Source organism: Balaenoptera ricei, chromosome 5 (assembly GCF_028023285.1).
Source record: "Balaenoptera ricei isolate mBalRic1 chromosome 5, mBalRic1.hap2, whole genome shotgun sequence".
NCBI lineage: Eukaryota > Metazoa > Chordata > Mammalia > Artiodactyla > Balaenopteridae > Balaenoptera > Balaenoptera ricei.
Genome location: NC_082643.1, coordinates 142,961,223 through 143,238,368, shown reverse-complemented (window position 1 = coordinate 143,238,368; position 277,146 = coordinate 142,961,223). Strand labels below are relative to the sequence as shown.

The 277,146-nt window shown below is 58.4% G+C and overlaps 8 protein-coding genes across 24 annotated transcripts; 3 read left to right on the top strand and 5 right to left on the bottom strand.

The window, feature by feature from the left end:
- Nucleotides 1-8,082: 8,082 nt before the first annotated feature.
- CPLX1 (complexin 1) lies at nt 8,083-47,268 on the bottom strand. 2 transcript variants are annotated; one of them, XM_059924303.1, is made up of 4 exons: nt 47,152-47,268; nt 45,713-45,817; nt 17,026-17,201; nt 8,083-9,841 (listed from the first exon to the last, which is right to left on the bottom strand). In XM_059924303.1, exons 2-4 carry the CDS (start codon nt 45,741-45,743, stop codon nt 9,644-9,646), a joined length of 405 nt encoding a protein of 134 aa, XP_059780286.1. In that variant the 5' UTR covers nt 45,744-45,817; nt 47,152-47,268; the 3' UTR covers nt 8,083-9,643. The 2 variants fall into 2 exon arrangements, with proteins under 2 accessions (XP_059780286.1, XP_059780287.1); XM_059924304.1 differs by having other exon boundaries at nt 45,713-45,814.
- Nucleotides 47,269-58,297: 11,029 nt separating this feature from the next.
- Nucleotides 58,298-117,347, bottom strand: GAK (cyclin G associated kinase). 5 transcript variants are annotated; one of them, XM_059923803.1, is made up of 28 exons: nt 117,100-117,347; nt 107,086-107,147; nt 106,285-106,344; nt 105,289-105,403; nt 102,140-102,282; nt 92,732-92,857; nt 91,652-91,741; nt 90,190-90,325; nt 89,846-89,958; nt 88,228-88,300; nt 86,559-86,682; nt 79,339-79,388; nt 78,653-78,801; nt 78,160-78,282; nt 77,313-77,446; nt 73,967-74,161; nt 73,532-73,649; nt 73,154-73,233; nt 68,773-68,966; nt 67,958-68,101; nt 67,474-67,866; nt 67,075-67,245; nt 66,352-66,462; nt 65,270-65,386; nt 60,297-60,521; nt 59,661-59,809; nt 58,897-59,073; nt 58,298-58,805 (listed from the first exon to the last, which is right to left on the bottom strand). In XM_059923803.1, exons 1-28 carry the CDS (start codon nt 117,242-117,244, stop codon nt 58,704-58,706), a joined length of 3,819 nt encoding a protein of 1,272 aa, XP_059779786.1. In that variant the 5' UTR covers nt 117,245-117,347; the 3' UTR covers nt 58,298-58,703. The 5 variants fall into 5 exon arrangements, with proteins under 5 accessions (XP_059779786.1, XP_059779788.1, XP_059779785.1 ...); XM_059923805.1 differs by lacking the exons at nt 106,285-106,344; nt 107,086-107,147; nt 117,100-117,347 and adding exons at nt 105,644-105,780; nt 106,119-106,136 and having other exon boundaries at nt 105,289-105,437; XM_059923802.1 differs by lacking the exons at nt 106,285-106,344; nt 107,086-107,147; nt 117,100-117,347 and adding an exon at nt 105,644-106,274 and having other exon boundaries at nt 105,289-105,437.
- A 129-nt stretch (nt 117,348-117,476) lies between these two features.
- TMEM175 (transmembrane protein 175) lies at nt 117,477-144,355 on the top strand. 5 transcript variants are annotated; one of them, XM_059923799.1, is made up of 12 exons: nt 117,477-117,822; nt 118,555-118,653; nt 131,639-131,799; nt 131,968-132,006; nt 133,614-133,711; nt 135,554-135,605; nt 135,732-135,767; nt 136,438-136,521; nt 136,879-137,043; nt 140,510-140,588; nt 140,705-140,840; nt 142,501-144,355. In XM_059923799.1, the coding sequence occupies exons 3-12, from the start codon at nt 131,647-131,649 to the stop codon at nt 143,156-143,158; spliced, it is 1,500 nt and encodes a 499-aa protein (XP_059779782.1). In that variant the 5' UTR covers nt 117,477-117,822; nt 118,555-118,653; nt 131,639-131,646; the 3' UTR covers nt 143,159-144,355. The 5 variants fall into 5 exon arrangements, with proteins under 5 accessions (XP_059779782.1, XP_059779781.1, XP_059779779.1 ...); XM_059923798.1 differs by lacking the exon at nt 118,555-118,653; XM_059923796.1 differs by lacking the exons at nt 117,477-117,822; nt 118,555-118,653 and adding an exon at nt 128,528-128,761.
- On the bottom strand, nt 143,581-155,613 carry DGKQ (diacylglycerol kinase theta). Of its 3 annotated transcripts, XM_059923793.1 has the most exons (23): nt 155,316-155,613; nt 153,418-153,497; nt 152,590-152,689; nt 152,089-152,174; nt 151,883-152,008; nt 151,332-151,485; nt 151,183-151,254; nt 150,983-151,083; nt 150,626-150,879; nt 150,449-150,539; nt 150,276-150,330; nt 150,087-150,148; nt 149,629-149,779; nt 149,221-149,259; nt 148,508-148,623; nt 146,974-147,125; nt 146,625-146,773; nt 146,352-146,530; nt 145,969-146,069; nt 145,708-145,854; nt 145,504-145,615; nt 145,270-145,422; nt 143,581-144,963 (listed from the first exon to the last, which is right to left on the bottom strand). In XM_059923793.1, the coding sequence occupies exons 1-23, from the start codon at nt 155,611-155,613 to the stop codon at nt 144,811-144,813; spliced, it is 2,931 nt and encodes a 976-aa protein (XP_059779776.1). In that variant the 3' UTR covers nt 143,581-144,810. The 3 variants fall into 3 exon arrangements, with proteins under 3 accessions (XP_059779776.1, XP_059779777.1, XP_059779778.1); XM_059923794.1 differs by lacking the exon at nt 151,183-151,254; XM_059923795.1 differs by lacking the exon at nt 155,316-155,613 and having other exon boundaries at nt 151,332-151,519; nt 152,089-152,128; nt 153,418-153,724.
- A 9,991-nt stretch (nt 155,614-165,604) lies between these two features.
- IDUA (alpha-L-iduronidase) lies at nt 165,605-186,695 on the top strand. Of its 4 annotated transcripts, none has more exons than XM_059923789.1 (14): nt 165,605-165,864; nt 166,633-166,773; nt 181,000-181,085; nt 181,243-181,350; nt 181,634-181,729; nt 181,827-182,029; nt 182,193-182,372; nt 182,593-182,695; nt 182,991-183,203; nt 183,316-183,437; nt 183,515-183,640; nt 183,718-183,794; nt 184,203-184,303; nt 184,425-186,695. In XM_059923789.1, exons 1-14 carry the CDS (start codon nt 165,722-165,724, stop codon nt 184,529-184,531), a joined length of 1,806 nt encoding a protein of 601 aa, XP_059779772.1. In that variant the 5' UTR covers nt 165,605-165,721; the 3' UTR covers nt 184,532-186,695. The 4 variants fall into 4 exon arrangements, with proteins under 4 accessions (XP_059779772.1, XP_059779770.1, XP_059779771.1 ...); XM_059923787.1 differs by having other exon boundaries at nt 182,479-182,695; XM_059923788.1 differs by lacking the exon at nt 181,243-181,350 and having other exon boundaries at nt 182,479-182,695.
- Nucleotides 166,471-171,657, bottom strand: SLC26A1 (solute carrier family 26 member 1). Its single transcript, XM_059923792.1, has 3 exons — nt 171,519-171,657; nt 169,851-170,472; nt 166,471-169,150 (listed from the first exon to the last, which is right to left on the bottom strand). Exons 2-3 carry the CDS (start codon nt 170,442-170,444, stop codon nt 167,621-167,623), a joined length of 2,124 nt encoding a protein of 707 aa, XP_059779775.1. The 5' UTR covers nt 170,445-170,472; nt 171,519-171,657; the 3' UTR covers nt 166,471-167,620.
- An 11,870-nt stretch (nt 186,696-198,565) lies between the features above and the next one.
- On the top strand, nt 198,566-211,886 carry FGFRL1 (fibroblast growth factor receptor like 1). 2 transcript variants are annotated; one of them, XM_059923786.1, is made up of 7 exons: nt 198,566-198,668; nt 199,239-199,333; nt 208,199-208,471; nt 209,619-209,699; nt 209,812-210,096; nt 210,168-210,521; nt 210,616-211,886. In XM_059923786.1, the coding sequence occupies exons 2-7, from the start codon at nt 199,255-199,257 to the stop codon at nt 211,056-211,058; spliced, it is 1,515 nt and encodes a 504-aa protein (XP_059779769.1). In that variant the 5' UTR covers nt 198,566-198,668; nt 199,239-199,254; the 3' UTR covers nt 211,059-211,886. The 2 variants fall into 2 exon arrangements, with proteins under 2 accessions (XP_059779769.1, XP_059779768.1); XM_059923785.1 differs by lacking the exon at nt 198,566-198,668 and having other exon boundaries at nt 199,091-199,333.
- A 21,344-nt stretch (nt 211,887-233,230) lies between these two features.
- Nucleotides 233,231-259,505, bottom strand: RNF212 (ring finger protein 212). 2 transcript variants are annotated; one of them, XM_059924301.1, is made up of 12 exons: nt 259,359-259,505; nt 256,536-256,597; nt 252,850-252,924; nt 249,008-249,064; nt 248,714-248,772; nt 246,889-246,941; nt 246,741-246,801; nt 245,864-245,909; nt 242,462-242,525; nt 234,583-234,652; nt 233,548-233,681; nt 233,231-233,389 (listed from the first exon to the last, which is right to left on the bottom strand). In XM_059924301.1, the coding sequence occupies exons 1-12, from the start codon at nt 259,465-259,467 to the stop codon at nt 233,352-233,354; spliced, it is 828 nt and encodes a 275-aa protein (XP_059780284.1). In that variant the 5' UTR covers nt 259,468-259,505; the 3' UTR covers nt 233,231-233,351. The 2 variants fall into 2 exon arrangements, with proteins under 2 accessions (XP_059780284.1, XP_059780285.1); XM_059924302.1 differs by lacking the exons at nt 233,231-233,389; nt 233,548-233,681; nt 234,583-234,652 and adding an exon at nt 243,745-243,942 and having other exon boundaries at nt 242,489-242,525.
- Between the last annotated feature and the right edge of the window lie 17,641 nt (nt 259,506-277,146).

The following is a 277,146-nucleotide window of genomic DNA, read 5'->3' as shown; positions in this document are numbered from 1 at the left end:
GGGTCTCTGGATAGGCTGCCCGAGGCCCCTAGAGCCAGAGTGTCCACACCCTTTGGGACCAGGTGGCACCAGCAGTGACCAGCTGCCTTGCAGCCTTGCCGTGGCTGTTATGGTGCTGGGCACATCACCAGGTGACAGGTGTGGTCACTGGGTGTAACCTCCCCATTGGCCAAAAGCCCCCCCTTCTGATCTCATCCTGAGGGCCTGCTTTCTCAGTCCACTTTTGGTGTGGACAGTTCACCCAGAAGTCACCCCAAAGACAAAGGCTGGTGTCCAACTCCTTCACTTGGAGGTGTGGGGATTACCACATGAGAAGCAGGGATGAGATTCGGGGTTGGAAGGCAGCCAGTGAGAAAGAGGAAAGCAGCCCTGACGTCCAGGAGCTAAGCCCTCACCACCACCCCCCCCCCCGGGAGCCGGCCCCACCCCCCCCCACCAGGTGCTGGCGTCCCCCCTTCGATCAGAAGCAATTTCACACGACACACCACCAGGGAGAGCCGCCCTGATGGATCAAGACATATAAACAAGAGCACATAGTAACTGCATCTGAACACAGACAAAATGTAAACTTTGACCACAGAAATGACCCAGCATCCCCACCCTGGCCGTGTTTAGCAATCACAGTGTTACCCGCTAGCCCTCTCCCCTCCAGATGAGATGTACTGAGAAGCCCCATCACAGAAAGTCTCCCAGTTCCTGACAGCACCTGAGCCAGGACGAAGCCCGCTTCCTCAAACCCTCCACCCAAATCACCCACCGTCCCCCAAATCCTAGCGGTCCCTTCTCTCCGAGAAGCCCATCGTGTGTTTTCTCTCCCTAACTCGTTCTGCTGCAGGGCACTGCTGGTGGATTTTGGCTGCAGGACGTTGGCACAGAAGAGGCCACCTCTTGAGCCAGCCTCATGGTGACCAAAGGTTACTCCTGTGGGGGGAGCTTGGGACTTGGGGGACACATGTGCCTTGGAGATGTTCCCTGTCTGGTTCCAGGGTGGAAGGAGCTGGGGTAGCTCACCCGTATCCCCCCCGCCCCGGCCGGTGCTAGAGTGTCAGCTCCCTGGGACTTCTGGCTGCACGCAAAGGCGGAGCTGCCGTCTGGAAAAAGGCGTCAGACGAAGCAGCAGATGCGGGCAGCTGGGAGGTGACCAGAATGACCAGCAGAGAGTCCCGGGACACAGGCGGCCACCCCGTCAGCTGCTCTGATGGCTGATGTAACTGGATATATTGGACTTGGATTTGCCACCTTTTTTGTACTTTCTACTTGCTTCTCTCCCCGGCTCGTTACTATCCCCTATTAGATTAACCAAGGTTTTTTCCATTTATTCTTCTACAAGTTGGTGAGTTAAATATACATATTTATATTCTATTCTTTCAGTTTTTTAACCAATTTATAATGACATACTAAAAACACAACAATCTATTTTTATTTCTTCTCTGTCCTATGGATAATTTAGAAGTTTAATTTCCAAACATGGGGTTTTCTGAATCTTTGTTGTTCATCTCTAGACTAGCTGCCCTGAGGCTAGACCACATGTTTGGTTTTTCGGTTTTTTTTTTTTTTTCATTTTGCCATGCTGAGTGGCTTGTGGGATCTTAATTGCCCGACCAGAGATTGAACCCGGGCCCCCGGCAGTGAAAGCGCGGAGTCCTAACCACTGGACCACCAGGGAATTCCCCCACGTGTTCTGCTTTATGCCAGTTCCATGATTTGTTGGGACTAGCTTTATGGCCCGGTTAACAGTTAATTTTTGTAAATATTCATGGAACTTGAAAAGAATATATTTTTCTGTAGTTTTCAGTTGAGTGCAAAGTTCTATGTATGTTCAATACGCCAAGTTTGCTAATTGCACTCTGAATCTTCTGTATCTCTTCCTGATTTCAGCTGCTTGTTCTGTGTTCTATTTGTTACTGAAGGGATGTGTGAAATGCTTTCCCACAGAACTTGATGGTGATTGAATTCATGTTCTTACGCTGTGTTTCCTGAGTTATTTTTCTTGCAGGGGAGGCCCAGGTAGCCGCTTGTTTGTAGCCTGGCTGTTCCTGGCCCTGCGGGCTCTCCCCGTCTTGCTCCTGCTGGGCCGGCTCTGTCGGCAACTGGGTTCCAGCTTAGACGCAGGCGAGGTTCTGCTCTCTCCCCGTCTCTGAGGCCGGTTTGCTTTTCCATCTGCGTTGGGAAGGAGGGCTGCTGGGCTTTCAAGGACCCTGCACACCTCAGTGGCCTGAGAGATTGGCAGGGGCCAGGCCGATCAGGCGAACCTGTGCTGGACCAAGACGGTGTCAGGCCACCTGGCCAGGTTCACCCCACGGGGCGGGGCTGGGGCGTCATCATCCAGAGCCGGGAAGGAGCCAGGACTGCCCTGTGGCTTCAGGCTGTGCGGGTGTGTGAGCTGGCTCGGGGCTGAACCTGCGCTTCCCTCTCCTGGGTCGGTCTTTCATTAAGGGGCTGGTTTTAATGTTAACTGAATTGGATCACGCCTTTTTCAGTAAACTTTTAGAACAGTTTTAGATTTACAGGAAAATTATGAAGATAGTGTGGAGTGTTCCACACACACCGCCCCCAGTCTCCCCTCCTCTTAATATCTTGTCACGTGAATGAACCAACACTGATACATTTGTATTAACTGAAGTCCGTTCTGTGTTCAGGTTCCCTTAGTTGTCTTACTTGATGTCCTTTTTCTGTTCCAGGATATTGTTAAGGAACCGAACTTGGGTCCACTCACCTGCACACAGTAAAGCCAGTCTACCGACACCCGGCCGTGGTGAAGGAATGTGCGGCGTTCATTGCAGGCGCCAAGCAAGGAGTCCAGGGCAGCTAGTGCTCAAAAGACCCAAATTCCCTGATGGCTTTCAGGGAAGGGGTTTTGAAGACAGGGTGAGCAAGGGGGCGTTGTCGGGTTCCTGATCAGCGGGTGGACATTCTTCTGATTGGTTGGTGGTGAGGCAACTGGGAGGTGACATCATCAGCCTCTGGTTCTAACTGATCTGGAGTCTACGTGCTTGTGGGCAGCGTACATAGCTTCTCCCACCTGGTGGAGGTTTCAGTATCAGCCAGAAAGCTCAAAGACATGGCTCAGAGTATTATCGGTAGCCCTTGAGGAGGAACTACAGGTGCCTGACTTTGTTTAATGGCTAAACTATTATTACTTTGCCTTGCTTGACTATTTTTGTTTGTCTCTGCATTTTCTCACTTCTCTGATTAAATGTATTCTTTGGAACTTAGGGAAGGCCTAGGAGGCTAAAGTTTTTCTACAAACAAGAGGCAGGTGGAGGACATGGGAGGGGGGAGGTGTCTGTCCCAGGAAGGCCCCACAGGGTCCTGCTCGTTACAATGTCACATTAGTCGTCATGTCCCCTCAGGTTCCTCTGGGCTGTGACAGTTTCTCAGACATTCTTTGTTTTTGATGACCTTGACAGTTTTGAGGAGCGCTGGTCAGGTGTTGAATAATGGCCCTCAAATGGGGTTAGTCTGATGTTCTCCTCAGGGTTACACGGGGGTTACGGGTTTGGGGAGGAGGACCCCAGAGGTAGGCTTCCTCTCTCATCTCATCACATCACATCATGGGCACCTGCTACCAACTCGACCTGTCGCTGCTGACGGTGACCTCGATTCTCTGGGACCTCCATCCCCTGGAGGTGGTGGTGTCAGTCAGCCTTCCCCACTGCGCTTACTCTTTTAACTCCTGTTCCATATTGTGTTCTTCGACAGGAAGTCACTACGTGGAGCCCACACTGAAAGAGTGGGGTGGGGAGTTTGCTCCATCTCCTTATGTGGACCCCTCTGCAAGGGAGATTTGTCTCTTCCCCCCACTTACTTATGTGTTTAAACCATGTACCCTAGCGTGGACTCATGGGTTATTCTCCAGCACGACTTTATTTCGTTGCTCACGTTGGTCCAGGTTTGGGAGCTCAGTCAGTGGCTGCTACGTCCCTTTCTCATGCCCCATCATTGTGGGGTCGGTTTGTTATTAGCATTTCCTTATTTCCAGGCTCATCTTGTATATTTCCTGCCCCAGCCATCGGTGAGTTCCTCCTGATTGGTGAATTTTGCTTACTTACTGAACTTTATTTCCGCTCACTGTATGAATAATTAACTGCAGGAGAGAGAACCCGTGCAGAGTGTCAATCTCCCATCTGAGCCTGGAAGTTCTGGCCAGGTGCAGCCCCTACTGTCTGGCCCCAGTCCTGGGCGGGTGAGGGAGGGGGCCAGGAGGTGTGATGGGGAGTGCCTGCCCCCCCCTTCTTGGGCCCCACGGCCCGTGCCTGGTGGATATGTGTGGACAGAGGCTGACTTCTGGCTGACAGACCCTAGAATCTAGGACTCCTTTGAGAGAATCAGGGGTTTGGCCGCCTGGATACAGAGCCCAGGGCCCTCCTGTGGGCAAGCTCTCTCTGCAGCAGCTCTGCTCAGGTGCCAGTGGAACCCACAGATTGAAGCAAATTAAACGTCAGCACTTGGGCTGGGCTCGAAGGCCAGTCGACAACACATTAACATTTGCCTTTCCAAGAAGCCATCTTTGCACTGGGCACTTGGGAGAGAGCCAGGCAGAGGGAAAGGCAGGAGCCGTGCGCAGGATCTCCCCCAGCCCCTGGGTCTCCTGCTGCAGCAGGACGGCAGCCGGGAGCTTCTGCCAGGGCCTCACCCTGTCCCATCCCAGCCTCAGGCCTTTCCCCAGCCAGGCCGGGCCCTTCTCTCTTTCCTGGCATCGTCCTTTGCCCTCTCCGCAGCATAAATCTCAATGCCCTCACTCAAGGGTGCAAGAAACATTGTTTATTTTGTAGAAATCAAATTAAACTTCATCTCCCATCTTCTGAGCTGAGAAAAGTCACCCTGGGCACCATTGGGGCCTGGGGGCTGGTGCTCAGCCCTGAGTGGGGACCCTGGGGCACAGCCAGGCCCCACCCTCAGGGACAAGCTGTGTGATAGTGCAGGATTCTGGGTGCCCAGGACTGGTTCTTCCCCAAGCCTCAAGCAGCAGAGTGAAGACCCACTAACGGCCCCAGCATTGCCACTGGAGCCTACTCCATCCCCGAGCCCCCTCCTCAGCTCCAGCTCCCACGGTGCTGCAGGGACCACTGTGTGGTCCTCCCCCAGCTCTGTCCTTAGACAGGCATAAACCTCTGCTTAGCCACCTTGGGACCACCCGGGCCTCACACCCTCGCCGCCTCACCTCGCGGGGCCAGTCTGGGGGCAGGGCCGGTGGGCGGGAGGGATGACCCCACCGGAAGCTGGCTTCAGCTCCCCGGGCGAGGGTGGAGACCCTCTGCTGTCCGTCCCAGGACAAGCTGTGCGCACCAGGCTGGGCGCGTCTCCTCTCCAGCGCTGGGCCTCCTAAGCACTGGGTCAGTGCCCCGCCTGGACCTCGCTGCCCCCCACCAGGCGGTCCTCTGGGACACGGGCGTTCCTCTTTTTGCCGCAGCTCAGCCTGGCCCGGGGAGGACTCGGAGGACGCGCGGGGGTGGGCAACGGGGAGGACACTCGGGTATCGAGGCCGAGGACAGTCCCAGACCTGCCGCGGGCCACGCCTCCTGCTTTGGCGTCTCCCGGGCTCCGATTAAACAGGCTCTGCCACGTGACCCTCTCGGAGCCAATCGCAGCGGCCTGATCCGGCACGCGCTGATTGGCTCAGGCCGTCCAGGGCGGGGGCGGGGGCGGGGCGGGGGACGCCAGGGGTCCGCGCGTGGCCCAGACGCCTCGACTTAGCACCCAGGTCTAGTGGCACTGTGCTGGGTCCTGCCTTGAGGCCCTTCCATCCTCCGGGCCACGCAGATGTTGACCGACACTGGCAGGCATTGCAGCAGCCCGAGCCCATCCCCAGTCCCGCCCCCAGCTCGGCCCCTCAGCCTGGCTTCCCGCATCCCGCCTCCGATCCCGCCCCCAGCCGAGCCCCCCGGCTTGAGCTCCCCTCCCAAATCCCGCCTCCAGTCCCAGCCCAGCCCGCCCCCCCAATCCCGTCTCCGATCCCGCCCCAGGTCCCGCCCCCCAGCCTGTCTCCCACCCCCGCCCCAGTCCTGTCCAAGCCGGGCTCCCCAGTTCGACCCCCTCAACCCCGCCCCTCGGCCCGAGCGCGAGCCCGGCTCCAAGAGACCCACCCTTCACCCGAGACGCTACCCCTCCTTTCGGACCTGACGGGAACCGGCTGAGGCAGGAGTGGAGCAGGTTCTCAATTGGGTGGACACGTGGCCCAGACCCAGGGTTCACCGAGCCCCGCTGGCTGCGATTGTGGACGGCAGGATTGTCTAGCTGCGGATTAGCACAACTAGACAAAATGGTCCTTTATTGCCGCATCTTTAAAAATGTGTCCGACAGCCTTGATGGTTAAGTGGCTGGTGACGCGTACAGCTGGGCGGGTGCAGGGCGCCTGAGAGGAGAGACGACAAATCCTAGCAGAGCGCTGCCCCGGGCTGGCTGCCCGCAGGGACCAGGGCGAGGCCCCGCCTGCCCGCGCAGCGGAGGACGTCTCTGGGGGGCCAAGTATCAAAGCGTGCTCTGCTTTGTCAAAACAGAGTTAACTGTTCTGAAAGGAAGGAGGCTCTGTGAAGAGGCAGTGTGGTCCTCAAGCAAGCCCAGGGGCAAGGGCACGGCAGGCGGAGTCCCCGTGCCACTGTGAAATGCTCAGCTGGCTCCTGCCTCAGGGCTCTACCTGGAATGCTCTCCCTCCCGAGGCCCACGGGGCTCCCTCCTTTCTTCGTTGGGGCCTGTCTGCACATGCCACCTCCTCGGAGGTGAAATAGCTACCCTACCATCCTCTCTGCCCCCTTATCCTGCTCCATTTCCTGCACGGAAGAAACCACCACCTGACTTATTATGTGTTTATCATCTGGCCACTGGAACAATCAGTCCCAGGAGGAAGGGACCTCAATTACCCCCGGTGCCTAGAACAGAGCTCTGCACAGCATGGGGGCTCGGCAAGCCTGACGTGAACGAGTGCCTCTCCCTGGAGTCCTGGGACCGGGCACCCAAGGGGTCTGCCCCACCAGGCACTGAGGAAGGGCTGGCTGGGGTCCCAAGGGAAGGCGATCCAGGTCGCCGGCACACCTGGCTCCTTGCTCAAGACTCAGATGAGTCCAGGCCAGGCTGGGGGTGGGGGTGGGGGGGGTGGAGACTGATGATGGGGGCTGTTTGGGGTGCCCTCCTAAGAGCAGCTACGCTGGGGGCGGTGGCTCGCAGATCCCAAAGCCAGAATTGGCTACAAAGGCTTCTGTCCAAGTTCTGAGGCAGAGGCAAAGGGGCAATGGGTCCAGGGCAGTATTCTGGGCACAGCTCGGTGGGGAGGGGAAGAGGAATGGGGGTGGGGAGGGGGACAAGTGTGTCCTTTCTGTTTGCTGAGACTGGGCAGGTTCTGCTGGAAGGCTCCCGTGCGTTCTCAGCCAGCAGTGTAAGGAAGGTCACAGATAACCACTTTCCTGGAGAGAGGCCCCCAGAAATGGAGGTCAAACAAGGCCTTTCTGGGGACACAAGTGGCCGTGGCATCTCGGGGTGGGGTCAGGGTACCCCGGGCCAGGCTTCAGAGCCAGCAGGTCCCACGGGCACCTCGTCAGGCCTCAGCCTCGACAGGCAGGCGTGGGACACAGAGGCCTCCCTGAGGGCACAGGGAGGAGGGATGGCCACCACCAGACAGACAACAGGCAGGACCCCCAGGGCTGAGCCTCAGCTCCCCGCTGGGCCCAAGGTGTGGCCAGCACAGTGGGACCTGGGCCCCAGGGCCCGGTATAGCTGTGGGGCAGGACAGGCCTGGGGTGGGGCCTGTGCTGCAGGCGGGAGACTTGGGGGGAGGGGGCGCTGAGGAAGGGGCCGGGCTGCATTTCAGGGGGAGATGACTCTGGCCGGGACTACCTTAGGGACAAAGGGCGGCGGGGAGCCCCTGCAGCGGCCCCAGCGAAAGGGGAAGGTGTTCCCATCTGGCCGGGTGCGGGGGCTAGTGGGGGTCGTCCGACAGGGCCCAAAGGGTGTGCATCCCGGCGGGCTCTGGCCTTCCCGCCATGACCCCGGCTGCACCCTCCACCCGCATCGCCTCCCAGGGAAATCAGGGCTCCGGAGGGAATGGCCGCACGCATTAAATCACTGTGGTGTTTATTGGCTGTGATTCCATCCAGAGAGAACACACGCAGCGGCCCCCGACATGCAGGAGGAAGCGCAGGCGCCGGGACAGACGGACAGAGGACATCCACGGTCTACACTAAGCTCGGCTGCTCGGGCGCCCCACGCGCTGGGGACGAGATGCGGGGTTTCTACGAGACGACGCCCTGTCTGCTCAGAGCTGGCTTTTTAAAGTGTGAAAACAGGCATTTAAAAAAGACGAGGAACCGGGAGGTGTCGGGGCGCAGCGCGGACGGCGGGGGATGGTGGGGGTGGGCGCCAGGGGTCGGTATTGCAGTCTAGTCGTTATGGCTTCTCTAAGGAGCTGGGGAGGGCCGCGCCCCTGACCCGCGACACTGGACACGATGAACTTTTGATGTGGACAGAAAGGGCCCCAGGGACCGAGGTGATGGGCTTTCTGTCGAGATAAAACTCCTCAAATACAAAAGACCTCATTTACCTGAGATTCGACATATTGTGATGCAAATTACACAAGGGCAGAGGCCACGGGGACGCTGGGAGGCCCGCGGTCGTTTCCGTCCAACCGGGCGGGCTCTGCGGCTGGGACGACACCCTCGGGGGCCTGCAGGGCGCGGGGGCGGCCTTCCGCGCCACGCCCTCCTGCCTGTGCACAGCGCTCGGCCCACAGGGCTCTGGGCCTCCTCCCCGGTTCTGGGTGAAGGTGTGGGTGTTCGGAGGGTGAGGGCAGGGCGTCCCCCGAGCAGCCTCGGAGGGGACGGGAGGTGCCAACCAGGGAGGAGAGTGGGCCGGGCTCAGCTGGGCTCACGGACGCCGAAGAGCTTGAGCGACAGGGGTGTGTGAGGGACGGGGGTCTGAGCGTGTCCCCCTAAGCCTATCGCTTTCTCTCCCTTCCTGGAGAAGAGAACAGGCCCCAGCAGTCCTAAGAAGCAAAGCCTTCCCGAGGGGGGGGCCGAGGAGGGAGCGGGAGGACAGACACAGGTGGACGAGGAAGGGAAGGGGTGCAGATGGAGAGCGGTGGACGGCAGATTCAGCAACCCGGGCGTCGGTGCGGGGTAGGACTTGGGGTCCAGGCTGACCCCGGGGGGTTGAGCCCCAGACGCCAGCCCCAACCCCGGCCTCACGACCGCGCCGCCTACTTATGGCTGTGCTCCCGAGGGTGGGCCCGACAGGCGCCCACGACGCAGGGCCGGCCCTTTTGGTGTCCCTGGCCAGGGGCCCTGCTGGGTGGGCGGTGAAGGGAGGAGCGAGAAGGGGCTTCCCAGGCTCTGGGGTAGGTCCAATCCACCCGCTGCCGGAGGAGCCCGGAGGCTAGTCCCCGGGGCCTGCAGCCCGGACCGCGGGGGCCGTGGGGGGCCGGGCGCCCCTCCCTCGGAGGCGGTGGCGATGGCGGTGCGGGGATGGGGCGAGAGGCGGGCGGAGGCTCCCGAGGCTTGAGGGGGCCAGGCGCGGACAGACCTAGGGCTATGGCTTATATTGGCGTTGGGGGGCTGCACGCTGCTCCCGACATCCCTTCAGGCGCCTCCGCGCAGGGCAGGACGGGGGTGGGCGAGGGGGCGGGGCTCCGGGCTCCTGTCCAGCTCCAGGGGCGTTACTTCTTGAATATGTCCTGCAGCGGCCCGGGCAGGTACTTGATGACCGTGTCCAGGATGCTCTCCTCCTCCTCCTCCGGCTCGTCCCCGCAGCCCGGCGGGATGGCCTTCTTGGGCCGCGTCAGGCTGCCCTCCGAGTTGGCCTCCATGGCGGCCTGGGCCTCGGCCTCGCGCTCCTCCTTCTTCTTGATGCCGTACTGCGGGGGACAGGGCGGGCGGGGTCAGACGGGCAGGTCCCGGACCCGGGTCCCAGCCCCGGGAGGGGCGCTCTCGGGACCCGGGCGGGCTAGACCCACCCTGCGTTTGCGGGATCGGCCGAGGGGCCTCTGGAGGCAGCACCTGCGGCTGAGAAAGGCGTGTGCGGGAGCGGACGACCACCAAGACCCCCGGCAGGAGGGGTCCCCACCCCGGAGGCTGCCTGGAGGGGCGGGGAGACCCCCTCGGAGAAGGCGGGGGCGACGCCGGGAGCCTGGACGGGGGACCCCGCTGAGGGTGAAACTGCGGGGGGGGGGGGGGGAAAGGACGAAAGTCGCGTTTCTCCGTGGGGGCGGGGCGCTGAGGCCGTGACCCCGCCCTCACGCGGTCCCGCCTTCCGGGGAAGTGGGCGCAGTCCTCAGCCCGCCTTGGGCTGTGGTCCCGGAGCGGAGGGAGCCGGGGCGGAACGCCTGCCCACAGCGGTGGAGAAGCCGGTGTTCTGTGGCTGGCGGGCCCCACGCAGCCCAGATCCTCGGTCCGGCGACACGTGGCCACACCCTCCTGCCTGGCCAAGTATCCCCGGATGCCACCAAGACCCCAGTCCCTGGAGGGTCACTCTGCATGCTCCGTGTCCGGCGGTCACTTCCAGGTGGATGTCCTGGAACCCCATCTAGGTGTGCCCTCAGCAACACCCCTGGGCACCGCTGAGCGCCCCCAATTCTGGTTTCCTGCGTGTGTCTCTGCCCTGAGCCCTCTCCCAAATCTCCCCTCAGCAGTGGATTGAATGGTGTCCCCCCAAAATTCATGTCACCTGGAACCTCAGAATGTGACCTTATTTGGAAATAGGGTCTTTGCAGATATAATTAAGGTAAGAATAGAGATGAGCTCTTCCTGGGCCCTAAATCCAAAGAGAGTTTCCCTGTAAGAGAAAGAAAAGGATACACAGAGTAGAAGATGAAAACGGAGAAAGGGTTCGGAACGACGTTGTCACAAGCCAAGGACACAAGCACTGCCGGAAGCCCCCAGAAACTAGAAGAGAGAAGAATTCTCCCCCTCAGGTTTCAGAGGGAGCACAGCCCTGCTGACATCTTGATTTTGGACTTCTAGCCTCCAGAACCGAGGAAATAAATTTCTAGGAGACGAACCCCCACCTCCGCCAGGCCCATCAGCACCCTCACCAGCCCTCCCGGATGAACAGAGCCCTGATGGCGTGTGAGCCTGCGGTCATGCGGCCATGAGACACGGGAAACACCTCCTGCCTTAGGGCTGGTGGGAACCAGGTGGGACCAAGCTGGCCTGGTGTGTTGCGGGGCAGGTCGCCCATCTGGTGGGCAGAGCTCAGGACCCGCCCAGGCTGGGGAGAGGGGTGCCCCTTGGCCAGGTCTGAGGTCCTGGCTTACACATTAGGGAATGTCTGGGCGCAGAAGCATTGATGAGGGTAAAGAGGAAGCACTGGGGAGCACGTGGGTGTCAGCGATGGTCGATTATCAATTACTGACAGGCTGCAGACTCCTCCTGGGAAGCACACAGCGCAGGATTGCTGGCCCTGGGGAGGATCCCCCATGCCCGGTCATCTCTCCTCACCAGCCCCTCCTGAAGGAAGCGGTGGGCTCTGCTTCTGGTGCTCGTGGCAGGTGTGTGTGGGGGGGTGTGGAGGGGAAGGGCACCCTGGCCCTCCAAGAAGACCCTTCCCTCTGTTTCCAGACTTGGGGGTTGGGGGCTGGCTGTGTCCTACTCCCCAGCTTACTGAGGGAAACCTCGGCACCCACCTCCTCCCTCAAGGCTGCGGATGGCTTCAGGCATGGGGGGGGGGGGCAAGGCCCACGTTCAGCAGAGTCTGAGAGAGGGAAGCCATGCTCTTGGCCCACCGGTGACCAGAGCGCAGCCGGGGTCCCCTCAGCCACTGAGGAGGGAGGGAGGAGGGTTTGTCTACCCTTCTTCAGCAGGGGCCTTAGGCAGCCTGAAGGCCCCCCTGCACCGTGAACAAGAGCCAGGAGCGGGGAAAGGGTCTCCATGCGGGGTGGGGGGCGTAGGGCACCGGAGTATATTCTGAGCAGCGGCACGCTGCCCAGAGGGCCTCCCCACTGAGCACCGTCAGGTCAGCTCAGGGCAGAGAGTGCGACAAGCCGACCGGACTGCAGCCACTCGGGTGGACTGGCCCTAGGAGCATGGCCCTCCTCCAGGGTCACCACACCTGCCGCGACCCCCTCACCATGGGGAGCTGTGGTGGCCGAAGCCCACACACACTCACAGCAAAGGTGCACATGCTCAGGGAAACACACGGCGCTGGCGGAACGGGCGGGTGACAATGGCACACACGTAAGGGCGGGAACGTGCAGTATATGGTCAAGCAGAGGGACCTCCCTGACTCGGGGTTGGGAAGGGACCTGTGTCAGGGTCTTCCCCTCTAGGGTCCAGGAAGGAGACTCCAGGCCCCAACCCAGTCGCTCCCCTGAGGCTCAAGATCATTCCGAGGCTAACGCCACTCTGGGCAAACCTGAGGGCCGCCTTACTCTCTGGGGTCCCTCCCAGAGCCTGGCTCTGATGTGGTCTGGCTGAGAGCCGGTTTGGACACCCCCCATCCTCCTCAACCACTGAGATGGCAGGGCCCCACCGCACACCCTGTGGCCGGGAGGGAGCCCAAGGCGGCCAGCACCCTGGGCAATGCGGTGCTCGTTACTGGTGAGAATCCGTATGTGCCCACACCTGTTATTCTCAGCACAAACCTGGGGTGTGGGGGCCGGATCGACTCGGACCCACCAGCTCGGCGCTGGCTTGAGGATGGTTGTGGCTCGAGGCTGCGGAACGTGGGCAGCTGGAAGCACCAAACCTGGCAGTGCGTGCGCAAACCAGAAGGTGGGTATGCAAATCAGGAAGAGCGTATGCAATTGACGCAGGTGGGCCAGCCTCCCCTCCCACCTGGACCCGCGCAGCGCCAGCCGGCGCGTGAGATGGTAAGTCCCGAATGCAGACGAGATCGCCTGGGGAGCCAGGCGCCCAGACGACGCGTGACCCCGGCCTGGCCCCTCGGCCCCCATCTGATGGACCCCCCCCCGACCCGATGGGGCCCTGTACGGCGCAGCTCGATGGGATCCCGTGCCATGCAGCTCGGCACCCTCTTCTCTGACCAGACATGAGGTCTGGGGGTGGGTGGGGAGACACAGCACCAGGAGAGGGCTGGAAGAAGTGGGTCTGGAGCCCCCGGGCCAGCGAGGGCCACTGGGGGAGCCACACCTGAAGGCCAGGGTTCCCACCTGTGGGGAGCAGGAGGGCAGTAGGGGGTTGCCTAAGCATGCCGGGTGGAGAAGGGCTCTGAGGACACGGGTGTCCGGTGGACTTCGCGGGGGCAGGGCCTGGGGGCGTGGGGAGGGGTCGGGGTCGGTGGGCAGGGGCGCCATGCGCTGAGCTCCCCTCAGAGTCAGGACCGCCGGGGCTAGGCGGGTGCTCTGGCCTGCACCCTGCACTGCCAGGGAAGCCTCTCCTCCCACTCTGAGCGCCGTCCACTTCTGGGGGGACCTGGGGCTCCTGGGGCTCCTGGGGCTCCAGCGTCCAGAATGCGGCAGACCTGTCCTGAGCCGCCTCTGACCCACGAGTGGGGGCAGCTCACCATCGCCCTCTTCCCTGCACACCCCCAGGCCTGGCCCAGTGGCTACCGCCTTGGTTAGCTCTGCAGTCACCCAGGAAAGGCCCCCACCCGGCGGACTCAGCTCTGTGGTGGCCGGGGGGGCCCCGGCAGGCGTCTGTGTGCTCCCCAACGCACCCCACACCGTCCCTGCAGGCCGCCCTCCAGGAACGGGCCCTGGCCCGCTAGTCCCGCCTAACCCCGTGACAGCAGGAGAACTGCTCTGGCAGGGCCGGTGAGGAAACCTGCGCCCAGCCAGTGTGTGGGGCGGGGGCCAGCTCTGACCCCTGCCCTGGCCACTGGACTCAGCAGACACCACCCCGCCCCCTGGGCGGGCCAGATCAGACCCTGGCTGTGCACACGAAGCAGGCCCCAGGCACGGTGGGGTGAGGCCTGCCGCTGCAGCTGGTGGTGCCATGGCGGGTCTGGGGGTTGGCGGGGGTGAGGAGCAGCCTGGGGCCTATGGAGGCGGTTCAGAAGCGAAGGTGCTCACCCACCCAATGCGGGTCCCAGATGGCGGGGTGCTCGTCTGGGGAAGCAGGACCCCTGCCCAGGGGACCCACGGGGCACAGGCTGGAGGGCCCTGGGGCTCTGCCAAGGGGTGCAGCCTTCCATGTGGCCGCCCCGGAAGCTGGGGTCCTGAGGACAGGGGAGCACATGATCCATCGCCTGCCCCTGGCTGGCGGGTGGGGGTGGGTGAGGGTCACCCTGCCCCCGGGCCTCACACGGAGCTGCAGGACCTCAGGTGCCCTCAGGGTGGGGCACATCCCCACTTCCACTGGGACTCACTCTGTGACCTTTAAGTCCCACTAGATGTCTCTGAGGAAGAAGAGGACCCTGGAGCTGATGCTTATTCACTCACTCATCACTCACTCATTCATTCATTCACACACTCACTCATTCACTCATTCATTCACACACTCATTCACTCACTCATTCACTCATCATTCACTCATTCATTCATTCATTCACACACTCATTCACTCATTCATTCACACACTCATACTCTCATTCATTCATTCACACACTCATTCACTCACTCATTCTCTCATTCATTCATTCACTCATCACTCATTCATTCATTCATTCACTCACTGCTAGCTCAGCATCCAAGCGCCAAGTGCAGGCAGTCAAAGCTCCTGCCCTCCCCGTGAGGGAAGGACAATGAACAGCACACAAGTAAAAAGCATGAGTGCGTCAGATGAAGGCAGGTGCAGAGCAAAATAAAACAGGAAAGGAGGGGGAGGGGGCGGGGAGGGAGGAGCCTCAGGGAGCTCCAGAGAGAAGCAGTCACGCAAAGGCCCTGCGGCAGTGGGAGCCCCGTTGGGGTGGTTGGGGGGGAAGAGGTCACTGCACACGTAGGGCTGGGGCCCTGGGAGAAATGGGGGCCACTGGCGGGTCTGGAAAGAGGAGGGACAGAAGGGCCTTTGCTATTAAAGGCAAAACGAGCGGAGTGTGTAATGAACAGAAACCCACACCGTCAGCGCCCGCCCCCACCCACACCCTGGCTGAGCCTTGGCCCCGATCTACATGCATACCTGAGCCCCTGGATAGTTCCCGAGGCTTGGGGCAGGGGCTCACTGGGCACCTGGCTCAGAAGGGGGGAGACTGGGGAAGCCATGCCCACAGTGCCACACCCCCAGGGGGCTCCGACCTGGCCACACATTGTGACCTGTTTTGGGGGCTCGAGGGCTGGGACAAATAAGCTCACCCCCCAGGATTCCCCACTAGGTGTCCACCTGGGGCAAAGCCATGGCTGGCAGGCTGGCTGAACACAGACGGACAGTGGACAGATGGTCCTCCCCATCCTTCCCCCCGCATCGCTCAGTCTCTGTCCCTCCCTCGCGGCTACCCCCCATTACTCCCCTCTCAGAAGACACTCTGCCTGGGCGGCTCTCAGTCTGTCTCTGTCTCTCTTTCTCTCTGCCTCTCTGTTTCTGTCTGTATCTCTGTCTCTGTCTCTCTATCCTCTGACTCCCCCCAGCCCTGTCCTCCATTTCCGGATGGCTACGCTGCTGTCCCCCAGCACAGCCTGAGTGGGGTCTGGCTGTCTCTGCTGTCTGATCCATGGTGCGCACTTCCTGGCTCTTCCGCAAACAGCTCAAAAAGCCTCGAGTCCTCAACTCAGGACGGCAGCAGGGCTGGTCCTGGGGGTGGGGAGCTCACAAGCTGCCATCCCAGCGAAATCAACTCGAACTTTCTGCAGGTCCCAGGAAAGGTGTCCAGTGATCAGTGGGGGGACATCAGGGTGAGTGGCCCCCACGCCCCCATCAATGTGGGGGACCCCTCAGAGACCTGCAGGCGCCCCGCCTGTGCCCCCGCCTCAGCTTCTGCGTCAGGCTGAGGTGCTGAGACACCAAGTAGGTGGGAGGGTTCTGCGGCCTGAGCCGTCCCGCCCCGAAGCCTGGGCATCTTGGCTGGTCCCCCTAGGGCTGGGGACTGTGGAGATGCCCTCGGGAGGCCCGACCGCCCCCCACCTGGCCCCCTACCCACAGATTTCATCCCCAGTGTCTGGGAGCGCTTCCCTCGGGCCCAGAGACGGGGTGTCGGGGTGAGGGGCCAGGACAGAAGCAAGCGAAGCAGCATCCCCCAAACTGAGTTCCCCACCTGGGCCCCAGGACCCAGTGACTGGAATCGAGCACCTTCGATGGAGGGGCCTGGCCTGTGCCGGGCCAAGGGTGGCGGGCGAGCCCCGAGATGGTGTGGACCTTGGGAGGCCACGTGGCTCAGGGACGCCCTGGGCTCCTAGGGAGGGCTCCTCTCCTCCACCTGGCGCCCAGCCCAGCCCACCCCGGACAAGGCCAGAGCTGCTGCCCCACACTTGCCCTCTCCCGGCCTCTCCAGCGCTTCTGACCCAGGCGCTGGATGGGCAACTGAGGCTGGGCAGTGGACATGCCCCTGGGGCACAGCCCACCCGTGGCCTAGCTGCCGACTCAGCCTCGTACACCCGCCCCTGCTCTGGGCCTCGGTTTCCGCACCTGGGACGATGCTCTCACTGCCCTCACACAGAGGGGAAGGTCGCCCAGATGGTTCTGGAAAAGGTCGTGGCCTCCAGCTTGCAGCCAGCCCCCAGCCAGACCTCACAGCTCACAGACCCGCTCCCCCAACACCCTGTCTGAGGCCCACCCAGGGGTGGTGAGGTGCCTCCCCCGCCCATGACGACTCACCCACCCAGGGCCTGCCTGTGGGCCAGCCCCTGACTGCCCTGCCGCTCCCCTCCGGGCGGGCCTCCCCTCCGGGTCCTTTGGGGCAGTCCCGGGGCTCAGCAACAGGAAGGGCTGGGTTAGGGTTGACCCCGTCTAAGGAGCCCGGGAGGACGGGACCGGGTCCCTGCCGTCAGGGCCAGGAAGGACTTGGGGCCCCACAGAGTGGGCCCCAGTCCCGGTGAGCCCGTGTGGCAGACGTGGACCCTGGGGGGCGGTGCCCTCAGCTGCCTGTTCCCCTCCCACTGGACCACCCCCAAGGTCTGTCCTAGAGCCGCAAGGAGGGAGGGGCAGCCGGAGGCCCTCGTCTGGCAGCACCCGGTCCGCGCGGCGCAGGGGCCGTCCTCGTCCTCGCGCCCACCTTGTCGCGGATGCCCTGGCGCATGGCCTCGCGCTCCGCCTCCATCCTGGCGCACTTGGCCTTGCGCTCCGCCTCTTCTTGCCGCAGCGCTTCCTGCCGCTCCTCCTCCCTCTTGGCGGCGTCGGGGTCCTTCTCCTCGTCACCCCCGAGCATCTTCCCCATGTCCTTGGTGGCCCCTGGGCACAGGAAGGCGGGAGTCAGGCCAGGCCCGCCCTGTCCCGGCCCCACTCCCGTCCCGCCCAGCTCCCCCCGCGCAGCAGGGCAGCGGCCTCAGGCTGTGCTTGTAAGGGGGGCTCAACTGCACACGCAGGCCTCTGTGCTGCGGCTGTGTGTGCGGCGGTGCGTCTGTGCGAGCTCCGGGGGTGGAGCGTGTGTCTGTCGGTGTCTGTGGGTGGCTGTGTGTGGTCGGTGTCTGTGGGTGGCTGTGTGTGTGTGTGTGTGTCTGTCGGTGTCTGTGGGTAGCTGTGTGTGTGTGTGTGTGTGTGTCCGTCGGTGTCTGTGGGTGGCTGTGTGTGTGTGTGTGTGTGTGTGTCTGTCGGTGTCTGTGGGTGGCTGTGTGTGTGTGTCCGCTCTGGGCCCGGAATGCAGCCGAGGCTCAGCCTCTCGAGGTGGCAGCATGGCTGGGCGAACGGCTGTGTGGGCTGAGGCGCGGGGGACAGGCGACAGGCGTCTGGCGGGCTCTCGGCCACTGTGTAGGGCTGGGCGCCGGCCTTGGCCCAGAACTGCTGGCAGCTGCATGTGGCAGCACCAAGGCCATAATTTCTCTGCCTCGCCAGCCCCACTTTCCTCGTGAGCTCCTGATTCACAGGCGACAACAAACACCTCCCCGGATGCTCTCTCCGGCTCGGCCCCCGGGACAGAGATGCATAATTACAGCCTCAGAGCGTGGTCCTGGCCCGCGGCGGCCCCAGCCCCGCTGCACCCGGATGCACGGGCATCATGGGGAGGGGAGCGCAGTGGTTAGCGCTGCGGATCAGCCGATCTCAGCCCCTGCGGCCAGTCCCCCAGAAGCGCCCCGCACACACCCACACACGGCCGACAGGCGTGAAGCCAGCGCCCCGTCACCCCTGCACACCCCCTGGGAACCAGCCACGCTCCTGAGGGGACCCCGGGCCGGGTTGCTGCCCTGTGCCCGCCGTCCTGTCCCCCGCCTCTCCAGCCACCGGTCTCTGCAGGTCCTGCCTCTGTCCTCTCATCCCGTGATGGTCCCTCCCAAGCGCGGCCCAGGGCTAGTTGAGTCCACGCCTCGGGAACAAGCCGCGAGGTGGGTGGGTGGGTGCTGACACCACCACCCCTCTACACCCATATCCAGGGGTGCCCCCTTCCCCGCCCTGGCTTCGAGGCCCGACTCTGTCCTGCCCGCTTCTCTCGGAGTCTCCACTGCGCTGTCCTCCGCGCTCCAGGGACTCCTGTTCTGTTCTGAGGCTGCACAGGTCCGTGCTGCACGGAACCTGGAGAGACTCCCTGCCCTGCAGACACCTGCACCAATGCTGCATCTGCCGGTTCCTCGGGAGTGACCCCCTCCCCCCGTGTGGGCAGAGGGAGCCATTTGGTGGGAAGGCGGCAACTTCTGGTTGAGTGCTCTGGGCTGAAAACTGGACCTCCGTCGGGCCGGGCCATGCCTGCACCACGTGGGTCTTCCTAGCTGCCGAAACTACTACAGGGTCGCAGGGTAGTTGCCACCACAGACTGTAGGGACGGGGAGCCCGCCTGGACGGGGCTCGGCCGACGGCGCAGATACAGACGCTAACAGAAAACCAAGAGCCTCGCGTCAGTTTCCACCCACATCTGCAGAATTCTGCGAAGGAGATTTCAAGCCAGTGGCTCAAGGAAACTGGTCACGAGCAGGGCTGCTGATACACTGTCTCATCGCTCCCTGGACGAGGGGCCGGCATCTCCCCGCCCCTGGGGCTGCCGTCCCCGGCAGGCGGTGGGGGAAGCAGGAGCGAGCCCCAGTCCGTTAGCAACGGCAACCTTCCCAGCCTCCCTGGCCGGGGGGGCCCCCCACAGCTTCGGCGGGCAGCTTTCACGCAAATCTCCCCCCTTGAACGAGCTCGTTCCCGCTAAAGTGAGAGTGACTGATAGCTCTTTCTCCCCCCGGAAAGTCCTGGCATCTTAAGGCAGACGTGGGTGAACCAGTCTCGTCTACATCTCTGTCCCAAGAGGGAAAGTGGGTGGAGGCTGGGGTGGGGGCTGGAGGGGCCTCCCTGCCTGGGTGGTCTGGGTCCCCAGACCTGCTCCTCCAACGAGCTGTGCGGGCTCTGGGCCTAGTGATCCAACAGGCGTTCACTGGGCCCCCGCTGTGTGCTGAGCTCTGCACACCAGGAGCCGCACCCCGGACCAGGGGCCTGGCCCTGCCCCCACCGGAGCGCTGCGCTGGCGCCCAGGAGGCGGAGAGGGCGCGGGGGGAGCTACCCCAGCGCGCGGAGGGGACGCTGGAGGCCGGACGGTCTCTCCACGGCCGGGGCGGGGCACCAACGCTCACTCTACGGCGGCGTGGATGCCCGAAATCGGCACGGACGCTGCGGGCCCTCCCCCGCGGCCCCGCCCTTCACCCGACCCCGCCTCCGCACGCGGCCCCCGCACCGTCCCCACCCGGTGCCCAAGGCTGGACCGCCAGCCGCAGCCCAAGCCTCCCGAATCCCAGGCGGGGGTCCCGCAGCCGGCCGCGCCGGCCACGTAGGGGTGTGGGCACAGGGGCTGACCCCCCCCCCCCCCTGCCCTGGCCCTTCTCGCAGCCTCAGCTTGCCGGTGACTAGCGGGGAGGGGAGCGCCGGGGCGGGGGCGGGGGTCCCAGCCCTCCTTGACAGTCAGACAAAGCCCCGGGGACGACCTCAGTGCAGGAGGAGGTGGCGGCACCTTTCTAACGCTGGAGCAGGTCCCACACTTGGGTGCGGGGTGCGGGTTACGCAGAAACCCAACAGCTAGAGAGAGCTTTCTAGAACAGCGTCCGCGGGGTGCCCGCACAGGAGGAGACGGGGTCTGCCCGCACCGCGGCCTGTGGACGGTGGACAGGGGCTGGCCCGGGCCTGCCCTGGCCTCCGCCTGCCGCAGCTCTGCCCGGTCCCTCCGTCCACGGCCCCCCGGTCCTCCTCCCTCCCTGACGTAATACCCACCGCGACCCTGTAGGAGATGAAGGTTTTCAGATTTCTCTGCAGGCCCGCGGTGGGGGGAGGCGGGGCGGGCGGCGACGTGGAGTGAGGGGCTGCGACGTCCCTACCTTGGGGCCTTTGCACCTGCCGTTCTTCCTGGTGCTGAATTCCCGAACCGCCTCCTACTTGCTCCCAACCCAGGGTCTTTCTAGACAGGTTTTCCTGGGACTCCTTGTGCGCACTGGTGGCCCCTGTGGTCAAAACCCTTCTCAGCATTCACCACCTTGGCTGCATCCGATTACGCTACCTCATACGTGATGGAAACGATGTCCATTTAAACAGTACGTAAATTAAAGCTGATCTCTAAAACTTCATTTTGAAATAATTTTAGGTTTACAGAAGAGTCACGCAGGTAGTCCAAGGGCTCCTGAACGCCAGTGGCCACCATCTCCCCGTGTTAACCCTGGTACGTTCATCAAAGCGAAAATAACCTACACTGTGCTGTCAGCCAAACCGCAGGCTGTATTCAGATGTCACCACTTTTTCCACTAATGTCCTTTTTCTGTTCCAGGATCCAATCCAGGGTACCATGTTGCATTTAGACTAAAGTCAATTTTTTAAAAGAGAAAAATACTTTTTAAACTTGAAATAAAACTATGGGAAAAATTATGAAATTTAATGAAAAACTAAAAAACACCTAAGTAAGGAAAGATACTTGTCATGCTTATGGATGGGGAGACTCCGTAATGTAATGTCTGTTCTCCACAAACTGAGTCACAGATCTGTGCAATCGCACTCAGACTCTCAAGAGCTAGAAAGGAAATTCTGTGACAATTGGCAAGTGAAGAGTGTTGCATAAAGAAATGCGAAGGCCCCTGGTCAGGAGACACCGCAGGGAGACGCAGAGGAGGTGAACCCGCCAGGGGCTGCCACGCGTGGGACACAGCGTGCAGTTCTGCAGGGGAGGGAGGCAGAGTCACTGAGTGCACAGACTGCCTGCAGACACACAGACATGGGGCTCGGACACGTGGCCAGTGACAGCAGGGGCCTCAGAACCCTGGAGAAGAGAGCCATATTTCCCTGGGGTGATTGAGCCCTTTGTGGGAAGCATGAAACTAGACTCTCACGTAACGCCACAAATTTTTATTGATTATCAATCTGAATATGAACCCAAAATAAAGTGGGCAAAGAAAAACAGCCCTCACCACCCGCCGTCCCATCACCCAGCTTTATGGTCCTACATAGCCCGTCTCGTTACCTGAAGTGACACTAATATGCTTGCTGGCTTCTTTGTGTCAGTCTCTGCCAACAGAAGGTAAGCGCCTTGAGAGCAGGGACCCTGACCAGCGCATGGCTGTCCTCCCAACACCTGCAACAGTGCCTGGCACATAGTAGGTGCTCAGTGAATATTTGACAAATAATGAGTTTTAAACATTTAACAGCTATGTATTATGTACTCAGCCACAAACAAAACCTTAGCAAACCCTTCAGCTAACATCATAGTCTGTGGCAAAATACTGAACACTTTCCTCAACTCAGTAACGAGCAAAGGATGCTCCCAATCCCCTTGTACTGGAGGGTCTGGCCATTGCACTAAGACAAGAAAAGAAACAGAAGGCATGAAGATTGAAAAGGAAGAAGTAAAACTGTCTTTGTTAACAAACAACATATCATCTGTGCAGAAAAGTCGAAGGAATCTATAAAACCACTACTAGAACAAATAAGTGAATCTAGCAAGGTCACAAGATTAATAGACAACAAACAAATGGATTGTTATATATTAGCAGCTAACAATTGGAAGATGAAATTTAAAAACAATTCCAGGGCTTCGCTGGGGGCACAGTGGTTGAGAGTCTGCCTGCCAATGCAGGGGATGTGGGTTCGATCCCTGGTCCGGGAGGATCCCACAAGCCATGGAGTGGCGGGGCCTGTGCGCCACAACTACGCTCTGGAGCCTGAGAGCCACAACTGCTGAGGCCCACGTGCCTGGAGCCCGTGCTTTGCAGCGGGAGAGGCGACCGCAATGAGTGGTCCCCGCTTGCCACAACTAGAGGGGGCCCGTGCACAGCAGTGAAGACCCAACGCAGCCAAAAATAAATAAATAACTAAATAAATTTATTAAAAAGAAAAGTAATAAAAACAATTCCATTAGCAATGCTGACAAAAACATAAAAATCTATGACTATATTGTTAATAGATGTGCAAGCCTGTTTTACCTAAGACTATAGAATTGTTGAGAGAAATGTGAAACGACCTAAACGAATAGAGAGATACACCATGTTCATGGGCCCAGCATTGCTATGAGATCAGTTTTCCCGAGACTGATCTATGGATTCAGTGCAATCCCAAACAAAATGCAAATAGGCCTTTTTGAACAAATTTGCCAGCTGATTCTAAAGTTTATATGGAAATGGCAAAAGACCTAGAATAGACAAAACAATTTTGCAAAAGGAGAACAACTTTAGAGGACTTACCCTGCTTGCTTCCAAGGTCTACTATAATCCAGACAGTATGGTACTGACAGGAGAATTGACATGGGGACCCACGGAATGGAATAGACAGTCCAGAAATAGACCCACCCATATATGGTCAGGTGAGTTTTTGACAAAGTTGCAAAGATTGTTCAGTGAAGAAAGGATAGTCTTTTCACAAGTGGCACTAAAACAATGAGATATTCCTATGCAAACGCACAAACTCAAAAATGTCTTCCTTAACCTCACACCTTATACCAAAGCTCAGTAATAGACCTAATGGAAAAGCTAAAATTATAAGATTTCTAGAAGAAAGCATAAAAGAAAAATCTTTGTGACCTTGACCTAGGCAAAGATTCCTTACATAGGTGACAAAAAGCATGAGCCTTAAAAGAAAAACTGATAAATTGGACTTCATCAACAAAAAACTTTTGTTCTTCAAAAGACACTGTTTAAAAAAAAAGGCAAGACTGTGAGAATATATTTGCAGACCATACGTCTGATAAACTCTTATATCCAGAATACATTACAAACTCTTACAACTCAAGGACAAGAACACAAACCACCTGATTTTAAAAACAGAAGATCTGAATAGACATTTTACCAGAGAAGAGATACAGATGGCAAGTAAGAACCTGAAAAGACGTGTCTGCTCTTACAAAAAGCTGGTCAACGCGCTCGGTCGTGAGGGTGCAAACTGAACTCACAAAGCGAGACCACCAGGCGCCCACACGAGCGTCTGCGATGAGAAAGACCAAGCACAGCACGTGCTGGGAAGCCGGGGAGGACCCAGGACCCTCGCCTGTGGCCGGCCGGACGGCGGGGGTGTAGCCGCTTGGGACGACAGTTAGACGGTTTCCTGTAATTAAACGTGCACCTCCACCGCAATCCCACTCCTCGGCATCTACCCAGAGACATGGAGACGCAGTGGGAACGGCCTGTGCAGCCCAATCTGTAAGAGCCCAAAAGAGAGGCCCCTCAACGCCCGTCAGGAGGTGAACGGACACACGAAGGCTGGTCCGTCCACCCGAGGGCACTGATGCTCTCGGCAGCGTAGAGGAATCTCAAAACCTTTACGCTGAGTGAAAAAAGCCAGGCACAAATTCTATGATTTCACTTAATGTAAACAGAAGTGCAAATCAGTGTATGGTGACCGCAAACACGTCAGGGTTGCCTGGCGCCCAGGGCAGGTGGGGGGCTGCGGGTTGCCAAGGGGCCGTGCAACAGTCAGAACCCAGGGAAACGCACTTCACCCAGGCAGTGCTCACCCGGCGTCAATCACATCACAGCCAAACTGATCTAAAACCCTAACAAACGAGCCATGAGAGACGTTATACAGGCCATCTTCCCCAGTCATCACCCGGTCAAATCACAAATAATGAAAAGACGACCAAACCCATAACTTTACAAGTTTGACTTTTAGAAACATGTCCCTAATTAATCCTTAAGTTGAAGGGGAAATAAAAACTGAAATTGTAAAAACTCTAGAAAGCAAAGAAAAATAAGCACTTTCTGTCTAAACTTAGGATCCATGGCTAAAACTGTTTTTGGAGGAAAAATTATAGCCTTTAATTTTAAAGAAGAAAAAGAGAAAATTTAGGAACTTCATTGTTACCTTTAAAAAATTGTTTTGGAGGGTCTACTGAATTTCATAAGGAGAAAAATTAAGGGGTATTACACTATAAAAGGAGATATCAAATTCTCTCTCTCTCCGCACCCACCTCTTTTGCCGGTGACATGATCATATACCTAAAAAACTCATGACACTCCAGTGAAAACCAACCAGAACCAATGAAGGAATGTGGCAGAATGACTAAGTGCAATATTTATAGATAAATATTAATTTTTAAAATTTGCCTCATACTATCAGTAACAAGCTAGAAACATAAATGGAAACAATGGTCCATTTACAATGATTATAAATGTAGAAAACAGGAATACATTTAACAAAGAGACCTATGGCACGTGCATGTAGAAAATATCCCCTCCTTAAATGTGACGGCTTTGCACAGACTCCTGAGGTTCCTGACGGGCTGGCTCAGTGTCATGAAGATGCCAGTTCCTCCAAAGTTAATACATGATTGTACGTAACCTGGGTTACGCTTCCAATGGAAACTCCAACAATTCTTTCTTTTTTCTTTTTTGGGGGTTTAGATAAAGTTAGGGTTCACGTGGCAGAATAAATGTCAGAGGAGATCTGATCCAGGTGCCTTACGGATGGGAAATGGCATCCCTGCTGTGGGTCCTGGAAACACCTGGAGAGTAACAGTGAGAAGGTCATTGACTGGAGATTTTTTTTTTTTAATTAAAAAAAAAATTCATTTTATTTATTTATTTTTAGCTGCGTTGGGTCTTCATTGCTGTGTGTGGGGTTTCTCTAGTTGCAGCAATTGGGGGCTATTCTTTGTTGCGGTGCGCGGGCTTCTCTTTGCAGTGGCTTCTCTTGTTGCAGAGCACGGGCTCTAGGTGCACGGGCTTCAGTAGTTGTGGCGCGCGGGTTGTAGAGCACAGGCTCAGTAGTTATGGCGCACGGGCTTAACTGCTCCGCGGCATGTGGGATCTTCCCAGACCAGGGCTCGAACCCGTGTCCCCTGCACTGGCAGGTGGATTCTTAACCACTGTGCCACCGGGGAAGCCCTGGAGATGTTTTAAATGCGACCATGTCTATTGCTGGGGAGCCCAGGAAGGTGCCCCCATAGTCTGGGCGGGGCTGTGCTCGCAGTGGGTTGGGCCGCAATCACACTCAAGCGCATTCAGAATCCACTCACCCATCCACCCCGCCGGCCCCTCCCTACATCCATCCCAATAAACTACACCCGTCCCTGGAGGAGCCCCTGCTGAGGCCGCTGACTTGGCCTGTTTGTTTCGGTTGCGGCCCCTGCAAATGGCTGGAGACGAGCTGACCTCTAGGGCACAGGGCCACGCGGCCACGATGCCCCCATGTCAGGGAGTCCCAGGCGGCCGCGTGCGGGAGGCTCCACCATACGCTACGAGGGCCAAGTGCAGACAAGGAGAAAAAAATGCTGTGTACGTTTTTATGATTATCTAAAGACAGAAAACAGATTGGCAGGTTACAAACCAGGTTCATGCCAAACCTAGATCCTAAAAAAAAAGCCTGTGTTCTTTTCAGACTCATGGAATGTTCACAAAGAGCAATGAAATGTCCGTCCACACCACGAAGAGGTTCACCTCACAGTCATTATGATGGCCATTATTTAAAACACAGACAAACCAAAACCAACCCAGGGAACAAGTGTCGGCCAGGATGTGGAGAAACCGGAGGCCTGTGCACTGCTGGTGGGAACTTAAAACGGTGCAGCTGCGTGGAAAGCAGTATGGAGGTTCCTCAAAAAATTAAATATAGAATTACCATGGGATCCAGCAAATCCACTTTTGGGTATAAGCTCAAAAGAACCAAAAGCAGGAACACTGAGAGAATCGAAAGTAGATGCACGTGCCCCGTGCTCACAACAGCAGCCTCACAGTAACCCAAAGGTGGAAACAACCCAAACGCCCGCCCACAGATGACGGATAAACAAAATGTGGCCCGGCCATACAATGGAATACTATGCAGCCTTTAAAAGGAATGCAATTCTGACACGTGCTACAATGCAGGTGAACTTTAAAAATATCATGCTAAATGAAACAAGCCAGATACAAAAGAACAAATACTGTACGATTCCACTTACACGAGGTCCCTAAAGTAGGCAAAATCAAAGAGACAGAAAGTAGATGGTGGGGGCCAGGGGTGGGGGAGTCAGTGCTTCATGGGGACAGAGTCTCAGTTTGGGAAGATTGAAAAGTTCTGGAAACGGATGTTGACGGCTGCACAGCAACGTGAATGTACTTAATGCCACTGAACTGTGCACTTAAGAATAGTTCAGGGGCTTCCCTGGTGGCGCAGTGGTTAAGAATCTGCCTGCCAGTGCAGGGGACACGGGTTCGAGCCCTGGTCTGGGAAGATCCCACATGCCGTGGAGCAGCTAGGCCCGTGTGCCACAACTAGTGAGCCTGCACTCTAGAGCCCGCGAGCCACAACTACTGAGCCCGCGCACCTAGAGCCCGTGCTCCACAACGAGAAGCCACCACAATAAGAAGCCCGCACACGGCAACGAAGAGTCGCCCCTGCTCGCCGCAACTAGAGAAAGCCCGTGCACAGCAACGAAGACCCAATGCAGCCCCACTCCCCAAAAAATAGTTAAAACGGCAAGTTTTACGTCATGTACGTTCTATCACAATAAGAAAAGAGAAAATTTAAATCGATTTATAATCCCATGTCTCACAAAAAAATGTCAGGCTGCAGAGACAACCTCAACATGTTTTCAAAGTAGGAATGAGACCGAGTGTCTGATGGTGTCAGGAAAGCAGACAGCACGACAAACAGGGAAACTGGGAACAAGAGCCCTCCTCCCAACCCTACAGACGTGAAGTTTCTCTTACGCGATAGAAAACACGGGTGAAACTACAGTCACTGCATTTCTGGGAGCTTGAGTTCGATGCGATGCAGATCTAGTGAGATCTTCGGGGCAGCTAGCCCGCAAACCCCTGGGGCCGTAGGGCCTCACACCTGGGCTCCGGCCTGGGGGCGGGGGGCGGGGGGAGGGCGAGCTCAGCCTACAGCAAGGGCACCGCCCTAAAGAGGCGGAGCTTCAAACACCGCGGACGTGGACAGGCAGGCTGCTCGGGTCGAGGGGACGGGAAAAGGGCACAAAGATACGCGAATTCAGGAAAAAATGCGGGAGAATCAGCTGCATTAGACATTAGACGTTAGAGTGATCAAATAACACCTTTACACTCTATCCATATACTTGAAAACCTGCGTGAAGTAGATTTTCTAAAAAATGTTGTCAAAAACTCAGAACTGTGTCTAAGAATTCACAGATGCATTCTTTCAAACAGTCAAGAAACAGATAATTCCTACGATGTTGAGAATGTTCTTGGAAGGGAGGAAAAGAAGGAAATCCTCCTGGCTATTTCTGTGAAATCAGCACAAGAACGATGCCAAAACTCGGCTGGGGTGGGCCAGGCTCCCACGGAAACAGCAGTGCCAAATGCTAAGCCAGACATGGGACTGAAGGTTGGCATTTCTTACAGAATTCTACAGAAAAGGTTCGTTTTAGGGAGGCAAAGGTGGCCCGATCAGAAAGCAGTTATGTGCCGACGCTGTCGGGCCCCCAGCCCGCCTGGTGCGGCAGGGGCCGTGCGCCTGTTCCCAGCCCCCGCCCAGGGTCCCGGCACGGCCTCTCCCTTCCTCTCCGGTGGAGGGTGCTGAGCTGATGGGCCGCCCCGCAGGCACGAGGGCAGGGGCTGAAGCTCCCGCTGTCCCCGGCCTGCCTGGAACCCGCCTCAGGCGCCGTGGTCCACACACTTGACCATCCCAATGGCAGGCGTCCTCGGTAACACAGCCCATCTTAAAGCAGCTTAATGGAGGCGTAGCGGCCATACTATATAAATCACACAATTAGACAAACACGTACATCCAAGGAGCCATCACCACAGTCAGGATACTGGACACGGCCGTCCTCCCGAAGTTCCTGGTGGCCCCGTGTAATTCCTCCCACCAAACCACGTGCAGACGACCTCTGGTCTCCTCTCTGTGCCTGCAGGTCACTCCCCAGAATCTTATATAAACAGTCACAGCACAGGCGGCCAGCGTGGGAAGGGGCCGGCTGCTCCCCGAGGTGATCTTTGCTGAGTGCCCACCGCTCCTTCCCTTTAGGGCGGCGAGGGTGAGCACCGAGGGTGTGTCCAGTCACCGGTAACGGACACCGGGGTGCTTCCACTTTGGTCTTTGTGGATAAAGCCGCACGGACAAGTCTTTGTGTGCGTGCCTGCTTCATTTGTCGCGGGGGGATACCCACGAGTGGACACGGAGTCGTATGGCAAACTGTTTTCCAAAGTAGCTGTACCATTTTAAACTCCCACCAGCGTGTACGGGGGCTCCCATTTCCCCGCGTTCCCGCCAACACGTGCGCCTAACTGTCCCTGAAGTTCTAACCACCGTGGGGGGTGTGAAGCAGCCGCCGCATTTCTCTCCCGAACAGGGATGTGAAGCATCTTTTATGTGCTTAGTAGCTATTTTTATATCTTTTTTGATGGAATCCCTTTTCAAATCGTTTGCACACTTTCAAAAATGCACTTTTTATTTTGGAACGATCTTAGATTTACAGAAAAATTATGAAGAAAGACAGTACAGAGAGTTCCCCCGTGCCCCGCAAACACGTAACATTAGAGTAGCGCAACTGTCACAATCGAGGAGCCCACGTCAATAACGTTATTATTAACTGATTTCCATAGTGTCTGCCTGAGGTTCCCTCTCTGTTCTGGGATCCCATCCAGGGACCATATGCATCAGTCATCACATCTCCTTAGGCACCTCTGGGCTGCGACAATTTCTCAAACTTTCCTTGTTTTTGATGACCTGGCCAGCTTTGAGGAGTGCTTTTTGGGAATTTTGTATGTCTCTCAATTAGGATTTGTCTGATGTTTTTCTCCTGATTAGACTGGGTGATGGGTTTGGGGAGGAGGGCCCCAGAGGATGCAGTGCCCTTCTCATCCCCTCCCATCCCATCTAGGTCATACTCTCGTTGTGACCTGCCACCTCGATCTCCCAATTTGAGCTGAGGGCTATGGTCCACCTCCTTGAGCCTCTGCCCATTTCTTTTTTTTTTTAAAGTCATGTGCATGATATATATATATATATATATTTAATAGATTTATTTTATTTATTTATTTATTTATTTACTTATTGGCTGTGTTGGGTCTTCGTTGCTGCGCGTGGGCTTCCTCTAGTTGTGGCGAGCGGGAGCTACCCTTCGTTGTGGTGCATGGGCTCCTCATTGTGATGTTTTCTCTTGTTGCGGAGCACGCGCCCTAGGCGCGCAGGCTTTAGTAGTTGTGGCATGCGGGCTTCAGTAGTTGTGGCTCGAGGGCTCTAGGGCACAGGCTCAGTAGTTGTGGTGCATGGGCTTAGTTGCTCCGTGGCATGTGGGATCTTCCCGGACCAGGGCTCGAACCCGTGTCCCCTGCATTGGCAGGTGGATTCTTAACAACTGCACCACTAGGGAAGCCCCTTCTGCCCATTTCTTGATTGGGTTGTTGATCTTATTATTGAATGGTAATTGTTCTTTATATATTCTGGATACAAGTCCAATTTTATTAATCTTCTTAACTAACTTTTTTCATCCCCACCCCCCATTTCATTAATTTCTATTTTAATTTTTATTTCCTTTCTTCTACTTATTTTGGGTTTCATTTGATTTTCTTTTCCTAGTTTCAGATGTCAGAAGTTAAGGGACTTTCCTGGTGGTCCAGTGGCTGGGACTCCGCACTCCTAGTCCAAGAGGCCTGGGTTCAATCCTTGGCTGGGGAACTAGATCCCACATGCCACAACTAAGACCCGACGCAGCCAAATAAAATATAAATAAATAAATATTTTTTAAAAAAGAAGTTGAAGTTAATCATTTGAGACTTTTCTTCAGTTCTATTGAGATGTTTAGTGATATAAATTTCCCTCTAAACATGACTTTCCTGAATCCCACAAATTACCTTTTTAAAATTTCCATTCAGTTTACAATAATTTCTTATTTCCCTCTTGATCCCTTCTTGGCCCCATGGGTTGTTTAGAAGTGTGTTGTTCAGTTTCCAAATACCTGGGGGGAGTTCCCAGGTATCTCTCTGTTATGTACTTCTTGTTTCATCCCAGTGTGGACAGAGAACACATTCTGAATGACTGGAATCTTTTACGTTTATCGAGACTGGTTTTGTGGCCAAGAGTAAGGTCCATCCTGGTAAGTGCTCTGTGAGCTGCCATCTGAAGTGCCTGTAGAATAAGGTCCATCCTGGTAAGTGCCTTGTGAGCTGCCATCTGAAGCGCCTGTAGAATAAGGTCCATCCTGGTAAGTGCCCTGTGAGCTGCCATCTGAAGTGCCTGTAGAATAAGGTCCATCCTGGTAAGTGCCCTGTGAGCTGCCATCTGAAGTGCCTGTAGAAGCAGCCGGCCAGGTCAGCTGGCAGTTTGCTCAGGTCTGTGCGCCCTTCTGAGCGTCACCGCCCGAACCTGCAGGTTGTCTGTTTCTCTTCTAAGTTCTACCGGTTTTTGCTCACATGTCTTGAAGCTCAGTTATTACTTGTAGAAATGGTTGGGACTGTGGTGTCCTCTTCATTAACTGGCTCCTTTCTCACTAGGACAGGGCCGTCTTCACCCTTGGTCACAATCTTTGCTCTGAAATCTACTCTGTCTGACATGGATGTGGCCCCTCCAGGCTTCTTTTGATTAATATTAACATGGCTTCTCTTTTTCCATCTTTTTACTTTTCCCTTATTTGTGTCTTTATATTTCACGTGGGTTTCTTATAGGCCTCATAAAGTTGGGTCTTGATTTTCTACCCAATCCAACGTCTCCGCCTTTTACGAGAATGCTCCCAAGGGGAAGAGCAGAAAAAGCTACAGATCAGCAGGCACCCCTGAGAATAAGAAGAAGGGACAACCTCGGTTGTGGGGAAAGTTATCCTCAGACTAAACGTGGCTCTGATGATACCTAACAAAGCTTAAAAACAAGACAGGAAAGAATCAAACTGTCTCTAAATAACCTGATCACATACTGAACAAAGTGAGTATATTTAGGAAAACAAAAATATCCAGCAGTGACAGGGTGAACTAAGTCACAATGTGTGGCATCCAGTGAAAATTTTCCAGGCATGCAAAGAAGGGGAAAACACAAACCATAATGAGGAAGCACTGACAGAGCTGACTATATAAATACGTATGGTGAAAACATCTAGAACATCATAGAGTTAAATGGCAAGTGAAAAACATGGAATGGTAAATAACAGAAAATTCACCTAAAATGTATAAATCATAAATAATGGCAAATACTGGGTATTCAAAAATTTTGCTGAGTGAATGAAAGATGTTAAATCACACTGTTATCCCCAAAATGTAATTAAAAATGAGATCAACTTTATCCATCCAATCAGCAATAGTTTGACAAAACCCCATGTTGGGGAGCGTGTGTGTGATCTGCATGGTGGAGCCTGGCTGTGGCATATTTTAGCGAGATCTACTTAGAGGGCAGCTTGGAAACGTGTGGCAGGAGATTAGCCGTGCACATCCTTCTGCCGTATTGTATTCATGTCAACAAAGATATCGTGTGCTATTGGTACCATGTATAAAATAGATAACTAATGAGGACCTACTGTATAGCTCAGGGAACTCTACTCAGTGCTCTGCGGTGACCTAAATGGGAAGGAAATCCAAGAAAGAGGGGATAAGGACTTCCCTGGTGGAGCAGTGACTAAGAATCCGTCTGCCAATGCAGGGGACACGGGTTCGATACCTGGTCCAGGAAGATCCTACACGCTGCGGAGCAGCTAAGCCCGTGTGCCACAACTACTGAGCCTGAGTGCCACAACTACTGAAGCCCGCGTGTCTAGAGCCCGTGCTCCACAACAAGAGAAGCCACTGCAACGAGAAGCCCACACACCGCAAGGAAGAGTAGCCCCCGCTTGCCACAACTAAAGCCCGCGCGCAGCAACAAAGACCCAACACAGCCAAAAATAAAGAAAGAAATTTTTTTAAAAAGAGGGGATGTATGTATACGTATGGCTGATTCACTTTGCTGTACAGCAGAAACTAATGCAACATTGTAAAGCAACTGCACTCCAATAAAAATTAATTAAAAAAACCAAAACACAAGGATATCGTGGTTTCCCGAAGGCCCCCTCTGCAGCCACAGCACTGCCACCTGAACACAAGAAAGCACCTGAAAGACAAAGCTCCTGCTTGACTTCTCTCCCACGCGGCGCCTCTTGAGGCCTCACGTTTAGTGTTTGTTTACCTGGGTTTTGTTTATCTGTTTCCGACACTAGAATGTATGCTTCATCAGATAGAGACTCTCTGTCTGTGTGTCTGGCTTATGGTTAAGAACTCAATAAATATATATTGATTGACAGGATGTAAGTGCAGGAATGCCCACTGCAACATTGGTTATAAGTGCAAAGAGGCTGGACGTGTGATGCACAACATTAGGTGCTGGTTAAGTCAATGGTAGTGAATTCATTCAAGTGCAATGACAGGCGTCTTAATACCAGACGTCCCAATGCCAGGCGTTCCAATGGCAGGCATCCTCCTAACACCAGGCGTCCTCCTAACACCAGGCATCCTAATGCCAGACATCCTAATGCCAGGCATCCCAACACTAGATGCTGTAATACTACTCATCCTAATACCAAGCATCCTCACCAGGTGTCCTAATACCAGGCATCCTAATACCAGATGCCGTAATACTACTTGTCCTAATATCGCCGTACCTCGTTTTACTGTGATTTGCTTTATTGTGCTTTGCAGATACTATGTTTTTCACAAATTGAAGGTCTGTGGCAGCCCCGCATCAAGCAAGACTACTGGCACCATGTTTTCAATAGCATTTACTCACTTCATGTCTCTTGTCACATCCTGGTAATTCTCACAATGTTTCAGACCCTCTACCAGCAAAAAAGACGACGACTCACTGAAGGCTCGGACGGTGGTCAGCATTTCTTAGCAGGAAAATTCTTCAATCAAGATGTGTACACGGGGCTTCCCTGGTGGCGCACTGGTTGAGAATCCGCCTGCCAGTGCAGGGGACACGGGTTCGAGCCCTGGTCCGGGAAGACCCCACATGCCGCGGAGCGACTGGGCCCGTGAGCCACAACTACTAAGCCTGCGCGTCTGGAGCCTGTGCTCCGCAACAAGAGAGGCCGCGGCAGTGAGAGGCCCGCGCACCGCGATGAAGAGTGGCCCCCGCTTGCCACAACTAGAGAAAGCCCTCACACAGAACCGAAGACCCAGCACAGCCATAAATAAATAAATAAATAAATAAATAAATAAATAAATAGACCCCAAAAATTAAAAAAAAAAAAGATAGGTACACTGTTTTTTTTAGACATAATGCTATTGCACACTTAACAGACTACACTGTAGTGTAAACACATCTTTTATTTGTACTGGGAGACCAAAAAATTCACACAACTCACTTTATTGCGATACTCTTTATTGCGGTGGTCTGCAACCAAACCCGCAATATCTCTGGGGTCTGCCTGCACTGGTCTTCCCGACACCCGGCGGGCTCACTCCAGCTAACCCTGTGCTCCATGTCCTAATTCCAGGAGGTCTAACAACTGACGGTACCGTGTTCTAGTTAAACATGCTGGATCGAACGCACGTGCTTATCTACACCGCTTTCCACAACCCCACTAAAACTGGAGCAAGGAAATGTAAAAGTATAATTCCACAAGGACAAACAGAACAGGAGAGGAGAGAACAAGGTAGCCGAGGTATCCAATTTGGGGAAGTGGAGAGCAGACGTTCAGGCGGCACCCAAGCAAGAACGGGGGGAGAGGCCAAGCTGATGTGCTGGCAGAACCCAGGACGACTCTGGGATCAGAGGCGCTAGGCCCTGGGGGAGGTGGGGCGCGAGGGAGGGGCTGAGGTCCGCATGAGGGGCACCTGCGCTCCACGCCCTGGGGACCAACCACCCAAGCGGCAAGGGGGAATCAAAAACCCGTTTCGCTGGAGAAACTGAACCAGAGCCCCTCCAGGGTCAGACCAGTCTCAGGCACTGTGGGGGCAGAGGTGACGCATCCACCTGCAGACAGGGGTCAAGGGGATATTTGTTTCCTGAACTTGGGGACCTCACCAAGCCCCCACCCACTGCCCTGCTCACGGAACCCGCCATCCAGCCACGCAGAATCTGTTTCTGGAGAAATGCAGCCACGCCCCCCAACAAGACGGAAAGACGCTACCATCTGGGGCTCTCCAAACGTAAAAGCCAGCTTCCCACATGTTTCTCCCACAGGTAAGCCAGAAGTCCCCCACAGCACACAGGACCTCAGCCAGGCTTTCAGAACTCACCCAGAGAGCCCCCAGCATGAAGATGGCACCCAGACAGGCAAGGGTGCTCAGAGGAGACAGGACAAGGGCCAGGGGAACTCTTGAAAGGGAGGGCGTTCAGAAGGCATGGAGGAGATTTTGGAAGTTAAAAATGTAAATGCAGAAATGAAAATTCAGCTGAAGAGTTAGAAAATGAAAGTAAGGAAATATCCCAGAAAGTAGAACAAAAGATAAGGAGATGAACAATGGGAAAGAAAACACGAAGAAACAGAGAATCAGAGCAGAGTGGGCCGGAGCTGAGAGGGGCCGGTGAGGGACCAGCAAGGAGGCAGCCAGAGCCCTGTCCCCAGGCTGAGTAAGTGCACCCGAGGGGGATGAAAGAAGACCTACAGCAAGGTCCTGAGAGCTTGAAATTTCAAAATGCCAAGTCAAAGAGGAAACTGTAAAAGCCTCCAGAGAGAAAAAGCAAACTGGTCATGTAAAAAGCACTGGAAGTGAGAAGAGCATGGGACTTAATAGCAGCTTTAGAACCTGCAAGACAACTGAAAAAAGGTTTCAAAATTCCCAGGAGGAAATGCTTTAAAATCTACAACTTTATACCCAGCCCAACTGGCAGTTATGCCCCGAGGCAGAATAGACTCCATGGTCCTCCCGCGCGCCCTCTGTTGGAAAGTTCCCAAAGGCCCCGCAGGAGAGGAGCAAGGAGAGGGGCCTCGTCCATGAGGCGGGGACAGCGCACAGTGCCGAGGGGGCGGAATGTGCCCAAGTCCCGGGCAGCAGCTCCAGCAGTTTGTCTGGGACCTTCAACCACGTGGCAATATCGTGCGTGAGGGGGTGGGGCTGCTGGAGCACGGGAAGAGTTAGAGAGAACACAGAACATCAGACAAACAGGAAACGAGATACGTGTTAACTCAGGGCAAACCACAGGTTCAGGAAGAAAGAGTGTCGTCCAGCCGCCTGTTGCCGAGGGGACATGGGGGGAGGGGAAGGAGGTCTCTCCCAGCTCAGGGCCCCCACCCATTCCAGGAAACTAGCAGAATGTCTGAGATGACCCACGAGCGCATTACTGAGGAACAGCGGGGACGCGTCCACGAGGACCGCTCCTTGCTGGCACTTTCCGTTCCAATGGGCTCCTTGGGTCTGGATTCGAATTATACCTGCAGCCCCGCCTCTGCCAGGAGGATGGGAGGAAGGTGGGCAAATATGTACAAACTGTTCCTGGAACTTGGAGTTAAGTCTGTACTGATTCTGTAGCTAATCACCCAAAGGGCGAGTTTCGTCTAAACCTGTCTACACAACAGACAGAAACTTCCCTGAAACACGCACTGTTCAAAGAGCTGCTGTCAGGAAACAACGTTGTCCAGCGTTTTCTGTCTAAAGCTGTTTTAAACCACAGTCACCGTGGCAGGCTGATCCTCCTCCCCCAGCTTTGGAATAGCCAGCTGACCCCCGAACTAGTTCTAATAAATGGACAGCATAAAGAACTTTGCAGAGTCTTTTAAAATTAGAAATAGATCTGTAGGCACTTCTCCTGGAAAAAAATAATATTATTTCAAATAAGTAATGAGTGATTCTAGCAGATGAGTTTGAAAGCAATGCGGTGTCTCAATTTTCCATATCACTTCTTTATGCTTTTCTGTATTATTTCAATTCCCTACAATGAACATTTATTAGTTTCATGGTAGGAAAAAAACCCACTTTCATGTTAAAAAAGAAATGTGGATAAATAATTCAACAAATTGAATGCAAAGATAAAAATACGTTTGTGTATTAAGAAAACATGGGCTGTAATACCAATCCTCCAGATCGAAATCACAAAGAACAGAGGTGGGTGTGGGTGAAGGCCGGACAGAGGAGCTCACAGAACTGCTGGAAGGACTTGGCAAGAGCTTGAAACACACAGCGTCGCTCCTGACAGCAACAATTAGAGCTTGAATAATATCTTCAAAGGGCGTGTGGGTTCCAAAACACTGCAGAAGGTTTTTAAAAAGAAAATTTAGTACATGTATTAAGATTAAATAAGTGAAATAGCAAGGAAGCATTTTAAAAAGGTGAAAGTTAAGGTGACACAAGTTGGATCAGATGTTAATTGTGATGATACACATTCAACAGTTAGTGTTCTTGCAAAGCGAAACATAAAGCGACGCCCCTCAAAGACGCCCACCCCGCTGCCCTGTGGAGGGTGCTTGGCCTGAGGGGCCTGTGGCCGGGATCCGCGGGCACCGCCTGCCTGGCCTGCGTCAGAGTCTCCTCGACACCCCGGGCCAAGGAGCAGACCAGCGTCCAAGGAGCAGCCAAACCTGCCTCGCCCCCGTCCACTGCCCATCATCCACCGCCCCGGGGCCCGGCTTCCGAACGCCTGCCCAGCCGCACTCCCACCCACTGGCCAAGCTCCAAAGGAACCGGAGGAGGGCGAGCGGGCTTTCTGCCTCATCCTAGCCGGCAGACAGGGCCCACCCCCTCCTGAGTGTCTCTGCCCAGCCCTCGGGGACGGGAGGCACAAGGCACGGGCCCTGTCTCACCCTGCTGACCACCATGCTCTGGCCCCAGGCCTGGCGGCCTCGCCTCCTGAAGCTGGCCGAGGGGCACGGCCGGGGGGCTGGCCGGCTGGCTGGTCACGTGGAAGGTCCCCGCTCTAGTCTTGACTAAATCAGACCCCGGCCTGCACTGCCCTCATCTTCTGCGGTGCTCCTCCTGCTTCTGTGGCCTTGGAAACCTCTCTTGCTGGTCTGGGGCACCGGTCAGATGTTCCACACCCGTCGGGGAGAGGCCCCAGGCCACCGCTGTCCCTGCCTGCTAAGCCGGGTGCCAGGTGGCGCGTCTGGTCTTGGCTTCAGGAGGGGACACATGGAGACAGAGGCGAGATGAAAATGCCGATTAGCGAGTCCAAACAGAACCAGGATCTGAGACAGATGGCGCGGCCGCCGGCTTCCTCGCGCCTGGACCCCAGCTCCCCTGCGCTCACCCGCTGCCCAGTCTGCCAGGGGAGGGGCACAGGGCCAGGGGGAGCGGCCCGGGCCCTGAGGCCACCTGAGGCGAGAGCAGAGGCTCGCGAGCTTCTGCCCCCCAGCAGCCCCTCCTAGCCACCTCCACGCAGGCCCGGTGCCAGGTGCACAGACCCCCTTGACCACAGCCCGATGCACAGCTGGGGTGGGACGGCGAGGCACGGGGGCACCGGGGTGTTACCGTGTGGGGACTCAGGGACCCGGCCGTGTCTGCTCCTGCGCAGGGCGGGCTCCGCCAGCAGGGTGTTGGCAGGCAGCAGCCCGTGGACCAGGCGCAGAGCAGACCCATTTCCAGAGGCTTCCTTCTGAAGGACGCTAAGCGCAAGATGGTCCTCGGCCCCAAGGACCCTCCAGGGCCTGAGGCTGGCAGTCTGCTGGGGCTCCGCCCTCACCTTCTGTTCAACTGTTTCTATTCTCCTTGCTTCCTCCTCCTGCCCGCAGCCCTTGCACTTCTTCCTCTCCCAAGAGGCCCCCCACCTGTGGCCTTCCCGCCGGTTCTTGGGCCGCTGGGGGCCACAGGGTGAAGGCAGAGGCCTGGGGCTGAGGCGGCCTGGGGTGCACGCGATGGACAGCACCCTCTTGGTGAAGCCCACCTCCCAGCCCAGGAAGCAAAGCTCAGCACGCGGTTCTGACGTTTCCGCTCGGACAAGGCCACGGCTTTCCCAGGGAAATGTTAGGAGCAGCCATTAGCACCAAAAGATGCAGAGCCGGGGCTGCTCCAGCCAGCTGCCCGACCCCAGGGTGCTTGACCTTCCGAGTCTCAGTCTGCACTGGCACCCAGCACCCAGCACTAGCACTCAGAATCCAGCCCACAGCACCCTCGTCACCCAACATGCAGCACCCTCAGAGCTCAGCGCATAGTACCCAGCACCCAGCACTCAACATGCTGCACTCAGCACCTAGCACCCAGCATTCAGCACCCAGCACTAGCACTCAATCCAACCCACAGCACCCTCAGAACTCAGCACAGAGCACCCAGCACTCAACATGCTGCACCCAGCACCCAGCACTAGCACCCAGAACCCAACCCTCAGTACCCTCAGCACACAACACGCAGCACCCTCAGAACTCAGAACGCAGCACGCAGCACCTGGCACTCAGTACCCAGTACCCTAAGCCTTCCGCTGGCCCCCAAGGAGGGGCCTGGCCTCAGACACGACAGTTCATGGTCTAGTCCAGGGGACCAAAAGGGACCCATAGGGTGGGACGGGGGCTCTCCCCGACCCTGCCGGGCTGCCCCCCTAAGAAGCAGCCAGGGGTCCTGACTGATCCCTGCAGGGGTGAGAGAAGCCGCATTCTACCCTGTCCAGGAGATGAGAACAGTGAGGGCAAAGCTGGAAAACAGTGATCTGTACAGAGCCCAAGCACAGGCAGGCCAGGAGGAGGCTCTGGAGGGACCCCAGCCAGAGTCCCCCGCCCTCCCCGCAGACAGGATCCGGGGGCTCTGAGCAGCCGACAGCCAACGGCAGGAGCCTCAGGAGGACCCCATTCTCCTCTCCTCTGCCACGTGGAGCAGGAGCCCCGAGGGGGGCCGCCCTAGGGAGGGGCCGCTCGGAGCTGCCAGGAGCCCCCTCCCCTGATCTGCTTTGACCTGGGTTTGGGTTCACGAGGCCGAGGTCTCTGAAACTTTGTCAGCATTGGGATTTGCCTGGACTTGATGCTGGCTCTGAGGTTTTCATTAAGTCCCTGCCTGCTCTGTAAAATGTCCCAGCATTAAATGCAGGGCGACCCGGAGCCAGCCTGTCAGCCTCCAATGTCAGCACAAGATTACTGAGAGCTCGTCACGCAGGAACTATTCAAACAAGCGCTTTAATCCCAACCAGAACTCCTCGCCAACCAAGGCAAAAAATAAAAGACTTTATGCGTTGAAGTGCATTATATGCAGTTTATTCCCTGGTTGGGGCTAAAGCATTTATAACTGAGTGGCGGCTGAATCACCAGGAGTGCCCTCTCCTGAGGGAAGGGCTGTCCAGGGCTTCGGGAGAAAAGGCAGTTTCTCCGAAGTGCCCTTTCAGCCTCTACGAGACAAGGGGTAAGAAGCGTCTTCACTGAGCCCCATGAAGTAAGCTAGCACTTTCTCGATCCAACATGGCATCTGGGAAGCCCATTCTGAATGAAAATTGGCATTTTATCTTCAAGTATTTGCCAGCCGCCTGTGGAGGAGGAGCCCGGCTCTCAAGGGTGAGCAGGGGAAGGAGGAGGCACCTCTGCCCTCTGAGAGCTCATGGTCTGGGGCTCCTGCACCTGGAAATCAAGGTTTCCCAAGCTGATGCACGCTGTGCTGCCTTGTTTGGAGGGTGATGTGCCTCCTTGGCCCTCACCTTCTTCCCAGACCTTCTTGCCCAAGACACAGAAATGGAAACCATCTACAAGATTCCATAGACACACTCGCCAAGCAGACAAAGGGACTGTCTCCTTCTTCCTCCCCTAAGTGTATACGTGACGCTGGAGCAGCAGCAGCCACTTTGTGACCGTGAGGAGCAAGCTGACTGCTCCACTAGGATGACAGGAGCACAACGAAAGCCAGAGCCAGGTCCCTGATGGCACCGCTGAGCAGCTGAGCCACTTCCTGACACCTCATCATGTGAAAAAAACAAACTTCGATTCAAAGCACTCTCTGTCTGGTTCTCTGTAATCTGAGTCAAAAGCATTTTCCCCAGTGCAGAATTCTCGAGTTTCCCCTCCCAATCTGCTCCTTTCCCTGCAGCACAGCTCAGCTTGTGATGCTCATCCTACCAGATGCCAGAGAACTGGCCTCGCCTGGCCAGTGTCCCAGCAGAGCAGCCCTGGGCATGTGGGAGGCCCCTGATAAACAGAGTGAACCCTGAAACAGACAGACAGGGCAGGGGAGCCTGTGGGACCAGCCCAGGCCTCAGGACCTGGGTCTGGGACAGGATGGGGACGCCTGGCCTCGCCCTCGATGTAGAGTCCCATGGGTGGACACTGGGGGCCGGGACAGGACTGCCTCTGCGGCCCTGACATGGGGGTCCTAGGAGGCGAGGCAAGGGAAGGTCTGGGGAAGAGCCATGTCTGACCGGCAGAGACCTCAGGAGCCCCAGTTCTGGGCCCCCCAAGCAGCTGCAGACAGGCCTCAGCTGGGCGCTGTGGAGTTGGCAGCAGGGAAGGGGGGCTCCGGCTGCTGCACAGGAGAGGAAGGAGGCCCCCAACAGCCCAGGGGTGGGGGAGGTGCTGGCCCTGAGGGAGGGGCTCCCCTGCCCAGGGCTTCTGGCTCACAGAGGGGGCTCTCCCTCATGTGAGCCCCGAGGTGGGCGCTGCCCCCCCTTCTCCTGGATCTGGTCCCCGTGGCCCCTAGACATCTGGGAACTGATCCCCACGAGACCCCCGAGGTGTCCCGGCCAAGAGCGCATAGCCCACCACCAGCAAGGTGTGGAGGCCCCCGGCCCAGGCTCTCCCTGGGGGGTGTCAGTAGAGCACTTTCCCTCCCTCCGTGCAGGTCTGGGTGACAGAGCCCCTGCTGCCCGCACACGCGCAGACGTGCCGGCCTCAGGACAGCGGCTGGTCATTCCCTCGTCCTCCCCACGCACCAGGCACAGGCCCCCTGCCCTCCCGCTCCCCGAGAGAGGGCAGCCTCTCAGCTGAGCCCAGGCCAGCCTCCCTGCCCGCAGGACGGGCCCAGGGCCGACTCACCACAGGACACCATCCACACTGACCGAGCCCCTGGATGTGGCCAGGGCAGACCTGAGCTCGGGGAGAAGACCCCTTAGGCTTGGGCACTGGGCTGCCTTCCAAGCCCGTCCCAGCCCCTACGGCCCCTGGACCTTTGCATGTACTGTGTCCCATTCTGTCTACTCCTCCTTGGAGCCCACCTCGGACATGCCCTCCTCCATGAAACCCTCCCCTACCCCTCACCGGTCCTGAGGACCTAAGCATGTTCCAGACACAAAACATGCCACACTGAGCAGAACAATGGGACAGACAGCCACGAACCGGGTCACTTGGGCCAAAATAGACACACTGCTCCTGATTTAGTCTGATGGGCGTCTACAGGGACCACGTTAACCCGACAACTGCCCACGCTCTTGTCCACGAGGTAAATATAGCTCCAGGGCCATTTGCCACTTCCTGGTCTTGGGGGAAAACAGTTTCTTCAAATTATACCCTTGAGGACCCTGAGTCCCAGATCTGTGCAGATGTGGCCGGAGGGCCTGGCCCTGGCTCAAGGCCACTTTGCCGCAGACAAGCTCCCAAGCCATCACGTGACTGTGCATCAGTGTTTTCTTCTCTTGGGGATGGAACACTGGCTCATTTAAACGTGGGGGTGTGTTGATGGATCTCAGGAGGCCCAAGACCCGTCAAGTCCTCCAGGACGTTTCTCTCGGGGAGAACAAGTTTGCCAATAGCTGCTCACTTTCCTCGACTACTTGGCCCCAGAAGAATGCTCCCTGGCCAGCCCCGAGGGCCCCCAGCTCCCTGGCCTCAGGGCAGACGCCAGCAGAGCCATGTCCCAGGGATCACATCTTCTGAGTCTGAAGGAACCCAGGCGCCCTGTCAGTCCACGGAGAACTCAGGCCCTAAGAGCAGACACTCCAGGGGCCCCGCCCGGTCCCACGCGGGCTGCCTCGAGAGAGAGGGAGAGAGAGAGGTGGGCCCGGAGCAGAGCCCTCCAATGTCCACTCCAGGGGCCCAGAGGCCGGGCGTCTGCGCAGACCCTGCCATCTCACCTGTCCCTTCCTCTGTGGCCCACGCCACCCACCTGCTCTCAGAGGAACAGCTCGAAGCCGGGAGTCTGCGTGAAGTCACGATCTGGGGCCGCTGGCCTTGCTGAGACGTGACAGGGCAGGACAGCTGATGTGTCAGCATCTGAGTCCCACTGTTCACCACCCACAGCCGGGCCGCGGACAGCCCCCGCCCCCACGCCCGCAGCCTGCAGCCCACCTGCCGGCCCCTCCCAGCGGCCCTCCCCCGCCTGCCCGCACCGCCCCCGGCGGCCCCTCGTCACCACGACGTGACACCTCCGCATCAACCCCCCCCCCCCCCCGTCCCTTCCCTCCAGCAGTAGGTGCCCCCGAGGTCCGTGCCTGCGCCCACGTGGCCTGTGGTCCCCAGAGAGGTGGGCTCTGTGTCCGACCAGACAGGCCAGTGGAGAGGGCCCTCAGCAGGGCCCCGCGGCGGCCACAGCGGCAGAGCCAGAAGCCCGCCGGCAGGGCCGGGGCCCCAGTACGGGCTTGCCCGGGGCCCAGCCCCGCCTCGCGGTGCCCAGATCGTGCCGACAAGCAGGACGGACGGGGCAGAGGCTGCCGGCGGAGCGGAGACCAGACGACTGAGGGAGTGCGAGGCGTGTGTGCCCCGGACCAGCCCCGTCAGCACTCCCCGGGACGCTCAGCGCTCGAGGGGCGGACACGTCGGGGCCAGACGGGTGGGGCCAGAGGCGTGGGCGGCGCGCACCGGTCCACGGCCCTGCAGGTCCCAGGCCGGCCCCAGGCTGGGCGCCTCCTAAGGGCCCCAGAGTGGACCAGGCCGGGCAGACACAGGCCTGCGTCTCGGGGGCTGTGGGCGCCCCGTCTGTCTGTCTGTGTGACGCGGGATTCCTGAGTCCCGCAGCTGCTATCCCCGCCAGGCGGTCACCTGGAAACCTCTGCCCCGACAAAGGGCTTGCCTGCGATGCAGGGCCAGGCGGATGGCGCAGCTTAATTAGGGCGCACGGAGTCTTGTCCCCAGCGCGGCAAGCGAGGCCTGCCCAGGGCTCCCTCCAGGCCCGTCTCTCCTCTCATGTCCGCCGTGAACCTTTCTCTGAGTGAGTGTGTGTGTGTGTGTGTGTGTGTGTGGATGTGTCTCTGCTTCTCGCCCTGACTCTATTTCTCAGTTTGTTTCTAATACATCCCTGTCTCTGTGTGCCTCTCTGTCTGCCTGTCTCTCTGTTTGTCTCTGTCTCTCTCTACCTGTCTGTCTCTCTATGTCTATGTCTGTCACTGTCTGTCTCCCTGTGTCTGTTTTTCTGTCTCTCTGTTTCTGTCTCTCTGTTTGTCTGTCTCTCTGTCTCCCTCTCTGTCTGTTTCTCCTTATCTGTCCCTCTGTCTATGTCTCTCTGTCTGTCTGTCTCTGTCTACGTCTCTTTGTCTGTCTCTCCGTCTGCCTCTGTGTCCTGCATTTACACTTCCTGACCTGATTCCTCGGGTTCCCCAGTCTCCGTCTCGGCCACCCCGTCTTTTCCATGGTGCTTTCCTCAGCTGTCCTGCTCTGAGCCTCTGATCCCCCAGCCGCCTTCCCTGCCTGACCCCCGCAGCCTGGCTCCTGCTGTCCCGCTCCCGCACCCATCTCCCTCCCGTCCAGTTTCCCCACATCTCTGTGTCTCCAGTGTCAGAGGCATTTCCCTTCGTCTTTTCCTCCGTCTGTCTCTGGCCGTATCCCCTCTGAGTTAGCCTGTCTCTGGACGGCATCCGGGGTTCGTCCCCCCTCTGTGTCCGGGGCTCTGGCCTGTCTCTCTTGGAATCATCTCTTGGTCTCCATCTGTCTCTCACCCACACTCATCCGGAGAGAACAAAATGACGCCCACCGGGGGAGAGAAAACACGGCAACAGAAAGCAAGGCCTCACCTGGAGCAGCCCCTGCCCCCAGCAGCACTGGGGTGCGAGTGGGGTGGGAGTTGCGGGGAACGCCGGGTCTGGGGCCCCAGGGAGTAGCTCCTGCCCGAGGGGCCTCCGCTGGCGGCGCCCAGGCTCCCACATCGCTGGTGAAGCCGCCCTGTCACCGCCGCAGGAGAAACTTTGGGCTGACACGGAACAAAGGGAATCCAGGCTGGCAATTACCCAGCTAATTTCAGCTATGCAGACAGCGAAATCAGATATTTCAGTTTTCTTAGAAGCCCACCTCGGGGCCTGAATTAGCCACCTAATTAATTACCTGTGACAGCCTGGGACTGGCTGGGTGCAGCCTGGGTCCCTCCTGGTGCCAGGATGCTGCTTGCCCCTGAATCACGTTCCAGTGACGTAACCATTACAATTAGACTCAACCTGCAGCCTATCCTTGACCACGAAGTCAGGAAGTGTGGCCCCGGGCCAGGCCCAGACGTCTTTCCATTTAATTTGTGTTGAGTGGAAATGCAGTCACTCTCCAGGAGACAAGCCCACCCGTGGGGCTCCTGTCCTGGGCACGGTGGCACTGGCCCCTCTATCCAGCCCCTCGTTCCTAGCACGAGAGCCCCCATGGTGCCCCACCTCTGGTGAAAAGCTCTCCATCACTCCTGCCAAGAGGTGGCCTTGTCACGCATCACCTGACACGTGCCCGGCTGTGAAAGGCATCAGGTCAGGGTGTGACCCGCAGAGGCCACGTATGGCCCCAGGGTGGTCCCGTCGCACAAGGAAGACATCTCTAATGGCAGAATCAGGCAGCGGCCGCCAGCTCCCATCACAGGGAGCGCCCAGAGCTGGCGCTGCACCAGGGAAGCCAGGGTGCACAGGGCCGGCCCCGTGGGCCGGGCTGACCAGGACGCGACTGTGCCAGTGCCGACCTCGGCCCACTCCCCCGCCCACCTTCTGGGCCAGGGTCTCAGCTCACTGTCCTACATCATCTTCCTCTCCCGGGCCAGGCTCTCCGGCTGTGGTGATGGCCTTGGCCCAAGGAGCCACAGGATTCCTTTCAACAGCCTCAGCAGGGTTGGAAGCGGGGTCCCCTCCCTCAACACACAAAGAGGCTGCACTGCCTTCACGGGGGCGGGGAGGTGGGGACGCAGGTGGGCACACACAAGCTACCCGGGGCCTCTTCTCTCATCGCCTGCGCGCAGCCAGCCCCGGCTCCCTGTGCACGCCGGGGGCCCCTCCCCCGTGACGCCACAAGTCCTTGCTGGGTGCCACAGGGCCAGCTCTGCTCCTTACCCCACTCTGCCTGCTGTGGTCACTCTGCGGCCTCCTGCACCTCTGCTCGTCAGAGGCAAAGTCCCCGTGGGGGGCCACCGGATCTGACCCGTGAGACTGACCCCTGGCGCCCCCTGGGGTGTGCTCCCGAGGCCGACGGAGGTGCCGCCGCTCAGCACCATGTGGGGGGCTCCGCCCGGCCACAGCGCGCTGGCATGCCTCCTCCCCCACCCCCAAAGCCGGCCAAGGGGATTCAGGACGCACTGCCTTTGGCCCCTCCCTGTTCGTCCCCCCGCCCCGCCTTCCATCCCCGGCCCAGAGGGAGCCTGCAGGTGCGATTGCGGGGCTTGTGGGGCGAAGTCCGACGGTGACCATGTGCCGCGTGAGACCCCGCGTGTCTGCGTACTGCTGGGTGTGCAGCGTGCCCCCCTCCCTACCTCCCAGGGCCTGTTTCATCACGAACTCCATGGTGACGGCTTTGAGTTCTCAGCGGCTCCTCGGAGGGTCACAGCTCACGTGCGAACGTGGCCAGGAGTTGTCTGCTTGGGGAGAGGACACGGTCACAGGTCACCGGCGGGGCTGGGGGAGGGCTTCTTCCTTGTCCCCTCCCAACTTCCCCTAGGAGCAGGTCTGGGGCGTGAGAGAGCATCATTCGTGGTCCCCCCAACACCTGGAGGCTGGACCTCAACATGGGACAGGCACCTGGGTCTGGGAAGGTCCCTGCAAAGCGGTCTCTCTGGGCCCCCGGGGTTTGTGAAGCCGGCGTCCGGCTGCTACCGCAGGGATGGGGGCGTGCAGCTCCGAAGGAGCCTGCCTTTGAGAAGCGGGGGCAGGCCCAGGGGCGTTTGGAGGTGACTGGCTCTGCTGCCTCTTTGGGGGAGCCCTGGGCCACAGGGGCGGGGACCCATCTAAAGGATGGGAAAGGTCAGTGTGGATGGGACCTGGGCGGGAGCTCCCTTTGGCTTCCGATGGAAGAGTCTTGGGAGACCAGGTTTCACCCAGGGGAGAGGCCAGCACCCACTGCCCCCTGCACACAGCAGAGACTGGGGTGGAAGGGAGAAACGGCAGGGGGCCCAGCCTTCGGGGAACAAATGAAGTGGTGGGGGCAGACCACCCCTCCACCTGCATCCGCATGGGTGGGGACCTCCAGGGTCCAGGCCAGCTGCAAGTCTGGTGAGGAGGTGCTTCCTGTAAAATCAGCAGCTGCAGTGCCCCCCCACCACACCCGTCTGGTGAGGTCTCTCCTGGCAGGGAAACCCAGGTCCCTAGAGATCCACTGTTTTATGGGGTTTTTTTTTTTCCTTTTCAGATGAAGGAGACCCGCGTGTGTGCAGGCTGGCGGGGGGGGGGGCGGGCGTCCCCCTGCCTCCCCGCAAAGCGCTGGAGCGCAGGGGCGCCTTTGCCGCAAAGCAGATTCTCTTCCAAACTTCTCCCCTACCTCCTGGTGGGGAGGGAGTCTCAGGGCCCAGCCCTGAGAGGTTGGGGCGCTGCTGGAGCTCCCCCAGCGCTCCCACCGCCCCCCCCCCCCCGCACGGCTCAGGGCTCCCGCGGCCGCCGCACCCCTTGGCTTTGCGGGCGAGCGAGTTGCCCGGCTCTGCCAAGCGGCCCTCAGGCGGGAGAGCGCCAGGAGAAAGAAAGAAAGAGACGGAGGACGAGGGAGGGGAAGGGGAGACGCGAGAAGCAGGAGACTCGGAGAAGGAGCAAGAACGAGGGAGGGCGCGGGCCGGGACCCCTGGGCCGCTTCAGCACCGCGCCGGCGGACAGCGCCCGCCGGGGGCCGACTGAGCGCCCAGCCCGGGCCGGGTAGGGGGCACCTGGGGCCGAGCGCCCGCCCTGCGGGTCCTGGGAAAGAGCTGCGCGCGGGGGCGCCGGTTACCTTCCTGGGGCTGGGGCCGGGGCGCGGGCGGGCGGTCAGCGGCAGAGCGCGCTCGGGCCGGCCGGGTCCATGTGGCGCCCCTGGAACTGCGGCGGCAGCTGAAGGGCACCGCGAGGAGGGCGCATCACATGTAGGCGCTCCCCGCCCCCCGCCCGCGTCCGAGCGTGACGAGGTGGGCGGGGCCGCGGCGGCTGGGCGGGCGCCCGCGGGAGGCGGGGACCGGAGGGGCGGAGCCGCGCCCCCCTTACCCTCCGAAACGCTGCCCCCGGGCCGGATTCGGGGGGGATACCGGGGCGCGAGCTCCCGAGCCAGCGCGCACGACCCCGGCCCACCCCTCAGTCCAGAAGCCCAGATACTGCCCCCAGCCACCGCCACCCACTCTGTGTGGACCGGGCGGGGGCCGCCCCCCCAACGGCTAGACAAGGTCCCGCACTCCCATCCGCTTCCGCCCGTGCGGGGCACCTAGCGTGCGGACGGATACGTGCGCAGCGCCAGTGAGCGAAGTCCTTTCCCGTCTAGCCGCTGTCGGGGGGAGCTGGGCGTCGCGGCTCTGGTCGCCATCCCACTCTCCGCCGACGCGCGCGGGAAGGGGTTCCCCGGCGCAGCCGGTGACAGCGGTCCCCACCGGGCCGAGTGCCCCTGAGCGCTGTCCTGGCCCCGGACCCCCGCCGTTCCCGGGCCTCCCGCACCGCTGGGCGTGAGAAGGGAGCCCCCAGACGCCAGAAAACCCATCCAACCGTTGGAGGAGAGCAGCCCGCAGACCACCGGGACCTATTTTTCTGCGTAACAGAGTCGCAGAGAAGGAGCCACGCCGTTTCATTTTAGTGGGACAGAGGCCGAGAGACCCTCGCCCCCTCGGCCGGCGGCCCCACGCCGGGCAGGGACGCGCAGAGGTCACTGCGGACCGGCCGCTCCGCTCCGTGTGCCCGCAGCCCCGCCCCCGCCGCGGCCGCCCCCTCCCCGAGGCCTCCGGGATTTCCTCTGCGGCGTTAACCGCGCTGCGGGGAGACCGGGGTCGCTGCAAGGTCGGCGGCTCGGCCTCCAGTCCCACCGCCCCTCCTGGGGTCACAAGAGTGTTGTGGGAGGGGCCCGGGTCTCCGCTGGCCTCCTGGTTGGTGGGCGGACACCCCTGGTGGCCGCTGCGTTAGCTTTCACCCTCCCCTCTCAGCTGAGGCATCAGGACTCCCTGGGCCTGGGTGGAAGGGGCAGATCCTGGAAACCCCACCCCGAGGGAGCACTCCTCACGCCGCTCCCCCAGGACAGTCGGCCTGAACTCCAGAGGGCGTGCCTGTTTCCCCCCATCTGCTTGGAGCCCGGGCTCCCAGCGCCCACCCCTCGCTGACCTCTGCAGGCCCAACTGTGCGCATCGGTGGCCCGGCAGGGCCGCCCAGCCGGCAGGAGTGAGGAAGGGGAGGGGGTGGAGGAGGCCAGCACAGCTTTCTGGGAGTTGGCAGGGGCACCGCCACTCTGCAGCTACTCTGGCCAGCGAGGGCCCTGCTGGCCGTGGGGGAGGCTCACATCCCAGGACGCACGGGGCTGCAGCCTCCCCGGACGCAGGGGCCGTGGGAGCTGGCCGCGGCTCTGTCCATTCCTCCTGCCAGCTGGCTCTGGGCAAGGAGGTGCAAGGTGGGTGCAGTGGGGCTGCTCAGAAGGGGGGGCCTGGGGACCGAACGCGAGGCTCACAGAGGCTGCAGGGAGCGCCTCTTGCTAGCCCGCACTGGCCGACCCCTGGAGTGTGAGAAGCACGTGTTCATTGCACCTCTACCGCCACCCTTCACGTGACGTGGGTCGAAGCCCCAGGCCTTTTGCAGGTCTGGGGACAGGTGCTCTGTGGAGGGAGTGGTCGCCTGTTTCCCGGTGCCTGGGGGTCTGAGGGTCCAGCCTGAGCCCTCAGGGTCTGCTCAGCCTGGCCCTTCAGTGTCCTCAGAACCTGGGTGTGGACGCCGGAGGGAGAGGTGTGGGTCCAGGAGAGAGAAGCCCCTTCTCCCCACTGGAGCCTCTGCCCTCCGCCCCTACCACCACGTGGACCTGGGGGATGACCCGCAGCTGAGTCCAGAGCAGCCCCACGACCCATGAGCCCAGCTGCCCTTACAAGCCACGGAGACACCCCGTTGACCTTGGGGCATCCAGGCGGGGTGTGACTGGGTGTGCACATCACCAAGACAGGAGTGTAGGGGTCCGTGCTCGGCCCACAGTTTCCATGACCCCAATGACCCTGTGACCCAGGCCTGTGCCACGTCGGAGGACAGAGGACAGAGGCCCTCCGCTGGCCTCGCTGCCTGGCCCTCCATCCCTCTTTCTCTTTCTCCTCCCCTCCTTCTCTCTCCCTGTGGGGTCACCATTCAGAGGTCACCTGTGGGGTCATCACCTATCTTTCTGTCTCTGTCTCTGTGTCTCTGTCTGTGTCGTTACCCCTCTTAGACCCACCACACACATAGCTGGCCTCTTCAGTTCTCCCATTTGTCCAGGCCCTGGGCTGGGGTTGGGGGACCCAGCAGGGTCTCAGACCCTCCTATGGAGAAATAGACAAGGTTGGTGACAGTCCCAGGTCAGGATGACTGGCACTCTGGGAGAGGGAGGCCGGGCGGCTCTGGGACCTGAGGAGGGCTGGAGGGCGGGGGACCCCTCTGGGCAGGAGATGAGGGGAACTGCCCACCAGCCAGGCCAGCCCCCACGGCAGGGAGGCACCTCAGCCCACGGCCTCCGCCTGGCCTCGGGGCCACACCCCAGGTGGGCGCTCACGGCCCCGTGAGCACCCAGAAGAGGACCTGGGTTCCGGTGACCAGTGCCCAAGCCTGCAGCCGGCCGGAGAGGCAGGAGCTGAGCGGGAGACGTCCATAACGGCAAGAAAGGCCAAGCCAAGGGCACCCGTCAGCGTCAGCGGGCTGAAGACCCAGGAGGGTGTTGGGGTGGAGGAGGTGGGCGGCGGGAGGCCAGGCTGGCCAGCAGGTGCAGGGGGCTAGAGAGGGGGAGGGCGGTCAGCTTTGGGGCGTGTGTGTTTGGCCACGGCCACGTCTGGGCTGTGGGACCCTGGCCGGCCGGCAGGACAGGGATGGAGCCCTGAGCTCAGTGCTCTGCGGGCTCTTCAGATGCAGAAATGGGCCCCTGACGGCCAGGAACCCCTGACCCAAAGCAGGGTTATGCCGAAGACCAGGAGCACATGGCGCTAGGTGTGAGACGTCACCACCACCCCCTCGAGTCCCCTCTGCAGCCCCCACGGGGTCACTCCAGGTGTCAGGAAGGGGAGGCGGCCGCCTTGCTCCAGCAACTCCCCCCACAACCGCCCCCCCTCCAGCGTCCTGGAAGCCCCTGCCTGGCTCCCTGCACTCGCTCCAGGGAGGCCTGGCGCCTGCTGGTCCCCTCTGTCCCGGGAGGGCCCAGGGCCACTTCAAGTCCTTCTTCAGTCCTGGCATGGGGTCTGGCAAGGGGGTCGCAGACCCCCCAGGAAGGGCTGGGATGGGCTCTCGGCACACATGGGCTCACCAGCAACTTCAAATACAAACTTAATAATTTAACACGATGAATAATTCAGCCCCCAGCACCAGCACCATCTGTGTTGCCATTTTCCTGCTGGATTTCATCATTACTTGCCAGGTAATATAACACATGAAAAGCAGAAGCAAAGCAAGCTGGAAAATCATCACTGCTGCTCCTCAGAGCTGGGCCAGAACACCTTGGCTGTGTCTGGAGGAGGCCCTGCGTGCTCGCCAACTCCAAGGCCCCTTCCCTGGCCACGTGGGCTCCTGAGGGTGGAGCTGCAGGCGCTGGCCCGCCCTGGGGTGGCCTGCTTGTTCCTCGGACTCCCGCCCCGTCCTGGGTCAGGGCTGTGTGTCGAGATGCACTCTTCCTCATCCCCACAGAGGCTGCTCCTCGAGTTCCAGACAAGGGGGCCCCTCGGTTGCCACCCGGGAACCCTGAGGACGCCCCGCTTCCTGAGGAGGTGGCCCAGGGTCTGGGCTCAGCGCACGGTGGTGGCTCCTGTCCCCTGCTCTTGCCCCTGCTCTCCCCGGACCCCAGGCCCCTGATCCTTCCACCCCTCCCCACGGGGAGAGAGTGTTGGAAAGGGGGAGCTGTGACTTCCAGAGCTGCTCGGAGAAGGGGGCGACCACGAGGGGCCGTGGCTCCCAGGCCCCCCTCTCCTTCCTGGCTGCTGCCTGGAGCCACCACCCGCCCCTGTGCGCCAAGGTGAAACTAGCAGAGTGCACAGGCCTGAGAGCGGGATTCTGCTGCTCACCGCTCTGCTGGGACGGTGGCAGCCGTGGCGGTGCAGGGCTGCACAGACGCACCAGGGTGGCCTGAGCAAGCGGAGGGCCTCGGTCACCAACAGGAGGCACGGGGGACGATGCGGGAGAGGCCGTGCTTCTGAAGGCCTCTGCCTGGTGGGAGCCCAGGCCACCGGACGCCCTTGCCCCAGCCCCAGGCTCGGCTCGCCCAAGCCTCACGTCGGGGTCTCCATAGGCGAAAGGAAAGGGGTGTCCAGCGGAACAAGCGTCCATGCCCAGGCTCTGGGCCCCTGACTCTCTGTCCAGCGGTCCCTCCCTCTGACGCGTCGTGTGACCCTCCTGGGGAGAGTTCCCTGAGCTGCAGACCGGGTGTCCCTGCTCTGTGAATGCCCCCCACCCATCAGCTCTGCGATCACCCCCATCCTACTCCAGAGGCCTCCTCCACCCCCGGACCAGCCTCGGGGACCTTTCACAGGACACTCCGTCAGAGGCCTGGCTCAGGGCCCGGACAGAGGGCGGTTGGCCTGTGCAGGTACAGGACCGAGGGAGGGTCTAGGGCCCCCGGGGTGGGCACAGGGCTCCTGCTCGGGCCGAGCGAGGTCTGGGCTGTGCCATCAGGCAGCTTCAGGTGCACGCAGTGCTCAGAGCTTCCTGCACCCCGTGTCCCTCGAGGCCCCGGGTTGGCTGCACTCTGTGTGGGTCAGGCCTGGACTCCCTCAGTCAGTGACCCGGATCCAGCAAGGACTGAGTTGGCGGACAACAGAGCTGGCCCTTGCGGGGAGCGGGCTTCAGGCTCAAGAAACCCTTCCCAGAAAGGCAGGTCGTAGAGGGAAGCCACCACCCAGGAGCGCCACCTCCCTGGCCGCCCTCCTCCCTCCGGTGGCACCCAGAGTGAGGCCAGGCCTGTGTGGGTCCCGCTGGAGGGTTTCACGCCCAGGAGGCACGGGGAGATGCCTGTCTGCTCAGTGGGGGAAGGGTCTTCCTTTGGTCCCGGGTCGTGGCCCTCTCCTGGCTGTGCTTGTGTCTGGGGGGCCTGGCAGCCCTGGTCAAGCATCGAGGGGTTGCGGGGAGGGGCGGGCGGCTGAATCCAGGCCCCGTTCCCCTAGGCCGGGCGTAGGGTGAGGCCCCAGGCTGCCCCAGCAGCCAGGCCCGCGCAGGCCAGGGGACTGTCCAGCTGAAGAGGGCAGCACGCAGTGACTTCACAGCGGCAGCCTGGGGCGTCAGAAGCACCCCATCGGGCTGTCTGTTCTCCTTCCTCAGAAAGCCTGCGGCTAGTTCCTCGGCGCACCCGGAGCGGTCAGCCTGCAGCCCGGGAGGGGAGAGGAGGCCGGGGGCCGGGCCGGCTTCTCCGGGTCACGTCCACCACCTCGGAGGGGCCAACGAGCTGATGCAGGACGGCGACCCCTCGTCCACTGCAGAGTCCAAGCCCCTGTTGTCCCCGTCACCACCCGGTCCACCGCCGGCCAGGGGGCTGTCCTGGCGCCGCGGGGGCCGCTGAGGAAGGCAGGCGAGGCGGCGCCTCTCAAAGCTTTTGCTCTCAGACGCCACGGGGTAAGCGCCACGCAGAGAATCAGAGACTCAAAACAGCGGAGCCGGAGAGACGTGGAGCCTGTGAGCGCGGGTGGCCAAGCCGGGCCTCGGGCCGAGTGACCCAGTGTCCCACGCTCCAGGCAGCAGCCCTGCAGGCAGGAAGGAGGTCTTGAGCCAGGTGGGGGAGGGCTCGATCGCACCTCCCAGGGCCAGGCTGCCCCCCACCGGGCCCCGTACCCGAGGGTTCAGGAGGGCCTGCGTCCAGTGCTGCCTCTTGGGGGTGAGAAACACCCGGAAGGTGTGATTTCCACACCTGTGCTACAGGTGCGGCTGGCACGGCCCAGACGGGTGGGACCTGTGTCCACCTTACGCGGGTGGGAGCCCTGAAGGCCCCGGGGGCCTGCCCCTCCCAAGGAGAAGGAAGAGGCTGGGTAAGAGATTCCATCCCTGAAGGATGAGGTAGTGCCAGGCATCTCATTGAAATCACAGCATCGCATGCAGAAAAGGAAAAATGATAGAAGTGGAAGGCGTCTCAGACCACAGGGAGGAGTTCCCCGCCCCCCGCCCCCAGAGGAGCCCAGGCAGTTGCTGGATAAAGACGACTGTCAGCCGGCGAGCCGGGCTGCGCCATTCCAGGCTGGTGCTTCTCGGGCCAGATAAGCAGGGGCACCGGGGCGGATCACACGTTCGGGGGATTGGGCTGCTCCCCCAGACGCCGTGGAAAAGGCGAAGGGGGGGGGTTCTCCCTTGATCCGGGTTGTGCCATAGACGGTCGGCGCCTTGTCTTGGCCAGTGGGATGGCCTGGCAGCCTTGGGGCCGGCCCTGGGCCTGGTGCCTGGCGGGCTGTCTGCCCAGGCCTGGCTAAGGGTCTGGAACCACCTCCTCCCCTCCCCCGGGCATCGGGGAGCCAGCCCTCCTACCCCTCCTTCCTGTCCTGGGGGCCTGGGTGTGGAAGATTCTCTGACACAGGCCCTGCCCGAACCCGAGGTGGCCAGCGGACACAATCCCAGTTCAGGGCCAGGTGTCCTCCATGAGAAGCAGGACCCTCCACCAGTGGCCCTTTAGCTGCCCAGTGCCCCGCCCTGTGCCCGGGCTCTGCCCGCCACACCTACGTACCCTCCCCCTGATGAGACTCCTGGAGGCCCCCAGCCCAAGTCCCCCCACACGCTCACCCACAAGCAACACACCTGCTGGCCTTCTCATGCCACCCAAGGGGCCCCTCCTGCCCCCGTAACATCCCCTTCCTGTCCCCCTCTCTCCTACCCCTCTCCTGATGTCGCTTTCTCCTCCTGACACCCCCCGCCAGGTTGCCCACGGGGGACCCCCAGGGGTGTCCCCGGACTCTGCTGGTTGGAGCAGGTCTATAAATGGCCGCCGCTGTGTCCCTGCCCTCAGGCCAGCTGCTCCCCGGTCTGGCAGACCCAGGCCCGCCCCTCCCTGGTAGCCGTGTTCTAAAGGCTCCTGGGAAAGTCAAGGCTGGCCCCCGGGAGCAGGGGTAGGTTCTGACCCCAAAATTGGCCCGTGGGGCCTGAGGGGGGCTTCCTGGCCCTGAAACGTCGCTCTCAGGGACGAGGGTGCGTCCTGGGGGCACGAGGGCAGGTGGGTGAAGGCAGGTGGGGGGAGGGGCAGCACATCCACGGCAGCCACAGAGACACAGATGTTTCTCCAAACCGTGGATGTCACCCAGCGAGTCCTGAGGCAGCTCTGCATGGATGAGCCTTGAAAACCTCCTGCCAAATGAAAGCAGCACCCTCCCCCGCCCCAAACCTCTCCTTACTCTAGGGATCCCCGCGCCCCCGCCCTGCCCAGGGGCTGCTGTCCTGCCCTCACACCAGGCCAGGAAGGGCCCTGCCCAGCGCAAGCAGGCAGGGCGACGTCAGGCCCCAGGGGTCCCTTCACATGAGACACTGTGCCCAGGCCTCACCCATCGCCCAGCAGCTACTCCGCTGGGCAGGGGCCGCATCTGTAACGAGAAAACAGCAGATGCGTGTGTCTGTCTGTCTGTGTCCTCTCTGTGCTCTCCTGGCAGCCGAGGGCCCCCCACTCCCACAGCCCGTCACTCTGGCACAGAAACCGCCACACTGGGGAGAGATCCGTCACAGCACCGCAGCCCGGACAGCCACCATCGCCAAGGCAGGCCCGGGCTGGGCCAGCGGGCACAGGGCGGGGCTTGGCCGGCTCCTGGTGGGGCCCAGAGCACCTGGGGGCTGGGTGGCCGCAGAGCAAGGGGCCCGGGCGTCTGCCCAACCCCTCTCGGGGTCTGAGCCGGCTTCGTACTGGACAGGGGGTCTCTCTTGGGCCAGGATTCCCACCCCCGCGCTCCGGCTTGACCCCCCCCACCCTGGGCAGAGGCGCATCTCCCAGGATCGTTCACAGGCCTGGTGACCCAGAGCTGGCCCAAGTCCCCTACACTCACCCCACGGTGCTGGGACAGGGTGATTCCTGAGGGTCTCTGTGGGGACCTGCACCCGCCAGGCTGCCTGGGGCTCGGCCCTGCAGGGAGCGGGCTTGGCCCCAAACTGGGCAGGAAGGGAGGCCTGGGTGGAACTGCCACAGAGCAGGGGTCCCACATCACTCCAGTGCCCCGCATGGCCTGAGGGGATCTAACCCTGGGTCCCCCCAAGGCAGAGCCTGGACCAGGGCCCGGAGCAGCAATTTGTTTCTGAGGACTCAGAAAGAGTGACCAGGGCAGGCGAGAGAGCCCATGGAGGTTCGAGGCCGAGCTGGCCGCTCCCCGGGCGCCTTCCTGGGCCTGCTCAGTGGGCGCCGGGAAATACTGAGCGGATGAGTCCTTCCCACAAAGGGGCCTTTGCCGGGAATCCGGCGGGGGCGGGAGTTCAGTCCGTCTCCGGCGCTGGAGCCAAGCGCACGGGCCTCCTGCACTTCCCACACTGCCCGAGGACCCCCAGCCCACGAAGGGGCCCCTGCGGCAGGGAGACGCGGAAGCTTCCTCAGACCCGCGCCGCCCTGGGGGGAGGGGACCGCCCCCCGGAGCCACGAGAACGACGAGAACCACGCAGCAAGGACCCGCTGTCAGAGTGCTTCCTGACCACAGGGACACGGCTTGATGGCGAGGATTCACGGAGACACAGGACTCGATAACCCCGGCCGGGACTCCAGGGAGGGGCGCGCTCACTGCCTCTGGGAGCAGGAGGGGAGGGGCGGGGGGCCGAGGGAGGTGGGCCGGAGGGATGTACTGCTGGGACCAGGGTCATGTCCCTGGGTGACAGCAGTCACCCAGGCTGTCCGGCACGTGCTGGGTGGGGTCCTCTACGGAACAGGGGGCGGCCGGACCAGGGGGTCCTGGGGTAACTGATGGGTGGGCAGCACCGGGAGGCGTGTACTGTGCTGGGTCCCTGGTCTGAGCCCATCTCCAGACCCGACCTCTGCTGAGGAGCAAACCCCCCCAGGACCAGGCCCGCTTCGAGTGGGGACGGGGCCAGCAGTGGCCCAGCCCAGGGTTAGGGTTAGGGTCATTCCCTGGGCCCCGAGGGGCTCACTGGAGGGGACACACGTGGTCCTTGGAGCAGCCCTGCTCGGGGTCTGTGGCCTGTAGGGATAGAGCCACCGGGGCCATCACCTCACCAAGACAGTAAATCAGAGCCAGTAGCGACGGCGGAGGGAGCGCCACACCAGAGACCCAGGGGCGGGCGGGCCCTGCAGGACCTGCGAGGGCTTCTGGCCAGTGACCCAGGGCCACCTGGCCCTGAGCCGTGATCCAGAGCAACTCTGAGGTGCAATCTTGGGCCTATTTAGGTCGTTCATTGTTTTGTTTTGTTTTTTAATAAATTTATTTTTGGCTGCATTGGATCTTTGATGCTGCGTGGGGGCTTTCTCTAGTTGCGGTGAGCAGGGGCTACTCTTCATTGCGGTGCGCGGGCTTCTCATTGCGGTGGCTCCTCTTGTTGCGGAGCACGGCCTCCAGGTGTGCGGGCTCAGTAGTTGCGGCACGCGGGCTCGGCAGTTGTGGCGCACGGGCCCAGATGCTCCGCGGCATGTGGGATCCTCCCGGACCAGGGCTCAAACCCGTGTCCCCTGCATCGGCAGGCGGATTGTTAACGACTGCGCCACCAGGGAAGTCCCATTGTTACTTAAAAGAGTATTCTTTGAAAAGAGGCCTCAGCCTGGGAAGAGCCGGGTTTAACCCTCCTGCCCACCCGCAGCAGCAGCCCCAACCCAGGTGGGTGGGTCACCTCAGTGAGGGGACAGTGCAGAGGTCCAGGCGGCCCTCGGCCTCCTCTCCTGCTCTCTGCTCAGACCCCCGGCTGGGGCGGGGCTGGGGAGCAGCCCTAGGGGCAGAGGCCGTAGGGTCCTGGGGCCTCAGGACACAAAGCCAGAGCCCCTTCCTCCTCTGAACTGTCAGGAGGTGCAGGCCCACCCTCTGCCAGACCAACGAGGTCACTGGAGGTGGAAGGCGGGGCTCCGAGCTTCAAGTCAGAGTGTTCAGCTAACCGCTGCCCTGTCTCCCAGGTGAGGCCTTGATGTGAGGATGGGCGCCTAGGAGCCCGGCACAGGGAGGGTCCTGACCCGGGTGACCCAACTCGCAAGCCCACCTGAGGGGCAGGTGGCGCCCTCTTGAATCCCTAACTTGGCATCACATCTGACTCAATAACTCACATTTTGGCTAAAGAAGAGACCGCACAGAGTTCCCAGAGCCCAGCCCACAGTGCTGACTGGGCTGAGGGGCACTTCGGCAGGGCCTGGCCAAGCCTGCTGTCACCACGGGGAGGAGGGTCGAGGTCCGTCCGCCCCGTCTCCAGGGCCCGGCCAGCAGTGCCAGGCAGCCAGGAGTAGGACGAGCCCTGCGGACGGTGGACAGACCCGCAGGAGGCTGGGAACGTCACTTCCGACCAAAACCTCGAGTCATGTAACTGCTGTCGTTTGTCCTGACGAGTTGTCCCCCGGAGCACGGGGCAGCTGGGGCTTCTCTAACAGGCCGTGACTCAAGGCCATTGCTTTTGCTTTGGATTCCCGGAACGAGAGAATCCAAAGCCCCCCACACCCTCCCGCTGTGAGGAGGAGGGACCCGGGGGACCCAGGGGGAGGGCCAGCCTCTGTGCACCTGCACCAAGACCACGTGCCTCTGCCGCGCTGCAGTGACCCGCGGGGCATGGCCAGCACCCGACGAGGGCCAGCCCCCAGGCCCGAGCCGCAGCTCGTCGCATCAGTCCCCACACCTCCCGGCCTTCCTGCCTTCCTGTCACACCCGACCACCCAGCCTGGGCTGCTGGCCGAGGCCAGACCGGGGGCCCGCAGGGGCTCAGGCCAGCAGCGGTGAGGAGCCCAGCTTGCCGGGCGGGGGTCCCTGCGATTCATCTTCACGGTCAGAGCCAAGGTCAACCAGGTGACAGCAAACGTGCAGGGAGGTGGCGTGCAGCCCCGGAGACGAGGGTCGTCAGAAAATAGTTTAATTATGTACAGGTGGTCACCAGGCTGATTACGAGGGGAGACGTGAACATTCACGAACAGATTCTGGAGGACAGCTGAGCAGCGCGATCTACCCGGTGGACACGCCACGGATAAAACAAATCACAGACTGTGACACGTGTGGGAGGAGTGCAAATCGTCACCTTTCCTTCAGGACCAGAAGAGAAAAAGAAAGAACTCGGAGGCTTTGGAATGCTTTCTCTTCCTGCGAAGGGAGTGGCGCTGGCTCTGGATCCGCTGAGCGTGGCGGGCGCGACGTGATGCCAGCTGCAGCCGCGCCAGCCCATGCCGCCCCGGCCCCCGCGCAGCCCTCCAGGCCAGCCAGCAGCTTCCAGCTCCACGAGCCGCACGTGCAGCCACGACCCGTGGGCTCAGAAGAGCGGCCGGGAGCCCTGGCTCTCGAACTCGGCCCAGGCGTCGTTGAGCTCCATGAAGATCATCCGGGCGTACTGCTCGTAGGGCTGCCCCCGGGCCTGCGGGCAGGCAGGACGGCGGTGGTGAGGGCCCGGCCCGCTCCCAGGACCCCGCCCCAGCCCCGGCGCGGAGCCCGCAGCCCGTGCCCACCTTGTCCGGGTGGACCACCAGCACGGCGCGGCGGTAGTGCTTCTTCACCTGCGCCGGCGTCACCAGGTCGGCCATGCCCACGGGCGTCCAGCGGCGCTCGTCGTCCCACAGCGCCGTGTGCAGCGTCGACAGCAGAGCGCGGATGTTCCTCTCCTTGCCCTCCGTCCAGTCCAGGAGCTGAGGAGACACCACGCTGCTGAGGGCGCGCCAGGCCCCGGCCTCTACCCACCGAGCGGCCAGCGGTCGCCCCACCGAGCAGGGATCTGACTGTGAGATGTGTGGCCCCGGCGTGGACCCCCGCCCCAGGTTCTGCACTGACCCCACCCAGGCATGGCCAATTCCATTCCCTAGGTCTGGCCGGACGGGACACAGACTAGACGGTGCGTGGAACCCAGGGACCCTCTCCTCAGTGGGACATTCACAGATGACCCGCCGTCACAGCCTTGCCCTGTCCATCCTGGGGTCCTTGTCACCCCCGGGGTCTCTGCGGCCCACGCCCCCCGACCGGGGTCATGCCTGGCTGGTCTCCAGAGGAGCAAGGAGCTTAACGAGCGTGAAGCCACACGTCCCAGCCACGTGGGGACAGTGGATCTTTCACCCCAAAACTTTAAGAGCAAATAAGTGTAGATGGAAGCCACTGTCCCTGCAAGCATGTCGGACAGCGGTCCTCGTGTGTGAGAGTCGGGGCCGCGTCGGCTGTGTCCCTCTCCCCACGCTCCTGCCCAGGGTGCCCCCCACCCTGCCCCGGCCCGAGAGCCCTGCACCTTCAGCTTGAGCGGGTCTGAGTCCCGCGCCTGGTCCTGCCTCCTCATCTCGGCGATCGTCCTCGGCCCCTTCCTGTCGGCCCGGGAGGAGAAGCCCTGGTTGGACAACAGGTCTTCGAAATCGTTCTCCGACACCCTCGGCTTTGGACCTGGAGGAGAGCAGAGGCTTCAGGGGCCGCGCTAAGTGCCCGCCCGACTGCCTGCCTGCTGCCTCTGCCGCATGGCCAGCTCGAGCACCCTCGGGGACAGCAGGACAGCCGAGAAGACGGGAAACGTCCAAAAGAGCTGCCCGAGGCAGGAGCGCACGAGTGCGGGCGGGGTCACGGCGGGCATCGGGACCACCACCCCCGTGACAAGCGAGGCAGCCAGGCCTGGGCTGACCACCCAGCTGCCCGGCCAGCAGAGGCTGAGAAGGTTCCCGGACAGTGTGGCCTGGCCCACTGGGGGCAAGAGGGTCACCCACAGACATGTGTCTGAAATCATTAACTTCCATCCAAAGGGGCTCCTGCTGGGTCTCTTTAAACACCCTTTCCCGGGACTGGGCTCTGAACTGCACGAGGCAAAACGGGATTTCACCGCAACCGCTTCACGGCCAGCTCGAGAAACCACACAGGCGGCGGGAGAGGAAGAACTCACCGAAGCCGGGGGCACGGACCCCCCTCTCCTCCCGGCTGCCGATCACACTGAAGCTGGAGGTGTAGTTTGGCCGTGGCTGTACGCTGGCTCTGGGGGTTGGCTTGGCCTGGGGGGGCCACGGGGTGCCCTGGGCTGGGGGCCGACTCATCTGCCAGGAGCCGCTGGCCTTGGGAGGGGGGACTGTTTTGGGACCGAAGCCCCCAGAAGCAGGTGCAGCGGGCGAGCCTGGGGAGACAGTTCACGTGGGGAGTGTCACTGACGGTACGCTGCCCCAGCGGGTACTCAGCCCTCGCGGGCAGAGGACACACCCTCGCGAAATGAATGTTTCAGGTCAGCCGCCAGGACGGGCGGCCTCTAGGTAGCCCACAGCTGGCCCGTCTGCAGGGGCTGGGCCGGGCGGGCTCCCCTCCCGACTCGCTCAAATGCAGGGCTGAGTCCAGGAAGCTCAAAACCAGCACCCGGAGCCCACAGGGTCCCCGACCCCATGCAGGCGGCTGCTCCGTGAACGCAGGCACGTGGCGTGTCACGTGTGCGTGGTTCTGGGCCACTTCACATGCGCACAGATCCACACAAGCACTGGGTCAAGATGCCCCCGTTCTCCGTCCTGTGGCCTTCACCTCAGGAACATTCTAGACATGGAATCACAGGGCAGGCGGCCTTTGCGATGGGCTCTTCTCACTCAGGACCCACCCACCTGCCCGCTTGTCGCCAGCAGCCTGGCAGGCGGACGCGTCACAGAAGGACGCCGGTGGGTTCCAGTCTGTGGCGATTACCCACAGGGCAGCCCTGAGCACTGCCGCGGACACTCCCTGCTCAGTCCACGCGCGCCTCTGGGATAGACGGCGGTTGCGGGTTCAGTTCTGTGAGAACCGACGCCCGCCTCGAGTAGCCGTCCCGCACGCCCGCCAGCTCTGCGCCCGGCGCTGCACCCCATCGAGGCCCCCCGCGCCTCCAGGGCCGCCAGTGACACTAGACCTCTCCCCAGGCTGCCGTTCTCTTCACCGCTCACCCGTTTTCAAGTTGGATGTGTTTTGCTCTGTTTTTACTGTTCTTACATATCCTAGATAGTTGTCAGATACGTGGTTCAAAGATATTTTTCCCACCCTGTAGCTTTTCATTCTGTTGAGAGTCTATAGCAGGGCAAAAGATTTCTTTTTGCTCAAGTCCAATTTATCCATTTTTTGCTGACGGATCATGGTCCAGGTGACACTAAAGGCTACGTCCCCACCATTTTCTCTTTTCTTCTAAAGGCTTTATAAATCTATGGCCAATTCTGAGTAATGGTCATCTACCTGCTGTTTAAGGTGTGAAGTTCAGGGTGAGGCCACTTTCTTGCTGCCCCAGCACCGTCATGAATGGTTTTGCACCTCTGGCAAAAGTCAGTTGGTCTTACTGGTGTGGGGCTACTTCCAGGTCGGTGATCTACGTGTCTGTCCTGCCCACAGCACGCAGGCACGGAGGAGGCCGGAGGCCTCGTGGGCTGAGTCTTAACCATCCCACTTCGCGTGACTCTCCAAATGAAGTCTACAATAAGCTCGTCTGTGTCTGCAGGAACCCTCGCTGGCACTTCTGGTGAGGACTGTGCTGACCCCATTGACCGCTGCAAGAGAACCTTCCCGATGTGGGTCGCCGGGCTGTGAGCGCGTCTGTTTACTGAGGTCTTCCCTGACTTCTTTCCTCGTTTGGTTTTGCAGCTTCAGGAGTCCTGTACGTGCTTTGTAAGAGTAATATGTTATATATTTCTTTTTTTCTTCTTTTGCAGGGATTGTAAACGGTGCTGTTCTAAATTTTGGGTTCCTTGTGCGTGTTGCTAGTGAACAGAAATACCCTTGGTGTCTGTTTGTTGATCCTGTGTCCTGAGACACTCCTGAACTCACTCTGGGACCTGAAATGCTTTCATAGAACCCCTGAGATTTCCCACACAGACAGCACGTCATCTGCACATGACAACACTGCCTGTGTCCCTTCTGTCCCTTTCTTGCCTGCCTGCAGCACCTGGGCCGACCCGGGGGAGTGTGTGGTCTTCTGAAATCCAGCGCAAGCCTGGCGGCAGGACTCTGCACATGCTCCCTATCAAGTCCACGGGCTTCACGTTACTGGTTTGTTGAGTGTTTATCACAAGTAGGTGTTGAACTCCGGGGAATGCCTCTTCTGCACCATCGATGTGATCACGTGACTTCCCTTCCTAGGCCAGTTAACGTTGTGTATACATATATACATATGTATATATATATAATTTTTTTAAAAATTATTTATTTATTTTGACTGCGTCGGGTCTTAGTTGCAGCACACGGAATCTTCTCTAGTTGTGGTGCTTGGGCTCCAGAGCATGTGGGCTCTCTAGTTGTGGCGCGTGGGCTCTCTAGTTGTGGCGCGTGGGCTCTAGAGTGCGTGGGCTCAGTAGTTGCTGTGCGTGGGCTTAGTTGCCCCGCGGCACGTGGGATCTTAGTTGCCCGACCAGGGATTAAACCCACGTCCCCTGCATTGGATGGCAGATTCTTAACCACTGGGTCACCAGGGAAGTCCCAACATGTTGCATTCTGTTCATAGGTTTGGAGATGTTGAACCAGCCTTGCTTCCTGGAATAAACCCTACTTGGTTGTGGTGTGTGTGATTGTTTTTTTTTTAATGATTTTTTTTTGATGTGAACCATTTTTGAAGTCTCTATTGAATATGTTACAATATTGCTTCTTTGGACACGAGGCCTGTGGGATCTTAGCTCCCTGATCAGGGATCGAACCCTCACCCCCTGCATTGGAAGGCAAAGTCTTAACCACTGGACTGCCAGGGGAGTCCCCTGTGTGATTCTTTTTATACACTGATGAGCTCTCTGTGCTGACGACTGGCTTTGATTTTTGTGTCTGTGTTCATGAGGGATGCTGCCCTGTGGTCTGTAGTTTCCTTTTGTATCGTCTCCATCTGGTTTTGGTATCAGAGTAACACCAGGTTCATAAAATCAACTGGAAAATATTTCCTCCTCTTCCTATTTCTTGGAGAAGACTGTGTGGAATTGGTATGAATTCTTTAAACATTTGGTAAAATTCTCCAGTGAACCCAGATGGGACTGGAGATTTCCTTTATGGGAGGTTTCTAACTATGAATTCATCTTCTTTATGATTACAGACCCTCTCAAACACTCTGCCTCACACGGGGCACATCTGAAGAACTTGTCCACCTCACCTCAGTCCCAGGACTGGTGCTGAAGCCTTAAGTCCATTTCCCTTCAGAGCCTTTGGGGTCTGTGGACATCTTGGGTTAACCTCTCTTTTTTAATCCATCTTAGCAGAGATTTGTCAACTTTACTGATCTTCTCAGAGAACTAACTTTTTGATCAACCCATTTTCTCTAGTTCTCATTTTCTATTTCATTGATTTGGGCTCTTTATCATTTCCTTCCATTTGCTTTGAGCTTATTTTGCTTTTCTTTTCAAACGTCTTCAGGTGATAACTCACAATACTGACGAGACGTTTCCTCTTTTCCAAACGACACGCTTAATGCTATGTGTTTCCCTCTTGGCACTGCCTTAGCTGCATAACCCAAGTTTAGATATGTCGTGTCTTCATTTTCATTCTCTTTGACAAGCTGTTTTATTTTCCTTGAGACTTCCTAAATAACCCGTGTTATTTAAAACTGTGTCATTCAGGACTTCCCTGGTGGCGCAGTGGTTAAGAATCTGCCTGCCAATGCAGGGGACACGGGTTCAAGCCCTGGTCCAGGAAGATCCCACATGCCACGGAGCAACTAAGCCCATGTGCCACAACTACTGAGCCTGTGCTCTAGAGCCCACGAGCCACAACTACTGAGCCTGCGTGCCACAACTACTGAAGCCTGTGTGCCTAGAGCCTGTGCTCCACAACAAGAGAAGCCACCACAATAAGAAGCCCGCTCGCCGCAACCAGAGAAAAGCCCATGTGCAGCCATGAAGACCTAATGCAGCCAAAAATAAGTTAAAAAAAAAAAAAGTGTGTCAATTTCCAAGGGTTTGAAGATTTTTCAGTTATCTCGCTGTTACCAATTTCTAGTTTGATTCCATTTGATCATGGAATGATACGGTCTGTATGATTTCAGTTCTTTTAAGTTTGTTGACGACAGTTTATGGCCCAATACATGGCCTTTCTTGGTGGTTGCTTGGGTGCAGGAGGATGTGTGTCCTGCTGCTGTCGGGCACAGTGTCCTGTGAATGTCCCACAGCTTTGCTGACTTTCTGTCTGGTGGCTCTATCTTTGTTGACAGAAGGGATGCTGAGGTCTCCAACTAGGATGTGAGTTTGTTTCTCCTTTCGGCTCCACCAGCTTCATGCAGGACTCTGTTTTCTGAGGGGGTGTGACAGAGGTCTGGGGTCACAGTGCAGAGCTGAGGGCTGGGCTCCATCCTAAGAACGGGCACCCCGGATCCCGAGAAGTCCTTTTCACCACAGGCAGCCCCCGAGAGGCTCCGAGTGACCCCACACTGTGCTCAGACAGCCCAAGATAGAGGCAGAAAGCCCAGGACAAACCCAAACTTCCAGGAATGCTCTCAGGGAGATACCGAAACCTGAAATGCCAGGAAGCGTCTGGGGAGATGTTATTTTCACCTAAAATTCCACATGCCTCCCGACTGCCAAGGGACGAGAGGCACTCCTGGCCTCCAAACAATTAACGTCCCTAAAAGTTTTCTCAGAAAAGTTACTGGCAGTGAATTCTGCTCCCTGGGGAGCGGGGCAGGCACTCTCCACGCTCCTGTGCTGAGACTGCTCCAGATGGCCCCCCAAACACCGCTATGCCCGCGGAGGGCCAGACCCCAGCACCAGTTTTGGCAATTCCTGGTGTTACCTTGGTAACAAGCTCCTGGGATGAAGCAGATTGGGCCTTTCCTGGTGTCGCTGTGCCCTGGGCCTTGGTGGACAGGGTGAGGCCCCACCTCGGGTAGGCGGACACAACACCCCAGAGAGAGGCCTGGTGCTTTCCACGTGCCCGACATGGCCCTCAGGTTACCTTGGAGGCCGGAACTGAGGTCGCCGAGGTCCGCAAATGGGTCCTGGCTCTGAGACTTGGTCTGGCTGGCTGGGGGGCCAGGAGGGGCCGGCTGGCCTCCAGGAGAGACGAAGGGGCCTGGAGGAGGGCAGGGGCATTAGATCCAGCACACTGGAGTAGATGCGGCCTCTGCCCTCCCATCTCACGCTCCTAAAGGCCTTGCTCAGCGTTGTCACTGCACCTGGGATGTGGCCACACTCGCAGCCCGAGCTGCCCACATGGCTCCGTGTGGGAGGTCACCTGACAGCTCGTATAAACTGCCCTGGGTTTGTCCTACCACCTCCCGGAATCCACCTAAAGTGTGAGTGCACTTTACAACATCCGTTCATTCTAAGTACAAGGTACTGAAACGTCTAAGTAAATCACTGTCCTGCTCCTAATTCCCGTGTCATTCAAGAGTCAACTGTAAGGTCATTACAAACGATGGCAACTCATATATAAAGAGCTCTTACGAGTTAATACAAAAAAGGTGAATTTCCCGTGCAAAAAAATGATTAGAAAATGTGAAACAGTTCTCAAAAGAAATATAACCAAAAACATACAAAATAATAAACAACCTCACGCATAATGAAGAAAAGCAAATTGAAAGAACTGACAGCCTATCAAACTGGCAGAGTAGTATGTTTACAGTTACAGCCCATAAATTAACAAACAGGACTTAAGAGAGAAGCATGTCACAGGCGTCACAAACACCACTGCCTTTGAAAGCAAACCACTACCAGAAACTTCCCCACGGGACAGAATCCCGACGTATGGAAAAAAGGACAGACATGACGAAAGTGAGACGCCAGAAGCACTCTTGTCCCCACAGACAGGGGACAGACCAGGATAGCCTGCAGCCTCTCAAGGGCCCTGCAGGGCACAAGGAAGCGCTAAGGAACATTCTGGGTGAAAAGTTCAGAACAAGCCGAATGAGCGCCCACAGGAGCCGTGCGAAGGGACTCGGGACAGTGGCAGAAGGCCCGGCCAGAGTGCCCCTGGGGCGCTGCTCCTGCCTCCTCCTCTTCTGGGGGCCGGGGTCACAGTTACGCCACGTGTCGTACCTTCTGCAGCTGGTGCAGGGGCCGGGGCCTCAGCCCAGGCGTCCCATCCTCCCAGCAGGTCCGGGTGGCTGGTAGAGGCTGTCATCTTGCTGGGCTCCGCTGGCAGGTCACCTGGGAAGACAGCAGCACTATCAGGTGTGTCCCCGGTGGGGGCGGGCACATGGCCTTCACATGGCCTCCTGGGGGCCCTAGGGGACAGGCTGGCCGCAAGCCCCATCTGCGGCAGCCTCGGGGGCGCCCTCCGTACCGCCCTCCACGTGTGGGCAGGAGGCACACCTGACGGCCGCCTGTGCGGGAGGCGGGGGGCCGAGGTGCTGGGCAGCAGCCCCTGCGGCGCTCCTGGCCGAGCGAGGACCCAGGCAGGGCTGTGCTCACGCACCTCGGGGGCCTCCAACCGGCCTCCCTCCGCACGGGCGGAGGACACATCACACGGTCACTGCACTGACCAAGTGGATGCAGGGGGTCAGCAAGAGGAGAAGCCCACAGGGCGATGCTGAGACTAGCGCCCGCAGTCCCTCATCTGAAAGGGTCTTCAGAGAAGTCTCCTCCCGCCATGGCTGGCCACACGCCGGTGCCCCAGAGCCTGCCTTCCCACCTGCCCTGAAACCCAGCAGGGCATACAGAGTGGACACTGGCTGCGCCCCCTTTCTGGGGGAGGGAGGATCGCACTGCCCATCTCCCCCGGCCCTGTGGCCCCATCCCCGGTGTGGAGACCGCACTTACCCAGATGCAGGAAGTCGGTGCCGCGGGCCAGGGGTGGAGCGCTGTGGGTGGCAGGGAAGGATGCAGGCAGGGTGGCTGGAGAGTCCGAATTAAGAAATTCACCAAAGAGGTCGGGCTGGGAGTGGGGCTGGGTGTCCGGGTCAGATGGCAGGAGAGGGTCAAACGGGTCCGCTGTGGCAGGACACCAGGAAGCAGGCGGACGTGAGCGCAGGCACCACAGCGCACGCCCTCAGCCCAGAGGATTGGCTCCGGGACGGCCCTCCCACGACCCCATGGCCCCGAGAGGGAGGGGCAAGGCGCTGACCCCCGCCTGTCTCAGGAGGTCCTCTGGGGGCTCGCGGTCTCCCTGAGTGGCAGACTGCCGTGACCTCTGGGCCCACTCCTGCCGGCGGCACCTACCGGCCGGGACCGTGGTCCGCGCGCTCGGGGCAGAGGCCGGGCTGGTGAAGAGCAGGGCCGCATCCCCACCGAGCAGACCGCCTGCGGCACCCTCTGGAGCAGCCGCCGGGGCCCCCAGGAGGCGGCTGAGCAGGTCCGCGTTGCTGGGGGGGCCCCCGCGGGCATGCGTGGGGGGCGCCGGCCCTGCCTCGGAGTGCAGCCCCAGGAGGTCCACACTGTCCTCCTGTGGCAGGTCCGGGCCCGGCGTGTCCTCGTCGGCCACATCCCCGCTCTCAGCCGAGAGCGTCGGGGCTTCCTCGTCAGACGGCTCGCTCACACATCCGTCCTCGGCCGCGGCAGACGGACCCTCCTCGGCAAGGTGATCCTCTGGGCCTGTCGCGCAGTCCCCGTCCTCTGAAAAGAAGACAAGGGTGGGGCGGCTGCGGCTCAGTGCGAGGGGTCGGCACGGGGAGGCCCGGGGGCAGCGCCAGGCCCGCCTACCCACCCCACCAGTCCAGCGTGTGCAGAAAGCGGTCGGCGTTCTCGTTGCTGTGCGGCGAGTCCAACTCCGGGGGCTCGGCGTCCGCAGGCCCGGCCTCGGCGTCATACTGCGCAGAGGAGCCCGGCTGCCTGGGGAGCTCTGGTTTTCCTGCAGGAGGGGGATGTCAGGCCACCCGGCCCAGGGCAGCAGCCGGTGTGGGGCTCCGGGGCCCAGGCCCAGAGCCAGGAAGGGCTCACCACCGCCAGAAACCCACACGACAACCAACCATCAGTGAATGGATCCCAGCGTCGCCCAGACGCTGCCCCGGGACACGTGGGCACACGCGTACACCGGAAAGCATACATGCACGCACACACGTGCACACACGCTATTCAGGGACACTTAGCTGTCCTCACATAAGAAAACAGAAAAATATGCAAACCAAGAACATGAAGAAAATTGTTATGTGGCAAAGGAAGTCCCAAGTCCCACCCACCAGCGTGCTTCTGATGCTACTTTCAGTAAATGCTATGAAATAAGCCGACACAACCCTGCTGAATCGGGTCGGTGGGGGGAGGAGGGGGTTGGCCAGGAACAAACTCTGCTGTGAGGCGGCCCCGCCAGCTGGTCCCAATCGAAGCCTCGACTTCTTCCAGGTCATGTTCAAAGTTGACACATGTCCAGAAAATGCACCCCCCCGAAACAGCGAGTGACTCAAACCTGACCCTCCCGGGGGTCCCAGCCCCGCCCCATGACGACCCCGGCAGGACCACGTGGCTTGGGATCCAAAAACAGACACTGGGCCACCTGCAGGCATGACCAGAAAACAAGGGTCTCACCAAATTTAGACAGAATGTCTTGCTGCTCCTCCCGGCTGGAAAACAGGATCTTGGGGTTCAGCCCCCGCATGCTCGCACTCTCCCAGGGTGGGGCCTCGTGGCCGGGCCTATCTCTGGGTTCCACCTCCACCTCCAGGTTCACTTGAAATAAATCGGGATATTTCTCCTGAATGTCACAAGCGTCCAGGTCATACCTGCATTTGGGAGGCGAGATGCAGGTTAGGCACGACCATGGGCACTTCGGGTATCACCCCAATGTTCACTGGGAAACGAGTGCGGGGCAGGGCCGCGTGCTCCACAGGCACCCCGGCCCCTGCACTTCATGCTCGGGACGTTCAAGCCGCCACTGAGCAAATGGTCAGAGGGACCTGCAGGGGTCTGTGCGCAGTGGGGCCCGTCCACACCCGCAGAGCAGGACCCCCGCTCCTCTGTCAGGGGAGCGCTCAGCCCTCACTCCTCAGGTTCTGGAGTTCAAATCAGGTCCTCAGAGCTTAAATGCACGTTCCCATAAAAACAATGCCAGCCATGCTGGCAAAATCCCCCAACTATTAACAGATGCCCCCAAACCAGTGCCTCTGGAATCTGGCTGCAGGGGTGGAGAGGCACCGACCTGTTTCCACTGGGTGGGACGGGGAGGGAGGCTACCTGGGGCGGCGGCCGGGGGGGCCCGGGCCCGGGCGGGACACTGGTAACAGGGCAGCCCGCCAGTGGTGGCTGTGGCTGCCATGTCACTGAACTGCCCTCGTCCTGTGGCTCCGCACCTTTCGAGGGAACTCCTAAGATCACCTCTGCTGACAGCATCGATAAACCCTAGTTCCTCAGCTAGACAACAGGCTCCCAGCTGTTCCTATTTTATGCTAACGTCTGTTTGCACTACTTACTGCTTTGTGCCTATAAGAAGAGTAAAGCAACAAAAAGAGAAACACAAAAAAGAACGCTGGGGCCCTGAAGGTCTGAGGAGTCGAGGGAGGGGCCCTGCCGTCCTCTGCAATGTCCAAGAAGGGCCTCCAGGCAGAGGAGGGGCCGCAGGAGTGGTCAGGGGTGGTGGTGAGGCCACAGCAAATTTTAGTTCTTACTTCCCTGGATTCAACAAAATGGGACGAGCAAGCACGCGTGACCCCAAATCCTTCCCACTCCTCACGGACACGGCCGCCTCTGCGCAAGGAGGGGAATGAGGGGTCTCTGCAGGGGCGAGGCCGGGCCCATGTGGGCGCAGGGACGGTGGCTGCACTGCCGTGTGGCCCTCTCAGGCTCCCGGCCCAGAGGCCGCCACGGGCTTCCTTCCTGAGCAGGCCAGGTGCCCACAAGAAGACGACGACACAGGCGATGGCTCAGCCAGGCAGGAACAGCTGGCACGGGGGCCGCAGGTGGAAAGCCCGGACAGCGCTGCTGGCAAAGGGGATCCGGTGGCCAGCGAGGGCCCGGGGAGGGGCCCATCCACGAGGAGCGGAGGCCCAGAAGCAAAGCAGGGAGAAGGTGCGCGGCCTCTACGAGCTCAGCTCCAGGGCAGCAGGGCCTCAGGGGCCACTCCGGGCACCATGCTGGTGGCCACCCACCCCTGCCTCCCTGCCCAGCCCAGCCCCAGAGACAGCCCCCCCAGGCTGGGGTCTGCCCACCCGCCCAGCAGGCCAGTGAGGAAACAATGAGGTCTGTGAGCAGAGGCACAGCCCCGCTGCCCCCAAGGGCCCGGGGTCTCAGAGGGCAGAGGGCCAGGTCCCGCTCGGCAGGCCCTGAGGGGGGGGCCTGCCACGCTTGGCCGGGAAACAAATGCATCGGCTTTCGTCCTGTCACCCTGTCCACTCACACCCACTCGACACCCCCTCCGCACTCCCAGGAGGCACCCGAGGAGTTCCACAATTCTTCTGCCAAGTGTCCTCTTTCAACCACCCGCGGGGCACCCCTTGCCTTTCTCCTATTAAACCGACGAGTCCACTTCTGGAGGCACGACACGCACAGCGAAGCACAAGCCTACGCACGCGCCTCAGGAAAGGTTATCCTCGTGTCAGCAGCCCGTTCAGAATAAAACACTGCCTCTTTCCAGACCCCAAGAAGGGCCACGCCCCCAGAGGCGGCCACTCCTCGGGCCTCCGGGTGGGGCCCCACGGCAGGCCTGAGCGGACGTAACAGGGTCACGGACATGACATCACAGCTCACTCTCCATCCGACTGCCGACGCCACGGGGGCCTCTTCTCAGTCTGGAGCCATCAAGCCTAAGGCCCTGGGTACGTGGCTAATGACGCCACGTGCACGTGGGAAGCGCTGAGGCAGGAGATCTTCAAAGCTCTCATCACAGGAAAACATCTAACTCCGCGTGGCTCCCAAGGGGGCTACCCCCCGTTTCCCTGCCCTCGCGGCTCTAACCTGCTTCCCTGGTCGCGAGGGACGTGCAGGGTGGCTCAGGTGCTTGCTGGCCGTGTGGGTCAGCCAGTCAAGTCTCCTGCCTGCTTTTAATGGGTGTCTTTCTCTTTTCGTTCTGTGCTTCTCTATGTGTCCACATCTGACACACACGCTGCAAACATCTCGTCTGCCTGAAAACGTCTTTGATTGGCTTTCACTTCTGAAGAATGACTTCACAGGGGACAGAATTTCAAGTTGGCAACGTTCTCCTCAGGCACTTCCTGAAGACGCCCCCGACTCCGGCTCCCACCCCTTGGTTAAAAGGCAGCTGCCGGTCTCCTTACTTTGAAGGCCCCTCCCCTGGGGGCTCTGAAATGGTCGTCTTTGGTTTTCAGCAATTTGCAACATGCTGAGGAAGGGGTTTCCTTCCTTCTTTTATATAAACTCCTGTTTGCCGTTTTCAGAGTTTTTGATTCTATGGTTTGATGTTTTTCATCAGCGTAAGGAAATTTTTGGCCAGTGATTTTTCCAACATTGTTTCTGTTGTGTCCTCTTCTCCTTGGACTCCAAACAAAGGCACGCCTGACCGTTTCCCAGCCCCCAACATCCCTGCGACCCCCTCTGTATCCATCTCTCTCTCACCATTGTTCCTGTGTCTACTCTGCTACCGGGCACACGGCTCAATTCTCAGTTCTAGCTGTGACGTTTCTCAGTCCGAGAGTCACACCTGCCTCCGTTTTACACGTTCCAGCTCTGCGGTGAATTCCCCCTTGCACTTCCCTGAACACACGAGATGGTCGTCAATGCCGTCTCCCAGCTCCAGCATCAGGTTCACCTACGGGCCTCTCACCCAGCTCTTCCGCTTGGTCTTCAGTCATCTGGTCTCTGAAGAGAAATGTCTGAGGACACAAGGACACCTGAAGCTCTGGGACTACCTTCCTCCAAAGGAGAAAATACCCGAAACCTTAAAGTGTGGCATTCCTCGTCTTTGTCACGTTGGCACGTAAAAAAAAAGCATGAGGTGCCAATGTGGAAAACACACTAAAAGACAAGAACATGGAGACTCTTAAAGGAGCAACAACGGGCAGAAACACAGACGTGCCCACAGCCCACGACGCTGACGCTGTGAGGGCGGCTGGGCGGCTCTCCCTGAGCCCTTACCACGGGCAGCCCTGGCGCGGCACTGCCCTGTGTGAGCCCTCCCGGGACCCGGGGCGTCAGAGCTCACGGCCCTCCCGGGACCCGGGGCGTCAGAGCTCACGGCCCTCCCGGGACCCCAGGCATCAGAGCTCACGGCCCTCCCGGGACCCGGGGCGTCAGAGCTCACGGCCCTCCCGGGACCCCGGGGATCAGAGCTCACGGCCCTCCCGGGACCCGGGGCGTCAGAGCTCACGGCCCTCCCGGGACCCCGGGGGTCAGAGCTCACGGCCCTCCCGGGACCCGGGGCGTCAGAGCTCACGGCCCTCCCGGGACCCCGGGGGTCAGAGCTCACGGCCCTCCCGGGACCCGGAGTGTCAGAGCTCACGGCCCTCCCGGGACCCGGGGCGTCAGAGCTCACGGCCCTCCCGGGACCCCAGGGGTCAGAGCTCACAGCCCTCCCGGGACCCCAGGCATCAGAGCTCACGGCCCTCCCGGGACCCGGGGCGTCAGAGCTCACGGCCCTCCCGGGACCCCGGGGGTCAGAGCTCACGGCCCTCCCGGGACCCGGGGCGTCAGAGCTCACGGCCCTCCCGGGACCCCGGGGGTCAGAGCTCACGGCCCTCCCGGGACCCGGAGTGTCAGAGCTCACGGCCCTCCCGGGACCCCGGGCGTCAGAGCTCACGGCCTGCCTGGGACCCCGGGGGTCAGAGCTCACGGCCCTCCCGGGACCCCGGGGGTCAGAGCTCACGGCCCTCCCGGGACCCCGGGGGTCAGAGCTCACGGCCCTCCCGGGACCCCGGCCAGTATCAATCATGCCGCACTTGTCTGCACACCAGCCACGGCTGGGGGTGCTTGTGCACCCCGACCCCTCTCGTCCGCCCCCCTCAGTGTGACGCCAACATACTTTGCAAATTTCACAGTAGCTGCATTCCGAGGCACAAACCCTGTGTGGAACTGGATCTGGAACATCTTCATGGACGCCATCTGCAGGGAGAAAGCGAACAGAAGGTCCTCAGGCCAGGAGCGCGATGCCAGGCCCTTCACGGGTGACCAGCTGAGAGCCCCACGCCGGGCTCCAGGGCCGGGGACACACAGAGGCTGGGGCAGCGCCCTCCCCAACAAGCGGCTCCTTGGGCCCGTGGGGAGGCCCCAGGGCCACAGCCGGGCAGGCTCTGGCTGCAGTCCCCTCTGCCCCTGCCACACAGGTGGGGACACAGAGCTCTCACTGCGCTTAGAGAACCAAGCTCGCCCACGAGCCCGGGGCCGCCTGGCGCCCGCTCACCTTAGCCTGCAGCCTTCCTCCCAGGGTGGACCTCGCGTGATAGATGATGATAAGCACGTCCCCCTGGACCGTTATGCCCAGGGGAATGACCGCTTTGCCGTCCTCGATTTTAAAATCCCTGGAGAACAGAACCAAGAAAAGCAGTGCACTTGGGTACGAGGTGCACCGTTCTGATGAACTGCGACCCACAGCGCCAGTTTCTTCTTGCGTCGCGGGTTCTTCTGCCAAATGACGTCAGGCGTGGGGGGAGGATGGTCCAGGAGAGGACTTCCAAGGAGCCACCCAGCACGAAGACCCCGAGAACTCCCCCACAGGCCCCGCCGGCCCCGCCTCCATGCCCCCCGCCCAGCCGCAGCCCCAGAGCACAATTCCCTCCTCGACGGCCCCCAGAGCATGAGGCCGCGGGGCAAGGAAGGGCCTGAGCCCTGAGCCCACCTCAGGTTGTCGTACTCCTGGGACGTGGTGGTCATACGCTCATCCCCCACGTAGACCTCGCAGAAGGGCCGGCAGCCGCTCCGCTGCTTGCTGAACAGGGGCACAGGCGTCATGACCACGGCCCTCACCAGGATGGGCTTGCTGTGGGGCGAGATGGGCTCCTCTGCCACCATGTCGCACATGTACTCGATGTACCTGGAGGGCAGGAGGCACACCACGTCACACGCGTGTTCTGTGCAGGAAACGGGCGTCTCACGCGTGCTCCGTGCTCGGCCCGCGCACCGCGTCACACACTTGATCCGCGCAGCCCACACCACACGCGTGCTCCATACGTGCCCACGTGCCACGGCGCACCCGTGCTCCATGGCTCTGGAGCCCATCAGGTCGTCAGTCCTTTTTCAGTCACACGTAAGCATCTCATGCTATAAATTTCACTAAAAGCGACGTTCCAGTGTCATCTCATGAACCTTATGTTGTAATTTTCCTTCAGTTCAAAATATCTTTAAATTTCCCTTGAGACTTCCTCCCTGACTCACGGGCTACTCATAGGTAGATTGTTTCACTTTGAGATATTTAAGGCTTTCCAAAGCCACCTTGCTGTCACCGATTTCTGGGTTAATTCCACGATGGCCTGGGAACATATCTGGTATGATTTCTGTTCTTCCCCATCCGTTGCGGTTTAAGAGCCCGGAACATGACCCTTCTTCCCAAGGGCTCTGCACGCACGTTTCTGTCGTGGGTGCCCTCCGTGGCTCTGAAGCGACCTGCCGGCTTGTCCCACTGGTCACTGCCAGGGACGCTGTGACCGTCCACGTCCTGCTCTGTGGACTTGGAATCGGCTCCTCCGGCTCCCTTCGGGGCTTCCGCGGCTCCTCTCCGTGGCACCGCCACAGGGCGTCCGTCTCCTGCACGGGTCTAACCCGTCTCCCGGGGAGGGGCAGGAGCCGTGACTGGCTTCAAACTGACAGCAGTCGACACTCCATCTCGCCAGAGCACTCTGGCCGCTCCCGACGGCCGCGGTGGAGACGGCCGCGTGGCAGGAGACCCGGGCGCCTCTCGCCGACAGCAAGAAGCCAGGACACCACGACCCACGTCCACAGACCACAACCTGAGTGAGCTTGGAAGCAGATTCAAAACTGAAGAAGAAGGAGATGCCCCTGAGTCAAGGCTGAGCTGAGAAGGCAGCCTGGCCGGCGCTGAGCTGGACGCCTGACCCGCAGGGACGGACGGCACAACACGGGTGCTTCAGCAGCGGAGCCTGTCGCACGTGCCCTGCACCCAACCCTCCTCCACCCCCGCCGTCAGTGCTACGGTGCAGGCCCGCAGGCAGCGTGTGCTCGGCGAGGGGCCCGACACAGGGGACACTGAACCGGCTTCCCGGCCAGCCGGCCGCCTGCCTGCCTCTCCAGCCTCGACTTCTCCTTCCTGATCTCCTGGGTCACCCGAGCACGTCCCAGGCCTCCGCTCGCATCCTCTGCTGACGTAATGACGGCCCTTGAGAAGAATCTTCACTGTTTGCACCTCCACTCCCGCTGCCCACCTTCCGGAGCTCCTGTGTGTGGCTCTCGGCAGTGTGAACGCCAGAAGCCGAAGTGGGTTTTCCACGTGTGTGTTTTGTTCTGAGTCCCACTTGGTGTCCTCTGAGCTTCCTGGGTTCGACGTCTGCCGTTAATTTGGGGAAATTCTCAGCAACGCCTCCTCCGTGCTCCCCCTTCCTGCTCCGTCTCCCCTGGGGGCCCCAGTGGTGCGTCTGTCAGACCATCTGAGATGGCTTGACGGGTGTTTCGGTGAATGACATCTACAGACCCCTCCGAGGTCGCGGCCCTCTCCGTTTGGGTCTTCCTTGCTCCTCCCCGCCCCCACCCCCATCATCAGAGTCTTGAACTCACAGACCAGCGACCAGCGACTCCAAACGTCCCGTCACGGTTCCAGGTCTCAAGCGAAGGCTGCTTCGTCCGTCTGTCCCCAGGAGATGACCTTGTGCCCCCTGAGCAGCGGCCTCCCTCTCTGACCTGTCCTGCAGGGCACAGACCACCCCCCGCCGAGTGCCCTGTGGGTGGGTGCCTGTCCCTCCTTGGATTGGGGGTGAGCCGATGGCTCCAGGATGGCTCTTCTCCAACAGGTTTGAAAAAGTCGTGCATCTGAAGCGGGCGCCGCTCTTTTTTAAGCTGTTGGGGCGGGTGGGGGATGACACTCTCTACACCTGCACGTCTCCAAGGAAGCAGCCTGGGGTCTGCTGGGGCCCCGGGGCCAGGCACACACCGGCAACAACGATACTCTCCTGGCTCTGACCCCCGACTCTGAGCGCTCCTGAGCGGCACCCCCAAGCTGTTGGGGAACCCCGGATGTGCCCAGATTACGGGAAGGTGACACGCTGAAAGGGTCGGCAGCCTGTCACCCATGCTCGGCGGCGCAGCCCTTGCTCCGCGGCGCAGTCCTTGCTCCGCCACGCCTTCTGCATGATGGACAGGCCCGCCCCTGCCCCCCGAGCCACACGGAAGACACGACCGCGGGCCGGCTGTCTCGGAGTACGCCCTGCCCCCGGGCAGCGAGCCATGGGGTGGGCCTCACAAGCAGGAGTGGGTCAACCACCCCACGCCGCCATCAAGGCAGTGCGGCCACCCCGAGCGGGAGGAGTGACCACAGCGGCCCCTCACTGGCCTGGACGCCTTCCCGATCTCCCTGCCAGGGCAGGGGAGGGAGGCAGCAGGGCCGAGGAGGCCCCGGCTCTCCCCACTCCTGGGCCCTGTGCTGTTCACGCCAAGGCCCTCCCCACAGGGGAAGGAGGTGCTCCCCCAGTACCCGAGGGCAGTGAGCAACTCCTCAGGCCTCAGCGTGAGGCTCCCCTCTCGCTGCAAGGTGGGTGGAGGTGGGGAAGGCGGTCTGGGAGCAGGCAGTGGCCCCAGCAGGCAGGGGCCGGGCGGTGGCCAGCTGCAGCCCCGGGAAACCATCTCCTGTGAGTCGTCAGCAGAGACAGCCTAGAAGCTGTGTGTCTCACGGACCCTGACGTGGAGGACACACGGCGGTGCTGCCACACAGCTCCCAGATGCCACTTCCCCTACCGAACGGAGCCACCAGGCCACGTGTGCAGGGGTGGCCCCAGCGCCAGCGAGCAAGTGACCTCACGTGCTAGGAAAGCTGGCGCCCGGGCGCCGGACAGGGCGCAGCCCCACTGCTCGGGAGCCCCGACGGGGCAGAGATGCGGCTGCCCCGACTGCGCACGCAGGCCCGCGCTCCACCCGACGCCGAGGTCCACACTCGCGTGAAACCCTGCCGTCTCCCAGCGCCCACGGCTACGACCTGGCCACGGTGACGCCGCACCCAGGCCCCACGGCGGACGCCATACCTTTTGTGGGACGGCCAGATGCCCGGCGGGCAGCGCTTCATGCTGAACATGTACACGGCGGCCTCCGCGGTGCTGAAGAGCCGGCAGAAGCACAGGAAAGAGCAGACGGCCACGGCAGACGCGGCCCTCCCGTCCTAGGACAGAGGCACAGGGCAGGCTCAGGCGGCACTCACTCCCCCAGGACAGTCAGGGCCTGTGCCTGCGGCCGGGGCTCATCAGGGGACTCAGGAAAACCCACCTGATGAGGTGAGCATTCAGGGAGCGGAGAGAACACGGGCTCCGCAGCGGAACGCACGAGGCGGCCGAACACGTGCCGCTCTGTGTCAGGGTCCCCACCCGACCTCCGCGCGCGGCACGCCCGTGCTCACCCTCATGAACCCTCTGCAGTGCCACCCCTGGTGTGACAGTCACCCACACCAGGACGGCAGTACTGACCTTCGAGGGCGGGTTCTGGCAGGTGCCCCACTGGGTGTGATACCCACAAACCCTCAGCCCCAGGATGGGCTCAGAGACGGGGTCCCAGGAGGCAGGCTGGCCTCTGTACGTGGGTGCTGCCACGAGGGGGCCCGCACCTTCCATAAAAGGGGTGGGGGGGGGACCCTCAGTGAGGGCAGTCTTCTGCCAGAAGGCCCTGCTGCCGGGGACCCGGCTGTGACCCACAGAAGGTGCCAGGAGCCGCCTGTGGGCACCGGGCCTGGGCCGCCAGCCGCAGACCCCAGGGCAGAACTGCTGCTCCCGGGAGTGGTGGGCGCCGGGGTCACCACTCGGGACACCCGGCCGCCCCCGCCTGACCCTCTGGATGTCCCCTCCGTCCCTTGAGTGTCCCAGGGCGGGGCAGCGTGCTCACCATGCAGTGCACCACGCAGACGTTCCCGGGGTCCTGGCGCAGCCAGGCGTGCATGTTCCTGCAGAGGCTGTACAGGCTACGGAGGCTCGGGGCCCGCCGGGCTGCCCAGCCACACTCGGAGACCTGCAGGGAGGGCAGCTCGCCAGCCGGGGCGCAGACACACGGGCCCCACCCAAAGCACCCCACCACCCCCACACCACGCGCCGCCCCCCGGCCCCCAGGCGCGCGACAGGACTCGGGAGCCAGGCTCTGGCAGACGTGACAGAAGGAGCGTAGCACCTGCCCTGTCTGCGCTCAGGGTCAGTATAAATACTGTAAAAAGCGTCCATGTCCCGAGCGTTTAGCCGCCAAGGAAACTGCGTGGCCTCACGTTCCCTCTGGAGGCACCTCAGGCTCAGCGATCCTCGGGGACCCCTGATAAGACCCCGCCCCTTCCACGCCGTGTCACGGGCGGGCCACACTAGGCTGAGCATCAGCCAGAGCCTGCGCTCACCCGGTTGTGGAACTTGGAGGCCCGGTACGTCCTCGGAGACAGGTTGTAGACAGCATAGCGGCCCGGGTGCTTCGAGTCCAGAAACAACCGCACGTCTTCGATGTTGTTCTTGATGGCCGACTCCACGCCTTCCGCTGGGAATGACATCACTGCAAGAGAGGAGCCCCTGCAACCTCTACAACCACAGGCCGGACGGTCGGTCGGGCACGCACGGGGGCCTGCTCCTCGTGGCCGCTGACCCGAAGATACGGTGAGTCCTGAGAAGGGGCGGAGCAGCGGCCTACAAGCCCCGCCCCACCACCCATCACATCCTCTGGGATCCCCAGACGGTGCCCCGAGACCCTCCTGAGACGCAGCTTCTGCCGCAGAGCCTGAAGCACCACAGGATCTCCCCAAGCATCTAGACTGTGGTTTTTGCCTGGAGACCCACATTTTAATACGTGTGGCCTCGCGTTATTTCCCTCATGACCTCAGCGTTTCAGAAGGTTCCAGACCAGGGGGAGAAGCTGGGTTGACACTGGCATTATCCACCGCAGGGCCTAGAGGCACACTGGATGCAGGGATGGACACCCTAGGCTACATCTCGGGCGAGTGAGTGGCTGCCCAAGAGGCCAGAATCCCACGCACCGTCCTCAGACAGGAAAGAACCAGAAGTTCATCCTTACGGTTAAAGCTGGCAAACGTACCTGCAATTCTGGATGTGATGTAAGAAATATCCAAATCTCCCTTTGCATAACTGGAATTAAAAGAAAAAAAGGGCACTTGGTTATTATAGGAAATTTCTACGGTTAATTCACAAGAGCTTAAACTGAAGCAAGTCCTTGAGAGGCCGGGGTGGGTGGGGGTGGCCCTCACCGTTCAGGCTGCAGCTCCCGGGGACACTGTATGTGCACGTGTCAGTGTGCACGTGTGTACCTGGGTGACTGTGTGCACGCATGTGTGGGCATGTGTGGAGCTGACATCTACCTAAGAGGTGGATGAGAAATTATAAACTGCAAGGGGTGGAGAGGCAGGGGTCCCGATAGGAAGGGTCTTTAATTCTCTTACTACCAGAAGGTGGGACATAAGGAGATGGTTTGGGAGAGAGATGACAACAAAAATGGAAGACGGAGTTTTCTGACCCAGTACAAAATGTCTGGCTAATGAGAAAAAATTACAAGGCACATGGAATGGCAAAAAGCAGAATCTGAAGAGACAGAACACGCATCAGAACCAGACGTGGCAGGGATGTTGGGATTATCAGACCGGGACTTCAGACAACTGTGGTCAACGTGCTGAGGGCTCTAATGAAAAAGTAGACAGCATGCAGGACATAATGGGGAATGTGAGCAGAGAGGTGGAAATCCTAAGGAAGAACCAAAAAGAAACGCCAGAGATCAGAGCCCTGCAGCAGAAATGAAGGTTGCCTTTGATGGGCTGATTAGACTGGACACGGCTGAGGAAGGAACCTCTGAGCGAGAGGACATCTCAACAGAGTCCCTGAAAACCCAAAAGCAAAGAGAAAAGGCTGAAAAGAACAGAACAAAACATCTAAGGCCTGTGGGGTTAGAAGGTGTAACATAATGGGGAATCCAGAAGGAAAAGACAGGGAAGAACAGAAGAAATACTGAAACATTTTAACTGAGAATTTCCCCAAATCAATGTCAGACACCAAACCACAGATCCAGGAAGCCCAGAGAACACCCAGCAGGACAAATGCTGGGAAAACTACACCTGGGCATGTCGGTTTCAACTTAGAGAGAATCAAAGAAAAGAAAAAATCCCAAAGGAGCTGGGGGGTGGGAGGGGAGGGGGACACTTTACCTACAGGGGGACTGAGATAAGAATTACATCTGACCTCTCCTTAGAAACCATGCAAGCAAAGAGTGAAGCGAGATATTTACAGCGTTGAGAGAAAAACCAGCAGCCCAGGATTCTGTACGCTGAGAAATTATCCTCCAGAAGTGAGGAGAAGTAAAGACTTTCTCAGACAAAGAGAAATTGGGGGAGTTTGTTGCCAGTAGATCTGCCTTCTAGAAATGTTGTTAAAAGAAGTTCTTTAGAAAGAAGGAAAATGATAAAGGTCGGAAACTCAGATCTACTAAGGAAAGGAAGAGCATCAAAGAAGAAATAAGGGAAAGTAAAATAAAGATGTTTATTTTTCTTATTGTTAATTTATCTGATAAGTTTGTTCAAAATAATAACGGCAACAATACACCCAGATAGGTATGCCTATGTACATATTTCACGTATAGACACACATACTCAAACATGCCTGTGTACAAGTGAAATGAACAATGATGCAAGAGCCAGGAGAGAGGAATTAGGATTTCTGTGGCATGATGAAGCACACCCACTGCCTGGGAAGTGATAATATGCTATTTGAAAGTGAACTTGGGTTAGCTGGTAAGTGGGCACACTCTAGGGCGACCACTGAAAACAGCAGAAAAAAGAAATATAACTGATAAGGTCGAAAGGAGAGAAAAGGGATCGTATAAAATGCTCAATTAAAACCACAGAAGACAGAAAAAGAGTGGAAGACAAAAAAGCACCAAAGAACAACGGCGAAGACTAGAAAACAGTAACAAATAGGGTGGCTATTAATCCAACCCCAGGTGCCGCGGAGACACTGCGGGCTCGGCTGCAGCCCCGTGCAGTGAAGCAAAGGGGCCACGCGGATGGACGTTTTGGTTCCCAGCGCGTCTAAACGTCACGTTTACGCAACACTGTGGTCTATTAATGTGCAACAGTGTTATGTCCAAAAGACAGTGCCCATCCCTGTAATTAAAAATGCTTTATTGTTAAGAAATGCTAACCATTGTCTGAGCCTTCAGTGAGTCTCAGCAGTAACATCAAAGACCACTGATTACAGATACCATAACAAATACAATAATGAGGAAATGTTTGAAGTACTTCGAGAATTACCAAAACAGGACACAGAGACACAAAGTGAGCAGATGCTCTTGGGAAAAGGTGCCGACAGACTCGCTTGACGCAGGGCGGCCACAGACCCTCACTGCGTAAGAAGCGCAGTAAAGCGGGGTCGGCCTGTGTACCAATAAACACTTTAAACACCAACGGTCTAAATACACCAATCAACACACAGCCTGTCAGAGTGGATCAAAATATATGACCCAACTATGCCATCTACAAAGTAATATGAAGCTGAGCATCTCCTTGTAGTTTATTCAGAGTTTGTCCTCTGTTAATTTCCTTTAGGCATTTTTTCATTTTCCTATTAATTTTCATAATCCACTGTATATAATGGATACTATTTGTTTGTGAGTTACATAGTTTGAACGTATTTACTCCCAATCAGTGCCACATCTTTTTGTTAAAGAAATGTGTTTTTTCAAGGAACAGAGTATTTTTAAGTTAGTTAAATTTATTAACCATTTTCTCCATGGCTTATATATTTTTTGTCCCATTTAAGATATCTTCCTTACTCTGGTGTTATAAAAATGTTCCTCTATATTTTATTAGTTTTTCCTAAGAAATTAGATCTTTTAACAAATCAGAACTACTGTATCTGGCTGTTATTAGACGGGACCCAATTCTTTCTTCTTCTGCACGGCTACCCGTGGTCTCAGCAACACAGGCCCATTCGTCTGTTATTTTCTTTTAGACTCACATTTCATGTTTTATACTATCCCCACCCAAGTACATGTCAAGCGTGAGTCTAAACACTTGTAACAACACAACAGATGTTTGAAAAAAATTGATAAAGAACAGGGTTTGTCTCTTCTTATTTTTAAAAACATTGCCGGCAATTTTGGATAACTTACATGTGAATTTTGAGATTGAGATCTGTGGAAACGACATCAGGATTTTTATTTTTATGGCAAAGAACTTACAGATTAACTGAAGAGCAACACGACCTTTACGATATGAATTTGCCTACACGTAAAGACGGCGCACTTCCCCACTCCCGTCTAATGTTTCGGTCGTCAGTGTCAGCAGGGTGCGGCGGCAGCATGCGGTGCCCTCCGCAGGCCGGGCCTGGGCAGGGGTCAGTCGCGCTGCCGCGGGAAGCCCCCCGCCGCCCTGTGCAGCCAGCAGGAGAGTCAGCACCACGGAGACCAACTGTCCCCAAACTGACCATGAAGTAGATAAAATGCTACACCCTCAGTGACGGCGCAGGCAACTTGACAGGTTTATTCCAGAATTCACGGGAAGAAACAGATGAGTGAGAACGGCCAATGTGCTTGGGGGGAGGGAGGAAGGCCTGTCGCCCAGACAACAGAGCGCGGGCCGCGGGGCCGAGAGGGGCTCGCAGGACGACCCGGGACAGCGCCCGGCTTGGTCGTCGGCAGAGGGGCTGCGCCTGTCAGGGGGGAGTGAGCAAGAATCGAGAAAAGTCCCCAGAGGGAGGTCCAGGTGGATTAAAAAGCCAAATGTGCAACAACAAAGCTATTAAAAGGTACATTTATAATAAATTCAGACATTTAAAATGTGTGTGTGTTTTTTTTCCACCACACCGCGTGGCTTGTGGGATCTTAGTTCCCTGACCAGGGATCGAACCCGGGCCCTCGGCAGTGAAAGCGCCAAGTCCTAACCACTGGACCGCCAGGGAAGTCCCTAGGATGTGTTTTAAATCAGGTCTGATCTATTTACAACTTGGGGCACGAAAGGCTTCCTAAACGAGAAGACAAAAGACGGAAAGGGAACTGTGAAAAACTTGTGTTTTAATTAAAACGAGCAACAGACAAGAAGAAAGCATTTGCCGTGCTTACCCTGTATGAAAAAGCTGGTCTATAGAATGTAATGTAAAATCAGTAAGAAAAACAAAAACCCAACATGAAAAAGAGAGCAGGGTAAGAGCAGCAGTTCACGGGGACACGCGGCCAGAGGTTCGCGCCCCCAGGCCCACGGGGCTCCACGTGGGATACCTAGTGCTGGGGAAGCTGGCAGGGCCCGGCCACCCACCCCACTGTCCCCGAGGAGGGGCCGGGGCACCCGTGGCAGTGGGGAGGGGCAGGTCAACACAGAGTGCAGACACCGCCGGGCTGGGAACTCGGGGTGCCTGGTGGGGGCGTCTGTGAGGACCTGGCACGGGGGCTCTAGGACGTGTGGACGTGTGGACGTGTAGGGTCTGACCTAAAACTGGTGAGAAACAAATGAGACCACAGGCAGGTGAGGGCTCAGGGTCAGGCCCACAAGCCAGCCATGCCTCTTGGAGGCCACACGGGACAGGCTGCACACGCGGGGACGGTCCTCCTCCGGATAGACCCCGGGACTCCTGGGTCCACATACCCTGAGATGAAGGGCCTGCCTGCGGCCGAGGGGCTGGCAGTGGCCCTGGAGGGTCTCCATCACCAGGCCCTAACTGGACCTTCCTGTGGCAGGCCTGAAGCCCAGCACACGGGGCTCCGCCTGGAGGACCCCCTCAGTGAGCTCAAGCACCGTGGCCGCTGCGCCTGTCTGACCCTGCAGGGTGAAGGCCGTTTCCGTGCGGATCCTCTGCTCGTTTGTGGGTTTGGCGAACAAAGAACCAGGAGGCGTTCACTGCAAACGTGCAAGCCTGTCACTGCTGGGATACCCCCCGGCTGCAGCCAGCATCCTTCGAGACCAGGTCCTCGTGCCTGGCTCCTTCCCTGTGATGGGGACAGGGGCAGGGTGGGGTGGCCTCCCTGCTTTCCGGGAAGCCCCGGGGTCCAGCCCACCGCCTCCTGGCCTCACGGAGGCCGTCCCTTCTGTGGGAAGGGCAGTTACAGGCCACAGTCCAGGGCCGGAGCTGTCACCAGCCCTGGGCCTTCTCAGTGGGGAGTCCCCAAACGAATGAGCTCACACTGTATTTCTAAACCAACTTCACAAACACAGGGGCTCCCAGACTTCTTTCACTGCCGGCAGGCGTCCTGGGCGAAAGGCGGTACCCAGCCTGCCCCTGGTCCTCAGAGGGCTGCAGGCAAGGCTAGCCCCGGCAGGCGTCCGGCGAGAGCAGGAGGGCTCTCCCCGTTCTCACGACTGACAGGAGTGGCCATGCGCCCCAAATGCCTGTAGAAAACGTGGTCCATGCGGAGACCTGCAGCCTGGGGAGCCGAGGGCTCAAGTGCCCCATGAGCAGCCCCATGGGCCCCGGTCTCTGGGGCCCGTCCTCACAGCTCGGCTGGGAATTCAGCGGGTCCGTCAGTCTGTCCGTGACTCCACGGGGAGCTGAACTGTATCCTTTCTCTGAAACAACTTGCAACTACGAGGACCGCTCGGCAGTGGGTCTCATGTGTCCTCCGGAGATTCGGGACCCTGGGGGTGGTCTTGGGACCCGACGCACGCACCTTTCCCCTTACTCTAGGAAACCCCCGTTCCTACTCCTACGAGGACCTGCCCTCGGGTGTGTGCGGCACCATGCCACCATGTGGCCTGGTTGTGCCACCAGCCTGAGGCACATCAGGCTCACTAACGTGGCTGTGAGTCAAGTCGGGCGTGAAGGCAGCTAAATCTGGGCAGAGCACCGTCACCCCCACCCTCACAGGCAACTCTCAGGCCCGACCATTCACCCGAAACTCTGCTTTTCAGAACACGAGCAGGTACGTGATGCCCCCCCACGTGCCCGTCCTCATGGTTCCTGGGTGCAGAGGCCGGGGCAGCGTCCATTCTCCCAGCAGCCTCCCCCGAGGCCAGGGACGCTGGGCCCACCAGAGACCTGCGGGGGCAGGAAGATGGCGTCTCAGCCGTGTGGGAACTTGGTTTCTTTCCTTGGGCGAGGCCGAGTGGCTTCTCTCACGTCCCGTTCATTGTCGTCGGGTCTGCCATTCCAGCCCGGGTCAGCCCCGAGACCCCATGATGAACCCCGCTGGGAGGAAGATGGGAGGACAAGAGTGGGGCCGTGGGACCCGCTGCCCTGACGCCTCCCCTGTCGGCAGAAAGTATGGGGACGGCCGCGGGCCGGGGTGCGGCCACACGCACGCAGAGCGGCCTGCGCAGCGCCGTCACGTGAGATCACCCCGCCCTGGGAGCGCGGCTGCAGGGACACCACGGGCAGGTGATAGGTAAGCGCCGAGCAGTCACCTCCGCCCGTCCACGCCCCGTCTGGGACCCTCTGGCCTTCGCACCCAGAGCCTCGGCCCACATGACGCTCCCGTCTCTGTGGACAAGACTCCGGAGAGCCGGGCACCATGAATGCACAATCGTACATCTGACCCTTCCATCAGCTACCAGGTGCAGCCCGGGATGTTGCAAAGGGCCGCAGACGCAGGTGCGAGCAGGCACCCTGCACTGCCGGACCCCTGCGCTCAGTGGGAACTGAGTTTCTTCTCGTCACGTAAGGTCACATCAGAGGCAAAGCACACGGGGGCCACGGAGCCCACCGACAGCAGCACACACACGTGTGCACGCACACGCTAGCTCTCACACACAACACACGTGTGCTCCCATGCACGCACGTGCTCACACGTGGGCACACTCGTGCACAAACCCGTGGGCTGTTGCCTGTGTCGCCAACAGTTGTGGACACGAAACAATGATCACGGCACAAAGAAAATGAGGCCAAGGCCCGCACGACTTGTGGAGGACCACGGGGCTCACAGACACGACAAACCACTGCCCCTGCCCCTGGACGAGGCAGGTGACACGTCAGAGGTAACCCCCAACGCTCCCGGAAACTCCCTGGTCAAAGCCGAGACCGCTCAGAGGACGGCACGAACAGGTCGTGTACTGTGGCCACGGTCTCCGTGGACAGGGCCCCCTCAGGGAAGGGATGCGGCCGGAGCCAGCGTGTCTGCTTTCCCACCGTGCTCCCTCCACTGAGGGGGAAGAAGCGCAGCCGGGGACCGATGGCTGAGCCCACGCAGGGGGGCCGGGCTGGCGCTGAGCACGGGCCGCTCACCCACAGCCCCAAGGGCGGGTTCGGCCAGGCTTGAAGGCAGGGCCGCACCCAGGGTTCCGAAAGTTCACTGCAGAGAACCCACGAGCCGGCGCGCCCTCGACTCACTTGGCAACGGACTGGATGACCTTGGAGGAGGTGTCCTTGATGTTGGTGAAGAGGCGCTCGGTGCTGCCCCGCAGGATGTCCAGGAGCCCGCCATAGGGCTGGTCGTACTCGGCGACCACCAGGCCTGCAAGCAGAGACGAGCCTTAGGATGTGGCAGGGCCCGCCAGAGCCACCAGCACCTGCAGCGGCCACGCGTCCCCTGACCCAGCCACCAGTGCTCCGCATCCGGGCGCAGCGCCCGCGGAGCGTGCAGCCAGGCACCCCGGGCCCTCTCGCAAGGGCAGGACCTGGACACCATCGGCGGGCCGGAGCCTCTGGGCGCACGCGGGCGCCCCTGGCTCCAGGACGTTCACCCCACTCACTCTGAGCGCTCGCTGGACACCAGCAGGGACCTCACCACTGACAGACACGTGCCAGGGCCCAGCCAGGGCCACCAGCCCGCCCCCGAGGTACGGACACGTCGGCACACACAGAGGCTGCAGACGCACGGCAGAGGGGAGAGTGTGGGAGCAGGGCCGTGCGGGCGGCCCCGGCCGGGCACAGGAAGGCCACGGGAGCCGCAGCTCAGTGGGTCTGCGGCGGAGCGGCCTCCTGGCCGCCGCCCTGATGAGACTGGAGCGGTGGCCCACGAGGGCTCCGAGACCCCAGAGCCCTGGGGTGCGGGCTGCCGCGGTGGCTGTGGAGGCGCAGAGAGCGGGGGCGGTCTGCGGCCTCTCCGCCACCCGGGCCCTGCCTGCGCGACGCCTTCGCCGGGCGCCCCACGCGTGTGCGCGGCATGGTCTCGTCTCGGCGCCTCGAGGTGGCCCCATAGCGCTGGTGGGCAAGGGGCCAGGACACGGGCTGGCCAGCTGCCGAGCGACCCCCGGGGCCGAGAGCTGCGGGAGGACCTGGGAGGTGGACTCCGTGCCCCAACGGTGAGGTGGGCAGCGGCCCCGGGGGCACAGGGCAGAGGCAGGTCCTGGCAGGACTCCCGGAAGTTTCCCGGGCCGGGGCGCTAAGCCCTGGCTGCAGCCCACCTCCCGGGACACACCACGTCGCACCAGCACTGGGCGCCCAGACCCGCCCAGCACGCCGATCGGAGCGCGAACCTCTCAGCAAACACGCCCGAGTCGTGAGAAAAGCCCACCAGCCCCACTTGTCCTGCTGCCACAACTGTCTCCCCATCTGAGCCCCTCTTCTCAACCAGCGGACTCGGACCCTCTGGCCCCTGGCCCCCCGCACGGCCGCTCTATTTTCTCACATACCCCCTCCCGATGTGCCGCCCTCACGGTCGCTGTGGGCTGGCCGTGGAAGGCGCACCCCCACTACCTGGGCAGGGGCCGTGCTCACCAGTGACTTGTAGGGGCAGCTGGGCCCGAGGGGCCAGAGGCCGAGGCGGCCACACAGGCAGGCACCCCATAGCCCTGTGGGCCAGGTGCCGGGGCTCGGAGGACCCGGGCTGCCCTGACGGCACAGGGAGGGGACTGCCAGCCCTCGGTCTCTGTCCTCCTTCCTTGTTCTAAACCGCAGCCTGAGGGCAGCCCCGCTGAGTTCTGGGGGCGCTAGGGAGCCGTGAACCTGAGACTGGTCCTGGGGACCCCAAACGTGCAGCCTGCCTCGCGCTGCCGGGCCCCAGCCCGCAAGAGCAAGACTGGGTGCCTGGCGCGCGGCAGGCGCGAGGAGTACTCACCTCCACCGCAGCCGCTGCCTGTGGAGCCCGCAGGAGGGGCCGCGTGCCCGTAGCCTCCATTCTGCTCCAGGAGCTGTAAGGATCCCAGCGCAGGTCAGGCACAGCGCACGGCGCCACGCGTTTGGGGCACATCGCTCCCCGAGTCCACCCTCCTCCACCTGATTTACTACAAAAGCCACGCAGGAACCTCCCAGTGTCTCGACAAATCTTGGACCCCAGGGCCGATCCTCGGGGTCGCCCGGGCGCACGGCTCCATCGCCTTAACAGAGGCGGCAGCCGTGAACGCCGCCACCCGCCAAGGCCACAGGCTCTGCCGTCGACACAGGAGCCGGGTGGGGTGCCGCCATGCAGCGGGGCCGCAGGCTGCACAGCGAGGCGCCATCTCCCACGGGCCAAGCCCGAGGCCGGCGCCGGCTGCTGCAACGACACCAAAACCTTTGCGGAGACTTGTGGCGCCCCTGGCGATGGGCTAGGCCGACCCTGGGACGTCGGTGCTGCGCTGAGCCCCACTCGAGTGCCGGCCTCACACTCGTCCCACTTTAGGTACGTGTAGCTCCACAGCTGCTCTGTTTATAAGTTATATAGAAGTCGCTTTGCGGTTTCTCGTGGGGTTTTAAAAAACGTTCTTTTCACCAGGTTAACGTTTTACCACGTTAGGCTCAGCAACAAGATATACGTGGTGTGGCTTCTGTGCCCTGTGGTGCATTGGAGGCGACCAGTGTTAATAGGAACGCTCCACAGGGTCTTACAAGCAACACACAGGCTGGCGTGAAGCAGGTGTGTCTGCTAGACCGACCGTGTCTTTTCCTCACAGACCCCCAGTTCTGTGGTTTCATCAGCTACGTGACAGCACACAGCCTCTCCCAAAGCGACTGCAGGCCGCCACACCTCCTCCGAAGTTCCAGGGAACGAACGCGCCCCGAGGCTCGTCGGAGGACGCGTTGCTGCCTCGGGCTCTCCTGAGTCCTTCCCCACACGCCCGTTTATGGATTCAGCCCCATCTCCCATGCGGTGCTCTCCTGGTTTCAGAGTCTATTGGGGCCTGTGTGCCCGTGCTGCCCCGTGGGCGGCTGGCTTCTCTCCCCGCGAGGCCCCGGGCAGAAGAACCCTACAGAAGGGGTTTAACGTCTGACCCGCAGGCCCTGGGTTCTAGAAGCGCTAAGAGCACAACGTGCTCACGAGCCCCACTGCCCACTGGCCTGTGTCGTTCCATGGGCATCTCCACCCACACCGCGGAGCAGGGCCAGCGGCACACGTGCAGACTGGCTGCCCCCAGATTATGGCCCCCCCTACGCCACCGGAGCCTCTGCCACCCACCAGGGGCACACGTTTTCTGTAAAGGCCACTCGGCAGCCCAGGCTGACCTGTGACGGCTACCGGCCTCTATGAACCGCACCTACTGGGCATCTGGGTCCGCTTCCAGCCCCTGCCTTCCAGCCCTTCCCCCGGCTCTGCTTCGAACTCCAGAGACCCCACATGGCGGCACACTTCTCCTCAGGCGACCCCGCGGCCTGGGGGCTCCTCCATGTGCGAGGGCCGCGAGCCCCGTGGAGCTGGGTCACCCGGCTCTAAAGCAGCGTCGAGACAGTGGGACCGCAAGCTGCACGCGGAGGCCTACCTCGGTGACGGGCGACTTGGGGTTCACGCTGCGGGCGGCCGCGATCTCCTGGAGCTGGTTCACCAGCTCCGTGATGGACAGCCGCTCCTCGGGGTTGACCCTGAGCATGGCACCTAGGGCAGAGGCAGCGTGTGCTCGTCCCGTGGGCGCCGAGGCCGGGGTCCTGGGCGGCAAGCACCACCTGCTCTGCAGGGGCTAGGGACCCCGGAGGCCCCGCGTTTTGCTTACGTTACTGATTTTAAAAGCAAGCGAGGGATGACAACGTGAGGAACAAAATCGCCGGAAGCAGCCACTCGGGACGAGTGTTCACAGGGGTGCCGGGGACGCCGGCAGGTGGGACTTACGGATGAGGCCGTGGAACACGGAGTAGCGTGTGTCGTCGGCAGGGATCGCGTACTTCCCGTTGACGATGCGAAGCTTCGCCCCGTCCTCAAACGGGTGCTGCCCGAAGCAGAGCAGGTACAGGATGCAGCCCAGGGCCTGCGGGAGATGGGCAAGGCCTGCCGGGTCTGATCTGTGCCCCCGCCCATCTGGCCACGGTCCACGCTTGCGAGGCACAGAGACTATCCCGGTCAGAGCGGCCAACAAACTCCAACCCTTCGCTCTGATCAAAAGGTCCTTCCAAGATGCAAAGTTCCTACAACCCAGTGTGGGGATCTACCGGCCGGCCGGCTGTGCGGAGGGGCACGTGGCCGGGCGACTGCAAGGAAGGTGTCCCCGCCATGCTTCTCTGGGCTAACGTGAGCGCTGGGGATGAATCTGGGGGCTGGCGAAGCTCCACGGCGTCGGCCCTGAACCCAAACGTCAGTGTCCCCGCCATGTTTCCACCACAGCACCAGCCACGGGAGCATGGTGGGGAACCAAACCCGACCAGTGTGTTGGGGGAGCAGCCCATTCTGGGCCCAGACCAGGCCAAGCCCCGGCGCCGACTCCAGACCCGCCTTCCAACTCCCGCGTGTGTGCGTGCACATGGTTCTTGGGCTGGGACGGGCTGAGGGCGCCCACCTGGGGTTGACCAGCTCATGTGTGTCAAAGAGTCTCCACCTACCCCCAGGCCAGGGACTCATATCCACGGCGGGGCTGAGGCTGGACTCGGGCCTGATGGGCCTAGACCATAAGCCTCGAGGCGCGGGGGTTCAGGGTCATCTGTCCCTGCTCTTAGGGACACCAGGGAGGCCGCAGGACACCTCAGACGGGCAGGAGCAGTGCCCTGTGCTCGGCGCTATGCTCCCCGAGCTCTGTACCTGACTCTGAACCAAGGGGTCAGCAGATACCCGCTCAGCCAGGCCCCACACTCACCGTATACAAGGACTGCCCTCCATCGATGGGACATGTTCCAGGAGACGTGAAGGGTCACCCCAAGTGTGTGGCCTGACCTCACTTTGAGACCCCCTGCAAGGCATCAGGCCCGGCCGTCGCTCCGGCCATCACCAGGTCAGCATATAGCTGCAAGGCCATCTGGGAGGTCCTCTATCTGGCCACATGAACTGTGGCTTCATGAACCCCCCGCCCCGTGAAGGGGCTCCGACCAGTAGAGCTCAGGCCCAAGGGTGCAGGAGCGACCTGTCTCAGGCCCAGAGCCCGCGCAGCACCTGCACCCATTCTGCTACCCACCCCCCGACCCCACCCCACCCCCATCAGCACATCTCCGCTAACAGCATCACAAGCGCCGTTGAAAAAAAGGAAGAACAAGCAAAGAGGAAAAGAGAAGGGAGGCTGAGGGGACCAGCAGGCTGGAAGCCTGCGCCCCAGGGCCTTGTGCCAGCTGTGGCGGGGCTGCCCACGCACTGCGGGCAAGCGGCTTACCCAGATGTCCTGCTTCTCGCCAATCGGAAAGTTCGAGTACAAGTCCACGATCTCCGGCGTCCTGTACATGGGAGTCGTGTTCCTGGTGATCTAAAGAAAGGACACAAACGTATCAGAGGAAAAGTCACAGGCGAGCGATAGCCGCTACGTTGCATGGTGGTCCCTGCGCCGCGGCAGTCGGCGCCCGCCAAGAGCCCTGGCCCGGGGCGGTCCCACGAGCGGCTCTGTGGCTGGGCCCCGCCGGGAGGGGGTCAAGGAACATGGGGGCCAGCACGAAGCATGTCTGGGGCATTTCCGCGCCACAGCAACCATGGACACACAGAACCGTGACCCGTGAAGAGAACGGCGCCCACGAGTCCTCGTCAACAACGAACAGGTGGGGGCTCGGGGCACCAGGTGCGGGAGCGGGACGGGGGCGGGGCCGTGCAGCTCTGCGGATCCGCCCTGGGAAACGTGACTCAGAGCCCCACCAGGCGGCTCCAGCCTGGCCCCCGCTCACGCGGCCAAGGCTTTCCGCCCCCTCAATTCTGCCCACCACCTGGCAGGGAACGCGTCTGCAGCCCCGAGACGTGGGCGCGTCACTGGGAGCGCAGGTCCTGAGGGACAGCAGGGCGCGGGCGGCCAGGAATAGACACCTGCCTGGCGGAGCCTCCACCCAGCGCTCCGCTTCAGGACCCGGCTCCATCTCGGATCGCTCTCTCTGCTTGTGCGGCCCCCGTGGGCTGCTTACGTGCATGGGCTGATGGTGGCACCCTCCCCCCCCGGCCACGGCCCACCCGTCTCCCCAGCGGCTCCTGTGGGAGCTGCCCAATGTCCCTTGAAGGTAGGTTTTTACATGATTTTTTAAATTGCTGCGTTTGGGATAATGAAAAAGTCCTGGAGAGGACAGAGGTGCTGTGGAGACGTGAAAGCACTGAAGGCCACTGAACCGCGTGCTTAAAAGTGGCTAAGGTGGTAAATTTCATGTTACATTTTTTGCTACAACAAGAAAAGGCAAGGCAGAAACAGCCAGGGGTGGGGTGCGGTGAGTGAGGGTGCTTCCCGGGCCTCCCGAGCCCCCCGGCCCGGGCCCGCGCTCACCTCCTCCTCCACCAGGGCCCGGCGCTGGGCGCTCCAGCTGTAGTCCGGGTAGTGCGATATGGTCGTGGCACTGCCGAAGTCGCACAGCTTAATGGTCCCCTGGTTACTGAGCAGTAAATTTTCAACCTGCGAAGTTCCAAAGACGGTCTTTATGAACTCGGGGTGCAGGCTGGACCGTGGACACGCATGGGGCGTGGCGCCCGGTGGGGAGAGGCCCTGAAGGCAGAGAGGCCAGGAGGCCTCCCGGGCCTGGGGACACCTCTTTCTGAGCAAAGTCGGTGCATGTACCTCGAAATGGGATGCTCAGAGAAACAAACGGAAGTTAAAATCCACGACAAATCAAAGATAACTTGACCTAGTAACGTAGGATATACAATGAAAGCCTTTAAAAAACTTAGAACATGAAAAAAATGAACATAGCATTTAAAAGTAATCAAACACATCAATAACTAAAGAAGAAATCTAACTAAAGATACACAAAAGACCTCTTATTCAGAAACTGTGAATAAATGAGACGAATTTTTAAATCCAAGACAAACAGGGACCCAGACTGCACTCCTAACAGGAAGGCACAGACCCACCCACGGCTCCGTAAGCCAGGTCCCACCACCAGCCCACACGCTAAGCGTGGCTTTATTTTTTGAATGGTCAAAAAAATTCAGAAGATCGGGATTCCATGACCCAGGTGAGGAGCAGCTTTACCGACCCAGCCACACCTGCTCGACCCAGCAGCCAGGATGTGTGCAGTCTACCAGCCCCGCCCTGGGGAGAGTCAAGGCAATTCCAGTCAGAAGCTGGCAAACTGATTCAGAAATTTACAGGCCGACCCCGCTTTACTGAGCTTCTTACGCAGAAGGGTCTGTGGCCGCCCCGCGCCAAGCGAGTCTGTCGACGCCTTTTTCCAACAGCATCTGCTCACTTTGGGTCTCTGGGTCCCGTTTTGGTAATTCTTGAAATACTTCAAACTTTTCCTCATTATTGTATTTGTTATGGTATCTGTGGTCAAGTGGTCTTTGATGTTACTGCTGAGACTCGCTGAAGGCTCAGACAATGGTTAGCATTTCTTAACAACAAAACATTTTTAGTTAAAGGGATGGACACTGTCTTTTGGGCATAACTCTGTTGCACGTTAATAGACCACAGTGTCACGTAAACGTAACGTTTAGATGCGCCAGGAACCAAAATGTCCAAGTGGCCCCTTTGCCGCAGTCCCCGCTTCACTGCACAGGGCTGGAGCTGAGCCCGCAGTGTCTCCTTGGCACCTGGGTGGAGACACCAGGAGCTGACAAGAGCCCCACGGTCCCAGGCGACCAGGCGCCTGCCCATCGTGAGCTCTGGTACAGAGGCCAAGGAGCACCAGGGCCAGGACCCACCGACAGCCCCCCCACGAGGCGGCGCTGTGGGAAGGGGCCTTGGATGCCACCCGGCCAGGGTGCTGAAGACCCCCACGACAAGCCCAGGACGACTCACCCCCAAACACAAAGGAATGACCAACAGGGTGAAAATGCAGCCGGAGGAGCGAGGTCTGCCCCACCTGCACTGACACGGGGCTGCACCACAGGACACCAGGTCTCCAGGAACAGGACAAGACAGGACAAAGCCCGTCATCAGAAAGAAAGCCCAGTGGAACCCACACAACTGCTGAGACCAAACACCAAGGGCCGACCAAGCGCGGGCATGGGGGCCGCCTTGAGCTGCAGTGGGACCATCCATAGCAAAGACACGCACCCTTCAGCACCCAGGGACAACGGTGTCCTGGGACAAGGGCCACCGGGGTGCAGAGCGGCGCGCTCACCAGGAGCACGGACGCAGGGACGGCCAGGCACAGCGCCGTGGCCCTGCTCGGTGTGGGCTCCTGAGATGGACGAGCCTCAAAGCCTTGACGCCGAGCAAATGGACTGTGGGGCTCCACTCCCACGACGCCCCAAAGAGCAAAAGGTAAGTCCCACTGAAGAGGACGCAAGTGCGCAACTGCTACCAGCGGGTGACATGCAGCCCTGGGTGTGACACGCGTGTCTGCTACATCCCTGTGTCCTTCCTGCCCCTCCACAGGGCGCCACTTGAGGACTCCCATCCTCGGGGAGCACTTGCAGGGAGCCCCCCAGCGGGGCCGGCTGCCGTGGACCCGGGCACTGAGGAGTCCGACCCAGGCTGAGCTCTCGGACACGGATTCTTTAGTGTCCTCCTTCTAGTTTTTCACTTTCCTGAGACAGAGAAGAAAGACAGCTGCCCCGCCCCCACCTGAGGACGGCACTGTTCCAGACCAGCAAGGACACCGGGAAGGCTGGCTACCGACGGGACATGAGGGAAGTAGTACAGAGGTTTCTGGGAGGGAAATGGCATGTCTGGGGTCTGCTTTACAGTGTTTTTAGCAAGTAGGACTGGGGAAGGGCGGGGAAGGTGGGGAAAGGGGTTGGTGTGCTGCTACCCTGAGCCATGGTCAGAGTTGGGGCACTAGCTTTGTGGATGTTGGATTACTGTTAAAATCAGGCCACAGACCAGGAGAAGATACTTGCAGCACATGTAACTTAAAAAAGACTGTTGGGGGGAGATTAACCAAGATGGCGGAGTAGAAGGACGTGCTGTCACTCCCTCTTGCGAGAGCACCAGAATCACAACTGACTGCTGGACCATCATTGACAGGAAGACCCTGGACTTCACCAAGGAGGATACCCCACGTCCAAGGACAGAGGAGAAGCCACAGTGAGACGGTAGGAGGGGCGCAAGCAGAGTAAAATCAAACCCCGTAACTGCTGGGTGGGTGACTCACAGACTGGCGAACACTTATACCACAGAAGTCCACCCACTGGAGTAAAGGTTCTGAGCCCCACGTCAGGCTTCCCAACCTGGGGGTCAGGCAACGGGAGGAGGAATTCCTAGAGAATCAGACTTTGAAGCCTAGTGGGAATTGGATTGCAGGACTTTGACGGGACTGGGGGAAACAGAGACCCCACTCTTGGAGGGCACACACAAAGTAATGTGTGCATCAGGACCCAGGGGAAGGAGCAGTGAGCCTGGGGGAGACTGAACCAGACCTACCTGCTGGTGTTGGGGGGTCTCCTGCAGAGGCGAGTGGTGGCTCTGTTTCACCGTGGGGATAAGGACACTGGCAGCAGAGGTTCTGGGAAGTTCTCCTTGGCATGAGCCCTCCCAGAGTCTGCCATTAACCCCACCAAAGAGCACGGGTAGGCTCCAGTGTTGGGTTGCCTCAGGCAAAACAGCCAACAGGGAGGGAACCCAGCCCCACCCATCAACAGTCAAGTGGATTAAGGTTTTACTGAGCTCTGACCGCCACAGCAACAGGGAGGGAACCCAGCCCCACCCATCAACAGTCAAGTGGATTAAGGTTTTACTGAGCTCTGACCGCCACAGCAACAGTCAGCTCTACCCACCACCAGAGCCTCCCATCAAGCCTCTTAGATAGCCTCAACCACCAGAGGGCAGACAACAGAAGCAAGAAAAACTATAATCCTGCAGCCTGTGGACCAAAAACCACAGTTACAGAAAGATAGAGAAGATGAAAAGGCAGAGGGCTATGTACCAGATGAAGGAACAAGAAAAAACCCCAGAAAAACAACTAAATGAAGTGGAGATAGGCAACCTTCCAGAAAAAGAATTCAGAATAATGATAGTGAAGATGATCCAGGACCTTGGAATAAGAATGGAGGCAAAGATTGAGAAGATGCAAGAAATGATTAACAAAGACCTAGAAGAATTAAAGAACAAACAAACAGAGATGACCAATACAATAACTGAAATGAAAACTACACTAGAAGGAATCAATAGCAGAATAACTGAGGCAGAAGAACGGATAAGTGACCTGGAAGACAGAATGATGGAATTCACTGCTGCGGAACAGACTAAAGAAAAAAGAATGAAAAGAAATGAAGACAGCCTAAGAGACCTCTGGGATAACATTAAACGCAACAACATTCGCATTATAGGGGTCCCAGAAGGAGAAGAGAGAGAGAAAGGACCAGAGAAAATATTTGAAGAGATTATAGTCGAAAACTTCCCTAACATGGGAAAGGAAATAGCCACCCAAGTCCAGGAAGCGCAGAGAGTCCCATACAGGATAAACCCAAGGAGAAACACGCCGAGACACATAGTAATCAAAGTGGCAAAAATTAAAGACAAAGAAAAATTATTGAAAGCAGCAAGGGAAAAACGACAAATAACATACAAGGGAACTCCCATAAGGTTAACAGCTGATTTCTCAGCAGAAACTCTGCAAGCCAGAAGGGAGTGGCATGATATACTTAAAGTGATGAAAGGGAAGAACCTACAACCAAGATTACTCTACCCGGCAAGGATCTCATTTAGATTTGATGGAGAAATCAAAAGCTTTACAGACAAGCAAAAGCTAAGAGAATTCAGCACCACCAAACCAGCTCTACAACAAATGCTAAAGGAACTTCTCTAAGTGGGAAACACAAGAGAAGAAAAGGACCTACAAAAACAAACACAAAACAATTAAGAAAATGGTCATAGGAACATACATATCGATAATTACCTTAAACGTGAATGGATTAAATGCCCCAACCAAAAGACATAGACTGGCTGAATGGATACAAAAACAAGACCCATATATATGCTGTCTACAAGAGACCCACTTTAGACCTAGGGACACATACAGACTGAAAGTGATGGGATGGAAAAAGATATTCCATGCAAATGGAAATCAAAAGAAAGCTGGAGTAGCTATACTCATATCAGATAAAATAGACTTTAAATTAAAGAATGTTACAAGAGACAAGGAAGGACACTACATAATGATCCAGGGATCAATCCAAGAAGAAGATATAACAATTATAAATATATATGCACCCAACATAGGAGCACCTCAATACATAAGGCAACTGCTAACAGCTATAAAAGAGGAAATCGACAGTAACACAATAATAGTGGGGGACTTTAACACCTCACTTACACCAATGGACAGATCATCCAAAATGAAAATAAATAAGGAAACAGAAGCTTTAAATGACACAATAGACCAGATAGATTTAATTGATATATATCGGACATTCCATCCAAAAACAGCAGATTACACGTTCTTCTCAAGTGCGCACGGAACATTCTCCAAGATAGATCACATCTTGGGTCACAAATCAAGCCTCAGTAAATTTAAGAAAATTGAAATCATATCAAGCATCTTTTCTGACCACAACGCTATGAGATTAGAAATGAATTACAGGGAAAAAAACGTAAAAAGGACAAACACATGGAGGCTAAACAATACGTTACTAAATAACCAAGAGATCACTGAAGAAATCAAAGAGGAAATCAAAAAATACCTAGAGACAAATGACAATGAAAACACGACGACCCAAAACCTATGGGATGCAGCAAAAGCAGTTCTAAGAGGGAAGTTTATAGCTATACAAGCCTACCTAAAGAAACAAGAAAAAGCTCAAGTAAACAATCTAACCTTACACTTAAAGAAACTAGAGAAAGAAGAACAAACAAAACCCAAAGTTAGCAGAAGGAAAGAAATCATAAAGATCAGAGCAGAAATAAATGAAATAGAAACAAAGAAAACAATAGCAAAGATCAATAAAACTAAAAGTTGGTTCTTTGAGAAGATAAACAAAATTGATAAACCATTAGCCAGACTCATCAAGAAAAAGAGGGAGAGGACTCAAATCAATAAAATCAGAAATGAAAAAGGAGAAGTTACAACAGACACTGCAGAAATACAAAGCATCCTAAGAGACTACTACAAGCAACTTTATGCCAATAAAATGGACAACCTGGAAGAAATGGACAAATTCTTAGAAAGGTATAACCTTCCAAGACTGAACCAGGAAGAAATAGAAAATATGAACAGACCAATCACAAGTAATGAAATTGAAACTGTGATTAAAAATCTTCCAACAAACAAAAGTCCAGGACCAGATGGCTTCACAGGTGAATTCTATCAAACATTTAGAGAAGAGCTAACACCCATCCTTCTCAAACTCTTCCAAAAAATTGCAGAGGAAGGAACACTCCCAAACTCATTCTATGAGGCCACCATCACCCTGATACCAAAACCAGACAAAGACACTACAAAAAAAGAAAATTACAGACCAATATCACTGATGAATATAGATGCAAAAATCCTCAACAAAATACTAGCAAACAGAATCCAACAACACATTAAAAGGATCATACACCACGATCAAGTGGGATTTATCCCAGGGATGCAAGGATTCTTCAATATACGCAAATCAATCAATGTGATACACCATATTAACAAATTGAAGAATAAAAACCATATGATCATCTCAATAGATGCAGAAAAAGCTTTTGACAAAATTCAACACCCATTTCTGATAAAAACTCTCCAGAAAGTGGGCATAGAGGGAACCTACCTCAACATAATAAAGGCCATATATGACAAACCCACAGCAAACATCATTCTCAATGGTGAAAAACTGAAAGCATTTCCTCTAAGATCAGGAACGAGACAAGGATGTCCACTCTCACCACTATTATTCAACATAGTTTTGGAAGTCCTAGCCACGGCAATCAGAGAAGAAAAAGAAATAAAAGGAATACAAATTGGAAAAGAAGAAGTAAAACTGTCACTGTTTGCGGATGACATGATACTATACATAGAGAATCCTAAAACTGCCACCAGAAAACTGCTAGAGCTAATTAATGAATATGGTAAAGTTGCAGGATACAAAATTAATGCACAGAAATCTCTTGCATTCTTATACACTAATGATGAAAAATCTGAAAGAGAAATTATGGAAACACTCCCATTTACCATTGCAACAAAAAGAATAAAATACCTAGGAATAAACCTACCTAGGGAGACAAAAGACCTGTATGCAGAAAACTATAAGACACTGATGAAAGAAATTAAAGATGATACCAACAGATGGAGAGATATACCATGTTCTTGGATTGGAAGAATCAACATTGTGAAAATGAGTATACTACCCAAAGCAATCTACAGATTCAATGCAATCCCTATCAAATTACCAATGGCATTTTTTACGGAGCTAGAACAAATCATCTTAAAATTTGTATGGAGACACAAAAGACCCCGAATAGGCAAAGCAGTCTTGAGGCAAAAAAATGGAGCTGGAGGAATCAGACTCCCTGACTTCAGACTATACTACAAAGCTACAGTAATCAAGACAATATGGTACTGGCACAAAAACAGAAACATAGATCAATGGAACAAGATAGAAAGCCCAGACATTAACCCACGCACCTATGGTCAACTAATCTATGACAAAGGAGGCAAAGATATACAATGGAGAAAAGACAGTCTCTTCAATAAGTGGTGCTGGGAAAACTGGACAGCTACATGTAAAAGAATGAAATTAGAATACTCCCTAACACCATACACAAAAATAAACTCAAAATGGATTAGAGACCTAAATATAAGACTGGACACTATAAAACTCTTAGAGGAAAACATAGGAAGAACACTCTTTGACATAAATCACAGCAAGATCTTTTTTGATCCACCTCCTAGAGTAATGGAAATAAAAACAAAAATAAACAAATGGGACCTAATGAAACTTCAAAGCTTTTGCACAGCAAAGGAAACCATAAACAAGATGAAAAGACAACCCTCAGAATGGGAGAAAATATTTGCAAATGAATCAACGGACAAAGGATTAATCTCCAAAATATATAAACAGCTCATTCAGCTCAATATCAAAGAAACAAACACCCCAATCCAAAAATGGGCAGAAGACCTAAATAGACATTTCTCCAAAGAAGACATACAGATGGCCACGAAGCACATGAAAAGATGCTCAACATCACTAATTATTAGAGAAATGCAAATCAAAACTGCAATGCGGTATCACCTCACTCCTGTTAGAATGGGCATCATCAGAAAATCTACAAACAACAAATGCTGGAGAGGGTGTGGTGAAAAGGGAACCCTCTTGCACTGTTGGTGGGAATGTAAATTGATACAGCCACTATGGAGAACAATATGGAGGTTCCTTAAAAAACTAAAAATAGAATTACCATATGACCCAGCAATCCCACTACTGGGCATATACCCAGAGAAAACCGTAATTCAAAAAGACACATGCACCCGAATGTTCATTGCAGCACTATTTACAATAGCCAGGTCATGGAAGCAACCTAAATGCCCATCAACAGACGAATGGATAAAGAAGATGTGGTACATATATACAATGGAATATTACTCAGCCATAAAAAGGAACGAAATTGAGTCATTTGTTGAGACGTGGATGGATCTAGAGACTGTCATACAGAGTGAAGTAAGTCAGAAAGAGAAAAACAAATATCGTATATTAATGCATGTATGCGGAACCTAGAAAAATGGTACAGATGAGCCAGTTTGCAGGGCAGAAGTTGAGACACAGATGTAGAGAATGGACATATGGACACCAAGGGGGGAAAACTGCGGTGGGGTGGGGATGGTGGTGTGCTGAATTGGGCGATTGGGATTGACATGTATACACTGATGTGTATAAAACTGATGCCTAATAAGAACCTGCAGTATAAAAAAACAAACAAAACAACTAATACTAAACTTTCATTGGGTTATTTGTATGGAAACATGTTAATATAAATGTTTCAGACATTACAAAAAAAAAAGACTGTTGTAAGAATGTACAAAAACCAACCAACAGGACTTCCCTGGTGGTGCAGTGGTTAAGAATCCGCCTGTCAACACAGGGGACACGGGTTTGAGCCCTGGTCCGGGAAGATCCCACATGCCACGGAGCAACTAAGCCCGTGCACCACAACTACCGAGCCTGTGCTCTAGAGCCCGCGCGCCACAACTACTGAAGCCCGCGCGCCTAGAGCCCGTGCTCCACAACAAGAGAAGCCACCACAGTGAGAAGCCCGCACACTGCAACGAAGAGTAGCCCCCGCTCGCCGCAACTAGAGAAAGCCCGCGCAGCAACAACGAAGACCCAACGCAGCCAAACGTAAATAAATAAATAAATAAATAAATAAATAAATAAAACAGACGACAGAAAAACGGCAAAAAAACAGCCACTTAACTGAAGAATAAGGGGAATAAGGGCACTGATGACTATAAACACGGCAAAAGCATTCAACATCATTAATCAGGAAAAGACAAAATCACTAAGAAGCCCCCCGACCAGGTGGCAAAATGACAAAGGGCAGCTCCACGCGCACACAGATCCCGTGTGTGCACTGGGATGGGCATGCCAGCACCCCGGCAGGGAAGCACCCCTGCCCCCGCACCAGGCAGCAGGGCTCCTGCCCCAAGGCGGGTGCGGGAAGGGCGGCGGCGAGCGCAGCCCAGGGGAGCGGTCACCCACTCCTGGCTCCACACTGGGTCCCGGTGCCCATGACCACACCCACGCAGGCGACAACACCCAGCAGAGCAAGAGGGGCTTCATCTGGACGGAGGGCTCTTGTCCCGCAACGGGAGCGTGAAGGCGGTACCTTGAGGTCTCTATGGATGATGGGCGGCTTTTGTCTGTGCATGTGCTGCACCGCCCTGCACGTCTGATAGAATATCTTCAGGACGGTATCACACGAGAGCGGACCTTTAGATTCAATTTTCTTTAAAAATTCCACCAGCTGCCCTAAAAGAGACAATTAAATTCACATCACCACGGAGCCGTAAATGCTACGCCCGCCCCAGGCCCGCTGCCGTCCTGAGCCCACCGCGGGGGTGGGGGGGGGGGCGCCGCCCCTCCCTCCGGCGGTCACCAAGCCCCGCAGAGGAGAGTGCGACCTCCGTCAGGGCCACAGCGAGTCACAGAGCCCCGCGTGGGAGCGCCTGCCCAGACACCAGCAGAGGCCTCTTACCCAGGGAGCCCATCGTGACGCGGCAGCTACAAGAAAACCCACCACGAGTGCGTATGTCTTTGCGCATGTCTCTAAGGAAATAATCACCGTGTTTCCTTAGGTAACAACGGTCCTCCGCTGTTAAGGAGAAATCTCCACACTGAACACGCAGACAACAAGGAGTGCGGTGTGGGGAAAGCACAGAAGTGGAGAGCGAGGCTCTGGGCCCCCATCCCAGGCCCCAGGACGCCACCATCAGGGCTCCCCACCTCAAGGTTGCTCCTTCCTGTCTCTGAGGCCCAGGCCCCAGTCCTGCTGTAACTGGCCGCAGCCCAAACCAGTGAAGCCGGCCGGCCCCCTCCGCGGCAGCTCCCTCCACGACCGTGTGCCGCGTGCCGTCTCTGCAGGGCCGGCCTCCACGGCCGCCCCCTCCTTGGTCCAGGCCTCAGGCTGCCTCGGCTGCCATGCTCCGCAGCTCAGCTTCGCACGCTGGGGCCCGCGGTCGCACTCGATGCAGCTCCAAGGGCGCCACCACACCTACAGGCCCCACAGTCAACTGGCGCTCGGCCCCTCGCCCTGCGACCCTGCCTCCTGCCGACCCGCCAGCTCCCAAGCCCCTGCCACACCCTCCTGCAGCTCCCGGCACAACCGCGCAGCCCTTCCCCACCCGACTCTGGACTCGGGCTGGGCTCTGTCTGTGCCGTGCCCTAACCCTAACCCTAACCCTCAGCGGGGGCAGGGGGCCCACAGTAGCGATGGGGCCCCAAGGGGTGATGGGCCCTCAGGAACAGACCGCCAGCCCCGCAAGATGCAGACAGGGCACAGGCCCCACGAGGTGCTGCCGAGGGGTCTGGAGCAGGGATGACAGAGCGACCGCCAGGCTGTCTGGAGGAGCGGGGACGAGACGGTGCATGCACGAGGTCAGGGTTCACTGGCCTCTGACGTTCAATGAGAATTCAAGAGCGGTCTTTCTAAGGATAATTTTGTAGGTGGCACAGCGGCTGAGAGGGCACCGCGGAGGACAAGGCGGGGGTCCCAGGAAGGGGTGGGGGCTCCTGGGGCGTGTATCCAGGGTGGCCACAGCCAGACCAACCCTCAGCGGAACTGGTGCCCACGTGCCCCTCCCCCACCACTCCCAAAGACCCTGCGGCGCCTGGTGCTGGCACCGACCACCGTGCCTAGCGTTCAACCTGGGCCTCGTGCGCTGGCCCAGACGGGTGGTCCCGGCAGCACCGCCATGACTGGCACACTCGCTGAGGTCGCTGCATCGGGGCCGCCCCCGCCTCAGGCACCACCCACAGGCCCGCACTCCTGAAAGGCACCCACGGCCTCCAAACCCAAGATCAAAGCGACGCCAAAGCGCAGCGAGCAGCTGAACGACAGGCGGGGAACGCTGTACATGAACCTCGGTTCTCTGGAGACACCAAGGGCCCAGAGAGGGCCCTGTGGGACCCGCGCGGCCCCCGCCGCCCCGCGCACCGAGAGCCTTCCAGAGAGCACGTGTGAACGTGTGGGGCACCAGCGCGGGCGCAGCAGGCTCACAGGAACGGACCCTGCTTCACAAGCTCCCACGTAGCGCTGTCTTCAGCGAGCACGAGTCCTCTTGCAGGTAAAAACCAGCGACGCCAACCATCCATCAAGTGGGAGAACCGGGAGCCAGACCTGAGCTGGGCGAGTCGGCACTCACCAGCTGTGGGAACCGAGGAGCCAGCACGTGACTGGATCCCGAACACCGCTCCCTGCCGGAGCCCGGAGCTCCCATGCCACCCTGTCGGAAAGCGCTGTGCGCCCCAGGTTCTGTCTTATCCGCTCAGGATGGGGACCCCCGTCCCTCTCCACTCTGGGCTGCGAGACCCCCGGTCCCCCTCCGCTCGGGGCGGGGGTTCTGTGCACCCTGGTTCCCGGCTGCAGTCCGCAGCACCCCCTCCCCTAGCAGCCCTGACACCCCGTCTCTGCTCTTCTTCGCGGCATGACTACTGCGCTCACGGCCCCCCACCCCTCCTCCTGGGACACTCCTTGGGGGCAGTGACCCCTGGGGTTGCTTCCCTCCTGGGTAGCCGCCTGCCTCAGTCTCCCCCACTCTCCCCTGGCCTCGTGGCGGCCCCACACGCGCTGCCTGTGACCGATGGACAAGCAGGACGTCTGGTGGCCCCTGCCCCGACTCCAGGCCCCGCAGCCAATCCTCTACGCCCGCCGGGCCTCACAAGTCCTGCCCTGCCCCTTCCATCCACGAGCCCCAGGACGGGCTCCGGCCACCTCACTCCCGCTGTTTTGCCCACACGGGTCCAGCATGGGGCAGACGCTCAGTGCGGGACGAGCCGAGCCCGGCCCTCCAGGCGGGGGGCCTGCTTCCGCCGCAGACAGAGGCTGAGCCCACTCACTCTCCCGCTCTGCCCCTAGAACTCTCCGGAAGGCATGGGCTCCCCGCTGCCGTCAGTGGACATGGGAGTCCTCCTTTGAGAACACAGCAAGTGCAAGTGTGACTGCCTCGACGCGGGTGAGGTCGCAGCCTCGGGGCCGGCGCAGCCGCTCAAGCCCACCTCCCCGGCCTCATCTGACCGCTTCCCGACTGAGGCGGCTTCCTGCTGCCCAAGAGCCCTGACAGCACGCCTCCACCCCTTTCTTGGACCCAGCTCTGCCCTCACACCCAGCGCGGGGACGAGGGGGGGACGCAGCCTCTCGAAGAGCTCCCACCGGACAGGGAGCCACGCTCTCTCCGTGACAGCCACCATGTCTCCGGGAGAGAAGACCCCGGGAGCATCTCTCGACTGCTGGGCGGTCCCGAGCCGCTGGAACCTCACCTCTGCAGAGCTCCATGAGCAGCAGGAACTCGGCCTGCCCAGTGTCCGACTCCTCTCTTCCGATTGACGCTGCAGAACAAAACTGGACAATATTTGGGTGGCCTGAAAGTTTTTTCTGCAGGTGTCTTGTTAAAGGAGAATGCGTAAGTCTGCACGTTTAAAAACAAATATATACATACTATTAAGACACTAAGGTCAGAACACTGAATCCAATCAGTTTACAATCTTACCGCGTCAGAGCAGGCAGAGGACAGGGAGCAGGTGGGGGGCAGCCAGGACGGCAGGAAGACGCAGGAAGGAGAGGGAAGGGGCGGGGAAGGTGGGGACGAAGACCCCCACCACGCTGGCCACGCACCTGACCACAGGCCGGGCGGGACAGCAGGCGGAGGGCGTGGCACGTGTGAGGCTGCGAGAGGTGAACGAGGCTACTGGAAACCCCGCGAGGTGAGGACCCTTGGGCCCAGGTGGCCGGCAGGCTCGCAGTGGACAGAGCTTCGAGACGGAAGAGAACAGATTCTGACAGCCAAGGGCAAGACCCCAGTTCCAGGAGAACACGTGCGGGAGTGGAGAGCAGACCAGCACCAGCCCCACAGACCGACGCTCCACGCACGGACGCCCAGGGCCCGAGTGCTCCGGGCAGGGCGAGAGGGACTCGGGGGGCTGATCAGAAGTGACACAGAGGCCCATGGGAACCAGGCCTGGCGAGGGCACCGTGGGCCACAACAGGTCACGAAGGACAGGCAGAAGGGCAGAGGCAGGGGGCTGCCCACCCCCGGCTTGGAGACCTCTCAGCAGGAATGACAACGCTCCCAAGGCTACAAATCTCTTACCATCACCCTGAGAGTGAAGAAGAAGGAAGAAAACTCCTTCCTACTAGACACGTGCTACAGCTAAGTCCAGTGAAGCAAACACGGAGAGGGCATCACTGAGCAGCCTCTCGGCCGCGGTCAACCACAGCTAGACGCAGGCCTCCCCACATGACCAGGAAAAGGATACCATGAAACACACTTCCTGAATGATGGCTCTGTTCTTCTCCTCTTCGTTGGACAGTAATCTCTGTACCAGGAAATAACATACGAGCAAAGAGTAGAGGCTTTATCTCTGTGCTCTGTACCCAAGAGAACAAACACAACGCATCTAAGGGCTCCCCTGCCTATGTTTTAACATCTGACCCGCAGAGAAACTTGACAGAAGGTTACAGACCCTTGGAAATGGTCCTTTATGATCCAAGGACATAAGAAAAACCAAAAATAGGAGGCTTTTCTCCAAACAGGCTAGAGGAAAATGAGAGATGTGGGTCCAGTTCTGGATGCCAGAGTCCAAGTGCACACCGCCAGCTCGGCCGCACCCGAGACAGGCCACTGCCACCACAGCAGACAGGCCCTCTGCGAGTCTCAGGACAAGCTAGCACGCGTGCCCAGCACCCCAAGTGGCCCGGACGCCCCCTCCCACCCCACCCCCCGTGACCCTTATTTATAGATACACTGTGAACGCTGTTTTACACGAGTGGCCTTCAAACTCCTGGTATTCGTGGAACCCTTACTTTGGCAGTTCTGACTCCCTTCCCCCTGGCTGCCCACTGAGTCCCTGCCCCAAAGTTGGAAACCACAGCTTTATAGTCCTCTAAAACTGCTGAGGCTTCACCATCAGAAGAAACAAGTAAAACAAATAGATACAGACTGCAAAAAAGAAACAAACTAAAGAACAGGGATAAATCTCTGAAAACACTGTCACTTAGAGACTTATTTCCTTTAAAATACACCAACACCCACAAAAACGTTTGTCACCCCTTATTACCTTCAATGCATACTCTCTGCCACTTCCCAGATCTTGAGCTTCATACACAAATGCAAACCCTCCTGAAAATTAGAAAAATATACATCAGTTCAGTGCTGTGATTTTATTTAACATTAAGCTTTAAAAATATCTTTACTAAGTAAAATACAAACTGGACTTGTGGCTAGCAGTTTGTTTTCTGCAACAATGATGGCCCCGATTTATATAATACTGCCTTCTAAATACCCTGCTTCACAGGAAGGAAGCGAATGAACATAGGAGTGAGATCAATGCGGGAAGATCAACACAACTGAGGCCAGTTCTATGAAAACAAATAAAAGACTAGTACCACACATGAATGTGGATGAAAGAATTCTTAACAAATCATTAATTCTAAATAAAATAAAATGTTAACAAATCAAACTCAACAACATGTAAAAAAGGATAATACATCACAACTAAGCAGAGCTGGTTTAATCAATGTAATTCAATTGTTTTTAGTTTAATTTGCTTACTTTTTTCTAGCTTCCTACAGTGGAAAATTTCATCATGAAATTTAAAACTCTCAGCAAACTAGGAACAGAAGGAAACTTGCTCAACCTGATGAAGGGCATCTCTGAAAGACCCACAGCAAACATCACTTGGCGGTGGAAGACCAGATGCTTCCCTCTAAGATCAGGGACAGGCAAACGCGTCTGTTCTCACCACTGCCATTCAGTATCACACTGGAAGTGCTGGCCAGTGCAATCAGGCAAGAAAAGAAATAAAAGGCATCCAGATTGAAAAGAAGTAAAATGTTTTCCTCTGCAGACAAAGGATCGTCTATGTAGACAAGCTTATACCTACACCCCAAAAGCTACTATCAGTAATAAATGAGTATAGAAAGGTTGTGGGATGCAAGAGCAACATACAAAAAAATCAACTTTATTTCTACAAACCCTAAGTTAGGCAAAGATTTCTTAGATATAAAAAAAAAAGTATGATCCATAAATGAAAAATATGATAAATGTACTTCATTAAAGATGGTTTTACTGATTTCTGGAGTACACTGTTGAGAGGGTGAAAAGACAAGCCCCTAACTGGACTTTGCAAATCACACACCTGGCAAAGGACCTCTATCCAGAAAATATAAAGAAAATCCAAAGTTCAGTTCAACAACATTTTAATGAGCAAAATATATGAAAAGACACTCAACCAAGATAAACAGCTAGCAAGTAAGCATATGAAAAAATGTTATGTCATTATCCACCAGGGAAACGCACATGTAAACAAGGATACTACTATACACCTATTAGAGCATCTAAAAATTCTTAAACCGACCTACCAAATAGTGATTAAGGTGTGGAGCAACTGCATGCTTATACACCACTCATGGGAACGCAGAATGGTATCATCATTTTGGAAAACAGTTTGGAGATTTCTTTAAAAGTTAAACATACGCCAACTCTACAGCCCTGTCATTACACTGCTAGTATTTACCCGGGAAAAATAAAAGCACACATCCACACAAGGAGTTGTGCACGAATGTTCATAGCAGCCCCATTTGTAATTGCTCAAACTGGAAACAACCCACATGTCCATCAATAGTGAATGGATAAACCAATCACCCCCGCACAGAACACGACTCATCAACAAATAGGATGGAACTATTGCTAACATGCAGCAACAGGATGACTCTCAAAACAATTATGCTGAAGGACAAAAATCAGGAAAAAAGAGTATATGTATGTGTACACATGATTTCATTTATAGGAGACCCTAGAAAATATAGACTAATCTACAGTAACAAAAAGCAGATCAGCGGTGGCCTGGAGGTTGAGGATGGGAGGAGAGGACTGTAAGGAAAGGAGGAAAACTGTGGAGGTGATGGGTTTGTTCACCACCTTGATGACAGTGACAGCTATGTAGACATATACATACACACACATATACATATATATATACACACACGGGACATATTTAAAGTGTTTTGACATATATGCAGAGTTACTGTACGTCACTTTTATCTCAATGTAGCAGTTAAAAAATTAAATAATAAGTCAATATAAAAAAATAGATGAAAGGAAATGAAAATCCAGAAAACAGAAATAGAAAAACAGATGGCTTCACTGGTGAATTCTATCAAATAGTTAAGTGAAGAAAGTACAACCACCTTGTACAAAATCCCTGCTAAGATAAGAGAACATAGTTCCCGGCATATTTTTTGAGGCAAAGAAGACAATAAACATACAATTACAGATCAAAATCACTCATTAACAAAGAAATCAAAAATCATCAGAAAATGCCAGCAGTGATTCTGACAATACATGGTAAGGATAGTACATTATGACCACGTGGGATTTACCCCAGGGATGCAAGGTTGGTTCAATACTAAAAAAGCAATCACTGTAGTACACACTACTAACAGACAGTGAGGGCAGATCACCTCAACAGACACAGAGAAAGTATTTGTCCACATGCAAAATCCATTCATGATTATTTAAAATAGTAAAATTTTTTTAAAAAGTTCAGCAAACTAGGAATTGAAGGAAACTTCTTCAATCTGAGAAGTGGCAACTACAAAAAACCGACAGCTAACACGAGACTTAAAAGTGTTTTCTTTCTAAGATCAAGAACAACGCGAGGATGTCTGCTGCTCTCAGAGCATAATACAACATTCTATTGGAGAGCCTAATCAGTGAAAGAAGGCTAGAAAAATAAAGAGCAGAAAGGTCAGAAAGGAAGAACTAAAGCTGGTCTTGCTTGCAGATGCTAAGACCGTAAAGCAAACAATCGTAAGGACACTACCCAAAACTCCAGGACCAAAGGGCCACCGCAGCAAGGCTACAGGTCCTCTGGAACATCTCCTGGCCTCTGCCCAGCCCCAGCACTGGTCCTCTCGGCTGCGGCCGCACCCACACTACCGTGCTTCCTCCAGCGCACCAAGCCCACTGCTACCCAGGGCCATTCCACTCGCCACAGCCCTGCACGGGCACCCCTCGCCTCACGGGCACCCTTGCCCCGGATGCTGGCCCAACTCCCCCTCTCGCCACTCAGGCTCTGCTCCCCATCACCTTCCTGGCTCAGTCCTGTCCCAGCCACGCCCTATCCCCAACGCTCTTCCTTCTTCCCAGCACTTTCCAATACCTGACGCTCTATTACACATTCATTTGGATACCTGTTTACTGTCTCTCCCACTAGGCTGCAAGCTCAGTAGGCAAAAATGTCATCCAGCTTGTTCATGTCACCAGCACTTAGGACAGAGTCTGACATATAGTGGGCAATCAGAAATGTGTGCTGAGCAAATGAGATCACAACGACAAACTCTTCAGCTATTAAAACAGTCACGGGCTTCACTGGTGGCGCAGTGGTTAAGAATCCGCCTGCCAATGCAGGGGACACGGGTTCGAGCCCTGGTCCGTGAAAATCCCACATGCTGTGGAGCAACTAAGCCCGTGCGCCACAACTACTGAGCCTGCGCTCTAGAGCCCGCGAGCCACAACTACTGAAGCCCGTGCACCTAGAGCCCGTGCTCCGCAACAAGAGAAGCCACACAATGAGAAGCCCGCGCACTGCAACGAAGAGTAGCCCCCGCTCACCGCGACTAGAGAAAGCCCACGCACAGCAACGAAGACCCAACACAGCCAAAAATAAATAAATTAAAAACAACAACAACACAGTCACTTGTATTATATTTAACACCCCCAAAAGCAGGGCTATGCACTGTCTGTGAACACAGCACATGCAGAGGAAACAACAGATGAGCAGGAAGTACACGCGCTGAATTCATGGTGGTAGCTGCCTCTGAAGAGAAGCAGAGAAACGCAACCAGGGGGCAGGGGGTCAACAGAACCTTTAACAACATCTGTGATGCTCCACTGTTCAGAAAAAGTCTGGAACCAAATACGACTCTTTTTTTAAAAAAGCTAACATTTATTAATTCTGGATAGCAGGGACAAAGGTGTCTGTTCTGTTCTTATTCTTTCTACTTTTCTGCATTTTTCAAATTTTTCTTATTTAAAAAAAAAAAAACCCAATTTCAAATTTTGTTGTATAGCTACAGTAATCAAGACCATGTGGCACTGGTGGAGGGACAGAGCAACAGAACAAAAGAGAAAAACCCCAGAAATAGAGCCACACAAATATGCCCAAATGATTTCTGACAAAGATGCAAAAGCAATTCCATGTTGGAAGCACTGTTTTTTCAATAAATGGTGCTGGAGCAACTGGACAGCTCCAGGCAAAACAAAGAACTTCAATCTAAACTTTACACCTTACACGACAGTCAACTCGGAGCATACAAATGCAAAACCAAGAGACAGCATAGGGGAGAAATCCTGGAGATGCAGAGCTTGGCAACGAGTTCTCAGACTTGACAGCAAAAGCAGGATTCAGGAAGGAAAAGTGATAGAATAGACTCCCTGAAGGTTAAAACTTTGGATCCACAACAGACCCTGTTCAGAGGCTGGAAGACAAGCTGCAGCCTGAGAGAAAACACTTGCAAACCACATCTGACAGTGGACTCATATCTACAATATAAAACGAGCTCTCAAAACTCAGCAACAAAAGACAATTCGAAAATAGGCAGAAGGCACAAAGAGACGTTTCTCCTATGGGGATGGGCAGGTGGAAATAAGCACGGTGTTAGCCTTTAGGGAAACACAAATGAAAACCCCAATGAGCTATCACTACACACCTGCTGCATGATCAAATGAAAACACAACACAAAATGCTGGCAAAGACTCAGAGAAACTCATCACGCTTTGTAATGGACTCAGCTTTGTCTCCCCAGAAGTCACGTGTTGAAGCTCTAACCCCCCCCAATGTGACTGTATCTGGAGAGAGGGCATTTAAGGAGATAAATAAAGTTAAAGCCCTGACCCAACAGGACTAGAGTCCTTAGAAGAAGAAGAGACACCAGAACAGCTGAGGGAAAAGACCTCACCAGAGACCCTGTCAGCACGTTGATCTCAGACTCCAAGCCTCCAAAATCATGAAAATGAATTTGTTATTTACACCACCTTGTCTGCAGTTTGTACAGCAGCCCGAGCACACTAAGACACTCACCAACTGCTGATGGGAATGTGAAAATAGCACAGCCGCTCTAGAAAACAGGTTGGTAGTTTTCTAAAAAACAAAACATGCAACTGCCATGTGACCCAGCACCTGGGCATTTATTCCAGAAAAATGAAAACACAGCCACACAAAAACCTGTACACGAATGTTTATAGCAGCTTTATTTCAAATAACCAAAAAACCTGGAACAACCCAGATGTCCCTCAGCGGGTGAATGGCTGAGCCAACCATGGTACGTCCGCACCACGGAGTGCTCTGCAGAAATAAAAATGAACTAGTTACAGACACAACAACCTGGATGGATCCCCAGACAACCATGCGGAGCGAAAAAAGCCAATTCCAAGAGGCTACACGACGTGTGATTTCATTTATACGCATTCTTCAAAGGACAAATTAGAGAGGAGGACAGATTAGTGCTTTCCAGGGGTCCAGGAGGGGCATCTGGCTGTGAAAGGCACGAGGGATCCTCGTGGGGATAGACACATCCAATCCTGGTTGTGATGGCAACTCCAGTTTTTCCAGATGCTGCCACAGGGGGAACGGGCAGTGTACGCAGACCTCTCTGCATCTTTTCTTACAACTGCACAAGTCTACGATGACCTCAAAATTAAAAGTTTACGTAAAAATAGTAACACTAGCGTATAAAACGCACGAAGGAATGCCATGTTGGGCACTGCTAAGACAGTGCCCTACGCAGTCATTACCGTGAATGTTCTGGAATCGGGAAATGGCTGACCTCCTCTTCCCCACATATGGGGGGGGTGCGCGCACGTGTGTGTGTGTGTGCGCGTGTGTGTACGTGTGTGTGTATTATATAAAAACAGGACTCAGATCCAGAATAATAAGAAACTCCCACAACTCCTGTCCAATAAAAAATGGAAAAAAGATTTTAACAAACAGTTCACACATAGGAAAGATACACGACTGGCTAACAAGCGGGTGAAAAGGTGTTGGACAGTATCACGGGGAAAATGCAGATTCGACCACTGCACCCTCTCGAGAACGGGTATAACCACAACGATAGGCGCTCCTGAGCTGGTGGGGCGGAAGCTGGTGCAGCCACGGTGGAGAGGGTTTGGCCGTTTCATCTGAAGCTAACCCTACATCCAACCTAAAAGCCCGCACTCCACTCCTGGGCATTTTACCCAAGAGAAAGGAAAACATACAGAAACCTCATAAAAAATGTTGCTGGTAGCTTTATTCACAATAGCCCCAAATGGGAACACCCAAAGGTCCGTGGCAGGCGAGGCACAGCAAACTGCAGCAGAAAAGGGAACCGCACTTCAAAACCATGAAGCCGCCGGTGAGAGCACCCGGGCGCGACACCAGAGACACGCTGTCCCAGAAGAGGGGACTCAGAGCCAGCGAGCGCCTGGCCGGGAGGGTGACTGGGGCCCAGAGGCTTTCTGGGCTGACAACCTTCTGCACAGGCATCTGCTACACAGGTGCGTGCACTTGTCAAAGCACCTAAAGTCTGCTTCACCCCAGGTGAATGATGCAATTCACATTATTTTTAATAAAAGAAAACAGGCACAGCATGTGACCATGCAATTCCTGAAGGGAGCCAGCACGGCTAACAGGCACTGAAACAAGCTCAGACTCACCCATTAGAGAAGTGCAAACCAACAGAACCAGACACCACTTTTATCCACTACAGTGAGGACGATGTGGGGAGGCTGGAGTCCGGCAGGGCCTCCGAGGGGGCCGGTGATGGCCCCTCCCACGGCGCAGGGTCGCAGACAGGGGCGGGGTGAGGTGGGGCGTGGCGGGCAGGACAGCGAGCACAGGCCAGGGGGTGCAGCAGCATGGGAAGCAGGTCGGCTGATCTTAACACGTTTTCTCTCAGCATTGTTGGTAAGAAGCAGACACTCCTACGGAGCAGAATTCCAGGAGCTCCACTGCACACACGTGATCACTACCTACCCTACAGAGAGACGCCTGCCCATGCAGACGGCAGGCGGTGTCTCTGGAGGCCAGAGGGAGGAAGGAGAGCGCCCCCCCGCAGGGAGATGTCCCCTCCCCAGGAACCTCCCCGGAAGACACCCCCTAAGTGTCCGTTCCCAGGGCCACCTCCCCAGTGTCCCGCTCCAGGCGCTCATGCGCCAGCAGACAGACGTGCACTGGAGAAGTACCGCAGGCCTGGCACCACAGGTGCCCAGCGGGCAGGGCAAAGCCAGTGGCGGCCTCCACGCTCGGCTCCCACCTGGCCCCCCAGCGGCACCGCTCCAGCAGCTTCTTTTACCTTGATTTCCTCTGGACACCTATCCCTCCGGGACACACCTAAGACGACCCAGGCCATTCCTGGGACCATAGCCTCCCTGGAGCTCCCGCCCGACTCCACCATCACCCCCCGGGGGCACTGGCAAGCTCCCGACGGCCCCGACCTCAGCACCGCCATGACCACAATCCACATGAAGCACCAGGGACTGTGCCCCGCAAGTAGCCAGGACCCCATAAGTACTGCTCTGGTGATTACTACTGCTTTATGCTGGGTGCTATCACCACGGTTAAAGGCTGACCTTAAAGCTGCCAACGTGCCAGTGAAGGGTCGGGTGGGCCAGCTGAGAGGGCGATCACTCAGGCACAAGACGTGGGCCACCTCGTCCCGATGGCCACAACCGGCCACCGAGCCTAAGCCCCTGCTGCAAAGATCCTGGTTATCTGTGCTCTGCAGTGTCCGAAGAGGAAAGGTCCCCTCGGAACCCTCCCTGGCAGAGAAGAGCGCACCTCACGAGAGTGAGTCCACAGAGCAAAGCAGCCCTACAGAGCTGGGCTGCCCGAGGGACCAAATGCTCCTAAGCAGTAGCGATCCATCCCCGTCATCCTTTCTGGCAGAAGGAAGCATGAGCATGCAGAACCCAAAACAAGAAGAAACGCAGAACGCATCCTGAAGTCCACTTGGACTGGGCATCTCTGACGTTGTGGGGACTCCCAGCAATTTGCTTTAAAAAAGTGAAAATTTAGAACAAATTTTGAAAAGATTAGAAAGCTATCTGGATCACCCAACCCACAGTTCTGCCCAACAACCCATTTCAGACAAGTGCAAATTCCAAAAAGCTATGAAAACCAATGTTTTTTCCCTAAATCATTTGATAGCAAAACCTGATCTATTATAAACTCATCTGGGGCAACACCTGACATGAACTGATGGGAGGCTATTTGAAGACTTAATTATCCCACAGTGAGGATGCTTACTTACTTAATTACAGATATAGTAACACACTTGATTATGCGACACTTTCCCAACTCCCGCGGCAGTATCCCAGGACACACAGGATACACACTAGCTTTCTAAAACGTGAAGAATTCCGGAATTGTCAACATAGGCACCCAAGGGTTTTGGGTTTGGGACCTTCCCCATATTTATGCAAGACAGCCTGATTTCCCACAGCCTATGTTCTAAGGCTGCTATTTTATGTGAACGACTTCATACAGGTTTCTTACCATTCCAGTTCAGAAAAAGGCTTCACGAGCTTTAGAAGCTGTGAGCCGCCAGTTCAGTTTAAGGGGAGGAAATCTACAGTTCCTAATCGCAGTGGTGACTTTCAGCTCCTGACGTGCCCGGAAAGCAAAGGTAACAGGTGCTCTGCACAGCCACAGCGGCTGCTCCCCTCTCCTTGTTCTTCATCCTGGGTGTTAAGCCACAGGCAAGAGCTGCCTTCTCTCCGTGACCCACCTCCCATCCCACCCCTCCTCCCCCTGGCCCTGCCACTGCACCCAGCAGGGGTGCGTCCTCACCCTCCCACCTCAGCTGGGCCCACTGTCTGTCCACCCAGAGGATCCCCTGCGCTGCGTTGTCCTTTGGTCATCAAAGCCTGTGTCTTATTTGAACTTCCACGAGGCAGAAACCATGTACCGTCCACTGTAAATTTCTTAAAAGAATCAAAATACTTGCCTGGTATTTTCAGAATAAATGAATTGATCTGGGGGAACTCTCATTACTAGAGATACTGGCCCCTACCTCTGAAAGAAGAGCCTGAGGTTTTCTCACTAAATCACACCCCAAATCTCTTTGTTGCTGACAGTGGAGGAAAAGTGTGTTATGATGCTAAGGCCAGAACATCACCTCAGGCCTTTAGGAATGAGGGCACCAGAACAGTCAGCCAGTTTCCCACCTCCAACGGAGCACAAAGAGCAGCACGAGTGCTAATGCAGGGGACACAGCTCTGCCTCAGCACCAGCCCCAAAGCCAACTGTGTTCAGCTGGTAAGCACCAAGGCTAGGGAAATCTGCCATGCCAGACAAAACAGAAAAACCCAGATGAGGAACTAGGACTGCGCCAACACTGGTGATAAATTCTGGGTGAAGAAGGGAGAGGACGTCCAGGAAGCTAGAGAGAGCACGGGGAAACACAGCCGACTAAAGATGGACCAGCCCAGCCTGCAAGGTTCTGTTCCGATCACACCTGTTGGCTCAGCTTGCAGTAACTTCCGTGGGATCTCACACAGAGATCGGGGAGCGGGACGCTCAGGTGGTAAGAGAGGGAAGCCCGGCTACCGGACACTGCGCTGTCTGTGCCAACACCCAAGGAGGGGAGGACTGCGGTCACCCACGCCGGAGTTCCTGTCACCCGAGGAGGGCCAGCCCTACGTCCACTGCCCCACTACCGCCCTCCATGCGAGGGAAGGGCCACGACTTAGACCCACGCCGCCGCACCGCCCGCCTCCGGACTCCAGTCTTCAGCCGTGCGGGGCCCCCTCGCTCCGCCCCTACTGTGGCCCCTCGCGCCAGGCCCCGCCTGCCCACCATTCCTTCCCGCCGCCACAGCCTCCGCTCCGGCCGCGGGTCAGCCCACACCTGCCGCCAAGACTACCTTGCCCCGGCCTGACCCCAAGCCTCCGACAAGGAAGTGCCCAAACCTAGGCCGGCCTCACCCTCAGCAGTGGCCTCCCGGCCGGCCGTGACCCTCGCCGCCGCGGCCATCCTCCCCCGGCCCTGACCCTCCCCCGGCCGGGTCCATGCCACCGGCCCCGGCTTCACCTTCGGCCAGGACCCGCCGCACCCGCAGCCGCAGCTCGCCCATCTCCACCGTCTGCCCCACGAAATCAGTCTGGTCGCGGCCGGCAGCACCACCCAGGGAGCCCGGGCCGGCCAGGAAGTCGAGCGCAGACTGCAGCAGCGACATGGTGCCGTCCCGCGACGGGCGCCGGACAGAGGGCTCGGGGTCCAGCCGCGTCCGGGTCCACTCGGCAACCGCCGGCCGCGAACCGGACCAACTTCCGCCCGACGCCGCGACGCAGGGGCGGGAGCGCGTCGCCGCCCGGAAGAGCGCCGGCGCCTCACTTCCGCCGCGCCAGCGGCCACGCATGCGCAGGTCGGGGTGCGGGGGGGGGTGGGGGGGGTTGCTGCGCGTGCGCGGTGCTGCCGGCCTCGGAAAGGATTTCGGGTGTCGCGCTAGCAGAGGGCTGCCCACGGGTGGTCTGGCCCCCGGCGCGGCGCTCAACCGTCCCCACGTGGCCGTTTCCGCGGAGGCTGGTGCTCGGGGGCTCCCGGGGCTGGGCCGCACGGCGGGAGGAGCGGGTCGTGTGCGCGGAGCGCCCGGGGTCCCGCAGTGTCCGTCTTTTTAACGAGTTGGTTGCTATTAAAAGACTGAAGAGCTTAATTTTAGAAACCGAGTTTTGTAGCTTCTGTAGAAAAGTCAGATCTGGCAGCATTGGACCCAGAATACCGCGTGTCCCCCATCACCTAGAGCTGCCCCCTCAGGTAAGACACCACCACTCGCCTGACCCCTTGGCTCGCTTGTGTGCCCGGCTGCTTCCTGTAGGTCCTGGTGTAGAGCGTTCATCCCCAAACTGAGAACTGGAGCTGAAAGCCCTAGGCAGCATCTTAACCCGCCTAGAATTTCAAGCTACTAAAAATCTCTTTCCAGACGGGCTAACGTGCGTTATCCTTATAATAAAGCAGCTGCGTTCATGCAGTGCTTTACTGCTTGCCGTATCCTTTTATAAGTGTTCGCCTTAATGATCCTCGATTATCTTGGAGAACGCACAGTATAGTTAATCCCGCACCCCACACCCCGCCTTTGGGTGCAAAATGTGCTCAGCAGTGTCATTACCTGGCCAGGTGGCCAGGGTCTTGTTGATACAGCTAGTGGTACAGCTAGAAGTCCACACAAGTTACGTGGCTTTTTCAGCCGGTGTGTTCGTCTGGTAAATGGAATACAAGGACTGGGGGCTCAGGAAAGAGCCCAGGCTGTATTTGGTTGTCCCTAGCATGTAGGTGGCAGTTGACTTGAAGAGCGCACCAAGGGGACACCGTAGTTAGAAAGACGGTACAGTCTTCAGAGGCGAGCAGCAGCCAGGGAAGCAGGAATAAAACTAAGAGAGCTTTATGTCACCGGGCCAAAGAAAGATGTTGGGGGGGGGGGTGGTAATTAAAAGTGTGAAATGTCATTTAAAAGTAGGAAAAGTAGTAAAAGATGTATGTTGGATTTAGCAACAATGAGATCTTCGGTGACCTTGCCAAGAATAAATTGTTTCATTGGAAACTCTCCATTACCCTGAGTGGAAGAATAAAGAAATGGAGAGAGAGATGGTAAGTGGAGATAACTCAGTGAGTTTGGCTATGGAGAAGAAAGTGTGGGAGCTAGAGTTACGATGGATGTCGAGAGGTTGCAGGATGGGAGATGGCTGAGCAGCCTCCAGCTGATGGGGGGGGGGGCAGTCAGTGTCTGCTGGGAAAGAAGGGACAGGTGCAAAGTGGTCCCCTAGAAGGTAGGAGGGAATGCCATCCAGAGCATAGGGAAGTGTTCACTTTGGATGTAAGAAAATCACTTTTCATCGTAAAAGGAACGGAGGTAGGTGGGTTGTAGTTGTAACTTTATGTGTTTATTGGACTGCAAGCAAAGGAATTCTCTGTTTTCTTCTGTTTTCACTGTGAATAAGGAGAAGAAAACACCTCCCGAAAATGGGAAGGGAGGTAAGAAAGCTAAGATTTGAGCAGTGTGGAAAAGATCTAAAATAGCTTTTGTGGAAAACCTAGTGAATAACTCACTAGAAAGCATGATGTAGTCCAGGGCTCATTTGAGTTTGGAGGCTATGGATTTATTCTGGTATGACCTACAGTTGGGTGGAGATTTTTAATAGTGTAATTACTTTGGAGACAAGAGTCTATTCAGACTTTGTATTTCGTACTGATGGAGCACTTTTTATACTGACACTGCACTAGGTGTTATAATAACACCATCTTAATCCAGATCTGTGTCTCCAGAACACACTTCCCTCCTGAACTCTTAGATATTAGTTCTTAGGTATCTCTCATATACATGAGATAGCTCATGTATACATGTCATATATATATGTCTAAAACTGAATTTATAGTCTTCATCGCCATATATACATGTCTAAAACTGAATTTATAGTCTTCATCGCCAAACCTGTCCCTTTGTAGTAAATTTCATAACAAAAGACTATAATCAGAAATTAAGAAGATTATTTTATAATGATGAAAGCGTAAATTCATGAAAAGACATAACAGTCCTAAACAGTTCTGCCCCTGGTAATAAAGCTTTTAAATACATGAAGCAAAAACTAGCAGTAGTGCAAGGAGAGATAGACAAACCCACAATTGTAGTTGGAGATTTCAATACTTCTTTCTCAGATAATGATAGAACAAATACCCAGAAAATGACCAAGCGTATGGTAGAGTTGAGTGACACCAGCAACTTGATTTAATGGACATTTGTAGAATACACGTTATCAAATATATAAACAACATTTACCAAGATGAATCATATTCTGGGCAAATATGTTTTCTGACCACAATGGAATTAAGCTAGATATCAATAGCATATATCTGGAAAATCATCCAAATAATTTGAAAACTGACTGACTCACTTTTAAATTACCCATAGGTCAAAGGAGAAATCAAAAGGGAAATTAAAATTTTGAACTAAATGAAAATGCAGCATTTCACAATTTGTGGCTAAAACACTACTAGAAGATAGGTCTCAAGTCATTCATCTTAATAAACTAGAAAAATAAGAGCAAATGAAACTCTAAGTACAAAAAGGGAAATAATAAATATCAGCAGAAATCAATGAAATAGAAGACAAAAACAATAGAGAAAATCAATGAAACCAAAAGCTGAGTCTTTGAGAAGATAAATAAAATAGAGAAATTTCTGGCCAGGTTGAACAAGGAAAAAAAAGGTTAACAATATCATGAATGAAGGTGATGACATCATTGCTAAAAGGGTAATCGGAAAACATGAACAACTTTATGCCAATAAATTCAACGACTTGTACTAAAGGAACAAATTCCTTGGAAGACAATACCAAAACTCGCTCCAGAAGAAGTAGATAACCTAGATAGCTCTATAACTATTAAAGCATTGAATTTGTAGTTAAAAACTTTTCCTAAAAGAAAATTCCATACCTAGATGGCTTTACTGGGAATTCTACCAAACTAAAGAAGAAATAATACCAATTCTATATAGATTCTTAAAATTGAAAGAAGGAAATATGAATGCCAGCTCATTCTATAAGGATAGCATTATTCTAATGCCGAACGTTGACATAGGCATTACAAGAAAAGAAAACTGCAGACTAATGTTCCTCATGACAAAGATATAAAAATTCTTTTAAAACATTTTTTAGCAAACTGAATCCAATACTATATAAAAAGGATAATACAACATAACCAAGTGAGGTTCGTCTTAGGAATGCAAGTTGGCTTAGTATTAAAAAATGGATCAATGTAATTTACAGTATTACAGTGAAAAAGAAAACCAAATGGGTCATCTCAATAGACATAGAAAAAGCATTTGATGGGGACGTCCCTGGTGGTCCAGTGGTTGACTCCACACTACCACTCCAGGGAGCACAGGTTTGATCCCTGATGGGGTAACTAAGATCCCACATGCCGCGTGGCACAGCCGGAAAAAAAAACTAAAAAAAAGAAAAAGCATTTGACAAAATCCAGCATCCATTCCCTGATTAAAAAAACAAAAACAAAAAACTGTCAGCAAACTAGGAATAAAATGAAAACGTCCTCAACATAATAAGGGCATCTATGAAAAACCTATAGCTGACCTATGGAATGATGAAAGACTGGATGTTTTTTTTCCCTCCAAGATTGGGAACAAGTATCTGGTCTCACCATTTCTATTCAACATTGTACTAGAAATTCTAGCCAATGTAATGAGGCAAGAAAAAGAAATTAAAAGCTTCCATATTGAAAAGGAATAAGGAAGATTGTTTATTTGACGATCACATGATCATCCATGTCAGAGTTTCCCAACCTTGGCACTACTGACATTGTGGACCAGATAATTCCTCATTGGAGTGGAGGGGTGGTGTTTCCAGTGCACTGTAGGATGTTTAGCAGCACCCCTACCTCTGCCCCCTGGATACTAGTACACACACCACTTGTCACAACCAAAAATGTCTCCAGGAGGGACTCCCCTGGTGGTTCAGTGGTTAAGACGTTGCCTTCTAATGCAGGGGGTGAGGGTTCGATCCCTGGTCGGGGAGCTAAGATCCCACATGACTCGCAGCCAAAAAACCAAAACATAAAACAGAAGCAATATTGGAACAAACTTAATAGACTTTAAAAATGGTGCACATCAAAAAAATCTTAGGAAAAATAATGTCTCCAGGCATTGCAAATGTCCCTTGAGGGGCAAAATTGCCCTCAGTTGAGAATCATTGTTCTCGGTAAAAAATCCATGGAAACTACAGAAAGAGCTACTAGAACTAGTGACTTTAGCAAGGTTGCAGGATACAAGGTTAATATGCAAAATAAATTAAAAGTTATTGCATGTTTCTAAATAACTAGCAACAAATATTGTAAGTTGAAATTAGAAAAAAAACACTATTTACAAGAGCATCAAAAGATACCAAATCTTTCGGATAAATCTGAAATAGATGTGCAAGAATTATAACTGAAAACTAAAAAGGTTTGCTCAGAGACACTAAAGACCTTAATAAGTGGAAAGATACACAGTATTCATTAATTTAGAAAATTCAGGATCGTTAGGGCCTCAAATTAATCTATAGATTCAATGCCATTCCAATTAAAATCCCAGCAGACTTTTATTTTAATGGACACACTGATTTTAAAATTCATTTGGAACTGCAAAAGAGCGAGAATAGCCAAAGCAAGTTTGAACAAGGACAGATTTTTATGACTTACACTATCTAATTTCAGTAATCCAAATAGTACTCCAAATAGTGCTCCAAATAGTGTGGTGTTGGTATAAAGATATATAAGTAGATCAATGGAACAGAATAAAAAGTCCAGAAATTGGCCCATGAGTATAAATATGTTCAGTTGATTCTGAATAAGGAATAAAGGTAATTGGAGAAAGGATAGTCTTTTCAACAAACGATGCTGGAAGAATTGGATATCCATATGTTTAAAAAAAGAATGTTAATCCATACATTGCATCATATATGAAAAAAACCCATAAAACTTCTAGAAAACAATCTGAGAATTTCCAATATGGCACCAAAGTACAATGCATAAAAAATAGATAAACGGGCTTCCCTGGTGGCACAGTGGTTGAGAATCCGCCTGCCAATGCAGGGGACACGGGTTCCAGCCCTGGTCCAGGAAGATCCCACGTGCCGCGGAGCAACTAAGGCTGTGAGCCACAGCTACTGAGCCTGCATGCTGCAACTACTGAAGCCTGTGCGCCCGTGGTCCACAGCAAGAGAAGCCACTGCAATGAGAAGCCTGCGCACTGCAACAAAGAGTAGCCCCCACTCGCCGCAACTAGAGAAAGCCTGCATACAGCAACAAAGACCCAACACAGCCAAAAATAAATAAATAAAATAAATAAATTTAAAAATATAGATAAACAGGACTTCATCAAACTTAAGAACTTCAAAATACATTGTTGCAGATGTGCTTCAGTAGGTGAATGGATAAACTGTGGTGCATCTATAAAATGGAGTATTATTCAGTAATAAATAGAAATGAGCTACAAGCCGCAGAAAGACACAGAGGACCTTAGAAGCACATCACCAAGTGAGAGAAGCCAGTCTGAAAACGACACATACTGTTAGATTCCAACTGCATGACATTCTGGAAAAGGCAAGATTGGAGACAGTGGAAAGGTCCATGGTTGCTAGGGGTTTCGGGGGGGAGGGAGGGATGAATAGGGGGAGCACAGGGGATTTTTAGGGCTGTGAAATCATTTTGTGTGGTGCTATAGTGGTGAATGCAAGTCATGCATTTGTCAACACCCATAGAACTACAACACAATGGTGTGTCAGTGTGTCGGTGTTGGCTCATTGACTGTGCCACACTAATGTAAGATGTTAATGGTGGGGGAAGGGGGGGGAATGAACGGGTATATGGGAGTTCTCTGTACTTTCCCTTCGATTATTCTGCAGACCTAAAACTGCTAAAAAAAAGTCTGTTGATTTAAATATATATGTGTGTGTATATATATACACAAATATATAAACATATATATTTTTTTAACATGTTGAGAGAATGAAAAGACAGCCCATACTGGGAGAAAATATCTGATAATGGACTTGTATACGGAATATAATACATAATATATATTTATATATATGTATGTATGTAAAGAAAAGTACACAATCCCTGCATAATCTTCCCAATAATTTCCACACTCCTGAAGGAGCTTACAAGGCTCTTTGTGATTTAGTCCTGCCTTATACTTCAGGTACACCTCCCAATTTGAGCCTGTGCTCCAGCCTTATCAAACTCCTTGCACTTTGATGCACACCGAGCTCTCACTATTAGACACACACACATACACACAGAGTCATTATTTGTCTTTCAATAATCCTCACATCATTATTTGAGAATTAGAAGAAACAGGACATATAAAGTACTTGGAACAATGCTTAGTACTTAGTAAATGTTGGACAGATGTCGCATATTGTTCTTACTGTCATTTTGTCATAAATATCTCCAGACAGCACTCTGGCATTTCCCATTCTGAGCTTTCCCAGACTGAGCCCGCCCAGGACACCTCTGCCCCACCGCACCCTGAGGCGTAGCCAGCACCCTGGGTGATACTCTGCAGGGTCACGTGCCTTCAGTTACCTCCTCTCTGTTACAGGAATTTTCAACTTCTCCCTCTTCCTGCCGTCGGAATTTAAAAATTCTTCAGTCTCTTCCATCTTAAGAAAAATCATTTCTCAACTCCACTCTCCTCTGCCTTCAGTCTTATGTTCTTTCCTTCATCACCATGAGCCTTAAAAACTTGTGTGTGATGAAGGTTAGGTGTAGCTGACATGTTTTTGAACACTTATGTGCCAGGTGCTTTTTTTTTTAGCCGTGTAAAATGCACATAACAAAATTTACCGTCTTAGCCCTTTTTGAGTGCACAGTTCAGTGGCATTAAGTACATTCACATTGCTGTGCGGCCGTCACCATCATCCGTCCACAGAACTCTTCATCTTGCAAAGCTGAAACTCTGGTCCTATTAAGCAGTAACTCCCACCTCTCCCCCAGCTCCTGCCAACCACCCTTCTACTTTCTTTCTTTATGAATTTGACTCCTCTAGGGACCTCATGTAAGTGGGATCGTACAGTATTTATCCTTTTGTGACTGGCTTATTTCACTTAGCATAGTGTCCTCAAGATTCAACCATGTCATAACATGTGAGAATTTCTTTCCTTTTTAAGGTTGGTTAATATTCCATTGTAGATGCAGATGCCACATTTTGTTCAGATGTTCATCTGTAGATGAGCACTGGGGTTGCTTCCACCTCTTGGCTATTGCAGACAATGCTGCTGTGATCATTGGTGTACAAATATCTCTTCGAGTTTCTGCTTTCCATTACTTTGAGTATATACCCAGAAGTGGAATTGCTGGATCCTATGTTAATTCTCTGCTTAATTTTTTGAGGAACCTCCATACTGTTTTCCACAGCAGCCGTGCCATTTACATTCCCGCCCAGCAGTGCACAAAGGTTCCGTTTTCTCCACATCCTCACCAAGAGTTGCTGTTGTCCATCATTTATTTGTATTATGGCGTTCCTGGAGGGTGACTGTCTCGTGGTTTTGATTTGCTTTTCCCTGACGCAACCCAATAATGTTGAACATCTTTTCATGTGCTTATTGGCTACTAGAATATCTTCTTTGGAGAAATGTCTTTTCACATCCTTTGCCCATTTTTTGAATTCGGTTGTCTTTTTACTGTTGAGTTGTAAGAGTTCTGTATATATTTTGGATGCTAGAGTCTTACTAGATACATGATTTGCAAATATTTTCTCCTATTCTATGGATTGTCTTTCACTTTCTTAATAGCATCCTTTGAAGCACAAAAGTTAAAATTTTGACGAACTCCAATTTATTTTTTGTTGTTGCTTGTGCTTTTGGTGTCATATTTAAGAACTCTTTGCCAAATGTGAGGCCACGAAGATTTTCTCCAGTGTTTTAGCTCTTACATTTAGGTCTTTGATCCATTTTTAGTTAATTTTTGTATGTGGCATGAGGTAATATCCAAATTCATTCTTTCGCATGTGGATATCCAGTTGTCCCAGCAATATTTGTTGAAAAGACTATTCTTTCCCCATTGAATGGCTTTGACACCCTATTGCAAATCAGTTAACCGTAAATATAGTGGTTTACTTCTGAACTCTCAATTCTCTTCCATTGATCTATATATCTGTCTTTACGCCAATACTGCACTGACTTGATTACCATAGCTTTGCACTAAGTTTTGAAATTGAGAAGTGTGAGTCCTCAGCTTTGTTCTTTTTCAAGACTATTTTGGCTACTCCTTAAATAGCCAGGGGTTCCTTAAATTTCCGTATGAATTTTAGAGTCAGCTTGTAAATTTCTACATGGAAGGCAGCTGGAATTTTAATAGGGATTGCATTGAATATGTAGATCAATTTGGGAAGTATTGTCATGTTAACAATATTAAATTTTCTAATCCATGAATAGAGGATGTCTTTTCACTCTTTCAACAATGTTTTGTGCTCCTTTTTTTAAAGATTATTTATTATTTATTTATTTATTTATTTATTTATTTATTTATTTATTTTTGGCTGCATCAGGTCTTAGTTGCGGCATGTGGGATCTTCGTTGAGGCACGCAGGATATTTCCTTGTGGTGCACAGGCTCTTCGTTGTGGTGCACGGGCTTCTCTCTAGTTGTGGCATGTGGGTTTTCTCCTCTCTAGTTGTGGCGTGCAGGCTCCAGGGCACGTGGGCTCTGTAGTTGTGGCACGTGGGTTCCAGAGCGTGTGGGCTCTGTAGTTTGTGGCACACGGGCTCTAGTTGAGGCGCGCGAGCTCAGTAGTTGTGGCACGCAAGCTTAGTTGCCCCGTGGCATGTGGGATCTTAGTTCCCTGACCAGGGATCGAACCCGCGTCCCCTGCATTGTAAGGCGGATTCTTTTTCACTGGACCACCAGGGGAGTCCCTGTACTCCTTTGTTAAATTTGTTCCTAAGTATTTTTGATGCTATTATAAATGTAATTGTTTTCTTAAATTTATTCTCAGATTGGTTATTGCTAGTAAATAGCAATGCAGTTGTTCTGTATATTGATCTTAACTCATTTATTAGTTCTAATAGTTTTCTTGTGTGGATTCCTTAGGATTTTCTATATACAGAATCACATCATCTGCAAATAGAGATAGTTTTACTTCTTTCTTTCCAGGCTATATGCCTTCTGTTTCATTGTCTTGCATAGTTGCCATGGGTAGAACCCCGAGCAGTGTTGAATAGATGTGCTGAGAGCAGACATCCTCGTCTTGTCACTGATCTGAGGGGGGTAGTTTTCAGTCTTTCACCATTGAGTGCGATATTAGCCCTTTATCAGGTTGAGGAAATTTCCTTCCATTCCTATTTTGTTGAATAGTTTTTATCACGAAGAGGTGTTAGATTTTGTCAAATGCTTTTTCTGCATTTATTAAGATGATAGTTTTTGTCTTTTTTCTATTGATATGGTGTGTTCCAGTAATTGATTTTTTAATTTTAAACCAACCTTGCGTTCCTGGAATAAATCCCACTTAGCATGGTATATAATTCTTTCTATATGTTGCAGAATCCATTTGTTAACATTTTGTTGAGGATTTTTATGTCTATATTTGATATTTACTGACTTTTTAAGAATAAAATTTAATTGAAAGAAACTTAAACATACAAAAAGTGTAGAAAGCAATATAATGGACATCTGTTTCCCCAGATTAACCCATGCCTAAAGAAACACATTACCTTTTGTCTTATTTTTGTCAGGATGGTCTTCTTTTCCCTTCGCCCCCTCCGCCTGCTCTTCTCGGCTCCTCTCTCTCCCTCCCTTCTGTAAAGTATTAAGTTTAGGGACTCCCCTGGTGCTCCAGCGGTTAAGAATCTGCCTTCCAATGCAGGGGACGCGGGTTCGATCCCCGGTCAGGGAACTAAGATCCCACATGCCACGGGACAACGAAGCCGGAGCGCTCTAGAGCCTGTGTGCCACAACTACTGAGCCCACGTGCCACAACTAGAGAGCCTGCACGCTGCAATGAGAGATCCCTCATGCCGCAGCTAAGACCTGACGCAGCCAAATAAATAAATAAATAAATATTTTTTTAAAAATTAAAAGAAAAAAGTATTAAGTTTAGTGCTGGCCAAGATGAGGAAGCCCCCTTCCGGCTACCTCTCCCGCTGATTACAGGTAAAAACTCTGGACAAAATATTAAAAGAAAAAGTATGCAAAAGGCAATAGGTTGGAAAGGGCAGTCAAAACTTGAATCAGTGACCACACGTGTGAGTTTTCCATTTTTTCACTCTTCCTCCTCGTGGCTTTGACCCTAGGCCAGTTCCCAGTTGTGGGCCTGGGCAGTGAGGGCTGCTGTACCCCGTCTTTCTGCCTGTAGCGACTATGAAGGGGGCCCCAACAAGCAGGATTATGTGAGTGAGAGGCAAAGGAACTAGAATAATCCAAACAGTTTTGGAAAAAAAACAAAGTTGGAGGACTCTAGCAGATATCAAGACTTACTATGAAGCTGTAATCAAGGCAGTGTGAAACTGGCAAAGGATAAATGCATAATCAGTGGGACAGAATGGACACTCCCCAGATAGACCCACACAAATGTGGTCTGTTAGTTTTTGACCAAGGTGTGTGCAAAGGCAATTCAGTGGAGAAGGGACAGTCTTTTCAACAAGAAGTGTTGGAATAACCAGACGTCCATCTGCAAGAAAGGGAAACTTGACTATACTTTGTATGTTATATAAAAATTAACTCAAAATTGATCATAGACCAAAAGTAAAACCTCAAACTTTAAAACTTCTAAAAGAAAACAGAAAATCTTTGTGCTCTTGGGTTAAGCAAAGCAATGTTAGATATGACACCAAGAGAATGATCCGTAAATGAAAAGGTGGCGAGTTGGAATTCATCCAGATATAAAGATTTTTTTTGATGTGGACCATCTCCAAGGTCTCCGCTGAATTTGTCACAATGCTGCCCCTGCTTTACGTTTGGTTTCTTGGCCTTTAGTCACGTGGGATCCCAGCTCCCCGACCAGGGACTGAACCCGCACCCCTCGCATTGGAAGGTGAAGTCTCAACCACTGGACTGCCAGGGAAGTCCCGTCAGAGTTTAAAACTGACATTCTCCTGAAGACTGGTAAGAGAAGGACAGACAAGCCACATAACTGCGAGAAAATGCCTGCGAATTACATATCTAACAACGGACTTCTAACCACGATGTGGAAGAAACTCTCAAAATTCAGTAAGAATACAAATAACCCCTCAAAAGAGTGAACAAAAGATTCTAGCAGACACTTTGCCACAAAAGATGTACAGTTAAAAAGTAGGCACGTGAGAATACCCAGCTGGTCAATACGAAAGTGCAAATTAAACCACAGTGAGGTAGCGCATCTCTCAGCACAGCTATAATTAAAAATTCATTAAATTTTAAAAAGACCCTCCAAACCAAGTGCTGGCGAGGGTGGGGAGCAGATGCAGCCCTCACACACTGCGGGTGGGAATGCAGAGCGGTGCAGCTACTTCGGTAAATGGTTTGGCAGTTTCTTGTAAAGTTGACACGTACTTACTAAATGACCCAGCAGACCCCTTCTGAGGTATTCGCCCAAGAGAAATAAAACAGGTTTACACAAATACGTGTGTGTAAATCTTTATAGTGGCTTTATTCTTAACTGCTAACACCGTGAATGACCTGTTTCCCAACTGGTGGATGGATAAACAGGTACATTCATGCAGTACAATTAACTACACAGCAGTAAAAAACATGTTACTGATACTCCCCAGACATGGGTACATCTCAGATGCATTGTGCTAAGTAAAAGAAGCCAGACTCAAGAGGTTCTTTGGGGTACAAGTCCATTTATGGGACAATCTGGAAAAGGCAAAGTGACAGTAACAGAAAACACAAGCGGTGGCCAGGGTTTGGGTGGAGGAAGGCCTGCCCACAAAGGGACTGCTCGGGGACAGAACTGCTTTGTGACTGGGGCCATGGTTACACACCTTGTGCATTTGTCTAAATCTCAGTGCTGGGCACCAGAAGGAGTGATCCTTCCTGTGTGTAAACTTTACAAAGTGAATCCAGTGAGAGATAAATTAGAGATGCAGATGAGAGCTAGAGCCCCATCTTCACCCATCCTCCACCCCGCCCTGCCTGGGTCACTGCAGTGCTGTCCTGTTGGTGTTACTGTGCTCTTTCTTACTGGTGTATGTGTGTACATCAGTGGTGTGACACGATGTGTGTCTTTCTGCACTTGATCCATCCCTCTCAGCGTTGTGCCTCTGAGTTTTTGCATGTGGGTTGTTTCATCTGTTGTCATTTACTGTCTCAGTCTGCTCTGGCTGCCACAACAAAATGCCACAGACTGGGACCTTAGACAACAGGACTTTATTTCTCACAGTCCTGGAGGCTGGAAGCCCCAGATCAGGGTGGCAGCCAGTTCAGTTTCCCGTGAGGCCACGTCCTGGCCTGCAGACACACACCAGAGGGAGGGAGCACGCTGGTCCCCTCCTATCAGGGCACCCATCCCACCCTGGGACCCACCCTCCCGGCCTCCTCTAACCCTAGTCACCTCCAGAGGCCCCACCTTCTGTCCCATCCCCCGGGGTGGGGCTCGACATGCGACACGTGCATATTCGGGGCACAAACAGTCCACAGCCCTTGGTAGCAGCTCCCTTAGTGGTTAATAATGTGCCGCCTGTCAGTCAGTCAGAACGTGTGTGGCTTTCATCGTCGAGGTGAACCGCTCCACGAGGCCCGCAGTCCCCACCTCGTGTGCGCCCTGGGGCTGGCCGCCTGGCGGTGGGCACCGCAGCCCTGCCCGGCTGCTCAGTGGTCTCCCGGTGGCTGAGGTGCCCTGCACTCCCCGCCAGCTTCTGCATCGCCTGCGCCCTCGCCGCCTCTTAACTCCCTGACTTGTGCGAAGCCGACTGTCCTCTCGTCGGTTTCCTTTGCGTTTCCCAGGCTGCCGAGTGTCTTACACGTGCGTCCGCACTTCGTTCTTCCTGCCCGGAAATCCCCGTGAGCCTCCTTTCTCCGCCCGGGGGGCGGGGCTCTGTCTTCGTCCTGTCCCGGGCGGCTCGCGTGCTCTTAGTTCTGACGCCCGGCTGCACCGCGGAGCGCCTCCTCGCTCTCGCTCTCGCTCGGGTTCCTGCCGCGTTGCCGGGGTCAGCAGTGTCCTCTGCAGGGGGAGACCAGGGCACCCTTCCGCTTCCAGTCTTCCCTCTCGGGGGCTTCACCGCGCGGGCCACCCGTCCTGGAGGAGCCCTGGCATCCTGCGCTCTGGACCCGCCTCCTGCTCCTTCCCGGGCGCCTCGGCGCAGTCCTGCCCCCACGCCACCGCGGGGCGTCTCGTCCTCTCGGAGAGCCTTTGCGGGTGACTCCAGCCCCGACCTCTTTCCCGACCTCTCGATGCCGTCCCTCTGCCCAGGCACAGCTCCGTGGCAGAGAACGCGCTCCGCCTTCAGCAAGGAGCCTGGTGCCTCACCGGGGCCACGGCCTGCCCCCCTGGAGTTCCCGCTGCGGGGCCCCGACTCCGTTCCCGGGAGGCTCTGGCATCTCTTCCGCCCGGAGCCCCGTCAGCTGGCACCTCACTTGTCTTCCCAGCCCACCTCTGATACTGAGTTGTCCAGGGAGCTCTGCCATGGGGGGTTCGCTGGCGGGTGCCCGACCAGTCCCCCAGGCCGCCTGCCAACAGGAGGAGCGAGCGCGCCCTCCAGTGGGGCAGCAGCCGGGGCAGCTGGGGCAGCTGGCTTTCCACGCAGGGTCTTGATTCCCCCAAAGGTCGCATCATGGCTGTGACGCAGGGTGCAATGGGAGCAGGGACACGGCGGTGTCTGGTTGGGGTCAAGAGTGTCACGCCCAGCCCCGGAGCACCCACCATATGTGCCGTGTGCCTTCGCCTGCCTCTCCTGTCCCTAGAGGGGACACAGTCACAGGGTGTGTCTCCCAGGTCACAGGCCCCTCTTCTCGAAGGCTGCCTGGGAGAGGAGAACGGGGCAGAGGAAGCAGCGGCAGGGCCCCTCTGCCCAGCCCCGCCCAGCGGGTGGCTCCTCCTAGGGCCCCCTGCCCTGTGTCATGGCCCCCAGGAGCACCCCACGGACTCAGACCTGTGCTTCTTCCCAGGCTCCACCATGTCTGGGCCCCGGACCCCAGAGCCGGCCCCGGATGGGCAGGGAGCCTCCCCCCCGGGCTCACAGGACGAGGACATGGCCGACGGGACCCAGCACTCACATCGCATGCTCAGCTTCAGCGACGCGCTTCTGTCCATCATTGCCACCGTGATGGTCCGTGCGGGGCCCCACCCAGCACGGGCCCTGACCCGGGGCCCCGAGGCTGCTGGGGGTGGGGAGGAGCAGCCCACGACTGGCCTGAGTCCCCGGCACGTGGCATCCAGGGAGCAGTCAGTGCCCAGCCCAAGAAGTGTTCCTGGGTTCGTGTTGTGTCTGTTCTAGATCCTGCCTGTGACCCACACGGAGATCTCCCCGGAACAGGTACTTGGGACAGTCTGCAGTGTCTGGTGTGCGGGCGAGGGTCCAGGAGGCGCAGGCCCCGAGCTCGAGGCCGGGCTCCGCTCGGGCGTACCTGGCTGGGAGGGCCAGGCCGTCCGCCGCGTCCCCCAGCGATGCCATCCAGCCCCGGTGCCCTCGCGCTGAGCCCTGAGAAAGGCAGGAGCGCCTGGAGGCTGGCGCGGACTGTGGCGGCCGGCGTCGCGGGGAAGCTCCCTGGGCTGTCTGTCCGTCACGCTGGCGTGCCCCTCAGAGCAGGTGCTTGGGGAGCAGAGGGTGGCCGGCCTGCCGGGCGTGGGCCTGCGCCATGAGCAGGGAGGTGAGTGGGAAACGAGGTTTTTCCATTGCTAGTCAGTTTGGAATATTTCCATTTTATAAGTAAAATAGCCACACATCGCAGCACCTCAGAAACTGGACGTGATTCCGGGAGACGTTCGGAGTTCGTGGGCGTGTGTGTGTGCGAGCACAGCTCTCTGGGCCCCTCACGTCGAGCACGGGTCACCTCTGGGCTCCAGGATGCACAGTGCTGGCCCAGGACGTGTGGCCGTGGTCTGGCTGCAGCCCAACCAGCACACTTAGCCTGGACACTGCCGGGAGTCACCTGCGGGAGGTGATATCGCTACTTCTCGTAGGGTTTGGATGAGAATTAAACAGAAATGATGGTCGAGCCTGACCTTGGCAACTGGCACCTGGCGCGGTGAGCAAAGGGCCCCGTGCAGCTTCCTCTGCTCCGGGGTACCCCCTCCCCAAAGGGGGCCTGGGGGCTGCGCTCCGGCCAAGCTCAGGAAAGCCGTGTGCCCACCGGGGGCCTCGACGCTCTCCTGGCTGTGCCTGCTCCAGAACCTTCTGGGGCCCTTGGTGCCACCAGTCTCAGAACAGGGTGGTGAGTGTGCACGTGAGATGCGGGGGGTGATGGGATGCGCGGGCCTGGAGCTCCTTGCCTCTCTGCGGTCGGGGTCGTGACCTCCGTTGACCCACGAGAGGGCTCTGAGCCAGAAGGTTCCGCAGTGGCAGGGAGACTCCTTCAGGGAAGGCGCCGAGGACCCTCCTGACACGAAGGAGAAGGTTCATCAAGGCCAGAGGACCCAGGGATCTGGAAACGGTGCTGCTCGTGTGGTCTCAGACGACCAGCAGACACGGGCAAGGCACCGGTTTTGCATGTGGAGTTTTTGCTGACGAAGCTTAAACCCTCCCCCGGCCTGGGGGCCCAGCTTCCCGTGCAGCCCATCACCTGGCGTCCAGACACCGCGGCCCTCTCGCCAGGCCTCGCAGTTGCTTCGGGATCACTTACCCGGCGACGCCGTGACTTCGTGTGGCTGCACGGCCTGTGGCCACCCCGCCGGGATCCTGGGAGAGGCTCGACGAATCCTCTCTGCCTCCAGAGCTGGCATTTCGGGGGGCCTGCCATGTTGGGAAGATGGGGAGCCTCCGGAGGGGCCTCAGGGACAGCCCGGGACTGAGCCTGAGCCTTGGTGGGGGGAGGTGAGGGCTCCCAGGTGCTTCTCCGGCCCCCCGGGGCCTGGTGCCCGGGGGCGGGGCCGCCGGCTGCCGTGGGTGAATCTCCGTCTGATGCTGATGCTCTTCTGTTCCAGGAGTTTGACAAGAGTGTCCAGAAACTTCTAGCCACGAGGATCGCTGTGTACCTGATGACCTTCCTCATCGTGACCGCGGCCTGGGCGGCACATACGAGGTACGGGCAGGCTGGGGCCTGTTTCCGGGCTGGCAGCCACACTGTGGCTGGCTGGGTGTGTGCCCAGCAGGTGTGTCCTCGCCCTGGCTGAGGGTCAGGGTGGCAGTGGGGGTGCACTCAGTGCTGATGAGCTGTCCTCGGGGTGGATGGCAGCCCTGCCCTCCGGGGCTGAGTCACAAGGGGTCACGTTAGTGGGCTGCCTCTCCCCCTCCTCCTCCCTCCCCTCCCCTCCCCCTCCCCTCCTCCTCCCCTCCCCCTCCCCTCCCCCTCTTCCTCCCCTCCCCCTCCCCTCCCCCTCTTCCTCCCCTCCCCCTCCCCTCCCCTCCCCTCCCCCTCCCCTCCTCCTCCCCTCCCCCTCCCCTCCCCCTCTTCCTCCCCTCCCCCTCCCCCTCCCCTCCTCCTCCCCTCCCCCTCCCCTCCCCCTCTTCCTCCCCTCCCCCTCCCCTCCTCCTCCCCTCCCCCTCCCCTCCTCCTCCCCTCCCCCTCCCCTCCTCCTCCCCTCCCCCTCCCCTCCTCCTCCCCTCCCCCTCCCCTCCCCCTCTTCCTCCCCTCCCCCTCCCCTCCCCTCCCCCTCCCCTCCTCCTCCCCTCCCCCTCCCCTCCCCCTCTTCCTCCCCTCCCCCTCCCCTCCCCGTCCCCTCCCCTCCCCTCCCCCAGCCCTCCCTGCCGAGTCCTCCCTCAAGCCTCTGCTTTCTCCTCTGCACACTGCAGCAACAGGGCTTACACCCCAGGGCTGGGACGATGAATGGGGTGCCGGGTGCAGCACTGCTCGGGCTGCTGTGAGCCCGGGCAGGGCAAGGGCAGGGCTGTGGGCTGACCACCTCTGCTGCACTGTGACGCACATGCTGTGCACGGCCCCTCCGTCCTGGTCCCTGGACTCTGGTGAGGAGGGTGAGGCCTCGGGACACACGCTCCAGGGCCCAGGCTCTCTGTTAACGAGGAAAAGGTTCCTTAGGACCCAAGGGGGACAGGGCCCCAGAGCTGTGGGCGTCACCTGAGCCCCCGATGGGGTGGGAGGACCAGGAGGGCCCCCGGAGATGGGTGGGGATGGGCTGGGGTGCTGACATCTCGGTTACAAAATGCTCCCCGGCGGGTTGATGGGGATGCAGGAAGCCAGGAGCCTACAAGGCAGCGGCCCTCGGGTTAAAAGTGTCTCTGAACATTTATACACCACATACTTGTTTTCAGCAAAGTGGCTGTTGCTGGTGGGGACACGTGACCCTCTTTAAAGGCTTTCCTCTCCTGCCTCCTTGTTCACGGAAAGCAAGAGACCCAAGGGCTGGCGAGAGTCAGGGGGGCCACAGCCACCTCTGTCCAGTCCTGCCAGCGGCCGTGTGGGCCGCTGGCGTGGCCGGCTCGCCATTAGCCCCGCCCACCCTGCAGAGTGGACAGGGCCGCACGGGCCTCATTTGCGGGCTGTTCAGCGGAGCCCACCCCCCTCTGCCAGAGGTCCCGCCTTCTGAGAGCGGCACAGACCCGCCGTGGGTCTGGGGCTCGGCTGCCATCTCGGGGCCACAGCCCCTACCTCTGACTTTTAGAGAAGTGCCTGGCCCCTGAGGCCGCCTCCTGGCCGCCCTTGGCCCCTGGCCGGGTGCAGACCTCCCCAATGGGGGGAGAAGGCCACATCCTCGTGGGTCAGAACCCTGAGGGGACCGTGTGGGGGCCAGGGAGGGGCTGGGGCCTCGGGAGCTCTGCCTGCTTCCTGACTCCGTTTTCAGGCTTCTGTCCGCGTCTTCCCGTCTCGGTGTGAAACCGTCTCTGTTGTATGAGTGTCTGTATTTGATGCCGTTAGAACCATGTTTACTGACAGCATGACTTTTCCTGTTTTCCTTAAATTGTTGAGATTGTTCCAAGTTGTTGGGAAAATAGACGATACGCTTGCCCTGCTTAACCTGGTGAGTTTCTCCTTTGGTTTCTGCCTGTGCTCAGCTCCCCGGTGCCCCTGGGTGTGCGGGCTGGGACGCGCCCACTCCCAGGGCCCCGCACGCCGCCCTCAGCCCCTCTTCCTCCCTCCCTCCCAGGCCTGCATGATGACCATCACCTTCCTGCCGTTCACGGTGAGTCACAGGGATTTCCGCTCCCACTTCCACCTGGGGGTCCAGCCTGCCCTCCACTGGGCAGGAGGGCTCTGACCCTAAGATGCTCCCTTCTCAGAAGCTCTCAGACCACTGGGAGGTCCAGGGCCTGGACCACGGGGTTGCAGAGAGGAGAGAAGGTTCCGGGGGAAGGGGCGACCCTGGGTTTCCGGGCTGGATGGAGTGGGGAGGCTTCCAGGGCCCCAAGCAGGGCTCTCAGGGGCAGAGACACCAGCCTGGCCTCCGAGGGCGCAGTGAGGGGCGCCCTCTCCGTGCTCCCTAAGGCTCTCGGCTCCTGCCTGAACCCCAGAGCCCATGGCCTCCTGGCCGACCTGGGCTCGTCCCCAGCATGTGACCCCTCCATCTCCTCACCCCGCAGCTCCCTCTGATTCTGACAGAGAGCGGGGCTCTGGGTACGGAGCACATCGCAGAGAATTGGGGTCTGGGGAGTCTTTATGAATCTGATAAGCTTGCAGCTTTAAAGGCTTCAAGCGTTGGGTGGAATGGCTCTTGTGAGAGAGATGCCTCCAGGGCTCAGGCCGCTCCCACCCAAGACAGCTCTGCTGCTGACCAGGCAGAGCCCAGCTGACGCCCGGGGCTCACGGGCCCTGCGGCCCTGCGGGTCCTGATTCTGGGGGTTTTCTGGCTGCAGTTTTCCTTGATGGTGGCCTTCCCCGAGGTGCCTCTGGGCATTCTCCTGTTCTGTGTGTGTGTGATGGCCGTCGGGGCCGTGCAGGTAGGACACCGGCTCCCCGCCCCCACACCCCGTCCTCGTGGAGCAGGAGTTGTAGCGCGTGCCCGGGCCGCCCGTGGTGGGAGCTGTGCAGACGCCACCCGCCACGCAGCGCCTACCACGGGGCACCCGCGTGGGCTGCAGCAGGACAAAGCCAGAGACGCTCGGGGCCTGAGCTTCCTGTGCCGACGTGGAGAGAGAGTGAAATGGGGCCGCCGGCACCCTCGGGCGGGGCTCTCTGAGACCCACACCTGACCCCCAGAGCAGAGCGAGGGCTCCCGTCCGCTCCGCACCCCCAGAACGTCCTGCAGCGAGCCCCACCCGACCCTGCTGGCACCCTGCAGCCCGCCTCTCCCGCAGGCGCTGATCGTGGTCTACGCCTTCCACTTCCCCCACCTGCTGAGCCCCCAGATCGAGCGCTCGGCCCACCGGGCCCTCTACCGGCAGCACATCGTGGGCATCATTCTCCGGGGCCCGGCGCTGTGCTTGGCTGCGGCCGGCTTCTCCCTCTTCTTCTACCCAGTGGTGAGTCGGGGTGGGGGGCCCACCGGGGGGCTGCTCTGCAGGGAGGAGCCCGCGTGGGTGAACATGGCACACGCCCAGTGGGCCCGGGAGGCCGTGCACCTTCTAAAGACGTGCCTGCGTAGGAACGTGAGCCGCCGGAAGAGAGAGGAAGTGAAGAGAGAAACTCCAGAGCAGGAGAGACTGGAGTGGAGAAGAGGGAGGTGCAGGCGTGGGTGGAGCTGGGCCAGGGCCGGGCGGACGCACCCCCAGCGTCCAGGGAGAGACGGCGGCCGCGCGGGCAGAGCCGGGCGGGACTCCATCCACGGTGCCCTCGAGCCTGCAGGTTGTGCTTTTTTTTTAAAATTTACTTATTTATTTTCTCCTTTTTATTGGAGTGTAGTTGCTTTACACTGTTGTGTTAGTTCCTGCTGTACAGCAAAGTGAATCAGCTCTGCATACACATGTATCCCCTCTTTTTTGGATTTTCTTCCCATTTAGGTCACCGCAGAGCATTGAGTAGGGTTCCCTGTAGGTTCTCCTTAGTTATCTATTTTATACATGGTATCAATAGTGTATACGGGGGTTCCGTCCTAGCCGAGCTGCAGGCGTTGAGCCGGCTGACACCCTGTGTTTAGCCCACAGCTGACTTGATAGGCATATTGTTCTGGTGGAGCTTCCATCATCCAGGAAGGAAGGTAAATCCTAACGAGCCGCCGTCTCAGAGCTGGTTGTAGAAGCTTGATGCACGGCTCCTGCCTTTACTTGAGCGTTAGTGAAGTAAAGTGAATCTTTAAACCCAAAGCATCATAAGACGTGTGAAAAAATGAACGGTTAACGTTACTTTAAACACCTAGTAAGTGTTTTAAGAGAATTCCAAGTTTAAAACAAACAGGATGGCAAGGCCTGCAGAGCCGCGCCCTGGAGGATGGAGCTGGGGGCTGGGGTCCAGTATCCAGGGCACCCCAGGTCAGGCCACGGGTGGGTAAAGGGGAGGGTGGACGCTGGTGTGTGAGGTGGGGGCTGGCCTCGGGCTTCTGCTCTGTCCCCTCGCCGTACAGTGGCTGCGCCTCTCGGGTGGGCCCCGCTCCTTCCGGGCGGGAGGGATGCTGCGGGGGCCCTCGGGGTCAGGCAGGGTGTCCCAGGGTGGGGCTGGCGAGGGGGCGGCACGGAGAGACGGCAGGGCAGGACTGAGGGGCCCGCTGCGTCCGGGCTTCCGGTGGGACAGCCCCTGCTGGCTCTGGGGACGAGGTCAGGGGCTGAGGGGCGGTGAGGGTCGTCGCATGGAGGACGGAGGGCACAGCTGGGATGTGGTGCGTGTGGCCTGGGTCAGGAGAAGCAGGCAGAGCTGAGGCCCGCGGGGGCCGTGCCCACTGGCCGGGCCTGGAGCAGGCAGACAGGGCCCAGCGCGGTGCCGGGGGCAGTGACGAGCCTGGGCAGTGGGCACACCCTCACGGGGTGGCAGTAGTGGGAGGCGGGCGCTGGGCCGCCACACTGGGGAGAGGAGGGTCCTCGGTGGGGCTGGGAGGTCTGCGGCCTCAGAGGGGGCGGTCGGTCGTTTCTCTGTGCTGCGTTTTTTGCCCCTTCCTCTCCATCCCTCCCCCTCCTTCCCCACAGTGGGGGTCTGACCCCTCGTCCCCTGTGAGACAAGGCATGTCAGAGCCTCCTGGCCCCCAGGCCCACCCCCTGCAGCCTCCCCACGAGCCCACGGCCATCGTTGCAGGCGTCCTCACCAGCCCCTTCCCTCATCTGGGACGCTGTGTGGGGCCCACCTTCCAGGGCCAGCCACTGCTCGCTGCCCTGGCCCGGGCCATCCTGACCTCCCTCTGGACCGCCCTCCTCCCGTGGTGACACTCGGGGCCCAGGGCCTCCCACGCCAGCGCCCTGTGCCTGCTGTTCCTCCAGACCTGGGCAGGTCCCCACGGCCATTTAGATCTCCCCCCGCCCCAGGACTCAGGTTCCCCCTCGGGCTGTTCTGTCCCCTCCTACCCCGCAGCGCACGTGCACACACACCACACGCGCCAATCCTGCATGGCCACCGTCGCCCCCCGGGGCCTCTGCGCTCACCTGCCAGGCACCTGGGACACTCCCCGCCTTGGTGTGTGTGTGTTGAGTGACGTGTATGGTGTGGTCTTCTGACATGTGGAGACCGGAGGTCGTAAGCAGAGCTGTGATGCTGGCTGCCCCCGTCTGTCCCCGAGGTGCCCGTTGTCTCCTGAGTCCCCTCACCAGGCCAGGTGCCAGGTGACCTTGAAGCATGACTGTGAAGGACGGGGTGGAAGCCCTTCACTGAGGGGGGCCACCGGCCGAGGAGCCTTCTGCGGCCACCTTGGGCCCGGGAGCATGCCTGGCCCGCCAGCCTCCCTGTTTAAAATAATTGGGTATCCGCGTAACAAAAAATTGACCGTTGTGACCATTTTATCTGCGGCGTGCAGCTCGGCGGCATTGACCGCTGACGTCGCCGTGCATCACCTCCCGCTGGTTCTGGGACTCTTCATCCCCCCCAGACAGGAACCCTGAACCCATGAGCAGCCACTCCCTGTCTCCCTACCCCTCAGTCCCGGGAAACTGCGAGTCTGCTTTCTGTCTGTAGGGATTTGCTTATTCTGGTTCCTTCATATAAATGGAATCATGAAATAGGAGGCTTCTACGTCTGGCTTCTTTCACTCGGCATGTTTTCAAGGTGCATCCACGTCGTCGGTGTCAGGATTCCCTTCCTTTTCATTAGCCGGTAGTGCCCCACCGCGTGGATGGGCCCCATCACCCACCCACGGACACTCGGTGGCTGCCGTGAGCATGGGTGCGCCCCTGCTTTCCGTGCTTTTGGGTGTGTGCCCAGAAGTGGACTTGCCGGGTCCTGTGGCAATTCCCCGTTTAGTTTCTGAGGAACCTCCACACTTCTCCAACAGCTGCGCCATTTACATTCCCACCGACGGCGCACAGGGCTCCAGCCGCCCCCCACCCACCCACCCAACCCCCCTCCCCGCCCCCCCCCACCCCCGCCCCGGCCCAGCACAGCCGCTTCCTGTTCCCGCTGGGAGCGTCCCACGGTGTGCACTGCTCTCCTCGTGGTTGTGACTGGCGTTTCCCCGAGTGTTAGTGGTGCTGAGCGCCTGCCCACACGTGTCGGGGCCGCGTCTCTCTTCTTCGGAGAAATGTCAGTCGAGGTCCGTGGCCCGTTTCTCAGTTGGCTTATCTGTCTCTCCGTCGTGGAGCTGTTGGGGCTCCTTATGAAGCCTGGCTAGTAACCCTTTATCAGGCGTGTGGCCTGCAAACATCTCCGTCCTGTGCGATGTCTCTTCATCCCCCGGTGATGTTCTTCTGTGCACAGAAGGCTTCCGTCTTGATGACGGATGATTCACCTGTTTCGTCTCCTCTTGCTCGAGCTGCAGTCCCTTCCGGGCGGGCGGCTTTGGGGTGGGACTCCTGGCTGGGCCCCTCGGTGAAGGCACCACGCGCCCTGACGTGCCCGGTGCCCTGTCTCGTGCAGTCGTACCTGCTGATGGCGACAGTCATCTTCCTGCCCTACGTCAGCAAGGCCGCCGGCTGGTGCAGAGCCAGGCTTGTGGGTAGGTGCCAGGCGGGGCTGGAGTGTGGGGCGCAGAGCACGGGCCAGGCAGGCGGCGTCCCCGCGGGGCCTCCTAGCTGGCCCGAGGCCCTGAGGGCTTGGCCGCCCCTCCCACAGGCCCCAGGGAGCCCCCGGCTCGCAGCCTGGAGATCTTCACCTTCGACCTGCACGAGCCGCTCAGCAAGGAGCGGGTGGAGGCCTTCAGCGACGGGGTCTACGCCATTGTGGCCACGCTGCTCATCCTGGACATCTGGTGAGGACCCGCCGGGCCGAGACTCCTCCGCCAGCCCCACAAAGGCGCCGAGGTCCCCCGGCCCACCCTCCCCAAGGGGCTCCCACCTGAGAACCCACCTGAGAAGGGCCCGGTCCGCCTCCTTCCCAGGGCTGCCCACGCAGGGCGGGCAGCCCCCAGCCCCCCGCGTCCATCTCCTGCCCCGAGCCCGCCTCTTCCCTTCCCTGCTGCTCTTCTGCCCGGCCGGGCGGCCTCTGCAGTCTGTCACAGTTCCAGCCTTCGTTGCTGTAATTTTGTTTCTCAGTGTTTTATCTGCTGCTTTTTCGAGTCTTCCATCTTTTTTCTAAAGCCTTTTATTCCTCGGTCATACTTCAGCACATTCTTATTTCGTTAACGTTAAAATGCTCTGATTTTATGTTCTGTAACTGATCACCTAAGGTCTTTTTTTTTTAATATAAATTTATTTATTTATTTATTTATGGCTGCGTTGGGTCTTCGTTGCTGCGCGCGGGTTTTCTCCAGTTGCGGCGAGCGGGGGCCACTCTTCATTGCGGTGCGCGGGCTTCTCATTGCGGTGGCTTCTCTTTTTGCAGAGCACGGGCTCCAGGCGCGCAGGCTTCAGTAGTTGCGGCACGTGGGCTCAGTGGTTGTGGCTCGCGGGCTCTAGAGCGCAGGCTCAGTAGTTGTGGCGCACGGGCTTAGTCGCTCCGCGGCATGTGGGATCTTCCCAGACCAGGGCTCGAACCCGTGTCCCCTGCATTGGCAGGCAGATTCTCAACCACTGCGCCACGAGGGAAGCCCCTCACCTAAGGTCTTGATGCTCCTAAATTTCTCTTAGTAGCTTTTTCCTACTGTAATTTGTGAATTTTTACAAATTGGGAGCACATGTCCACTGGCACCAATCTCTGAGACGTAGACCTAAGGTTCTGGGGCGATCTGGCTTTGCTTCTGCCCTGCGGCCAGGGCCATGCTGGCTTGGGTCCCCTGCTGGCTTGGGTCCCCTGCTGGGTGGCAGCAAGGACCAGCTATGGCTGGGAACCCCCGGGGCGGGGGGGCGGTCAGGGTTCTTTCCTGCACCCAGAGCCACAGCCCCGAGAACCCAGGTGGGGATCCCCAGGAAGCCCCCAGCCCCACCAGCACGCATGCAGCTGCCATCGTGGGCACAGAGGTGTGTCTGGGCTGCGTGGCCGCAGGGCGGCAGCCCCGTCACCTCGGTGGGGAGAAGCCTGGGCCGGATGTGCCTTAGAATCGCTCCTTACGATAAAGCTCTGCCCAGGAATCTGAGGACCTCGAAGGCAAAGGCCCTTCAGGTCTGTGGGACCGCTCCCGAAGTGGTCGGGCCGCTGCAGGACGGTGGGCAGACCTCAGGAGCACCCACCCATGGGCGCCAGAGGGGCTGCGGGCTCAGGGCCCATGCCGCTCACCAGCCCGGGGTCCGGCGGGCAGGGCTGCGGTCAGCCAAGAAAACACAGGCTGCAGTTGAATTTGAACTTCAGGTGAACGGCGCTGTGTGTGTGAACACAGATCCGCGGAATCTCAGTGTATGCCGTTCGTTCATCTGAAGTTCAAGTGTGCGGGGGGCCAGCAGCCCGCGCAGGGGCTGGGACAGGGTGGGGGCAGGCAGCCCGGAACGGACGCCCGAGGTGGGGCCGCTGCAGATGCTGTGTGTCTCACCCCTCAGTGAGGACAACGTCCCGGACTCCAAGGACGTGAAGGAGAAGTTCCACGGCAGCCTAGTGGCAGCGCTGGGTGCATCCGGGCCGCACTTCCTGGCCTACTTCGGCTCCTTCGCCACGGTGGGCCTGCTCTGGTTCGCCCACCACTCGCTCTTCCTGCACATCCGCAAGGCCACGCAGCCCATGGGGCTGCTCAACACGCTCTCGCTGGCCTTCGTGGGCGGCCTGCCCCTGGCCTACCAGCAGACGTCGGCCTTCGCGAGGCGGCCCCACGACGAGCTGGAGAGCGTACGAGTCAGCTGCGCCATCATCTTCTTCGCCAGCATCTTCCAGTTCGCCATCTGGACCACGGCGCTGCTGCAGGAGGGGGAGACGCTGCAGCCGTCGGCGCGGTTCGGGGGCCGGGAGCACGCGTTCATGTTCGCCAAGCTCGTGCTGTACCCCTGCGCCAGCCTGCTGGCCTTCGCCTGCTCCTGCGTGCTGAGCAGGTTCAGCACGGCCATCTTCCACGCCATGCAGATCGCCGTGCCCTTCGCCTTCCTCGTGTCGCGGCTGCTGGTGCGCCTGGCGCTGGCCGGCCTGCGGGGCCTGCGGGGCCTGGCCCGGCCGGCGCCGGGGGCCGCGGACGACGCGCAGTCCCCGCTCCTCCCTGCTCCCTGCTAGCGTGGCCCCGGCCCCCGCCTGAGGTCCGAGTGTCCGGCGGGTGGCCCGGCCTCAGGTTTTGTCTTCCTTGTGAAGTTTCATGCTCTACTTCAGCCCCTCAGATTGTCTTCCACTGTTGCAGAGAAGAGTCTCGCAGGAGCGTCACTGTGTCCCACGTGCCTGTTGTCTGCCTCGACCAAGTGGAGATGAGCCGCGGGGGGCCGCAGGCGGCGGGTGGTTCCGTGGCAGCTGGGGCCGCAGCCCCGTGGTGGGTGTGGGTGTGCGACGTGGCCCCGGGTCCTCAACAGGCAGCACGTCCTGCAACTCAGCCCGCGTCCCGCGGGCAGAGGGCCCTGGCAGCTGCTGGGCTGCCCAACCGGCCCCCACATCCCAGCCCTCCTCCCCCAACACACTGGCCTCAGGCACAGACGCAGGAGACGGCAGCAGGACAGGATGCCCAGACTATATTTGTCCCAGATATAAATTACGGTCACCTTCAGGTGATAAGTTACACACGAGGGAGGGGTGCAGAGCCCACACAGCCCCTCCGGGCGCACACACTCGCTTACTCACAGAGGACACGTCCACCTGAACCACAATTTACAAGACAGTTCCTATCGACCGACGGGGCCCGCAAAGCAAAAGCTAATGCCGCCCCCGGGGACGCAAACCTGGGGGACACACACCAGCTACTAGAGGCACGTGGCGAGGACGGGCCGCCACCCACGGCTGTTCCGATGCACGTGTCTGGGCAGTTTTGGCACAAGCTTGGTGGGTACAGGGCTGGGCAGGGCCGTGTCTGAGGTTGAGGCCGAATGTCAGGGCAAGGCCACCACCCAGGGTGCGAGGGCCCAGCGGCAAGACAGCGCCAAAGGCAAAGAGACCAGACAATCAGGAGAGGGGCTTGTGGACCCTTCTCTGGGGGTTTGGGGGCTCCCAGGCAGCTGGGGTCGGGCTCTTCAGGGGGCCAAGTCGGGAATCTGGGCCGGCTAAACTCGGGGGCTCTGTGGTAGGGGCTCTGCGAGTGGCCCGCCAGACAGCCACGTCTGCATCCTGCGTCGCCAAGTCTCCACGTGGAGAAGCACGGAGACCATACGAGTCCCGTCTGCCCAGCAGCGGACACGGCACCCGTGTGCTGACTGTCTGCGAGTGGGAGGCCGAGTGCCGCGATGATCGTGTGCCGCGTCGACCTTGCTGATTAAAGCCGCTCCCGCTGCACGCTCTCCTCACTTCCTCTGGGCTCCCAGCCAGGCTCCTGCTACCTCCTGGGCACCACCTGGCCTCCTCGGGGCCCTCCCGTCCCAGCCCTGTCGCTCCGGGGCCACCAGCCAGGTTCCAGCTGGGCCGGCCAGACACCACCCGGGCCTGGAGAGGCATGTCCCCCAGGACAGCCCTCAGTGGAGAGGGGAGGCCAAAGAGCTCGTGGCCAGGGTGTCCCGTGTCTGTGCCGGGCAACCCCAGGGCCCAGGGAGCCAGCTGCCCTGTAGGAGCAGCCAGAGGGGCAGCACGAGGGGCATGAGGCGAGGGGCAGCACGAGGGGCCCGGGGAGGAGTGCGTGCCCTCCAGGACAGTGGCCTGGGCCCCGGAGAGCCCCGTGCCCACCCATCACTGGTACGAAGGCCAGAGGGGAAGTGCCCACTGCCCACCCAGCAGTTTGTGTGGCACGGGGACGGTCAGGGCTGTGGGCGAGTACATCCACCAGCGAGCGCTGCTCCAGGACCCGCCTCTACTTGGAGTCCCCCTTGGGCAGGCGCCCCATCTGCTCGCACATCCTTGGGGGTCCCCGCCTTCCTGGGCTTCTGCTTGGCCTTCCTGAGCATGTGGACCTGTCCCGAGACAGGCAAGGTCTGAGGGCTGTGCAATACTGCAGGCCACCTGGTGCCGGGTCCTAGGACGGCTGCTGCCATCTCAGCCCATCTTACAGAAGGGGAAAGAGCGGGGCATGCTGTGACCGCGGCTTGTGGGGAAGGGGCTCCCTAAGGGCTGGCTGGCCTCATCCAGCCCCATGACCTCCCCGAGTCAGGGAAGAACCAGCCGCAGCAGGACTGCCGGGCACCAAGGCCATGCCAGCCGCTCTGCGCAGCCGAGGCCTGCCGGCAGCAAGCCCCCTGCCCACCCCACGCCGGGCGTACCTTCGGGCCCGCGGCCGAGATGATCATGTGCCCGGGAGCCTGGACCCAGGGCTCGCCGTCCACCTGCACAGGTGTGGCCTTGAGGAGGGTGACACGGAAGTAGGACCCCTGGGCAATGCGGATGCCGGAGCGCAGCCCACCCTGGACCTGACCCTGGTTGGGGAGAGGGGGAGCCAAGCTCAGCGGGCCGCGGCGCCACAGCCCAGCCCCCCGGTCCCCCGCCCCCGCGCTCACCATGTGCACGACGCCCGTCACCCCCACCACCTCCAGCAGCCCGTCATCCATGCGCGGCTTCTCGAATCTCGAGTCACTGTCGGAGCCCCACAGGTCGGCCCCCGAGCCCCAGCTGCACCAAGAGGGAGGGGCACACAGGTCAGAGGGAGGCCGGGCGGGAGGCTGGAGGGGAGCCGGGGCCCCGGGAGCCCCGCGTGCGGGCACCTGGGGATGTTGATGAAGATGAGCCCCTCGATGCTGGGCAGCTCCACCTCCTGCTGTTCGGCCTGCAGCCGGAGCGCCCTGTGCAGGCCGCGGGGATGGCTGAGCTTCTGCAGCCCGGCCCGCACGTACACGCCCTTGTTGTGGAACCTGGCGGGGGACCTACAGTCACGGGGCGCCCCAGCCCCCGGCCACTGCTGGTGAACCCCCAGGAAGTACAGGGTCGCCAGGGCCAGCCCCACGCCCACCCCTGCCCCATGGCACCTGCTCGTGAACTTGCCGGGCTCTTCCTCTCGCGCCTGGTGGAAGTCCAGGCTTAGCTCCGCGTCGATGCCAATCCCACAGTAGTTACTCATGTGCACGATCTGAGAACAAGACGCGTTCTCCCTTGGCCCCGGTCGGCCCCCACCAGATGCTCCCCGCCGCCCCCGCAGTGGGCCTGGCCTCCTGTCACAGAGCTGCTCTGTCCAGTGACTGCCCCACACTCAGGTTCTGAGCCGGCCATCCTCAGGCCCGGCACCCGTGTCCACGAGGGGACAGCGCTGGCGCCAACGCCAAGGCATGGCTGGGACGAGGACGAACACCTGGACGGACGTGGTAGAGAGACACCCGCCGGGTGCCACACCCCCTCCCGGGCACACCGGTACCTTGGGGGGCTCTGCGTCTGCCACGCTGTTCTCCCCACCGCCGGCCTCATGAGCGTCCAGCAGGATGGTCCAGCGGTCCACGAGCACGGCGTCCGCCTCGTCCACTGACACCAGCACGGAGAACGGGTCCTCTCCACTGTAGCCCGCCCCCCAGCGGAGGACCCGGCCAAGGTCATTCCCTGGACACCGGCAAGACACACGCTGACTCTCCACGGCCACCCCACGCCCCGCCAAGCCCGGGGCCCCATCCCCCAGCGTGCCAGCTGGCCCCACCTGTGCCCAGGGGCAGGATGGCCACGGCCGGCTCTGGGCAAGCCAGACGGTGCCGCATCTCCTCCAGGGCGGCGAGCACCCAGCCCACGGTGCCGTCCCCGCCACACACCAGCACCCGGAAGCAGGGCACCTGGGAGAACACGTGGAACCTGGCGGCAGGGAGACAGGACGTGTCCCGGCACTGGCCACGGCCGCGAACAAGCAGGGACAGGAGGTCACCCCCGGGGCAGAAGGGGCCGCAGCTCATCCCCACCCAGGGTGCCCTCGAGGGTTCCAACCCACCGAACCCCAACCTGTTCCTGCTGGCCGGGGGGCGGGCACGGGCAGGCACCCCTTCTGGCAGGCTCACCCGGGCAGCGGCCCCCCGTTGGTCAGCTCAAAGACCTGGTGGGGGTTGAGCAGCTTCCGGAAACTGCAGAGCAGGTCGCGGCCCTTGAGGCCTCCGCTTCTGGGGTTCACAAACACCAGCAGGGGGCGGCAGTCTGGGGGCAGCTTCAGGTGCTGACAGATGGGGCTGCGTTAGGGTGGGCTGGCCGGCCCCCGGAGACAGAGCCGGGCCTCCCCCAGCACGCGGCCTGGCAGTGGCAGCCCCTGACCCTCAGCCCATCTGCCTGAGCCAGTCTGGGGCCGGCCCCTCCAGAGAAAGGCCACACGGCCACCCCACCTCTCCACTGCCTGCTCGGGCTGCATCCCACAGCAGAAGGGGCGCCCACAGACCCCTGGCCAGTGGGGCAGGAAGACAGTGGCCAGCCTGGAGCTCTGAGCACATCGGCCACGCCACAGCTGCCACGCCATGTGTCCTCAGACCATGCCCACCGCCAGACCCACGTGGCCCACGAGCCTAGGCTGGAAGCCCACGCAGGACCCCGCCTGCCCCTCTCAGAGCCACCCCGCTGCCAGGCCCCCGCCCACCCACACGGCAGTCAGGAGGAGCAGCCCGACTCACAGGGCGGCCCCACACCTCCCCTGGGCCACGGGACAAAGCCCGCCCCCAAACACAACGGCAGAAACAGCGCCTGCGAGAGTGGGCAGGGAGCAAGGGTCCCCACGTGGTGAGGACAAGGGCTGGGGTCCCCGCAATGGGGGTTGCTGGGTGACAGGAGACAAACAGGCGCAGACACAGCGGGCAGCGGCCGCACACGGGCTCGGCCGTGGCTCAAGGCCGAGGACACACTGGGGTGATGTGTGAGCCACCGGGCCGAGCTGCCTGCGGTCACCACTTACCTGCTCACCCCAGGGCAGGCAGCTGCCGGGAGAGAGAAAGTGCGTGTCGGCATCACCCACCCGTCTCTGCCCGTGGAGCCGGCAGAGGGGGACCCTGACCTGCAGTGGCCGCCTCCTTGTCTGGATGGTAGGACAGGGCAGCAGAAACCTGAAGACGTGGCCCACCCAGGCACAGACCCTGAACTCATTCTGCTCTAATTCTGCTGGGCCTGAACTGGGGTCAGGTCACCTCGGGGGCTCCTTGGGGGCCAGCAGGGCCAAGGAGCAGAAGCTGTACTAGGGCACACAGCGCAGGGCGGGGCCTGGGGCACTGCTGGGGCTTTGGGACAGCCTCCAGGGTCAGGGAGCATCACCTACTGGCCGGAGGAGGCCCAGGGTGCGAGCAGGGCTCCAGAGGCCTCCAGGGCGGGAAAAGCGGGGCCAGGGCCCACGACCCTGCGAGGGCCGCACACACAGTCACAAACACAGGCCAGCCCTTACGAGGCGGCCGCTGCAGGGCCAGTCAGCCAGCGTGCAGGCCTCTCACCATCGGACCTCGGGCCCCTCCCTCGGTGTGAATCAGCCGTGCACACAGACTCGGACTTTGCTCCAGCTGACCAAGTATTAGACAATCTGGCCGTGGAAGCTATGGCCCCAGGCCCCGCCCCAGCGCCACTCACCAGCACGTCCGGGAGCACCAGGGCGGTCAGCGGCCGGCCGTGCACAGCCGTGTCCCTGACCAGCATGTACAGCCGCTCGGCCTCCGCAAAGCAGGCCACGTCCAGCACCACGGCACCTGTGGCAGGTGGGCCGTGAGCTCGGTTACCTGTCCTGCCCCCACCCACACGGTGTCTGGGCTGGGGCCTCGCCTCCTCCCGCGGCCGAATGGCCCCCGTTCTGGCCATGGCCCACCTCAGGCCAGCCCGTCCCAAGGCGTCCCCGCAGTGCGTGACTCCCTACCCCGGGGGGAGCCCCCAAGGACAGCCGGGCTCGGAGACAGGAGATGCCGGGTGGACAGAGCAAGGCCACCTGGAGGCAGGGTGGAGCAGACACGCACCCCCCAGGACCCGCGAGAGGCACGGAGCACGTTGGTAACTGCTATGGACCCACAGAGGGGAGTCGGGCCTCACGGTACTGTTCTCCCACTGGGGAGATCTGACGTTTCCCGCCATAAAAGACGGAACCCATGAGCACAAGAGGTTGTGGAGAAAGCGTTCTCTGCACCTCAGTCACGTTTTAGCAAAAGCATCACAGCCGTGAACCAGGAAACGAAACACCACCGTTTCCCCGGCCCACGGGTCCTAAACAAGGCGGAGCAAGAGGGCACGGCTGCCCCACCTACTCCAGGGAGTGACCTTGGACCCAACCTGACCACAGCCCGTGGGCGGCTCACCTTGTGTGGAGTAGACGTGGCTCACGGACACGAGGTCAGCTGCAAAGACGGGGGGGTGGGGCGGCAGGCTGCGGTCGGACGCCAGGGACCTGCCCCCCAGGCCCCCGACCCAGGGCCGCCACCCCAGGCAGCCCCACCCGGCCTCCCAGGCCAGGAATGAGTTCACACCACCCAACAGCGCAGCTCTCCCAGGAAGCGCCCCCCCACTCCAGAGGAGGTGATGGGGGCTGGGCCCCAGAGGTGAGGACAGAGACCCTCTGGGCCAGGAACCAGCTCGGCAAAGGCTCAGCCAGGGCTTGGGGGGCGCGGGGGAGCAGCGGGACGCAGCCCAGCCCGCCCACCCGCCCTCAGGAGGCCCGCCCTGCCCCCCACCCGGCCAAGCGCCCGGACCAGCCCAGGCAGTCGCACCTTTGCTGGCCACAGCCTCGTCCAGCAGACTGCTATACTCCTGGGGGGACCGGCCGGGGGGCAGACCACCCACGAACAGAGAGACACGTGGGGCCACCACTCTGCTCTCAGCCACGTAGAACCGCGTCTGGCTCATCTGCCGCAGGGACGTCTGCGGGGAGGGGGACCGCTGAGCAGAGCACCAGGGGACGGGCCTCCCCACCCCCCCACCCCCCCCCCCCGTCCACAAAGGGGGCCGAAGGGAAGACGCCCCGGGCTAAACGCCACCGAGATGGGAAAGGAGAGGAGAGGAAGGACACACGGGGAACTTGCGAAGGGGAGGCACTGCTGGCCGGGACGCTTAGCTGCCCGCCAGCATGGGCTTGTGTCCTACGGGCAGACAGACTCCCTCTCTACGAGGTAGAAGCCATGTCCAAAGGCCAGCCGTTCCCCAGGGGCCAGTGTCCACACCCACTCACCTGCCGGATCTCACGAAGCCGGTCAAGCAAGGGCTCCTCGTCCGCCAGCACCGTGCGCTGGACTGCAGAGTTGAGAGACACCACTATTAGCCCCAGGCCCTGCGGCCACCTCCAAAAGCACCTGCCCTGGGACCCCGGGCGCCTAGGGGTAGGACTGGTCAGGGTTTTGACTACAGGCTGCCCGCTCACCTTGCCTGCTGCCCATGAGTACCTCCACCAGCTGGAAGCTCTTCCGCCCCTCAGCCTGTTGGGGTGGAGTTCAGGGCATCAGGCCTGGACCAGCCCTAACGCCCCCCCACCCCCGCCTCCCGAAGACCCACATGGGGCCACCACGCCAGGCAGGGCGGGCCCAGCACGCATACCCGGCGTCCCAGCAGCGGGAGGACCTCCAGCACCACAGTCCGGGCTGTGCTCTGCGGCGTCACACGGATGGACACGTAGGCCACACCCACTCTGCAGGGGACAAGCTCAGGAGCTGGGGTCGCACAGCCCCCAGCCCTCCCTCCCGCCGCGGACCCTACCGGGGACCTGGGTCTCACTTGAGCCAAGCAGGGTAGATCTTCAGGACCTCCTGGGTGCGGGGCAGAGCGCAAATGATCCAGGCCTCGGGAATGCGAATGGCGCTGGGAACGTCTCGGGCCCCTGGGCCTCTACTGCCTTCCTCCTGGGTGGTCCCACCACTCCAGACCTTTCCCGAGGCCCCGGTGTCGCCAGCCAGCGCGGGTGCGGGGAGCGCCTGCAGCTGGAAGCCCTGAGGGTCCTCCGTGATGTAGTAGGCCCGCAGCGCCGCCTCCTTAGAGGGGGGGTGGGGGTGGGCGTGAGCGGAGCCAGGCCACCGTGGGTCCCCGCAGCCCCCCAGGGACGGGCCTGCGAGGCGGCTGCGGGGTCCCTCTTACCAGCACCTCCTGACTCTTGGCCAGGCGGGAAACGGTGATGGCACGAAAGTAGTTTCGCTGCACTGCGTCGTTGCCGTCAAAGATCTTCAGAGTCTGCTTGCCTGGGCCACAGGGAAGTGGGTGCAAATTCGTGGAACGAGGCACGGGATGGGGGAACGGGGCATGGGATGGGGGGCTGGCCACAGCTAAGGGGCACTTACTGGACTCTAGTGCCATCACCTCTCTACCTGGGCCGGCGGGGGTGCTTCCGTCCACGCTGTCATCTCCCTCCCCTGTGGGACGGTCACAGCTGGCCTCAGTCAAGGCCCGGCCCCCACCCCAGACGCCCGCTCCCCGCCGCCCTGCTCACCCGGCTCTGGGGCCGTGCTCTCGGAGATCCGAAAGCAGTGCATCTTGCTGAAGTTGCGGGACAGCAGGCGCACGCACGCCGGCGGCAGGACCATGGTGCGCAGGCGCCCGAAAGTGCACTCGGGGGCGAGAGCCGCGGAGCAGACCGAGTGGGCCTGGGGGAGAGGGCACGGGCTCGAGCCTGGGGTCCTGGTACAGGAGAGGACCTGGGTCCAGGCCGGCCCTCAGTGATTCCCCGAGGGCCCACACTTAGCTCCCACGCGCCGGTGGCGCCACCCCCAACCAGAGAGCCCTGAGTCTCCCCTGCACAACCGAACCCCACCCCAAAAACCGGAAAACATCCCGATCCAAACGAGCTGTCCCCAGGACCCCCCCCCCCAATCCCGCTTTGCCACTGGACGATGCAGCCCGCCCCACAGGTCTTGGCCCCGACCTCCCTCTCGCCCCGCCCCCAGGACCCCCGCCCCCGCCCCCGCCTCATGCGGACCCGCGCCTCTCCCGCCCCGCCCCCAGGGCCTCCGCCCCGCCCCCAGAGCCTCCGCCCCGCCCCACCTGGACGCCGCACCACTCGCAGCGCACGCCGGCCAGCACGTCGGACGAGCCGCAAGTCTTTCGGCAGACCTCGCAGCGCGCGCCCGAGGGCAGATTTCCCTCGCGCCAGTGGTGGAGGTGCGTGTCCTGCGGAGAGGGCTGTCAGCAGGCTCGGCGCAGCCTCTCCCACCTCCCCGGCCCTCTGGCCCCCGGCCCAGCGCACTCACGTGGTCCCGGTGCCCGTCCTGGTGGCACTGGCGGCAGTCGCTGCAGGCGAAGGGCACACAGTCGGGGTGAACGTGCAGCTCACACACTGGGGGGCGGGCAGGGTTAGGGGTCTCTCGCCGCTGCCCACCGACCCTGCCAGACCCCTTCTCGCCGGCCTCTCTGCTCCCGTCTGGGGCCGCCCCTCCCCTGACCGCACATTCTTTAACCTTTTGGGGTACGACGTGCGAGACAGGAGCAGTCCCCCCTCCCTCGGCGTGATGGGGACCAGCTTCTCCGCTTCTCTCCCCTCCGGGCCCACCTCAACACGCAGCCTGCGCCCCTGCGGTCCCCTGCACCCGCCTCCCCACCTCCCCGCGCGGGCAGCTCCAGAATCCCCGAACCCCACCCTAGAGCTACCGCCTGACCGCAGGGAGGGCTGGGCCACCCTGGGCAGCAGAGGCCAGGTCCCTGGTGAGGAGGGAGTTAGACCCCAGAGGGGCCAGGCAGGCTCCTGGCGGTACCTTCGCAGCGAACCCCGGGTGCCTCCAGGCCCTTTCGGCACACGGCGCAGAACCTGCGCTTGTAGAGCCCCCGGGGGCCGAAGCAGTGGGCCACCGGGACCTGGAAGGAGCAGAGCTCGGCCTCAGCCTGGGCCCTAAGGCCTGGCAACCGGGTCCCCAAGCCCCACTTCCTCTCTGTCCCAGGGAGCTCCCATCAGCAGCCCTGGCCACCTGCCTGACCGCTATACACCCCTCAGTCCTCCCGAGCACGATTAACAGGATGCTGTGTGTGCCTCAGCCCCTCGGTGCTCCCAAGGGGTCCTGCTGGGGACTGGCCTGCATGCTGACCTCCCCATTCCCTGTGCAGGACCAACTCAGGGCTGCCTGGGCCGTGATCTCAGACAGCCCCCTCTGCAGCTCAGGCCCCAGCTGGTCCTGCCCAGGCCTGATCCAGCTGCACAGGTGCTGACCACTCCCCCAGGCCTATTCCCCTCCGTGATACATTTCGGGCCACATTTCGGGCCACCCGGATAAAGTACAGGTGGAGGAGGCCCACCAACAGGCAGGAGGGGCAGTGCTGGGTATCAGGGACCCTGGAGAAGACAGGGTCAGAACCATCGGGAAGTGAGGCCCAGCTGCTGCCCTGGGAGGAGCTCACAGGCAGGGATGCAGTCTGCAGCTCAGGGACCCAGACCAGCACAAGGGAACACTCCCACCCCAGCCCCCCAGTGCTTGGGCCACTTCCCACCCCATCCGACATGCCGGCCTGACTCCCCACCACAAAAGCTGGCCTCCCTGACCCTCTGCATCCTCCCCCCGAAGATGCAGTAGCCCAAGCTCCATACGTACGCGGACCAGGCTGGGTGCCACGCTCGTACACGGGGTCTTCACGTGCTTCAGGCACTTCTCGTGTGACATGAAGTTGCAGACTATGGGAATGAGAGCCCCGTGAGTTGGCCCCTGTCCTGCCCAGGAATCAAAAGACCCCAGGTCTTGGCACGCGGGAGGGAGGCCGCAGCCAGTGGGACTGCCAAGGGCCGTGGTAGGGTGCCAGCATTCTGTGACGGGGCAGATGGCCTATCACAGTGGGCCCACCCTCCCAAAACTTCCTAACCCTAACCCTAGTCATAGGGGTAGGGAGAGGGCATGGAGACAACCTGACCCTCTGTCCCACCCCAGAGAGCCCAGAGCGGGGAGCAGGGCCCTGGTGGCTCTGACCGTCCTGGATGACGGTGTGTTCTGGTGTCCCAAGAGTCCCCCGTCCAGTGCCCTATACACACACGCACACACAGGCCCAGTTCTTTCAAGTCTCTGCTGGTGGGGGGGGGGCGCAGGCGGGCACTTGGCCAGCTCCTGCACCTCTACCTACCCCCTACACCAGCTTCACCAGGGACACCCTTCCCTCACTCCCCACAACTGCACACACCCCTAATTACCCCTCCCACGTACGATGTGCCTGCCCAGACCACAGCCAGTCTGTGATAGACCAGGATCCCCCCAGCCCCCCGAGGCAGGCAGGGTGGCTGGCCCAGTGAGGGCTGCACCTGCCCCTGCCCAGGGAGTAGGCAGCCCAGAGGCTCCAACAGTGGTGAGCTATGCTCACAAGGCCCACAGGGGCAGCGAGGGGGCACCCTACCCATCCTGGGGAGGCATGGGGCCGGGTGAGGCACCCAGCCCGGCTCGGCTGCGGGCAGGCGGCACCCAGCTTCCTCCTCTGGCCCATGCAGATGGTCCCTGCTCCCCCCACATGCTGGGTGCTCCCTGGCAGGGGAAGGGGCTCTTCCTCCCATGCCCTTGTCAGGCCCCTCTGCTTGCCGAGGTCACCAGCTCATTCTCCAGAGTTGGGGAGAATGTCCGCACAGCTGCCCAGTGAAGGCCTCCACATCACCCCCATTTCCCTTCCATGAGCTTCTTCGCCCCTCAGACCTAGTGCGCACCTTCAAGAGGCCATACCCACGAGGGGGACCTGCCACTTCCCCCGGCAGAAGGCATCCTGTGTGAGGCGCCCGGTCTCCTCTGCAGGATCCAGCCTGAGTGCTCCCTCTGTCCCCAGAGCCAAAGGCCTGTCTCCCTGAGCAGGGCAGAGGCTCCCCGCCCCGTCCCCTGCGGAAACGAGGAGGACTAGAAGAGCCGACCCTGGAAGCACACGTGTCAGCTGCCCAGGAGCCAGAGGAGGGAGGGCCTCCTCACCCAGCCAGGCCGGCTTGGCAGCGGGGTGTGAGCCCTGTTGGGGCATGTCACACTCGGGGTGGCGGGCCTGGCCCAGCTCTCTGGGAGTCTGAGCCTGGGCAGCGCCAGCACTCAGACCCTGTGGGCAGCAGTGTGCACCCAGGAGAGAATGGACCAGCACCAGCCCAGGGGAGCCAGTGGCCGAGGCCAGCCCTGCCTGGCCACACTGCTGCCCCTTGCACCTGCTCAGGGTTGGCTGGCCTCATCCCCATTCACTGCACCTGCCCTGCGCAGCCGCGACGTTCTTTCCCCACTGGATCCCAAGCCAGGTGAGGGCGCCTAGGGAGCAGATCTTTCCACCGTCCTGGGGGAGGGGCCGCGGCCACTGGACGCCCCCAGACCCCCGCAGGAGCTGGTCCTCATCACCTCCACGGGGAGGTCTGGGCCTGGCACACCCCTGCCCCGAGGGGCAAGGGGCTCTATCCTGGGGAGGCCATTGCTGGAAGTGCAGAGGTCAGAGGTGAGGTGCCCGTTCTGGCCCAGGTACTGGGGTCTGCGATGGGGTCGCGGGCGCTCACCGTCACACAGGATGCCGGCCAGCCCCCAGATGAAATCGGAGCAGAGGTGGCAGAAGGTGGGCTTGGTGAGCGTCACCTTCCTGAAGCTGTGACTCGGCGCGGCGGGGCCCAGGGGCCTAGCGCCCGCCCGCTCCGGCCCCGACCCTGGCCCGGACCCCGGCCCCGACCCTGGCCCGGACCCCGGCCCCGACCGCGAGCGGCTTCCGGCGCCCAGCTCCGGGCTGGAGGTCGGGCTGCCCTGGCGCGGGGAGCCGCCGCCAAGCCAGGCGCGGGCCCCGGGCTCGGCCGCCGCCGCCATCCCCGGCCAGGGCAGCCCGAGCCCCAGTGGAGGACGACTGCGGGATCAGCGCTGCGGGCAAGAGGGGCAGCCGTCCCCAGCTGTGCCCCGCGGTCCGCGCCGTGCTTCCGACTGCGCCTGCCGTCACTGCGCAGGCGCGCACCCGCGGGGCGGGGTCTGGGGCGGGGTCCCGGTCCTTGGGCGGGGCCGGGGTGGGGCCTGCGGGATGGGGGCGGGGCACGAGCGGGGCGGGCCTGCGGAGCAGTGGGTGGGCCGAGGTCCGAGGTCCGAGCTCCGCGGCCTCCCGGGCAGGTGGATGGGTCCGGTGGCCCGACGAGGTCCGGTGGCCAGACGAGGCAGGCACACGACCTGCAGACACCGACGCGAAGTGTTTGCACCTGCGGCGCCCGGGCACGCGCCTGCGCAGACGGACGCCTCCTTCGCGGCACCGGGATCCCGTTCGCGGCCCGCGGTTGCTCAGGGCGACCCGGCAAACGTGCGGCACTGCCCCAGGTCCCCAGAGTGGGGTCTGGAGGCCAGGCTCTGCCCTCGGGAGCCCCCGTCTGGAGTCAGAGGGGCGGGGAAGGGTTTGGGGTCTCGGGGTGGGGGGGTCCCAGGGTGAGGTCCGGGGAGGAGCCAGGCCCTCTGGGCCCCAGTCTGGGCGTCCATGGTGGAGGAGGAAGGCGATGGAGATGGCTCTGGGGCTGGGACGGCCTGTCTGCCCTGTGTGCTCCCACCAGCCGTGCATGGGCGGCTCAGTCTGCGGGGTCTTCGGACGCGTGGACCCTGCCCCGCCGCGAGCAACCCCAGGCGCCCGGCCCCTGTCCTCACCACAGACGGGGTGGTTCCTTTCAGGAGGAGCTCCCTCCCATCATCTCTCACTTGGGAAGCCCGAGGGGCTGGCATCCTTCCCTCCGGGCCCCGACCTCGTGGGCGACCTAAAGCGACCCCACCCCGGGCCTCCCGGATCCTTCCCCGCTGTGAAAGACCCGCCCCCACCGCACTCCCAGGGAAGGCAGTGAATCCAGCCCTTGCCCTGCCCACCAGCAGAGGACGTGTCTCGAGGACGTGTGGGGGTCGCGTCCACGCAGGTCACCCTGCCCCATCGCCCGACAGCGCTCCGGGGTCCCCGCCCCTGTGGGCCTGACCGCGGATTGTAATGCGCGTCGCCGAGCCGGGCGTCGTGGGCCAAGGCGCTGCCGGGGGACCTGCCTGATCCCTGCTGCGTCGTTGTGGGCTGCCCTCCCTCGAGACAGGCCCCGACACGGCAGGGTGAGCAGGGGCTGCAGAGCCCCAGAGGAGGAGGAGAACGGGGCAGGGGACACAACCAGGGGAGGATACTGTCCTGGGGAGGGCGTAGTAGGGAGGAAATGCCTGGAAGTGCGTTAGGCCTGCTGGGAGGAGCTGCGGAGGCAGGAGAGAGGGAGGGCGGGGCCGGGGCCGGGCCCAAAGACCGGAGCCAACCCCTGAGGGTGCGGGGGACTCAGCCCCCAATCCTGTTGGAGCACCGGCTGTGCACCGGGGCGCTGGGCTGGCACCCTTGCCCACCCTGGGGCTGAGTTCTGGGGCAGACAGACAAGAGCAAACTGAAAAATAAGGCGGGAAACGCCACTTGGTATCTCAGTGCCTGGCCGTGGACGGAAGGAGCCAGGACTGAGCTACCAGGAGGACAAACATCCAAACAGGGGAAATGGGGTGCAAAGCCCTGGGGCAGTGATGTTGGAAAGGCAAGGACATCCCTTCGCCTGGGGCTCCCCAGATGGGCCCCTGCGCCCTGGAGCATTTAGCTCGCTGCCAGCCCCCTCCCTCCTCCCCACGCCCTGAGGCCACAGGGCCCTGACTGCCCACACTCCTCCTCCTCTCCTCAGCAACCCCCAACCAGCCCCAGGCCAACCTGCTTCTTGGCCCCGGGAGGGTTGTGACCCAGCCATGGTGCCTGTAAGAAGCAGAGGTTTCTATTGAAGCCCACTCCCCATAATCCAAACCAGCTGACTTCTAAGGACGCAGGATTTCAGGACATATCTTTCTCCATTTGTGAGAAAGTGGAGTCCAGGAAAAACATCTTGAAAAGAAAAATCCACGTCTGACCATTTCAGCAGACTTTAACTGCTTTCTGATCCAGCATAGTAACTAAAATGGCAAACATACTTCCACCAAACCGTCCCCTGACCTCCTTGGAATACCTTCCAAAATAATTAGCAGCTTCTAGATGAAGCTTAAATCTAAACCTCTGCTTGGGACACATAACAAAATTCCAGACAGGCAGCTTAAACAACAGACATTTATTTATCTTGGTTCTGGAGTCTGGAAGTTGGAGATCAGGGTGCTAGTGTGGTTGGTTCTGGTGAGGGCCCGCTTCCTGGCCTGCAGACACCATCTTTTGGCTGTGCTGGCACATGGGGGTGGGGACACTAATCCCATCATGGGGCCCCACCCTCACGACCTCATCCAACCCTAATTATCCTCAAAGGCCCACCTCCAAATGCCATTACATGGGGGCTAGAGTTTCAGCATATTAATCAGTGGGAGAATCAATGCTGTTTAAGCCACCCAGCTTGTGGTGCTTTGTGTGGGAACCCAGGCAAACTAATGTACACACAGACCTGCCAGCCTTCCTGGAAGGCCCAGAAACAGCCAGTCTTGCATTATTTGGTGACTGGCCTGTGTCACCCAACGTTTTGTCTTGAGTTCCACTGAGGGTCTTTTTGTTGCTGCTCAGGTCACGGGCATGTAAGGGTCTGGTCCGCTGTTGGGGTCCTGCCTCTCAGTCCTTCTGCACCAGCGGGCTTGGGTGTTGGTGCCAGACTTTGGCTGTTATGGAAAATGCTTCTGGGAACATTCTCGTCCATGTGTTTGGATACCACACATACATGTCCTTGTGTCTGCTGAAGTAGGACGTGCTGTGTTCACTTGTAGAAGATAATGCCAAACAGCTTTCCAAGAATCCACACAAAAATAAAAGTTCATACTTCCACCAGCAATGCGGAAGACTTTTGCCAACCCTGGACACTAACAGTGTCACAATTTCAGCCTTTCTGGTAAGGATGCAGAGATGTCTGTGTGGCTTTGGCTCTTGTCCGGTGGCGGTGGGGAGAGAGGCCTGCAGCTCGTCCTGGATCTGTCTGTCATCTGCAGCTCTTCCTGTGAGGCTTGGTTAGATGTCTTGGTCACCTTTCTTTTTTTTTTTTTTTTTAATTTATTTATTTTTGGCTGTGTTGGGTCTTCATTTCTGTGCGAGGGCTTTCTCTAGTTGTGGCAAGTGGGGGCCACTCTTCATCGTGGTGCGCGGGCCTCTCATTATCGCGGCCTCTCTTGTTGCGGAGCACAGGCTCCAGACGCGCAGGGTCAGTAGTTGTGGCTCATGGGCCCAGTTGCTCCGCGGCATGTGGGATCTTCCCAGACCAGGGCTTGAACCCGTGTCCCCTGAATTGGCAGGCGGATTCTCAACCATTGCACCACCAGGGAAGCCCTTGGTCACCTTTCTATTGAGTGTCTTTTTCTTATTGATTTGCAGGAGTTCTTTATGTATTCTGGAGGTGATTCTTTTATTGGTTACAGTCAATTGTCAGTATTCTCAAAGTCATGCTCTATGTGGTCTCCGCAAACTCTCACCCACGGCTCCTGGGGAAACAACGGCTGCTTCCTGCCAGCCTCTCGTCACGGCGTTTTCCCCGATGAGTCAACACAAAAAGACCACTTAGTGAACAGACACCGTCGTTGGCTCGTTAAGCACCAACCCGGCCGACAGAGCTGTCCCTCAGCCTGGATGGAGCTCGCCCGGCACACGGGTTCCTCCGCAGGGCACGTCCCGGCCTCCCGCGCTCAGGACTCTGGATGTGACGAGCCCTGGGCCGGGGGCCACGGAAGCCGCAGAATCACCACCGAAAGCACAAGAGTGGAAACGCGGCACCGAAGGGGCAGGAAGAGGGCTCGCTCACGGGTGAGCAGAAGCGAGAAGGCGGGGCCCGTCGCCGCTGCTCCGTGCACGTCCATCTGCGGACAGCCTCGAAGGCGCCGCGAGCGTTGACGACGGTGGGACAAGCGGGTCTTCGCGAACAGGCGGACTCGCAAAGACAGGCTCCGTGAATATTGGGAGGGACCGTGTCTGCATCCCCCCCACACCTGGCTGGTCCTGCCACCCGCTCAGCGGTGGCTCTTGGTGAAGGCCTCCTTTGTTTCCTTTCGGCCAGCTGGGCAGCCCTTTCCCTTCTGGGGAGGGCCTTTGAGCCCTGCTCCACGAGCACCTGCCGCCCTGAGATGGTGAAGATGCCCGAGTCTCAGGAAGAGGGCGGCGTGCTGTGCGGCCTCAGGCGCGTCTCCACTTGTCCGATGTACCACCAGGTAAATGTGGGGCTGGGCCTGCCCAGGTGTGGGGCAGCCTGAAGTCAATGGGACTCTCTTTAAGAAAAAATGCAGAATTATTTTGATAAAATTAGAAACACACGTATTCAGAATGAGAGAAAAAAATCACAACAAATTAAGCATGAAAAATATCGATAAATGGCACAAACATCACAAAATCTAGAAAAAGCCCACACCTTTTATTCATAACTGCCTGCTACTCCGCTGTGATTCTTTTTTCATCCACGTTCTTAAAAAATTTTTTGTCCCTGCTGCGTGGCTTGTGGGATCTTAGTTCCCCAACCAAGAATTGAACCCGGGCCCTCGGCAGTGAAAGCCCAGAGTCCTAACCACTGGACCGCCAGGGAATTCCCTCATCTACATTTTAAGTTGTCTCTTTTTATAACAATTTTGCAATATCATTGTCCAGGGAGAAAAGAAAAAGATAATTTAGTCCCTCCAGCATAACTGATTGAAAAAAATTGTCACTGCTATTTTACAAGACTTTCTGCTTGACAACTAGTTACTGGTTGTATCGCATACATTGTTAGGACTACTGTCACAGCTGGAGAGAACGTCGTCAAGTTTCTTCCATAAGCTGGGAAGCCTCAGGGTCGTGTGCTTTTCCTGGGCCATGACTAATCTAAAATGTCCCTGCTGATCTGACGAAGCTTCTTACATCATGTCCTTGTCACACTGGCTGTTAGGGTCCACGTTATCTTGTCAATGTCAGCGTTTCCGGTTAAATCAGCGGATGTTAATCCTTTTCCAAGTTAGGGTGATTCACTCCTTCCTCCTGGTTAGTTGCCACGGGTGTTCCTGCAAGCTGTTTTCTCCGCCAGGATGTTTGGCAGTAACTTCCTAACCAAGTGGCTGGGGAGGGCGTGGCGTTCTCCACTGACCCCCAACCCATGTTCCCGCAACTTAACTTCCCCTTGGCCAGATCTCGAGAGTGCCACCCCCGGCACCACCCCAGCCAGAGGGGAAGTGTGATGGGGGACCTGAGAGAGTGTGGGAACTGCTGTGGTCACTTTGTCTTCATTTAGCAAATGTTACAAAACCTGCTGGGCAGATGAAGGCCCTGTGTGAACCCAGGCGACTGCATGGACCCATGGCCTCCCCGTGGTGCCTGTGTCCGTCTGTGCCCAGGGCCCCACTGTCCCCACCGCTCTGGCGTTATAGCCCCTGTCTCCACAGCAGAAGCCCCTGCGCGTGTTCAAGGTGTGGGCGGGACCACATTCCCTCCACGAGGGCTGCTGGCCTCCAGCTTCTAGAGCCACGTTCCTGGCATTCCTGAGCAGCACTGCACCTTTGTTCTAAAATTTGTGCCCAGGGGACTTCCCTGGTGGCACAGTGGTTAAGAATCCGCCTGCCAATGCAGGGGACACGGGTTCGAGCCCTGGTCCGGGAAGATCCCACGTGCCGTGGAGCAACTAAGCCCGTGTGCCTAGAGCCCGTGCTCCGCAACAAGAGAAGCTACTGCAATGAGAAGCCTGCGCACCGCAACGAAGGGTAGCCCCCGCTCGCTGCAACTAGAGAAAGCCCGCGCGCAGCAACGAAGACGCAATGCAACCAAAACTAAATAAATGAATTTATAAAAAAATAAATTAATTAATTAAATTAAATAAAATTTGTGCCCAGGATTTGTTTTAATCAGATATGGTAAGATGACAGAAACGGAGACAACTGCCTTTGAAGGAAGAACTTTTTTTTTTCAGTTTTTATTTATTTATTTTTACATCTTTATTGGAGTATAATTGCTCTGCAATGGTGTGTTAGTTTCTGCTTCATGACAAAGTGAATCAGCTATACATATACATATATCCCCATATCCCCTCCCTCTTGCGTCTCCTTCCCACACTCCCCATCCCACCCCTCTAGGTGGTCACAGAGCACCGAGCTGATCTCCCTGTGCTATGCGGCTGCTTCCCACTAGCTACCTATTTTTACATTTGGTCGTGCGTATATGTCCATGCCACTCTCTCATTTCTTCCCAGCTTCCCCTCCCCCCCACACCGCGTCCTCAAGTCCATTCTCTACGTCTGCCTTGAAGGAAGAATTTATTATTCACATTTCTCAAGAGAAGGGGCCACCACGTCAGGAGCATCGGCTTGGGTCAGGAGGCAGAAGCAGAAGTGAAGAGAACGTGGCCCAGAGCCTTAACTGGGGCTTTCGCAGGAAGGAGTGGGTGAGGCAGCACAGGTACACACGGCAAGTTTAGGACTGGACCGTTGGAATAATTCTGGCAGGCCTGAGCGCTAGGGGCAGGGCTGCTTGTACAGTGCCCAGCCCCGGGGAGGTCTGGGGCAGGGGGCACGTCGGCACGGGGGGTGAGAGTGGCTGAGGGGCTGGTTGGGCTGTGGGCTCTGGGCCGGTTCACCGTGGGGAGGCTCAGCACTGGGAGGGCTGTCTCTCCAGGACCAAGGCCCCAAATGCCAGAGCGCCAAGAACACAGAAAACAAGCGAATACAGCCAATACAGCCAAAGACAGATATGGCGGGGGGCGGAGAGAAGGAAACCGTTCTTCCCTGCTTAGAGATACAGGCCAGGTTTTATTTGAGAAAAAACAGGCTTTTGTTTAAGGGAAGGAAGAGGGAGAAAGATTGATGGTGCTGCCAGCAGGGCCCCTGGTCCTCTTACCAGCCAGAGACAGGGACGAAAAGCCTAAAAGAAAAATAAGTGAAGAAATAAATGAAGAGGGAGAAAAGGATGAAAGAAAAAACCAATATAAGGGCATAGAGGGGAGTAGATAAGGCCTAGTTCTGCCCGTTCTTTTCCCTGTAAAAGTTAAGGGTCCCTCACGGTGGAAAACCACACCGTGCAGCTGTGGTCCCACTGTTAGGGCTCCACACCGGAAATCCAACACTGCTAACACCACGGCCTCCACCGACCAGCGACCAGACACTTTGCTCAGTGGGTGCCTCTCCCCACCGTTGGCTCCACCCCGAACGGACGGCCACGCCTCTCCAGGCCACCCCGGCACCTGGCCGCCTTCCAGCACGCACCGTCCTGGCAGGCGAGCCCTTGACCAACCTTGACCGACGGCAGACGCCTTTCTCCAGGAGCACAGGTGTGGCCTCACCGTGATGACGCCCTCCTCCAAGGACAGCCACTGGACACACAGGCCCAACATCTTCTAGTCCTTGTTGAGTCCTGGTGGCCACAAATCCTTCCCCCAGACCCCCTGGCTACCTGGGGAGCCCCTTGGGATGACCTGGGTAGCAGCGGGGGGCGTCCGTGGACTGTGCGACAGCACTGCCAGCTACCCCACGTGACGGGGCTCCTCCCGTGCCCCAGCCCTGACGACGGACGGACCCAGAGCTCAGCACACCGGCTGGACTTCACGCAGCGGTCTCAGCAGCGCCTGCCCCGAACAAGTGGCCCATCTGCACACTGATCATACACTGTCCAACCGTCACCTAAAAATCGCCCCCTTCAGAGGTGAGAGCTCTAGGAATCTCGTCTCACAGACTCCCACACGTTTCCATGTGCACTAAGGCCACGACGTGAGGTGTGGCCAGGACATGCTACACATGTCACTTCTCAAAATACAGTCCCTGAGGGCTCCCAGAGGGCCTGTGTGACTGAGACAAAGACTGGTCTCCTCAAACACCCTTTTTCAAATTCCAGTCCGGCAAGTGGAACCCTAGATGGGCCTCTGTCTTGTCCCAGGCCTTAATCTCTCTTAATTCAAGGACCTTGGCTAACTCACACTTCACGCCAAGTTTCAAAGCTTTTCCACTGCCCTTTCCTCTGTTAAAGGGGACGTGTCCTGCCTTTGGGCACTAAAGACTCTTTGCACATAAGGATACTTTAATAATGCCCAATCCCCTCCCTCCACCTCCCCATGTGGTCCTGCCTCCTATTTCTAGGGATCTGTGTCCATCTGTCTAAGCACACATGATTAAAGCAAGTCCTGAGTGCAAATTTTAGGACGATCTTCAGATGGCTTCCTTTCTTCTGAAGTCACCATGCAGCCTCTTTCGTGTCAAATCTCCCTCTGCCTCCCCCTTACAAGGACACTCAGAGCCCACTCGGATGATCCAGGGTCATCTCCCTATCTCAAGACCCTTAACTTAGTCCCACCTGCAAAGTCCCTTCACGGTAGAAGCTCCCACTCAAGAGGACATGGGGGGCCAGCCGCTCACACACCGTGTGCCCCTCACAATCCCTGGGCTACTACTGTTGTCATATGTTTCAGTCTCTGGATATATTTCGAGCCCAACGAGATGTTATTATTGCCGTGTTATGTGTCACTCTTCATTAGACTTATAGACAATAGACCTTTCTGCTGCATTTCCTTCCTTCCTGCCCCTCTGGGCTGCAAGGATCACTGTTCTTCTGGAAGAACACCAGTTACCGTTTCCGTAAAGGAGGGTCAGTGGTGACAAGTGTTCTCAGAGTTGGATTCTCCGAAGCATCTTTATTTGACCTCCATTTCAAAGCATGCTTTTTGCTGGATCGAGACGTCCTGGCTAACAGTGGTTTAGTTTGAAGTTTTCCTTCCCTTGGCTGCTGGTTCTGGCCGCTTCTGTTGGAAAGTCAGTGTTCTTTCTTGCTGTTTTGCACTTTGAGGGTAACGGGTCCTTTCCCCCTCAAGCTGCTTTGAAGGCTTTCCCTTCAGCTTTGGTTTCAGCATTTCACTAGGACGCGCCTGGGTTCTTCTGCCTTTGTACTTTTTCCTCGGGCTACGGAGCACGCCTTCATTCTGTGACTGGATGTCGTCCATCACTTTTAGAGCTCCTCTCTCTTCAGCCCAAGGGACTGGACACTGGTTGACTCTGGGGCGGGGTTCTGCTGTCCGAGGGAGGACAGTGCAAGGACAGAGGCTCTTCCCCGAGTCCTGAGACGCTTGACTGGCGGAGGATGTGAGGCTGTACGACCTACAGTATATGTAGGTATACACACCCGTAGTATATGTGCAGTTAGAAGCTTAAACGTTCACCGCTGACCCCACCTCCCCCAACACCCAGGCCGCGCTGCCCATCTGCCCATAGAAATGTCCACTTGGCTTCTCAGAGGCAGCTTAGCCCCCTGACCACCCCCGTTGCTTTACAACAGCCCTCCTCTCAGAAAACGTCACATCCGCGCGCTGCTCCAGCCGAATTCCTAAGAGCCACCATCCACCTTCCAAACGTGTCCCACTTCTGACCACCTTCCACTGAGCAGCCGCCTGGCGCGCGCGTTAGGATACTTGCCGGCCCGCGAGCCGACCTTCCGCAGCGTTAACAGACGACGGATTTCACTCGAGCGGCTGAAGGCCGAGCGCTTTCCGAGTGCCGCCCAGTCCCCGCAGCCCGCTCGGCGCGGGAGGGAACGGAGGGGAGCAAACTGCGGGGAAGGGGCTCCAGATTGGGGCGGGGGATGGCAGCCCGAGGGCAGCTGGGCACAGCCCACTGTCTGGAGAAGCGCTCCAGATTCCGGGGCTGCGGGAGCTGCCCGCCCCGCCACCCAGCCCCACGCCCACCGCCCCGGGCCCGCCTCCACCGCCACCTCCCGCCAGACCCCGCCCACGCCTCCTGCTTTCCCCTCCCGGCCACGCCCCTCCCACAGCCCCGCTCCACGCCCACCGCTCCGGCCCCGCCCACCTCCCACTGCCCGCCAGACCCCCGCCCGGCCCGGTCCTGCCGAGGCCCCGCCCCGTGCCAGCGGTCACGTGGGGCGCGACCCGGAGGCGGAACAGGCGGGCGGGGCGCGGACCTCGGCTCCCGGAGCGCGGAGGGCCGGGTGGGTCTCCCGGGGTTGGGGTGTCCTCGCGCCCGGGGCTTGCGTCCCCCGCGCCCCCGCCATGCGCCCACCTCGCCCCCGCGCCGCGCTGCTCGCGCTCCTGGCCGCGTCCCTTGCGGCCGCCGAGGCTCCGCACCTGGTGCGCGTGGACGCGGCCCGCGCGCTGCGTCCCCTGCAGCCCTTCTGGAGGAGCACCGGCTTCTGGTGAGCGCCTCGCGGGGGACTCTGAGGTCGGAGCGGCCCAGCCCGCCCCTGCTCGCTGCGCGCTCTTCCCAAACCGCGGCCGCGCACCCCGCCCCGTGCCTCCGGGACCCCCGTGTCGCACCTGGAGAGACCTGCAGTAGGCGCTCCGAAGGGAGGAGGGCCGCGGCTCGCTCCTTCCTTTCGGGTCCAGCCTCAGAGTGGGGATCTCCTCTCTGTCCGCTGGCTCTATGCCATGTTTCCGGTGCTGCGGAGGTTTTCTAGCTGAGCGGCTGCCCCGTGTGGTGGGGGCCTGGGGCCAGGTCCTGAGTGTGCCTGGTCACCCCCCAGAGGCTGAAGAGCCTGGTGGCCAACCGCGGCAGCCCAGGCTGCAGGAGGAGCTGTGGCCCAGGACACTACTCTTTGGCGCAGACCGGGACCACCTCGACGGGGCAACCCCAGAAAGTTCGACGTCCCTGCAGTGGGACCTGTCCCCATCCCTGGTGTCCCCGATTGCCTCTGTCGGGCTTGGAGCTGATATCTCCCGGCTGGTGGGGCAGGGAGCAGGGTGGGAATGTGATCTCTCTGGGAGCCCCCGACCCCCATAAACCTGAGACTTCCTCACAGTCCTGGCACTAGGGGGCAGTTTATTACATCAGGGACAGTAAAATTCACCAGCAGACACGCCCCGGTCCTTGCCCCGAGTTTGTAGGTGCGGGGCCTGTGCTGAGGCGCCTCTGCTAGCCCCACTCAGGGGGACTAACGCCTCCGCTCCCCCTGTTTTGTGCCCAGTCCCCCACCGCCGCACAGCCAGTCTGACCGGCATGACCTCAGCTGGGACCAGCAGCTCAACCTGGCCTACGTGGGTGCCGTCCCTCATGGTGGCATCGAACAGGTTCGGACCCACTGGCTGCTGGACCTCATCACGGCCAGGTGGGTGATGGAGGGGATGGGCAGCCTGGGGGCAGCTGGGCAGAGCCCAGTGTATGGAGATGCAGACGGAGACTAAGAGGGGGTGGCGTCTGGTTGTGGAGGACAGTGCAGTACCGGGCCATGGCGGGGTCACGGGGTGGGGGACTCCTGCTCCAAGAAGCCACTGCCCCTGCGCTTCTCGGCCAAGCATCCTGGGGGCAGGGGAGAATTGAGGGCACCCTCCTGGTGGCACAGGCGCTGTGGGTGCTGGGGCAGCCCCTGGATCGGGCAGAGCTGGACCCTGCAACGGCGAGTGGGCACCCTCGCTCTGTGCTCAGACTGTGTGGGGATGCCACGCCAGGGGCCGGGCTGAGGTCGTGTTGGTCACATCTGTCTTTGGCCCTGCCAGCCCCAGTGGGGGCTGAGGCAGAGGGTGTAAGAAACACTTGGGTGTGTGCATTGTGGGGTTTCCTAGACACAGAGACTCTCATCACACCCCTGGCCAGAGCTTCCAGCTCTCACCTGGGGTGGGGGGGGCACTAGCGGGCCAAGGGACCAACGTCCTTTTGGCACCTTGGAGGCCACATGACTGCCTCAGGGTCCTTGTTCGAGTAAGACAGGACACCGAGTGTCAGACCGGCTCCACGGACCACAGCTGCACAGCACTGGGCCCAGGTTGGCACCGAGGCAGCGTTTGTCTCAAAGGTGCAGCTGAGGGTTCTCAAGGGTCTGGGTCCTGGTGTGTGTTCACTGCCACCCTCCGTCCCACTTGGGGTTCCCTGGGTCCTCTAGATTGGAGGCACCAGGCAACAGCAAGACCGCAGTGGTGGATGGTGGGAGTGGAGGCTGGCGGCAGGTGCCGGCTCTGCTAGAGGGTGGAGTTGGCGGCCACCAGCTCCTGGCAGCGGGCTCGGGCCGCCTGCACGGCACAGTGCACGCTGGGGAACAGCTGCCCCTCCTCGGCCGCGTCCCCCTGGTCCTCCCCGAGGAAGCCGCCTCTCCTCAGGGTGTCCCTCACCGAGGGGCTGCAGCAGGCCAGGAGCAGGGTGATGCCCAAGGCCCCGTAGTCTCGGCGCAGGTCCTGCAGTGTGGCCAGGCCGGCCGCGTCCAGGAACAGCAGCGGGGCACAGTCAATGACCACTGCGTGGAAGCAGGTCGCTGAGGGCACCAGCGCAGCTGTGCTGCTCCCGGGACCCAGGTCCCTGCCTTCGACAGGCTCTCCCTCGCCAGCCCCCACCCCCGGGCCCCGCTCCTTCCTCCTGGCGGCTGCGTACCCCACGTTCAGCCCGGTGAGGCTGTAGAGTGACCGCAGGAAGAAGTCCTTATTGGCGTAGTAGAGGGGCCCCGTGAAGCGGAACACCTGCACACCAGGCTCGGGGACCAGGCCCTCAAATTCTGCTGGGTCCCCATAGAAGCTGGAATCCCCGGCGCGGGCGAGCAGGGCAGCGCGTGGGTGCCGTGTGCGGCCGGCCAGGCTGAGCAGTGAGAGGAGAATGCCGGCCAGGAGCCCGGCCTCGGTGCTGACCAGCACGCAGGTGGCCGCCGTGGCCACCCAGACCAGAGCATCGGCAGGGCTGAGCCGCCACAGCCGCGGGACGTCCCGCACCTTGCGCAGGGCCCCACGCAGGCTGACGATGATGATGCAGGCCAGCACGCTCCGCTGCAGGTCCCGGAACAGGGGCGCTAGCGCCAGCACCACCAGCAGCACCACGGCGGCGCTGACCGCGCTGGAGAGCTGCGTGCGGCAGCCGGTGGCCGTCTTCACCAGGCTCTTGGCCAGGGCGGCGCTGGTGGCAAAACAGTGGAAGAAGGCAGGCAGCACGTTGCAGCAGCCCACAGCCAGCAGCTCCTGGTTGGCGCGCACAGAGTAGCCGTGGCTGCGGGCGAACATCTCCGCCAGCGAGATGGAGAAGGCGGAACTCACGAGGGCCAGGGATGCGGCGTCCAGCGCCACGCGCCACACCAGCCCCGGCTCTGGCACATGCGGGGCCATGAAGCCAGTGGGGATGTCGCCAGCCACACTGGAGCCGAAGCGCTCGTGGAACTGCCCGAAGTGGGACACGAGCGTGGCCGCCCCGATGACCAGCAGTTCTGCGGGCAGCGGCACCTTCAAGTGGTGCCGGTAGCGGTCCGAGAGCTCCTTGGCCGCCAGCAGCACGGCCAGGCACGCGGCGCTGGTGAGCACGTCGCACAGGTTGGCCTGCCCGGCGCTGCGCAGCAGGCTCAGCCACGTGCTGACCACCAGGCCCGGCCCCTGGTGCCGCGGGACCCGCACGCCCAGCAGGTGTCGGAGCTGGGAGGTCAGGATGGTCACTGAGGCCCCCATGGCGAAGCCGTCCAGCAGCGGCTGCGAGAGGTAGGCGGACACGAAGCCCAGCCCGAGGACGCCCATGAGGACCTGCGGACAGAGCGTGGTCAGGGCCGCAGGGCGCGGGCACAGCGCAGAGCCGGACCTCCCTCCCTCGCAGTGCTCATTTCCCACGTGGACCCCATCCGCGGCCGCCTGCACACGCGTGTGCGCGCACGGGCACGGCAGCTGCCGGAGTGCACGCTGTGGCCACGACGCTCACCGTGGTCCCACACACGCGGGCTCTGGGCATCGCAAGGCAGCTCCTTTCTCTGCCCTGTCCACGGCACCGCCCCCCTCCCGGGGGACCTGGAGCTGAGGGGAAGGACCTGAGGTGGCCCTTGGGAGGGGGCGACGTTGGGGTGGACAGCCCTGGGCCAGGGAGGGCTGGGTGCGGGGAGGCCGTGGGGAGGCAGGCGGGCAGGCAGTTCCCAGGATCCCACCTGGGACAGGACGCCGGGGAGGATGTGCAGACCACGTGGGGGCACGTTTGGGCCCGAGGCCACACTCTGCGGCTGCCCAGGCAGGCCCCCACCCCGGGCACCCTCAGCCCCTCTGGTGCCCCGACCCGGGGTGCTGTCACGCACCCACTTCTGCCTATGCCCTGTTCTCTCCTCTCCTTGCGGGTTAAGCCACCGCCCTGACCTCCTGTCTCCCCCGGGCTTGGCCCTTGCAGGGGGGCGACCAGTACCGGAAGGGGCTGCTCGGAGTGGCTGAGCCAGCCTGTCTAGGCCCAGGCCCAGCTCCTCACCTGGTAAATCCCGGCCAGCAGCGTGAGGGCGGTGGCCACGCGGATGGCGTAGCAGTCCCGGCTGCAGTCCTGTAGCCCAAGCGCCAGCATGGTGGCCGAGGCGTTGAGGGCGCTGCGGTTGGCCCCGGGGGCCGGGCCGTCCTGGGCGGGGTCGAAGCCGGCCAGCAGGAGCTCACGGTCCACCACCTGGCCCACCATGAGGCAGAGCAGGCTGAAGATACCCACGGAGACGTGGCGCGAGGTGCCCATGAGGAAGTAGATGAGGTTCGCAAAGAAGGACGTGTAGAGGCTGTAGATGGGCTGCAGCCCGGCCAGCAGTGAGTAGGCGATGGCCTGAGGCACCAGGATGATGCCGATGACCAGCCCAGATATGACGTCACCCGCCAGGTCCTCCCGAGGCTGGTACTGGCGGAGCCAGCGCGTGGCGGGGAGCAGGTCCTGCAGCAGCGCCCAGGCCCCCTGCACGCTGCACGCACAGCTCCGCCGCAGCCGGGCCTTCAGAGCCTCTCGCAGGCCTGGGGGTGCGGGGGGCCGCCGGCGAACCAGCACCAGCCCCCTGCCCTGCTGTGTGCGCTCAGGGGACACTTCCATCATGGGGCACCAGCCCGCCCCCCGAGAAAACCTGCAAAGGGGGCAGAAGTGGGTGTCATTGCTGGGGTGGCGAGACATGTCAGAGTCAGAGGGCGTCACGGAGACCCAGACTCGCGTGGCCAGAACAAGCTCCGCTGCTCTCTGTCCACGCCAGAGGCCCCTCCGCTCCGCCGTCCAGACCACCATAGTCCCCTCTGGTCGTCCCTCCATCACCTCTGCACTGCGGCCCTGCTGGCAGGAAGAACCTTGCAGATGCCAGGACCCCAAATCTGTGCTGCAGCAGCGCCTGCCATTGCCCGGTCCTTGCAGCAGAATTCCTGGAACGTGCTTTGAGGGGCCGGCTGGGAGGGCAGTGGGGGTGACTGGTGTCCATCGCCTGCAGGGTGTTCTGGGACAGCAGGCCCCTTTCCCAGTGCGTGTTAATGCTTCTGGGTTTTGGCTGGTGGCTCAGGCCACAAAGACGCACCGTGGAACACGCGTGCCAATTGTCCCTGCCGTCCAGAGGGCAGCCTGCCACCCGGCCCAGGCTGACCTTGCCTCTGTGCTCAGCGAGTGCCAGGGAGTCCCGTTCACAGCTGTGCTGAGGTCCGCCCGGACTTCAGCTCTTGCTGTCCCCCTCATGGTGACATGAAGCAGATGGTCTCTGCTTCCTCAGAGCCTGGTCACCCTGGCGCGGTGTGTGCACTGGCCGGGGACGCGGGGCCTGGGGTGTCCCCGGGTGTGGAGGACGGGCGCTCGTCCCGGCCTGGTGTGAGGTGTGGGCAGGCGGACGCCGCCCCCAGGGCTCGAGTGGCAGGCCTGCCCTTTGGGGGATGCTAGGGGGGCTGTTTCTTTCCTCTGAAGACCTCACCACACAGGGGTCCCTGGACACCTCGAGCTCAGCCAGCCCCCGAGGTCCAGGTGTGTCGACTGAGTGACTGTTTAAACGACGGGGAGTCCGCAAAAGAAACACTGGAATCGGGCCTTTCCACTCACAGTGTTCTGCCCCTCCGCTCCATCCAGGGAGCTGGCCTCTGCTGTGGCCGAGTCGTCTAGAGCCCTCGCTGTCCTGCCGCAGGGTCCCAGGGGGGCTCTTACCTGAGGGGGCCCCTCACGGGCTCGGCAGGTAGTGCAGGCCTAGCTTGTCTGTCCGCGGGGCCTCTGGCTCAGTTAGCGGGTTGGGCATGCAGGTGGTGGGCTCAGGCACAGAGCTGGCCTGGCACTGACCGGCGGGCAGTGCTCTGTGCTTAGCATCTGACTGCTCGGCTGTGCTGGGCTTGCAGTTAAATCATTTACTCCAAAGATTGCTGAGTCATAGGTTCCCCCAGATGCGCATTACCTGAGCGGCTAATCCGGGGAGTTGTACTGTAATCAGAGGCTCACACATAATTACAATTGTGTGGGACTCTTATAAGCTTCCAGCCTCCCAGGAGCAGGGCTCCAGGTGCGGGACCGGTGGGCTGGGGCATTGAGTGGCTGGAGCCGGAAGCTTGGATTCTGGGCCCCTGGGGGAGGCGGAAAGCTCAGGAGCCTGGCCAGTTGTACCGGAGGAGGGGGCGGGGGAACGGGCCCAGTGCTGTGGCTCCCAGGACCCTGGAGTGTGGGCAAGGATGGGGGTCCGAGGGAGGGGCTGGTCTCCGGGTCCCATCCCTGGACATCCCGTCTGCCAGGCGATGGGTCTGGTCCACGCGGGAGCCAGCTGGGCCCAGGGCAGCCACATCTTGGCTTCTGCTCTGTGTCCTTGTGTGGAAAGCAGGCACGAGGCCGCTGGTGTGTGTGTGTGTGTGTGTGTGTGTGTGTGTGTGTCCGAGGACTGGAGGGCTGCCAGGCATCAAGATACAATTAGCAGCCAGGTGTGCCCTTCCTGCTGCAGGGGCAGGGGTCCTGGGTCTGTCCCCTGGAGCCCCGCCACCTGGATCCCAGCCAGGTGCTGGCCCTGTGCGGTGGGTGGCCGTCTGGCCTCGCCACGCCTCCATCCACTCCTCCTGGGCCAGTGGAACCTGCCTCGTAGGGCTGGTGTGAAGGTAAACGGCCCCTTTGGATGACTGCCCTCGTGTCCCACATGCAGTTAACAAAGAGCGCGCTGCTGATTTTAAAATTACTCAGGACCTCGGTTCTCCCATCTTTACAATGAACAAGTGGGTGCCTTAGGGGCAGCGTGGGGAAAGAACACCACAGCCCCAAGTGTTCTCCATCCTGGAGGGGAGACCTGAGAGGCTGCGAGGGGTCCCTTTGACGGGGCTGCAAGGCTGAGCTGGCCTGGGCCTGCTGTCTCCCAAAGCCCGGGGCAGGGGGAGCTCCATCTAGGCGCCTCCCACATTCAGCCTCATTTCGGGACCTCCCTCCAGAGCCTCCCTGAAAGCTCTGCCACATCATGGCCTGATGGGAAAGACCAGAGGCCCCATTTGGGGGCAGAGGTGGGAGTGGAACCCCAGGGTGGCTGGGGGGATAGCCAGAGGGTGGGAGGGTCTCCGCACACCTGCATCGAGGGGGAGGAGTGGTCAGGGCCGAGGCCCCACTGCGATGCCGCGTCCATCTCCACATCTGATTCCTTGTTCTTGAAGAGTCTGTGTTGGGCCCCTAGATCTCGCCCTGCCCTCCGGAGGCTGAACCCAACCACCCGGGGCAGAGCCTGGGGCCTCCCGGCCCGGCCCCTCCCCCTGAGTCCTGCGCAGTACCCACTCAGTCCTGGGGTGGAGCTGTTTGCCCAAGGATGTGGTTTACAGGAGCCACCGGCCAGAGGGCAGGTGGGACAAGTCACAGCAGTTCAGGGGCAGATAAGACTCCTCTCAGGGCTGGAGTGGAGGGGCCACCGAGGGGTCATAACACGCTTATCTTCCAACCCAGCTACCGGCGGCGGAGCGGCAGTGTGGGAACTCCCTGCGTGGCACGTGTGGGCAGCGGTGGCGGCTGGGCCCACCGTCGGGGAGGGGAGGGGTGAATGGAGGTGGCGGCCCCTCCCCCTCTCAGGAGGTGGGGACGGGGCTTTCGGGGGCCGCCTAGGTTTGGAGCACCTGTGGTGGGATTTTAGGCAGGTGGAGATACTGATATTTCAGGGAGGGACTGTTCTCAGCGCCGCAGCACCCATGTCCCCCATGCAGCTGCACCGCAGGGGTGGCCTTGGCTGCCTTGGTGGCAGGGCCGGGGCTTCTGCTCCTCCAGCCGCTGCCCAGGCTGGGTGTCTAAGCAGCTGAAGGGACCCAACTGAGAACTGCAGGGCCCCTGGGGTGTCTAAGCAGCTGAAGGGACTCAACTGAGAACTGCAGGGCCCCTGGGGTGTCTAAGCAGCTGAAGGGACCCAACTGAGAACTGCAGGGCCCCTGGGGTGTCTAAGCAGCTGAAGGGACTCAACTGAGAACTGCAGGGCCCCTGGGGTGTCTAAGCAGCTGAAGGGACCCAACTGAGAACTGCAGGGCCCCTGGGGTGTCTAAGCAGCTGAAGGGACTCAACTGAGAACTGCAGGGCCCCTGGGGTGTCTAAGCAGCTGAAGGGACCCAACTGAGAACTGCAGGGCCCCTGGGGTGTCTAAGCAGCTGAAGGGACCCAACTGAGAACTGCAGGGCCCCTGGGGTGTCTAAGCAGCTGAAGGGACCCAACTGAGAACTGCAGGGCCCCTGGGGTGTCTAAGCAGCTGAAGGGACCCAACTGAGAACTGCAGGGCCCCTGGGGTGTCTAAGCAGCTGAAGGGACCCAACTGAGAACTGCAGGGCCCCTGGGGTGTCTAAGCAGCTGAAGGGACCCAACTGAGAACTGCAGGGCCCCTGGGGTGTCTAAGCAGCTGAAGGGACTCAACTGAGAACTGCAGGGCCCCTGGGGTGTCTAAGCAGCTGAAGGGACCCAACTGAGAACTGCAGGGCCCCTGGGGTGTCTAAGCAGCTGAAGGGACCCAACTGAGAACTGCAGGGCCCCTGGGGTGTCTAAGCAGCTGAAGGGACCCAACTGAGAACTGCAGGGCCCCTGGGGTGTCTAAGCAGCTGAAGGGACCCAACTGAGAACTGCAGGGCCCCTGGGGTGTCTAAGCAGCTGAAGGGACCCAACTGAGAACTGCAGGGCCCCTGGGGTGTCTAAGCAGCTGAAGGGACTCAACTGAGAACTGCAGGGCCCCTGGGGTGTCTAAGCAGCTGAAGGGACTCAACTGAGAACTGCAGGGCCCCTGGGGTGTCTAAGCAGCTGAAGGGACCCAACTGAGAACTGCAGGGCCCCTGGGGTGTCTAAGCAGCTGAAGGGACTCAACTGAGAACTGCAGGGCCCCTGGGGTGTCTAAGCAGCTGAAGGGACTCAACTGAGAACTGCAGGGCCCCTGGGGTGTCTAAGCAGCTGAAGGGACCCAACTGAGAACTGCAGGGCCCCTGGGGTGTCTAAGCAGCTGAAGGGACTCAACTGAGAACTGCAGGGCCCCTGGGGTGTCTAAGCAGCTGAAGGGACTCAACTGAGAACTGCAGGGCCCCTGGGGTGTCTAAGCAGCTGAAGGGACCCAACTGAGAACTGCAGGGCCCCTGGGGTGTCTAAGCAGCTGAAGGGACTCAACTGAGAACTGCAGGGCCCCTGGGGTGTCTAAGCAGCTGAAGGGACTCAACTGAGAACTGCAGGGCCCCTGGGGTGTCTAAGCAGCTGAAGGGACCCAACTGAGAACTGCAGGGCCCCTGGGGTGTCTAAGCAGCTGAAGGGACTCAACTGAGAACTGCAGGGCCCCTGGGGTGTCTAAGCAGCTGAAGGGACCCAACTGAGAACTGCAGGGCCCCTGGGGTGTCTAAGCAGCTGAAGGGACCCAACTGAGAACTGCAGGGCCCCTGGGGTGTCTAAGCAGCTGAAGGGACTCAACTGAGAACTGCAGGGCCCCTGGGGTGTCTAAGCAGCTGAAGGGACTCAACTGAGAACTGCAGGGCCCCTGGGGTGTCTAAGCAGCTGAAGGGACCCAACTGAGAACTGCAGGGCCCCTGGGGTGTCTAAGCAGCTGAAGGGACTCAACTGAGAACTGCAGGGCCCCTGGGGTGTCTAAGCAGCTGAAGGGACCCAACTGAGAACTGCAGGGCCCCTGGGGTGTCTAAGCAGCTGAAGGGACCCAACTGAGAACTGCAGGGCCCCTGGGGTGTCTAAGCAGCTGAAGGGACCCAACTGAGAACTGCAGGGCCCCTGGGGTGTCTAAGCAGCTGAAGGGACCCAACTGAGAACTGCAGGGCCCCTGGGGTGTCTAAGCAGCTGAAGGGACCCAACTGAGAACTGCAGGGCCCCTGGGGTGTCTAAGCAGCTGAAGGGACCCAACTGAGAACTGCAGGGCCCCTGGGGTGTCTAAGCAGCTGAAGGGACTCAACTGAGAACTGCAGGGCCCCTGGGGTGTCTAAGCAGCTGAAGGGACCCAACTGAGAACTGCAGGGCCCCTGGGGTGTCTAAGCAGCTGAAGGGACCCAACTGAGAACTGCAGGGCCCCTGGGGTGTCTAAGCAGCTGAAGGGACCCAACTGAGAACTGCAGGGCCCCTGGGGTGTCTAAGCAGCTGAAGGGACCCAACTGAGAACTGCAGGGCCCCTGGGGTGTCTAAGCAGCTGAAGGGACCCAACTGAGAACTGCAGGGCCCCTGGGGTGTCTAAGCAGCTGAAGGGACCCAACTGAGAACTGCAGGGCCCCTGGGGTGTCTAAGCAGCTGAAGGGACCCAACTGAGAACTGCAGGGCCCCTGGGGTGTCTAAGCAGCTGAAGGGACTCAACTGAGAACTGCAGGGCCCCTGGGGTGTCTAAGCAGCTGAAGGGACTCAACTGAGAACTGCAGGGCCCCTGGGGTGTCTAAGCAGCTGAAGGGACCCAACTGAGAACTGCAGGGCCCCTGGGGTGTCTAAGCAGCTGAAGGGACCCAACTGAGAACTGCAGGGCCCCTGGGGTGTCTAAGCAGCTGAAGGGACTCAACTGAGAACTGCAGGGCCCCTGGGGTGTCTAAGCAGCTGAAGGGACCCAACTGAGAACTGCAGGGCCCCTGGGGTGTCTAAGCAGCTGAAGGGACCCAACTGAGAACTGCAGGGCCCCTGGGGTGTCTAAGCAGCTGAAGGGACCCAACTGAGAACTGCAGGGCCCCTGGGGTGTCTAAGCAGCTGAAGGGACCCAACTGAGAACTGCAGGGCCCCTGGGGTGTCTAAGCAGCTGAAGGGACTCAACTGAGAACTGCAGGGCCCCTGGGTGTCTAAGCAGCTGAAGGGACCCAACTGAGAACTGCAGGGCCCCTGGGGTGTCTAAGCAGCTGAAGGGACCCAACTGAGAACTGCAGGGCCCCTGGGTGTCTAAGCAGCTGAAGGGACCCAACTGAGAACTGCAGGGCCCCTGGGGTGTCTAAGCAGCTGAAGGGACTCAACTGAGAACTGCAGGGCCCCTGGGGTGTCTAAGCAGCTGAAGGGACTCAACTGAGAACTGCAGGGCCCCTGGGGTGTCTAAGCAGCTGAAGGGACTCAACTGAGAACTGCAGGGCCCCTGGGGTGTCTAAGCAGCTGAAGGGACTCAACTGAGAACTGCAGGGCCCCTGGGTGTCTAAGCAGCTGAAGGGACTCAACTGAGAACTGCAGGGCCCCTGGGGTGTCTAAGCAGCTGAAGGGACTCAACTGAGAACTGCAGGGCCCCTGGGGTGTCTAAGCAGCTGAAGGGACTCAACTGAGAACTGCAGGGTCCCTGGGGTGTCTAAGCAGCTGAAGGGACTCAACTGAGAACTGCAGGGTCCCTGGGGTGTCTAAGCAGCTGAAGGGATTCAACTGAGAACTGCAGGGTCCCTGGGGTGTCTAAGCAGCTGAAGGGATTCAACTGAGAACTGCAGGGCCCCTGGGGTGTCTAAGCAGCTGAAGGGATTCAACTGAGAACTGCAGGGCCCCTGGGGTGTCTAAGCAGCTGAAGGGATTCAACTGAGAAGTGCAGGGTCCCTGGGGCCTAAGCGCCACCCCCCCCAACCCCTGCCTGTCCCTCTGTGCTTTGAGGACTGTGGTCTTCATGCTGCCATCTGACCAGGCACACAGGCGAGCGTCTTGGGTCCTGGGGCCTTGCTGGCCGAGGCCCACTGTCCCCCTTCACCCCAGTGGGCCCACTGCAGACTTCTCCACCGGGGCAGGGGGGCAGCAGGACCCTGGCGCGGGTTAACCAGCAAGGGGCGTGGGGTCTCCAGCACCTCCGCCTGCTGGAACCGCCTTCATCTTGCCTCCTGCCCAGTCCTGTGCCACATGGTTGTTATTTTAATATTGGTCTTTAAATCACCATTTTAAGCCGCTGAGTACACTTATTTGGAAAGGAGCCATGTATCCCCACAAGTGAAAAGAGGCTGGGCTGCAAGCCCATTCTCATCTCCAGGGTCCAGAGAACCAGACCCCAGCGCTCCCAGTTCCAGAAGAGCGACTCTCCTGCCTCCCCGGCCGGCACCTTCGCAGCCGGGACCCTGACTGTGGCTGCCGGTTCCCCGCAGCGGCGGGTCTGTGTCTCCCCCTATGAGCACTCTCGCCCCGCCCCATGTATTTCCCCACCCCGGCCCCGCGCCCCCCCCCATCCCTACCGACCACGCGCGCCCCGGGTTCCCACCCCGTGCATTTCCACACGTACCCCCGCTCTGCGCCCCTTCCCACGAGTGCGCCCTGCAAGCCAAGCACGCGCGGCCCGGGCCCCACCCAGCACGTTTCCGTCCACCCTGCGCCCCCTCCCACGAGTGCGTCCCTCCCCTCGCCAGACGAGCAAGCGCGGCCCCATCTGCACCCGGCCCGATCCCCACCCGGTGTTCCCCAGATTCCACGCCCGAGCACGCGCGGCCTGGGGCCCCGCCCTGCGCGCCCGAGCACTCACCAGGCCTGGGTGCTGCTGGGTCCTCGCGGCGCACGCGCTCAGGCCCAGGGATGGGGGGTGGTTCCTGGTGCAGCCTGACGGCTGCCGGCGTGCAGTGAATAAAGTCGTTGTGCGGCCTCCGCTGCCCCGGCCCAAGTGCCGGACCAGGAGCGGGAGGCGACGCCACCTGTGCCTCGCGCCCAGGTTCGGCCTCCTGCGTGGCTGGAGGATGGAGAGGCCCTCGGGCTGGACTGCGTGTGTGACCCAAGCCTCTGCAGGGGGAGTGCAGGGGTGGGCTGTGCACTACACCTTCTGGCTCAGCCCCCTCACTAGCTTTGATCACTCAAATTCCCTTCCTGACGGAGGCTGAGACGGATGGAGACCTAGGCACCGACAGCGGGGCCCGAGGGCAGCTTCCCGGGGTTCCTGGGCCTAGGATCACCCCAAGGTTGGGTCTTCTGGTCCCCGGGGGGCAGGTTACTGACCCCTAGGGCATTTCTGGGTGCCGAGGCTGGATTGGTCAGCGGACACTCAAGTCCACTCAGAGTGACAGGCTGAGATCGGCTCTGCGGCTGGGGCTCCCCTGGTGACACCCCGCAGGCCCAGGACACTGAGCGCCGGAACAGAATTTACCCGAGGCCTGATGTGCTCCCGCCCTAAGTCGGCCCAGCGCTGCCAGGGTCTGCAGAGGAAGCCTGGCACCCGTGCCCGGGCCTCCGCTGTACGTGCGTCGCCCATCGCCCACGCCTGCTCCCCCACCCCCACCTGTGGGACTTTGGAACCCGTCCGCTGCCACGCATTTAATTTTTACCCGAGCGCTTTTTTTTCTTTGCTACCGGTTGTGACCTTTGGAGGGGGGAGGGGCGGACCCCCGCTGCGCACGTGCTGTGGGGCTGGGCTCCGGAGGTGGGAAGACGCGGTCTGGTGAGAGCCGGAGGCACCCTGTCTGCGTGGTGGCTCGGCCTTGACCTTGTGCAGTGACGAGTGGGGCAGAGGAGGCCCGGAAGGGAGGTGCTGACTTGTCCAGACCCTCGCTGTCCCTCAGGGGGACAGCGGTGGGCTGGCCAGACTGGCGTGGGACTGACTGGGAGACTTAGACCCAGAGCGGTTCAGGGCCAGATTCCACCTTGATCCCTCGTCGCCCCTCCCTCGCTGCCGCGCAGGCGGGACGCACCTGGCTGCCACTAGAGGGCGCAGCTGCACGCCCTCTGGAACGTGTCCGCCCTCCCCCTCAGATCTGTGGGTGGACCGGGCGTGCCCTCAGGGGAAGCCCTCAGACCCTCTGCCGGCCCACCCGTCTGGGCCACCCCAGGCTGCCGCATCAGCCCCAGGCTCGGTGCTCTACTCCGCCTGCCTCGCCCTCCTTGCCTTGGCCTGACGGCTGAGCACCAGTTTCCTCACCCAGCCCCCGACCCCAGGTGCGCCACCTCCACGCCAGCGCATTTGAGACCCATCTTACTCCCCCGCCTGCCTCTGCCAACTGCACGCACCCCCAGGTGCTCAAGCGAAATCCACGGTTGTGCTGAACTCCCCCTTCCCAGCTCCCCTCCAGTCCGGCAGTGGACACTGGCCCCTCTGCCTCCTAAATCCATCCGCGCCAGCTCCCTCTTGCTGCTGCCGCCGACGCCACCCAGTCCGGGCACCTACCTCCCCCGGGGAACCGTCTTCCAGCTCCCACTCTGGCTCCAACGGGCCGATGAAGGGATCCTTTCAAAATATGGCAAAGACAAAACTATGGAGACAGTAAACACGTCAGGGGTTTGGGGTGGGGGGAGGATGAAGAGGTGAGGCAGAAAGGATTTTCAGGGCAGTGAAAATACTTTGTGTGATGCTGCAGTGGTAGATACATGCCGTTATACATTTTTCCAAACCCATAGAATATACATCACCCGGTGAGCCCTAATGTGGACTGTGGATTTGGGGTGACTGTGATGTTAGTGTAGGTCCATCAGTTGTAACAAAAGTCCCACTCTGGGATGTTGACCATGGGGGAGGCTGTGCATGTGGGGAGGGAGCGTGGCGGGGGGTAAATCTCCGTACCTCCGTCTCAATTTTGCTGTGAATCCAAAACTGTTCTAAAAGAATTGTCTTACAAACACATAAAAAAAGTCATGGTACTGCTCTGCTTCAATCCCTGAGAGGACTCCCCATGTTACCCTGAGTCAGGGTCCCATCCTCACCATTGTCACAAGGCCTCGTGTGACTGCATCTCTCACAACCCACACCGTTCTTCTGCCCCAGGCCCACTAGCTGCTTTTCTGCTGCTTGATTATCATGAGTTCATTTCTACCTCAGGGATGAGTGCAGGGTGGGGGGACTGCCTTTCTCCCTCTCCTGCCTGTTCACGTTGCCTCTCAGAGTGTGGAAGGGGGGCAGGGGTAGTGTTGAGCCAAGTCTGGGGCCCTGGCCTCCAGGAGGTGCAGGGAAGCAGGATATGGCACCACAGGGTCCTGCCAAGCTCATCCCACAGCCTCCCGCTTCACTGTCAGCTGTCTTTAGGATGCCTATTCTCCCCCCTCCATCCTGTTGTACCTTTCCCGAAAGACCTGCCTGCCCCCTCCCACAGGCTATTCTGAGCCCCTGAAGGCTCGAGGGTGGGGTTCCAGTACAGACAGCCTAGTTCACACTAGGCTGTGAGTGACTACTAGGCTTACACAGTCACGTTTCTGAGGAGAGGGGCCAGTTGAGTCTGGAGCCTAGTCCTGCACGGCACCTTGCAGGTTTCTTAGCTGCTTGAATGTGGCCACCGTTCCAGCCCCGGGCCCACCTTCCCCCATCCTGACATTGAGTGTCCTTCTACAGGGGGTCAGCCAGGCAGGGCCTGAGCTACAACTTCACCCACCTGGACCGGTACCTGGACCTTCTCAGGGAGAACCAGCTCGTCCCAGGTAAGCCGCCAGCCTCGCCCTTGTACTGCTGGCCCCACGCCCTCCCCTTGGCCTGGCCCTTCTGGGTCCTCCTGGTTGCCCACGCAGGGCCTACCTCAGCGCGGGCCTGGTGGAGACAGGCAGGTGAGCAGCGGACAGCCGCCCTCATGTGCTACAGGCTTTGAGCTGATGGGCAGCCCCTCCGGACGCTTCACTGACTTTGAGGACAAGCGGCAGGTGTTCGAGTGGAAGGACCTGGTCTCGCTCCTGGCCAGGAGATACATCGGTGGGCGGGGCGCGTGCCCTGTGGGGACAGGGGGGCACTGCTGGGCAGGCTCTCCTCCCACACCCACCCAGGCCACCTTCTGGTCTTCTCATCATGAACCCGCTGAACCAGGGCCTCCTGATGGGGGAGGGGGGCAAGTGGGGGGGGGCGAGCTCATAGGGAATCAGACACTCCCGTCACATCCAAGCCCCCCACCACGGTTGCCCCTCCCTGGGGATCCCCATGAGCCCATGACCCTGTCCCAGGGCAGGGGCCCTCTCGCCACAGTAGGGACCCTCTGCAGGTAGGTACGGCCTCAAGCACGTTTCCAAGTGGAATTTCGAGACGTGGAACGAGCCGGACCACCACGACTTTGACAACGTGTCCATGACCTTGCAAGGTGGGCAGGCCGGCCTCCCGGGGCCCTGCGGATCTGAGAGGGGGTGGCAGCGGCTCCTCCGGCGCGGGGGTGTGGACTCTGTGTCCCTCCCGCCCAGGCTTCTTGAACTACTACGACGCCTGCTCCGAGGGTCTGCGAGCCGTCAGCTCGGCTCTGCGCCTGGGCGGCCCCGGAGACTCCTTCCACCCGCTGCCGCGCTCCCCGCTCTGCTGGAGCCTCCTGGGGCACTGCCACAACGGCACCAACTTCTTCACCGGGGAGATGGGCGTGAGGCTGGACTACATTGCCCTCCACAAGAAGGTCCAGCCCGGGATCCCCGCCCTTCCGTCCGTCCCCGCCCCCAACCCAGCACCCACGCGGGGGTCCCCCGCATGCGGCAACCCCAGAATCCCGCCTGCTGCCTGCAGCCCCGCCGCCCCTCTGCGGCGGTCTCGGGGGTTGCTCAGGCGGGGCCTCTGCGCAGGGCGCGGGCAGCTCCATCTACATCCTGGAGCAGGAGGCGGCGGTCGTGCGGCAGATACAGCGGCTCTTCCCCAAGTTCGCGGACACCCCCGTTTACAACGACGAGGCCGACCCGCTGGTGGGCTGGTCCCTGCCGCAGCCCTGGAGGGCCGACGTGACCTACGCTGCCATGGTCGTGAAGGTGGGCCCGCCGCCAGGCCCGCCCCCGGGGGAGGCCTTTCTCCCGGGTGGGAGGGGCGGGCAGGCGGCCCCCGCGGTCGCGTTCCCAGCCACCCCGATGCCCGCAGGTCATCGCACAGCACCAGAACCTGCTGGTGGCCAACACCAGCTCCTCCGTGCGCTACGCGCTCCTAAGCAACGACAACGCCTTCCTGAGTTACCACCCGCACCCCTTCTCTCAGCGCACGCTCACCGCGCGCTTCCAGGTCAACGACACGCGCCCGCCGCACGTGCAGCTGCTGCGCAAGCCGGTGCTCACGGCGATGGCCCTGCTGGCCCTGCTGGGTGAGCCGCGTGCCCCGGCGCTTCCTGCGAGGGCGGGGCCAGGACGAGGCCTCAGTTGGACGGGGATGTCGTGCTAGGCCAGGGGTAGCTTGTGCAAAGGCCCGCGGAAGGATGTGCCCTGCTGGGGAGCCGGGAGCGTGTTTCTTGTCCCTCCCCACCCTTCCCCAGCTCAGTGGGCCGCAGAGGCTGTGGTGTGGCCGGGGATCTCCGGTGGAGGAGGGCAAATGGTGGGAAGCCGGGCCCTGGGAGGGTCGAGGGGCGACGACTCCGCGTGGTGACCCCTCTACCCCCGCAGACGGCGAGCAGCTCTGGGCTGAGGTGTCGCGGGGCGGGACGGTGCTGGATAGCAACCACACGGTGGGCGTCCTGGCCAGCGCCCACCCCCCCACGGGCCCCGCCGACGCCTGGCGCGCCACGGTGCTGGTCTACGCGAGCGACGACACCCGCGCCCACGCCAACCGCAGCGTACCCTTGACTCTGAGCTTGCACGGGGTGCCCCCGGGCCCGGGTAAGCAGGGCTCCCAGAGAGGGGGCTCTCGCCCGTGGGGTGGGGGTAGCTCTGGCGGGGCGGGGCGGGGCCTGGAGGAGGCGAGGCCCGGCCCCAGCATCCCGCTCCGCAGAGGTCGTCTTTGTCCAGCTCTACATGGACAACTGGCTCTGCAGCCCCTACAGCGAGTGGCGGCGCCTGGGCAGGCCCGTCTACCCCTCTGCTGAGCAGTTCCGGCGCATGCGCGCGGCCGAGGTCCGCGGGGAGCGTGGGGTAAGGGGCGGGGCGGCTCCCGAGGTGCGAGGGCCCTGAGCCCCTGACTCTGTCCCCAGGACCCGGCGACCGTGGTGCCGCTCCCCTTTCCCAGCAGCGGCCGCCTGACGCTGCGTCCTGAGCTTCCTATGCCCTCGCTCTGGCTGGTGCACGTGTGCGCGCGCCCCGAGGAGCCGCCGGGGCAGGCAAGTGGCATTTCCCTTCCCCGCCGCCGCCCCGGTCGCCCCCGCCCCCAACCAGTCTCGGTGCCTCACTCCCCCAGGTGACCCGGCTTCGTGCTCTGCCCTTGACCCGCGGGCAGCTGCTTTTGGTCTGGTCCGATGAGCGTGTGGGCTCCAAGTGCGTGAGTGCGGTCACCACCCCTACCCCTGCCCCCCCCCCACGCGCCCTTGGCCCCCAAATCCTCCGGGCTGTAGCGCCCATGTGGCCACTCTCTGTGGCCCTTCGGCCACCCCACGCGGACTGTGCTCTCTGCCCCCCATACAGCTGCCCCCACTGTTGGCACAAATGGCCCATGACTTTGTACCTCTGTGATGTAGGGTGCGGGTACCTACACAGGCCATTTGCCCCTGGCACTGTGCTCCAGACCCTTCCTCTCAGCCAGTGTGGCCCTTTGTCATGGCAGGAAGAGTGTCCTGGGCCCCGGGGAGGGGCCAGGAAGGGGGCTGGAGGGGAGTAGGGCTCTGGGCGCCCCCTGCCTGCCAGCCCCTCTGGACCCCAGCCCTGGTTGTGCCTGACCTTCCCCAGGTGCCTGTGGACCTATGAGATCCAGTTCTCCCCGGAGGGTGTGGTGTACCTGCCCATCAGCAGGAAGCCTTCGACCTTTAACCTCTTCGTGTTCAGCCCAGGTGTGCCTGCTGCCTCAGCACAGTCCCTGTGGGGAGGGGTCCAGGGCCTCTCGGCACCTGGAGCTTGGGGGGATCATAGGGGTTCAGGTTGAAGAGCAGGCATGTACCTTTGTGTCCTCAGACACGGCTGTCGTCTCCGGCTCCTACCGGGTCCGTGCTGTGGACTACTGGGCCCGACCGGGCCCCTTCTCGAGCCCCGTGTGGTACCTGGGGGCCCCTGCCCCGTGAGGGCCACTGCTGCCCCGCGACTGCACCTGTGCTGACCGTGAGCCTGGGCGGCCAGAAGCCGTGCTGGCCCGGACTGCCGTCAGCCTCTCAGCCAGTCGTCCCCTCTGTTTGTCCCCTCCTGCCCCTCATTCACCCCCTTAAAGTGCCTTTCCACGCACAGTAATGGGGACGGCCTTCGTGGTGGGCACTGGGCAGACACGAGGCCCGGCTGGAGTGAGGCCATCCCCGCCTCGCCCCACCCCCGCCTGTGGGAGCCTGGATGGGACTCGGGTCAAGCGCAGACAGGTGTGAGTTGCCACTGGGGTGCCCGCTCTGCGCGCCTGGGGTCTCTGGCGTCACCGCTGGGTGCAGCAGGCCCCATTCCCAGCCCCTGCGCCAGGAGGGCCCAGAGGGTTCCCACTTCCTGAGGCCCAGCCAGGCTGCCCACTGCACCCTGCCTGGCCCAGACTGTCCGCAGTGGCAGGGAAGGCCGGCAGTGTCCACTCCTGCGGTCATCCGGGCTCCTTATCTGGGCCCAGGAGGAAACAGCACGCCCGGACGCGGGCGACTTGGGGACTGTGGGTGGACACGTGGACGGGGGCAGGGAAGCCACGAGGGGTGGTATGGAGCCCTGGGGCTCCTCCCCAACCCCCACGCCCACCCCAGGGCAGGTGGAGCCGACAGAGAACGGTGTGGCGAGGCCACGTGGCGAGGAGCAGGGCTGCAGCCAGTCTGGGGTGACGCAAGCAGGAGTGGGGGCCCCGACCCACCCTCCTCTCTTCGCTGCCCTCCGAGCTGCCTGGGCTCAGGGATGGGGGGGCAGGCCTGGCAGGGCACATGGAAGGCGAGGCCCAGTCACCCCCGGCTCCTGTCCGCATGGAAAGGGCGGGGCGCCAGGGCCCACCAGCTGCCTCATCCTGGGCTGGGGATGTCAGCGTGAGCACTCTCCACCTGAACCCCAAAGCCAGCACCTGTCCCCATTGCCCTTGGCCGCTGGGGGAGGCTTCAGGGCTTGGTGCCTGGGGCCCCGTTGGTACCATACACGGGGTGCTGGGGTGCCCGGTGGGCCCCCGGTTTCTGGGCGTTGTCTTCCTGCCTCGTCAGGAAGCTCTGCCTGGATGTGGCTACGTGACCAAGCACCACGGCGGGCAGGTGGCCCACACGGCAGACGCTCATCCTCTCACGTCCTGGAGGCCGCAGCCTGCGGGCAGGGGTTCCTCCTGAGGGCGCTCTCCTTGCCTTGCAGACGGCCACCTCCTCCCCGTGTCCTCACATGGTCGTCCCTTTGTGTGTGTCTGTGTCCTAATCTCCTCTTCTTATAAGGACACCAGCCATGTGGGATTTGGGCCCACCCACGTGACCTCATTTTAATCACCTCTTTAAAGGCTCCCTCTCCAAATACTGTCACATTCTGAGGTACTGGGGGTGAGAACGTCAGTGTGTGAATTGGGGGGATCCAGTTCAGTCGGTAATGAGCACCAACCCTATTTCTCTGTGGCGGTAGGAATGCATCACCCCAGCGTTAAAGCAGCCTCTTCTTTTTGGGATACAAGCTGCTATATATAAAATATAAACAGGGGCTTCCCTGGTGGCGCAGTGGTTGAGAATCTGCCTGCCAATGCAGGGGACACGGGTTCGAGCCCTGGTCTGGGAAGATCCCACATGCCGCGGAGCAACTAGGCCCGTGAGCCACAACTACTGAGCCTGCGCTCTAGAGCCTGTGCTCCGCAACAAGAGAGGCCGCGAAAGTGAGAGGCCCACGCACCGCGATGAAGAGTGGCCCCCGCTTGCCACAACTAGAGAAAGCCCTCACACAGAAACGAAGACCCAACACAGCCATAAATAAATACATAATTAAAAAAAAAAAAGTGGTTAAGATTTATTAAAAAAAAAAAAAAAAATATATATATATATAAACAATAGGCCCTACTGTATAGCACAGGGAACTATATTCAATATCTTGTAATAAACCGTAATAGAAAAGAATGTGAAAAGGAATATATATATTGGGTTGGCCAAAAAGCTCATTTGGATTTTTCGGTCACATCTTATGGAAAAACCCGAACGAACTTTCTGGCCAACCCCGTATATACATATATATAACTGAATCACTTTGCTGTACACCAGAAACTAATGGAACATTGTAAATTACCTATAGTTCAATTAAAAAAAAATTTTTAAAGCAGCCTTTTCTCTACCTGCTGGTTTGGTAGCCTGAGGACCCCTGATGGTCAGGGGCCATCTCAGCTCGCAGCTTACTAGGAGGGGTACTGGGTTCCCCGGTTCCTTCCTTGGACACTCCACCGCACACCCCACTGAGCAGAGATCTCAGATGGGCCCCTCCTTTGGAGACAGTTACGGCTCCAGGGCAGTCAGTGGGGATTTGGCACTGGCACCTGCATCTTGGCCAGGACAGCAAAGCCACAACTGTCTCCAGGGGTAAGTCACCATCTCCACTTTTATTGTGGCTTGTGTGTTGTCAGGCGGCCACCGGGTTGCTGGCATGTCCCCATCCTCTGACCATGTTTTGGTCTTTGCTGGTTTGGGGTTGGGCTGGGAGCTGTGTTGAGAGTTCAGGAAGTCCACGTAACTGGCCCATGCACGTCCCCCGTCCCTGCTGTCATGGCCACTTTGCACCTGGGCCCATGGAGTGGTCACTGGGATGGCAGAAAGGGGCTGACATTGACATGACCCGTTTATGAGCCCCTGCTGTAGGGGACACTTCCTGGGTCAGTGTAGCTTTTCTGCAGGACACAGCACCCTCTCTGTCCCTCACCACAGACCTCTTTGTCCCCAAGTGTTCCGTCTTCATCGCTCTGAGTCTGGCCCACCAGCTGAGCTGTTGGATGCTGCCTGCTTGAGCCAGACGTGCACCTTGGTCCTGCGTGCCGGGGGACCCTGGTGCGTGTGCACACGTGCCCGCAAACCGCGTCCCTCACGCGGCTGGCGGGAGGCTCTTCGTGCAGCCCTGGGCGTGGGCTGAGGGAGAGGCAGCAAGCAGCTCAGGACGAGCTGCAGGCTCCCGGCCATACGACGCGCTTTCAGATGCGCTTGGGCCCAGGCTCTGATATTTAAATTTGGGACAGAATGCTGTGTGCACCGTCTTCTCACTGGGCCCTTGGGTCACGTGGCCACTTGGTAAATGGAGTTGGACCTGCCCCAGAGCTCAGTGGCAGACCCGGAGCTGCTTTTCAAGTGGAGAGTTGTGTTTGACGCAGGAGGAGATGGACTTGCTCCAGGATGCCAGGGCTCTGGGCTGGAGGCGTTTGCCACAGGTGTCTGCCACAGATGCTCCAGGCTGCGTGGGGTCTGATGGGCTACTCACCCAAGGGGCGAGTGGCCTGCGGCCCAGGAGATGGGTCAGAACAGCACGTGCAGATGCGGGGTGTGCCACTCCCCCACCCAGAGCCCCACTGAGCTCTGTGCCTCCTAGAAGTGGTCCTGCCCACTCCCACATTGCCAGACCTTCGGACCCCCAAACTTCCCTGGACTTTCAGTGGGTTTACCTCTCACCCTGCGGGAGGCATGGGCTTTACCGAGGCCTCTAGGGCGCTTGTCATCTCTTGGCCGCCCTGTCTAATCGGCATAATGCCACCAAGGGAACCAAGAGCCCTGGACCGTGTTAAGGTGGTGGGAGCGTCGGTGCCCGTGTTAAGGTGGTGGGAGCGTCGGTGCCGTGAGGCAGACTCTGAAGGTGTGCTGCCGAGCCTGCCATGTGTGGGGCCTGCTGGTCTCCGTCTTCGAGGGGGTAGAAAAGCCAGCTGTGCTGCATACTGGCGCCCCGGACTGTGTGAGTTTGTCCAGTAAAGGTACACATCCAGACCTCAGCTGGTTGGTGTTGCCCTGGGTTATGCTGTGGTCATCTGTCACTCAGCACCCATCTGGCAAGTGATATGGAGAACAGAGAAGGAATCCCCACCCTCACATCTCCCCAGTTCCTGATGTTGGACCTAGTCCCCAGAAACATGGTGTTATTTTTGGTTTCGCGCGGAGGGCAGGCCTGGGGGCTTCCACGATAGCCCCCCATGCAGCAGCCGCGGGCCAGTGTGGGGCTGTGGCTGCTCGCTGAGGATGAATGGCCCACTCTACATTCTGCGGAGATGGAAACACCTACAGGAAGGGTCTGCAAACCCGTGGGCTCACAGACTCAGGCCCATGCCCCATGTGACCAGCGATGGCGGCTTTCCGGTGCGTGAGGATCGGCCTCGCTTCAGAGCCGTCATCCAGGAATCCCCTCCATAGGGCAGTCACTGAGGGGGCCGCAGGGGCCCCTTACGTAACTGGGGCCGTAGGCAGTTCTTTGTCAGGGGGACCAGCCTCCCCTCCATCCAGGGCTCTGGGTCCTGCACATGAGGCCCTAGCCTCACCTATGACAAGGGGCTTCAGAGACCTGCCAACGGACCTACAATTTTCTGCCTATATGTGCCTCAGGCAGCGCTTCAGAAGCTGCCCACCTGTTTCATTTCTCGAGACCCTGCATGTAATCGGCCATCTCGTGTTTGCCAAGTCCCCCGAGGGCCCATGGCTGCAAACACTTGCACGTGTGAGTCACCTGGGGTCTTGTTAAGACGTGGGTCTGACTCTAGTCTGTCTGGGACGGGGCCTGAGACCGCATTTCCAACCACCCATGTGCTGATGGTCCCAGGGGCCAGCGCCAGCCCCGCGGCCCAGTGGCTGCGGCACGCTGCCGGGCGCTTACCAGGCTCCTGCCGGCCGATCCTCGAGGTTGGGGCTCCCTCTTCCCAGAAGGTGTCCGACAGGCTGTCCGGGCAGAGGAACAGCCCGCGTGCACACGTGGACAGGCTGTACACGGGGGCCGTGTGGCTGTCCTGCCCATCTGTCCCCATGTCCCTCCCTCGCAAATTGCTGCTCCTGAGCAGACCAGGGCCCCGGCGGCTTCAGCCTTCGGTCCGGCAGCAGCACGAAGAACCGGCCCTGTGGCCGCAGGAGCCGTCAGGAGGGCCCTGTCCCCGCGTGCCCCTGGCTCTCAGTCCTGCCTCTTCCCTTTCAAGGGAGAAGGAGGGACACCCAGTCTTTAGAAGCACGGCTGTCGCCATAGCAACCAGCCTCTTCCTCTGCCGCACTTGCCCGGCTCGAGGCCGCCCATCCCCACGGTGTCTGTGGCCGAGAGTCACCAGCAGCACCCCCAGGGTCCCTCGGGGAGCTGGGGGTCCCTCCCACAGTGGTCCCAGCACAGGTGCAGGAGTGGCCAGCCCCGTGCGTGGGGAGGCTCCAGCGAGGCCCCAGGAGAGAAGGCGAAACCAAAAAGAGGTCTTTCGTGCATTTTAAAGTCTAAAGTGATGTCACCCCTGTTCACGCTTCGTGTGTTCGCTCAGCAGCCGAGGCCGAGCCTATCACCTCAGCGGCCTCCCCGGTCCCTCCACACAGGCCTCTCGTCTGTCTGTCTGTCTAGTAGATCAACCTGATTGGTTTGTTTTTTTAAATAACAACTTTATTGAGACATAATTGACACTCTTTAGAGCATATGATTTGATACGTTTTGACCTGTTTCTGTCCATGAAACTCTGACCACAATCTAGACAGTGGCTGTTCCCATCACCCCCAGAGGTCGTCTCACGGCCCCTCCCTGCCCCCACCCAGGCAGCCCCACGTCTGCCTCGGTCACTGTAGACCCACTGGCTCTTTCTAGAATGTGGTACAGACGCCATCACACAGTTCGCACGCCTTTTCCACCAGCACAGTTACCTTCAGACTCACCTGCGTTGTTGCCAAGTGTCGACGGATGGTTCACGGCTTTTTATGGCTGATCACGTCCCATTGTGTGGACCTAGAACGGTTTGCCCTGTCACTTGCTGACGGACATTTGGGTAGTTCCCAGTTTGGGGCTGTTACAAATAAAGCCGCTGTGAACATTTGTGTGCAAATTTGTGTGGACATGTACCTCCTTTTCTGTTGGGTAAATACCTGCGAGTGGGACGCTACGTCATGTGACTCGATTACATGTGTGCTTGGCTCTTTGGAAACTTGTTGCTTGCGGCGCGCCCGTATGTCGTGTACTGGTGGTGTCTCGCCACCTTGCTAAGTGCACTAATACTGTTCATTTTGGTGACTCTTTTTCTTGTAGAGTCCAGAGAATTGTCCACATAGATGATCTTGTCATTTACATATCAGGGGCATTTTACTTCTTTCCAGTCTGAACTGGCTTGACCCTCCAGCACGATGTTGACTAGCAGGGAGAGAGCAAACCCCAGGTCTGGTTCTAATTTAAGGGGTGAGCGTCATTCTTTAACAATTAAGTGTGATGTTAGCTGTAATGTTTTTGTAGATGCCTTTTCTCAGGTGGAGGATGTCCTTTTCTTTGCCAGTTTGCCGAGAGTTTTTTTTTTTTTAACATCAGGAATGGGTGTTGGATTCTGTCCAGTGCTCTTTCTGCATCTACTGAGATAATCATATGTTTTTTCTTTCTGTTGATACGGTAAGTTATGTTGATTGATTTTGAAATGTTAAACCAACTTTGCATCCCTGGGATAAACCCCACCTGATCATGATGTATTATCCTTTTTTTGTTGGATTTGATTAACCAAAACTTAAGGTGTTTTGCATCTGTGTTCATGACCGATACTGTTCTGTAGGTTTCTGTTCTTGTCATTCTGGATTTGGCATCATGGAATGAGTCAAGAGGTAGCCCCTTCTCTTCCCTTTGCTGGGAGTGTTTGCGTAGAATGGGTGTTATTTCCTCCTTAAATGTTTTGTAGAATTTCTCAGTGAAGCCATCTGGGCCTGGTGTTTTCTTTTTTTTTTAATCAGTAAAGAAAATGAATTAATAGTTTAAAATTTATTCACACATAAGCACACATGCGCACAGGCACATACATACATAAATATACCCACAAAAAAATCCAACCTCAAATGATTCCTTGGGTAAGTTCTACCAAACACTGAAGGAACAGATATTTTCAATCTTATTCAAATTGTTTTACAAAGCAGAGAAAGAGGAAATGCCCCCCACTCATTTTATGAGAGTGGCATATCCTATTTTTTTTGAATTTTGTTTATTTATTTTTTATACAGCAGATTCTTATTAGTTATCTATTTTATACATATTAGTGTATATATGTCAATCCCAGTCTCCCAATTCATCACACCACCACCACCCTCCCTGGGCCTGGTGTTTTCTCTGTGGGAAGGTTTTTAACTAAAAATTCAAATTATTTAATAAATACGTTCAGGTTTTCTACTTCTTCTAGAGTGAGCTTTGGTAGTTTTTGTTTTACAATGAATTTATCCAGTTCTTCTAAGGTGTCAAATGGATTGGCATAAATTTATTCACAATATTCCCTATTCTTCTTTTTTTAAAAAAAATTATTGGGGTATAGTTGATTTACAATGTTCTTAATTTCAGGTATACAGCAAAGTGAATCTGTTATACATATACATATATCCACTCTTTTTTAGATTCTTTTCCCATATAGGCCATTACAGAGTACTGAGTAGAGTTCCCTGTGCTCTACAGTAGGTCCTTATTAGTTATCTATTTTATATACAGTAGTGTGTATGTGTCAATCCCAATCTTCCAATTTATCCTTCTCCTCCTTACCCCCACCCCCGGTAAGGGGTTTATTTTCTACATCTGTAACTCTATTTCTGTTTTGTAGATAAGTTCATTTGTAGCCTTTTTTTAGATTCCACATATAAGCGATATCATATGATATTTGTCTTTCTGTCTGACTTACTTCACTCAGTATGACAATCTCTAGGTTCACCCATGTTGCTGCAAATGGCCTTATTTCATTCTTTTTAATGGCTGAGTAATATTCCATTGTGTATATGTACCACATCTTCTTTATCTATTCCTCTGTTGATGGACATTTAGGTTGTTTCCATGTCTTGGGTATTGTAAATAGTGCTGCAGTGAACATGTATCTTTTCAAATTCTGGTCCTATTCTTCTTCTAATGTGTGTAGAATCTGTAGTAACATTGCGTCTCTTGTTCCTAATACTGATAATCTGTGTCTTTTCTCTGTATTTTTTCCAGATCCATGTATAAAAGATTTATGGATTTTATTGATCTTTTCAAAGAACCAGCTTTTGGTTTCATTAATTTTCTCTTTTTTTTCTTTCTGTTTTGTTTTCTATTTCATTGATTTCTAATGTGATCTTTCCTGTTTGCTTCTTCTGCTTACTTGGGGTTTCACCTTTTCTCATGTTTTCTAGTTCCTTTGGAAGGAAACTGAGGTCATTGATCTGAGCCCTGTCTTCTCTAATTAGGTGCTTAGTGCCATAAATTTCTAAGTACTGCTTTAACTGTGTTCCACGGTTTTTGATATGTTCTCTTTTCATTTCCATTCAGTTCAAAATAATTCTTAATTTTCCTTTGGCTTCTTCTTCAATGTATGGGAAATTAAGAAGTGGATTACTGGGACTTCTCTAGTGGTCCAGTGGCTAAGACTCTGCACTCCCAATGCAGGGGGCCTGGGTTCGATCCCTGGTCAGGGAACTAGATCCCACACGCCGCAACTAAGAGTCTGCATGCTGCAACGAAAGATCCCGCGTGCTGCAACAAAGACCCAGCACAGCCAAAATAAATAAATAAAATATTTTAAAAAAGAAGTGGATTATTGGTTTGCAAATATTTGAGGATTTCCCAGATATCTTTTGTTAGTGATTTCTAGTATAATTCCAATGTGGTCAGACAACATTCTTTGAATGACTTGAATTATTTAAAAAATATTGCCACCTGTGGCTCAGGAAATGTTTGACTGTTCTGTAAATATCAATCAGGCCAAGTTAGGTGATAGTGTTCAAGTCTTCTATATTCCTGATGATTTTCTGTCTACTTGTTGAATCACATTTGGGAGAAGAGTGTTGAAATCTCTGAGTATAATTGTGGATTTGCCCATTTCTCCTAATCGGCTTTTGCTTCATGGATTCTTACCATGTGCCATCAGGTACATGCACATTTAGACTGTTCCGTCCTTTTGATGATTTTAGAACTTTGTCATTATGAAATGGCCCAATTTTTCTCTGGTCATATTCTTGCTCTGAACTTTACTTTAATATTAATACATCAGCCACTCAGTTATTTTGTTGAGTGTTAGCCAATTTATCTTTTCCCACCCCTTTACTTTTAACCAATTTGTGTCTATATTTGAAGTGTGCTCTGTGTGGGCAGCATATAGTTGAATCTTGCTTTTTTTTTTTTTAACCCAATCTGGTAACCTCTGCCTTTTATTGGGATGTTTCAATCATTTACATTTAATGTGAGTATTGATATGATTGGGTTTAAATCTACCATCTTGCTATTTATCTTTTATTCATCTCATCTGTTCTTTTCTCCTTTTTTCCTGCCCTTTTTTTTGGATTATTATTTTTTTAAATTATCCCATTTGCCTCTTTTGTTGCCTTCTTAGCTGTAATTCTTTGTTCGGTTATTTTAGTGGTTGCATTGGGATTTATACTATACATTTTTTTAACTTGTCAATGTCCACTGTTGAGTGAGATCATACCATCTCATATGTAGGAAGAGAACCTTAAAACACCATTTCTGATTTTTCCCTCCCAGCCTTTGTACTCCTGTGGTCATACGTTTTAACTTTTCATGTGATAGAGATCACACAATACATTGTTGTTATTTCTGCTGTAAGCAGATGATTGATTATCTTTTAAAGAAATTTAAATCATTAAAAAAGCATTCCTTACAGCGACTCATATAGTCTCCCTTTCTGGGGCCCTTCACTTCTCTGTGTGGCTTCTGGTTTCCCCCTGGTCCCATCTTCCTTCTACTTGGAGGATGTCCTTTCACGTTTCTGGTAGTACAGATCTGCCAGTGACTAATTCTTCCAACTTCTTACGTCTGAAAAAGCCCTGTTTCACCTTTGTTTTTGGAAGACACTTTTGCTGGTAAAGAGTGCAGGTTGGTGGGTTTCCTTTTCTCACATTTTAAAGATATTGTTCCACTGTCTTCTTGGGTGCATTGTTTTCATTCAAGACATCAACCAATCATCCTTTTCTTTGTTCCTGTATAAAAATGTGCCTTTTTTCTCTGGGTGCTTTTAAGCTATTCTCTTTATAACTGGTTTTCAGCATTTTGAGGAGGATGGTCCTTGGTGTAGTTTTCTTCATGTTTCTTGTGCTTAAGTTTTGTTGAGCTTTTGGGAACTGTGGGTTTGTTTTTCACTACATTTTGAAAAATTCTGGCCACTTTTTCTTAAAATATTCTTTCTTTTCCAGCTCTGTGTCCTCTCCCTTCAGGCTCCAGGTCCAGGTGTATTTCACTACCTGAAGCTGTCCCCCAACACACGGATGCTTTGTTCATTTTTTTCAGTCATTTTTCTCTCTATGTTTCATTTGCATAGTTTCTATAGCTCTGCCTTCAAGTTCACAACCTTTTCTTTCACAGTGTTCTCTTCATCCTGTTCAGTGTATTCTTTATCTGACATTTTGGTTCTCCTCCCTGGAGTTCAGTTTGAGGCTTTAGAAAAATCTTCCATGTCTCTACTTAACATACTTAGCCTTGCCGCTGGCATCTTGCGCACGTGCAATATAGTCACAGGAAGTGTGCATGATGTTCTTGTCCACTAATTCTATTGTTTTTGTCATTTCTGGGTTCTTTTTGATTATTTTTCTCCCCTCAGTACAGGTTATCATTTTCTGCTTCTTTTCACGCCTAATAATTTGTGGTTGGATGTCAAACATTGTGTGTTCTACCTTGTTGGGTGCTGGATAGTTTTGTATTCCTATAAATATTCTTGCATTTGTTTCTGGGACACAGTTAAGTGACTTGGAAACTGTGTGATCCTTTAGGTCTTGTTTTTAAGCTTTGCTGGGCAGGACCAGAAATGCATTTAGTTTAGAGTTGATTTTTCCCTTCTACTGAGGCAAGACCCTTCTTTCTACTCTAACTGACACCGCTTGAATTACTAGGTTCTCAGCTCTGGCTGTTGAATGCAGGCACTGTGTTCCTGCCCCGTGGGCTCCGATCCTTCTGGGTGGTTTTTCCCCAGCCTTGGATGGTTCCTTTTCACTTCTGGACTGATCTGTACTCCGCTGAAGCCTCGAGGGTGACCCTCTGTGGGCCTCTGGGGCTACCTGTCTGCACAGCTCTCTCCTCTCCAGGACTCTGCCCTGTGAACCCCAGGCGTCTTGCCCTCCCGGGACTCCCCCTCCCTCTGGGCTGGGTCCCCACTGCCTGCACTGCGCCCTGGAAACTGCAGGGAGGGAGCAGGGACTATTCAAGTCTCCCTTCATTTGTTTGCCGTCTCGCAAGGATCGCTGTCTCCTGTTGCATGATGTCTCCTGTTGCGTGATGTCTTGGCTGCTGCTTTTCACACGTATTTATCTCTGAATTTTCTTATTTTTTAACACGCGGAGAGCATGTAAATCTGGTCATTTCATCTGGAGCAGAAGCCTGTATATCAGGGGCTTCAATTCCCTGGCAAGCGCTTCCCATCATTAGAGGCGTTTCTCTCAGTCCCTACACCTGCTACTAAGATGCCTTCTCTCTCAGGGCTGCGGACACGCCCTCCTTGCCCACCCTCACCCGTCCCGGTCTCGCACAGAGCCAGGGCTCAGCTTCTCGTGGTTGACTGACGATTGCATGAAGAGCAGATAAATACTTCTTGGGGCTCGCTGTGTCCGGCAGGTGGGAGACAGAAACTCTTGCAATCCTCAGGATAATTCCATGGGGTCTGATCGCAGACGTGAGGATTGAGACCGGGAGGTTAAAAGGACAGAATTTGAACCGGTTCCGTATTCCGGGCCCATTGTCATGAAGGGGAAGTGGGAGCCCGCTGGTGGGAGGGTTTCGTGGAGGAGGCGGCTTTGGAGATGCGCTCAGGCTGGCCTGGCGCCGGCGTGGGGAGCGCCGCGTCCTGCGCGGAGAGGCGGCCGCGGGTCCCAGGGAGGGAGGGTGGGGAGCCGGGCGGCCTCCGGGGCCGCCACGCTCCGAGCCTCCGCCAGGGGGCAGCGCGTCCCCGCTCAGGGAGGTGAGCCCCGCCCGGGACGCGCCCCTTCCCACGCGCACACCAGGCCACGGCCCCTCGCCCGCCAGCAGGGACTGCCGCCCCCACCTGGCGCTGCTCACCTGGCGGAGACCCCTCCCCACGGCCCACCTCATCCCGCCCACCGGCGCGGGGCCGCCTCGCCCTCGGCCCGCTTCCTGTTTCCGACCCCCCCCCCCCCCCCCCCCCGCTTCAGAGCCACCTTTCGCACCGCTGCCCCTGGCAGCCGCCCACCTGTCGCAGCTCTTCACGCCCCGGTGGCGCCTCCTCATAACCCTGCCCGCGCAGCCCGCCACTAGCCCTGGATGCCCGTTTTGTCCCAGAGCACCTGTCTGTGACCCCCCAGCGCCGCTGGCACCGTCCTTAGGTGGGCACTGAACCCGCCCTCCTGGCTTCCTTCTCGCTGCGGGGCCTGACTCCAAGCGCAGGAGGGCTACTCGGGTCTGTCAACGTCTGGGCCTTCACCCCGCGTGCAGGCAGGATGGGGGGCGGGCCTGGCTCACCACCACCCTCCCACGAGGTGCCCACCCTGGCCCAGAGACAGGATTTGGGAACCGCCTTCTCACTGGCTTGGAAGAGGTGCGCAGCCTGGGTCTCGCCGGGCCCCAAACCCTGATGGCTCACACCCCCTCACCCAGCTCTCCTCTGCCCTGGAGATTCGGACCTGCAAGGCCTCTCCAGTTCCAGTGTTCGCTGGAAGGCTTCCTGGGAGAGGGAGCTCCCGAGAGGAGAGAGGCTGTTCCAGGCAGGGCTCCCGAGGGAATAGCATGGGCAAAGGCCCAGAGGGGATGGAGGGAGGGGTGCAGGGGGCGGGGGTGGGAGCTGGACAGGACCCAGGCATCGAGGGCCTCAAGGGTGGTGGGGTATGTGTTGAGGGCACTGGGGAGCCAGAGACGTGTCAAGGCTGTGTTTTAAATGATGATTCTCCGTTCCAGAGATGTGACAGTGGAGCGGAAGCCAGGGGAGCCTGACCCACTGATACAGGCCAGAGAGGATGGGGGTTGCTCAGGGAGACCCTGATGGATGGAAATAGGGGAGGCACGGGAGCCAGTGTGTGCACGTTGCTGAACAGGGAAGGGAAGGGCAGTGGGGCAGCGTGGAGGGAGATCCGCGGGAGAGCTGGACTCCGCAGCGCGCGCTTCCAGTCCTGGGCATGCCTGGGAAAGTGCTGCCTGGGAAATCTTGGGTAAATTACCTGACTTCTCTGTGCCTGCGTTTCTTCATCTGCACAGGACCTCAGTACCCCACATCACCTGCGACTTGGCCCTCCCTGGAGTCTCTTGGGGCCAGAGCGGGGTCTTGGATCTCCCCTCCGCTCCCAACGACATCCGGGGGCTCAGATCTCGGGGCCCTGACGGCCCAGCTGGGGCTCGATCAGGGCCAGCTCTGGAGGTGCGCGGGGTGTTGGTGGCCTGAAGTTGTGTGCTCAGACACGGGCGCCAACGGGTGCAGCTGTGAGGTGGGCGCCGCGGGACCTGGAGGTGCGCAAAGCTGGGCTGGGCCTGGGCGGGGCTAGGCGGATGGCCGTGAGGGGGCGCGGTGTGTTGGACCTGGCTGGGGAGGGTGGGAACAGGCTGGGGGCGGGGCTAGGGGCGGGCCGTGCGGGGGCGTGGCTGGGCCAGGGGCCGACCGGGGCGGGGCGGGACGGGGGCGGGGTCGTGCCCCGGGGAGCCGACCCGCCCGCGGGCCGCCCGCACCGCGAGGGTTAAGGCGGGGAGCCAGGCGGGCGGGGCGGGCGCGCACGCCGATTGGCGGAAAGTTCGGGCGCGGGGCGGGGAGAGGGGCGGGGAGATGGGCGGGACAAGGGGGCGGGACGCGGCGGCCTCGGCGCGCCGATTGGCAGGAAGTTGTGTCGGGGCGGGGCGCGCGGCGGGCTCGGCGCTCGCTCCAGGAGAGTTGACAAAGCCCCGCAGGGAAGGACGCCTCGCGGCGCGGCGCCCCGGGCCCCTCGCCCCGCCGCCCCGGGACCCCGGCCCCGGCCCCCGGACCGACCCCGCCGCCCGCCCCGTCCCCGGCCCCAGCCCACGGCCCCCGCCCCGGCCCCGACCCGAGCCGCCCGCGCCCAGGTAGCGCCGCCCCGTCCCGAGGCCGGGCCCGGGGGCGCGGGGCGGCGGGGTGCGGCGCCCGGGGCGGCGATGACCGCGCAGCGCGCCCCGCGGGCCCGGCCCTGAGCCCCGCCGCCCGCGAGCTCCGCCGAGGTGAGCCCCTCCGCGCGCCCGCGATCCCCGGGGCAGACTGGGCGGGCCGACTCGGGAGGGCCGGGGGCCGGGGCCGGGGCTGGGGGCGGGGGCCCGGGCTGAGAGCGTCCGGGTTCCCGCTCTGCGGTGGGGAGCCGCCGGCACCGGCACGCGCCGCCGCCGCTCCCGCCTGGCCCGAGGTCCTGCCAGTGCCCCGCCCCCGCCCCTGAACCCCACGTGGGCCCCCCCCCAACGCAAATTTGTCCGCTAATGGCGCAGGCGATTATCTGCGGGGCCGCCGGTGTTGTGTGTCCCGCGGGCAGGGCCCGAGTTACAAGAGCCAGGAATCCAGACGGTGTTTGGAGGGGGGGCGGGGGAGGTCGGTAATTAGTGTAAACCCTTTGTCTGCCTTTGATAACCACGGTTCCCCCGCCGCCGCTTCCTCCGCCCGGAGCGCGGCAGGGAAGGCGGGGCGGCCCGCACCCCGGTCCCCGCGATCCAGGGCTGGGGTGCGGGCGGCTCCGGGGCCCAAGGCGGGGGGCGGGGCGACCCCCACCCCCACGCAGTGACCGGCCTCTGAATGCACCCCAGGTCCGCACTGGCCGAGATGACGCCGAGCCCCGCGTTGGTGCTGCTGCTGCTGCCGCTGCTGCTGGGGGCCCTCCCGCCGGCCACCGCCGCCCGAGGTGAGTGCTGGCGCCCAGCCCGGCGCCCCGGCCTCCGCCAGCGCCGCCCCTTTCCCTCCGGCCCTGAACCCTGCCACAGTGCCCGCCTGGCGCGTGTGCCTGCGCCCCGCCCCTGCTGGCCCCGCTCTGCCCGCCCTTCACCCGCGGGGCGCCCCAGTGCACCCATGGGACCCTCCAGCTCACCCGCGGGCCCCCCTCACCCACGTGGCTCCCCAGCTACCTGTGGGGCACCCCTCACCTATGGGGCATCCCCATCTCACCCATGAGGTCCCTCCAGCTCTCCCACAGGGTTACCCCTCACCCTCAGGGCACCCACAGCTCATCCGTGGGGCCCCACGCTTGCTGGCAGGGTGGGCTCTGGCCCCAGTTCCCCTCAGGACACACGCACACATCCACACACACATCCCTGCAGTTGCGGGCAGCTGCTCACGGTGGATTCTTGCGTGATGGGCTGTTTGGCCACATTGGACCCAATTAGGCCCCTGGGAACCTGCAGAGACCCCCCTGGTGGCCAGGGTTGGGTGTGGGGACAGTGGGGACATTCTTGGCCTCTGGGACTAATGACCCAGCCCTGTGCCCTATGCCTGCCCATCTCTAGGAAGGTACAGGGTGGGGGCTGGGAGACTATGAGTGCCCAGTGCATGGGGTCACTGCATGGTGGAGGGTAGGGGCCTGTCTTAAGGCAGACCCTGAGACCACCTACTCCCCGCTACACACTACGTCTCTCGGCGTGCACCACACCAGGGCCTGGACGTGGGCTCACACACCTGCTGTGCAAGCGGGCAGGCCCAGATGCCTCCGGAGGGACCCCTGCCCCTGCAACCAGCCCCAGCAAGGGGCGTCCTTGGCTGATGGGTGATGCGTGCCCGCAGACTCCCACCGCCATGCTCAGTGCTGGCCTTTCTCAGCTAGGCGGGACCTGCGGCCAGGCCAGCCCTTTGGGCGTGTTGACCACTCAGGATCGTCCTTGCCCTGTCTACCAGCCCTCTGCGGCTTCGCACCCCTCCCCCGCCGCCGCTGCTGCCCAGCGGGCGCACTGAGACCAACCCGGCCTTATATGGCCACGTTCGGGTGTGGGGTGGCGGGCGGCGGCCCAGGTGGGCCTCATGCCACGGTACCCACCCCCCCCCCCCGCCCCGCCTGTCCTGCCAGGGACTGGCTGGCTGGCTTGAGGGTGGGGGCTGCCCAGGCGTGGCCAGGACGGGCAGTGGCCAGGGTACTGCGGACACTCAGGTCATGCCCAGCAGGGCCCCCCCTCCGCCAGTGGCCAGCGGCCTGGACTCTGATTGCTCTTTTATCTGCTTGTTCTCCCCCATCCACGCACCTGCCTGTCCTCTGGCCACTCGGCCAAGGAGGTTCTGGAGGCCACTGGCCTGGCCTGGTCATTGGCTGGAGCCTGAGGTGGAGTGGCCGGTGGCAGCGGGCCATGGATGGCAGTGGGCGGTAGGGCCTGCCTCGGCGCCGAGGGGTCCCAGAGGGACCACACCCTGCCCTGTGCCCCTTGGCTGAGGCCTCGGGCTCCATGGTGCAGGCCCTGGCGGCAGTAGGGAGGTGGGAGCCCCTTTCCAAGGGCAAGGGCCTCTGTGGTTTTGGGGGTGCGGGGGGCAGTGCTCTTCCTGAATTGTGCTGGCTTCTCCGCCAGGCCTCGACTGGAGGGCAGAGTCGTTTCAGGCCCTTCCCACTTGGCGAGTGAACAGGCTGAGCGCGGACCTTCTTTAGGCTGACAAACCAGCGCAGAGAGAGTTTGGGTGGTTTTTTGAAAGCCGTTTTCCCCGTGGTGTCACAATTTCTGGAATCGGTACATTTCTAGACTCCAATCATATTTTTAAAGTTCCCCTTTTCCCAAAGTTTCACAATCTTGGTGGGTTTGTCTTAAACTGTTTTTTTTTTTTTTTCAAGTTTGAAAAAAGAATTTGGCTTTCTTCATTTCCATTTTATTTCTCACAGTGAGAGCTCTGAGAGGTTCCGAAAGAAATACCTCTTACAAATTACTTTGGAAGAAGTCATTTCAGGGTTTTCTGAGAAGTGCCACGTGTGAACTTCTCTGAGGATGGTGCAGTGGATGGTCTCTGAGTAGCCAGTCCTGGAGGTCCCTCCCTGTCCCCTGGACCTGGCCGGCGTGCCCGGGTGCCCTACCTCCTGCGGGACAGCGAGGACTTGGGGCTGCCCTGCCTTGGGGCTGTGGTGGGAAGGGTCTGCTGGAGCGTGTGAGTCGTTGGGGAAGCATGTGGCCGTCAGGGCGGCTGTGGCGTGTGCATGTGCGTTGGCTGACCCGGCCTCTGGCCAGGCTGCAGGGGGCCTCCTCCTCCCCTCTAGGTCCCCGCAGGCGGCGCTGGCCAGTGTGCGGCCAGGGCTGAGGTGGACTTGTGGGAGCCCGGCCCAGGCTCTGGGAGGTGGGGATGTGGGCCAGCGGCCCCATTTACGTCTTGCCTTGGGCCCCACTCCTGGAAGGGAAAATAAATCACTGTCCCCTCTGGGGGGAGGAGGGAGCTGAACAAAGTGGCCTTTGGCTGGGCCAGGCTGAGCCTGGGCCGCCCGCAGGCTCTGTCTCCATCGTGGGGGGATCAGTGGGCCTCCGGCTCCAGCCCGGCTCCGCAGCCCTAACGGGGGACGTGTTGGTTTTCCCCAGCAGCAGCCTCAGCCTCCGATCACCTGGGCGGCTCAGGCTCACTGACGTGCTGGGGGAGGCGGGCTGTGGCCGCCTACCCGCTGTGTGGCCATCCACGTTGGCCTCCTTTGCCCCATGCTGTGCCTCGCCTGGTGACTGCAGCCCTGGTGCGTCCAGGTGACGGCCTCCGTCAGCAGGTCAGCATGTGGAAGGAAGGCGTGCCCGTGCCACCGTCCCCAGACCCCACGGACACTATCGCCAGCGTGGCCCCACCCTGCCTTGCCCGCCACCCGCTCTTCCTAGTGGTGGCCACCAGGTGCTCCTGGTCAAGTCCAGCCTGGCTTCTCTCCGGGCCCCAGGAGAGCAGGGGCCGCTGTCCTGGGCTACCTCAGGTGGGGTCGCAGCCCGGGGTCCACTGGAGGGTGGTGGGGCGCAGAGGCATGGGCGTCACTCTGGGGCCTGGAAGGAGAGGTGGGGGCCGGTCAGGGTAGGCAAGGACAGACCTCCAGCTGGGGGGATGTTGTGGGCAGAGGTGGGCAGCTCACCGGGGCCAGAGTGGACATCCAATGGACACGGGCGCCTTGGTGTAGTGGGGTAGGGGCCTTGAGTGGGGAAGGGCTGGGCCGAGAGGCTGGTCAGCTGAGGGGGTGTCCTGGGGGCTTTTCCAACAGGACATCGTGGCCAGCCTTCCTGGCTCCGGCGAGGAGTCCTGGGGCCTCCATCCACACCCTGTGCCCCCACTGAGTGGCTGGGGGCGGGGCCTGGAGGCAGGCAGAGGGTGGGGTAGGTGCCTACCCCCCGTCCAGCACAGACTGGCCCCCTTGAGGAGATCTGGCCCAGGGTGGGGTTCCTAGGAGCTGTCCCTGAAGCACTGCAGGAGTTGCTCCAGCCTAAGGGCTGCTGAAATCCAGGGTTTCCCATCTTGGCAGGAAACACAGTTGCTTTTCTTCCTGCCGGGGAGTTTATTTCATGAGAGATTTACACAAGCTGTGCGCTGTTGAGTGGCTGAGGAGTGAATAAAGGGGCCTGGGGCAGCAGGCGGGGAGGAGGGACCCCCTCTGGCTCCCACGGTCCTGAGCCCCGGAGGAGCCGGGGCCTGCGGAGCGCACTCTCCTGGTCCGGGGCCGCTGCCAGTGGCTTCCGGGCTGCCCTCTGCACTCGTGCAGCAGCCCGTCCGGGTTCCGGCGGGGACAGTGGGGCTGACTCTGGAGCTCAGCCTGACACAGCATGTGCGCCTTGAGGGCCAGGTGGCCTGCCCCGTGGCCTCCGGGGGCCTGGGGGCGCCTAGCCTGGGCTGGCCTGCTCAGGCCCCATGGCCTCAGTCCTCGCCTCAAGAAGCCCGCCGTGGGCATGGGCTGCCGTGGAGCAGGTATGGGTGGGAGGGAGGGGCTCTGGCCTGGGGCCGCGCAGGCCGGGCTGCTGCGTGGTTGGGTCTTCTGCCATAGCCATCGCCCTCCCCCTCGAGGTTCTGCTTAAACGCCCAGGGGCTCCAGGCTCAGGGAAATGTCCTCGTCTCACCTCCGAGGTGACTCCGGAACCTGGATCGGGGCCCCCTGGGGTGGTCTGGGCCCCGCGGCGCATTACCCTGTGCTCTCGGTCCAGTGCCGGCAGGTGTGGGAGGCCCCACTGGACAAGGGCCTTCTCGGTCCTTTGGCAGCTGGGAGCGGGTCTGGGTCAAGAGATGTGCCTGAGGTGGGGGTGGATGGCGGGGTGGGTCCGCGTTGAGTCTGATGGGCCTGGTGAGATCTGGACACCCGTCGGGGGCTGCCCGGTGTTCAGCTTAGTCCCTTGGTGAGGGCCCGGGTGCTTTGCGGTCACTGCCCCCTGTTGGCAGTTCACATGGGTCCCCCCCAGGGCAGTGGCACCGTCAGGGTGATGCTCCGGGCCTCCCGTGTCGGTCCTGGGGATGGTGAGGGTGAGGCGGAGGAGCCCTGAAGCTGGGGGTCCACTGAAGGTCCATCTGGGGGCTTCCAGAGAAGAGGACAGACCCGGAGGCCCCCGGTCTGCCCGCCCCCCGGTGCGCGGCTGGGCAGCCGGCTTGCTCGGTGGGTCAGGCCGTCCCTTTGCCACGCCCAGAATGGCCTGGTTTCTGGGGCAACCACCTGTCCTGCGGGTCCTACCAGTTCCGCCACAGGTCCCGTGGGTCCAGCCCCCGGGGGCCGCCCTGGGCCGGCTGGTGACCGGGAGCCTGTGTGCGAGTGCGGGTGTGCACGTGTGCTGAGCCTGCCCCCCTCGTGGCAGCCCTGGGGTGGTCCTCACCTGTGCCCCCGCCCTGGGGCGTTCCTGCCCTTCCCCCCCAGGCCTCGCCTTCTTGGGGAGGGTGCTGGCCCTACGGCCTTACCAGCTCACCCGCGGCGCCCGGTCCTCACTGTGAGGACCACCTTGGGCGCCCGCACCCCCCAGAGAGTGCCTACCTGCCCTGCCTGGTGCCAGGTGCCTGCCCCCTCCCGGCCCCCTAGCCAGGGCCCAGCGCCCCTCCCCACGCCGCTTGCTGAGCTGGCCCTGCACAGCGGGACGGTGGCTTCTGGCCGGCCGCCCTCACCCCACAGCCAGGCCCATGCTGGTTAGCCCGACGCGCCCCCCACCTCCCCCGCCCCCTGCCAGAGAATTCCTTCCAGGCTGGAAATTTCTGGGGCTTCGCAGGGCTTGCGGGGGACGGAGCTGCCCGGATGAGCCGGCCGGTGCTTCATGCACCCTCATCCTCACCTGTGTTTGCGGCTTCACGGGGCGACGGCTGAGACCACCGGGGCCTCTGTGGCCCCTGCTGGTCTCTGGCACACGGGCCCTGGAAGAGGGGCGATGTCTGGCCCGGCCCCTCTTGAAAGCAGCTTGGGGGTCGGCAAGCCAGGTCCCACAGAACGCCCTGGGCGGTGGGGAGGGGTGGAGCCCGATACTTGGGACCCCTCTCACCCCTGCCACGGCCAAGCCCCTGACAGACCGTGAACAGAGCGGGAGCGTGGGTCCAGATGCAATGGCCAGGGCAGGCCTCCGTGCCCCTGGGGGCGGGGAGGGAGGAGGGGGTGTCGGGAAGGTGCGCCAGGCTGGGCGGAGGCCGCGGGGCAGTGAGGTGTGGGGTGCTGAGCTTTGGGGCGGCCCCGAGGGCCTGTGGAGACGGCTTGGGGGTACGGGGTGGTGGGCACGGGATGGGCCACAGCTGGGGGTCCCTTCTCTGTCCCTGCCAGCACCTTTGCCTCCCTGGGCCCTGGGGCAGGAGGGGTATCAGCTGGGGTTGCCGCCGGGTCTTGTTATACTAAACGGGGGAAAGCGGTGCTCCTGGCCAGGCAGGGGGAGGGGCTGTGGGCCTGGGCGTCTGGAGTGCTCAGAGGTGGGGTGTGTGGGGGGGAGTCTGCATCCACTGTTGGGGTGTGCATCTGGGGGTCGGTGTGACAGGGTCTGTGTGTGACAGCAGCTCTGGATGGCGGCTGGGAATCCAAGCTGGGTTTGTGGGGCCCTCGGAGCGGCTGCCCCCATCCCCCCCAGTACCCCCATTCCTGACCATGTTTTCACAGCTGAGGGTGAAGGAGGATGGAGGAGAGGAAGGGGCGACACCTTCCCTGCCCGTTACGTTCAGCCCCCCTCTTGGGGTGAGACCTTGCCCCAGCCTGCGTCTGCCCTGCCTGCGCCGTGTGCCTCCTGCCTGTGCCCGCGGCTTCCTAGGGCTGCGACTGCGGGTGGGTGCAGGGTTGGGGCTTCCTGGAGGAGGTGCTCACGGGGAAGGCGCTAAGGCTGCGTCGGCTGCCCCCACCCACATGCCCTCCAGGGGCCTGCGGGTCTCCAGCTCAGGCCTCAGTTTCCCCGTGGCTGAGGGGTGGGAGGCCTTGTCCAGGTGGAACAACAGGGCTTGTGTTTCCCAGGCTAAATATAGAGCTGCAGCAGCCGTGCTGGCGGCCAAAATTCCCAGGAATCTGGGGGGCCAGGCCTCCCGCTGGTGAGCCTGCTGGGGGGTCTCTGCAGAGGCCGGGGTGGGGGGCAGGGCCCCGGCCTCGTGTCTGGGTCCCCCGGAGCCCAGGTGGGGGTGGGGAGGGGTGAGGCTGGCCACAGAGGGGAGGGGGGCTGTTTGCTTTAGGATAAGGCTGGCTCCAGCCGGGGCCTCTGGACGGGCGCTGCCTTGTCCCCCTCACTGCTCACAGGCCGGCCCATGGGGCCACACTTCCGGCCCATCTGGCGGTCACTTGGCTCTGTCCCTCCACTCCGCAGGACCGAGGGTGGTGTCCCTACCACCCAGTAGGTGCCCCCCAACAAGGTCTCCTCTGGCGGGTGGGGAGAGGGAGGGGTCTCACTGTCAGGCTGGCGCTTTCTCTGCCACTGAGGCGGGCTCCTTCGGGGGTCGGGGGTGTTGAACCAGCCCCCAGTGGTGCCCCCGCGATGCCGCTGGGACAGGCAAAGCCCCAGCAGGGAGGGGTGCTGTTCCTCATGCGGGCACCGTCCTCCCCACATGCCTTCCGGGCCATTGCGTGTGTCTGTGTGGACATGTGTGGGTCCGTGTGCCTGTGCTTGTGTGTGTGTGATCCTTGCACCCAGGTGTCAGCCCGGGAAGGGCTGGGGGGGGCCCTTTTGTCCTGCAGCCTGGGAGGCCCCTGTGAATGGTGGAATTTCAGGCAGTGACAGGTGGTGGACAGGGTCTGCCTGGGAATGAGGCCCGGACCCTGGGCGGCCTGGGGGGCCTCAGAAGGTCCACTTGTCTGGGGGCCCTGAAGCCTCTCCCACTGCGAGCTGGGTAGGTGCCTGGGGGGCCCTGGAGACGAGTGATTAGGGAGAGGCGGGTATCAGGGGAAGCCAGAGGGCTGGCTGGCTGGCTGGCACCTCTGGCACGGCCCACTGTCCAGGGGCTGCATGGAGGGGGTGGGGCCACCCGAATGGGGCAGGATGTGGAGGGGGGAGGCTGTAGAGGGAAGGTGCCCAGCGTCTCTGTGTCTCTCACACCCCAGTCCCCTGGAATCAGAGACTCGGGACCCCCTCCCCACCTGGGGCCCCAGAGAAGCTGAGCCCTGGGCTGTCAGCTCCCTCCATCCAAATGGGGATGGCCCCCTACGCTCCCTGCACACCCCAGGCAGAGGCGATGGGGGCCCATGCTCTGTGAGAGTCCCTGGGAGCTACAGTCTCTGGGGGACCCACAGGAGCACTTTGGTTGCAAAGCGGCAGCAGAACCAGCTGGCAATTGCATGTTGAAGAAACACCAGCTGGTTATTAAAAACACATGCCGCTCTCAGGCCCTGTAGCGATAGCATCTCAGAGCAGCCGCGCCTCCGGCACCTCCGTGCGGCCAGGGCTCGGGACCTGGCCTTCACGGCCTGGAGTGGCTGCCGTGGGGGGTGGGTGCCCCTTCCAGTGGCTGGTGGGCGGAGTCCTGGGAGCCGGGCCCAGCCAGGCCCCTGGGAAGGGCAGCTGGGTGCCCGTGGCTGCCTCTCCTGGTCTGGAGGGACCGTGGGTGGGTGACCACGTAAGAGCCCTCCACCCCTCGTGGTCTTCCTGTGGTGCAGGGGCTGCAGACCAGCCCCAGCTCAGGGCGTCAGGCGTGGGGGCGCGGCAGGGAGGGGCCTGAGGGTCCACCAGGAGATCGCGCCATAGCCTTCTGATGTCCGCAGCGTCCTCCCCAGCTGGCCCGTCTCTTGCTGCCCTCTAGGCCTGGTCATCCCCCTTCTCCCTGGACTTGACTCCAGAGAAAGTGAGGCTGGGTGGACCCGGGCCGGTGCGGACGGGATGGGTTTCTCCCCGCCGGTGAAGGGCGTCGTGGCCTCAGCCCAGGACTCAGGCTTCTCCCACGGCAGACAGTGGTCACCCAGGGCTGGGATGCCCAGCTGCTTGCCCTGTGACCAGGGCCTTGGTGACCTGGTGGGGCCTGCCTGGCAGCAGGGAGGCTCTTGTCCAGGCAGACAGACCCGGTTTGATGCAGCCCGTGCACACGCAGGCACAGACGTGGGCCACCAGACGCAGGGACGCTCACACGTGCACACACACAAACGGGGTGCCTGCAGCGAGGTGGGGGGGGCCGCCCTCGCTCGCCTGTGGACGTGCCTCCTGGGCGAGCCGCTCCTCCCCCCTCCCGCCCCCACCCCTGCATGCGGGAGCGCGGTGGGCCCTGGGTGAACGCCGCCTCCTGTGGTCTGGGAGCTGGGTAGGTGTATCTGGGTGGAGTCCTGGGGTGGGGACCCGGCAGGGGCAGCCCTCCCCCGGCTCCCAGTGCCCATGCCTGCCTTGGCCCTGACCGACCACCTGCCGGTCCCCTCCTCCCTGACCGAGCCCTCTGACCCCCACAGGCCCCCCGAGGATGGCAGACAAGGTAGTCCCGCGGCAGGTGGCCCGGCTGGGCCGCACTGTGCGGCTGCAGTGCCCCGTGGAGGGGGACCCGCCGCCACTGACCATGTGGACCAAGGACGGCCGGACGATCCATGGCGGCTGGAGCCGCTTCCGCGTGCTGCCCCAGGGGCTGAAGGTGAAGGAGGTGGAGCGGGGGGACGCTGGCGCCTACGTGTGCAAGGCTACGAACGGCTTCGGCAGCCTGAGCGTCAACTACACCCTCATCGTGATGGGTCAGTGCTGGCCGTGCCAGGGCGGGGCCTGCCGTGCGTGCCTAGTCAGCGGGCGGGCGGACCTTCCCTGTGTGCCCACCCCTCACCCTGCATGAGCTCGGCCCACGGCCCCCAGCACCAGACCCGCCCTGCTCCCCGCCTCTGAGCCCGGGGCACCACCCCCAGGCCGGGCCCCGCCCCCTCACGCCTCACCTTGGGGTTCCCCTTCCTCCCGACCCCTTCTCCCCCAAAGTTCTGCTGACCTGGGGGCCAGGGCTGGCTGGGGGGGGCGGCAGGGCTGGGTATGGGGGCCCCAGGTGGTGGTCCCACTGAAGGGCAGCCTGGCGGGGCAGGCGGGCCGGCAGCCTTGGCGTCGGCCATGACTTTGAGGCTCAGGTTTCGGAGTTCAGAGGGGCCGCTGGGAAGGAAGGGCCTTCTGTTCTCCTCTGCCTCTGGGGCCCCGGCTTGGGGACCGGGCGGCGCCCCCAGCAACACGCCCTGCACTCGCTGGTACCGGGCGCTGGCGCCTGGCCCTCCCCCACGGGCTCCCGGGCGGGTCCCTCGGGGCAGGTTCCCTGGCAGCACAGAGGAAGGGCCTGACCCACGCGCCCCTCCGCTGGGTGCCGGGGTGGCGTCTGAGCGCCCGGCCTTGGTCCTGGGCCGTGGAGGCGCGGCTGTCACCGGGAGGGGGGGCATTCCTCAGCACGCCGCCCCCCTCAGGCCTCACAGGCCTTCTCTGGGCTGTGGAATGGGAGTCCCGTGGGTGTCCCCCCAGCGTCCTTTCAAAGGGGAGGATGGCCAGGCGGTATGCGAGCCATGTCAGCTCTCCTAGCCCTCGGCCCCTTGATGTGGGCTAGGGTTACTGCAGCTGCCGGCTGGGCCTGGTCCCCACCTCCCCCAGGCCCTGCAGACCCCCCGGAGCCAGGGTGGGGGAGCCAGATCTCCGTCCCACCCACGCCTGTCGGGGTCACCTGCACCCAGGGAGTGGGCCGGGTGGGCGGCTCCTGCCCAGCTGTCTCTGGGATTCTGAGATGTGGGTGTGCACCCATGGCCTCCTGCTGGCGTTTCTAGAGCTTTCCCAGCTGGGCCTGAGGCTGGGGCCTGGGAGCCAGTCCTGGGGTCTTACAGGGGCTGCCGAGGCCCCTCTCATGCACCCTCCCCTCTGCAGACGACACCAGTCCAGGAAGGGAGAGCCCGGGGCACGACGGCTCTTCCGGGGGCCAGGAAGACCCAGCCAGCAAGCAGTGGGGTGAGCACGGGGAGAGACGTCACCATCTTGGTCGGGGGTGGGGTGGGGCTGTGCCTCCACCCCAGTGCCCGCTGACTTCTGTGCCCCGCCCGCTCCCCCCCACCCCGCGCAGCCCGGCCCCGCTTCACGCAGCCCTCCAAGATGAGGCGCCGGGTGATTGCGCGGCCCGTGGGCAGCTCCGTGCGGCTCAAGTGCGTGGCCAGTGGGCACCCACGGCCCGACATCATGTGGATGAAGGATGACCAGGCCTTGACGCGCCCGGAGGCTGGTGAGCACAGGAAGAAGAAGTGGACCCTGAGCCTGAAGAACCTGCGCCCCGAGGACAGCGGCAAGTACACGTGCCGCGTGTCGAACCGCGCGGGCGCCATCAACGCCACCTACAAGGTGGACGTGATCCGTGAGTGCCGGGGCCAGGGGTGGGGGTGGGCTTGCGCCCGGGGGCTGTGCCCAACGCATGTCCCTGCGCAGAGCGGACGCGCTCCAAGCCCGTCCTCACGGGCACGCACCCCGTGAACACGACGGTGGACTTCGGAGGCACGACATCCTTCCAGTGCAAAGTGCGCAGCGACGTGAAGCCGGTGATCCAGTGGCTGAAGCGAGTGGAGTATGGCGCCGAGGGCCGCTACAACTCCACCATCGACGTGGGCGGCCAGAAGTTCGTGGTGCTGCCCACGGGTGACGTGTGGTCGCGGCCCGACGGCTCCTACCTCAACAAGCTGCTCATCACACGCGCGCGCCAGGACGACGCGGGCATGTACATCTGCCTGGGCGCCAACACCATGGGCTACAGCTTTCGCAGCGCCTTCCTGACCGTGCTGCCCGGTGCGTGGGCCCCGCCCTGCCCCGCCCCGCCCCACCCGGGCCCCGCCCACACGTGACGCTCCCCTCCCCGCCCCCTCCTCGGTTTCTCCCGCAGACCCCAAGCCGCCAGGGCCGCCCGTGGGCCCCTCGTCCTCGACCACCAGCCTGCCGTGGCCCGTGGTCATCGGCATCCCAGCCGGCGCCGTGTTCATCCTGGGCACCGTGCTCCTGTGGCTCTGCCAGGCCAAGAAGAAGCCATGCGCCCCCGCGCCCGCCCCTCTGGTGCCTGCACATCGCCCGCCCGCGACGGCCCGCGACCGCGGCGGGGACAAGGACCTGCCGGCACCCCCCACCCTCGGTGCCGGCCCCGGTGTGGGGCTGTGTGAGGAACTCGGGCCCCCGGCGGCCCCCCAGCACCTGCTGGGCCCGGGCTCAGCCCCCGGCCCCAAGCTTTACCCCAAACTCTACACGGACACGCACACGCACACGCACTCACACACGCACTCGCACGTGGAGGGCAAGGTCCACCAGCATCAACATATCCACTACCAGTGCTAGGGTGCCTCGGGGTGGGCTTGTGGGGGCCCGGCCAGCCGGGCAGGCTTGGGGCAGGGGCCACAGAGGAGGATGGACTGTGGTGAGAGACGCCCCACGTGAGACACACACACACCTGGACGCACACACATGCATGACATACCTCTGGACACACACACACAACTACACACACACACACACACACACACACACACACTCAGACTAAGAAGCCTTCAGGAAGGTCTGTATTGTAACTCTGCAGTGCGCATGTAGCGATGGGCTAGCTCATGAAGGAATCCCTTGGCCCCGTGATAAGGATTTCATGGGGGCCATGGTCACCCCCCCACCCTGGCCTGGCAGGAGATCTGAGAGGCACCCTGGCTTTGCAAACCAAAAACTCCGACCCCCTTCCCTACGCCTGCCCGCCTGTGTCCCTGCCCAGGCTATTTTTGCCACCACCTGTCCTGGGTGTCCAGGAGTCCACCAGTGCCCTGGGCAGGGGGGTCGGGCGGAGCAGTCCTAGGCCCCGTCCTGAGAGGCCGGAGCTGGCTGGGGGTGCCTCCCGTCCCACTGCCAGAGAGAAGGGGCCCTTGATATTTATATTTAAGAAATTAAGATAATAATATTAATAATGATGAAAGGAGGGCTGGGCCACAGAGACTCGGCCTCTCCTGAGGCCCAGGACCCACCTGGCCTTTTGGCCACGCTGGATGTCCACCTCGGGAACGGGCATCCATCACCCCACTACCCGTGGCGGCCCCAGGCCTCTGTAATTTTATATAGAGTTTGAGCTGAAGCTTCGTATATTTAATTTATTTTGTTAAACAAGAAAATGTGCATCCTTTCCTCTAAGCTGGTGTTTCTTCCTGTGTTTGCATCTGTGTGTGAGCATGTGCCTGTTTATAGGATGGATGGGGGAGCTCCCAGGAGCCCCATCACCAGGCCTTAGGCTCGGGGGCTGAGGCCTGAGGGTCCCCAGGTCCTGCCATCAGTGCCCTGAACCGAAGGACTCTTCCCCACTCACCTGCATGCGCCTCCCTGGCCAGCCAGAGTCCTGCACATCTGGCCCGGGGGGGGCCCCCCAGCCCTCAGTGCAGGGCCCGTGTTTCTCCCATCCCACATTCTGGGGTCCCCTGGGTGGCCTTGGTGGGGAGGTGGGCTAGGGCCAGTTGCCTGCAGGGAACCGTCCACCCTGGGTGTGCACCCGTGGCCTCGCTCTCCGGATGAGGAAACTGAGGCTCTGACTCACTCAACCAGCAGGCAGGGGTGGGGTTGCCCCTGGCCCAGAGGTTCTGGAGCATCTTAAGAAAAGAGCCGGTGCGATTTTAGCGAAGCCCCCTGCGCGGTATGTCGGAAGGTCGGCAGGAGGGGCGAGCCTGAGCCGCTGGTTCGCAGCGCTTCAGGAAACGAGCCCAGGCTCTGCCTGACCCGCCGGTCGGGGTGCCTGCCATCCTGCCCAGGCGACGCTGGGCCCACGGCTAGGGCCGAGTCTCCCCTCCTCCGTGCCTGGGCAGTGAGCTGCTGCCCACCCCCCGCCTCCTCCCCAGCTCCGGGCTGGTCCCCTCCCGCTGCTCTAGTCTCCCAGGGCTCAGTCCCCAGTCCCCTTGCCCTTCCTCCACTGGGACCCCCATGCAGTGCAGGACGGGGTCCCTTGTCCTTCTCAACCTGCCCCCATCCTTTGGCCTCCCAGGGGGGACCCCACTCCTATCTCTTAGGAGGCAGGGGCTAGCTCTGAGGTAAGCCCCACTGGGGTGGTCCTGACTCTGTGGGCAGGGACCAAGCTGTGGCCTGGTGACGGAGACCACCTATAGTGGGCACCGCGGGAGACCTAGGGCCTGGCCGGCTGTGGGGAGCTGGGCTGCAGCGGCCAGGGGGGCAGTGTGGGCTGCAGGCAGCCCGCGGCTGGTGACCGAACAGATGTTCCCCAGACAGGACACGCTGCAGCCGACGCCTGGTTGGGTTTCAGTCTGAGGGGGTAGGGTGGGGAGAGGGTAGACGCTGGGCAGTGGGGAGACCTCAGGCTGTGGGCCATCTTTGGGTCACAGGGCATGAGCTGCCCCCTGCCCAGCACCCCTGAGGGTACAGTCCCCCAGAACCTCAAAGGAGACTCTGCCACTCCCAACCCTGTGCCCTTCTTGGCCTGAGGGACAGTGCTGTCTACCTGGGCTCACGTGAGGACCACCCTCATCATCTGCCCCAGGGAAGCCTTGGGGGCTAATGACCTGACAGGCCCATCAGGGCCCCGGGTCCTGGTTCTCGGGAGACCAGTGGCTCCAGGCCCATGCCCCAGTGCCCCTTCAGGAGAGAGGGCTGCTGATGGGCTGGTCATTCTGTGGACATGTTAGGGTGCCTGGCCACCACGAAGCCCACCAGGACAGACGTCTGCTCATTGGGCCTCCAACTGACCGGCCCCCCTCCCTCTGTCCAACACCCCCTTTTCCTCCCCTCTCCCTGGCGCCCCGCGCCCCTTGGGGTCTCCCAGGTTGTGCGGGGGCGGAGCCAATGGGAGCGCGAGTGGGCGGGGCCAGGCGGCAGGCGGGGCCAGGTGGCAGGCCAGGCCGGAGTGGAGAGTCTTTGGGCTCCGAAGGGCCGGGGAGCCCAGAGTGGCATGAGGAGGGGCACCGCGGCAGGACTTCGCCTCCTGGGTTCTGAGGCACCGCACCCTGGCTTCTCCTGCCACAGTTGCCCCTCCACAAACACAAAGGCCAGGCCCTAATGTGCCCTTGGCCACAGGCAGGAAGACCAGGGCACAGCCACCCATGATGCTACCAGGACCCCCAACAGGAACAGAAATGCCTCCTGTGCCCAGCTCTGTGGGGTTCCCTGTGGGGTGGGAGTGAGGGCCCCCAGTCTCAAGGGAGAGGAGGGGGATCCAGCTGTGTCTCAGAGTGACTCCCAGGCCAGACTGGGAGTCAATGTCTTGATCTGATTTCACAGCCACTAATGGCTCGTGCTGTTGAGGCTTCTGAGAGCCATTTGGGCTGAAACTCCCGATGTCCATGGTGGGGGTGCTGGGTGGGTGGGTGCTGGGTGGTGGGGTGCTGGGTGGTGGAGGTGCTGGGTGGTGGGTGCTGGGTGGGTGGGTGCCAGGAGGGAGGAGCCCCGGGGCCAGGCCAGCATCTTCCCACTGATCTGGGCTGTGATAAGCTGGTCCCCTTGAAGCCTGGTGACCTTGAAAGGGCAGCCCAGGCTCTGACACCCTCGGGTGTGCCTGCTCCCTCCCCACCCCCAAGCCCCGCAGCCCAGCCCTCCTGGCTTCAAAGGGGTGGCCGAGAGTCTTGTGCAGCTGTCCCAGAGGGGGGGCCTGAGGCTGATGTCCAGGGACCAGGCCATGTGACAGAAGCTGAAGATGAGGGGACGTGGGGCTACCACACCCCCGTGGACCTGGGGTTGGGAGGGCCTGGCAGGGGATCAGAGCCTTGTCTGGGGGCCAGGCCAGGGGACCTGGGACGGGAATGCAGGATGTAGGACACAGGAAAAGGGACAGGAACATAGGACATGGGGTCGGGACCAGCACAGACTCGACCTGGGACTGGGGGCATGGGGTCAAGGACCTGCAGGCGCCAGCCAGGCTGCCCCAGCCCCCCGGGTGGCGTTGCTTGGGGCTTGCAGGGCCCTGGACCTGCTGCGGGGGCTGAGGTGGCATGGAGGGGCTGGGCCCCGAGGGGCCGAAAGGTGAGCGCCCCCGGCGGACCTTGCCCAGACCCAGGGCGTGGGCTGGGCTGCCCTGGGACGCACGGGCCTGTGGGGCGGGCTGCTGCAAGGTGGGGTACGGAGACAGGGGACTCCCACAGGGCCAAGCTTGTGCGGGGGCCGGGCCCCCGGGCTGGGCTGGGAGGCAGCCTCCGCCCCATGCCTGGCACCAGCACCTGGCACGTCCCTGCTGCATATGGTGGGCAGGGACCGAGGCTGCTGATCACGGGGAGGGGCGGGGATTGGGCAGGGCAGGGGCGGGGCCTGGCAGCTGGGGGCTCCCTCTGTGCCCCGTGCTGACCTCACCCGGTGCCGGGTGCCCGTCCTGTTCAACCGCCCAGGCCTGGCTGGGCTCAGGGCCCTCACAAGATGGGCCGGCTGTCAGGGGAGCTGAGGGCCAGGGCCTCTCCTAGGAGCCCGGTGAAGGTCCATGCATTCCTTCCCCAGATTCAACCCCCATCCTGCCAGCCCCACCCAGGCTGTCCCCCACCCCTACTGCTGCCCTGCTGAGCCCTCTCCAGTCCTGCCTTGGCTCAGAGACCTCCGCAAGCCGGTGCTCCCCCTGGCCCAGCCACCCTGACCCCTGGACTGCCGCCGTCTGTGGAAGGGAGGGTCGACCTCCCATTCAGGCCAGCACACGTCAGTGACCCCAGGTGGGAAATTGCAAGGATCCCCAGACCTGGGAATGTAGGGCCCTGGAGGGGGGATCTGCCTCCCAAGGGGCTTCTCTCGTGGAGACCCCCAGGGGGTGGCGCCCAGTGGAGCCCTGGGTCAGCAGCTTCCGACGCCTTTTTCTGGCTCTGTTGCCTGGGGTCACCTGGGGTCGTGCCCGGTGGGCTCAAGAGCCCACCCCCCAGGGTCTGCCGAGCAGCAGCCCAGCCCAGACCCTGCAGCAAGTGGCGCCCCAGTCAGCGGCCCGCACCCCTGGTGCCGCTGATTTGAGGCGTGGAAGCCGCTGACACAGGACTTGCACTGGCCCCGGCTGGGTGTGCCCATCCACCACAAGGCTACTGACGACCAGGCCCGGCGTCTCATGCCCCTGCCTTGGCACCCTGGGCAGCCTGGGGAGCTGGGGGGAGGGTGCTCTGCCAGCACCCATCCTGTACCAGCTCGGGGCAGAATGAGGCCCTGGGTTGGGGGCCTTCAGCACACTCCTGCTTCTCAGGGTGCAGGCTGGTTCCTTTTGGGGGGGTCTTGTCTCTGGCACTTGTCTGGGGTGACAAGGCAGAGTGTCTGGGTCAGGCCGGTGGCCAGCGCAGCGGACTGATGCTCCCGCGGCAGGGGGTCTCGGGCTGAGATACACACGGCCCCTCCTTCCTTGATCTGGGTTCAGTCCTGCCTGGGCCTTGCCCAGAGCTCGGGGGCTTGCGCCCTCCTGTCTCCTGGGCCGCGGGCGTCCATCCCCAGAGGCTGCGCTGACCCACGTTGCCCCGCCCCCACTGCACGTTGCCCCGCTCCCACTGCACCTTGAAGACTCCAGGGAAGCTGAGCCGGACGCATGAGCAGTACAGTTCTGAGGGCCCGACCAGCCCCCCAGACAAGCCCTGGGGAGGGGCGCGTGCTGGCCTCGCTGCATGGAGCAGCCTCAGGTTAGGACCAGAGGTCCCCACCCCCCGCCCCGTGGTGGCTGGGCGCAGACGCACACTTGATCCCAGGATGGGGTGGGGGGGTCCATGAAAGGTCCAGCAGCTCCGGTAAGGGCGGGGGCGGGCCAAGACGCCCTCGCACCCAGACAGCTGTACGCCCCACCCCCGCTCGCTCCACAGCCGTGGGGCATCTGGCCCTGGGCCGGCAGGTGGTGACAGCTGCCAACAGCTGGCCAGAGGGGCGGGGCCGCTTATCCCGAGTCACGAGTCACGGGTGGGGGATGGAGAGGGTCTGGTTGGGATGACTCGCCGTTGAAGGGAAGGCCGAGCTGTCCTCCTCATGTCCCCAAAATGCCATCCCTGGGCCCTAGAGAGACCCTGGCGGAGAGCACAGCCAGGGAGAACAGGACAGGCAGGGGGTATCTTGGCCCTGGTGCCAGGGCTGCGGACCCCCGGAGGCCCCATCTGCCTCTACGGGGTCCCCAGGGTCTGGGGGCTGCATGCTGGGGGTGGGCAAGGCCAGTGGGTGGGGGTCTTCGCTGGAAAGCAGCAGCCGTCCCCCAGCAGCGCCCACCCCGACGGCAGGCAGTGCAGGTGGGTTTCGGTGGGGGGGCCCTGGCGAGGGTGGAGGCCCCCCGCTGACGCTGTCTCTTCCTCCAGCTCAGGGACTCCTGAGCTTCCTGGGAAACTGGCAGCCCCTGTCAGTGGGTCCCTGGAGCCCTGGACTCTCGCTGGGGACCGCTGCCTCATCCCTCCAGGCCCTCCCTAGCTCTGCCCCAATGTTGTCCCAGTGGCCTTTTCACGAGGCCCGCCAGCCCAGGGCAGCACTGAAGCTGCCGCTGCCTGCTGGAGCCTCCCCTCAGGCACGCCGTGGGGACCCGGCTTGGGATGGGTTTACGCCTCCAGCAACGCCAGGGCCACCTAGCTTTACGCAGGACCTGATGCGCGAGGGGCAGTGAGCTCTTGGTGGCCACACACCCCTGCCCCCCTGCCCCCCGGACCACAGGGGAGTCACGGCCAGCCTCCAGGACTGCTCGTGTGGCCCAGCCGCTGGCAGAAAGTGTAGCTTGCGGTCAACTGCCATGGCCTGGGGACAGGAAGGTGGGAGTCCGGGGGGTGACCACCTTATCCCCTTCGGGCCCTGGGAGGCAGGGAGCCAGGACCCCAGCCTCAACCCTCACCGTGCTCTGTGCAGCCTGAAAGCGCCCGGCAGCCCCTCCCACCCAGCGACAGGCCGTCTTCTCAGGCCAGCAGCCTCTCTGTGTCATGAGACCCTAGGCAGCTGCCCAGCTACTCTGACCCTCAGTCTCCTCATCTGTGGCCTGGACGAGAGGACCCGGCTCAGGGGCCGGTGGGAGCCCTTGGGGCCTGCCTGGGTAGGAGGTGAGCTCAGGCCTGGGCCCAGAAGGCACGGAATGGCCCTGGCCGGGGGTGGGGAGGCGGTGGGTGGGCAGGACCTCAGCCTGGACCCAGGCCCAGGGAGGGCTGGGGCGGCACCGGGCTCAGCAGAGGCAAATTCCTTCTTCCTTCACAACTTTTTCCTCTTATTTTTTTTCCAGTTTCTTCCAAAAGCCGTCCTCCGCTGTTCGTTCCTGGAGCCCCTCCAAGACCATCGGCACCGGCTCCACTCGCGGCCACAAAGCTCCTTTGACAGCAGCGGCGGGAGCTAAACCAACAGTGGGGGTGGGGGAGGAGGGAGGGAGGAAGGGGACACGGGACGCCCCAAGCGGAGGCCTCTGGGCGTCCTCTGGGGGCAGGGCTCCACGGGGGTGGGGGTCGCGCCGGGGTCGGCCCCATTTCTGGTGGGGAGGACGCTGGTCCCCCTCTGCCCAAGCCCAGCACCTCCAGGCGCCTCTGGTTGAAGCTCTGCTCTGAGCGGCCCGCCGGCCCCCGGCTGCTCTGGGGGAGGCCTTGCGGGCAGCCCTGTGTCCACCAGCGTCTCCCAGGTGTGGGTGCCGGCCAGGCAGGGACTGGACCGCCTGCTGGGAGGTCTGCCGCCACAGGACCCTGGGCCCGACGGGCAAACGGGATGGCGTTGGCCTTGGACTGTCTGCGCCCTACCACTGTCCCCATATGTAGGCTGCGGAGGGCTGGGGTTTTGGGGCTCACACGTGCACACAGCAGCGCTCATTAACTGTTTGCCGGAGGGGTGCTGGATGCAGGACGTCGGGCGCAGTTCCTCTGCTTCCTTTCTGCCCACTTGGAAACCGAGGGGCCTGGCCCGCGTGGCCCCCCAGAAGCCAACTCTGAGCGTTGGGCATCCCCAGATGCCCAGTGACGGGGAGGCCTGGCTGGACGGACAGCAGGGGGTGTCTGCCTCTGGTCCAGCGGGGCGGATGGGTGGTGGTGAGCGTCACAGGACACGGGGGACCTGGGCTGGGCAGGGGCCGGGGCTGGAGAGCCGTGGGCTGGTGACAGGAAGTGTCTGCACAGGAGAAGGTGAGGGGCGGGCACAGCCGAGACCGCCTGGCTGCTGCCGCTGGACTCAGGGAGGCCGGCAGGGCGGGTGGCGGGCCAGCTGGGCTCGGGACAGGCTCCCAGGCTCCCGGGCCGCGGCCGGTGCCCGTGGCCGCCCGCTCGCTGAGCCCTCGCAGCTTGGCCGGAGGAGCCTTGCTTGGCTCCAGACACAAGCGTCGCCCATGGGGCCCTGCAGGGGCAGTGGCCGGGCGGGGAGCAGGCCCAGGACGAGGCACAATCCACCCTTTGTTCCCGCGGCGCCTGGAGCCTTCGGGCCAAGAGGAAATGAGGGGAGCGCCAGCCAGCAGCCCTCGCCGCCAGGGCCCCGCGGACGCCAGGGCCGGGCCCAGCAGAGGAGCTGGAGGTCCCAGTGGCCTGGACCTGGAGGCCCACACCCCTCCGTACCCTGCACGCCCACCCCAGGAAGGCCTGGCCACGGCCCCACCCCTGCACCCCGAATGCTTGGCCACTGCAGAGGGCCGTGGCCGGAGCACAGGCCTCGGGCAGCCACTGCTCCAGGCTGAGGCCGGCCCCCGTCCATGGCCTCCCCCCACCCTCCCTCCTCGCTCCTCTCCTGGCCGCTGACGAGCGCCCGTGTCTTTCCTGGCTGAGGGTGGATGGGGGGAGGCAGGGTCTGTCCAGCCGGGGGGCTGGCCCACACCCCACCCTGCTCTTCGCCGCTGCCCAGAGCCCCCTGGACGTGACCGAGAGTCTGTGGCCCGTTCTTGACGGAGTCAAGCTTCTCCCTCCCCCCGGGGGGTCGTGCTATCGGCATGCAGCATTGTCCAGGCAGCCCGGGGCCCCGGCGGGAGCGCACGCACACTTGTGTGTATGTGCACACGTGCAAGTGTGCGTATGGGTGTGAGGCGCTTGGGACCCCTTCCGTCCCCTCCCTCAAATCTGTCTTCACTCCATGCACCCTTCCTAGGGGGGTTGGGGCAGGAGGTGTGAGGCCAGAGGACCGCCGGGAGCCTTGTTTGTGAGACTGCCCGGTGGGGTCTCCCTTGGCGTCTCCAGGGCAGGCCGGCCCCAGTGGGGCTCAGCGGGCTGGGGGCCCAGGCTGCCTGATGTCTCCATCTCGGATGCATTTCAGCCTCTCCTTAGCCTGTGTGGAGGCTGAAAGGTGACCCCTGAGGCCCCTTTGTTGCTCCGAGATCCGTATCTCCCCTGGGAAGGGCTGACTCTGCCCGGTGGGGCGCCCGGCGGGGCCCAGCTTTCATCCTCGCAGGCAGAGATCCCACCAGTCCGGACACCAGAGCAGGTGCTGGCCTGGGGTCCCACCGGAGGCACAGCAGCTTTCAGGTCACCTGGCAGGAGCACCTGGGGGTGATCCCCCAGTGCAGCCTTGGTGCCCATCTACGGCTCAGGTCCGGGTGCTGGACCCTCTGAGATGGCCTGGGGCCTGAAGTCCACCCAGAGTGGGAAGGCGGTGGGCGCTCGGGGCTGTCACCACATCCCTGAGGCCCGGGCTCAGCCAGGTGGCCAGGATGGGGGCCCAGGGAGGGCAGGGGGCGGCGGGCAGCCTGCAGTTTCCTCCACCCGACGCCAGACCTGAGTCCACTCCTGGGGCCCAGTCTCAGCCCCCAGCAGGGCGGGACTTAGGGTGAGGGACCTGCCACGGGCTGGGGTCCTCAGGGCAAGGAGAGGGACTCTGAGGCCTGGGAACCTGGCCGCCCTGCCCTGCGAGGGGCAGGGGCTCCGTGCCTGGGGAGGCGCGTGTGTGTGTGTGTCAACCATGCCAGCCATCACTCACCGGGGGCTGCACAGTCCCACACAGACAACGAGAGCTGGGGCCCCTTGCTGGGCATGGGGTGGGGAGAGGGCGCTGAGGTGTTTGGGCCCCGCCTGCCCTGGCCGAGGCGCCAGCCTTCCCGGCAGTGGCCGCCACCCCAGCCTGCGGCCCTGTGGCTTTGTGGGAGACTCTGATGCTCCGAGGCGCCCCTGCCCCCACCCCCAGCCCAGGCCCTGGGCCGCAGTGGACACCTGGACCGTCCCTCGGCTGCGCAGGCCCCCTCTGCTTCCCTCCTGAGACGGAGAGGAGGCTGGGCTCCGCGAGGGGTGGCCGGACCTGTGGCTCCCGTCCCTGGCAGGGCTGGCTTCCTGTGGCCTTCCAGCCCCAGTGTGGCCCCCGGCCTGCCCTGTGCCCCTGGCCACCGGCGCTTGCCCAGGAGGGGGCCGCAGCGGTGCGGTCCTGGGCTGCCCCTCCCGTCCACCAGGGCCTCCCCGAGCGACATCCCCTCCCGCTGTCTGGCCAGTGCTACCGCACACTCAGGACAAAGGAGCGTGTCCCCCGTTTTAGGGGAGTGGCCGCCCACGCCGGCTGGTCCCACGACCTCCTGGTCTCCCTGGAGCCCTCGAGGCGGGGGGGCAGCAGGTTTCCCTCTGGGCCCCCAGGTGTGCTGGCCTGTGGCCCCAGGCCCCTGACACCACCCAACCCGCCCTCGGCCCTCTGGGCCTGGAGGGGGCCCTCAGCTCAGGCAGGGAGCCTGGGTCATGCATATCCCCCAGTGCGCACCTCCTGTGGCCCTTCCCCCGCTAGGGGCTGAGAGTGCTTTGTTGTCCCTCTGGGGAGGAGGTGGCCGTAGGGGGACCCACCTCTGCCCGCCGGCTCCTCTCAGCTCCGGCGACCCGCAGGCAGCGCTCAGGTGTGTCCAGCCCGCGGGGGGAGTCTGTCCTCTAGGGCACGTCTGTGTCAGGGACCTGGGGCTCAGTGTCTGAAGCAGGGGGGAGCAGAGGCCCCTGTGGGGTGGGGGAGAGTGGTCTGGGGCCCCCACCTCTTTCTTTAGGGCCCAGGTCCTAGAGTGAGTGGTGGGTGAGGGCAGCCCCGCTGGGATCAGGGACTCAAGGCTAGGGCGGGGGACCCCCTCTGCCTGCCCGACGCCGGCGCCTGGAGTGGTTGGAGGCTCCACTCCGTGAACAGCCCCGAAGCACCACTGGGTGCCGCCCTCTGGGCCACGGAGCCATAACCACTGTCCCGCGTTTCCATTGCTTAAGCCGACGCAAGTGGGGACAGCCGTTCCTCCAAGGAGGACAGGTGCGTGCAGGTGGGCCCAGCCTGGGGGTCCCTGGGGAGGGTGAGCGAGAACCGCAGCCTGGTGGTCCAGGGAGGCACGCTGGAGGGCGCTGGGCTCCGGGGCGTGGCTGCTGGGAGCCAAGTGCTTGTGGCCAGTCTCTCGCGCCCGGCGGAGGACGGGCCCGGCGCCACCTGCGGTCTGAGCAAAGCGGAGGGTGCAGGGCGTGGGGCTCGGCCGCAGGGTCTTCAGCGCCTCCTCCCGGCCCTCGTGTTGGCCAGGCCGGGTGGGCAGCCCCGCCCTCGCTCCAGGGTCGGGCCGGCGTGCGAAGGGGGCTCCCGGCGGGTCGGGGCAGGGCAGGCACTGCAGTGGGACCACCCCTGCCGGGGGGCGGCTGGCCTGGCGTGGCCCCGAGTGGGGTGTCGGCCTCACACGCCAAGGGGGTTAGTGGGAAGATCCTGGGCTCACGTTACAGTTTCCACTGGAAAAACAGCCCCATTTTGAACGCTGGCTCTGAGCTTTTAAATAATTGCAAATATATCCAGTTTCCTGACCAGCGCTCACTCAGCGGTGATGGCTGAGGCCCAGGGCAGCCGGCGGAGGGCCAGGCAGCAGGCTGACCCGCAGTTCTTGGGGGACACCTCTGTCGGCCTGGCCGAGGGGCACTGGGGGCGCGGGCCCAGATCCGGGGAGGTGTGGGAGTCGAGGCCGCTGTGGCCAGAGTAGGAGGGAGACGTCAGGAAGGGGTTCTCTGTCCCGTGGGGTCATCCACCGCCCAGGGCTTTGTGGGCTGCACCCAACCCCGAGGCCAGGGAGGCCGAGCGCTGGGAGCCGCCGTCTCGGTCCCGTGTGTGCCCGGACGTCCCAGGCTGGACATGAGGACCGGGTGCCAAGCCGGGCTCCCGGGGTCTCGGGGCGCAGGGCAGTGGGTTTGCTCTGGGGCTCGGCGAGCTGTCACCTGTCACCTGGTGTTGCCGTCACGGTGTGTGCGGAGGGGGCCGGGCTGGGTGTGCACGCACGTGTCTGTGCCTGCGTGAGTGTGCACACGGTGTGAGTCTGGGCGTGTCCCCAGCCTCCTCCACACTCAGGGGTCAGGGCCGGGCTCCAGCCACCAGTGCCCCGGCACGACAGGGCGAACCGGTCTCCAGGGAGGATGCAGAGGTCCCGGGCTTCCTCTGTCTGCTGCCCTGGTCCCTGTGTGTCATCCATGCCAGACACCCCCGGCCAGGGCTGAGGGGTGCCCAGCGGCCCAGTGCAGGCCTGTTTGCTTCGGAAAGCAGCAGACATTCTTGGTGCAGTGCGGCTGCCCACCCGGAAGTGCCCACGGGGACCCCTGCGTCCACCGGCCACGTTCCCAGGTTCACAGAAGGCTCTTTCTGATGCCAAAAACCTCTGGAAACGCTTCCAAGGGCTGCATTCAAGCTCTTCGCACTTGGAAGTGGGGCCGTCTCCTGTAGGATGGGAGGCTGGCGGCTCCGACCCGTGCCCCCGCCGACCGCACTGCCTGAAGGGTGCTCCCAGCTTGGCGGTGCGGACAGGAAGCCGGGGGCCTGGGCAGAAGGTCTAGACGCCCAGTGGAAGCTCCTCCGGGCAGGAGCTGGAGCTGGTCCCAGGAAGGACAGCCGAGGCTGTCCTTCAGCCCTGGGGGAGCCAAGTGTTCCCGTGATCCTGTGGGGGACTCTAGAAGCCTCGGTAACCCCAGCTCCTCCCCGGGGTGGGGGACCAGCAGAGGGGCCGGAGGGGGCCCCCAGCACCAGGTCACAAGCCAGGAAACCATGGCTATGCTTCCTCACCGGGGGCATGACGCCCTCCGGGTTTACGCGGAAGCTGCCGATTCCAGCTCCACGGAAAAGAAAACAAGCTCCGCTCCAAGGATGCCCCTCCAGCGCAGCCGCCGTCCTCCAGATCAATCAACCGGGGCCTCGGGGGGAAAAGCCCCGAGGCAGGTTGTCTTTCTGCCAAATTTGGGGGGAAGATGTAAAAAACGCAGAAAACCAGCAGCAATAAAAGTAAGAAGATGCCTGGAGGAGTCAGCTTGGGAGGAAGATCTGGAAGGGCCCGGGTGCCGACCACCTGCCTGGGGCCCTTGGGACTGGGGGCCTCGCCGGGGTCCTGCCCACACCCGCCAGGCTCACTCCCTGCTGGCCTGAGACCTGAGTCAGGACCAAGTCATCTGGGGCCAGAAACAGCAGCTGCCGACCCAGACCAAGGCCCCAGGACGGTGTGCGGATGCCCCCAGCAGGGGCTGAGCAGGGGTCCCCCCCACATTCCCACAGATGCACGCGCACCTATGCGTCCATCCCGGCGTCCGTCTGTTGGTCCCTCAGTGTGCCCAGCTCTGGTGCCGCCCCAGGCCAGGCTGGAGGTCCCTGCTCAGGGGTCCTGCGCCCTGTGGGGCTGGGGAACAGTGTCGTGGGTGCCCGGAGAGGGGAGGGGTTAGCCAAAGGTGCCAGAGTTGGCTGGGGAAGGTGCCAGCTGGACTCCTGGACAGAGCGACCCAGGCTGGCCCACTCACATGTGGCGCCTGTGGCTGGTGTGTGTGTCCCGAGGGCCACGTCCGGAGGCCCACGCCGCTCTGGACATGAGGGTGAGGAGCACCCCACCCAGAGTAGGGTCCTGTCCTGCTCAGCACGGGCGGGGGCTCGACGCAGCTCCGGGCCACAGGACAGCACTGCGCCCCCTGCCGACCCCGCACCTTCGGTCCTGTCCCAACTCCTGCGCTCTCCATCCCCCAGTCAGCCCCACCCTCTGCGGGGCTCCGGGCGGGCCAGCGATGCTGCCAGGGTTGGCAACACACAGACTCAGCTCACCGAGTCGCCAGCCGGCCCCTCCGTGGGAGCAGGGTGGGGGCGGGGAGGCCGGTGGGGCAGCTCCGGTCTGGGCCTGGGCCCGGGGCACCCTGCTCGGTGTCCCCTTGAGCTCCTGGCCGAGCTGGACCGAGCCCCGCCCCCGCCACGGGGTTCCTCACGCAGCCCGGAGCTGCCCAGTCTGGCCTGCAGACGGTGCTGTGTGCTGTGGATTCAGGAAGAAAACACGTTTCCGAAAACGGGTTATGACCTGAGTCATGGAATTCTTCCCGCTCCTCCTGTGCTTCTGCAGCGCCAAATTTCCCTTCCTCCGAGGCTCTGAGGGTTCAAGCACCCACTCCCACGCTGCAGCCTCTCCTGGGGGCCAGGCCGCTGCCTGGAGCTTCCAGGGTGCCCGGCGCCATCCTCACGTCAGCGGGAGCGGGCAAAGTCTCAGTGGGCTGCCCGAGCCCCTCCTGGCACCGCTGTGCCCAAGTCTGCAGGCGCCCTCCCCCGGCCCCACCCGGGCAGTGCCTGGTGCTGAGTCTGCTGGGGCAGGCGGTCAAGGGGAACGAGGCAGGGAGCCCTATGTCTCTAGGGCACAGAGCTGTCTGCCTGCTGCCAGAGGGCAGTGGTCCGGTCCCCAGGTGGGCAAGGCCCTGCCCGCTTTGGGCCCACACATCTTCCGTGGAGCCCAAGGGGGGGCCCCCGAGACCACCGCCATGATGGCTCTCAGCTGTTCTCTGCTCTGGACGGTGCCCGAGCCGCCAGTTTAACGTGAGTCCTGGGCTGCGAGCGCCGAGCGCACCTGCCAAACAGACGACAGCGTCACCGAGTGCGTTCCCCGGCCCTCAGGTCAGGCAGGCTCTGCTGGAAGCAGTTTCCCGAAAGGAGAGGAGGATGAGCGAAATACACGGCACTCAGAAAGACGCGGAACGATTTTTCTGCAGCCCGAGCGCCGTCTCGTGCGCAGCCTCACGGGGACTCGTGCGGCCTCCGGAGTCCGCCAGCCTGTCCCGTGCCTTCCACTCCCCCGAGCCCGCCTGGAGCAGGCCGGACCTGCAGCCGCCCTCCGTGCCGGGCTCCTGGGAGGTGGCTGTGCGTGCCTGCCCTGAGCCTCGGCCCCGACCCAGTGCCGAGATCCTGGGCTGTGGACACAGCCAGTCCTGTGTCCATGAGTCCAGCAGGCAGAGCAGTGAGCACTAGCGACACGTGGGCCCTGCAGCTCCCCCTCAGGGGTGGCGTCACCTGATTTCCATTGCTGTGGACACTGCTCACTCCTGGGGCAGCTCCTGTGGGACCCTGGTGCTGCGGGCAAAGGGCCTTGCTTCTAGGAGACACGAGAGCTGCACGTCCTCCGGCCTCTGGGCCCACGTAGCCACCAGCCTGGCCCAGTGACCGCAGGCAGGGAAGGCACTGGGCTGTGGGGGGCGTTTCCCTTGGCAGCAACGTGTCCTGTGGAAGAACAGATTTTCTTTCTTTTTTTTTTTTAAATTTATTTATTTTATTTATTTTTGGCTGCTTTGGGTCTTCCTTGCTGCGCACAGGCTTTCTCTAGTTGAGGCGAGCGGGGGCTACTCTTCGTTGCGGTGCGTGGGCTTCTCATTGCGGTGGCTTCTCTTGTTGCGGAGCATGGGCTCAAGGCACGTGGGCTTCAGGAGTTGTGGCACGCGGGCTTCAGTAGTTGTGGCACGCGGGCTCAGTAGTTGTGGCACACGGGCTCAGTAGTTGTGGCGCACGGGCTTAGTTGCTCCGTGGCATGTGGGATCTTCCTGGACCAGGGCTCGAACCCGCGTCCCCTGCATTGGCAGGCAGATTCTCAACCACTGCGCCACCAGGGAAGTCCTGAGAACAGATTTTCGATGTACTCATGGGCACGCGCCCTGGGGCAGGAGCACAGCCGGCATCGGGACTGAAAGGTCCTAAGTTGCTCATCGCTGTGTCCAGAGAAATAAATTAGGTAACAAACGAGGTTTTAAAAAGAAACAGTTCGAGTGAAAAAGTCCTGGAAGGGGCCAAGGGCAAATGTGTCATTTGCGCACGTCCAGCTGGTTCACCTGTGTCCTGAGTGTGGCCGCACTGGGGCATGGCCGCCTGCCCGTGGACATTGCCGGCCACTGGACTCTGGGTTGAGCAGACACTCCGGAGTGGGCTCAGGGCGGGTGCGGTGCAGCTGCACTGTCACCCTGGGGGGGTCCCCTGCCCCACAACAGCGGGCGGGCTGTCCGCCCTCCTGGCCCCACTGCCCACGCCGACCCTCCCTGGCCCCCGGGACCAGGTGCCACGGAGGTGCGGACCTGGGGCCTTGGTGGCCGAGCAGCTGAGGACTCCCAGAGCCTCTCCAAACCGGGCAGGGACCCCCACCAACCCTTGTCTGGGATCCGATCACTCACCTGGCCAGCAGCCTTTTGTCCCACTTAACGATGGTGTCACCAGAAGGAGGCGTGTGACCTGACTTCAAAAGCACAGGCTCAGAGCCAGCGTTCCACATTGGTGCAAATTACACGGAATGTTTTAAACTGTGAAAATGGTGTTTCTACGTGTGAGCATCTTTAATTTCAGTGTGCCTTAAGGTTTTTTTTATCGTGGTAAACTCTACATATCACAAAATTTACCATTTTAAAGTGTACAGTTCCGAGGCATCCAGACATACACACTGTGCAGCTGTCACCTCATCCAGCTCTAGGACGTTTTCATCACCCCAAGTACAAACCTATCCAACTAGCAGTTCTGCCCCGTCCCCCTGCCCCAGGCCCTGAGACCTTAAAACTTAACTGGCGTGTCCGCACGACATGCGGTGCACCAACTTCAAGGTTGTCGCGGATGAAAATGTGCGTGCGCTCGGTATTTTATTTAACGTCCTCTGGTTTCTGATTCTGAAATACCGCTTTCTGTGCCCCCGCCCCCCGCCTTCTGTGCCCAGGTTTGGTGACACATCCCGTTTGAGGCAGGTGCAGTGCCCCTGGCGCCCACCCCCACGGCCTGTGTGCCATTAACACAAGTGTTATTCTCATTTTAAAATCCACCTCACATCAGCTTTGGAGGGTTAGTCCTGTGGATGCGTTTGGCCCTCATTTGAGGATTTCAGTGGCTGCACGACAGCTGCAAAGCCTCCCACCTCGGAGCCACCCTGCAGCAATGCCTGGGCCGGCTCTGCCTGGCCTCCTCCTTCCGAGGCCTCGAGAGCTGGCTGAGCTCGGGCCCCCGCCCCATCTCCCGGCCGGCCCACAGCCTCCCTCAGGACACTCAGACGTTCCACTTCTCACCACGGGGTCGTGGGGGGCAGGGCCTCCTGAAGCCGGAGGGGGGGTGGGGGGGAAGGAGGCTGCTGCGGCCCGCATCCCTGAGCCGCTGGTGACCGTCCCTGGAGAGTGCTCGGGGGGCAGAGGTCGGCGTGAGCCTGCGCTCAGAAACTTCTGTCGCAATCGGTCAGGAGATTGTACATCTGTTGGATCTCATAAGAAAGAAACAGGCTTGTGCTTTTAAAATTTCATCTTCTGGTCATTTTAAATTTCTTTTAAAATTTCATCTTCTAGTGATTCTTTTCTTTGCCATATTTATCCAAGTATGGCCCCGTGACAGGCTGGCAGTTTCAGAGCAAAAGCCCTTGCGCGTGGGGAGCGCGGGGCACCGTGTCCCGTTTCCCGGGCCTGGGCGCCTCCCCCGGCAGCACCTGAGCCTCCCCCCGCCCGGGGCCACACTCGGGCAGGGGCTTGGCGATGCGCGCCTTCCTGGAGCCCGTGCGTGTCTGCAAAGGGGCGTCGGGACGCCCGCCAAAGAGGAGTCCACTGCACCGCGCTCGCGTCCCTGACGTCCAAGGAGGCCGAGGGAGCCGCGCTGAGCGTGGAGGCGTTTCCGCACGGTGCTGGTCACCAGCAGGGGTGCCGACCCTCGGCGCCCGGAAGCACACGCGAGTGGTCCTCTGTCCGGACGCCTGCAACTGGCCACGAGAAAACGTCAGGTGAAGCCAGAATGAGAACCACTCCGCTTGAAAAATAGCCCCGGGCCTGCGTGTGCAGAGCACGTGTGCAGCCGAGTGGTGGAGCAGATGGACGGCTGTCCACGACGGGTGAGTCTGGGGAAAGGGTGGCCTGTCCTTGGCATCGATGTTACCTTGTAACTTTTCTGCCTGAGAGTCTTTCCAAGTTGGAAGTTAGGATGACGGCTTGACCGTGGGGCCTGAGCAGACTCTGGGGGCGAATGGCCAGTGTCCAGGCGGGCGGGGCCTGAGCAGACTCTGGGGGCGAATGGCCAGTGTCCAGGTGGGCGGGGCCTGAGCAGACTCTGGGGGCGAATGGCCAGTGTCCAGGTGGGCGGGGCCTGAGCAGACTCTGGGGGCGAATGGCCAGTGTCCAGGCGGGCGGGGCCTGAGCAGACTCTGGGGGCGAATGGCCAGTGTCCAGGCGGGCGGGGCCTGAGCAGACTCTGGGGGCGAAAGGCCAGTGTCCAGGCGGGCGGTGTCCGGAGCGCTCGCCTGCGTGCCGGCTGCATCCCTGTCACAGGGTGATGTGTGGTTTCCGTGACTCGGGGCTGGTGGACATCCCTCCCGGGGCCTCCCCCGGGTGCTGGGCACTGACTCACACAGATGGCGGGTGGGGCCCCGAGTTTGAAGCCTGGTGGGTCACCCGGCCGAGGGTGGCGTCAGGCTGCTCCCGCCGAGGACTGTGGACGTTCCGGCCACAGGACCCGACCCGCTGGGTGCCTTCCTTTACGGCCAGACCCCCAGGGATCTGGGGTCCCCAGGAGGCGCAAACAGGGAGCACGGGATGCCGGCCTCCTCTCGCCACGTGCATCATCCTGGCTCCGCGGCTCCCTAAGCTCCACGCAGGGGCCTGGATTCACCACCGAAGAATTCTAGGAATTTCCTCTTGGTTTGAAAAGAAAACTCCTTCAAAACCTCCGTGTCCCACCGAGGGGTGTGGAAGGGCCTCCGTGCTCTCCGTGGTGGCCGTGTGCCGGTGTCTGGGGGTGGGGGCTCTGCTGCCAGGTGCCCCGCCCCAGCTCCCGCTCCCCTGGGGCCAGGCCTGTCCGGGGAGGGCCCTGGTGGTGGGTGGACGCTCCCTGGGAGGCCCGACCCCGGGGCAGCAGGGGGCTTCTCTCCAGAGCTCAGCACCTCCTGGGGCTTCCTGTCTGTCTGGAGGCCTTTCTGGATTATTCTATAAAGCTCGCTGTGGGCTGGCGGGTAGAAGCCACGGAGGGTTGGCCCCTGGCTCCCTGGCTGGCGGCAGTTCACTTTGTGCGCCGGGAAACGGTGCTGCTCGGAACCCTTTCTTTCACCTTCGAAAAACACATCCAGCGACTGTAAATTAATACCTAACTCGACACTATTTGTCCACGGACCTTTTCTGGCTGAAAATGAACTTTCTGCCAGCTGGTCTCAGCTTTGTCTCTTAGAGACGGCGATGTCCAGACTGAGAAGGTCTGGCTCCTGCACAGCCCGAGGCACTGGCCTCTCCTCCCAAGAAGGGCCCGAAACGCCCCTGAGGACAGCGGCGAGGGAGGGGTGGCAGCTTGGAATACTGGTCTGGGCGCTGACTGCCCGCGACGCCCCGGGCGCAGGAAGTGAAAACGTCTTCATCCAAGAAGAAGGGCAGGAGTGCCTCCTCCAGGTGGTAAAGATGGAAGCCTGAACCTAAGACTAGCTCTGTCCAGGGGAGTGGGGAGCAGGTGGGGGTCAGACAGACGCTGGGCCTCTTCGAAGATTTCTCTTTGGATAGATCTGACTTTAGAAGCACAGAAATATGTGATGCAATTATAAACAGATCAGGTTGAAAGCACCCCCTAAAAACAGAGAGTCCGAGGAGACAAGTGTGCCTCTCCGCGTGTCCCCGGTGGTCCCCGTGGGGTGCCGTGTGTCTGCCCCGGGGTGGCCTCTCCTGCTTCGTGCGGGGGCCGTTCTGCCAAGCCAGCCAGCGTCTCCGCTGCAGGAGCGACCACCAGGTGCCCGCAGCCTGCGGCGCGTCCTCACCTGCCCCTCGCCTTGCCCTCTGACTCACCCCACGCAGCCCTCACCGCGTCCCACCTCACCCGCCGGCCTCGTGGGCCTCCTCTGGGCCCACGTCTCCTGTTAGGGAAGGGAGTCCTAATGGGGGGGGGCCCAGTCCGGCTCCCCCGGCCCAGTCCCCCGTCAGAACTCCGGGAACCTGTCGTCCTCGGACCCTCCGCATCCCCCAAATGCTCCTGCCCCCCAGCTTTCCAGGGTCATGGGCTTGAGGACGCTCGTGAATTGCTGGGGCCTCAGCCCCGCGCCCCTGCCCATGGGGCCTCCACGTCCCTCTCCAGCCTCGTCCCCGTCGCAGGTGCTGAGGGCAGTGTGGCCGTGGTGCTGACCGTCACGCTGCGGAAGCCACGTGGCTGTAGACAGCAGGACAGCCAGCGCCAACGCCGCCACGGAAGCCACGGGAAGAGCTCACAGCCCAGCTGGCCCCACGGCCCCCTAGTGGGATCCCATTTTTTTATTAAAACCACAACCAACGACCCCACCGAGCCGGGTTCTGAGAGATGGGACGTGTCTGGAAGACGCTGTGCTGCCTGGGCAGTGCCCGAGCCGTGCCCTGCCCAGGCGCCTGTGGGGCCCGCCTGAGGGGACTCGCTTCCGCTCACTCAGCTCCGGGGCTGAATGAATAGGTATCACCTTGTAATTAAAAGATGAGAAACAAGATAAAACCACGGTGGTAGATACACTGCCAAATATTTAGTCAGCACCCACTGACTGCACCGTATCTAAATGGATCAGGTATAAGATGCAAATAACAGCAACGGCACCTCTGAATAGAACCCGTTATAGAAAGGAAAACAAGGCGCTACCCCCCGCCCCCGAGCGTGCGGTCAGTCCCGTGATTTCACATCCGCACTCTGCACGGGACTCTCGGTACCGAGACTGAACCGGGCTGTGCGGGCGCCTTGTTGCCGCGGACACTGCGGTGCTTTCTCGGCTGTGGCGCGCTCCGCCCCCCGCTCGCCTCGGGGGCACGTCCCCGCCAGCCTGCTCCGCAGACCCAGCCTCGGGGCGTAGCCACGTCGCCCATGCTGTCTGTGTGGTTTTGGTTTTCCTTCTTCTTTCTTGCCTAAAGCTCTCACAGCAGTGGTCCCCTTTCCCGAGGACGGGGCCCACGCGTCTGCGTGGCGGCTGCAGGAACAGAAAGGCCCGGGTGGTGAATCTGGCGGTCACACGACCCCCGGGCTACAGGTGTCGAGACGCCCGCCACTGTCCTTGTGTGACACGTGGGGCGGGACAGTTTCACTTAATTTCCACGTCGCAGACGAGGCACTGAGGTCCCGACACGGCCCGTGCAGGCCCGGCGCCCCGCTCTCCCCATCCCCAGGCCCTGGCTGTGACCCGCCCCTCCTGCGACCCCACGACGCCCCTCCACCCTGCTGCTGGCCCTGGGCTTCCCGGCCACCTGTTTTCCTGCAGCTCACACTCCCCTGTATCGGTCAACGTCCAGGCTGAACCTGGACGTCCGTGCGTCCACAGACAGAGGGTCTGAGCTGGTGTGACACCAGGTGCTGGGCTGCGACGTCGCCTTTGTCTACAGCAAGGTGTGTGCTATTATTTGGACCTTTTATTTAATTCTGCCTCTCCGATGAGAAGAATTGAAAAAGGAAATTGGATGTGCTGATGTTAGTGGTCAGCTGAGCTGAAAGGGCAGGGGGCACAAAGGCTGACCAGATGCCCATGGGACTGAAGCTCAACTGTGAAAAACAGCAAAGATAAAGAACAGAAAATGCTAAAAATGTGGCATCAAAGTTTTTGTCTGAAAAGCGAGTTGAGGTGATGGAAGAGTGGGATTTCAGAACTGCGGACCGACGAGCAGGCCCCAAACCCACGGAGCCAGCGCTCCATCTGCAGGAAGCCCGGGGGCGGCACCACGCGGGCTCCTCTTAGGTGGCCACCGTGTCCCCTCTCGGCTCCCGCCAGCCCCTCCCCCTCGTCACCTGCTGCCGAGTGGTAAACAGGTGAACTCTGCTCTGCACACGCACCTACGTTTTCCCGTTTGAGGTCTCACGCTCACCGGACTTGGATGCACACAGGGGACACAACAGGGCCAGGGATTTTACAACACGGGAGCATTTTCTGACGCTCGACGACTTTTGCTATCTCGCAGCGGGGATGGCTGCACACCGAGAGCCCCGGGGAAGGAGGGCGGGGAACGCCCTGGCTACAAGCTACAAAGCGCAACCTGCCCAGCCTCGGCTTCCCGTGCGCCGCAGCGGGTGGCATCTGCTTCCCGCCCTCAGGCTGCGGGCCTGACCCCGGTGAGAGGAGCCGGCAGTCTGGGGGCAAGTTCCAGGTGACTGCTACACGAAGGATCGTAATTAACCGTCTTTCCAGCCGGCCTTGTCCCGAGCGACACTGGGGTGAGGAGGGCGCGATCGGCCTGCAGGGGGAAGTCACACACGAAGCCCACGTCTGGAGACAGATGAGCCTCAAGTGACGGGCCCACCTGGGCAACGACAGGCACCCCCGGCCCTGGGGCGGGTCTGACCCACGTGGCCACCCGCAGGCCTCGGTGCTCAGCGCCCAGACCCCCCCTCGCCTACCCAGGAGCCGAGGCTGGAAGCCCCCAGCAGGGAGGAGGCAGCGGATGGTCACCCCTAAGGAAGTTCTAAGGTACCAACTGCAAACACATCATACACTGCTGCCCCAAGAGAGTCCGAGAAACACTTTATTCACGCGTATCACTGAGTCGCTCCATCAGGAAAACGCAGAATCACGGCACTGGACACGCGCACATGTTGCGGGCAGGCGCCGAGCCAACGTCCAGACGGGCGGGATCCTGCTCATCGCTCGTGCACGAGCCCCCCGAGGCCGGCAGACCCTGCGGGGAGCGGCAGAGGCACAACCCACAGGGAGCGCACAGGTGAGCACGGCTGGGTTCTGGCCCACTTCCAAAGGCTCAGAAACGCAGCTCTCAGGGACACCCCAAGCTCCGTGTCTGCTCCCCACACAGCGCTTGCCTTTCCCCGCGGCACTTACCTAAATGCTGCCTCTGCAGCAGCCCCGAGATGCTGAGGGGCTGCCTGGGTGCCGCCCCTCTCCCGGCTCTGCCTGCCGCCTGGGTCGCAGGGCTCTGGCTGGGCCACTCGCGGGGCGTCTGCAGGGCTGGGATCCTAGTGGCAAATTCAACAGACAAAATCACCCGTGCCTTCGGCAACGAGGTCACTCAAGCGTGGACTGTTTCTCGGTTTTCAAGGCGGCGCGGCCAGCCTGGGGCCGCCGGTACAGCAGGAGCAACTCATGCGCAGTGCACGGCAGGCAGCCCCGTGGGAGGGCTTCTCTGGGCCCTGGTGACCGTGAGAGGGCCCCCGAGAACTGCTGCCCGTTACCAGGGCCCAGGACCTGTATCGCTGGACCCTCCCACAGGGCCCCTCTGTGCTGACGCTGAAAGAGTCAAGTTACAGTCAGAGGGCACGGAGCTGGGGCGGGCTCCTGCCGTGGAGTGGGGTGCAGGCAGCCTCACAGGGGTCCCGGGCGCAGCCTGTGGTCAGGGGCTGGGTGGGTGGCTCTGTGAGTGGAGGGGCGGCGGGCGCGCGGTCTGGAGGCCAGCGGCTGGACCGTGTCGAGGGGCAAAGCGTGGACAGGCTTCGGGAGAGGGGTCGGGGGAGGGCCCACCTTCGGAGACACCGCCTGAGCGCCCAGCGCTGAGGAGGGAGCCCCGCGCGGAGCCGGCCCCGCGTGCAGGAAGGGCACGGCTGCTCCTGGGCACGCGGTGGCGCTGGGACCCGGCCAGGCAGAGGGGGCAGCACCGGCCGCAGCGGCCACCTGCCCTTCAGGAAACCCTGCCGACCCCGGGCTGTCCTGGAGTAAAACGTCCTGCAGCCGCAATGGCTCTTCCGGGGTTTTTCGTGACAGAGCACCTGCTTAAGTTACGTTTTAGCTTCAAGAACATGACGTGGTCTACTGGGCCCCGCCTCACTCAGGGCCCGCAGACGGCGCCGGGACGGGCGGGTCCCTCCCGCCCCCACCTAATCCTGTCACCCCCCCCCCCCAGGAGCCGCGAGCGGGACCTACCTGAGCGCCTGGGGCTCGCTGGGGTGACTCGGTGTCAGGCCGCGGTGCTGAGGGCGGTGGGCAACGCTGCCTGGGGGTGGGCGAGAAGTGAACGAGTTGCTTCCCCATCCCTGCCACAGGTGGAGCCCTGCCCCCGCGTGGGAGGGTGCGGACCCCACCCTCTTCCCCATCTTCTCACCCACGTGCACCGTCCTGACCGTGCGGTCTCATGCCCAGACCGGCCGGGGCTGACCTTCAGCCGCTGTCCACACTCACACTGCCCGCGGACTCCGTTGAGGGCCACCCCTGGTATGCAGCAGGCGCTCAATAAATGTCCGGACCTGCACTCTAAGCCTTGGCTCCTGTTACTCTAACAACCACTCCGGGGACAAGAGAGAGAGCGTGGGGCTGCGGGCGACCCCTGGCGCCAGGACCGCCGTGTCACCTCCACCCAGACCGCAGGAGTTTTACACGGCTCGACTTCTGCCCGTTGACAGCTTCTGGGCTAATAAGAAGCTTCTTTTAAAGATGTAAATGATCCCTGGTATGCTTTAGTCACACCAGGGAGCAGACATGAAAAGACTGCTCTTCTGTAATACCTGAATTCCTCTGCATCTAAAGTTTGGAGAGTTTCAACAGAAGGAAGCCAGGGAAAGAAGGGCAGACAGCATTTAGGTTAGGCTCCCTCTGTGTCCTTTCACGGTACCCCTTTCATAACCAAAGAACCTGGACCAGAGAGGGTGAGTGCCTTTCCCAAGGCTGCACAGCACGAAGTGGGCAATGGGGGTCTCATCTCTTTGTCTTGGGCTGTGCCCACTGCAGGTGACCCTCAGAAAGCCCCGGAGAACAGCTGAGAACCAGGAGGATAAACCACCTCGGCAGCTACGTTCATCGGGTTTGTTATTTTCTGTACTTTATGAGGGTCTGACGTCTGGGGGCCTTGCTGACCCTGGAGGCACTGCCCCTGCCAGGGCAGGCACACTCCCAGAGGCGGTACTGGTCTGCCTGTGAGTGGGGCATGCCTGTGATATGAAGAGCAGCCAATCCAGAGCCGGCTCTGAGCCCCTCCTCCATCCGCTGCCCTACTCGGCCCCAATCAGCCCGGCCGGACCTCAGACAAGCGGGGCGGCCCCGACACCTGCGACCACAGAGATGCTCAAGCCAGCCAACCTCAAGCCTGCCGGCCTCTCCCGCGGCCCTGCCTTTCCTCCCTTGAAAACTGCGGCCAAGGCTCTGGCCCAGGCCTCCGCCTCACCCCTCCCGGCGGCCGTGCCGCCTGCCTCCAGCGGCTGTGAGGCCCTCTTCCTCCTGCACGGCGGCGGCTCCTGATCTGCTGGCCTCACACGCCTGACGGGTCCCGGGTACAATCCTCTGTTCAGTGACTACACGCTCGACCCCACGATGGCCAGCAGCAGCACTTTCTCACGTACGCTTTACAGGACTTCATGGGGACAACGGTTATCAACACAGCTGAGGCCACCGAGGCCTCATGGGTCGTGTGGGCAGCGCTCTGACCGCAGGAACAGCGGGTGCCAGGCCCTCAGTAGGGGGTCTTTTGGGTCCTGCCTGAGAACCATGGGCCACGGCAGTTCTCGGTCCTGAGGGCGGTGACCCCGGGCGCCGCAGGAGGCCCGGGCAGCACCGAGGAGCCGCCCCCAGGGCCGGTGCTGCAGCCTGACTGAAAGCCAGTGACCGGCTGAGGCTCCACGGCCAACAGGACAAATCCAAGTCAGGGCCGGGTCTCTGTTCAGGAAAGCGGTGTGATTCAACACACTTGGAAAGATTTCCATTGAAAAATTTAAATGCAAAACATGTTGACATTCAAAGAGGGTAAGTTTCAAGGTCGAGAATGTGGGGACGCTCGTGTTCCTGTGCTGCCAGGCGGACAGGCTGCGTCCTGCGGACGAGCCCTGGGCACTGACGGGCGGGCGGCCCGAGACGTGTGAACGGGTCGGCATCGTGCACAAGCTCGTGGGACAGACCGGCAGGGGAGCAAGGCTGAGGCACCCGCGGCTCCTCAACTCACCCAGGGAGCGTTCGCCGAGAAGGGACCTCCAGCTGGGTGGAGCTGAAGGCCGCGAAGCCCCTCCCCAAGACCGAGCACGAGACGGGACCATTTTAGGACATCGTCTAAGACAGACAACAGCGCCCGTGCCCGGACACCCACTGCCGCCTGCCTGGGAAGGGGGCTTCCTTGCCTGGGCCGTGAGCGGCCCCTGTGAAGCTGCGCCTTTGCGTCGGGGGTTGAGAGCAGGAGGAAAGGGCACGGCCGGGGGTGACCCTGCAGGAATTGGGGGGGCACAGCTTTGCTGCGTGCAGAGCAGAGACTGAGCACAGAGAGGCCGCCCTGCCTGAGAGATGCCCGGGCGCCAGCTCGCACAGGCCCGCAGAGCAGCCACGGCCACCCTGGAAGAGAAGGGCGAGGTCAGAGCACTCACACTGACGAATTCGCCAAGTCCTCCAAAGCCACAGTGAGCAAAGGGCAGAGAGTCTTCAGAGCAAAGGGGAAAAGCGACTCATCACACACGAGGACACGGCTGAGGGCGGCGACTCCGCGCCAGAAACAAGGGAGGGGCCGGAGGCAGCAGGATGACTCCGCAAGGTGCCAAGAACAGTCACCTGAGAATTCTCTTCCCAGTGAGATTATCCTCAAAATGAAGACATCATCATTCAAAGGTGACAGCAACTCGGAGAATTCACAGCTGGCCAAACTGCCCCACGATAAAATGGTACTTGGGTCTGAAAGGAATACCCACCAACAAACACTTGGTTCCACAGGAAGGAAGTGGGTCCAGAAACCTGACAAGCGGGAGGGGCGCGTGTGCTTTTGTTTCCTCTCCTGATCTTTAGGACACGTGAGTTTCTGTAAAGGGAAGTCATTACAGGCCGTATCGCTGGGGTTCTACGTAACCTAAGTGGCTACACATAAACAAAGCATCACAAAGCAGCGAGTAAACAGACTGCACGGGCAAAGCTGCTGCATTTGACCAGAATCCAGCTGGATGGCCGATAAGAGGCGTGAGGCTACTCCCGAGGCAAGAAAACAACGAGACAGCATAAATATCAACGGAAGGTCGAGTCTCCCAGTCCGCTCTGGCTGCCACGCCACCACCGCAGGCTGGGGCTTCAACAGACGTTTATTTCTCACAGGCCCCGAGGCTGGAGTCCAAGATCAAGGTGCCGGCAGATCTGACTCCTGGTGATCCAGTGGATCCCGCTTCCTGCCTGCAGACGGTGCCTCCTGCTGTGTCCGCACGTGACCTCTTCCCGCGCGTGCCGTCTCTCGTGAGGACACGAATCCTATCAGATTAGGTCCCACCCTCAGGACGGCGCTGACCTCCTAAAGACCCCCGACTCCGAATGCAGTCACAGCTCTGAGGGGACATGGGGCACTAAAAATATTTAATGCCAAAGAAGGCAGTTAAGGAGATACAGATAAACAAAAAATCCCAAAAACACATGGCAAAGAGGCAGACATCAATCCAAACCTATTAATAACTATGCTGACTCAATGGACTAAACACTCCAGTCAGAGGCAGAGATTACAAGCAGGATGCAACCACACATTGTCCACAAGATGCACACTCTGGGTTCAAAGACACAATCAGGCGAAAGCAAGGAACGAAAAGATGCCCCATGCAAACTGTACCCAATCTGAAATTAAAGAAAATTCCACTATCAAGATAACTCACTACTCGGGTACCAGTTTATGGATAACGCCTAAGACCCATACACTGAAAACGATGATTCCTCAGGTCAATCAGGGACCGGTAAGCGGAGAGGCAGACACGTCAGGTCTACCGACCAGAAGACACAGGAGTGTCGAGAAAGCAACACCCCCAAACCGATGCGCTCCTATCAAAGCCCAGCAGGCTCTTTTGGTAGACTCTGACGAGTGGATCTTAAGATTCATATAGAAATGCAAAGCCCTTAGAAGAGCCAAGATTACTTCGGTAAATTAAGAACAAAGTCTCTGATTTCAAAACTTAACCGTAAAGCACAAGTAATCTTAACAATGTGGCATTTATGAAAGGAAGGATGGAATATACTCATTGACAGAACAGAAAGCCCAGAAGGAAACCTTCACGGTTATGATCAGCTACCTTCAATTTTGGACTGTTAGTTGTTAGTATACAGAATTACAACGGAGTTTTGCATATGGATCTTGCACCCTGTAGCCTTCCCAAGCTTGTTTATAATTCTTGACAGTATTCTTACAGACCCCTTGGGATCTTCTACAGCAAGATCAGCTGTCTACAAAATAGTTACACCTCCTCCTTTCCAACTTATGCGCCTTAATTTCTGCTCCGCTAGCGCCTCCAGGACAAAGGCAAGTAGACGTGACGGCTGTGGGCACCCTTGTCCTGTTCCTGGTCTCCGGGGAAAAGGTTCCACCTCCCCACATTAGGGTCTTGGCTGCTCTGTGTGAGACTGAGGAAGTGCCCTTCTAGTGCGTGTCTAATAGTTTCTACCACGAATGGTTGCGGAATTTTGTCAAGTTCTTTTTCTGTTGTAAAGATCTTGTTTTTTAGGTATTTCATTCTACTAATACAGTTAATTGATCTTCAGATGTCAATAACCTTGAATTCCTGAGATAAACCCCATTTGGTGATGGTATATAAATCCTGTTATATGTTGCTAGATTTGATTGCCTCGTATATTTTTAAAGAATTCTGCACCAATATTCATGAAGATTATTGTTCAGTTTTTTCCCCGTGTTATCTTTGGCTGTGTTATTAGGATACCACTGACATAAAAGGAATTGGGAAGTTTTTGATCCTCTCCTACTTTCTTAAAGAGTTTATGTAGGATTGGTATTAGTTCTTTAAATGTTTCAAAGAATTCACCCATGAAGCCAATGAGAATTAGGCTTTTCTTTGTGGAAAGATTTTAAAATTACTAATTCAACTTCTTTATTTGATAGAGGTCTACCCAGACTTACTATTTCCTCTTGAGGTAGTTTTGATATTTTCTCTCTTTCTAGGAATTTGTCCATTGCATGTAAGTCATCTACTTTGTTGGCAGAGGTGTTCATAATATTCCTTATAATCCTTTTACTATCTGTAGGATGTGTAGCGATGTTTCTTCTTTCATTTCTTATACTAGTAATTTGTGTTCTCTTTTTTTCTTGGTCAGTCTAGGCAAGAGTTTGCTAATTTTTTCAAAGGATAAACTTTAGGTTCCATCGGTTTTCTCTACTGTTTTTGTTTCCTATTTTGTAGATTTCTACTCTATTCTCTTGTAGCTTCTTAAGGTGGAAGCTTAGATTACTGATTTTAGATCTCCTTCCTAATATAAGCATTTAAAGTTATACATTTCCCTCTAAGCTCCACTTTACCTGCATCCTGTAAACTTGGTACCCTGTATTTTCTTCCACTCAGTTCAAGATACTTTCTGACATCACTGGTGACATTCTTTGATCCATAAGCTAGTTATAATTGTGTTGTTTAATTTCCAAATATTTTATTCTCAGAACTTTTTTCTGTTGACTTCCAATTTAATTCCATTGTGGCCCCAAAATACACTCCATATGAACAGTCCTAAGTATCAGGACCTGTTTTGTGTCCCACCGTGTGATCTTTTCCAGAGAATGTCCCATTTGCACTTGGAAAGACTGCACACTCCGCTGTTGCTGGTGGCGTCGCGTTTGTCAGATAAGCAGTCTCTCATCTTCTCTCTGATCACTTGTCTAGTTGTCCCATCGACTATTGATAGTGGGCTGTTGCAATGCTCAAATCATGTGTTGAATTAATTCTCTTTTTAACTCTGGCCTCATGCATTTGGGGACTTTCTTTTGTGGCGTGTTTGCACTAACGGTTATGTCTTCCTGATAAATGGACCTTTAATCATCATGAAATGCCCGTGTCTCTAGAGACGTTTCCTATCTTACGACCTGTGTGTGATGTGAAGACAGCTGCTCCAGCTCTGTACTGGCTGGCTTGCTTGATGCACCCTGTCCGTCATCTTGTCTCAGCCTATTTGTGCCTCTGGGTCCGAGATGTGTCCCTTGCAGACAGCGTGCAGCAGTCTGACGTCTCTGCCTCTGTTGCACACTCATACCCGATGCCGTCCGTGGCTTACGTCAGCGTGTCCGCTTTGCTCTTTCCCTACGTGTCTCGTGTCTTTTTTGTTCCCGCTTCCCTCACAGCTTTCCACCTCTGAGGGGAGAGCACCGAGCTCCCCAGACTGGATGGTCGGCTCTTCTTTCCATTGGCAGCTTTTGCTCTGCTGTCAGGCGTATAAGCATTTGTAATTGTGTGTCTTCCTGACATCCTGTTACCACGAGGGGTCCCTTCTGCTCCTGGCCTCCAGAACCGTCCTCGTCCTGGTCTGTTTCTCTGATACTCACGCCGCACCCCAGCCCTCATCTGGCTGCCACACGCACGGTGTCCTCTCACTTGGGACGTGTCTGTGCTGCTGTAGTTCAAGCACGTCTCTCGTGGGGAGCACGCGGGGCATCTCTTCACTGGTGTGGCCAGTTGCTCACGGGTACTGGGCGGCTGACGTGCACCTGCACCTGCCATCCTGCTATTTACTGTCTGCACCTCATTCTCTTTCCTGCTAGTCTGCCCGTGTTGCCTTCTAAATGCTTTTCAATGTAAGTATTTCAATTCCTCTTTTAAACTGCATTTTTGTTTTTTAAAACACTGAAGTATAGTTAATTTACAGTGCTGTGCTAGTTTCAAGTGTACAGCTACGTGATTCAGTTATACATACATACATATTCTTTTTCAGATGCTTTTCCATTTTAGGTCGTTACAAGATATTGATAGAATGGATAAACAACAAGGTCCTACTGTAACAGCACAGGGAACTACATTCAATATCTGCCAGACCCCCGGTTCCTGAGGGAAAGATGCTCCCAGCGCCGGGTTCTGCCCCGCAGACCTGCCGACATTGACCTGAAACCCACACCCGCACGGCAGCATGAAGGTGGGGGCACAAGGCGGGGACACTGGGCTAGGCACGAGGGCGGAGAGGACGCTGACGCCCACAGGACACCCAAGCACCCAGGGGAAACGCCACCTCCAAAACCAAGGGAACCCTGACGGGCGGACACTCCAGCTGCACAGGAGGATGGAGGTGGGAAGCATGAGAGGAAAGGGCCCTGGAGCGACAGATGGCCTGGGATCCCAGGGGAGGGCAGGGAAGGGAGGCAGGAAGACACAGGCCTGACCTGTGAGCTGAGGCTGGGAGCACAGCACCCACGAAGGGGAGGGGAGGGGAGGGGAGGGGAAGGGAGGAAGGGGCAGGCGCAGCAGCGATTCCAAAGTGCAGAAGCAAATCAAGCCCCAGCCAGGTGCTCAGGTGCAAGGGCGGCACCAAGAGGCCCTAGACAGATGCGGCTCAGAAAACCTACACCTCAGAGGCAACTATCAGAATCTCAACTTCAGCAAGAAAAAAAATGAATCTAAGGACGGAGATGCAAGAAGCAACGGCAAGAAAGAAAACAGAAGAGCTGACGATTAAGAATGAATAAGCATTTATCTCAAATGTAAACATTTCCATGATGACACCGAGGAAACTTCCAGGGACTTGGCCCGAGTTTGGTGAGGGAGGGACTTGGGGTGGAAGATGGGGCGTGCGCCAGAGCCTAGTGCTTTGGGCAGGCGGGCGGGCTCACGCTGACCCCCCGGGGAAGGGCCCGGGTGCTCACCCAGCAGCCACTCCAGCAAGCACCAGTCAGCACAGCAGGTCCTAGGATTCCTGTTCAAGGCCTAGGAGACAGGACACGAGGGCCCGCCTCCCCTGTGCCGGGTCAGGTGGGGCCCCATAGGTGCCCCGGATGGAGCCAGGAGGGGCCCGTTTTCGGGGAAACGTGCCTCCACACGGACCCACACCCACCGGGTAAGTCCTTCAGCACGTGTGCACCGGGGCAAGGCGGCGGGTCTCCACTTACCCATGCGTCCATCCCGAGGCGGGCTGAGCAGAGAGATCCTTGTCAGTCCAGGGGCGACCTCACGCTAAGTAGTAAGAAGAAAACAATCGGTAACATTCCAGAGCTGTCACTCAGGAGGAAAGAACCTCCTCATTTGCTAAGAACACAGCTCCTCGGTCTCATTTGCCTGAGAAACTCCTGTCTGGCCTCGTGCTGTGCGGGGATGCGGCCGAGCAGGTGGGGCCCGCGGTGGTGGGTGGACGAAGGACCCACTGAGTGCTTTTAAGAGTCTCCAAAGAGGAAAAGTAAACCAACTTCTTGGCTGACGTTAGGAATTTCAAAATCCTGAGTAAATCCTCATTTGGGAAGCGTCTTGTCACCTCGAAATCCAGATGCTGATGGGCATGATTAGGGCTGGTGGGCAGTGCCCGGTGCCAGGCCTGCTTCACGCCACGCACATGGCAGCGTCCGCCAGGCGGCGCCCCATCCCGCCTGCTCTGCCCCCGGAGCCGCCCCTCTAACTGTAACTGCGCGGTGGGACCTGGGGTGGGGCACACAGCCGCTGCCAGGAACCCAGGCCTGGCGCTGCTTCTGTCTCTTCATCTCCACAGCCCGTCCTGGCCCTTCCTGGGGCCCTAGACTCGGCCACCGCCCCACCTGTGCCCCTGCTGTGACCTCGGGCCCACCTCCCAGCTCCCGCGCCCACGACGGTCCTTTGCTCCACGGTCAAGCAGCCTCCCTGCCAGCTCGGTGGCGGCCTCGTTTCAGGGCACCCTCTGCAGATGTCCCCACCCGACCCTACCTCCGGCTCAAGCCTGCTGGCAAGACTCTGACCTTGGAGGGACTGGGCCCCACCCTCGAACGCTTTGCAAACGGCGTCTCACTGCCTGGCAGGCTGGTGCCCACCCACCGGAGCAGCTTCCCCTCCCTCTGGCCTCCCTCCCTGGCCCACCCACTCCAGGCTTGTGCCCAAGGCAAGGGCCTCTCCAGGGTCCGCGAGAACGGCAGGGCTGGCTTGGGGACGCTCACTGCTCAGGGTGCCCTCGTCCCATTGCTGCCGTGGCTTTAACGTGGCTCGCGGTGAGCAGGGCCTGACCTCACAGCCCTTCCTGCTGCGGCTGCTTCTCTGCTGCGTTCAGGGCCTCCCTCCAGCTCGGCCGCCCTCCCCGGCCCCTCTGCACCGGCCCCCGCCCCTCCTCCCACCTCCGGCCTGTCCTACATGTCAGGCCACGAGTGTCCAGCACAGGCCAACTCCGAAAAGTTACCAAAGAGCGGAGATGAAATCACTCCTGTCGGGTTAGCACCTGTCTGGGGGAGGCTCCAGTAACAGGCGAAGCAGGAAGAGTTTAAAGATGCGGCGTGTCCAGGGTGGTGGCTGTGACGCAGGCGAGCGCTGGCCGCGGCCCAGGCCGGGGGAGGGCGCGGGCGCAACTCCAGGAAGCGGAGGTGCCGAGACAGGCCCCCACAGGACCCGCTTCTTCGAGCGCACCTGCGCCTGGGAGCTGCTGTCGAGAATTTGGGTTGTTGGCAGCCGTACTCGGCTGCCCTCAGGATTTCAATGGTCACCCCGGCTCGGCTGCGAGCACATCTCCGCGTGGACGGCCAGGTGGTTGGGCCGATGTGGCAGAGCAGGACCACACCCGACCAGGGCGACCAGGGCAGCCAGGGCCAGGGAGGGGCCCAACCTTGGGCTGCATTCTGGGGTGGGTCTCCTGCCCTCCACTGACCCATCAGCCACCAAGTCCCCATAATGTAACCGGGCTGGCTTGTGGGACGTGATTGCACGCTGCGTCACAGCCTCCTCCACACACCTCACTCTGCGGGGAGCTCGTGCCGCCAGAGGTCGGGCGTTCTGGAGAGGCCCAGGCCCCGTGCCAGGAAGGCATGGTGGGGCCGTGTGCGTGTGCAGCCCCTCGGGGTTCCGCGGGGCCACGTCCTCACTGGAGGCCATGCCCTGGAGGGGACGACCGGGAGGCCCCCGCCTGCTGCCCACAGTGCCACCTCCCCACGGCTCACGGGCTCAAGCACGTCCTCACTGTACACGTGGGTCACCCCCTCCGGGGAACCAGCACCTGCCGAGCTAGCCCTTGAGCGTCCACGGTCCAAGTCCCCACGCGGAACCTCACCGGCGGGTCCCTCTCTGCTCGCAGGCACGGCCGAGGGCGGGTGGCAGGCTCTGTCTCTCCCTCCCTCCTAGGACCCAGGCCCGGTGCAGGGGGGTGGGAGGGGGGCAGGAACCCACTCTCCTCCTCCAGGACCTCCCTCGCCAAGACCACCAGACTCCTTCCGGGGTCACCTCAGGGAGCGTGGGCACTGCCCTCTGTTCCATGGCCGCAGGGTGAGCCCAGCCATGCCGTCTGCGGGACCTCCTGGGGGGTCTTGGGGTTTCCAGGAGACGCCTCACTGCCCCGCTCGGGGTCTCAGGGCAGCCCCACCAGAGAGGTGTGCGCACACCCACCCCAGGGCTGACGGGGTGTCCGGGAGGTGGGCCGCTGGGTGGACCAGTTTTCCCTGAAAACGCTCGTCCCGCTCTGGCAGCCACAGCCTGTGATCGATGGTTTTCCTGGAACGTGGCCGTGCCTGTTTGCTCCACACTGCGAGGAGTGAGTGCTGAGATGGGGACATGGGTCCACAAGAGTCCACCCAAGCCCGCGTAGATGTTGGTCTAGAACCTCACTTTGGAATCTCAAACCAGCTTGTGGCATTCTGGTCCCGAGGCACAATTTCCAATGTGCCGCCCAGGAACACCCCGTCGCTGAGCCGTCAGCCCTAATCTCTGGAACGTTCTTTAACCTCCGGAATGGGGCCCCATGTGGGCCGAGGCTCGCAGTCCAGCTCCTGGGGCAAAGGCGAGCCGGCAGGGACCTGTGAGCTCCAGGCTGGGGGGACTGCCTCGTGAGCGGTCGAGGTCTGCGGCAGGGCGGAGGTGCACCCACGCCCCCTTCTGCGATGGGAGACGGCTGACGAGGGGTAGTGGGTGGGAAGCGTCTCCCCACCGGAGCCGGAGTGGCTCTGCTGCCCACCCCGCCCCTGACGGCCTAGCCCTGCAGCCCAGGTTCCTCCACATCTGCTTCCAGGATGGCTCCCTGGGGGTGAGCACCGCTTCTCGCCAACCAGCCCGCACGCTGGCATCCACCTCGCAGGTCGTGTGTACTCGGTGACCACAGCAGCGCGAGGCCTCCAGGCAGGACTGAGTTCAGACGCCAGCGGTGGGAGGAGGGCGCCCCCCCCCCCCCACAGCCCCGAGAGCCCAGTGGCCCCACGGCCGCACCCCAGCCTCCCTCCCAGGTCCCTCCTGCGAGCCGCCTGGAGATTGGCCGCCCAGAGTCCGCGGAGCTGGCGTGCAGGAAGGTCATCAGTGACGAGAAAACCATCCACACGAGGCATCTGGGAACCAGGCACGCGGAGGGCAAGTGCGCTCACCTTTCTCCTCGGGGAGGGCGTGAGGTCAACTTCCATGGACTCCACCCTGTCACAGACAGTGAAACACGGTCACGGGCCTGGTTACGACCAAGGAACAAAAACACACGCGGCCCCGCGGGCGGCTCTCCTTCCTGCAGCTGCCGAGCACCAGGGGAGCTCGGGGATCTCAGCCCCGCGTGGTCAGCGAGGCCTGGGAACCACCGCGCACCCACCCAAGGACACGGAAGCCCCCGCTGTCCGGCCCAAACGAGCCCTCCTGTCTCCCCTCCGACCGCCTCCCCCAGAAGGTCCCCGCGTGGCCTCCTCCGGGCTGGCTGCCCGCCTCCGGCCGCCGTCACTGGGCTCCTCCGCTTCCTGCCGGCCTTCCCGGAAGCAGGAGCACCTACTGCCCGGCCCACACGCTTCGTGCAGGCAGGGCTCGGTCCACGGCAGTTCCCTGGTTAACCAGCCCAGAGGCTGGCGTGGGATGTGGCCGGCCATCCCCGCAGGAGCACGAGGCGGCGGGAAGAGGGCCTGCTCCCTACTTTCTGAATGAGCTTGGGGCGGGGGCGGCCAGGCTGACGGGGCCTCGGGCGCCCTCATCATACCCGCTACCCGTGGGCTCCACTCCAACCTCCCAAGAGAAACACTCCACCGGGGCCGCCATCCCTCTCTCGTCCTGTTTCCTTCCCCGTCTCTCTGGTCCCAGGGTCAGAGGAGGGTCCCGGGGATGGCACCCAGCTGTCCAGCCCGGGTCACGTGACCACCCCCCACCGATGCCTGCGGCCACAGGGACGGAAGCGGAGCCAGGCGCAAGCTGCTGGTGCCTGTGCTACGTACCCCTGCGTCTGAAACACTGCCCGCTGACGTTCGGGGGTTGGGGGCTGGGGGTGCACACCTTTCAGAGGCTGACGAGTCAGGCGGCAGGAAGAGAGGCCCGCTGGGCTTTGTCGAAGGAGCTGTGGCGAGAAACCTGGCGCTGGAGCCCATCGGGTCCACTCCGCACCTCGCCACAACCCTCCCCTTCCGGGCATCGCTTTACTTACTTGAAGCTGGATTTTTTATTGTGCTGAAAGCCGTCTGTTGTGACAATCTCACACTAAATAGATGGAGAAAAGGCATTAATTGAGCCATAAACGTTTACTTCCAGGTAATTCCTTCCAACCTGAAAGTAAAGAAAACAGAAACAGCCCCTGTTCTCCGTGGCACTGCCCCCCGGCCCCCTCCCCAGCCTCAGCTCCTGCACACGCCTGGCTGCATCCCACCGGAATGGAGGGAGCTCCCTCTGACTCGCCAGAGCCCAAGACAGTGCTGAGAACACAGCAGGCGCTCAATAAAGGCCTGCTGAGCGGCCCACCGACCCGACCGGCGGGGGGACTGGCCGTGCTGGGGCCCAGCTCCCCGAAGGGCACTCACTCCTGCTTCCAAGTGACTCAGTGGAACAAACTGGGTGCCACGCTGGGCGTGTGGGGAGGGCGAGTGTCCAAGGCCCCCCCCCCAAACAGGCTCCGTGACAGGGTCAGCAGCGGTGACACCACGCCGTGCTTGGCGGGGCAGACCCGGGCAGGCGTGGTCTGGGGCAAGGGTGCCGCGTGGGGGGGCATAGGCTCCCCCCAGAGGGAGACACAGGCCACGTGGTGCACGCAGAGCGGTCAGTGGGTGGGCCTGGCACAGAACCCACCGTGCCAGGAACGCTCCACCTGGAGCCCGAGGGAAACACGCAGATTTGGAACCTGAAGACACCAGGTGGGACACAAAGTGCTTGTGAGGCAGAGCGAGAATACGGCACCAAAAATGGCCAGGGATGGGCTGGAAGGGTGAGACACAGCAGCCAGACGTGGGGAGAAGGCGTGCGCGGTGGGGCGGAGTGGGTGCTGCAGGTACCGGGGTCTGAAGGAGCAGGCCACCAGGTGCAGACACCAGGGGGGGACAAAGCCACAGAGGGCGAATGGGAAAGGTAAGGGCTGGGAATTTTCCAGAATTAAGGAAAGACATGATTCCACAGAAAGAAAGCAAACTGCACACCAAGGAGGACAGATCCCAGGGACTGGCCCGGGGGCCTCTTGTCCCCGTGTCAGGGTCAGGCCTCGCCTGCCACAGGAGGTCTCGGCCGCGCTGTTTCCCCGCAGTCCTTCAGGGAAAGGAGAGGCCTCCTCTGCCGCTGCGCTGGCCCGCAGCTCGCTGACCCCAAACACGCCTTCACAGGCGGCACCAGCAGCTCATGCCCCATCGCGAAGGCGGGTGGGTGGAGGCCTTTTCACCCCAGACGAGGCTGAGTCCACACTGGCAGGCGCCCAGCTCCGACTCTGGCTGGTGGCCCCTGGGCGCCCGCGCTGCCCTCAGCTGCCCGATGCAGCAAGGAGGCGGGAGTCCACGCACTGGGGCAGGGGGGTCACCGCTGGGTAGACAGCAACCCCGCAGGTTAACCTGTGGCCCCCAAATTGGGACTTCTGAACGTTCACTGCGTTCATACCGTGGCTCATAAAACCGAGGACGTGGCTGAACACGAGTGGTGCTGTACTGACCCCCGGGGGCCAGTGGGCCCAGGGCTGCCCCAGGGCCCGGACCAGGGGATGCGTGTGCTGCATGCGCTCTCCGGGGAACTGCAGGCGGGGTTCACTCTCCTCCCAGGCCCCCTCCCATCACCCCAGGAATCACCGGGGGCCCCCCCAAGGGGAACCACTCACGTTCTTAAAAATTCTTCTTTTCTGTCTCCCTTTCCTCCCCTCCAGTTTCCTGCACTTTTGCTTTGACAGAAGTTCCTAGCCAACCGAAGTGCTCTTTCCTCCGCGCCCTCGGTTACGACAGGGCTGAGACAGACGACCAGTCACGACAGCAAGCCCACCACCGCCCTCGTGCCCCGGGGCTCACCTCTGCAGCTGCTCCATCTTCAGCGCTGACTTCCTGAGGGACTCTTCCAGCTGAGAAATCTAAACACAATTGAACGACTTCCAGTTACCACACGCACTACACCAAGCGACAGTTTAGACGCAACACGTGGACCCTCAATTTCTTAAACCTCAAATCAGAACGTGAGTTGTGTGGCAGTGGCCCTCACGCTATCTATGAGTGAACGTGCACCAAGTCCAGGGCATCAGGTGTGCAGGAAATAAGCGCTGGGTGACGCGACCGCTGTTCTCCTCGCTGCCAATCAACTGGAGTTACCTTTTCTCCGTAGAAGGCTATCAGTCTCCTCCTGTGCTTTTCTTGAAATTCTGAGACCTGCAAAGACAACACGTGTCAGCTGCTGACGCGCGCGCGGGGGCCGCCGCAGAGGCCGGTGGGGACTGCCGGCGCCACCAGCTCTTCCCAGGACGTGGCCCCGCTGCTGGCTGGCAGCCAGAGCAGATGCCGGCAGAGCCCAGGCTGCGTGCACGGTCACGGCCGGGCGCACTCCGCCCAGAGGCAGCGAGGGCCGCGGGTTCCACGTGGGGATCGTGTGGGCACGAGGGCTGCTGTGCCTCCCTTCCGTGTGGCTTCAGGGGCGCTCGGGGCCCAGGCCATGGGATGGGACACATTCCACAAGGGCCGGTCACCGTGTGCTGTCCCTCAGGCAACAGCAACTGGATCACAGGATGGCCCCCTGACCAGACAGACCAACCAGGAACCCCCTGACCTGCCTCCCCGACTGGGCCTGCGCCAGGCAATAATGCCACCAGGCAGACAGACAGGGCCATGCCATTCCAGGAGCCCGGTGACCTGGACTGGACATCCAGGGCCAGCAGCGCCTGGAACCAGCACCATCCCTGGTCCTCCATTTATGTGAGCCCCAACCTCCATGTCTGTGGTGCCCAGAGCCTGGACTGGTCCCTGAGAGCGCCCACGTACATTAGAAAACGGCGACTGTGATTTCCTCAACGGAAGAGAGCGCTACTGTCACCACTGGAGTTTCAGACAACGACACCCACTCTCTCAAAACACTAAACTGAATTGCTTAAACCTAATTCTTGTCGCCGTCGGCGCACCGCTGACACACAGCAGAACCATGTGCTGGGCAAACTGGGATTTGAAGACCACATTGTATAAACGCATCACCCACTTCACTTCCCCCCAGGAATCTGCCGACATGCGTGCAAACATCCCGGGACGGTGGCCTTTTCCCTGGGGCTCACTGGTCTGGTCCAAACTGAGGGAGAAAAATCCCTCTGTGGAAAGGAGGCTGGCCCAGCCCACCCATCTTCGGGCCAGGCCACCTCCAGAGGGCGAGGCTGTGGTCAGGAGGGACAAACACCCTCTTCAGAGTCTCCTGACCGCCTGGCTCCTACATCTCCTGAGGGATTCAGAGCCCTCGGGTCAGGGGACACGCTCCACAGCGCTCCAGCGAGCCCCCCGCTCCATGAGACCAGGGACGCGTGTCTCCACCCAGGGGAGGGTCGACGGACACAGGTTCTGCCCAGAGCGTCAGCCTGTGGAAGGGGTGCCCCAAGGGGACCCCAATGTCGCCCCTGCACAAGTCCTCATGATTCGCAAGGCCCCGTCCCAGAAAGGCTCTGGACCGCACCAACGGTTCTCAAGTCCTGCTGCCCCCGGGCCTCAGCAGGCGGACTCCTGGGTCCTCACTCCGGGCGAAGTGAAGCCCCCGTCAGCCCGTGACCGGCTGCCTTTTCCTCACAGCGTGCAGGGCATTGAGGCAGGGCCATCGGGTTCCCGACTGAGGGGGGCCCGTGCACAGCTGGGAGGGGTTTTGTACAGACAGCTCTCAAGCCGCCTTCCCCAATCACCTTCAGCAAGACACAGTGACAGTCACCTGTCTCCGCAGCTCACTCCTCCGTGTGTCCTACACCTGCGGCGAGAGACTAACGTCCCGCGCTGACCCCTGACCTCGTGCCTTGGTGCAGGGCCCAAACTGAGAAACAGACAGCACCGCCTCTGGGAGCAGCCCCGGGCCGTTCTGGAGCGGCTGGGAGCGGGCCACGCTCCAGCTGGCACATGGGACCCCGCCTCGGAGGCACTGGGGCTCAGCAAGGCCTGCGCACAGGCCAGTGGCTATCTCGACTCTGGCAGGCCGTTTTTGAATGAGGACCTTGGCGAGGACAAGCGTGCAGGCCCTCTGTGGCTGATACAGACGCAACAGGACAGGTGAGGCCACAGCAGGGGCGGGGCCACGGGCAAAGCTGGCCCTGGGAGAGGGGCTGGCCGGTGGGGCGAGAGCAGCCCCACTGAGGGCGCAAGGCTCATGCGGGCTCGGGGGCAGCCCGGACCCTGCGGCCACACGTCATCTGCACGGGGTGGGGCGCCCGAGGCTGAGCGCTGTGACCTGGGCAGGGGTCAGATGGTTCCAACAAAACAAAATGAAAACGGGCTCGAGTCCTCATGTGGGCTGAGACACAGGCGAGGCCTGATGAGACTGCATGAAGCCTAGAGGCCGCGCCGGACGGCGGCCGCCCCAGCTCTGCTCAGAAACCGAGGGGCTGGCCCGCACGGCCGCTCCGCGCTGGTGCCCGGCGGGCGGCCGGAAGACCGGGGCCGGAGGAGGGGCACAGCGCCCTCGGGTGGGGCCGCGGGCGTCCATGCCGAGGGCTCAGGAGGCGCTGCCCAGTCCGCTGCCCTGCTTCCCACCTCCGGTCTCGGGGGAGAGGCTGGTGGGGGAGAGGCGTCAGAGGAAGGAGGTTTCAGGGGCAGAACGAGATCGGGAGGGTGAGTGGGTGGAGGAACTGGCCTGGTTCTGCCACGGCCCTGGCATGTCCAGGGCCCGCGCCCACGTGCTCACAGCCTTGGTCCCAGGCCGCTGCACGCTCCTCAGGTCACCGAGGACCCACAGAGGCTGTTACACGGGTCTTACCTGCCAACCTTTACCCTGCAAGAAACTAATACTGAGAGAAATTTAAGATGTTTATTAAATTCATTTAAAGTAACAGCAAACCCAACAGGCCAGCACGCAGAGCGAGCTGCTATGTCCTCTGTCGTGCGGCAGCCCTGCACTTGAGACGGGCACGTAACCACCAGACGGCGGACCCAAGGCCGCTGGGCTGCCCCCCCCACGGTCCTCCCTCCACGCCAGGGGCGCGTGGCCTGAGATGGAGGGGCGGCCCCGGGCCCCGTGCTGGGCTGTCCTCAGTGAGACTCCCCCAGGCGCAGGGCTACCTGTGTTCCTCCCAACACAGCCAGCTCTGGCCCCGGGGACCTGGCCCGAAAGAGGGTCCCACTGCAAAAGGGGCGATGCGGGCAGTCCCCGACCCCTGACCCCAGCACTCACCTTGTGCTGATGCTGAGTCTCGGGGCGCCCCTGCATCCCCCTGGAGCAGTCCCAGGATGACGGGGGACAGCCACGGCCCCACCGGTGCTTCTGGCCACGTCGGAGCCAGAGAGCAGCCTCCCAGGGGAGGGGATGGTCTTGGCAGGCTGGCTGACCACGGCCTCCAGACATGCAGGCCAAAGGGCAAGAACGGTTGGGCGAGTGGCGCTGCCCCAGGGAAGGGCCTCGGCCTCAGGCGGCTCCTGGCCGCTCCTCCACACGGCCTCCGAGGGCAGGTGGCAGGCAGCCAACAGTGGGGGCTGTGCCTTTAACAGAAGGACAGCTGGGGGGACCACAGGCTGTGCAGTGACGTCCAGGGAGGAACGTGAGGAGGGCACGGACGCAGGGCATTAGAGGCTGGGCACTGGGGCGAGCGTGTGAAGCAGCAAAGGGGGGATGTGCACGGTGACGAGGAGGAGGGTCGGGCGGGCACGGATGCCACGGGGGCCACAGGGTGGGCGAGGGCTGCACAAGGGACCCTCAGGAGAGGACAGCATCACAAAGCAGCCCACTGCCCGGAGTCCAGACAGCCCCAGCCCCACCTTCCAAACCCCAGATCTAAGGTCTGTCCCTCGAATCATGAGGCTCAGTGGGGCGTCCTGACCAAGCGACCACTGTGTCCTGACACCCAGCAAAGGCACAGAGACCACGGGACAGAGTGCACGGCTTCGCCACAGTGGGGGTGGGAGACACTCGCCCACCGTGTGTCCAGAGTGCACTGGTCTCCACAACACCAAGCCTCCAAGGGCTGAGGGCAAAGCCTAGGACTCACCTGGGAGGTGTCCCTTGCGTACTTCCTGCACAGGCCGTCTATGCCCATGAAGAGGGCCTGGATGTCGGAGTCTGTCTGAAAGAGAAAAGGCTGCTTCCATCGCCACTGCCTCCACAGGCCAGGGCTCTACGCGCTTCAGGGCCCAGACTCAGCCGCAAGGACGTCACGGCTGCGTCCCAGGGGCACCGAGTACTCCACGGCGCGGGTGAGGGACGGTGCCACCTCCTCGAGGACCAAGGGCAGTGCTGAGGGGCTCCAGGCGGCTGGGGGGAGCCGCGTACAAAGGAAACAGTGAAATCAGAAGTGGGAAGAGCGAGGGGCATGACTTCAAACTGCTCACAAGTACGTGTTATTTATTTTAGTTTTAAAAATAAATTTATTATTTATGTTTGGCTGCGTTGGGTCTTTGTTGTTGTGCGTGGGCTTTCTCTAATTGTGGAGCACAGGCTCGGTAGTTTTGGCACCTGGGCTCAGCAGCTGTGGCACGCAGGCTCTAGGCGTGGGGGCTTCAGTACTTGTGGCTCGCAGGCTCAGTAGTTGTGGCTCACAGGCTCTAGAGCGCAGGCTCGGTAGTTGTGGCACACGGGCTCAGTAGTTGTGGTTCACGGGCTCAGTAGCTGTGGCACATGGGCTCTAGGTGTGCGGGCTTCAGTAGTTGTAGCACGCGGGCTCAGTAGTTGTGGCTCGCAGGCTCTAGAGTGCAGGCTCAGTAGTTGTGGCACACGGGCTCAGGAGTTGTGGCTCGCGGGCTCTAGGGTGCAGGTTCGGTAGTTGTGGCACATGGGCTTAGTTGCTCCTTGGCATGTGGGATCTTCCTGGACTAGGGCTCGAACCCCTGTCCCTTGCATTGGCAGGAGGATTCTTAACCACTGCGCCACCAGGGAAGCCCCGTGTTGAGTTATTTAAAAAGCAAACATGAAAAAGTAGGGTTTACGAACCGGCACCTGCCCACGTACACTCCTCGTGCAGATATACCTGCCTCCTGCCCCCACCCACCACCCGGTCACAACAGCACAAGAGACACAGAAGGGCCGGGACAAGGACACACACAGGCCGATGAGACCAGGAGCCTGGGCCCCTCCCAGCCTGTACCAAGCGCATGGGCCCAGCCGCTCCCCATCTCAGCTGAAATGACAGTAACACTGCACTTAGGGAAAGCGAGACCCGAGCTAAAAACTAGGAAATGCACTCGAAGGGCCAGGGCCCCCGAGGAGCTTCTGGAGGACCCTGTGGAGGGGCGGCTGCAGGGGAAGCGGCTCCAGAATCCACCGCCGGCTCGGAGGAGGGCTGAGCAGGGCGCAGGGGGGCAGGGGGCCCGTGGCAAGGGCTCCGCGTGCACGTGAGCCCCGTGCTTGACCTCCACCCGAGACCCCGGACAGCACCCAACGCGCCTCGAGCCCCATCTTCCAAGGGAAACAGGACAGAAGCCACGCCTCCCCTGAGGGCCTGGGTGAGGCCTACACACTAGGGGCAGGGGCCCTAGTGAGTGGAGACCAGACTGACGCCCACAGAGAACCCGGTCCTACACAAAGACCTCCATGGGCCAGGAGGGAGGCGAGGGTGTCAGCACTGACCTGTCAGGGCCCAGGGCCTTCCTTTTTTTTTAAATTTATTTTTATTGTAGTATAGTTGCTTTACAATGTTGTGTTAGCCTCTACTGCGCAGCAAAATAAATCAGCCATATGTATACACATATCCCCACCATTTAGGACACTACAGTGCATTAAGTAGAGTTCCCTGTGCTATACAGTGTGTTCCCATCAGCTGTCTATTTTATATATAGTAACAATAGTACATATGTGTCAATCCCAATCTCCCAATTCCTCCCACCCCACCCCTTTCCCCCTTGGTATCCAAACATTTGTTCTCTACGTCTGTGTCTCTATTTCTGCTTTACAAATAAGATCATTTATATCATTTTTCTAGATTCCACATATATGCATTAACATATGAAATTTGTTTTTCTCTTTCTGACTTACTTCACTCTGTATGACTGTCTCTAGGTCCATCCACGTCTCTACAAGTGACCCAATTTCATTCCTTTTTATGGCTGAGTAATATTCCATCGTATATATGTACCACATCTTCTTTATCCATTCCTCTGTTGATGGACATTTAGGTTGCTTCCACGTCCTGGCTATTGTAAACAGTGCTGCTATGAACACTGGGGTGCATGTGTCTTTTTTTTTTAAATTTATTTATTTATTTTTGGCTGCACTGGGTCTTCGTTGCTGCGTGAGGGCTTTTCTCCAGTAGCGGCGAGCGGGGGCTACTCTTCATTGCGGTGCGCAGTCTTCTCATCGCGGTGGCTTCTCTTGTTGCGGAGCAGGGGCTCTAGGCGTGCAGGCTTCAGCAGTTGTCGCACGCGGGCTCAGCAGTTGTGGCCTTGTGGGTTCTAGAGCGCAGGCTCAGTAGTTGTGGCACATGGGCTTAGTTGCTCTGCAGCATGTGGGATCTTCCCGGACCAGGGCTCGAACCTGTGTCCCCTGCATTGGCAGGTGGATTCTTAACCACTGCGCCACCGGGGAAGCCACATATGTCTTTTTGAATTATGGTTGTCTCTGGGTATATGCCCAATAGTGGGATTGCTGGGTCATATGGTAGTTCTATTTTTAGTTTTTAAGGAGCCTCCACACTGTTCTCCATAGTGGCTGTATCAATTTGCACTCCCACCAACAGTGTAGGAGGGTTCCCTTTTCTCCACACCCTCTCCAGCGTTTACTGTTTGTAGATTTTTTGATGACAGCCATTCTGACTAGTGTGAGGTGATACCTCACTATAGTTAGGGCCCAGGGCCTTCCTGAGGGGAAATACGGACGGAGTCCCCGAATGGGACAGAAGGCGGGGGAGTGACTGCACTCCACACGCATGGAGACCCCAACAGAAAGCCCTCGCTTTCCCACTTCTAGGAATTTATGCTCTAGAAATAGTCTTACAGGTATGTGGAACTATGGTAAAAAAAAAAAAAAATATTCACTGTAAGATTGTTTGAAATAGTAAAAAACTGAAAAAACCCAAAGGTTTACCAATAGGAAAATACTGTCATACCATGCAATCATTTTTCGAGAATGTGTGTGTATACATTTTAGAAAATGTAGTGTCAACTGGGAAACACCATATAAAAGATAAATCGCACTAACACCCAGAAAAGGATCCACATTCCTGGCTGTCTTCATCTTCGGGAAGTAGGATTTGGGGGACTTTCACATTCTCTGTTATGATTTTCTGTTAGGTTTGAGTTTTGTGTAATTTTATACTATATTTGTAATCAGAAAAGCAATTTTTATAGATTAAACATCAGATCAAATACACATCTTAGACCCTAAATGTGAAGGAATCAACTTCACCGACTTGCCCTCAGCCCTCTTAATTGGAAATGACCCCAGGAAAACCAAACTCCACCACCTTCTTGAGGAGCTGGTGTTGTACTGAAGAAACACAGGCACCCGACTTCTGTTCCCAGGAGCACCACACCTCCTAATGAGGCCAGGCTCTGGCTAAGGAGAAAGTTGTGCAAGGTATTCAGAACCACGCTATTGGACTTTATGCAGAAAGCTTGTAAGATCTCCTACTGCACGCAGCGAAACAAACAAAAGTTTTAGACACCGCAAATGACTAAAAATTGAACGTCACATTTAAAAAGAAACACTGTGATTAACTTTCAGATACTACAGATTTCAACTTACACGTTTCGAAAGCAGAACTGTACGACATGGAACTTTACAAATCAAGCATTCATCCCTTTTACCTACAACAGAAAGCAAATTTTATTCTATTATAGTGAGTAGTGCTTTTAAATACATATAAATGCAGAACTTCTTGCAAAAGTATACAGGATTACAGCACTTGCAGTGGACAAGCCTGTGGGCGTGCACATAGCTGAAAAGACTTACATAAGTAACAATCTTTTTTTTCTTGTTTTGCAATTATGCTCCAAAACGGTGGCCATAAAGATCAACAACACAAATTTAGATCAGTCCCAGATATTTCTTACAATCAGATTTTACAGGAATAACGTAACTTAAACTTTTAAACTCTACAAAATGAAAAGCTCCTCCCACCCACCTGGCAGCTGCGGTGCTTTGCTCTGCCCCTCGGCCTCACCCCTGTGGCAGCTGGGACAGCTCACTGGGCGTCGGAGCATTTACTGAGCTCCTGAGACAGGCCAGGCAGTGCCGGGGGCTGAGGACGGAGGTGTCATGTCCCCCACCACCACCGCCCCTCGCTTGGCCTCCTCCCCGTGGGCTGCCCGCCTCCACGTGCTCCTCCTCCACCGGCTGGCCCTGCACCCCTCAGGGCTCCCCCTACTCCGTCCCCCTCGCTTCCAGCTCCTGGTTCGGCCCTGCCTCGTCCTCACAGCCTCTGATCTTGGGTTCTCCACTAGGCAGCTTGGAGGCCAGCCGTCGGTCCACATCCACCCGCCACGGGTCCTTCCAGGCAGCACACAGCCCAAACCCGGGGCTGCCTCCCCCTCCCCCCCCCAGTTCAACGCGGCTGAGAAGCACGATTCCAACACTGCGGAATCTGCAGCATTGCTGGGCACCCCTCTGCTTTTCTTGGTCATTTCTCCCCAGTTCCCTGCAGGGGGTACTCAAACAAGCCCCCGTGTCATCTACTGAGGAAGAGGCCCGTCATGCGCACATCTCTCCCCCGGCACCACACGGTGGCCGATGTGCTCGGCCTCCTTCCTCTGTCTTAGGCCAACGGCCCCCCAGGCCAGGCCTAACCCTCCACCCTGTGCTCACCTCCTCTCTTTCCTACAGCTCCGAGGGCTGCCTGTCCTCGCTCAGACGCCCTCCCACTAAGCTCCGCCCCTAGCCCTACCTGGCGCTTCCCAGCCCCGAGCCAGCCCATCCCCACCATCCCCACGGCATCACGCAGGTCACCCACCCTCTAAGGCCAGGGCCACATGCCGATGCGCTGGCTGACTGCGCTGGGATGCCTGGTTTGACGTTTCTGCTTTCTCTTCCCCTCACAGCCTCCTCCTGTCTCCACCCACCTTCTTTAGGAAATGCTCTTCCCCAGGTGAGAACGGGCCCCTGCATCCCCTGCCTTCAGCCCTCCCGTCACCCCAGCATCTCCACTCTCCTCTCTGCACTAACCTCTCCCTGCTGCACTCCAGCTGCCCGGACTCCTAGACCCTCGTGTGTCCTCACAGCCCCCCTCGGTCTCTCCCCGCATGGCTCTCCCTGGAACCTCCGTGTCCAAAGGTGAGGTCCTGAGCCTCACCTCAAACCCGCTGTCTCCCCGCAGCGTCCTGGATGGCCACGGGAACCCCACCGCCAACCCCGGCGAGCTCCACACGTTGGAAACCGAGATGCCTTCCTGCACCCAGGTCTGCCCAACCTGCCCGCTGCTTCTGTCCAGCTCCGCGGGCGGCTGTCCTGCTCCGACACCTCTCCCCTGTGCAGGGCGCCGCTTCTTCCCCAAGTCCTGCCACCTGCCAAGTTCCACTTCCCCCAGCCACGCAGACCGAGACTCAGCCAGCCCACCCCTGGGCACGCGACAGTGCTCACCCCCAGACCCCAGCATGAACATGCCTGCAGCACCACCTGTTGACAGCCAAGGCCTGGAAGAGCCCGAGGGTCAGCCGCGAGCTGGAAAATACACCAGGACACGGCGTCGGTCCGAGCAGCAAGGAAGGGGCACCAGGGGCAAGTGTGCACCGAGGATCCCACAGCGAGAGGCCCAGGCAGGGGCCACACGGGGCGGGTGTGTGTGGGGGAGCCTGCTGCCCGCTGGACCACCCGCTCACCGGGGTTAAACAGTCCAAGGTGATGGACACCAACGCGGATCAGGACAGTGGTTTTCCTTGAGGAGGCCTGGGGGTGTGTGTGTGTGTGAGATGGTCTGATTTTTAATCTGTGAGCTGGTTTCACAGGTAAGTCACTTTGTGAGAACTCACTGCGTTTCCATTTAGGCTTTTTTCCTGTATAAACTCTATACGTCAATAAAAACATTTCACGAGAAGAAAAGAACACGTCGATCACGTCACTGCCCACTGCCCGCTGCCCACAGGTGGGGCCGGGGCCTCCCTCGCAGTCCACTCCCGCCTCAGGCCTCCCCCTTCCTCCCACCCCCTCTGCCGGGGACACTTCTGCATCCCCCCGCTTCCAGCTGCGCTTGTCCTTACAGGGACCAGCCTGAGGTCGGACCCCACGTGGCAGGCGGGCCAGTGCCGGAACTGAGACACTCGGCCGGGGCGCTGCCCGCCCTCCCTGTGTCCCCTACAGGTCCTGCCCCCCCAGCCGGCAGGCAGGCGCCCAAGGGTCGCGACCGGGAGCCTCTCGGTCTGTGCCCCCCCCACCCCCGCATGCCCCGCCCTCCCCCAAGGCCCCCTGCTCCGAAGGTCCTCTCCCCCCCCCACCCCCCGCCAGGCTCGCTGACTCTCTCCCCCAAGGCCCCCTCCCCCGGAAGCCCCGCCCCCTGGAAGGCCCCCCCCCCCCCAGCCCAGGGGTCCAGGTGTGGGCCTGGCCCGAGGGCCCTCAACGCCCTGACCCCGCCCTGACCTTTGCGCAGGCAGACATCGCAGTACACGTGGCCGCAGTTAGTCAGGCTGAAGCACGCCGTCCCCTGGGGTGCCTGGAAACAGCGATTACAGAACACCCAGCCGGCCATGCTACGCAGCGGTTTCCGCTGCCGCCGCTGCCGCAAGGCCCAAGCCCAACCGAAGCCCTCCTGAGACCCACGCGAGACCTGGACGCGGGATCTGGGCGTGGCCCGAGGGCTGCGACTCCACGCCTGCGCACCAGAACGCGGCGCCGATCCCGCCAGAACTCCTGTGCTGGAAGGTACCAACCCGGGAAGAGAGGGAGGTTAGAATTAGACTTTCCCCTCTGCGGGTTATTTTGGCTGGACGTCAGGGAGGAGGAACATACAGGCGAGGACCTGGCCTCGCTCTTTCCAGCGCTGCAATCTCCAGCGATTCTCCTGAGGGCAGCGCGTTGTAGCCCAGGACCTATGTGGACCCCCGGGCGGCGCCGAGGTGGGTGCGCCCGGACGCCGGCGCAGGCGCAGAGCGGTGGGAGGCCGCTGCACCTCCCGGACCGACGGCAGGCCGACAGGGTCAGGTGAGGCCGCGCCTGAGGGCTGGGTGGAAGTGATCGTGTGGAGGCGAGATGTGCATCGACCTTGAGACGCGGTGCGCTGAGCGGACAGGCTAGGTGGACCAGGTGGCCCCTCGTGCCCTCCATTATGCGGGGCGGGGGGAGGTCAGGGTGAGGGGCCCTCAGGGCTCGCCATACTGGAAGTGGGAGGCGGAGGGTCCTTTGGGCCCCGGAGGATGAGGGCCGGGAGACAGGAGGGACCAGAGGAACAGCAAGGGGGTCTGGGCAGTCGGAGGTAGGGGATGGGAAGCTCTGGGGCCGGGGCATTGGGAGACCTGGTAGCCCAGGATGGAGGTCAGGATCAGGATGGGGTGTGAGTGGGGCCCAGGGCCCACTGGCTGGACCCCATGGTCGAGGTGGGCCGGGTCGGGCCAGGCGCCGTTGCTTGCCTCGAACACGCACATGTGAAAAGGCTTAACCTGGGGGAGGTTATTTCGCTTTTAAAAACGGTGGATAGGGGAGTTGGTGGAAGGGACTCTCTGTACTGGTTTTTGCAACTTCTAGTGAGCTTATGCTTATTTTAAAATTTAGAAGAAATAAATGGAAGTTGCTTTTCGTAGAATTACACTCCTTGCGGGATGCCCCATCCTCTCCAAAGAGCAGTTTCCATCCGCCTGTGGAGGTGGATCAGAGTGGGACCCACTGAGAAAACTTGGTTCAGAGAAAGCCTCTGGGCCATTCACTTGTGTGGAGAAAAGTGGTCATCTTTCAGGGAAATAGAGAAATGCAGAGATTCAGGACCACTCTAAGGGGAACGCTGTGGGGAAACGAGGTACTCCTCTGTCCAGTGCTGTAGCCATGAACCTCGTGTGGCCATTGGCCTTTGAAATGTGACTGGTCCAAATTGAGATGTGCTTTGATTGCAAAATACACCTGGGTTTCTAAGACTTCCTATCAAGAAAGGAATGTAAACTACCTCATTTTTTTTTTTTTTAAAACAACAGCTCCTGTTTATTTTTTAATTTTTATTTATTTATTTTATTTATGGCTGTGTTGGGTTTTCATTTCTGTGCGAGGGTTTTCTCTAGTTGCGGCAAGTGGGGGCCACTCTTCATCGCGGTGCGCGGGCCTCTCACTATCGCGGCCTCTCTTGTTGCGGAGCACAGGCTCCAGACGCGCAGGCTCAGCAATTGTGGCTCACGGGCCCAGTTGTTCCGCGGCATATGGGATCTTCCCAGACTAGGGCTCGAACCCGTGTCCCCTGCATTGGCAGGCAGATTCTCAACCACTGCGCCACCAGGGAAGCCCTAAACTACCTCATTAATAATTATGTATTGATTACATGTTAATATGGTAATATATTTGATCCATTGGGTTAAATATAGGTCACTAGGGTTAATTTTACTCTTTAAAAAAAAAACTTTTTTTTTGTTTTTAAATTAATTAATTTATTTATTTTTGGCTGTGTTGGGTCTTCGTTTCTGTGAGGGCTTTCTCTAGTTGCGGCAAGCGGGGGCCACTCTTCATCGCGGTGCGCGGGCCTCTCACTATCGTGGCCTCTCTTGTTGCGGAGCACAGGCTCCAGACGCGCAGGCTCAGTAGTTGTGGCTCACGAGCCTAGTCGCTCCGCGGCATGTGGGATCTTCCCAGACCAGGCCTCGAACCCGTGTCCCCTGCATTAGCAGGCAGATTTCTCAACCACTGCGCCACCAGGGAAGCCCCCCAAAAAACTTTTTTAATGTGGCAACCAGAAAACTTAAAATTTACATATATAGCTCACGTTTTATTTCCGTTGGACAGTGCTGACCTATACCAAGTTTAAAATAAGAACTGGATCATGTCTTTATTTTATCAAACTCAGAAGCCACATTGTTAAAGTGACATTTTATCAGTGTTACAATGATATAACATCAATTCCAACCTCTGATGTCTTTGAAATCAGAAAAGTTATGCACGCTTATGAATATATTTTGATATTAACTCAAACATGCAAGGTAGAAGGTAGTTATTTGCCTTTATTAATATTTTTAAACAAGTTTCTTAGCTATAAAGAAGTCTTTAAGGTACTTTATTTGGAAAATTCCAACTGAGATAAAGATTAGTGTTTGTGCAAAGGCCCACCATAAAACGTTGCTGTTTGTATCTTCACTGGTCATTCGAAATTCTTCTTCACGGTCCTACGCAGAAGAGAAATAGGCAGGTTAAGTTTCTTAAGGTACTTCATGCATGAATTTGAGGGGAAGGTGCTGTATTCATTCAAGGTACTTAATGTCACCCAGGTAATCTCTTATGCCAAAGTGCAGTATCATTTTCTAAGCCAAGGGGTGTTGTTAGTCAAAGACAAGGAAGAAGAGTCAACCTTATAAAACACACTTTTGTGTTTTGGCGTAAAATATCAGGTATTTGATCTATTACTTTATATGTTTTATTTGTTACCATCAAACAAAGTGAACATTACCTAATTGATAGATGTTCATCATTCAGGTTCTTACTTTACTTTAAGCTGGGCACTGTGCTCATTTTATTTTCCAGATAAAGAAACAGAAGCTTAGAGACGACAGAAGGTTAGTGAGTTGGGGGGGGCAGATCTGAGCCCACGTCTGACCAGGGTCCACTGAGCACAGTGACCCAGGAAACACATAATGTCACAAGAACAAAATAGTGATTTAGAAAGTGGGCACACTGAGACTCTGCGGCTATGTGGGGTGTGTTTGGAAACGCTTATTCATCCTGTAAGCTCACACCGCAGAGGCGAGTGAGCCACAGTCGCCTTCCTAGAGGAGCTCACGGTCCCGCGAACAGTGAGAGAGCACTGTCCCCCCATCCCCTGCATGTCCACGCAGTCCTAGCTCAGAGAAAGCCCGGGAAACAGGCAGTTTACTCTTTCCTTGGTTCGGGGGCTTTGTGGAGAATCACGTGCGGGGCAGGAAGAGGGAGCATAAGCTGAATAGGCAAACTCACCCTTTGATAGTTTTGTACTTTGACTATTTGCTCCATTTGCTCAATTAGATGTTCAAGCTTGAAGCTAACTTCATTAACTTTGTCCTTTGCTTGAGCAATGGCTGCATCAAGGTCATGTTCTCCAACTCGAATATCTAAGTGGATCCGCTGTGCAAACAGTAAAAAGGAAGAAACATGTTTTTGACATGGCTCACTCTTCTTCTTTGCTTTTTCCCTCCTTGTGTCCTCCCATTCCTTCCTTTTTCTCCACTCTCCCTTTTTGAGAGCAAACACTACTTCATTCTCGAGCTCTCTATTTTTCTTCACCGCCACTCTATTCCCTGTTATACTCAGTAGTCTTTCTTTGTAATAATAATGCATTAAATAGTACCTGCTGACCTGAAAGAGTACTTATATTAACTATAGACTGTTAGGCAAGAGCCTTTGGCCCTGAGAGAAGTTGATTACTCTCAGGAGAATGTTCTTTACATATAACTAAATTTCTGATGCTAAAGTACAAATTCTCTTCATCTGTTCTCAGCACATTTAGAAAATAGCCAATCACCATCTACCATGTAAGAGTTTTATTTGTTGGAATTCCATTATTAATTCACCCTTCAGCCTTCAATTGTTTTCAAGCCTGAATAATCACAGTTCTCTTAAGCTTCCCTCCCAGTTCTCATTTTTCAAGCCCTTTAATCAACTCCGTGGCTCTCCTTTGAACCCCTTCCAAGCTCTCCAGCTTCCCCTTTGGTTGCTGTGCTGAGATCTGGGTATAATGGTTCTGCATATCATTGTCACGCCTGAATAGTGCTGACGCTGCTCATCAACAAGTACACGGAGGCACAGACTTACCAGCTTACTCCCTCCAAATGACACAAGCCTTGTAGAATTAGATTCTAAGCAAATGATGTGTTCGCCAGGTGAATGTGAAGTGAAATAGAATGTTCCTTGTGGGCCATACAACCTTGACAGTAATACCTAGGATTGAGGATTTCCATAGTTTAAGTTTATTATTCTCTACTTTCCATTAAAAAAAAAAAATCAGCCCCATGTAATCTAGTGAAAACTGTGCAATTCTTAAAGAAGAAATCAAATGGCCAATAACATGAAAAATACTCAGTCTTGCTGGTAATCAAAAAAATACAAACCACAGTAAGATATTCCTTGTTGGTTTTCAGATTGGCAAAGACTTAAAAGTACCTGGGGCGGGGATAGTATGGAGAAATACTATCTCTAAACACTGTTTTGGGAATGTAAATTGAACAACCGTTTCAGAGAGTGCTTTGGCCAAGTGTATAAAACCATTCACCCAGCAGTGCTACCTGTAGAAATTTATCCTATGGGAATGCCCAAATGGACAGTTATATGTAAAAGGATATTCAGTGTGATGTTATTTATTTAAAAATATGCGTTTTGAAATAACTCATACCTTTTAGTGTGGATTGATTAAATTTAGGTAAAGCCAAATGAAGAAATGCTAGGTAGCAGTTAAAGAGACTATTACACCCATATCTATATTAAAGGTGTCCACAATATTCAGGGATAGTCTGTATAGGATCCTATTTTTGTAAAAAGTATCATTTGTAAAACTACACATGCTTAGAAGAAGATTCTAAAGAATATATACCAAGTTATTAGGCAGTTATATTTGTTGGGGAACTTTGACTTTTCTGTTTAGTACATTTCTATATTGTTTGGCATTTTATAAATTTATTTATTTATTTATTTTTGATGTGTTGGGTCTTAGTTTCTGTGCAAGGGCTTTCTCCAGTTGTGGCGAGCAGGGGCCACTCTTCATCGCGGTGCACGGGCCTCTCACTGTCGCGGCCTCTCCTGTTGCGGAGCACAGGCTACAGACGCGCAGGCTCAGTAGTTGTGGCTCACGGGCCTAGCCGCTCTGCGGCATGTGGGATCTTCCCAGACCAGGGCACAAACCCGTGTCCCCTGCATTGGCAGGCGGATTCCTAACCACTGCGCCACCAGGGAAGCCCTGTTTGGCATTTTAAAAACAGTTATAGGACTTCAAGTCTGGCATATAAGGAGCTTGGAAGTTGTCCCTCTGTCTTAACAAGTAAAAAGCTGCATAGAAAGAAAATCAGTTCTTAGATCTGTCAGAGAATTGAGGTCACAGGGTAAACTGCTGCCACCAAAATTGGAGAGGCAAGCAAATACAAAGAGTCACAATTTACCTGAGCAGAAACCTCTGTGGGAACCAGTATGGGTTCCTTTTACCCAGCACATCACGTCCAACTTTCAACAACAACAGAAAAATAATAAGACATATTCAAAGGCAAAAACACAGTTTGAAGAGACAAAACAAGCCTCAAAACCAGATTCAGATATGGCAGGGATATTGGAATGATCATATAAGGAATTTAGAAAACCTATGATTAATAATCTATGGTCTCTAATGGAAAAAGTAGACAACATGCAAGAACAAATGGGTAGTGTGAGTAGAAAGATCAAAATTCTGTGAAAGAATAAAAAGAAATGCCAGAGATCAAAAACACTGTAGCAGAAATAAAGAGTGCCTTTGATAGGCTCATTAGTAGACTGGACAGGACTGAGGAAAGACTCTCTGAGCTTGAGGATATGTCAACAGAAACTTTCAAAACTACAAAGCAAAAAATGACTGGGGAAAAAAAGGAACAATAACCAAGGACTACAGGACAACTATTAAAGGTGTAACATACACATAATGGGAATACCAGAAGGAGAAGAAAGAGAAAGTAACAGAAGAAATATTTAAATAAAGACTGAGAATTTCAAATTAGTGTCAGACACCAAGCCACAGAGCCAGGAAGCCTAGAGAACACCAAGCAGGATAAATGCCAATAAAACTACACCTAGGCATATCATATTAAAACTGCAAATATCAAAGATAAAGAGGAAATCTAGAAAGAAGCCTTATTTATAGAGGAGCAAAGATAAGAATTACACCTGACTTCTCCTCAGAAACCATGCAAGCAAGGAGAGAGTAAATATTTAATGTGTTGAGAGAAAAAAAACGCACCAACCTAGAATTCTGTATCCTGCAGAATTCTCCTTCAAAAGTAAAAGAGAAAGATTTTCTCAAACAAAAGTTGAGGGAATTTGTCCCTGATAGACCTGTCTTACAAGGAATGTTAAAAGTTATTCAGAGAGAAGGATAATGATACTGGTCAGAAACTCGGATCTACGTGAAGATTGGAAAGCATTAGAGAAGGAATAAGTGAAGGTAAAATTAAAACTTTTATTTTTCTTATTAACTGAGTTAATAGATATGTCTTTCAAAATAATAGCAGCAATGTATTTGATGATTATAGTTTATATATAAATGAAATTAGCAACAGCAAAGATGCAAGGGATGGGAGATAAGAATTAGGATTACTTTGTTATTATAAGGTACTTGTACTACCTGTGAAGTGATATGGTGATATTCAAAAGTGGACTTGGAGTAGTTGTAAATGTATATTGCAAACTCCAGGGCAACCACTGACAAAAAGTTAAAAGAAGTCTAACTATGAAAGGAGATAAAATGGAATCGTAAAATAATTAAAAACACAAGAGACAGAAAAAGAGTGGAAAACAAAAATAGGAACAAATAACAAGGGCAATAACTAGAAAACTAATAAATATGATGAATATTAACTCAGCTATATCAACAGTCACTTTGAATGTCAGTGGTCTGAATGCACCAATTAAAACAGATTGTCAGAGTGGATCCAAAAAAAAAACACCAAAACCCGACTATGTATTGTCTACAAGAACCCCTCTTTAAATATAAAGACACATATATATTAAAAGTTAAGGGATGGAGGGACTTCCCTTGCTGTCCAGTGGTTAAGACTTTGCCTTCCAATGCAGGAGGTGCGGGTTGGATCCCATGGTTGGGGAACTAAGATCCCACATCATGGCCAAAAATCCAAAACATAAGCAATATTGTAAGAGATTTAATAAAGACTTTAAAAATGGTCTACATCAAAAAAATCTTTAATTAAAAAAAAGTTAAGGGATGGAGAAAGATGTATATGTCAACTTTCAGCTAACCTTAATCAAAAGAAAGCTGGAATAGTTATATTAACTTCAGACAGAGGAGACTTCAAAACAAGGAAAATTATCAGGGATAATTACATAATGGAGCATTACATAGTAATAAAGAGGTCATTTATCCAAGAAGACAAACCTTAATGTGTATGCATCTAACAACAGAGTGTCAAAATACATGAAGCAAAAACTGATAGAACTGCAAGGATAAATAGAAGAATTTAGTATTATAGTTGGAGACTTGGATACTCCTCTATCAGAAGTGGGCAGATCCAGCAGCAGATCAGTAAGGACACAGTTGAACTCAATGGCACCAACAACCAGCTGGATATAATCAATACCTGTAGACTACTTCATCCAACAAAGCAGAATACACATTCTTTTCAAGCTCACATGGAACACTCACCAAGATACACCACATTCTGGGCCATAAAACACACCTTAATGCATTTAAAATAATAGAAACCATACAATGTATGCTCTTAGACCATAATGGAATTAAAGTAGAAATCAATAACAAAAAGATAGCTGGAAAGTCCCCAAATATTAAGAGATTAAACAGCATACCTCTAAATAACACATGAGTCAAGGAAGAAATCTCAAGAGAAACAGTATTTTGAATTGGAAGAGAATTCTGGGAAGATGGTGGAATAGGAAGCACCAGGAATCTGTCTCTAGGCAACAATTACACTGGAAGAATCTGTCTGATGGAACTGTTTTGGAACTCTGGAGTCTATTGAAGGCTTGCAACTTCCAGGGGAAGACTTGGATGGCAAATTGTGGTTAATTTTGGTCAATATCAGCTCTTAGAACAGTAGTAGCTACCTACCTCCCACCCCCCACCCCCCTGCCAGCCACATGGCAGGCAGCTGCACAGGTGTTCCTGGAGCAGCTTGCATGCATCTCTTAGAAGCCAGGGTAGGCAAAGAGGACCGTGCCCTCCAAATGTCAGGGATTTTTGATGTCATCATATGGAAGGGATTCTCAATAAGATTAACAGCAGATTTCTCATCAGAAACTTTGGAGACCAGAGGCAGTGGTCGGATACATTCAAAGTGCTTAAAAAAACCCAAACAACCAGAAAAAGCCAACAAGCACATGAAAAGATGCTCAACTTCATTGATCATTAGGGAAATGCAGATCAAAACTACAATGAGGCACTACCTCACACACGTTAGAATGGCTGCTATACAACAAACAAAAAAATGTACTGGCAAGGATTCAACCCTTGTGCATTGTTGGTGGGAATGTAAAATGGTGCAGCTGCTGTGGAAAACATGGTGGCTCCTCAAAAATATGAAAATAGAATTATCATATGACCCAGTAATTCCACTTCTGGATATATACCCAAAAGAATTCAAAGCAGGGTATCAGGATATTTGTACACCCATGTTCCTGGCAGCATTATTCACAATAGCTAAAATGTGGAAGCAACACAAGTGTCCATTGACAGATGAATGAGTAAGCAAAATGTGGTATATACATACAGTGGAATATTATTCAGCCTTAAAAAGGAAGCAAATTCTGACACATGCTACAACATGGATGAACATTGTAGAAATTATGCTAAGTGAAGTAAACCAATCACAAAAAGACAAACACTGTATGATTCAACTTATATGAGGTATTTAGAGTAGTTAAAGTCATAGGGGAGTTATTGTTTAATGAGTATAGAGTTTCAGTTTTACAAGATTTAAAGAGTTATGAGGATGATGATTATACAACATTATGAATATATTTAATACCACTGAATTGTGCACTTAGTAATGGTTAAGATGATGAATTTCAAGTTATGTGTATTTTACCACAATTTAAAAATCTCAAAAAATATCTTGAACTGAATTAAAATGAAAATACAACTTAATCAAAATTTGGGGGATACAGTCAGAAGTATTTACAGGGAAATTTATAACATTGAACACATATTAAAAAGAAAGAAAGATCTAAAATTAATCATCTAAGCCTAGGAAACTAGAAAAAGAAGAGCAAACTAAATCCAAAATAAGCATAAGAAGAGAAATAAGATCCATGCTAATAAAAGCTAATGCAGAAATCAATGAAAACAGGAAATAAGTAGAGAAAACCAATGAAACAAAAAGCTGGTTCTTTGAAAAGATCAATAAAATCAATAAACCTCTAGGTAGGCTAACTAAGAATAAAGGAAGACCCAAGGTAATAATATCAGAAATGAAAGAGGAGTCTTACTACAGGTCTCATGGACATCAATAGGGTAGTAGAGGAATACGATGAACAACTCTGTGCTCACAAACTTGGTAACCTGGATGAAATAGACCAATTCCTTGAAAGGTGCAATTTGTGAAAACTCACACAAAAATAAATAGACAATCTGGATAGGCTGATATCTAGTAAAGAAATTGAATCGATAATAACTTTCCAAGCAGAAAGCACCAGGCCAAGATGGGTTCACTGGTGAATTCTACCAAAGATTTAAGTAGGAAATCAGACCAATTCTCTACAATCTCTTCCAGAAGTAGAGAGAATACTTTCTAAGTCATTTTCTGAGACCAACATTAGCCTAATACCAAAACCAGAGAAAGACACAAGAAAACTATGGACCATTATCTCTCATGGACATAGATACAAATATCCTCAACAAAACATTAGCAAATTGAATCCAACAATGTATAAAAAGAATTACGCACCATGACCAAGTCAGATTTATTCCAGATATGCAAGGCTAGTTCAAAATTTTAAAATCAATTAATGTAGTTCATCACATCAACAGGTTAAAGAAGATCACTTGATCATAACAATAGATATAGAAAAGGCATTTGACAAAATCCACCATCCATTCGTGGCAAAAACTCTCAGCAAACTGAGAATAGGGGAACTTTGTCAATTTGATTTAAAAAATCTATAAAAACCTTACAGCTAACATACTTCATAGTGAAAAACTAGAGGCTTTCCCACTAAGATCAGAAACAGGGCTAGGATTTCCTCTCTAGCTATTCCTTTTCTTTTTTATTATTTATTTATTTTATTTTTGGCTGTTTTTGGGTCTTAGTTGTGGCATGCAGGATCTTCATTGCAGCACGTGGCCTTCTCTCTAGTTGTGGCATGCGGGCTTCAGAGTGCGTGGGCTCAGTAGTTGAGGCACTCGGGCTCCAGGGTGCATGGGCTCTATTTGTGGCATGTGGGCTCACTAGTTGTGGCACGTGGGCTTAGTTGCCCCACGGCATGTGGGATCTTAGTTCCCCAACCGAACACGCGTCCCCTGCATTGGAAGGTGGATTCTTAACCACTGGACCACCAGGGAAGTCCCTCACTATTCCTTTTCAATGTCATACTTCAATTCCTAGCTAATGCAGTAAGAGAAGAAAAGAAAACAAATGGTATACAGGTTGGGAAGGAAGAAATAAAGCTGTGTTTGTTCACAGATAACAGGATTGTCTATGTAGAAAATTCAAAATAATAAACAGAAAACTTACTGGAACTAATAAATGATTATAGCAGGGTTGCAGGATACAAGGTTAATATGTTAATCAATTTCTCTATATCAGCAGTGAACAAGTGGAATGTGAAATCAAAAACAATACCATTTACATTAGCATCTCCCCCAAATGAAATACTTAGGTATAAATAAAACAAAATATGTTTAAGAGATATATGAGGAAAACTAAAAAACTGTAATGAAAGAAAGAAGATAAAATACATGGAGAGATATTCTGTGTTCATGCCAGGAAGACTCGATATTATGAAAAAGTCAGTTCCTCCCAACTTAATCTATAGATTTGACACAATCCCAGTCAGAGTGTCAGCAGGTTATTTTGTGAATATCTTCAGGCTGATTCTAAAGTTTCTATGGAGAGGCAAAAGATCCAGAATAGCCAACACAACATTGAAGGATAAAAATAAAGTCAGGGAACTGACATTCCTGATTTCAAGACTTACTATAACTGTATAGCACAGGGAACTCTACTTAATGCACTGTGGTGACCTAAATGGGAAGGAAATCCAGAAAAGAGGAGCTATATGTGTATGTATAGCTGATCCATTTTGCTGTATATTAGAAACTAACACAACATTGTAAAGCAACTATACTCCAATAAAAGTTAATTTAAAAGAAGACTTACTATAGTGCTACAGTAACCAAGATAGTGTGGTATTGGTGAAAGAACAGACAAATAGATCAGTGCATCAGAGAGCCCAGAAACAGACCCATGCAAATGTAGACCCACTGATCTTTGACAAAGGAGCAAAGGCAATACCATGGAAAAAGGTAGTCTTTCCAACAAATAGTGCTGGAACAACTGGACATCCATATGCAAAGAAGTGAATGTAGACACAGACCTTACACCTTTTACAAAAATTAACTTAAAATGGAGCATAGGTCTAAATGTAAAATGCAAAACTATAAAACTATTAGAAGGTAACATAGAAAGTCTAGAAGACCGTGGATTTAGTTATGACTTTTTAGGTACAACACTAAGAGCACGATCCATGAAAGAAAGAATTGAGAAGCTGGACTTAATTAAAATTAAACTTCATTAAACATTTAACATTAATGTTTAACATTAAATGTTGAATTTCATTAAAATTGAAAACTGCTCTGCAGAAGAGAGACCTGTCTGTCTCTCTGTCAAGAGTATGAAAAGACAAGCCACAGACAGGGAGAAACTATTTGTAAAAGACGTATCTGATAAAGTACTGTTATCCAAAATATACAAAGAATTCTGAAAACAACAAGAAAATGAACAAATTAATTGAAAAATGGGCAAAAGATCTGAACAGACAACTCACCAAAGAAGACATACAGATGGCAGATAAGCACATGAAAAGATGCTCCCCATCGTATGTCATTAGGGAATTGCAGATTAAAAACAACAATGAGATACTTCACACCTATGGGAATGGCAAAAATCCAAAACACTGACAACACTAAATGCTGGTGAGGATGTGGAGCAACAGGAACTCTTGACACTGCTGGTGGGAACGCAGAATGGTGCAGCCACTTTGGGAGACAGTTTGGTGGTTTCTTACAAAACTAAACATACTTTTACCGTACAGTTCTGCAGTTTTACTATTTATTTACCCAAATAAGATGGAAACTTACGTCCACATGAAAACCTGCACACAAATGTTTACAGCAGCTTTATTTATAATAGCCAAAATTTGGAAGCCACTGAGTTGTCCCACTGCATGTGAATGGATCAGTAAACCATGGTATACATCCTGACAATGGGATATTGTTCAGTGCTAAAAAGAAATGAGTTATCAAGCCATGAAAAGACACAGAGGAAACTTAAGTGCATATTCCTAAGTGAAAGAGGCCACTCTGAAAAGGCTGCCTGCTGTATGACTCCAGCTGTATGCCATTTTGGAAAAGTCAAAACTGTGGAGACAGTAAAAGGATCAGTGGTTTCCAAAGGTTAGGGAGGGGGGAGGGATGAATAGACGGGTTCCAGAAGATTTTTATGGGAGTGAAACTACTCTGTGTTGATACTATGATGATGGATACATGTCATTACACATTTGTCAAATCCATAGAATGTACAACGCCAAGAAGGAATCCTAATGTGAACCATGGGCTTTGAATGACTATGATGTGTCAGTGCAGGTCATCAGTTGTAACAGCTGTGCCATTCCAGTTCTGCTAGTGGAAGAGGCTCTGTTCACGTGGGGGCAGAGGGCATACGAGAACTCTGTACTTTATGCAGAATTTTGCTGTGAACCTAAAACTGCTCGAAAAGATAATCTATTAAATCACTTTAAAAACAGGTATGTATTACACATAAAAAATGCAACCAAGATTCTTTTTTTAAATCTTTCAATTTTGATTTGGAGAAAATTAAAGGATCTTGCCATGTACTTAATTTCACTTAACAGAGTGTTGATAGGGAAACTTTGTTAAATAAAAACTGCATTCAAGAATCAGATTTTGCAATTGATTTCTAATTTTTTATGAATAGCAGAGTACTCTTCCCTGGAAAAATATCCAGTGATGACTCATCACCTGTTAAATTCAATTTCTGAGCCTTAGTGTTGTGTCAGGGTTCTACATAGTCTGCTTCCAGTGAATATTCAAGTCAGCAAACATGTTAGTCAGCAATGCCTGTTAGTTTGGTGTGTTGGAAAAAGACATGCTTGAATTTAGACCTCAGTGTTTCCACTTGCTGATGATGTGATCCTGTATAAGTCATTTTACCTCTCAGGACCACAGTTTTCTCTTCTGCAAAATGGAATAGGAATATTGGACACGGAATAATGGACAATGGAATACAAAACGCATAGTTTGAATGGTGCATGTATATTGTCATTGTCTGCCCTGCCTACCCTACCAGCCACGTTACCCCTTGGCCTGCCAGTCACCTGCCGTAGGAAGGGACATGTGTTCAGGTTAGCGTCCGAGAGTACCCTCATCCAGGCACATCGACCCGGGTAGGAGCAGTCCGAGTCCTTGTCGGGGTGCTGTTCAGGATCTTCAAAGAGGATCTTAGCTTGTTAGGAATGTTAAACCAGAGCTGTGTCTGGGCCTCTTACTTCCAAAAGGAGAGAGCCTTCCTGAAAATCAGGCCTTTGGGGTGAGAATTTTCTCCCTCTCCTGGCCTGTGGCAAATATTTGTTGGATGTTTGCAGAATGAAAACACTTCTCCCATCTAGAAGGGGGTATTGTTTCAAGTAAATGTGTTTTTTGGAGAATGAAACAGCTCTGTCTTAAAAACAGTGAACAGGTTTTTCTGCGAAGGTGTTTTGTCCAACTAAAATTTGGGTTCTGGGTTTAACAAGCTATGGAGACACTTCCAGATCAGTCATGAAAGGTTACAGGGAAGGACAGCAGAGAATTGTGTTTTGGTTTAACTGGGCAGGAAGCGAAGGAGGCGGGGGTGTCAGGAGGAGAGGGTAGCTGTATGAGAATTCAGAAAATGGCCCCAGTGGAACTGTTGTCACGGAGGTGCCCGGTGTACCAGGAGAAGGCTGCTACAGTGGGCAGGAATCAGGTGTCCAGTGGTCCAGTTGGAATGGAGTCTCCTGGCCTCCACGTGAGCGGGGGTGTCACAGTGTCTGGCTTGAGCGCAGCCCTCATGAGGACTGGAAATTGGGCCCGTCTACATCAAGTACCCTCTCCTTGCCAGCTGGAGACATGCCTGTCTGTTCTGTGAGGCTCTGCTCCACCACCATCCTGCTACGTCATGAGCACATCCCCAGGACAGCAAGTCCAAAGGGAAGTAGTTCCTGCAGTCACGCTTGAATTACTGGATGGAGCAGGTCACAGTACCTTGAGCTGGCACGGTGGGGAACAACATCTGCTGTGACCGTTGGACAGAGGAGAAAATGGAGGCTTAAAGCAGTCAAGTAACCACTCAAGGTTCAGCTTGTAGATGACCATCTACACTTACACCTGGCTCCGACTCCAAGATCCACATTCTTTCCTTTAGACCGTGGTGCCTTTTCTACTCTGCAGCTCCCAGTGAGGAGGCACCCTGTGAGGCCAGACAGACGCAGAGGCAGCATTCCTACAGAAACCCCACCAGACAGGAGGAGGGAGAGGCGGCCTATCTGACCCTCGTGTCTGGGTGAGGCTGTGGCACCTGCAGAGCAGTGAAGCCTGGCCCTGCATGACCAGAGGGATGCATTGGCCCTGTGGGTTCCCTCTGCCCAGTAAGACCAGCAGAACCTCAGGATGATGCGTGCGAGTCCTGCCCTTTGTATTGTTCCTACCTTGTATGTTAAGGAGTCTCTGTTCCTCAGCTAGATTATAGGCTCATTGAAGGCAGGCACTTTCTGTGTCTTGGTGCAGTGCCGCTGTCAGGGCTACACACGTTAAAAATGAAATGCTGGATAGTGAGCACTGTGTGGAGATTTAAAGTTTGTGGGTGTACATGACACATGACTTTTCAGAAAATAAAAGATTTCAGTAGCAAGACAAAAAGTGTGTTTTACCTCATCATTGTAAGTTGTAACAGTCACAAACATTCCCAAACCAGGAGCAGATTCAAGGAAATCGTGTCTGCCCAAGTCCCACCGTTGTATCTTGAAAGTCCCTGTTTCAAAAATATAAGACATTTATTTTTATTTATTTTTTAAAAGTCTTTATTAAATTTGTTACCATATTGCTTCTGTCTTATGTTTTGGTTTTTTGGCCACGAGGCATGTGGGAATCTTAGCACCCTGACCAGGGATCGAACCCACACCCCCTGCATTGGAAGGCGAAGTCTTAACCACGGGACCGCCAGGGAAGTCCCTAAGACATTTATTATAAAATAAGTTAAGAAATAGTTATATATGATTACTGATAAATGAATTTTTCAAATTATCCAAATCACAAAATACTGTTATTTTGAACAGCTTATATTTTGGTGATTAGCTTATGTAGCAGAGAAGGAAGATTCTGCAATACAGAGTTCTTGGTCCTGTTCTCACTCTTGTTTGTAAGTCGCTTCACCACTCCAAGCCTCAGCATTCTATTCAGAAAAATGGGCATAATACACATCGCTCCTAAGCCTCAGAGTTGTGAGGACTGTTGAAAATAATAAAAAGTAGCCTATGAAAGCTTTGCACCTGGAATGTAAAATTCCTGTGGGTCGGGCCTGAGAGGACTTCCCAGCATCTCCCCCACAGATCTCCTGCCTTCCACTTCTTCCTCCTGTAGCTTAACCTACTTGCTTCTGGCGCAGTTCCTTCCTAAAGAACAGGTGTATTCATATCGCATCCTTCCTTTTGCTGCATCCAGGTATTCCTGCTAAAGTTCGCATCACTGGGAGAGTGTCCCACTTGATCCCTTTAGGATGTGATAAGTGTCATGTGGCTTAACTTCCCCCTTGTGCCCTTGAAAGTTAAGTGGGGAATGAAAAAAGGGCTAACATTTATTGAAAGTAGCTAACAATACCTGATGTGCCAGGTAGTGTCCTAAGCACTTAATGTGCATCAGCTTATTTAATGTGCTCTGAGGATAGCAGCGTGGACTCTTGAAAAACGCAGGGGATGGGGCACCGACCCTCCAAGCAGTTGGAAATCCATGTATAACTTATAGGTGGCCCTCCATATCTGTGGTTCTATATCCCCCGATTCAAGCAGCTGTGAATCATGTAGTAGTGTAGTATTTACTATTGAAAAAATCCCACGAGTAAGTGGACCTGCGCAGTTCAACCTGTGTTGTTCAAGGGTCAACTGTATTTTTACAGTTGACAGGTCATTTGACAGGTGTATAACAAACACCTCCCAAGGGGATAGCACTGTTTTAGGAGCTGAGGACACAGTGAACAAAATAGACAATGTCTTCGTTCCCATGGAGAAACATACAACTAGTAAATATATAATGTTGAAGATGTTAAATATGCTACAAGAAGAAGCAAGAGACAGGGTAGGAGTGGTAGGGGACTTGGAAGCATTATGTGGGGAAGTCAGGGAAGGCTTCTCTGACATTTGAGCAAAGACCTGAAAGGACAGGGGAGTAAAAATAATATCCGCTTTAATAATATTTGTTTATCACATATATGCAGATTACATCTGTATCTATCTATACATCACATTCAGTGTTAATTGTGTGCCAAGCACCGTTCTAAGAAATTTACACATGTAATCTGAATTTTCATGACAACAGCGCTATGTAGGTAGATACCATTTTATGACGATTTTACATGTGATGACACCGAAGCATAAAGTAATTTGCCCAAGGTCACGTACCTAGCAAGTAGCAGAGTCAAGATTCAATCTAGGCAGTGTAGTGCCTTTTTCCTTACTACCTCGTGATGCTCCCTCCACTGGGGAAAGATTGTTCCATGCAGGAGGACATGCAAAGGTCCTGGGGCAGGAGAATGCTTGGAGTGTTCAAGGAACAGCAGAGTGCTGGAGTGAAGTTAACAGGAAGAAAATCACAGGAGATGAGGCTGAAGGGGTAACGGGCCAGATCGTGGATGGTCTACAAATCCTTTTTAAAATTTTGGGGAAAGGCTTCCTTGGTGGCACAGTGGTTAAGAATCTGCCTGCCAATGCAGGGGACATGGGTTCGAGCCCTGGTCCGGGAAGATCCCACATGCTGCGGAGCAACTAAGCCCGTGCACCACAACTACTGAGCCTGTGCTCTAGAGCCTGCGAGCCACAACTACTGAGCCCGCGTGCTACAACTACAGAAGCTCGTGTGCCTAGAGCCCGTGCTGCACAACAAGAGAAGCCACCGCAATGAGAAGCCCGTGCTCCACAACAAAGAGTAGACCCCACTTGCCACAACTAGAGAAAACCCGTGCGCAGCAACAAAGACCCAACACAGACAAAAATAAATAAATTCAAAAAAAGAAAAAAGACCCTATTCCCCCCCTCAAAA

Coding starts and splice junctions, on each gene's coding strand:
- TMEM175 (XM_059923796.1), top strand. CDS start 128,695: ATGCCTGCGAATTACATATCTAACAACGGACTTCTAACCACGATGTGG. Junction 137,044..140,509: donor CCCTCTTCTTCTACCCAGTG/GTGAGTCGGGGT, acceptor TGTCTCGTGCAG/TCGTACCTGCTGATGGCGAC. Junction 140,589..140,704: donor GTGCAGAGCCAGGCTTGTGG/GTAGGTGCCAGG, acceptor CCCCTCCCACAG/GCCCCAGGGAGCCCCCGGCT.
- DGKQ (XM_059923793.1), bottom strand. CDS start 155,613: ATGGCGGCGGCGGCCGAGCCCGGGGCCCGCGCCTGGCTTGGCGGCGGC. Junction 150,149..150,275: donor ACTCATGGGCAGCAGGCAAG/GTGAGCGGGCAG, acceptor TCAACTCTGCAG/TCCAGCGCACGGTGCTGGCG. Junction 145,423..145,503: donor TGACGGGCGTCGTGCACATG/GTGAGCGCGGGG, acceptor CTCCCCAACCAG/GGTCAGGTCCAGGGTGGGCT.
- GAK (XM_059923802.1), bottom strand. CDS start 105,975: ATGGGCCTCTGTGTCACTTCTGATCAGCCCCCCGAGTCCCTCTCGCCC. Junction 77,447..78,159: donor TCTGCGTGGTGCACTGCATG/GTGAGCACGCTG, acceptor CCTCTGTCCTAG/GACGGGAGGGCCGCGTCTGC. Junction 58,806..58,896: donor TGGTGGTCCACCCGGACAAG/GTGGGCACGGGC, acceptor GCCTGCCCGCAG/GCCCGGGGGCAGCCCTACGA.
- CPLX1 (XM_059924303.1), bottom strand. CDS start 45,743: ATGGAGTTCGTGATGAAACAGGCCCTGGGAG. Junction 17,202..45,712: donor GATGAAACAGGCCCTGGGAG/GTAGGGAGGGGG, acceptor TCCTGTGCCCAG/GGGCCACCAAGGACATGGGG. Junction 9,842..17,025: donor GCCAGGGCATCCGCGACAAG/GTGGGCGCGAGG, acceptor TGTCCCCCGCAG/TACGGCATCAAGAAGAAGGA.
- IDUA (XM_059923787.1), top strand. CDS start 165,722: ATGCGCCCACCTCGCCCCCGCGCCGCGCTGCTCGCGCTCCTGGCCGCG. Junction 182,373..182,478: donor ACGCTGCCATGGTCGTGAAG/GTGGGCCCGCCG, acceptor CGATGCCCGCAG/GTCATCGCACAGCACCAGAA. Junction 183,795..184,202: donor GATGAGCGTGTGGGCTCCAA/GTGCGTGAGTGC, acceptor GACCTTCCCCAG/GTGCCTGTGGACCTATGAGA.
- RNF212 (XM_059924301.1), bottom strand. CDS start 259,467: ATGGCCGGCTGGGTGTTCTGTAATCGCTGTTTCCAGGCACCCCAGGGG. Junction 256,598..259,358: donor CGATGTCTGCCTGCGCAAAG/GTCAGGGCGGGG, acceptor TTTCTGTTGTAG/GTAAAAGGGATGAATGCTTG. Junction 249,065..252,849: donor ACGCAAGGGACACCTCCCAG/GTGAGTCCTAGG, acceptor TTGTCTTTGCAG/GTCTCAGAATTTCAAGAAAA.
- FGFRL1 (XM_059923785.1), top strand. CDS start 199,228: ATGCACCCCAGGTCCGCACTGGCCGAGATGACGCCGAGCCCCGCGTTG. Junction 209,700..209,811: donor CCCAGCCAGCAAGCAGTGGG/GTGAGCACGGGG, acceptor CACCCCGCGCAG/CCCGGCCCCGCTTCACGCAG. Junction 210,097..210,167: donor CTACAAGGTGGACGTGATCC/GTGAGTGCCGGG, acceptor GTCCCTGCGCAG/AGCGGACGCGCTCCAAGCCC.
- SLC26A1 (XM_059923792.1), bottom strand. CDS start 170,444: ATGATGGAAGTGTCCCCTGAGCGCACACAGCAGGGCAGGGGGCTGGTG. Junction 169,151..169,850: donor TGCTGGCCGGGATTTACCAG/GTGAGGAGCTGG, acceptor CTCTGTCCGCAG/GTCCTCATGGGCGTCCTCGG.